The sequence below is a fragment of the Squalius cephalus genome, assembly GCF_949319135.1.
Source record: "Squalius cephalus genome assembly, chromosome: 24".
NCBI lineage: Eukaryota > Metazoa > Chordata > Actinopteri > Cypriniformes > Leuciscidae > Squalius > Squalius cephalus.
Window position 1 is genome coordinate 11,434,694 of NC_137145.1, and position 288,358 is coordinate 11,723,051.

A 288,358-nucleotide genomic window follows, 5' to 3' on the forward strand; every position below is an offset into this window, starting at 1 on the left:
GAGGACCATCAGAGGGTTAATGTACATTTACAGCAAGAGCATGTCGGGACTCATTGACTCACTCAAAAACGCCTTTTTGCATTAATCCCTTCTTTTCATGCACACGTTGTAAGGCATAATTTTGCACAGCTCTTTGCCTCTGGGGTCAAAAGTCTCATTGGTGTAATATCAAGGTATTCTTGGGTGATAATCCTATCACTTGCCTTGAATGATCAGATAAGGAGGTAGATGAAAGGAGGAGGGGAGCAAACCAAGACATGGTGTCAGACTTTGACCCCAGAGTGGAAATCCTAGCTGTGCTGATCTCTCGGTTCTTGTCGTCTCTGGTTTAAACATGAAGATTCATTTTGCTCCGGCTGATGTGCCTTTGGTTAGGAGGATCCAGACTGCTGTCGTTTTGCAGTGGGTCTTCTCTTTCCTGGCCCTCGGTAAGTGCACATGCTTTCACTACTTTTATTTGAAGTGTCTTTGCAAAGCCATCAAGCATTGGCATTGAATGAGATCTAATCACAGTCTGTGTTCTGTATTCTGACATATATTGCAATAAGTACATTATTTTACTAAAGTCAATTATATAGGGTGTACTTAATTTATCAATTATTATGAGATATTTGTGATTTGTCCAATGGCTCTCATGCCTTAAAAGGAATAAAAGCTGATAGCAGGAACATAACCTCATACAAAAGCCTCTTTCTTGAAAACACAAAAATCGGGGGGAAATGTGTTTTAGCAAATGTATTTTGTTTGTGAGTGCTGTATGTGATTTTGCAGGCCTTGATCAAAGCACCAACATAGTTCAAAACCTCCAGGTCAAAGTCTTCAGATGGAAAGATCCCATTGTAAATGTATTAGTACTGATGCCTGTGCATTTGTGCGTCCTGTGTGTTTATTTTATGTGTCATTTTTGCAGCCCCCTGCTGTATTGTACTGTTCCTCTTCCTGCTCTTCACTCGTTTCTGGCTCATCAGTGTGCTCTATGCCACCTGGTGGTTCATCGATTGGGATACGCCTTCAAAAGGAGGAAGAAAAGTGCCCTTTCTGTGCCGAATGCCCGTGTGGGAGCACATGAGAGACTATTTCCCCATAAAGGTGAGTGGGCGGACTTACTGAAGCATACATAGCAAAATGATATCTCTTGTTTGTTTTGACCTTTTAAATTGGATCAGAAACAGATTTAGTCACTTTTATGAACTGTGTCATATGAGCTACCTTAAAGGGATAGTTCACTTTGAAATTAAATTTTGGTATGTTTTAGCTTACCTCAAGGGCATCCAAGATGTAGGTGTCTTTGTTTCCGCAGTAGTTTCAATTTTGATATTTTTAGGTCAAACCGTTCTTGTCTGTCAGTCATATAATGCAGGTCTGTGGTCACCACCTCAAAGAGCATGCACAGAGAAGTCCAAATTAAACAATTCCCCATCGTCCAAATTAAACAATTCCCCATCGTAAGTACACATTGATGGCCTAAGACACGAAACGAGCGGTTTGTGTGAGAAAACGAACAGTATTTATATAGTTTTTACCTCTTGTACACAACCACGTCCAAGTGATCTGAGGGCGCGCGCGCTTCCTGGTGTGTGACGTGTGCACGCGTTCTGGCTTAGTCTGCGCAAGTGCCGGAAAGTGTACAAGAGGTAAAAACGATATAAATACTGTTCGTTTTCTCACACAAACCGCTCGTTTCGTGTCTTAGGCCATCAATGTGTACTTATGATGGGGAATTGTTTCATTTGGACTTCTCTGTGCATGCTCTTTGAGGTGGTGACCATAGACCTGCATTATATGACTGACAGACAAGAACGGTTTGACCTAAAAATATCAAAATTGAAACTACTGCGGAAACAAAGACACCTACATCTTGGATGCCCTTGAGGTAAGCTAAAACATACCAAAATTTTATTTCAAAGTGAACTATCCCTTTAAGAGATTTAGGGTTTAAACTGTAGCCTATTAGCGTAGTTATGTGGCAAGTGTCTTCTTTGCTGACAATCCTTTTGCAGTCCATCATATGCATAAATAAACATCAGTATAATAGTGCTTCAACCAAATGAAACCAATTGTTAATGCTTTAGAGAGAAAAACAAGGCCAAACCATTTAAATGTACAGATGAACTGTGATTTGCAGGCCCACAGACTGAGATATCAATCTAGTACTGCCATCTAGTGTCTATTCATTGTCTGAAAAAAGCAGCCTCCATGCATTTCTATAGAATGTGAAGTATGATTTAATATACCCCCGGTTTCAAAGACAAGGCTTATGCCTAGTTCCGGACTAAATTATATGATTTGAGCTGTTGTACAGCTTGTACTGAAATATCTTAAAATATGCCAGTGCCATTGTTTTGTCTCAAGATGCACACCATTAATGTGTTTTTCTAAGGCACGTTTTAAAAAGCTACTTGAATGTCCTAATTGAACTAAGACCTTATCCTGGCTTAATCTAAGCCCTGTCTGTGAAACCAGGCCATAGTGTCTTTATTTGCTTAATATAAAAATCATTGTGATGTCTAAAATATGTCCTTTGAAGGAACACATCTTAAATGTCTTAATTATCAATTAGATATGGTATTAGTAACTAGAAAACACTTCATCTTGTCTATTGTAAAATGTTTATCCAGGGTTTGTGGCATCACCATACATGAATTGTTTTGTTTTCATTGTGGTTATATCTTCTCAAAATACGACCAGTGACATAAATATCAGATTGTTCTAATGCTTTTAAAAGGGCACATTCTTTGAGTACTTACAAATTGCCATTGGCTTACAGAATATTACGTTTCATTGTAATCCTAAATGCATGGTGTGTTCACATGGTGTGTTTTACATTTTATGTGCGTGGGTGTGTGTGTACACGTACTTACTGATTTACTTACTGATGTACTTACTGACCTGAACTTTAGATATTGTATTTTTTAATATTGCAATGTAAGTCACTTTGGATGAAAGCATCTGCCAAATGCATAAATGTAAATGTAAATGACACTAAAGACTGGAGTAATGGCTGTTGAAAATTCAGTGTTGCCATCACAGGAATAAATTACATTTTAAAATATATTACAATGGAAAACAGTTGTTGTTTTAGCATTAAAGTCTTTGTCCCACCCCAAACTTTTCAATACGCTTTCATGCATCTGAGGTTATGTAGAGAAAATGTACAGTATACTGTGGATTTTGTCTATAAAAATAACTTGCAAACTTTTTGGAACAAAGTTTAAAACTAAACTGATAAGTGCTATTTTAGTGGCAATCTCGCTATACTTTTTACTCTCGTCATTATGTTAAAAAGACCTTTGTTTTTCTCAACAGTGACTGCATCGGGTACACCAAAACAGCACTGAATTGATTAGTGTGTCAGAGAAATGTTATCACTCTGGTTATTAAACCCTTGATACACTAATGTCTCTTATCTGTATGTATCTGTCCATAGTGACACTCTTTTACCTTTTGAACAACAGAGAAGGCATTGGCCTCAGAAGACACCATGTGTTCAGAGTAAATGAGTAACTGTAAACAATGTGAGGGTCTTTAAACCCCACTCAGTAAAAGTGTCATGGCCATGATCTTGAAAGGAGACAAAAATACCCATTTATACCCATCAAAACAACTTAACTTCAAAGGTTAATGAATGAATGTGATTGAAATTATTTAGATTTTGCTTAAAATGCTACCCATTCCCTTTTTCATTTAAGTTAGTTATTATTTCATTCTTTGTATAAATCATAAGAGCTCAGCCATTTACTTACAATTGTGGTTTTTTTTCCTAAGAAAATTGACTTTTTCTCAATTCACCATACAATCTGGGTTTATCGGATTCAAAAGGAGACACAACATATGACTAAATGCGTCATTAGATTTAAAGAGCCCTTGCTGCTAAACAGAGCATTTGTATTCGGAGTGAATAATTGATTAAGATGAAACCTTGCTTCAACAACCGGTACAAATGTTCCCTTATTTCCTCATTCAACCTCTTGACTTGAAAACAGAGCTCAGGGATCTTGGAATAAGCAGACTTTTGCTTATGGCATGGTGGGAATTTTGTTACTTTAAAGAAAATGGTGTCTGAGATATCAAGAACCTACCTCCACAAGTGCAGCGTTGTTTCATTTTAGTGTCTTAATAATGGTGATAGGAATAGATTTGGTGAGTTTTCTCAAGGAACACCCTATGGCGGGATGCCAGTGTTGTAGAGAGCCGCTGTCCTGCAGAGTTTAACTCAATCAATATTTTAGAGCTAATTAATATTTTCAGGATTTTTAATGCTACATACAATTTTTATTTTTATCAAGGTTTGAAGCTAAACTGGACAGGACAGTGGAACTCCAGGACCAACTTTTGTCATCCCTGCCCTATGGTGAAACTAGGCTGCTTGGCATTATCAAACCAGGATTTAGAAACATCAATCACTCATCAATCAAACACTTCTAACCTGATAAGATGTTAGCTGTGCAATGGGACCTCTATTTTTTTTTTTTATGACCATCCTTACAGCTTTCATCTGGTTAGTCTCTGGTAGCAGAAGAAATGTACATGGTTAGCAGTCAGAAAAACACATAAAAAATTGCCTGTGTGAGCGAGAACTTCGCCAGTCTTAGTAAACAGTAGTTAGTGGAACAGTATTTCCTTAATAATTAACCCATCTACAGTAGACAGCATTGGCATTCATGTTGATCACTAAACAAAGTGGCAGATCCAATGACAAATAGGCATTCATTAACCTATAATTATTATTTTGCCAATAATGTCCAGCTGGCTGTACATTATCCTGCTTATTACATAGCTACACTGAAGAAGAAAAAAATGGTGTGGGATTTACTTGAAAAAGGCTAGGAAACAATTTTCACTTACAAATAATTACAAAGAAATGACAAGTAGCACATTGATTTGAAGTAGAAAGACTGAAATATTTTTCTTGTAAAACGTACTATACTCTGATAATTATGTTTTATGTTTTATTTACAACTAAAAAAAATGTTGTTGTCAGTGTAATTGACAAATAAATGAATATGTGAACATGAAATATTGAGACGAAAAAATAGTAAAGTACAACAAACAGCCAAGACGCAAGACGAACACTGCAACAATTGTTTTCGCCTGCAGCTTTGAAGTAGCTACCGCTGTGATAATGAACTTATATTTTTCATATTCATGAAATTACATGAGTGCACCACCATTCTCGCAGTTGCAGCTCTTGCTTTTGGTGGATGTGTGAGTGGAATGGATATTGATCACTGAAAGTCTATGAAAAGTGTTTCACACTGCACTCACTTCCACTTATCCTAGCAAAATTAGTTTTTCTTGGAAAAACTGTGTTGGTGATTCTGGTTCTGGTTCTTAGAACTTCCTGTTTTTGCTCATGTCAATCCAAATAACACACCTCAAACACAAACCAATTCAGTCTGTTTGATTATTGTTGTTACTTTTAGAACTTTGTTGTACTATACCTTGCAGTTTGGTGATTGGTAAGGTATTAGCAGATCCTAGATCAGTGTGAAAGGTCATTACAGAGCCAAATGCAGTTGCACTGCACATGATCAGCACATGATCACTGACCTTTAACAGCTGCCCTTTTAAGAAATGCATGAAACGTATTCACATTCTCAAATCCTTAAGTTGTTTAAATGACTTTACTTCTTTATCTCTTTGTTAGCTGGTGAAGACAGCTGATCTGGACCCTAGGAAGAACTATGTACTGGGTTTCCATCCTCATGGTATACTTGTGGCTGGTGCATTTACAAATTTCTGCACAGACGCAACCGGTTTCAGAAAACTCTTCCCTGGGCTGAAGAGCAACCTTCTTATGCTGCCTCTCTGGTTCAGAGCCCCCTTCTTCAGAGACTACATCATGTCTGCTGGTCAGTAGTTTCCCTGATCACAGAATACTGGATAGAATACTGTAAATATTTATTAATATGCGATAAACAAACTTTATCATAGAAACCACACTCTTAGAAAAAAAGGTTCTTGGCTCAATTTAAAAGACCCCTTTATTGCCAAAAAGGTTCTAAATAAGGAGGAACTATTGTATTTTGTATTTTACAAAATAACTGTATTTTATAACCAGCTGTAGAAACTTTTATGTGTGTGTGTATTCTAGGCCTGGTTCCATCGGACAAGGAGAGTGCCAGCTATCTGCTCCGGCGGAAGGACGGTGGGAATGCTGTGGTCATTGCAGTTGGCGGTGCTCCTGAGGCTTTGGATTCCCACCCTGGGGAACACATCGTTCACCTAGCCAATAAGAAGGGCTTCATTAAGCTTGCGATAGAGCATGGGTAAGCAGCAGTTAATAGCATAAGAGGCAATCGCAGCCTCTTGTTGTATTTGTGCCAGTTATTCAACGCCAGATAGTTCTCTTGAGCAACAGTTTGTCGTTTCTGAAATACAAACTTGAGCAACTTGCAGTTGCAAGTAATATCGTTGAATTTATGAAAGACTCTTTGACCCACGGTAATGAGTTTGATTAAGAAATTTTACGTGGTATAAAAGTTAATGGTATTTTAACAGTTAAAACCAGGAAGAGTAATTTTGATTGGTCAATCGCAGCATTCCGCTGTCAGATCTGTTTAATATTTAACATTTAAACTCAATTTTCATTTCTTGTTAGGGTTTGTTTTATGATAATGATTCCATACATTATCTCTTATTTTCTCACAAAGAATTTAGTTTAAAATCTGTTTTTTTTTTTTTCATATCTCCTCCAGTGCAGATTTGGTTCCTATATATTCGTTTGGAGAGAACGAGCTATTTGACCAGGTGCAGAACCCTCGTGGCACCTGGCTGCGATATATTCAAGAGCGTCTGCAACGCATTATGGGCATTTCTCTACCCCTCTTCCATGCACGAGGTGTTTTCCAGTACAGTTTCGGCCTATTACCCTACAGAAAGCCCATCAACACTGTTGGTAAGTGCAATCAAATATTAGTCAAATATTATCAATATCAGGTCAAGGGTTGGGTGCAAATCACATCCATATTCTGTGCTAATATCTTTTTGTAGCCTACCCTAAACAGATGCAATGATCTCTCTCACATTTGTTAGCCATTTATTTGTTGTACTGTACCAATGCACAAGTCTTATCTGTTACCACTTTTAGCCTCCTGTAGCAGGTCCAAACCGTTGCAAAAGCTGATATTTGCTTTTTAGCAACCCTAGAGAAATGTCATATCAGCAAAATATCTGTCTGTCTGTCTGTCTGTCTGTCTATTTATCTATCTTTCTTCAAAATCACATCACCTGTGTTTGTCAATTATGAAGCTAACATATGAATTGTCTTCTCCAAGTGGGTAGGCCAATCCCAGTAGAGAAAAACGAGAAACCAACAGCTGAAGAACTGGATGTGTTTCACCAGCGCTATATGGATGAACTCACCCGCCTGTTCGAGGAACACAAAGGAAATTATGGAGTACCTGAAGACACTCACCTGCTTTTCCAATGAACGATTCGGAGTGTGTGTGTGTGTGTATGTGTGTGTGTGTGTGTAAGAGAGACACAGAAAGAAAGTATATGTGTGTAAGAGAGATACAGATAGAAAATATATGTGGTTTAGTTTCAGTGGTGTGTAGTCAGCATTTAAAACATAGTTGTTTTGCTATATAATACCAATTGTTGAAAAAAATATCAACATTGTATTTTCCTGATAAATGACAACATTACAGTTATAATCAATTGGCTGTACTTTAATTTGTAATTAACAGTTGTTAAACACTGCAATTTTTTTTTTCCATGTAAATTCATGGTTTAGTTTTTCTCATTCGCTTTGGTAAATTTTTTGAAACATTCTCTAAAACTGTAGTTATCACAACTGTTTGCTGGATCATCAGAACTCTATTGCATGTCTGAAAAATGTAACTGTTTCAGTTTATATGTAACAAATTTCTACAAAATGTACTGTATAAATACAAATGTATTACTGCTGCCGCTGTTTAGGGTTGTGACGTTCCTCCATGTTCAAAAATGGTGGTCATTGTGCTGGGCGAACTCCATATATATGCTTCCAAATTTGATTGGCAGGATTGTGATTCCTATTTCTTTACAACAGCAGGCCATTTGCTAATTTAGATATTACAAACATTCAATGTCATAGGTTTTTATGGAATATACGTGCATCAGAGTCTGTTTAAATGACTACTGACAGAGCCAGTAAAGTTTCTCCACTGAATCTCAAATGACGGTTGCATCTCTCAGGAGGATTGCAGTGTAAATGTCTCTGGCCATTACAACATGTAAGACAAAGTTACGATGGAACTCATTCATCCGATTATGTAAAATATGAAAGTCTTGACGTCAGAGAGATAGACAGATAAATACATCCCTGTCCCACGAGGCTATTTGTGTCCTCCGGGATGATTTGGGTCTAAGCTTGCACCACACATCGGTCTGTCCTGTTTCACAATGCTGGTTTAGAGAAGACTTGGTCATGCCAAAACATTTCTTCACAGCCAGGTTGACTACACACGCAGTGACCACAGGGTGACCAGATGTCCATGCCGATTAAATCAGGCTTTGAACATTGCATTTGGACAGACAGACATTTACATGCTCAAGAAACTGTGCCAGAGACAGACATCACATTTGAAGGTCAGCATTGGACAATGGCTGTTAGGAAGATATGGAAGACATTGAAGTCATTAAACTGGCCGGTTGCTATGTCATTTGTTCAAATATAGTGCAAATATGAAATGCATGAGAACATTGGGTTGAAGCCAGGTAAACCCTTGATATGACTCTGCAGTTGGTTATATTAGTACAGAATAAAATAGGTCTCATTTGTGAATGGTGGGTTTAGAGGGGAGGTAAGGGGATGTTTCACTAACCTGTAAACTTTGGCTCTTTACTAGCTAGATTGACAAATTGGACATGCACTGAATAACCTGTCTTATGTATGATATCACCCTGAGGAGCTATGTCTGAAGGTACAAACGGCTTAAATTCAAATGGCATGGGGCAACGTTTTTATGGGAAGGCTTTCACAAGTTTTTCTGAGTCAAATACAAGAATAAAAGTAAAAAAAAAAGTTTTTTAAGTGTATGTGTGCTTTTTGTCGGTTTTAAGTCCTAGTTACAGAAATAAGAGATGTTCCTCACTGCAGAACATGAAATCCAGGGGGAGGAGTTGGATCCAGATCCAACTCCTCCCACCTTACATATACCTACCCATCTCCACCCCCTGATCCCTAAACCCACCCCTAAACCTACCAATCTCCACCCCTTAGATCTGGATCCAACTCCGCCCCCTGGATCTCGTGTACTGCAGTGAGGTGCTACTGAGAAATAAAGAAGATCTAGATTTCTCATTTAACATGGAAAATGTGTCATGCTTTAGTGGAGGATTTCTGTAACCTGGTGGAAAACAAACACTTTTAACATGAAAATGACATGACATTTCAACTATAACCAGTAGATGGCTGCAGAGGACCACTCATTAGCTCATTTGCCAATTCCACTCCCTTTTGTCACATGTTTTGATTTTGGAATTATTATAAAATTAATATTATAACAAATTGTTAGCAATTTTATTGCTCTGACCTATATAGCAAGGAAAAGTCTCATACCATTTAGATGAAAGGAACTTCATAAAATGAATAAATAAGCCTAGATTTTACAGTGGATGCGAAACCGTCTTGAATTGCTCCCACATCATTGTAAATCACATTTATGACAAAGAACTACACAGATGCAGATATCATAACAATCTGCTTTTGACTGTTGCTGTGCTACTGCGGATTGAAAAATATGTTGAATAACGCAGACTAAAATACGGGGAGGAGCCGAAGCCTGCCGCTGGTTTAATATGAGTTTTAACAGAGTTAATTGTAATTTTTTAGGGAGGCTGGGTGGAAATTTAGGGGGGTTAAAGCCCTTTATAAATTGGGCCTAGTGACAAGCCTGATTCAAAATACACCAAAAATAGCAAAATATTAGCAAAATAATAATATAGAAATGTACTCATATACTAGTGTTTGAGTGTATATTGCGAAATAATCCGAAACCATTATAACAATTTAACATATAACATAATTTTCCTCCCATCTAATTTTTTACAACTTTTTAAAATGTTTAAATAGGCTCCATCTGCATGGTCTAATAGCAGAGACAGTTGCTCTCAATGAAAGCCTTTGCTATAGGTATCTGCATGATAAGGACAGTAGCTTGCATTAATATTTGTGTACATCTTGATATGGGTTAGGAAACATGTATGCATATTTCCATGTGTGTGTGCCAGCGTGTGGAGGTGTGTATGTCAACAAACAAGTGGTATCTTTGAGACACTGTGGAATTCATGTATTTAAAGCCTATTATGATCCTCATTTTGGTGTTCAAGATAAACAGTTATGTAACATCAGGTTTGGCCTATAGAGTTCTTTTAAGGTAGTCTAGCATAAGTCTCCCTTACTCATGAATGATGAATTTCTTTTTTATTTTGCACTGGAGTAGATATAGATTTTTTTAAATTCTAATAATAATGATTTCTAGCTTAATCAAAATCTTGATATGGGATGTGAGCTATCTTGATATGAAAATCTGATATTTTTTAGAACTAAAGAGCAAAGTACAAGAAGACCAGAGGCTTAGTATGCTTTTTATCACTTCAACAACACCTTATCTGCACTTGATGCCATTAGATTAATGCATGTAGTGTTGATGACCAAAGGGACAAAAACATGCAAAAGGACAAAAACATGCTGCTGATGAAGAAGTAAACCATAAAAGAAAGAAGAAAAACAATACAGACGCTGCAAAAACATTCTCCCCATATCTCTTTGACCTTCAGATTATATTATGAGACATATATGTTAGAAGCATTTATGTAATCTGTAAATCAGTACATGAATTAATACCAATAAATTAGGATTTGTCTAATACTGTATAGACCAAGGTTCAAAGAACAGCTAAATCATCTCTGCCAAATGGACCTTTGATATTGATACTGTTACTGTACAAATTTGCAGTCTAGACTAAATTTATTTCCTCATCCAAGTTGGGTGATTATTGGCACTCAGTAAAAATGGTCATTATGAGTTTACCTGCTGTGACATCTGGTATCAAACTCATAGTTCAATATTGTAAAATATTATTCAGAACTATATCAGACAAAAAAATGTTTCATAAACTTTACATTACAACTGTAATTTGTGAAAATGTTTACAATACATCTCTGACTAAACTGACATTATCAACTTAATGTCAATAATGAATGATAATGATTCTTATTAAATGGGTATTCTTTTGAAAACATGAAAGATTTGCAAATAATAATATAGGCAACTGTATAATATTATACAAGGCATAGCGTGAATTACACCACAAAGCACATTTTTAAATTTAAAGCAGTTGATAATTTGTTTGAGCAGTTGAAGATCATAGCAATAAAGGTGAGGGTTCTCTCTGCCGTCTGAGTGGTGGCCAAGTCTGCGAGAGGAACAGGACAATGAAGGTCACTGGCAGTAGCAACACTGGCCTTGGTATTGTGAAAAAGGAAAAGTGGAACATTATGAAACGCCCTATATCCCTAATGGACATTCAGTCTGGCAGGCTGCTATCTCACATTTTTTTTTCTCCATATTTTAGTTTCTTCTGGGGCTTATTGAAGTTTTGTGTAATGACTTACAAAGATTATTATTATTAATACCCATAAAAAACGTGGGTCTTGGGGTAGATTAAATAGACCTTATTCAGAGCAGCGCCATTACAGGTATGAAAGTGAGGCTGTGAGGGATAGACTGTATCAAAAGTTACAAAGCTCCTAGCTAGATCACTTATAATTTTCCACAGCTCATGTTGTCTGGAGTTTTTTTGTCAACTGACATTTCTTGGAAAGATATTTTTGCAGTGCTTCATGAGAAGAATCAAAAATACATTAAATAACATAGCTACAGCCCACTGAAGAGATGTATGTCTATTCCTCACAGCCTCGCTTTTATTCCAGTTTAAAAAGATGGTGCTGCTGTGAATAAGGTATATACTTCATAAAGTTAAAATATATTAGAAAAAATGAGTAGCCTAATAAAGGTGTGTTTTTATAAAGAGTGGACAATCAGTGTTGTTCATTAGTCAATAAAGTCTGGGGGAGGGGCTAAAGTATCCTCTACCTGATTGGCTGGGGGCCCATCCCCGTCCAGTTTACCTTGACCAACCTTTAAAACCTCCAGATCAAATGAAGCGATAACCAGTCAGAGCCTAGTAGGGTTGACAGCTACAGACAGGAGCCAGCTTGCCTGTTATCGAAAATTTATCAGACAGAATCATTTTTTTTGGAAATAAAAACTTGACAATCTTTAACAACGTCTTTATTTCTGACAGCGAAGGCGGTTACAGTTTGATTGACAGCGCTTTCGATACTCCTCCTCCAGAGGCGCTTAAAGGACAGGCGCGCGCATGTGAGCTCGCGTTGATGCCAGGACAGAGAGGGATGCTGTAGAGCAGCTCAACTTCCACCAGCGAGACTTATTCTGTTTAATTTATCACTCGTGCCTCAACCATGAAGACCATACTCGCTGCATATTCCGGTGTCCATAAGGGTAAGTAAAAAATAAATAAATAAATAAATTATAGTAATAAATGTGAAATAATGGCTATTCAAATTTGTTGATTTGTTCGATTTGTTGTTCAAATTTGTGTGTATACATTTTTATATAGCCTAATTTTACAGTATTTATATATAAATATGAAATTATTTATTCCATATTAGTTTTTGTGTAACAATCAGGTGGTCATAGTTAGTGAGATTCATGGAGGTATTGAGCGGTTACAAAGTCTGCACCGTGTTCGGTGAATGAGAGAGATAATAAAAGTGTTACATGAGCATCAGTGTCTTACTTCGCAGTGTGACTGCTGTTTGTTGTTATTTTCAGTCTGTTAAGAAGGGATTAAGTTGTCTTGTGATCTGATTCTAAGGGAAGTGTGTGTGCTTTAGTGCTGTATGTCTTAATTGTCTTTTCTGGTGGGGCTTTTTGAACTGTGTAAATTGTGCGTCAGTTTTGTGAATAATGAATGAGAGGTATTATGGTGTTGGTTGTGTGCTCTGATTCTTAGGATATAAAAGCAAAGATCTTCCTGTTAAAACACATTCAAGTTTTAACCACAACTGGTTGTTACTGGTCTGTTACTTCTTTGTCACAGTCATGATATGCATGACATTTATTCCTAGGCTTCAGACAGACCTATAGTGTTGAGAACAAGCATTCCCACAACATTAAGCTGGGTAATTCCGATTGTCCTTTAAATCCCGTGTAGGCTCAGGCTCCAGCATCCTCTCTGCCTTACATGACCTGCCGTCCGTCCCATGGCTGACACGATCCAAGATCGTGAAACATCTGCAGATGATCTCCGTCCTGCAGTTTGTCATGTCATTTCTTGCCATGGGTGAGTGGAACAGTTAAGTTCTTTACGAGACTTAAGTCGAAGGCTTAGAGAATTTACAATGTAGGACATTGTGCTACCTTACTGAACTCACTTATATGAATTATTTTTGTTGTTTATGAAACATCAAGTTTAAATGCTCTTTTTGCTCTTCTAGGCATTGGCTGCTCTCTGCTGCTTATGTACATGTTTTGCACTGACTGCTGGGTAATTGCCGCCGTTTACACTGCCTGGCTCATCTATGACTGGAACACCCCAAAACAAGGTAAAGATTTCAGTCTTCTCTTCCATGATTAAAGCACATCATGATTCAATCATGTTCAGAAGTGTGGGATTTTTGTTTTCTTTGTTAATGTTCCAACATCTTTATCTTAGGAGGCCGCAGATCGACCTGGGTGAGAAATTGGACCGTGTGGACATACTTTAGAGACTATTTTCCCATAAGAGTGAGTGACTTTACATCTTATACAACATTACGGTTTGAATTCAAAGAATTCAAACGGCTTAGACACTGAATAGCTAATAGTTAGGTAAATACAAAGATAAGCCTCAAACTGGAGTTATAAAATGTATGGACTTTGCAAATCTGAGAGTACAAATCTGCAGAGTTTAAGTATAGATTTAAAAGGGACAGTTCACACAAAAATGAGTCTATCATTATTTAGCTTAATGTTGTTCTGTTTGACTCTCTTTCATCAGAAAATGCGCTATTGTTCAAAATTTTGGGGTTGATAAGATTTTGTAATGTTTTTGAAAGAAGTCTCTTATGCTCACCCAGACTGCATTTATATAAGCAGTAATATTGTGAAATATTATTACAAGTTTTCTATTTCAAAAAGTAATTTATTCATGTGATGAAGCTCCAGTCTTCAGTGTCACATGACTCTACAGCAATCATTAATATGTTGATTTGCTGCTCAAGAAACATTTCATATTATTATCAGTGTTTATACTTATATTTAATATTTTTTTGTGGAAACTGTGATACATTTCCTAGGATTTGATAAATAGTAAGATCATCATTTATTAAGTCTTTACTGTCACTTTTGATTAATTTAATTGCATCTTTACTGACCCCATCTTTTCAACGGTAGTGTAATTTCGTATATTCTGACTAGCATGAAACATTATTAGTTTCGTCCTGTTCTTTTCTCTCCTTGACATTCTTGTTGGGTTGGGTGGATCTTGATGTGAGCTGTAAGAGCTCTGCTAGACTTTGCTCGTCCTGATCAGTAGAAGCTTAAGCACTTGTTTTTCTGTTCGTCTTGTGTCTTACTTCTGTTATATGAACCAGAGCACAGGGCTCCATAGAACAAAGGTGAAACAGGAACTCAAACACAGATTGGAATAAAACAAATACCTGCTTGAGGAACGGAAAAGTGAACTGTGACCTCTTTGACACACTTCTCTATAAATTCAATCTATAAATATGGTACTATTTAAATGCAAATCTTAATTTGAAGTATTCAAATAGAATTAAAACCATTAATACAAAGGACTCTCACAAAGGAATGCCCTGCCTAGGCCAGTTGGCTTGGACGTTTACCTTGCAGTACACGTAGTGCATTTAAGTCACATAAAGTTACAGTGTGTGCCAGCAGTGATAAGAGTGAGGAGAAATAAGGTCAGCAGTGATTAAAAATTGTCTTAATGAAAAGTTTGATATATGATATGATATATATGATATATATAAGAATGATTAACATCTGATCAATTTCAAACAAATTTGCTGATAAAATGGGTTCATTAAGAACTAGATACAATTAGAACTATAGATATCATAGATATACTTTTTTTAAAAAAGACGCAAAAGCATCACAGAATGATCCCATGCGACACATATCATATATTCCAAGTGTTCTGGGGTTAACACTTAAATTTAATATCGTATACCCCCAGAACACTTGAAATATATGATATGTGTCGCATGGGATCATTCTGTGATGCTTTTGTGTGTTTTTTTTTAGAAAGCTTGATGCTGGTCGCTATTCACTGCCATTAGGTCCATAAAAGATGAAAATCACCCTAATGCCATAGTCACCCTCATGCCATATATGCCCTTCTTGGACATATGACATGAGGGTGACTATGGTATTAGGGTGATTTTCATTTTAGGGTGAACTATCTCTTTAAGGTGTGGTCATTTTAAGGTGTGGTCAGGGCGAATTTTCATGGTCAAAATCATCCATTCATCAGTCATTTAATTTATGAATACACGCAATTGTGAATTTCTCTTGAAACCACACCCAGATTTCGGAAAGAGTTCAAGTTGGTCACGAGATTTAGCCGTGACGACCAACAGAAACCTTGTTTTGGCAACATCTTGGCAACTACTCACAACACCATATTATTGTGGAAAGAATAATATTAATTTGATTTATAATAAATGTGTTGTTTTGAGTGTAAGATTTTGAGTCTTGGACTCAAAAACAAGGGCAACTGCACCTGCAAACAAGACTAGACTTTCTCTTAGCCTCCTCCCGATGGTTATACATCTCGCCCCGGCACAGGATTTGTCTTAAAACCTTTGATTTATTCATCCGTTAATGTCATTATGTAACACTGACTGCTGTTTATGTAAGGATAAGCAGCTCTTACGTTTGTACAGCTTCTTGTACATACTCATTCACTTCCTTGAGAGACTAACCATTGCTCCGTTATATCTGCTGCAAACATTAATACCCATGGCATGTCTGTCCGTAATTATCTCCTAAAACGAATATGTACTGTATTAGGACAGCAGATAAGTGCTTAATGATAATTTCTGATAAGAAACTGTGTTCGTGAACAATATAATGTACACATTAGATAAAGTTTCAATACTGACCTATGTCCTAAATCCAGGAAAACAGGTCTTTTGAAAATGCTAAATATAGCTATTAGTTATTTAATAAGTTAAGTTAATAATTTCTCACTGTGAAATTTAAGCATCACATCCTATATTTATAATCGCATAGTAAACAATGCAAATTAACTAATCTCCTGCTACATTTTTCTCTGATTATTTGCAGCTTATCAAGACGCATAACCTGCTTCCTAGCCGAAACTACGTTTTTGGCTACCATCCTCATGGCATCTTCTGTTTTGGTGGTTTTTGTAACTTCGGGACAGAGGCCACAGGATTCTCCAAGATATTCCCCGGAATTAAGCCATCTCTTGCCACATTGGCTGGAAACTTCCGGTTGCCAGTGTTTAGGGATTACCTGATGTCTGGAGGTACCTATATCTGCACTACTAGTATCATTTTATGGAATAAACCATGCTTTCATTGTTTGCAATCGCATCATGAATCAGTGAGTGAAGAGTAAACTTGCTCAATGCAGGAAGTTCGTTTTTTGTCTGATTAAAAAGAGGACCATAGTTGTTCTCTGTGGTGTAGATAAGAATCCTGTAGTCAAGGACCTCTGAGCTTTGTCCTATTGCGTACAGAGACACAGTCCAGCATGTGCTGATGTCAATATTTTTTGAAGAACTTCTGTTGAAACCTGCCCTATGTACCCACTGATTGATAGACTATTCTTCCACCCTCTTATAAGAAACAAACAGCAATAGTTACTTAAAAAACTGTCAAACAAATATTTTCCTTAAAATTCCAATATAATATAATATAAAATGATATGATATAATATAATATAATGATACAGTTTTGCCATCTTCTGCTTTAAATGATTGTGCTCTTTAAAGCGGGATGAATTCTAACTGGCTGTCAGCAACAAAATCGGACGTGAGCTGTTCCATAAATGTTGTTTCTTATGCGGAAATGGCGTTAAAAAAGCTTATATTTCAAGCTGGATAAGACATGTGCATGTGCAGTCTTATGTGCGCACATGAAATGGAAGTTGCGATATCTTTTCTTTCCTATTGTGACGAGCGAAATGGCTTCTCGAACAAGAAAAAATGTAGGACAGGACTTGATTTTGTCCTTTGATTGGATCGTTGTTGTTGGCTCATGCGAGTGACAGGTTGTCCCGCCCTCGCACCAGTAAACACATCATCAGAGAAGAGAAAAGATGAGATGTCGTTGCAAGAGAGAGCGGCAGCTATTTTAATTCATGATTACGAGGGCACGTGAATAAAAAGCAATGCGCACGAATAAGTCATTTATAATAAATACTGCAATATTCCAATGCAATAATTGTTTTTAATTTAAAATGATTTATTTGTTTTAGTTTGACATTTTTCTTATTTAATTAATTATCTTTTCATTGTCTCAAGAGCCCCCTGCAGTTCCTTCATGAACCCGTTTGGGATACAGTAAACGTTCACCAAAGTTCTGACACTATACCCTTCCGTTTCTCAGGTATCTGCCCTGTAAATCAAAACTCCATTGACTACCTCCTGTCTAGTAACGGTACTGGCAACGCCGTGGTCATCGTGATCGGAGGGGCTGCAGAATCTTTGGACTGTGCCCCGGGGATGAACGCCGTCACGCTGAAAAAACGCAAAGGCTTTGTGAAACTGGCCCTCAAGCATGGGTGAGAACCGCAAATAATTTTTGAACTAGAACTAGTGGTTCAAATCGATAAAATTCAGTGTGCTGTTGAGGCTAGGTTTATGCTGGTAGTAGCTTGAGTTTTGCCTGAAGTTCTTAGTCCTCTGATGCTTTCAGTCCTGTTCAGGTTTTCTTGGTCATCATCAGTAAATGGCAGGGTTGTTACAGGTGAAGCAACACAAAGCCTTCAGAAATAAGCACTTGTTGGACTAGCAAAGCAGTTTGGAGTGAAGTATTAAGCCAGTATTTTGTGATCAGAAATGTGGAGAAACAACAAGAACCCTGCCAATATTTGTGCTCTGAATGGAACTGCATCATTACAAAGCAATGCATAATAATGCACAGAAAATCCCTAACTATTCAAATCTCAAAGAAGCTTATAAGATAAGTGCTTTTGAATAAATTCCTAAAATAGGACTTACCTCTCTCACAAGATTTTGTGAAAAAATGAAACTGATTCTTAAATTGACTATTGCATATTGTCTTTGTATTTTAAAAATGTGTATTTCCTTGTCATTATGATAACTTTTTAACTTCTTGTTCCTCTCTCAGTGCTGATCTGGTGCCCGTCTACTCATTTGGTGAGAATGAGGTCTACAAACAGCTGATTTTCAACGATGGTTCTTGGTGGCGTATGGTTCAAAAGAGGCTTCAGAAGATGTTAGGCTTTGCCCCGTGCCTGTTTCATGGTTGTGGACTGTTCTTCCCAGAGTCATGGGGTTTTGTACCTTTCTGCAAACCCATCACTACTGTTGGTGAGTAACACCACATTTGTCACCATACAGATGTTTTATGGCCATATTTTCTCTAGGTAATCCAGATTTTTTATGTTAGCCTTTTGCTAAATTACATAGAGTTTGATAGAGTAAAAAAAAAAAAAAAAAAAAAAAAAAAAAAAATTATATATATATATATATATATATATATATATATATACACACACAGTTGTAATTTATTACATTTTTCAACCTCCATTGCAAATCAGCTTTGTTGGCAAAATGTATAGACTTTCAGCTTTTTGCAACAAACAAATCAAACAAAAGTAATTTAAATTGCTTAACAAAACAAATGTTTCAAAATGTTTCCCCAAATTCAACTGAAAGTGCAACTTTTAATGACTATGAAGTCTCAAAATTATTCAACCCCCTGAATAGAATCCCTCACAACAGCACAAATCTGCAGAACAGGTGTTGTCTCAAGCACACCTGATGCAACTAATCAAGGGCTTCATTAGTTGCACCAGGTGTGCCTGAGCTAGAACACATGAAATCCCGTTTGCAGCAGGTCATAACAGCAAAACGGTGTTCTACTAAGTACTAAAGATGCTTGCCATAAAGGGGATTAATAATTGTGAGATTGCAGAAGTCATTAAAAGTTGCATTTTCAGTTGAATTTGGGGAAACAACTTGTTGTGTTGAGCTATTTCAATTACTTTTGTTTGATTTGTTCATTGCAAACAGCTGAAAGTCTGTAAATTTTGCCAATAAACCTGATTTTGCAGTGGGGGTTGAATAATTTTGATTACAACTACAGTGTCCTACACATATTAATTATATTTAAATACCAGAATTAAACCTGTAAATACAAAAGTAAATATATATGTGACCCTGGATCACAAAACCTAAGTCATAAGTTGCACGGGTATATTTGTGGCAATAGCCAACAAAACATTATATATATATATATATATATATATATATATATATATATATATATATATATATATATATATATATATATATATATATATATATACAGTACTATGCATAAGTTTAGACACCCATGCTAAAGTTGACTAAAAAGAGGAATAAAAAATCATCTTTTTGAAATTGAACTTAATGCCTTAATTAAAAAAATTAGGAAAAATCCAACCTTTAAGGACACCAATTTTCTTTGTGAATGAATAATGTATCGTAAATAAATAAATGTTCTTCCTTAAAATACAGGGTGCATAAGTTTGGACACCCCTATGTTAAATTCCCATAGAGGCAGGCAGATTTTTATTTTTAAAGGCCAGTTACTTCATGGATTCAGGATACTATGCATCCTGATAGAGTTCCCTTGGCCTTTGGAATTAAAATAGCCCCACATCATCACATAGCCTTCACCATACCTAGAGATTGGCATGGAGTACTTTCCATAAGATCATCTCTCAATGCAAATCAAACCAGCTATTAGGCTAACTGAAATAAAACCATGCCAATCTCTGTATTCTAAGGAAGAACATTTATTTATTTACGATACATTATTCATTCACAAAGAAAATTGGTGTCCTTAAAGGTTGTATTTTTCCTAATTTTTTTAATTAAGGCATTAAGTTCAATTTCCAAAAGATGATTTTTTATTCCTCTTTTTAGTTAACTTTAGCATGGGTGTCTAAACTTATGCATAGCACTGTATATATATATATATATATATATATATATATATATATATATATGTGACCCTGGACCACAAAACCAGTCACATGGGTAATTTTTTTAAATTGAGATCTATACATCACATGAAAACTGAAAAAATAAGCTTTTCATTTATGTATGGTTTGTTAAGATAGGACAATATGTGGCCGAGATACAACTCTTTGAAAATCTGGAATCTGAGAGTGCAAAAAATCGAAACATTGAGAAAATTGAGAAAATTGAGAAGCATTGAGAAAATGGTATTTAAATATAAATGTGTATATGTATATTTGAATTGTACTAGATATTCTACTTATTCTATAGGTTATGCTTGGGTTATAATGAGACGTACATAAAATAGTTTTATACAGTTCAAGGACAGTCTCTATGTTGATAGAACTGCTCTTTCAGCTTACGGTCGATATTTGCTGACATCAGAATCCCATTAATGGTTAGAATTTAGACTTTTGTTGACATAAACTTGGTTTAACTAGCGTTTAATGTTCTGTGGATGAACTTGATGAAAAATGTTTCTCTCTTCTACAGTTGGTGAACCCATCACAGTTCCAAAAATCGAGGAGCCGAGTCAGGACGTCATAGATATGTACCATGCTATGTACATCAGGTCCCTCAAGTCTCTCTTTGACAATTACAAGGCTCGTTTTGGTCTAAATGAGAGTGACATCCTTCTAATTCAATGAAAGAAAGCATTGATGAATAGTAATAACTTTATAAAAGAACACTCTGGAGCATCCGCCCCCTAACTAAAGTGCCTGTTCAGAGAAGATGAAAGAAATCAATGCGGTTTCTATTCATTCAATAGTGTAAACTCTACTGAAATGTACTGTTCTACATGGGATGTTAATCTAGCCTGTGTCACTTCTGCTCATTGCCACTGGGTGGCAATCCACAATAAATACTTCGCAGACTGCTGCCAAGTATAATCTAGATTTCTCAGATGGTGGATGTATATTCCTCAATATATGCCAATATATATATATATATATATATATATATATATATATATATATATATATTACAAGTAATGTATTAAAGATTTAATTTAAATGCTGTACTAGATAAAAGTGTTTGCCCCATTATATTATTTTTAATGCAGAAGCAATGCAATTATTGGGAGTTTTGCCTTACTAAAAAGCCAAAGGGTGGTTGTGTAACCAAAGAGTGAAAGTGGATTTTGGCCTTTTGTTATATAGAAACTAACCAAAAATGAAAATTGTGATTCAATTGTTGGAATAATACGTTGGAATGAAGGACAGGATATTTTGCTTTTAAGAAAATGATCCCTTTTTTATCATAGCTCGAAGGTTAAAGAGGAGGTTAAAGTGAAGTCTAGAAGGTGAAGATGATAATGAATACCTGTAAATATGTGATGGTACAGTATTATAAGAATACTAATGAATGCTGGTCATTTTTCTGTAACACTATTGATAATTTACCACAGAAGTATTAATTTTGCATATATACAGTAAGTTGCACATACATGCTTTGTTAAGCTCAAGCAAATCGTTTACCTACTGAGTTTGCAGCCTTGAAATGAGATCAGTTTTCACCATAAATCCTTACATGACATCAAAATTTGTCCCAGTTACAGGTCATTATTCCAAAAGCAAATGCTTGAAAGACCTCAAACATGTGTTTGCTTGCCAAATCAAACAAGCCTTTTTTTGAACATCAATTAACCTGAATTCAAGTGCCAAGATGTATGTACATGTATGCAATCATATTTGAGAGAATACATTTTTTATTGTGATTGTGTATTTAATGGATTCAGGGGACCTGCAGCTCTTGATTGGTGGATAAGCAATACATGCTGACATTTAACCAAGGATCGTGACTTATCGCCTTTTAAGTTGTGAATATGCAATAAATGCTGCAGTTTCCATCTCTGATATCAGCCTTCATTTATGTCCATGAAATCCTGATTCTTTGAATTAAACTTTTGTATATTTTCAGAATAAACGTTTATGGAAAAGTATCATGTGCTGTCTTGTTTTGAGCTACAACACTGTCTTTGAATGACACATAACAGCAAATGTTCTCTTATTCCTGTTTTAAAACCCAGCCTTGGTTTTTTTTTAATCGGAGATTTATGCAACAGTTCCAGATTATTAGTCCAAAGTCCATGGGTCATGTAAGATAATTCTTTAAATTAATCAATAATTGCTGTATGACCAAATCACTATTCTCTTCACAAATTAAACATAATAAATGTTTGTTTTACTTTTGTAAAAATTCAAATATGCATTTAATAAACCAAATAGCACATTGTAATTCACATTCACAGAAAACCCCAGGATATGTTTAAGGTACATTATAGTATTACAGCATGTAAAGTCTCAAGATATATTAATAAAGCAACACATGTCCCTACACTAGTGTAAAAAAAAAAAAAAAAACCTTTGTAAAGCACAAAAGTGTAACTGCTTAGGACTTCTTATTTGATTGGCTTATGGGCACATAGCCATGAATGAAAGATTTTGAATGATTTATCTAGGTCACTAATTGTTTACTTTTTATGTTTAAATATTGATTTCACAAATGTAATAAACTGAGGCCATATTTTATGTTTAACCATTATGGTATTGTTTTACCCCATATATCTAATTTATTTATTTTGCTTTTCTCTTTTTTGCTTTTAGTTGATTTTTTTTCTGGTGTAGTGAGTAGGCCTATGCATGATTAATAATTTAGTATGTAAGGACTTTATATATGTTAACATGCAATGTTCTTTTAAAATTTGATTGCAATAAAAATAAAATAAAATTAAAGATTATTTTAAAATGAACAGACATTAACCAGGCCACTTTCCCCCCAAAAATCCTTTAAAAATAATTGTATCAACAATTTACCTTTATTTAATCATTATGGACAATGCTTCATTTCATTTTCATATCAAATGTATTTTTTAAGGAGGAAGGAAAAGTTTACAATTTGGCTTATTATTAGTTAAGTTGGGCAATGGCGCCCCCTTGTGCTTCATGGACACTTCTACTTCATATAATACTACTACTAATAATAATGATAATAATAGGCTACTAATACTAATACTAATACTAATTAAAGTTATATATTGATTATTAATAAAAATTATATATCGATTCACTAATTTGTAGTAATTTAGAAAAATAAAAATCTCTTTGTTCAGCGCACTACACTTTTTTCGTTTTATAAGTACGTAGAACAGGCTCGTTTAGTGCACATTATTTTATGCTCGTATCAATGCAATGCTCACCCAGATATTGCATTAACGGGAGAATAAACGGTCTTCATTCAGCGGTCCTGATCACGTTACCCCTCGCTTCCTCATTTTTGTACGAACTAGAGCACAGCATGAGTTTCTAAAGGCCTCCTCCCGCCCTTTTCCATTTGATTGACAAGCTCTACACCAATCAACGTAGAATGCCCATTTACGTCACCAAGTTTCTGTTTGAGTGACAGCTTCCTCAGCAAATAGGCACGAAGCGAGGGTTTGCCGATCAAGGTCGCGGTAATGGCTTCCTAGGCAAGACTTACTTTGTTTATGCCGCTGTGGGGACGCTAGTAGCTGCGTTTAGTGTGCTTAATGTACATTATAATACAAATCTGCACGTTTTTGAAGAAAGCTCAGAATCTGACACCTTCGCACCGGGAGTTTCTCGCCGATGGGGCTGAGTTGTACGGTTGAATGAGGCTATCGCCTATGGTAGCGTAGAAGGATGAACTCAATCGCCGGTCGGGATCTCGCAGTGTCCGCTGGAGCTGTCAGCAGCAACCCCGGAGCAGCGTCCTCCAGAGTCCTGCATGTGGAGCTCACATCACAACAGGTAACGTTACACCTGCAGCTTCCAGCCTTATGTTCCATTTGTGCGCGCGAATACCTAGCGGATCTTCTTGTGCATGTGTCACATGTCACCGGATGATCATAACACTGGGCCTCCATGTCCAGTCAAGCTCTGGTCCACATTTATGAATGCAGTGGGGTTTGAAATACACATTTCGGAAGCAACTAATAAGACTGTGTTAATAATAGAGCGCTGGCTTGTTCATGCCAGAAATATATACCAGAGCGGTTTCACAGTGTAGTGTAGTCTTGTCACTGTGGGTCTCCAAACTCAAAACACTTACACAAAATAGACCAGACAGCGTCCTAACATTTATTATTCATGCTTAAAAGACCTTGAAACTGGCTAGGAAGGCAGTGGTGGTGCTGTCTTATGGAGTGAGCTGTGCTTATCTCAATTGCTCTGCAGCTTGACAGCACTGACTTGAATGACTATAAATGATGTCATATTTACACATTGGCACACATTGTTTGGGGGCTCTACAAAGAAAAACCCTTGTTATCAATGTTTGGTTCATTTGGTTTCATGTTACAGTCTATTATTGACATTTTAATGGTTTATCAAAAAAAAAAAAAAACAAACAAAAAAACAACCTTATATTTATGTTGATAGTATGTATTTCCATTTTTTTGTTTATATTAACATACATTTTTATTAAAAAGTCTTTGCAATTAAGGATTTTAAAATGTTTGATATAATGCTTGAGATTGCTGTTAGAGAGTAGTTGTGATTGTGTGTTGTAACAATTGCAATGGTGCAATGTTGCACAATACACATAGTGCACATACATGTCCTGAATCTGTCCTAACTGAGAGTGTAGTTTTGTGGAATGATAGTCATGGCCTGCAGCAATCGTCTGTTTAATCACATCACTGGTTCCCGTGAAGTGTTTTGGGGATCGCAGGGTTTCCTGTTAAGCAGTGTCTGTTGATGACTTGGCATTCTGTGCAGAGAAATGTTGCATTACTTAATGCTGCAAACATGGGGCTGGAGTTGTTTTAGCATGGCTTTAAGTAAAGAGCAGTTTCTTGCAGGAAAAACTCACTCTGAATCTTTGCTATATAATATAATACAACATATTAAATATTTAAATTTAAGTTACTTTTTTTTATAAACATAAATATGTACTGGTATAAACTGCAGCACATGAAAATATAGGCTACTAATGGCAATGTGAATATTCTAAATCTAATATTGCCGTTAGTATATTCCCATGTCCTGCTGCAATATATACCAGTAATATTGATGCTGTCAAATGCAGACCAGAAGGATGCTCGTAATCACTGTATGTTTTGAGGGCTTCATGCAGAGTTGTATGATTAATTAAAATAAAACCGAAATTGTGATATTGTTCAAACACAACATGCACCAAACATGCAACAACTTGTTAAGAAAAGCACTTATATAAACTGCCTGTTGTAAAACAAAAGAAAACTTTAAAGGCTCCCTGCCCCAGACTTACAAACAAGCACAATAAACCTGAACTTTTTTCTACAATCACATTTTTAATTGCAAACACAATTTTTATCAGAAATAAACATTCTCATTGTTGAGAGCATCTGATTGGACAAAAGTCTGTGTAGTGCAAGATGAGTCATCAGTATATATTTAGTCCATTTACAAGAAAAATTGTCATCTTCACCCTTTATTCTAATATTATTAAATATTTGTAAGCATATTGTGTAGTTGCGCTTAATTGGAGTCAATTGTTTTATTTGTTATAATGCAATGACACGTGCCAAATTGTGTGGACCAAATTTTTGGCCAGGCTTTCATACAAAGGAATTATGAACACATGCAAAAACAAGAGAGGACCTACAAAAAATTAATAACTGATTGTGTAGCTGTAGTTTGCCTCTTTTTGCCAAATCTTTTTGTCATAAATACCATAACCAAGTTTAGTTTTTTTCCTCAATCATATTTTAAATAAATATAAAACAATTTACTCATATTTGATGGTTTAATCGAACTTCTAGGGTCATTAACATCCCATATGGACATTGCTTTTGGCCATACAAGTTAATTTTACACAATTTTACACGTAAACTAGCAAAGAAATGGTTTCAAACCTAGTAGACTTGAGTTGAAGGTACAATAGGTGATTCTCTACAGAAACATTTTTATTATGCTGGTTGAAGTCTTGAAATCACTATGTTAAGCGGTCTAAATGTATTTTTATAAATATATATCGTCTGTGGAAGGCATAGGACCATAAACTGTTCATTCAATCATTGCATTCGGTTCGAATGAAATGAAATGTGTGCCGTCAGTTAACGTGTGTTTGCATACCTTTGCGCAGCCTGTTCACACAGACATCATACGTCATCAGCGCATTTCACGTACGCTGTGTAGACCGAGCAAGAATGGCAGGCAAATAGTTGTTTACGTTTGTTATTGTAGTACGGTTACTCACTGTAAGTACTATAAAGTTTTCTCATTGGTGAATGACTCATGATGTAATCCAATAACGTTGTCTCTCTTTTGGTCTGTGCGCGTGTTTAGGAGGAGGCGTGGCTTTGGACGGCGATTTGCAGGGAGGGTGGGTTCATATGCTTTCAATGCTAGCAGGCTAAAGTTAGCATTTCTCAGATCACCTATTGCACCTTTAAATGCCAAGGTCTTTCTTATGATGGTGATCTCCTGTGGCCTGTTGCATGAAGCTGAACAAACTCTTGAGTTTCAGAGTAGGTTTAGAGATAGACAAAATCATACAAATCAAACCTGGTTTAGATCAGGTTCATCAGGCTCACAACGCTCAATATAAACGTCCTCTGTCAACTCAGGTTTGATCCAGAGTTTATGATTAACTCTGAAGACCAGAGTTTGCTCAAACTAATCTCAAATGTACCTGGGTAACAACTGAAATCAGCTTCGTGCAACTGGCCTCAGTTCTGCTTTTGTTATAAATGGCATGACTGTTATCAAAAACACTGAAACCAAATGTGAAGTCCCTATCACATGATGGGGGTTGTTAGAGCTTGTCACACCTGTCTGAGGTTTATTTGACTGGAAATGGTTATGACACCAATTTCTTTGGCAGTTGCACAGTCACTCTTATTGCCTGAGGCAAAGTCTTAAAGGACCACTGTTATGGACTACAGATAACCTCGTTCACACCCTTGAACACCATTCATTTGTTTTCCGGCAGAAGAGCATTTTTTTTGTTCAATGTGATATGATTTATCAAATTCAGAATGAAGTCATGCTTGATGTTTCGGTTTCATTTTTTTAGCTGTTTGAAACAGCTGCAAAGTGCAAACTGCCTAATAAGGGAAAGTTGATCGTACGCTAGCTTGTTTGTTCCTGTGCTAATTAAGTAGCCCGTTAACATGCTAATATTTACCATTCAACCTCTATATTTCATAGTATGGGACAAACTAAACCTGGATATTCCTCAGTGTTTTGTTGTCTGAAACAAGACAGAAATGGGGGAAAAACTGAACAAAGTGTGGTGTTGTTCCTGTAGCTTCAATAATCCTGTGGGGCATCCCATGACTTAGATTTAGTATTTAATGCCTCACGGTCGGCACTGGAAATTCTTTGTGGCTGGTTGTGGTGAAAGCTGGTCGGGTGAAGACTTTAGTGAGCTGAACTCTCAGATTAAGTGTTTCATTGAAACGGCTGTGGCCCTGTGCCTTAAATCTGGCCCTTGTGAATGGTAACTGGACTTTCTCTCCATCTCATTTTGTGTAGATTTAGTTTACCTTAGTTTTTTTTGTTCTTTTTGTAGTAGAGGTAGGCTATTTCATTATTGTGCTGACAGCACCCTGTGCTTTACACAAGGGTTTTTAATGCCACAGAATCACAATTATGATGATTATCCCTTTCTAAAATATAAAGAATAATGCTGTGTTTTTTCATGTATCTAGTGGTTGACAAATATATTGCCAATATCTGCCAATGTTTTTCAGCTTATACATTTTTCTGTTTGGACAATGTTTTGGAATTAGAATTTTTATTTTGAAGCGCCAGTGGCTAAGCGTCCAGTTCCCATTCTCTGTCTTCATTAGTTTACCATCTCTGTTTAACAGTTCTGTCTAATAAATTCTTAGATATTATTACAGCTGTTAAACAAAGAAAGTAAATGGTAAACGAAAAAGTATCCTCATTTCACCCTCAAGTTGTTCCAAACCTGCACAAAAAATATATTTTGCCCAGAATGGTACCAAAAAAAGCACATAAAAGTCCTGGCAGAAAGCGATGCATAAGGATGTAGTGTAACGACGAATTATTGTTGACAACTTAGTGTTAACTAATAATTGTTGCAAACTGGTACTACCAACAAAATATAAGTACATTCCTGGAAATGGGCGTCGTTACACTATATCATTTTACATGCTTTTCCCAAATAACGGAAGTGACCTCGACGTCCGGGTTAGCGGTAGCATGAGCCATCAGGCAAGTGTTATTTAAATAAACTCCTGATGTACTTACAAACTTTCCAATGCCTCGTTTTATGAGTACAGAACCTATTTGTACGACTGTAGAAGTTTGGTACCATTCTGGGCATTATCAGTTGGGTAATTTACGGGTTACATCCTTGGATCCATTAGCACCTGCACTAAGCCATTCGGCTGATATCTCTAAATAAGCTCTAACTTTAATAATGTTCGGCCAAGGGAGACAAAGCTTCTTGGGGAGGTGTTTGGCTCGAGGTCATGGTGCAAAGAACCCGAGGTTGATTTTACTCCGAACCATCCCTTTAAAACTCATCTTTGATCACCAAAATTACATATTTAAAAGTTTGTTCTTCAAAAAAAAAACCCAATTCTTCATGCCTTAAAATAGCTTGAATGTAACTCTACACCCGTGTCTCATTTAGTATAAGCAGTTCTGTGAATATGCAAATTAGCCTCTCCTCCACTCACTCGCACCAGCTCAGAGATCCACTCGTTGATGATCATTGACGTGATTGGTTACAAGGTAGTTTGTGAAGTCAGAAACACCAGCAATTTCAAACTGCGTTTTTGAGTCTGTCGTTGGTTCACTGCAGTTTTAAGGAGAAAATACTCAGCAATGGTGTTGACTTATGAATTTGTACATGTTTTATCTTAAAGCACATTAAAAGCACCACATAGACGTATAAACAACATTAAAAGCTTGATTTACACAGGGGTACTGTAAGAATTAGTGGACTAGTTGTTCAGGCAACATCCCTTCTGCGATCATATCGTAGGCCTTTCTTGTTATCTTCTTTTTAACCAAAACTCTTATATTGTAAACCTTTCCATGCCGACTCCTTTTTTCCCCCTTGGCTCCTTCAAAGCAGTGGATTTGTGCCCAATGTGCAGCAGTGATGCCATGTTTCGGTCAGGGTGGAGGACTTGGATTTAAAGTGACGTGACGTGAGACTCACAATGATGTTTTGTGCCTGTGTGTTGGTCTGTTCCTGTTCACTGTCAGTTGCTTGTGATGGAAAATGGAGAACTGCAAATCATTCAGAATTTAGTGCGTTGAAGATGACATCACCTAGTCAGAAAAAATCGTGAGAAATATCTGAGACATGTCATGATGTATTCCCAATTGCTGCTTAAATGGCACTCTCAAAAAACCATTGTACACGCATTACTTTGAAAGATTAAATCTTTACTGTTTGATTACATGAAAGTGTGTTCCCGATGAGTACGCATTGATGTACAGCTTATGAAAGTAGTAAAGTATATTTGAAAGGCATCTTTAAAAAAATGTGATTGTCTTTCTCACTAAATGTCTTTCTCTCCCAACAGAGGCGTTTACGTCACTTGCGGAGCATAGCGGCCCGTAACATTGTGAACAAGAATGGCTCTCCTCTGCTTGACACTTACTTCAGCCTTCACCTCTGCCAGGAAGAACGGATATCACGAGGTGACTGATGCTAGCTGAGCTTGCTGGTACTCTCTGACTGTTTGCATAGTTTGCTTAATTTAGTACTTAAAGCTGCAGTGCGTAATTTCTTTGTCAAAAGTGACACCAAACAAAATCGCAGAAAGTGACTGTTTTCAATTTTTTTTCCAAACATTCACCCTGTCTTCCATATCAAGGAGATGGCCCCACCCCTAAAGTCACGCTATTGGTTGAGCTGTTGTCAGGCTGATCGGACTGCTCATATAAATAGTACAATGTTTTGATAGCAACTTAGTGTTTACACTTCACACGTTCGGGGACATCAACCCACGATTTGTGTACTTGGTTATTTCTGTGTATTTTGCAGTTGGAAATTAAAAGCCAACAGTTATGCAAAGTAGCTTTTAACTAATTGCAACTCTTTTAAAATGAATGGCACAATATACTCTTTCCCTTCCCTTATGGATAGTAATGTAAAAGAGCTGTGGAATTTATTTTTTAGCATTTATTTGAAATAGAAATCTTTTGTAACATTACAAGTGTCTTTACTGTCACTTTTGATCAAATTAATATGTCCTTGCTGAATAAACATATTAATTTCTTTAAAAAAAAAAAATCTTACAAAAAACTATTGAATTTTAGTGTGTAAGTCACTCTGGATTTAAAAGCTTTTTGATGACTTCTAACTTGCTTCTTTTCCTTTTCCAGATTTTTATAAGAGTGAAGTAATCCGAGACTCATTGGTGAGTGCTTTTGTTTTCATTGGTGTTTGGTCATGCGATTTAATGCTTATTATTTCAAATTTGTGAAATGGTAGACGGCGCACAGCATATCAAAGCTTAGTAGCGTGGTGTAGCTTAACATGTTATAGCGTCGCATATCATATGTTCTTCTACTGTAGGATAATAAAAGTGAATGTCTTTTAGTTGATTCACTAATGTCCTTAATGTCTATATAAAACCATAATAAATATGGGATCTTTGAACAGTTTAAGACACTTTCAGAATCTTTCTGTCATATTTATTTTGTCATTTTATCTTATTTATTAATATTTGTGGATGCCTTGGCAGAAATTTTGGTTATCATAGTAAATTTTACTGCGAATTGATTAAATGATTAATTTGATCTTAAAGATGAGGTGTGTAATTCTTTTATGCTAAAATACAAGCAAAGAACTTTGAAGATTATGGCTTTGTGGTTACAAATAATGTTCCCTCTAATTTGTTTTCTTGCTGAGCTAAACTTTTCTCTATTGGGAGGACATTTTTTGCCACCTGAGCAAAAACAAAATTCTTTATACCTGACCTGTACAGCGAACGTAGAAACACAATGGTTTCAACATGCAGTTGTAACTTTTAAATTGAATGTGCCATTTCTATTTTACTTGACCCTTGATGTAACTTATTGGTATTAAATAATATTTTTGAAAACAAGCAGTTAATTAAGAAGTCACTAAATGAAGCACATTTTAGGTCACCTGAGATTTTTTTGTTTTACAGTGCTGTTTACTGTACTGGTCTTTACCAAGAAATTCTATAAAAAGTCATTTACAAAATCTTCTGCAGGACAGTTCAATTCTTTAAAATAATATATGAAAAAAATTAAGCTGTTACACTGTTTGGTAACCATAAAGTGTTTTTGCACAGTCAATTACTGGCTACAGGCAGCATTAAACCATACAAATCTGTTTGATCTGTTTGACCAATCAATGCCAGATGGGGAAGTAAATGGGGAAACCTGTTTGAAAATAGTCATTTTTTGGTGCTGGTAGAGCAGAAATTACACACTTCACCATTCATTTTATTGCAGACATCAACAGCAGGTGCCATCATATTTAGTCATAATAAGAGTTGTAATCATGCTAAAAGAAGACTGACCTAGAGCAGACCTGGCAGTGTATGTAAAAAGGCAATGTCCTCAAAACCAAAAGATTCAGGACTTCATCTTTACACATATGGCAAATCTACGCAAAAAGGCATTGCTACAGCTCCCAGCAGCACTGCATCATTTACTGATATAAAACAGGTTTGCTAAATGGACTTTTTTTGGGGTCACACTGGCAACCTTTTACTTTTTAAACAATTCCTTATTTTAGTTCGCCAAGAAGGCCTCCGAGCCACTAGAACGGATGTGGCTTCCTTCATTGACGACTGGAAAGCGGTTTAATGACTGCGTGGTCACTCTGTCCGAGCCTGTAATTCTGTTGAAAAACATTGACGCATGGCAACTGCTAAAATAAGAAGAGAATAATAACACAACACCCAAAAGCAAATGATCGTCAGTAATGTGATTTATACAGACACCATTAAAGGCTCTGTTCCTTTCCGTTACTCTGACTGTAATGGACGTTTTGATGATAATAGTGATGATATGAAATATTGTAGGCTATGACTAATGTATTTATTAGTGTTTTCACATGAGATGACACCCTCAAAGACAAGTTTATAGATGGGGGGGCTGTTCTTGTGTTATTCTGGGTGTGCTTTTCTCTCTATTTATGGAGTAGGCAGAGCTGTATTGAATGTAGTTGTTTATTATTAAATGTACAAAACGATGATCATGTAAGTGTAATATAATGGAGAGTGGTCTGTAATTTTGTTTATTTTCTCTGCTTGTCCTCAATGTCATATCTTTGACCGTGATGAATTGATTCAGAGCTCTGATTCACAGCGCCATCATCACTCAAAATGTGAAGTGTCCATGCGGCAATTTTTATGCATTGAAACGTTTTAGAAACAATATGTAGTTAAATATTGCTTTTATTAGGGCTGAACGATTTTGGAAAATAATCTAATTGCGATTTAGTTTTACCAATATTGCGATTGCGATTTAATATGCGATTATATTTTTAAGGTCTTTATCTTTTCTATTATTCAACAAAAACAAGCAATAAATCATTGTAAAATAGGGAAGGGAATCTTTAGGCACCTCATGAGCCGATCTAATTTTTTTCTTTAATTGATCGTATTAATAAAACTTAAAATATTTAATACATAATTATAAGTAGGCCTACTTATAATAATACCACATTAAAAAACTAAATTAATACAATTACATGTTAATAATTTGAACAAATATAGCTTCAAAACAAATAATAAAGAGGGGAAAAAAATATTACAAGCAATGACAATGACAATGACAATCACGTGACCAGACTGTAATCGCATCGCAGCTTTGCGGTTAAAAAAAAATCGCATTTCATCATATCGCGATATTAGCGGAAATGCAATTAATCGTTCAGCCCTAGCTTTTATTACTATATATTGCCATATTGATTTAGTCTAAAAAATATTTCTATATATATACGGTACTTATTTATACAAACAAAGTCTATATACACAGTACACACACACACACACACACACACACACACACACACACACACACACACACACACACACACACACACACACACACACGGTTTCACAGACAAAGCTTAAGCCTATTCCCTGACTAAAATACATGTTTGAGCTATTTTACCTGAACATAACTTGCAATGACATATCTTAAAAAATGTCAGTGCCATTGTTTTGTCTCAGGATGCACACCAGTAATGTTTTTGGGTGGAAGGCATTTTTTTGATAAAAGCTGCTTAAATATCCTGATTTAACTGGCCTAGTCCTTGCTTAAGCTAAGCCCTGTCTGTGAAACCGGGCCATCTTTTGTGAATTAATGAATATCATCCATCCATATATATGAATATATATGTGTATGTGTGATATGTATATGTGTATTCAAACACGCTAAAAATCTTACAGACTCTGCAAAGACTATTTTAATGAGCCTAAATGTAACTGGTACTGTTTTGTCAGACACACAAAATCTTTTCTTCTTTAACCTCTAACCTTCTTGCCCCTCTCTGCCTCCTTTTTTGTTGCTTCATTTCCCTTCCTTTCTGGCCTTCCTGTACGTCCTTCCGGTCTTTCATGTAATCATGCCTTCATTTCAGCCCCTCTGGTGGTCATGTTGATGGCTGTTTTCAGTGTTTTGTATTTATTTCTGCTGACCTAGTCACTGCGATGGCAGTTTTCTCAGCTGCACGTCCTCTTGGAGAAAGACCCTCTTTAGCCTCCAGACTGCATGACGGGACAGTTTTGGAAATCTGTTTCTGCTGTTAGTCTTTGAAAGCTTGCCGTGCTGCGTCATTGACTGTGCTGATAGGCCACACTTATGCATTATTAATAAAATCGACATGTCTAACAGCCTTAATTGCTGGTCTATTGGATCATATATTGGCTGCATTTTTGGCTATATTAGTTTATTAATCTGCCAGGCAAGATCTGCTAGCAGAGATGTTACTCACAAAGTACCCTGCAGGGTCGAAAATGAACACGGCCATCCGCACGCACACACGCACTTTATTTAGGCTACATTACAACGTGAGGTACACAAAGGCAACACTACATTACAACGTGAGGTACACAAAGCTGCGCTCTTGCGAAAACTCTGCAATGAATCTTTTATTGACATCTTTATTGGTTATAATGGAAGGATTCGCGTTTTGAGCAGTGTTGAGCAGATTCTGTCTAATTAAACATATCTGACTGGCCATTGCCTTCGCACGCTTAACAGATATGTCTGTGATTGGCTACAAAAATTGTAAAAATAAATGCACTTAAAGCAACTGGCTATAAACCCTGCTCCTGCTAATCTTTTGCTTGTATATTTTTCAGAACCCGACATGGCGGAGCTTAGATTTTGCCATGCTGCCGGACCTCTTGGACATGTCTGTGTCGTGTTTTGTGGTGAGAATATGGGGTGGGAGGGAAGAACAATACCAACTGCTTATTGAGTGGAAGGTCAACCTAGATGGGCTCAGATACACAGGACAACAGGTGAGTAGTCAAAAATATATATATTCAAACTTGCCTTTCTTGCTTTCCTTTTAGTTACCATCCATTTATCTAACCATCTAGTTTCCTGAAATGTTTTGTTCTAAGATTTTATGTAACTTTTATGAGGGATTTTTTTTTTTAAAGTGCCCCTATTATGCTATTTTAAAGTTTCCTAATGTTGTTTTGGAGTGTCCTACAACAGGTTTACATGCATCAAAGGTCAAAAAACTGTTTCATTTTCTCATAATATACATTTGCACATCACCACATTTTCAGTGATTCTCTAACAACTCCTCAGATGAATTTGTCTCTCTAAATCCCTCCTTTCCGCGAGCTACTCTGCTCTGATTGGCCAGACAGCTCAGTCTGTTGTGATTGGTCTGTCGTGTGCAGCGCGCGTGTCAGAAACCAAAATGCCCATTGCCATAACAACGTTAGCTCTGCTTGTCCTGAGGCTTCCTACACCGTAAACTAAAGACCGTAACGAACAATGACGTCGATTTTTAACTTATCAATCCTAGCGCGAGTCCGTTGATGAAACACTGGAAGAACTAGTTATTCAACCTGAACTTCCATTGCAAGGACAACTCGAGCAGGACGTTTCTCAGGAATACACTACTCAGTTTGAGGCACATTATGAGATGTTGCAACTGTTGCAATTCCTCACCATCAGCATTAACAAGTGCAAAGGGCTTATGACTCATTTGAAAAATTACTTTTGAAAGACAATAACTTTATATACTGTGCACTTTTAGATTTAAAACGTTGCAGGATGTTTTCATTCACTTAGAGCTGTTACACACTACATGAAAGGTCATTTTCAAAAATCCATAATAGGGGCACTTTAAATATGTTTTGAATTCTTGAGTGCAATATGTATAAAATCACTTTTATATTAAGTTTATGTTGAGTAATTGTAGTAGCAATAATAATTATAATATTTATTATTATATTTCACTGTAAAAAAAAATAGCAGTAGAAAAACTGGTATTTTCTGGAAAAGGTATTTTCTGCAGAAAAGTTTACGGGCATATTTTCTTAAACCCTAAAACACAACGCAATGCATAATTCAAAATATGGGTAAAACACCTGTGAAAAATCAATATGGAAAATTCCTTCATATAAGGCTGTACATTGAGTCTTATTTTTACAAATTATAATTATTATATACATATTTTATATATAATTAAATTAATATTCATATATTAATACATATATATATTATGTAAATTCTGCTTCAGGTTCACATCACATCCCAAAAATCCTTTAACATTTCTCTTTTCTCTCCTTCTCTTTTTTTTTTCAGATTCGCTCCAGAAATCCAAATGAGATCATCTTTGGACTGAACGATGGCTACTATGCAGCTGAGTTTGATCAGAAGGTATTGTTCAGACTCTCGGAATGGGTTCCAAAATAAATTCCAGGCTATCTTCAAACCTTGTCATCTATCAAGGCTCGAATTCACTTATATCCCTTGGGTTTTTCAACCTGTAGAATCTTTCATATGGTAAGAAGACACTCTTTGTGAAGCTCATGGACTGTTTTCTTTCCCACAGGAGAATTCTGACAAGAAGAAGAACAGTTTGCTCCAGGTGGACCAGAGCTCTGTCAGAAACTCCTACAGTGTTTTCTCTTTACTGAGGTGAGAGAAGACTCAATGGAACATATCATGGAAAAAAGGCCTTTTTACCTTTATTTTACTTTAACATTCACAATTCAATGCAATCAAATACTAAAATCCTACAAAAGTGTAGAGTATGGCCATTTCGAATGTCCAATTGCCATATATAATAAAAATGTATATCTCTTTTGATTAATAATACATCTGCAGTACTTTGACTGTATTGACACATCGCTGACTATTGGGAAAAGAATTGGAATTTAATTCCTACAGGGCTAGCATTGGCTCTTAACATATGTTCAGCTCCAATTGTAAAGTTCCTCAGTTACTTTCCAGAATTGTATTATCTTCCCTTTTGAGACCCAGAAGCAGTTCCCATCATCAAGAAAAGTTCCTTTCCTTGTCCGCCAGATAGCGCTCTGTGTTTTTTTTCTCTTTCAAATTGGACCCCTGCTGCAGGGTGGCGTCTCGTTCTTCAGCCAAAGATGACTGATGTTTTTGCAGTCTTGGATAACCGTAATCCTTGGATAAAAGAACTGATGGATGAGGAGAGCAGGAAATTAAGGAAGAAAAATTAGTCCACCTTGTCATGGTATTGGCAGACCTCTCCAAACCCATTGAAGCTGAATGTTGGCTCAGTGTTCTGCTGTAGCTTCATTGCAGCACTAGATGGCAACAGCTCTCTGCTAATACCAATATGTTTTGTAATGTAACACAACCTGAGAGAAAGGAAGCACTTTGGAGAGTGTTAAATAACTGACGCACTTTCCATATTCAGATTTATCGGTGTGAACACATCTGCACTATTACAACATCAAATTACATTCATTCGTTTTCCCGAACCTTCATTCATACGCACCTCAGTGGCCATATGCATATTTTGTTGTGTGGAATGTAGGGCAGTTCCTCAGAGCTGTGCTGTACTGGGGTGATATAGAGTTAGCTGGAAGCTGCTGCTCACTACGTGAGATGGTGTTTGTGAGTCTCTTGGTAGTCTTGATTATGAGTCTGTGCAATATCTTGGCTTCGGCCTGAGGTGGGCCCATGTCTTGGCCGAAATTACGAAATCTTACGCATAGACCGCATATTTGTATACACCGACTGACAGAAACATGCATGGGATACATTATTCTAGCTTTTTTGTAATTCTTATGGACTTCTTTCTTTTTTTGTTTTTTGAGGATATTTGTGTGGAAAATGAACAATGGCAGAAAAAAAAAAATGCTTCGTTCCAATTGATGGGAATTACAAATTTAACAATTCCTCTTAACAATTCCAGTACCTTAACAATTCTTTTAGTACTTTAAAGATAGATAGATTGAGATATATAGATAGATAGATAGATAGATAGATAGATAGATAGATAGATAGATAGATAGATAGATAGATAGATAGATGGATAGATAGAGAATTTAAAACCATTCTTGAAAAGGGTGTTTACACAGGCTTTTTAATGACTTTACAGCCTTTTTAGAGGCAGCATAAATGCAATCCAGTCATTGGCCTTAAATGTATAATAAACAACAATACTAAACAAATAAAAAATGGTGACATTTCATTCATTTATTCTATAAAATACCACTGACAAACTGCACAATGTGGTAAAAGAACAGATTCATTAGTGTCATTCATTTGGAAGTCGGACTACACTGGCTTGTGTCTTATTAAAAAGAACCAGTTCATAAGAGTCATCTCTCTATAATTGGACTAAACTTGTCTGTTTTGTAATTTGATTAATTGTAAAATTCCGTTATAATTGGATTTGCATTTGTTTTGCCGTCGATATTCTGTTTGTTTGTAAGTTAGACGGACAGAAAGAAAGAGAGAAGAAATGGTTGGTGTGTAAAGTCTGTATAGCTCTTGGCAAAAACTCCTTGTGTTCCGGGTTGAATGGGCGGATGGCGGCGGTTGTTATCAGCACTGAGGAAACATTTGATTTGATTGACAGTGCTGTGTTGTCAGCGATTAACTCACCCTGACGATCTTTAAGTAGGAATAATACAGAGAGGAAAAGAGGAAAAACAAGAAATCAGAGTAGTTAGTCTTCTAATAAAATGAATCATTAATCTGAAGAGAAATGTTTCCTCTGCATGTGCGATTTATGCTACTCTAGGGTGGGCAGCCCGTCCGTCATGCTACAACGGGCCACTCGTGGGAAAAAAAGTGTGATTCGGCGATCTAAATCAGTCTGAGTTGTCAGGAGTTGTTGTAAGGGGTGTTTTCTTTTGCATTTGTTTTATGATTGTGTGTTAGTGGGCCAAAAGTAGCTTTTTGTCTTTGGAAAAGGTGTTTGCTGTTTCTCCTGGTTCTTTGGTTCTTGGTTCCTTCCCGTATTTTCTTATACAGGAAATGTTCTCAGCAAGGCTTACGCAAACCAAAGGAAATTCCTGCTTGCGTATGAATTCAACTTTTTATCTCCCATCACCCCTCTCAGCTGGTTCACACTGGGAATAATCAACACTTGCTTTCGAAATCCTTTTTCAGTGCAGAGAACTGTCATATCTAGAGTAGTATTCTTTGTAGCATGACTAAATCTAGTTTATATTTTTAAATATTTAATATTTCACCCAAGAATCATAGTGTATTTTTTTTCTGTGGAATATTTTGGGAGAGCTATTCCTTTAAGATTCTTACTTACTTTACTTACTTTATACTTTATTGTCAGACTGAGGTCTGAAATTTTTCTTACATGACAGTATCCATGTTTACCACAACATTTAACATACATTCAACATTGACATTCACTCAAACCACACAATTATACATTCAATACAACACTTATCCATCAACCCCACCAACCCCAAGATTCACTCAAAATAATTTTAAAGCATTTCCCCTTCTTTTTAAAGATCGATTCGCCTCACTCTCCCATCAATAAAGTAGCAAGTGAAAAACAGTGGCGGCGTTGTACGGCAAAGTTCAGTGAGTAGAGTGTGACCCGGTGGTTGCTGCGGCGATAAGCCTTTCCTGCTTTTAGCGCCTTTCAACAGGTCGACGGGTCGTACGCTCCCCCGCCGTAGGGCATAGTTCTGGACCGGATTATCGGGTACGGCTTTAACAGCTGGGTTCATGCTAGCCCCTCAAAACCCTAAAGCAACAACCTTCAGGACCGGTAATGCCTGCCATGCCTTACGGAAAAACAAACTCGCCCTTAATCTCCGCATCGCCCGGCTGAAAATGGATGCTGGTGTTTTGGTCTCTCAGGGCTTTGTGGGAGGCTTGGTAATAATAGTGTAGAGAAGGCATGAGGGGATATTGGAGCCCTGCTTATAGAGAAGCGTTAATAAAGGGATAAAGTGCATCGGCATCTCTCCATCACCTTCTACAAGCCCTGTACACATTGAAGCTCTTTTTCAGAACCTAGTAAGCTGCCTTTTTGCCTACTCTGATCAAAAGTTTGGGGTCAGTAAATAAATAAAAGAGTACTTTTATTCAGGAAGGACACGTGCAATTTATCAAAAGTGAGGGTAGTCAAGACATTTATAATGATACAATGAATTCTATTTCAAATAAGTCCAGTTTTTTTTAACTTTCTATTTGTCAAAGAATCCTGAATAAAATCATGGTTTCCACAAACATATTAATAGTAATATTATATTTATAATTAATTAATAGTAATTAATATAACTATTTTCAACATTGCTGATAAATGTTTCTTGAGCACTAAATCAGTAGCCTATATTAGAAAGATTTCTGAAGGATCATGTGAACTTGTACAAATAGATCAAATTGATTTCAATATAAGGAACGTCTCTCTTATCTGACACGTTCAGTTCATGGAGCTCTTTCCCAATGAGACACCTCCCTTTCTGTCTTTCATTTTTGACCTTCATATTTAAAGGTGCAGTATGCAATATTGACAGCTAGAGGTTGAAATAATGACTGCAGTCCAAATTCAAAACATCGGAGAGAGTTCTGCCCTGGGGTGTCGAAATACTATTGGGTAAATTGGCAGCGTGCGGTATCGCACAAACCAAAACAAAAACGCATTCCGACACGGAACGCACATTTCCAACTAGTTGTCGCATTGTTTTTCGGAGTAACAAGTATTTGAACTTAGAATGTTTTCTAAATCTCTGCAAACATATTACGGTATTTTTATGCTTTAGTACGGTCAAAAGAATTATATACATCACTTTTAATCTGGGTTCATGTAGACTGCTTTCATTTAGGGTTCCACATGTGATTAGTTCTTTGGCATGCGCTGTAGAGTCGAATGTGTGCTTAATGTGTTTCACCGTCTGTTTGGTTGGATGACTATAATGTTTTGATACAAATTTATGTTAGGCTCATCATGAAGCACAGTCCCAAAGCTGCTATAATCTAACTCGCTACGAATCGCAGCGCTACAGAAGACTTCTGAATGTACTGAGAGACACTGATGTAAGGGTCAGCCGAACTTGAATTCCTGCTTGCCGTGAGCTGGAGGGCCTGATCGTTTTCAGGCCTGAAAACAGCAGATCTGCAGCTTACATGATCTAAGCTGCAGATCTAACTCATACAGCTGGATTTGTCAGAAAGAAGTTTTCCTTTTGAAAAGACGTTGTTACAGAATGCATGGTTAAATGAAAGCTTTTTGGCTCACACTAAGGAGCTGGCCTTGTTTGTTTGATTAATCACCATGGTAGTGATTCTTCATGGCATGTCATTTTTGAAAAAAGGCATTTTCCATGAAAAAATGTATTTTAAACAGTAACTGTGGAAAGGTTGAGCTTGACATAGACATTTATTTTGTACACTAGCTACTTTTCTCGCTATGTTAATTTTGCATTAAATAATAGGTCATCAAATTAGGAAGTGTTTTTGTTTTTGCTTGAAAGAACACGGATTTGTATTTTTATAGTTGTAAAAAAAGAGAATAATGGACACCAGTTTGTACCCTATTGTTTGTAATCCAGACCTAAATTTAACCATGTGCTGTAGATTTTTAAATTTGGTCACTTGTTCTTTGTGCGATGAACGCACTTTTTCAACTCAGTTTGGATAGTACACTAGAGATCCACAAGCTGAACTTGAACTAGGTTACCCGAAGCGGCCAGAAGTCTTTTGATTCCGAGCAATAAAAGTGTTCTTTTTACCTTTTTTGTGAAGGATATTTGGACACAGGTTTAAAATATGCTGCGAGTTTTTTGTAAGCACGACCCAATATGTCCGATTCCCCCTCACAGGCTGTTTTATCTTAAAAGGACATGGGATTTGAAGCTTTAAAAAAAGAGAGTAATGGGCACCAATTTAAATCCTTTTGGTTGTAATCCCGAAGTGCCAACAAGCAAAACGCAAATTTACCCCGGTTGAGCCAAGATATCCGTTAAACTGTTTTTGAGCGAAAATGAGCACAGATGATGTCATGGCGAGGTGTCAAAAGGATTGGTCGTCTCTCGGCAAAGACCAGGCAGGAATGTCAGCGCCCAAAATATTTCCATGGTGCACAATCTTATCTGTTCCCTTCAGTACTGGAGACAATGGCGAGTTCTGAGGTGTGTGGAGACGGAGGCGTGTGTTGACATTCTCCTGGTCTGAGCAGCAGGTAGGGGTCCACTGTAGATAGTTGCGTGTTTGTTTTCTTTTCCGTTCAGGCTCACATCCCTTCGAGGTTGTTTGCACTCTAGATTTTTCCGTGTCGTGTCACTTGTTCATTGTGCAATGAAAGTGTTTTTGTTTCTTTTTTTTTGTGAAGGATATTTGGACGCAGGTTAACAGATGTGATGTGTTTTCATAAGCGTGACCCAGTATGTTTGATTCCTTTGCACAGGCTGCACACATTATCTTTGATTTATGTACTGCGAGTGTAATTATTAGCCTACAGTGAAATCCATATCTATCAGTGACACTTCAGGTATAATCATACCAGTGCAATGAGTGCAATGCGTTTTGGGGAAACAACTTTTTGAGTGTAACATTTAAGCATTCGTTTATACTGGATCTAAGTGTTCTTTTAGGGAAATTACACATGATATGCATGCAGGTCTGTGGCTTTGGCAGTTGTGTGTTGTGTTTGACTGAGTGTGTAACCCGTATCTCCAGGAGGGAAAGAGGACGTGAAGGAATTGCAAAGACAACAGAAGACTGGCTGTCACCTGATATAAGGGCATTTATCAGCATTTATCCAAACATAAAAAGAGACAGAAAACATTTTTCATCCCTTCATTTTGTAGATACCAACCAGACAGACTGTATTTCATTTCCTTTCTTTGTCTTTTCCACTCACATTCATACACACACGAAGCGATCCGTGGAATGTTCCATTGAAACGGTTGCTTAAAATTGAAAGGTCAAATGAAATGAAGGCCATTCTATGAAACAGGTGATTTTTAAAAGTACATTTTTGTAAAATTATTATTATTTTTTTAAGTATTAAATAAATATAAAAAATAATTGGTTATAAATAATATAAAATTAATATTATTATAAAATGGAATAAAACTATCGTTTGTTAGATAAAATATAAAGGATATATAAATAAAAGAGCATGCTAACTTTTAATCAAAATGTGCGTATTTGCTAATATAGCCCACACTTTGACAACTAATTGAAATATAAATTATATACAAATATAAAAATACTGAAAAAAAGAAATAATATTAAAAGAGCACTGTTACAGCCAGGAGAAGTTGGTAAAGACAAAGAAAAAGCTAAAAACAAAATTTATGTATACAAAAATTCTTTAACAAGTCATTATTTACAGTTACCCATCATGAGATGAGAAGACAAATGGGAATAAATGGCAGCGAGAAATGAAGAGCAGTAACTTTTTTTTTTTTTTTTTAATGTTTGTTTGTATGTTTCAGTGTTCTGTTCAAGATCTTCATATTTACCAGCGGCAAGCAATGTTAGGATTAGGCAGCAAAAATGTAATTGGGTTTGACATGCTCCAGTCTTTCCCGGCCATTTCAGGATATGACATAAGGTGGCCGTCAAAACTTCTCAGAGCGCATCTTTGTTCTTTTCCTGAAGCATCTGTCTTTGTTTTCATTTCCTGTTTTATTTTCGGCCTGGTTTTACAACGCTGCACTGCTGTGTTGCATACAAACACAAGTCGAGATTTATTTGGTTATCAATGAACGGTAAATACATAAACACACCGAGAGGTAAATGTGGGAGAGAAGGAATGTCAAAACGAAAGAGAGAACAATGTTTGCAATAATGTGTGTCTGTTTTTGTTCCAGCGACTCTGGAATGAATTAATTTGTGTTCCAGGTCAAGGAGTTAATGCTTTTCTATGTTTATTTTTTTCTCTTTTAAGTCTTTTTTGTTCTGTTTTTTATGCTTTTCTGAGATAAGTGAAACTAGATTTTTAAATGTTCTTGTCTGTAAAAAACATGATCTGTGTGGTTGCCAGGGTGTTGCTATGCATTTCCTAAGTTGTTCTGACTGGTAGTTAGTGTGTTTATATGCACTTTATAGATATGTTTGGGATGGTGGTCAGACCGTTGCTGTTCGGTTGCCAAGGTGTTCTGAGGGTTAGTTGTGTGTTGCTAGTTCATTGCCATTGCCATATGGTTGCAAAGGTGTGCTAGTTAGAGCAATGTGCTAACACACAACAATGTGCTGTGTTTGCTTGGGTGATCTAGATGGTTGCCATGGTGTTGCTATGTGGTTGGCTGGTTGCTATGGTTGTCTGAGTGGTAGTTTGTGTATTGATACTTTGCACGTGACGTCAGTTGTACTGACTGGCGGGCAAGAACGTCATTCTCTAGCAACGAAAACCAGTAAACTAATCAAGGATCTTGCCAGGACGTTGCCAGTTTTAATATAAGTTGGTGTTTTGAGGTGTACACGACATGCCAGATAGTTGTTGTGCGATTGGATGCACTAACCGCGTTTGTTGCCCGCCAGATATCACGTGACTGCAAAGTATCAATTGCAGTATATAGGGTGTTTTGAGTGATTGCTAGGGTAAAAACATCAATAGTTTGATTGCAGAGAAAAGTAATTGCACACCTTTCCTGAATAAGTGATTAAATGTTTGATTGATTTTCATCTACTAAGTTTAATACTTCCCTAACTCTAAGGCTGCGTCTAAAATCGCATACTCTCTTGAGTAGGTACTTATTTTGACTAAAAACTACATTCTATATAGTATGAATGTGTGTAGTATGAATGTAATCTGGGCGTACTAACATTGACCATGTTGCCCTTATCACGTGACCTACGCTTCACTTCAATTCACAAATCCTTTACCGTGGCCTCATGGGATTGTAAAGTGTCCATTCTATGCACTTTTCAGAATCTCAGTGGAAAAAGTCTTTCCCTACTCTTTTATGAGTACTGTGAATTTAGACATACTTCTTTTGTCACATACTGTTTTTCGCCTGCTATATAGTAGAGAAGTATGCGCTTTCAGATGCAGCCTAAGTGTGAAAAGTAGTAAAAGTGATGCTTGACTGAGCAAACATAACTAGTAATCTATTACTTGGGTCACTGCACCCAGTTTCCATCCGATGTCAATCTCAGAAATCATTCCTCTAGTTTTTTAAAAGGTGATTCACCAGAAAAGAAAGTTGTGATTGAAGTGTTTGTGTTTGTATTCTAGCGTGTGTTTGATGTCTGAGCTGCCTTGCTGGTTGCCGGGTAGCCTCCTGTGCCCTTCTCTGATTGGCTGAGGGAGATAGGTGTTGACGGGCAGACGGGTTGAGGGTTGATAAGAGTGCAGACATGCGTGAAATCCGATTGGGCGATAACTGCAGCTCACCTGGGGGAAGTGGCCTATCAGATTTCTTCATCTCAATCACGGTGACGATAAAGCTGTCAAATCAGCTTTGACTTGACTTATCGGCGTGCCATATCACCCTGCATATAACAAGAGAGAGACATGGCTGATAAAAAATAAATAATATTTTTCCTGTCGCTGTGTGAACTTGTTATAGGGTAGATTTTAAAGGCCCAGTGATTTATGCCCTGGTCAGCTCATGCAGAGTACTGCTGGGAAAGTGCGAGGAGAGGCCCCAAATATGAGCGAGAGGGGTGTAATTTTCCAATCTCTAGCTTCAGAAAAAGAGGTATATAGAAGAAAATGTGGATTTATAGAAATGGTAGCTGTGCATTATATAGTGTTGGTGGGCAACCACCGGAAATTATCACCATAGTTGTGTTTCCTGAAACTTTATTCAGTTTTACAAGGGTTTGTTAAAAGTGGATAACTTTTGTATGAGCTTCGCTTGGAGTGGCAGGCCAGCTGTACTTCTAGCAGATGTAGAGTCTAGGTCTAGTTTTAGACCAGTGTGGTCACAGGAGGGCCGAAACGTAAACCAGATGAATTGCTCAAGGAGTATTAGTCTGCATTGTTTCACTATGCTGATATTGGCACTTAACCTTTGTCTGCAAACTGTTTGAATTCTCTAATGCTAGTCAAAGGGGAATCTTGATGGTCTGGATCAGAAGCTGGCCATCTCTCTGTTCTTTCTTGGACCTCTAATTGGATAGTTGCAATTCGATGATTGCTTACGAATGACGTGTGTGGTAATAAAGTCATCAGTGTAAAAGCTTTGGGAAGAAAGGAGCGGTAGAAAAAAACTTAAAGCAGTGTCACAAAGGACTCTGGCCCCCCTCGGATGGATTCAAAAATGCCCACAGATGGGAAGATACAATGCAAGGTTTCTGTCGGCCTGTGGGAGGAAATTCTCTCCCCGTTACGCTCAATGTGGTATGCTCAGTTTTCCCAGGATTTCTCAAAATCTGTTAAAAACAAGGAGGTCCATAGCATTTGGAGAAAACTTATCGGAAACTAAGAAACCCGTCAATAGTGACCTCTCCTGGGCTGTGAAAGGCAAAATTTAGGTCTGAAACATCCACTGTAATGTAATTAAATGTTGGCAATGCACACTATTGTTAAAAAGTTTGGGTTTGGTACATTTTTTTAATGTTTTTGAAAAAGTCTCAAGGCTGTATTTATTTGATCAAAATTACACCGTAATTAAACAGTAATATTTAGAAAAAGCATTACAGTATAAATTAGCTGTTTTTATATTATAAAATGTAATTTATTTCTGTGATGGCAAAGCTGAATTTTCAGCAGCCATTACTCCAGTCTTCAGTGTCACATGATCCTTCAAAAATCTGGTACTCAAGAAACATGTCTTATTATTGTCAAAGTTGAAAACAGTTGTACTGCTTAAATTGATACATGAACCGTCTCTTGATCAATTTAATGCACCCTTGTTGAATAAAAGTATTAATTTCTTTGATTATTTTACCTGCCCTCTTCCTCACTTTGGAGGAGTACAGGTCATGCAGGGTGGGCAGGGGAGCACCAAGAATCCTCTCAGCATTCCGGATTGTACGTTGTAGTCTTCTTATGTCTGATTTGGTAGCTGAACCAAACCAGATAGTTATAGAAGTGCAAAGAACAGACTCGGTGATGGCTGAGTAGAACTGTGTCAGCAGCTCCTGTGTCAGATTGAACTTACTCAGCTGATGAAGGAATTATAACTTCTGCTGGGCCTTTTTCACAAAGGAGTTGATGTGATTTTCCCACTTCAGGTTCTAAGTCATGGTGGCGCTCAGGAACCTGAATGACTCTACAGTGCTGCTCATGATGGTGAGTGGGGGAAGTGCTGAGGTGTTCCTCCTGAAGTCCACAATCATCTCCACTGTTTTGAGCGCGTTAAGTGTGTTTTGACTGCACCAAGGCAGCCAGCTCAACCTCTTGTCTGTATGTATCACTGTCCTGGATGAGGCCGATGACTGTGGTGTCGTCTGCAATCTTCAGGAGCTTGACGAGGGGTCTTTAGAGGTGCAGTTATTCGTGTACAGGGAAAAGAGCAGTGGTGAGAGCATGCGACCCTGATGAGCACCAGTGCTGATAGTGAGGGTCCTGGATGTGAGTTTACCAAGTCTCACTAGCTGCTGTCAGCTGCTTTCCTGTCAGAGAGCTCCACTGACAGATTGGGATGGCACGGAAAGGCATGATGGTATTGAAGGCCGAACTGAAGTCCACAAATAAGATCCTGGCATAAGTCCCAGGTCTATCGAGATAGTGCTGGATATCATGCAGTCTCATGTTGACTGCATCATCCACAGACCTGTTTGCTCTGTATGCAAACTGAAGGAGATCCTGTAGGGTTCGGAAGCCGCACTCACGGAGCTTAACCAGCGCGCTTCCCCCGTTTGCGATTGACCGCACGTTTGAATAGCACCACGGCCCCTCCGACTAAAATGTCCAGCGAAACGTCAGAATAATCAAAAACTGGAAAGATGTTGTCTGGTGTGTTGCCTAATGTCCAGTAGTTGGTATCAGGTAAATACCACATGTAGTTACAGCATCTTCCAGCAGGGGCATAATAGGCTAACTTTGACTCCTTTACTGACATCTGAGGCTGTTACATTCAAGAATGCATATTCTTCTATATTTTTACTGCACAACAGCTGTAGTTTGTGTGCTAATTAGCATCTGCCTTGTCTAGTTTGTTTTTAATCCCGGCCATGTGCACTTCTGATTGTCCTTGAGGGATTTCAGTGAGAATGTGTTAATCTTACTGTTCAAAAAGAGAGCGAAAGAGCCATTGATGGAGGTTGCACGAGTGAGCGTGCGAGTGAAGGGAGTGTGAAACAAAGTTAATTGTATGCTATCGCTGAAAGGTTTCGTGGTCGAGCGAATCAGCTGCCTTTCATGAAAAGCTCCCGATACGCTACTAGTGAGAACAGCAAAAGCTCCATCAATGCTCCCTGGTTTTCATGGTGCAATGTGGGACTTTTTAGGGAGTGAACATTTCGTGCAATGGAAGAATTTTTGTATTAAAATCCATGGATGCACTTAATTCTTAAATTCAGTTTGACAGATCTTTTCCTTCAGGTGAATCAAAAATTTCACCATACCACTGCAATTGAACAATGGGTATTAAAACCATTTGGTTTTGTTGTAAAACCAGATGAGTCAGAAAATTAGGCCCATGGTGCAAATAAAAACAGGCGAAATGAGGAGACCCATCTGCTGTGTTATTAATCTCCTAACAAACCTGTTATTTATAAAAGTTTATCTTAACAAGCCCATTGCCTTTGAGAAATAAACAAACAATACAAAAACAACGCCTGACCTCCCTTCAGTTCAGCGGTCCTGTCATGAGGTTTCAGTTTATGTGTTCTCTAATTACCGCAAATATAAATCTGAAATCGGTCACCGTGTGAGATCATCTCCCCCACATGCGGCTATTCTGTTTCCATTACATCTGAGAATGGGTGTTTATATGTGTCCGCTGTCATCCTTCATTTGATTGACCTAATTCCATCTATTTGAGTCAAGATCCAATCACTGATTGTGTTTTAGTTAGGTTTTACAATACAAATGTTCAAAACTTTTCAAATTAAAGGGATATGAATGAAAATTCTGTCATCATTTACTCACTCTCATGTCGTTCCAAATCTAAATGACTTTCTTGTGTATAGCAGATTAATATACTTTAATCATATGAGAGAGCAGCTTGAACACCCTTCAAAAATAATGTGTGTTTGTATAATTACTGTATAAACATTTTTTGTGTTGTTCTTTTGTTAATTTCTTTTGTCAAATTAACTAGTTTGCATATGTTTTGTGGGTCCTATTTTTAATAACTGAGTATATTTAACTAGACATTGTCATATTAGAAAATAGTTGAAATCAGTGTAATTCTGATTTGCTTGGCTGCTTCATCAAAAATAATCATAAGAGTCGTTTGCTGGTCACACTATATGCTTGTTATTGAGAGCAGATGTGAAAAGAACACTGTCTTTTTTGACTTGGTAGTATTTTTGTTAGTTTCACAGCTCTGGTCAAACATTATATTTTTATCTGTGGTGCAGGAAACTCAGTTATTACAAAGTTCTGTGTGCATTAATGTCATTAAATAATTCAGTTCAAGTGCTTGGAATGGCTGCTTCTTCACATTCTCTACCCTAACAGTGATGCATCCTGTGTGTGTTTCCTCCACAGGCTTCACACAGCCCAGAGAGCCATTAAGCAGACTCAGGTGACGGTTCAGAAGATCGGAAAGGAAATTGAAGAGAAACTGAGGACAACAGCGTCCTGCACAGAAAAGGTGAGACCCAACAAATCAAACCAGTGGCATTTCTTGGGTTGTCTAGGTCTGCTTGTGTGCTCCTATTCATTCAGGATTATTTTTATATTCTGTATACTTTCTATGTTCTCTAACTTCATAAATCCTATCCGGCCTGTTGGGTTTTCTTTTCCATTCCACCTGGTACATAGCACTGATGGTAAGACTCTGTTAAGCACCTCTGCAAGTATAAAAGGCTAAATTTACAGTTGCTGTATGCTTGACAGAATTTTATGGCATATTGTCAAACTCAATTTAAAATCCAATACTTCACTCTGTAGTGGGGATATTGTCTTTCCAGGCTCACAGAATTACTCTTTCATGAGAGATGGCAGTATAAACCAGCTTTTGATAAGCTATCTAGCAGTGTATCAGACAAGCATTTCATTTTAGTGACTGTCCTAAAGAAAGCACAATTGGGAAACATTAAAAACTAAATGTACATAAAAGTAATATTTAGTCTCAATTGTAATAGAATTCTTAAATGTGCCCCCAGTATTATATTTTGTCAATTAAAAACAAAGCTTCAAGCATAAATAAATGAATAGGAGTCTGTTAGAACAAGCTTTGGAAACACTTCAGTTTACATTTTTCGTTTACATCTGCATTAGTTAACAGGAACTTAAAGCTGCAGTCCGTAACTTTTTTGGGTTAAAAATTATCCAAAAGAATTTTCTGAGCAAGTACATAACCAGCCAGTGTTCAAAACTATCTGCTTGCCTTAGCTCGATTCAAAACGGTAAGCTTGTAAAAATGCTTTTAATTCCAGTGGTACTGGTGGATTTACACGGGAAATTTGAGCATGTCTTTGCGTCATTACGTCACATCTGTACACATAAAGAAGGTGTCTCGGCTAGTAGGCTATGTTGCGTGTGAGGATGTTGATGCACTTGATATAATTACACTTATCAATTTGATGGCGGATCCAGAAAGGTTCAAACGACAATCATCAGTGACAACTGGAGATTCACCCGTTGTAAAATGCAAAAGACTTCGGACTTCGGAGTGGCTACAGAAAAAAGAGACTTCACCCGGGCCCATGCGAAGACAAGGATAAGAAGGGCTTTTGAAAGGTGGCGTGAACTCCCTGTTTTGAAGGGGTTCAAAACAGACGCAGAGACAGCTTTTTTTCTGACTATTAGAAATTAGACTGCACAGAAATGGAAACTGAACTACAGGTAGCCCTAATACACATTAAATGTAGTCACGCAATGCTGATGCTGAGAACAAAGTATAATTTGTTTGATGTGATATAAGTGATCGTTAGATTTAATCAGTGCAATTTACTGCAATGCTTTTTTTCCCTTAGTTGGCCAGAACAAAAGTGGATGTTACTTGTTCAGATGACATTTTCCTGTGAAAATTCTTATGTTGGTCATACTTCCAAAAAGTAGAATCAGTGATTGCGAATGACAGTCTCTACACCGGTGCGGTGACCGACAGCCGCACATTCTCCTCAAAACATTGGATTCATCCGCAACCCACGTAAAGTTGATATTTCCGTAAATAACTGCAATTGCAGATTTCGAACAGAGATGGCGACAAAGAGGAAAAACTACGGACTGCAACTTTAAAATGAGCAATTCTGTAGAATTTATTATTCTTAGTTAATGTTAAACTCAACAATTACTACTACATTCTTACGAACTGAACATGTTCCATCATTCTGAATTAAGTAGAAAGATAAGTAGATCGATCATTTACTTTCTCAAAAAAAAAAAAAAAAAAAAAAAAAAAATATATATATATATATATATATATATATATATATATATATATATATATATATATATATTTTTTACCATTGAAACTACTGATGCTTTATTATTTGCTGATTATTTCAAGAAGTTGCGGTGTTATTTTTACAGGTGAGAATGAGAGTTTAGTATGCTGGTGCTAGTACCCTCAGTTTCAGACAGGAAGTCAGGGTACCCAGTCACTCAACACAAACAGCAGCAATGTGGTAAATGGCCTCAGAGTTGTGTATCTTGTGTTACACAGATCCTCATAAATATGTCATTAGGTCCTCGGGCGGCTCTTGTATCCTGTGTTTTGGTGGATTTAGAGATCCCGAATCCCACGGCTTTATCCCTTCTCTAAGTATCACCGTGCCCTTGTTACCAGAAAATCCTCTGTTTGTGTTTCCACACTCACTATATCCTGCAGTAGAATGAAAAGTAAAAGGAAAACATATTTAGCATTTTTGGAGGTGGCAGTCAGCAGCTGCGAAAACGCAGCCGTTTGAGAAGGTTTTATTGTTGTTAATGAAAACTTCAAAAGTCTGTCCTCTCTCCTCTCCCAGTTGGCTGTAAATGCCCAGACACCTTCCACTCAGAATAAATGTAATCACATACACATTATACATTTTTTCTCCTTCTCTCGAACTCTACAGAACTCTGATCCAGTGCGTAGTGTGCTGCCTCGCTGTCTACATAGGCACCGACCAATGGTCTGGCATTATTTGTTCGTAGATGCCGCTTGGTTGATATTTTGTAATCTAGGTAGTAGGGATGTGCTCGAAGCCTAGTACTATGCTCGGAAAAGAAATTACACATTCTATGGAGCCCCTAGAGGGACATGGGGATGGAAAAAATATGAGATGGGAAGTTAAACAAAAAAAGACTAACTGCTTTATAACAATGATTAGTTTTCTGTTGATGAATATATCCAAACAGTTGCTCACCTGTGTAATAAAACGCATAATATATTAAAGCTTCTTTTGTGTTTCTATGCCATGCATTCTACAAAATGGAAATCAACGGTAACGCGGTAGTGATGTTTGGATCGCGGTTATATCCGCGGATCGGGCGGGTCAAGTAATACAAATAACATTCCGATTAATTTCGGGTGGTTCGCGGGTGGATATGATAAATCATTATTAACAAAAATATTAACTACATTCTCTAAAATATGAGAATGTCTAAAATGTAATTTGTATCCACCGGGCAACTAATTTGCACTCTCTTTAAGATATAGCCTACTCTGCGCGGGGTCCGCGTTTTTAAGCAGAAATGGAGCAGGTATATTATAATATTTATTTTGCATATTATTTTGTATATATATTTTATATATTTTAGAATATTTATTAGGTATATTATAATATAATATTTTGCATCTGACCTAAGTCTACCTGGGTCTCGTCTACAATCGACGTCCCCGAACGTCTACAGTCGACGTTAGGTTCTATGGGTCTCGTCTACAGTCGACGTCCCCTTTCAATAATATTTATACTCTAGCGCGTCTATAGTCAACGTCGGACGAGTCCCCTAACCCTAACTTGCTGCGCAGCAATAATAAACAGACAGACTTCAGCAAATGTCCTTCAAATGCTTTAATCACGGCCGGGAGAGTTCTCAGACAAATTTCAGAGAGAATCCCACCAGCAAACAGGAATACAACAGTTTTTATAGAATAGAAGCATGGCGAAAATGACATGATACATTCACAATTTGATTGGTTATTCATAGACAAACCCTTCTGTTACTAGGTAGAAGCAAACTCTGTTTTGTAATTACTTCATAATGACAAGTTTTGAAACCTAGACATCTGTCTAGTTTCATTTCCCCTATTTGTTATTTATACACTCACACTCTCAAAGTCACGAGTTTTTGAATAAAGGGGAAACATTTAACATTCAAAAGCATATGAATTTATTTATTTATTTTCTTGCAGTTGTTTCTGCAAGAAAAATAAATGTTAGTTATGATTAATTAAAAAAATCCATCACATTATACAAATCAACAAAATATCTAACATTGTTCTAGTGGTTTTTGGATCTTTTGATCCAAAAATCTTACATAATGTGCCTTTAAAATAACAAAAAATCTGTCATGACCCCTTTAAATGAAACTGAAATGTGTTTTTTTGGATAGAAATGCATTGAAATATAGCGCATCCTTGAAAGACTTCAGAAAGAGTGAAAATGAGGGATTCCTTGAGTCACATTTGCCCTCTCACACATTTGTGAGTCATAAAGACGCCATCACTCGATATGCCCTACCACACACACACTCCTGCTGTCTTTGATGTTTAAGTGCTTAGTGTTTGTATGGCGGTGGCCCCTCCACCTGTTGAAATGCTGTTTTCTCAGAGGGTGAGATATTCACAGGACCATCTATTGATCTCCGCTGTCTCAGTGTCCTGGAGGTCTGTCATTTTCTCTGGAGTTTCTGTTTTCAAACTTTTTTTTTTTTTTTTTTTTTTGGTTGCTTGGCCAAAGCAAAGAACATGACCCCACTTTTTTTTCTCTCACTCTTGCTTGAATCCAAATCAGCCAGAAATGATCATGACGTGAAAAGAAGTTGCCAAAACATGAAGCGTTTATAATGAACGAACACGAGAAAGCACAGCAAACACAATACGACATGCAATAATTACAAGTACGTTTTTGTCTTACAATATCCAACACAATACTCATCCAAAGGCTCTAAAAGCCTTCTGAAGCCTACATATGTTGGGAATATTATCACACGTCTTTCTTAGCGGTTCGTCAAGTCTCCGTGAATGACTGTGAAGTCTCTTCCTCTCCAAAAACGAATTGGCAAGTTTCTGGAGTTCTCCACATGTCAAATTTCAGGATACGTTTACACTAATAGCTGACACTCTCCCTCGATCACAGGAGCGCTACCTGGACCGCACCAAAGGTCAGCGAGGGTCTGAAATTCCTGCAAAAGTGTATCAGTTACTGCGCTTAATGAGCACAAGTCTGTTTTGAGTTTTTCCTTCAGGCTTGAGGTTATGTGAACCTGATTACAGATCAGAGCGTTCGCCTCTGAAACAGCAGTGTTGTCACTTCTCACTGGCCTCAGGTCAGTTTGGAGCCTATTAGGGCACTTCAAGCAATCAATCAGCCCATGCACGCTCTCTACACTGTACCGGTTATTGCTACGGTAATTGAATTATTCAGAACTTTCTTATTACTGGCAATTAAAGCAGAATGTGATTTTTCGTGTGTGAGAGGATGTGAGGTACAGGTTTGTGGCTTTTAGTCCATGTGTTTTGCTTTAAAGCTAAGTTATATGCTAGTGTACACCTAACACTTTGAATCTTTTTGATTCAACAGACTTTTGTTCAATCAAATGTTTTTTTTTTTTTTTTTAAGAGCTAGCATTTTTTTTTTCTCATTTAACTTATTTATTTATTAATTTATTTCTTATTAATATTTTATTTATTACTTATTATTTTACTTATTTACATGCTTATTCACTTATTATTTATTACTTTTAAATTTACTTATTTACTTTATTTCCATATTCATTTTTATTTTTCAGCTGATGTTTGTTGTTTTTATATTGTTATGATATTTATTAGTTTTATTTTTTATTTTTAGTTTTTTATGATTTTTATTTATGTTGTTATTTAACAGTTGATTGTTACCGGTAATATTTTGACCATTATAGGATTAATTGAGCATGTTCAATTCTGCCTATTTTTACATTTAGACGACCTTTGTTGTCACTTAAAGTTATCTTTAAAAATGTATTAATTTAATAACACATTAAATTTCACTTTTTTTTTTTTTTTTAACTTTATGTATAACATTTTTCATTTATGATTTCAATTATAATGTTGTGATGGCTGAATTCACCTGTAGCATTTTAAACTATTTATTATTAATATTATTTTATTATTGATATTGTTATTATTATACACAAACTAGTATAGAATTTTAATATGAAACTATGTGAAAAATATAGCTGCAAGCAGCCATTACCGGGGCCAAGCAGAATAAGACGACAAGACATGCCAACATGTCTGAAAGTGTCAGACCAACTGCAACAATGAGCAATTAAAGACATTTAAAGAGGATTTTAGGCAAAATGCCTGAAAAATCATAGAAACAATAATTAAAAATATGATTTGATGGATTATCACTTTCGACCAATAGGTGGCGCAGTTACAAAACTGATGTGATGTGGTCAGAGTGAAGTGACAATGACACATACAAAGTTTGGTGTCAATATGTCAAGGCATTGCAGAGATAAAGCCTTAATTAGTGCTATTAGCATCATGCCTCAACTTTGCTGCTGCACTATACGAAAACGGTTTCGTCTATCGACACGTAATCCATAACTTTTAGTCGGCACGGTCTGGAGATGATACGATTCGATTTTGGTGAAAATCAGACAAACGGTCTAGGAGGAGTTCGAAAAAGTAATTTTTGACTGAAAATCAAGATGGCGGACAGGAAGTTCGGCCAAATAAGGTAAACTTGGTATCTATGTTCTCGGCTTGACCCAAGGAATATAATAAGACAGGTGGCATTTCAATAGCCAGAATTATTCAAAAGTTATTAGCCTTTTTGGGAATTTTGTTATAACTTTTGACCACTAGGTGGCGCTATTTCGAAATATTTTAGGTACCTTCAGGGGATGGTGTTGTTGGCACATTCTGAGTTTTGTAATATTACACCAATGCATTTGTTTAGTATAGCATTTTATTTCACAAAACTGTATTGAAGTCAATGGGAATTTCATGTTTTGTTCTATTATAGCGCCACCAAGAGGCTCAGTCGCACCATTTTTTTTTATGTGTCCTCAGAGTGAGCCCATACATATGTGTGTCGATTTTGGTGAAAATATTTCAATTCGCTTTAGAGTTATAGATATTTATATGAAAAAACACGTAAAAAATGACTGACACATGATTTTGATTGGAATTTACTACCCCTAACATCAATATTTTCGCATTTGGGCATTGGCGTATAGCTATCGACCTATGTTTCCAAACTTCTGACGGTGGTTTCGTCTCGATCGGACTAGCGGTTTCGAAGATATAGCCAAATGTTTTTTAAGCGCTAAATCACAACGCTACACAAACTGTAAGGCGAAACCTAGCATATTTGGTATCGTAGGACTCGGCAATGATTCAGGAGTCTAAAGAGATGAGTTTCGTGAAAATAAGTCGACCACACCCAAAGTTATAAGCATTTGGAAAAAAAAATTCACCACTAGGTGGCGCTGTTTCAAAACTTCTCAGGCTCTTTCAGGACATCGTGCTGATGACCCATACCAAGTTTCGTAACAATTCGTTAATGCGTTCTTAAAATACAGCATTTTAGCACAAAATTCAAAATGGCCGACAGCCAAAATGGCCGATATGGTAAAATTGGATATCATTCGAATCGGCATGTTGCCCTGAATCTAACGAGACCAATTTTGTGATTTTTGGACAAACTGTTCAGAAGTTATAAGCAAAAATAGCCATTTTTCATATCTCCGGACCAGTAGGTGGCGCTGTGCCGAAACGCAGCATGTTGTCTCAGGTCATGCTTGTGAGTACATGTACCAAGTTTGGTCTGAATACGATAAACCATTGCGGAGATACAGCCTTACGACTGTTTTTGCTAGCGCTACGTAAAATGTATTCGTGCGTTTATCGAAAACGGTTTGACGAATCAATTTGAATTCCATAACTTTTTGTCAGCACTAAGTGTGGATGATCTGGTTCAAATTTCGTGCAAATCGGACAAACCGTCTAGGACGAGTTCGAAAAAGTAGCTTTTTCGGAATATTCTAAATGGCGGCCATATTTATATGCCGGAAAATGACGTCATAGGGTGCAATCGAATCGTCATGAGCTCAGGAATCAGAGGACAAACGAATTTTGTTGATTGGCCTTACGGATCAAAAGTTATTAGGAAAATAAAAGTGAAATTTTGGACAGGTGGTGGCGCTAGAGGGAATGACTTAGAAACACCAAAATTGGTGTATTTAATGTTGGAACTGTCCTCTATCAGAATGTCAAACCAAAACAACTTTCCCGCAATCGGTTCTATGGGCTGCCATAGACTCCCATGGCGGAAGAATAATAATAAGAAGAAATGGAACAGATACAATAGGTGCCTCCGCACCTTCGGTGCTTGGCCCCTAATAATGATGACTTATCAGTATCAGTAGTATCAATAAATGCATCCCTACTTTTTCCTAGGTGTTTTTTTTTTTTCAGGGAAAATTTTGTAGCGTGCATGTGTGTGAAATGTCATATTTTGTCGTGCCAGTGGCGTTGATAGTAAACACGCAAGCTCTTGGTCTTTTCTCGCCGTATAAGGGCTCAAGCTATCTGAAGGTTGAGGTGCTGTCTTCTATATCTCTGTGATTGACACGTCCTCATCTGCCAAGTGCGAAAATACAAGATCCTGAGATGTTACCTGCAGTAGATCCTACAGATTTCATTGCTATATGACTTCCACTCAATTTCCCCAACACCCTGTGGTGTGGATTCATGTTTCTTACATCTCTGTTTATAGAGACATCACATCTATGTCCATTCTGTAAGTTTTGTAATTGCATGCATGATGAATATGTTTGTTATTCAGAATAAACATGTCTTTAATGGACACTGGAGGCTCAAACATTAGAGATGCTTCTCCATCCTGCTCTGCATTAAACTCAGCAGTTCTGGTTATGATAGGGATCACCACCACCAATCACATTAAAGACATACTGAACTTTCTCTGCTTGTTATCTCTTCTCCTTCGCTCTCTTTCTTCTCCTATCTGCTCTCTATCCCACTTTCACCCTCGTCAGATCACTGTTCCTCATTAGTGCGCTTGGCTCGCTAACAGTCCCGAAAGCCGCAGGGCTGTAGATGTAGATTAGATAGATCTGCCGTGGACTCATCTGTGCTGGGTGCTGGAGAATCTGAGGGAAGATCTGGCACTGATGTCTGCTGTAATCAGCTTAAAAAATCATATCTTACTGCTTTATTACTTTAATGTGAATGTTTCTGGCTTGCGCTTGCTTTCCAAAGTGTTTTACAGGGCAGTGCAAAATATATACATTGTTTTTGAAAGAAGTCTGTTGCTCACCAATGAATGAATAGGGTTGTCACAGTACCAAAAGTTCAGTAGTTGGTAATACCAGTAAAATTTTGCAGTTCTCAATACCAATTTCGGTACCAGAGCAAAAACTGTTGAATTAAGTACTTTAAAAAATGTTCAAATGCCTGACCAGTTGTTAAACGTCCTTAATAATTGAGCTACCCAATAAAGTTGGTTTGGGCATAGAATTGAGGAAAATGGAAAAGTTTTTATACTTGTTTCTTTCCGCAGAAAAAAGAGAGGGAGTGTATGCAGCTACACATCGGGATTCTGAGGTGCGAGTTGGAGAGACAGAGGAAGGCACTGACGAGAGAAGTGGACTTGATGCAGAAAGAGAGAGCACAGCTTGTAAAAAAAGGTAACCAAATTCACTGATGAGAGATCTGTCCCACTTTGGTCCAAAAAACATCACCATATGTATTCAAAATATATTCTTTCTTCCTCTATACTGTTACACACCAGTGGTTCACATCCCCACACATCTGCAATCAGCCAGCATTCTCTTCCAAAACTGTGTGTCAGACTGAATGTGTTGTGAAACTCTTCATCTTGTTTTTCACTGATGTAACTTCATGCGTGTTCCAGTACTTTGGGGGACCGTATAGAGTTCCATCTGCTAAAATGTATTTCCAGATCTAAAACGGCGGCTCCACATTCTCATGTAAATATATTTCCGTGCCTTGAATTGAGCAAGGCGTTTGTACGTCTAAACAGCCTTCATAAAAAAAGTGTCCAGCATCAAGTCATTTTCCTGTCCTCACTTAAAGTAAAGAAAACAACAAAATTGCAGCCATTAAGAACACATTTGACATGTAGTGATGCATTCGATTGATACCTGCACCTTCTGACCAAAAAACATCTGATGTATAAAAACACAAATGACATTGCTATCATTTGTTTAGCAGATAAGCGAATAGCAACACGGATCTTTTGCCATGTTTTACACACCTGTCTCAGCAAACGTTTCCCAAACCCATTTTATGATCTTGTAATCATGTTATTTAGGAATTTGGATTCAATAATTTGCCTGAATGGGGTTGTTGTTCACCATTAATTGTGTAGTTCGCTCTGTTTTTGCCACATTCATCTGGCACATGCATCTTTGTGGAATCAGAGTTGTGAATTTCCATGTTGGGAATCCAACTTAAAGTTGGCATTCCTTTGCTGTCAGAACTCTTTAGATTTTAATTTGTGTCATGCTGCCCAATCAAAGGACGTGCATTGTTGTACATTGCTTTTCGTCACTGATTTGGACAATTTTTTGTTTAAATTACTATGATGTTCTGCCTGATTAGAGCAGTTTGTTAGTCATGTTTTGTCCTTTACATTCAGTTATTATAATGGCAGATCCTCTTGTAGGAAAAGGGCACTTCTGCGGTTTTGGCCTGTCAAGACCATCGCCACCCCTGTTTGTTGTGATTTACTGGTCTCATTATTCTTTTATGTTACTTTTACACTGCTTCCATCAAAGATCCAGATTATGCAGGCGGACATTGAACATTCAGAGTTTATTCAAAGCTTAAGTTCCTCACCGCCGCATTCGTCACAGCCTCCTGCCATTCATGTTTGATTTCTGAATCCTGCTCTTTTTATTTGCCAAATGTTGTGCATGGGACGGGAGGTGCGAAGAGGTGAGTTTGATTGATGTGGTTGCTGGTGTTTGGCTAGAGGGTTGGGCTGCATACTATGGGTTCATAAAGAATACATATACGCACACTTGCACAACCGTAATGATTGAGTGGCCTGGCACTTGCCATCCCATAATGCATTGTGTTCATGACCTCCTAGTGTGTAGAAACAAACAACGGATTTGGGGTTCAGGGAAAGGTCTGTTTTAGATGGATGACGTCTACCCAACAGCCTCTGCCAAGAGGAGCCTGTCCTGACTGGAGCCGAAGGGAGCGGCCCATTCACATTCATTCATTGGAGAATACTTTTTAAGAGCTGAAGAAAAAATTTATTTGAACTAGAGTAAGAGGAAAGGATGATGGCACACTGCTTGACCTCCTGCTTCATTCATTCATTCATTGATTTATTGGTCTTCTTTCTTTCTTTCTTTCTTTCTTTCTTTCTTTCTTTCTTTCTTTCTTTCTTTCTTTCTTTCTTTCTTTCTTTCTTTCTTTCTTTCTTTCTTTCTTTCTTTCTCATCACTTACATATTACACAAGATGCATTTGGTAAGAAAATTGGTGAAGAATTCAATGCAAAAAAGATAAAACAAATTACAGAAGAAAAATTCCTGCACCTTAACAAGTGTTGTTTTATTTTTTTATTCTATCATAGTATTTATTAATATTAATTTTTTTTTTAGGTAAGTGAGTTTTAGTAATTACAGTGCTATGCATAAGTTTAGACACCCACGCTAAAGTTGACTAAAAAGAGGAATAAAAAATCATCTTTTGGAAATTGAACTTAATGCCTTAATTAAAAAAAATAGGAAAAATCCAACCTTTAAGGACACCAATTTTCTTTGTGAATGAATAATGTATCGTAAATAAATAAATGTTCTTCCTTAAAATACAGGGTGCATAAGTTTGGACACCCCTATGTTAAATTCCCATAGAGCCAGGCATTTTTATTTTTAAAGGCCAGTTACTTCATGGATCCAGGATACTATGCATCCTGATAAAGTTCCCTTGGCCTTTGGAATTAAAATAGCCCCACATCATCACATAGCCTTCACCATACCTAGAGATTGGCATGGTTTTATTTCAGTTAGCCTAAAAGCTAGTTTGATTTGCATTGAGAGATGATCTTATAGAAAGTACCCCATGCCAATCTCTAGGTATGGTGAAGGCTATGTGATGATGTGGGGCTATTTTAATTCCAAAGGCCAAGGGAACTCTATCAGGATGCATAGTATCCTGAATCCATGAAGTAACTGGCCTTTAAAAATAAAAATGCCTGGCTCTATGGGAATTTAACATAGGGGTGTCCAGACTTATGCACCCTGTATTTTAAGAAAGAACATTTATTTATTTACGATACATTATTGATTCACAAAGAAAATTGGTGTCCTTAAAGGTTGGATTTTTCCTAATTTTTTTAATTAAGGCATTAAGTTCAATTTCCAAAAGATGATTTTTTATTCCTCTTTTTAGTCAACTTTAGCATGGGTGTCTAAACCTATGCATAGCCGGTATGTGCTTTTACCATTTTAATATACAGTATATATACTTAATTTACTTACTAACTTAATTTATTTTTAATTTTGGTTTTAGTTTTAGTAATTTTAGCACTATAGCTTAAACTCACATACTTCAGTTAGTTGCTATACTTTTTTTTTAAAGTTTGCATTTTTCATCTAATATTTGATTTGATTTCAATTACTGAAAATTACTTTTATTGTTCTAATTTTAGTTAACACTTGGATGATCTTAATGTTTCATTAAAAATTAAATATTGTATATTTTTGTATATTAACTTTGCCACTGGACTTGTTTTTGAAATATGTGTGAGTTTTTTCTATTTATTGTTAACAGATAATATAATAATATATAATGTTTTAGATTTCCTTGTGAACATCTTTTCAGTAAAAGATGTTCAAAGGGTTATTAGTAGTAAGGAAAAGGGAGAAAATCGCTCTCTTCTGGGAAAGAGATGAGAAAAACAACAGACAACTTTTTTTCTTTCCCGTCATGTACCTCTCAGTTAATTCCTGCCTTTCCCATTCCCGCTAACAAATCCCCCACACCTAAATTTCATTTAAACACTAATGGTCCTTTAAGCTATTGTCAGTCAGCGCTTATTTGCTGTGATACTAACCGGTCCAGCACTCCGTGAAACAGCATGAAAGCCTCCTTCTAAAACTACCGTAGTTTATCCCACTTACAAAGGGAGATTGCCAGAAATTGCACAAAATGACTTAAGTGTAACCACGTCTCATCTCTGTTTAATGTACAAAGCTGCAGTCATGCGCTCTCGCACTCCCCCGCCGGTTCTGGTCACTGAACGCTTCCTCGTTTTCATTGAAGCACAGAATAATGCTTTGCAGGGTCAAGCCTCCTGTCACCGTTTCCCTCGCTCTAATTTCTCATCACGTCCGTGCACATGTTGTAAATTATGCTCATAAAAGCGATTTGACGTTGTTATGATCGGTAGTTGCGCTCTGGACCGTGGGCCTGTAAACGTCAGATGCAGAGGGACTCCACAAACGAATGGGAAAATGTAAAGTGCTACAGAAAAAAAAAAGTGGTACAGAGTGAGGGGACACACTTTTACTAGTCCTTTTGGTCATTAGAACACGAAACACCTGCTGGCTTCACCATGTTTCCTGAGGTTTAGCTTTCATGGCAGTTATTGCCACAATGTCTCGATGTCATTGGCGGGATAAAAAAAAGCTTTGTCAATGAATAAGTTCATCTGTAATTTTCATTACCAAGATTTACCGTGTGTATGTGGAACATAAAAGATGGTGTGAACATTGTGTCAGTGTATTTATTGTTTTTTCCTTACAATGGAAGTCAATCACTATATTTCCATCCACCTATTTGTATGAAAATTCATGTGCATAAAAAACGTATGCGCTCCACTGAGTCAGATATTTTTTTTAAATAAAAATAAAAATAAAATAAGAAGAAATGTGCGTAAACTGCGATGAAAACACATTTACCGCAACAAAAAAAGTCATGTGACTTTTCCTCAACAGATCATGTGATTAGTGAAAATCTCACAGCATCTCAGATGTTGTTTTGGTCATTATGAAATGCCTGAACACAAGATAACATGGCAGTGTTTATAGCATTTTGTCAGTAATTTATGATTTACGAAAAAAGATTGCAGCAACTTCCATTGTTCTTACAGATATTTTGCGCCAATTTCCTAGGAAGTGACGATTTTCTTCTAGTGAAAACATGCACTGGAAACATTGCTTTTATTCACAAATGTTTTTTTTATTTATTTATTTATTTTTTTGGATTGAAACAGAACTTATGCGGTCCGGTGTTGTTTTGATCCTCATTAACATTGTAGGGATAAAAACAAGTGAAACATAATGTCTTCAAAATGTCTTCACTGGTTCCACAGCATGAATGATGACAGGATTTCTATTACTGGGTGAACTATTCCTTTAACCTCTGCTTTCTCCCGAGCAAACTCAGATGACTTCCTGCCAGTAGTCTTTAGGAAAGGTGTGGGCGGCGAAGAGGAGGCCTTAACCTGGTGCTGACAACTCTGATGGTCGAGAGAGACGATATTACTAAAGCAGAGTGTGTCATAGGGGATCATTTAAAGAGAACAAGTAGAGAACAAAAGCATTTAGACCTTTCAGTCTTTTTCTCTGCCTCTGGCTCTCTTTTTCTTTTTCCTGCCTTATCCTAATGAGAGGTTCAAGGCTTTGCATATGGGACCGCTTTGCTCCAGCGACAATCATCTCTTTCAATTTCCCTGGTTCACACCTCCAATGTCTTCAGAAAGACAGCACCAGGGCCCAGGATGTCCCGCCATGCATTGCTTTAGGACAGAAAGATCCCACAGAGCTGTAAAAGAGAAGAGAATGTGAGGCATATTATAAAGCAGACACTCTCTGTTTTTACAAGTGCGGGTCAGAACAAAAGAGTTTAGCCTTTTTTTTTTTTTTTACCAGACAGTCTGCTTTGATTTTCTCTCCCCACTCTCATCTTCCCTCATCTTCTCATTTTATGTAAGTGAAGTGGAAAAGAACAGACAAGAATCAACTCTTTAAAGGAATAGTTCACCCAAAAATGAAAGTTGTCTTCGCTTACTCTCCCTTATGACATTCCGATCCCCTGTGACTTTCTTCTGTGGAAAAAAAAAAGTAATTTCAAATTTTTTTCATGCAGGTCTCTTCCATACAATGTCAGTTTTGTTTTTAATGTTTTTGTAACTTCTCATGGTCACCAAGGCTGCATTTATTTGATAGAGTAAAACAGTAATATTGTGAAATATTATTACAATTTTCTATAACTGTTTTCTATTTTAATATATTTTAAAATATATTTTATTCCTGTGATGTCAAAGCTGAATATTCAGCATCATCATTACTCCAGTCTTCAGTGTCACATGATCCTTCAGAAATCATTCTAATATGCTGATTTGAAGAAACATGTCTTATTATTGACATTGAAAACAGTTGTACTGCTTCATATTTTTGTGGAAACCATGATGCTTTTTTTTTTTTTCAAGATTCTTTGCGGAATATAAATTTCAGAATCATTTCAACATCGTTTATTTGAAACAGAAATCTTTTGAAACATCGTAAATGTCCTTACATTCACTTTTGATCAATTTAATGTGTCCTTTCTGAAAAGTATTAATCTTTCTGATCCCAAACTTTTGAATGCTACATGTATATTTATATACAGTATATGTATGTATGTGGTCTTATGGGGACCTGAGGCACACCACACTTCTTCCTATCCTCCTTTTGATCCATCTATAGAGAGAATTTCAAATCTCCTCCTCTCTTTATTTCTCACTCATTGATCTCTCTTGCTTTCTGTCTCGATCTCTATTTTCCCTCTTCTGTGAATATAATGTATAATATGTAATATAGTGTCTGAAATAATGAACCACAGCAGTATTGCAAAGAAGTGGGCCTGACACTTGGATTCCACAGCAACTCATACTGGCGTACACACACACACACACTCCTGGCTGATGCTTTGATGACATGGGGGTGGTGTGGCCATGCAGGCCGGGTTGGAAAATGTCTTTTGAACACCATCAGCAAAACCCTTAGATCCAGTAAATCTGGGCAGTGTGTCTTTCCAGCAAATCAGATGGAGATTTACTGTTCTGTTTTCCTTGAATGTACACAAACATACTGGAGTTCTGCACAGAGCGAGACTATTCTATTAATAATAGAGACTATTATTTTGCACATTTGAAATTTAGGGGTTTTAATAATTCATTGTTTTTTTTGGAGATCTGTTTCAGGGTGTGTTGAACTTTGGGCACTTTTATGTGCCAGAAAGTCACATTGTTTTTAATGTTATTTTATTTGAGTTTTTACCTTTTACCAGACCCAGGTAGTCAATCTTAAAATCTGCTAAATAACGAAACTATTCATTTTAAATGTAAGATTTTAAAATAATTTGAAATAAACCTTTTAAATTTTTACCAATTTTTACACAAATTTACCTCCGTTATGGAATCATTTCCACCACAACCAACAATTTTGCTCCCAATAATGTTTTAACAAAATTTTGTATACTGAGATGAAATGGAAAAATCAAGTAAATAGAATATTTTAAAACCATTTTTATTTTCAAGTTCACAAGGTCAAAGTTCTCAAAGAAACACCCATAAATGTGCTCAAGTTCAATCACAACACAATCACAATTGCAGGATTTCATCATTAAAACCTGTCAGACATTTTGTAATCTAAGCGTGTCTTATCCTGCTCCCGGGACTCGTTATCCAAATTTCATGTTGGGAGTGTTTTTGATTATATGGTCTCGTCTTTTTATTATAATTCTGAGCAGTTATATTTATGTTTAAAAAAAACCCCTACAAGCATTTTTTGAATCTTAATTAGTTTTATGTTGCCTGTAGAGGAAATGTTTTTATAATGATGAAAGACTGCACAATTTATGACAGCACAATTTAATAGACTGCTATCAAAATGAGACACTCCTACCCACCTGTACAAACACACACGAGACTACCTGTTCATTCACCTCATTCCCGTCTTTTCTCTCTCTTTTATTCTCTCCACCTGTCTGTGTTGTTCTCCTTAGAGGAGGCGTCGTCTACCAAGCACCAGGGTCTGGAGTCTGAGCACAAGTCTTTGACGGAGTTGCAGAAGGAATGCACTGCCAAAAGGTGAGTGATCGTCACCCTGCAATTATCCGTCCCTCTCTTTTCTCGTTTTCTACCCTCGAGTCCAGTGATCTCACATCTGTCAGACATTACCGTGATGGGCCGCAGAACTGGGCGCTCCTTCATTCTGTCGTTTTTTCCGAGCGCTTTGGGAGATTATACGGTCAACTCAAGCAGACTGAGGACATGCTGGATATGTTTGTGTTTTCCCACCCACTCAAATTGCATAGTGTGACAATAAGCAGATTATGTTGTGCCAACCTTAATGGGTTTGACACGACCCAAAGGGTCACACACAGTGGGCTGACCTCTGAAATAATGCATTTGTATGTCTGGTGGTGTTCATCTGCCTCTTGTTTGAAGCAGAGTTGTCAGGTCTCGGGTAATACTGCCGTAAACATTGCTATTCATTTCGTATTTTTGCCTTTTATTATAGATTGCAACATTCAATAGAGGAGAAACGCAATTATGAAATGATATAATCCAGTTCAAATGTTTCAACCCAGTTTATATATTATTTATATAGTCATAAATCATAGTTCATTCATTTGACCATAGGAGAACCGGCTGAGCCTGGTTTCTCCCAAGGTTTTTTCTCCATTTCTGTCACCTTATGGAGTTTATCACTGTCCCCAATGGCTTGCTTAGTGTGGGTTTATAAGACACTTAAAGTTTAGTAATATTATTGATTTAACTGCACAGACACTATTGGATGGGAACAAAACTTGATCTGAATTGAGCAGGATGATGACCTCTGTTTTCTGCAGAGTTGCTTTATAACTGAATCAATTGAATTGAATCAACATTGAACTGACTTATAGGTGAATTGAATGCTTTTCATAATTGAACTTTACACAGTTACTGAACTGAAGTGACTTCAGCTGAATAACGGCGCTGTATTAATATTTATTATAAAATACAAAAACAATTTTAATTCATCCCCCTTAAAGTACCATCACTACAGCCATACACATTCAGACAGATGTCTCATGTTGATTCACACCTCGTGCTTTTTTGGCACATCGAATACCCACTTCCAGTAAAGACAGATCGAGTTATGTTCACAGTTTAACAGTGGTTGTTTTGACCAGATTTTGGGTGGTGTAGAGCAGGCCTGGTAGACCCACATGGAAGCTATAGTCCAGTAAGGAAGGTATATCCTTCATACCTCATCATTATTTCCTTCCTGCCTCCTTCTCATGACTGTAAATGAATACCACATTATCCTCTATCATTACTCTTCATCTTTCTCCTCAAGTCATAGAACCAGTAGCTGAAAGCTGAACATGAAAAGTAAACATTTTTTCAACCCCTTCCACCTCACCTAGACAGGTCTTGGTTTAGCTGTGCCCGTCCTGAGGTAATGGTGTGTCCCTTACTTGACAGATGTGTTCTGATTAGGGTTGGTTGTACCATTGGAGGATGGGGTCAGAGTGGAGGAAGTTCATTGTAATTTGGCAGTTATGATAATTGAGTAGCTCTTACCATTACTAGAGAGATGATTCAGAGCATCATTAGCGAAGTGAACTTCCTGAAGCCAATATAAACATTGCAATTAATTCTTCTTCTCTTTCCTCCTCTTGTTCTTTTTCTCTTTCGTCTCTGTCATTGTGACTCCCTGTTATTTCCTGTCTTGCAACTTTCTTTTGCTGGTTATACAGTGGCCCCAAAAAGTATTAAGTAACTTTTGACACTAAAATCATACTTAAGATGTGCATTTCATTTTGTTCGATAAATATAAATATCAAACCAAGTGACATCGGCACACAAATGTCATCAGAGCTTGATTTTTGTAGCCATTTTTTTCAGTAACTTTTAACCAAATGGTCCGAAATTTGTTTGTTTTTAGTGGATGTATGAACACACAGGTTTCCTAGTACATTATATGTACATATTTATTCATTTTATATAATGATGTAATAATAATAACAACAGCAACAATTTTTATTATTACTATTATTTAAATTTATTTTTATTTATATATTGAAGTTATTTTATTTATTATTATTATTATTATTATTATTATTATGGTTATAATAGTAATAATATAACTAATAATAATGTATTAAATAATATCAATGTAGATAAATAAATACATATTATTAATGTATTATATAATAATTAGGGCTGTCGAATGATTAATCGCGATTAATCGCATCCAAAATAAAAGTTTGTTTTTACATAATATATGTGTGTGTACGGTGTATAATTATTTTCTATATATAAATACACACACATGCATGTATATATTTAAGAAATATTTGCATGTATATACTGTGTATATATATTTATATTATATATAAATATTTTATATATAAATAACACATTTTTCTTAAATATATATGCATGTGTGTGTATTTATATATATAGAAAATAATTATACTCCATACACACACATATATTATGTAAACACAAACTTTTATTTTGGATGCGATTAATCGCGATTAATCGTTTGACAGCCCTAATAATAATATATGAGTAAATAAAAATAAAGATTAATCATTTATTATTATATTATTATTTTACTCATAATAATACAAATAATATATGTCTGTTTACACTTAATTTAAATATGGAGTGAAAGATCTTGAAGTTCTGTGTTTGTTCCTCAACAGAGAGCTGTTTCTGAAGTCGAACGCCCAGCTCACCTTCCGTTGTCGTCAGCTTATATCAGAGCTTTCCTACATTTATCCCATTGATGTGGTGAGTGTTTAACTCCACACACAAACAATGTGTTCTCATGTTGTGCTGATTGCTGGAGCGTGTGGCATGCTGGGAATATTAGAGGTCTGGGTCTTTGCGGACTGGCTTTCCGTTACTGGCTTTTAACAAGTTTTGGTTTCTCACCATTTCAGGATGACCTAGAACTACTGTTCAGTGTGTACGCTGCCTGGTACCCACAGAGTCCCGCTGCCAGTCAAATCAGTTTACAAAATAAAGCCACTGAAAATGAGCAGAAAACCACATTCAGACCAAACTATCCTCTGCCAAGCTTTTTCAGTCGATGTATGAAGGATTTGATTTATCGGCTGCTCATGCTGTTCCAGAATGCTGTGCTCACTACTGCTTTTCAACTGTTTTCTTTTTCTGTTTGCAGAACAATCAGAACGATTATGTGATTTGTGGTGTTAAACTGCCCAATTCTGAAGACTTTCAAGGTGAGTTTTGAATACCTGAGAAACATTTGAATTGGGTATCCTGAGTTGTGACAGACTGATTTACTAATTAACCAATTAATTGTTTTTGTTACTATATATTTTTTAGTGTTTGCTCTCACTTGAGTCAAAAAAAATCTTCAAACAGCTCGACAAAGCTCACATTTTCCGTTCTCAAATATATTGAGTGAATTTTGAATAATGTTATTAAATCCCTAACATTAATTAGGAAGCTTCAGTAAGTTGTTGTGCTGTGTCAAATCATGCTATGGTTTTTAGAACTTCTTTCTGGTTTTATATTTCCAAGCATTTAGGCTTGGCGTTTGTGCTTGGTGGACGATAAAATGAGCTCAGAATTGTGTTCACACTTGTTGTTCGGTTCACTTAGTTCTTTCAGTCTGGATTGCAAAAGAAAATTATATATTTAGTCCTGGTTCGCTTAGCATTCACACTGTCATTCTTAACAACGTTTTAAAAGAACCAAACCTGCTTAGTGTGAACACACCCTTACATTGGTGGAGGAAACTGAGCCAAGCTGTTTAATCAGTTTATATTTGGCCATTTTGAAATTATGATCGTGCCCGCTTGGTCAATTAACATACAGTGTTAACTGTCCAAAATATACTGATAGCTCATATCAATAATTTCAGTCGCTTTTGAGTGAATTTCGAGAAACTTCCCATGAATTTTGGGGGTTTAAATGTCTCATTTGATGTCATTAAATTGTATTACAGTATATCATGCATTAAAAAAGTCAGAAATATTTGTCAGATTTCTTTGCATTGTCAACTCTGGTCCACCGTCACTCTCTGAATTAAATCAGTTCAGAATCAGATACAGCGAATCTAGACTCATCTGGTGAGGAGCTTTTGAATCCCCAGTCAGTTCTGCTTCACTGGCTGTAATTCTCTGGATTTCTGTGTTTCTTCAGTCTGGCTGTGGATCACAGGCTCCAGGCCATCAATCAATCATCCTCCTCTGTTCTGATCAATGAAGCCCTGTGTCCATGGAACCCTTCAACTTGTGGTTAAGAGTGAGCTCACTCTAGTCAGTTATTCACACAGCAAGAACCGTGGTCGGACCTTCTGACTTCTCGCATTATATGAGAGAAAAGGATTTTATTAGGGCATTCATCTCCCAGTTCCCTATAGTTAGGCATTTGGGGTTTTTAATAAGGAGAATGAATTGTGTGTGATGGGTACAAGTGATGTCCTTTGTTGTGCTGGCTGTGGGGAGAGTTATTCATCTCATTTCCCATGTGTCCTTTAGGCAGCACTGTATGTGTCGCAGAGAATCAGGTTTGGCTTTTTTCAGGCAAGGGAGGCATGACTTCAAAAGAACAGAGGTTAATGGAAGCCAGGTTGAACCGCGCACGCAACAAAACGCATATTCACATACATGCATATACAGTCCTTCACATATGTGGCTTTTGCTTGTCAGTTTTCTCATTCATGCATTTTGAAAGCACAAAATGACAACTCGTATGCATATACAACTTATTTCTTATACAAAATAAGTCTCACACAGCTTTCCATAAGTGATATGGTCTGTGTCCACAGCGCTTTGTTTTCATCTGCAAATGCATGGCTGTTCTAGCCTGGAAACTTTCTGAAAGCTGAAATGTAGTGAGTACAATGGAGCATGTGTAGTTTAAGGGGTGTTCTGGGAAATGTAGTTTGGATGCATGTTTATGATAAAGCAGAAGTGTGTGTGTGTTAGGAAAAAAAGCTTTTTGCATTTTTTTCTTAACACGTAATTACTAGTTGACCTGTTGTCCTTTCAGTTGCTTAGCAACTAAATATTTTTTGCTTGGCATTTGGGCTTTTTATTTGAATTTGCTAGAAATGCCCCAAAAGGTTGCTGTTCAGACTGAAATGGGGCCATCAGAGTGATTTAGATTGCATATAATTATTTAGGAAATGCACACGTTGGAGTGTGATTATACACATTTAAAGACAGAACACTAACATTAAGCCGATCCTTGTTTTCAGAGTAGCTTTTAGCCTCTGGTGATGCCTTTGACCCCATCAGGAAAGGGCATCGCTGAGGTGAACTGAACTTTTGCATGGTATTAGGTTATTATGCGGCTCCCTATTACTCAAGGGCCCTAAGGAGATAAAATGAATGGCCTTCATCAGCTTCCATCAACTTAACAAATGGCCTCTGATTTACAGCTTCAGATTGGAGTGAATTAACTTCAATTGTTGTGACTCATCCTTTAAACCAGAATGTACAACTTTTGACCTCATCTGAAATGAAGGTTGTAGCACTGTATAAAATAAATAACCATTTTTGGATTACTAATATTTTTTGCATAGTGACATTTATTTAATGCTCTCTTAAAAAATGTCTTATATGAATTATTAGACACTATTATTAGGCCCAGATGTTATTACAATATATATTTTTTAATATTTAGAATTGTATTTGTTTGTTGTAGTGAATTAATATTTTGTTTTGCAGATTTTATTCTAAAAGCTCTATAATAATAATAATACATTTGTAATGCAGAGGGATATGGGTGGGAAATGTTGCAATGCAGAAAAATCTTAATGGTTCTAAAACAGGTATTTCATTCCTTTTTGATTCTGGTTGAATATGACCGGGAGCTTACTTTGAGATTCACTCGTTTACTGTCTTCTTGGAGTTTTATTTGCACTTAATTTTTCTTTTATTTGAACAATTTTTCTAACAAATTTACCAATGTTTTTTCTGTGTTTTCCACTGCAGCAAAGGATGATGGGAGTATTGCAGTGGCTCTGGGTTACACGGCACACCTGGTGCTGATGATGTCGTTCTTCCTGCAGATTCCGCTCAGGTATCCAGTCATCCACAAGGGTTCCCGTTCCACCATCAAAGACACCATCACCGACAAACTCACAGAGAAGGAGCGAGAGTAAGAATGTTTTTTGCGATTCTTTGCGTGTATTGCTCACCGATTATTTGGACTATGTTTTTCAAAAGTCTGTAAATCTTTTTTCCCCTACGTTTTATTAACAGTTTTAAGCAGAAAAGCATCAAAAACAAACCAATTGATTTATCTTATGCATTACACTCTAAAGACTTAGAGAGGGATATTCATGCATCTTTTTGCACCTGCGGTTTATGGCTCTGTGTAATTTGTACACCTGTCTGGTTCAATATGTGTGTTCAGGGGTGGTTTAAGGCCCATCTTGAATTAAACGCTACTTAAACGCCACAGGATTCTGGCTTTCATGTGCCAGCCCTGAGCCCCTTGCCTCGCTTTCATCCATTCCTCTTTAAGTCTATTTTCTTTCATCTTTTTCTCTCATCCTCCTTCCCTGTAGATTTACAGTCTGTTGCAGCATGGGAGATAAATAGCATCCTCGAAATAGGGTCTCTTGCTTAAGTTTTTGTATAATATATTTGCGTATCTTACTAATTGACACATTTTGTCTAAGTGGCAGAAGTGCTCCACTTATGGGAATTGAAATAGATGTATATCTTTTTAAAGATTCTTCAGTATTTTTTTTATAGTATTTTAGTTGTTTGTACTGTTTTACTTTTAAGAAAAGTGCCTTTTGTCACGTTTATTGATTGTAAAAAGAGGGCAGGAGGCGATAGGGAATTATTAAGGGCTGCAACTAACGATTATTTTGATAATCGATTAACATATTGATTATTTTTTTTCCGATTAGTCATTTAATCCATTGATTATTTTCTAATAAATAATAACCGTAACTTCTGCCATTTAATCTTTTCAATGTTTTATTCAAACATTTTCTCATATAATACTTACCAACATGAAAAATGAAGTGCCAAGGATTCAAAGTCATCTATCAATGTGATGCGTCCTAGAATTGTTGCAAACCAGACTCAAACTTGTGTTGTCTGAATGAGCACCACAACTCAACGTGTTGGCACATACCACTAGGCCATGGCTTTGACTTTTTTCTTCTTCTTGTAATGACTACATCATGATGAGTCATTTTCATTAACCCATGAGTCATAGGTGCATTGTTGTTATTTGGAGATAGCAATATGACTGTGTTAATGCTTGTAAGGTTCATTCTATTCCTCCAAGTCTGTTGGTAAACAGTTTTACTTTTGATATCCATCTTAAGTCCATGTTTATAACTTTAGCGGCTAGAGTAACATTTCATCATATAATGAGATTTTACGCAACTTTTAAAGCCACCACCATGAATGCAGTCTTGTCCCCCTAATCTTCATAGTTTCATGTTAAATTGCATCCTCAGGGTGTGATGTTGCCCTACCGTGTCTTAAGATACTTGTAATTTGACTTTTTGTGTGAATGCTATGCTGTGTTTGCCATGGAGACGGATACATACTCTTCAGGCTTGGCCTTTGGGGTCCGAAGACCCTGGCATTTGAATGCCAGAATGTGTGGGCACTGCAATTACGGCGCCGGCTACCCTGTTGAAATTATTGTTTTTCTGTGTTTTGGTGCCGTAACTAAGCATGAGCGATCCAAGAAGCGAGGCTGCTGGTGTGTGCTGATTACATGTCTGTGGTGCACATGCCCAGAGAGGTATCGCATTCCTGCATTCCGCACATGGCGAAAAGCCCCTTAATGAAACTCGCAATAAAATTGGATTGTTATAATCAGATGGGCCCCTTTTTGAGTGACGGGTCGAGATGCCTTTCTCTGCTTTTGATGTAGGATTAATGGCTGATTTCAACAGCTTATAAATGAGGAGGAAGAAGATGAAGAGGTGAGAGAGAGGGGGGCAGAAAGAATAATCCTGGATTGTGCCAGCTCTTCTCCTCTTCCCCTCTTCTACTCACGCTGAAGTACTCGGAAATGACTCATGAAACACAATAATTGCATGACTTGATTGATTTTTTTCAACTTTCATTTTTAATTTTGATTTGCTACAATGGCATTTGGCAGGCATTTTTATCCAGTGTTACTTACCATTGCATTCATGGTATATATAAAAAGTTTATGCTCTCCCTGGAAACCTAACCCATTATGTTGTCATTTTTAGCGCCATGCTGTATTGTTTGTGCTACAGGAACCCTGCGGTCCGATTGGGACACTTTTGAAAAACAGGTGGTGCAACACAATGACATAATGCGACGCAATGTACCACCAAAGATATCTATCTAATAATAATAATAGTAATAATATTAATATTAATAATACAGTACCTTTTAAAAGTTTGGTGTTAGTAAGATTTAAAGAAATACTTTTATTCAGCAAGGATCCATTAAATAATAATAAAAATGTGAGTGTAAAGACATTTATAATGTTACAAAGGATTTCTATTTTAAATAATTGACGTTCTTTTGAACTTTGTTTTTAATCAGCATATTAGAATGATTGTTCTGAAGGATCATGTGACACTGAAGACTGGAGTAATGATTCTGAAATTATAGCTTTGCCATCATAGGAATAAATTACATTTGTATATGTATTATTAGAAAAGAATTACTTTAAACTGTAATAATATTTCACAACATTACTGTTTACTGCATTTTTTTTTTTAAATGCAGCCTTTTTTCACAAACATTAAACAAATCTTACAAAAATCTGTTTAGAAATATATTTTCTAAACATCTAATTTAGAGTGTTAGCTTAAACTACACATCATTTGATAATAAATGCAACTAAAAGCTTGCTACAGTTTTGAAAGCAGCTCAACTTTTAGGCTACTAAAAATGTAGTTAACCCTTGTGTTATGTTGGAATTCTGTGCACTCCCCTTATGGTTCGGGTCAAATTGACACTAATTGGATTCAATACAATTCCTCAAAAATCACAACAAACATGAAAAACAACAAAGATTCAGGTACAAACTGTAAACTTTTATTTTCAACATTTGTCAAATATTCCAAAAAATATATATCTGAAGATATGATTTAATGAAAATTTTTTTAAACCATTTTTTAAAACTGTTTTGTTTTGACAAAATTTGAATATACATTACATTTATATATATTTGCATATACATTTTTTTTAACTTTTTTTTTTTTTTTGCTTAGAACATCATAACTGAACAATTAATCAATTAATCTGAGCTCATTTTTCCTGCTGTCTATGTCGAAGTCTCAAGATATTTCAGATATCTTGAATATATAAATGAGAGCTTATTTTACTATCTGTGTCTGTCAAAGATTTTCATTTGTAATTTGCAATTAATTCTGAACACCATGATTTAGCTTTTTCAAGTGTGTTTGGTGTGGGTTAGAGCACTTTTAGATACACTTACACTTTAGAACTGGAGTTGATGCCCTGACATACATAAAATAAATGTTTTTATTTTGTGTCTGTACAGTTGCTTTTGAATAGCTGCCTATGATGGTCAAATTGACCTGTGAACATCACAAACGTAATAGTAATTTTGTTTGTATATGTCAAAAAAAAACAAAAAAACACCAGCATGTTGAAACTTTGCATGCATGTTCATGATGATAAATGTGAAAAAGTCACAAAATATCAAAAAAAAAAAAAAAAAAAAAGGTTTAATATTATTTCAGATAGCTTGAAAAAATAAATGATAGGTCATTTTTACCATCTGTGGCTGACAAAATATTTTTCTGTATTGAAATAAGTGTGGAAAACCTAATTTTTTAGCTTCATAAGGTAGTAAAAAAATAAAATAACAAAATATAACCAAGAAATGTTATTATTTTGGGTCCGTACAGTTGCCTTAAAGAGCGTTAAAATATGCGGGTCAAATTGACCCGCGAACATCACGAAAATAACAGTAATTTTGTTTGTATATGTCAAAAAACACCAGCATGTTGAAACTTTGCATGCATGTTCATGATGATAAATGAGAAAAAGTCACAAAATATCAAGAAAAAAACATAGGTTAACCAGTATTTCCAACAACTAGAAAATCTAAACAGGTCAAATTGACCCGCAACATAACACAAGGCTTAAAGGAATAGTTGACCCCCAAAACAAGCATTCTGTCATGAGGTTTTTATGTAACCTAACGTTGTTGAAAACCTGTATGACGTTTCTTTAAAAATATTTACTGTGTTCAGTGGAGTTAAGAAAGACATTCAGGTTTGGAACGACATGAGGGTGATTTAAATGATTGCTGAATTTTCATTTCTGGGTGAACTATCCCTTTAAACTAATAGTGTCACTAATTTTAGTTAGCCAGAACCTTGACTCTGCTACATAGACCAAATATTTAAAACGAGCCCAAAATAGCATCTGATTTATCTGTCAAGTCCTCCAGCAGTAGAAATGACCACATCCCTTTAGCTGCGGCTGGCTCAGATTAGGCCTTGCACATTTCCCATTTTCAGTTATGTCTAGCGCACACGCCCCCCACAAAGCTTTCCGATTTGTTGCGTTCAACATTGATGTAAAGATGTTCTGTGATTTTCAGCCACATGAATGTAACACAATAGTCCGTTTTTCTGCGGAGCGCCAGTGAAGTAGAAGCTTTTACAAAGTTCACAGACAGTACATTCGTCCGCCCACCTCCCCTTTCTGCCAGTCACAGCGACTCCCTGGAGACAGCGCTGTTATGAAAGTCAAACAACAATCAGGACACACTTTTCCTGACCCTTAGAATGTGTGTTTGTGAATGTACGCTTGTTTGTGTGAGGGCCGGCCAGCACACGGCCATTAGCAGCAGCTGAGCAGGGGGTGAAGACGCTCAGCTGTTTAAACTGCCCCATGTATGTGTGTTTGCAGATGAATCAGGTGCCGTTGAGAAGATGAAGGTCTAACCCTTCAGAAGTCGGACTCCAAAGCTCATTTAGGTATGAGTTACAAGGAGAAGGAGAACAGAGGGACCTATGTGGCCCTCGTAATTAACTCCGCACGAGCCGGGCCTGCACCAGATCCTATTATCCACACTCCTACCTTGACCCTGTGACCTCCACACACCATAACTTACAGCAATATGAGCTGTAATCAGCCCCAAAGTGTCATTGTTTAACATTGTGTCAGCCTTACGCTTGACAAATGTTTTTTAAATCATCTTCTCTATCTCTCATGGCCTGTTGGGTCTGGCATTCATATGTCTATCTCTCTGTCGTAGCAGGGTCTTGGATTTGTATAATGTGTATTCTCTGAGCTGCAGTTTAGGCAGCTCGTTAATCTCCTCCAGTTTGGGAAGAAGCACCGGATTTCTTTGTAACCTGTGCTCTACAGCCAAACAGTGCGAATCAAGCTGTCATTTTTTAGCTCTAAGATGCAAGTAGTCATTTAACAGATACTTTTATCCAAAGCAACTTCAAGTACACTTATTACAGGTTTTCCCTCAACACAGGGGTAGGCAAAATTCAGAATTGAAGATTTGGCTCTCTTTCAATTCATGAATGTGTGTTTGAAAGGTATTGATCACCTCACAGGAAGTTGAATTTTAAATGTTATGTTAGAAAAACTAAATAATGAAAAGAAATTCAATGAATGTGTTGCATGCATCCATCCATCCATCCATCCATCCATCCATCCATCCATCCATCCATCCATCCATCCATCCATCCATCCATCCATCCATCCATCCATCCATCCATCCATCCATCCATCCATCCATCCATCCATCCATCCATCCATCCATCCATCCATCCACACCCCCCCCCCCCCATTGCAAATCAGGTTTATTTGCAAAATGTACAGACTTTCAGCTGTTTTCAATGAACAAATCAAACAAAAGTAATTAAAATAGCTCAACTCAAAGTTGTTTTTCCAAATCCAACTGAAAATGCAACTTTTAATGACGTCTGCAGTCTCAAAATTATTCAACCTCCTGAATAGAATACCTCACAACGGGTAAATTCTGCAAAACAGGTGTTGTCTCAAGCACACCTGATGCAACTGATCAAGGGTTTCATTAGTTGCACCAGGTGTGCTTAAGCTAGAACGCATGAAATATCTGAACTGGCTAGGTTAGTTGAGTGTCACGTTTGACTGCATTTTAGAAATATGTCAAAAGAATGGTCCAAAAAGTTAAGAGAAGATATAATTGCCTTTCACAAACAAGGAACAGGATGCAAAAATATAGCAAAGGCACTAAATGTTCCTAGAGACACTGTTGGAAGCATAGTTTACAAGTTCAAAGTTAAAGGAACAGTGGTTACACTACCTAGACGGGGCAGAAAAAGGTAGCCATCAACGGCTGCAAACTGATTTCTGAGAGGGAAGGTTCAGAAAAACCCTTGAGTGACTGCAAAAGATCTACAACAAGATTGCTGCCAATCACATACTACAAGGACAACGATTTGAAAGACAATGTGTGGCGTAGCATTGCCAACCAACTCATCACGACTGTGAGTTTTTTGTGTGATGGTTTTAGTCGTTGTATAGTCCTGTGCTGTGTAGGCTAGCAGGCTAAACTACATTTGGGATAGAAAGCTAACACTATTATCGTCAAAGATAGAGACAGAGACCGTGTTTACTTTGAAAATGTAACAAGTTGTAGTGAGACTATTTAGGGCTGCTTTTAGTATACTATACATTATCTACAGTTTCTAGTCGAATGATTTTAATCCTGCTGTGTGTGGAAGGCAAGATGGATTCTTTTTTATATATATCAGAAAATCCTTGGAGAAAACATATTGTCAGTGAGGAAGCTGAATTTGGGTGTCATTGGACCTTCCAACAGGACAATGATCCCAAGGATACCTCAAATTCCACCAAGGTTTGGTTGCAGAAAAATTCCTGAAGATTCTACAGTGGCCATCGGTCACCTGACTTGAACCCCATAGAAAATCTCTGGTAGGATTTGAAGAAGGCGGTTGCAGCACGCAAACCCTAGAATATTACTGAACTGGTGGCCATTGCTCATGAGGAATGGGCTAAGATTCATCAGAAACGCTGCTAGAAGCTGGTGTCTGTTTATACATCAGGTTTTCAGCAGGTCATAACAGCAAAAGGGTGTTCTACTAAGTACTAAAGATGCTTGCCATGAAGGGGATCAATAATTTTCAGACTGCAGAAGTCATTATAATTTGCATTTTCAGTTGAATTTGGGGAAACAACTTGAAACATTTGTTGTGTTGAGCTATTTTATTTTATTTTGTTTGATTTGTTCATTGCAAACAGCTGAAAGTCTGTACATTTTGCCAATAAACCTGATTTGCACTGGGGGTTGCACTGTATGTATGTATGTATGTATGTATCATTATTCTTCCTTACATTGCAATTCTTTATCCTGTTTGCTATTGCAATTCAAATTCAGGAGTTGATTTGAAACGTAAAAGGCATTCGCAGTTCAATTTTGAATACTGCACAATCATAGATTTCTTCTTTTCAGAGTCAAACTTACAACCTTTTGGTTACCAGATCACATATCCTGCTATTGTGCAAAATGGTACCATTACTGTTCCCACAATCTGTACATCATCTGACTTCAGCTTCATTCAGCCGCCTCCTAGGTGTCAGTGAGGTGGCCCATGAGCTGGAACAACCTCTGACCTCACCTCCCTCACATTGTTTAGGGCTTCATCCGATCACCCAGCATGTGTATATACAGATTTAAATGATGTGGCCACCCCAGGCCAAGATTTACCCATCTGATGATAAAGCTGTCAGGACAGTAATTGTGAATAAAGATGAGTGAAGTGTGAGTATTTTGGTGATAATCACTAGTCATTTGTCAATGAAGCGCAATCAAAGAGCCAAAAATCTTCCTTAAGCAGATGAACTTGACATTTGATGAATCATGGAGTTGGTTAGCTGGATTCAAATTAAGAATTATTATGTAATTTTCCATAAGCAGTCACTGTTGACCTGTTTCTGTATGACTAGGCTTAACCGACCCATTATAAATGAGATGTTGGAGAGATGTTATTGAGAATTTGACTTGTGTTTCTGTGCGTTCACTTACTGAAATGATAATGTTATCTTCAGAGCTTTACAGTTGACATCAACATGCTTGAATTTCCAGCCTACTGTGTACATAAATTGAGATCTAGAATTGTCAGGCCAAATTCCCAGTGTCATAACTGTGAAGCATTTGGAGATCTTGTTTTTCTATACTGTTACTTTTTGAAATGATAATGGCTCTGTTTTAAACCCTAGTGAGCTCAATAGCTAGACATGTTAGGGTGTCTCATGTGTTCCAAACGCAACGTTGTTCATATTGTAAGCAACGAAATAATGCTTCCTAATTTTTGACTAATTTTATGGCAGCATCACATTTATCCTTTACAAATAATTATCACTGCAAGTGTGAAGGAAAGTTCTTTTCATCAAAGATTATGAGGGCAGATACATTTTAAAAAATAATAATGATGTGCACGAATAAATTATTTATAAAAATATTTGAATATATTTTTGCAATATTTGATAAAAAAAAACAAGAATTGTCAATTTTGATTTTATGGTGACTTTAACAATAAACTCTGTGTTAATGCCAAAGTAATTACAGAGTGTAACATCTTGTGAATTTGCGTGGCATGCTTGAATGATTGTTAACAGTGTTGGTTCCATTAAGGTTCCATTTTTGCTATGATGCTACCTATGACAGTAGACGGAGAGGCAGCTCACTAAGTTTTGGAACAGCCAGTATTTTCCTGTCATTTTTTTTCACCAGTATATGGTTATATAGCACTGGATGCCTCATTAGCTGTAATAGTGTAACTCAGTGTCAGGCCACATTCCAATGTCACATTCTGAGTCATTTCCGTGTTTATTTGATTTTACAGGTTCTTAAATTGTACAGGGCTCATCCATTAAACCTGAACATTCACTGTAATATTGACCCACCAGTCTCGTAATTGAAATCTGACGAATCCCCATTCAGCCATAAAACCATAATTTTCGACATACAACCTTCTTTGCTTCTTGTTAAAGCTTTTTTCCCCACTACTTTTACTTATTTAGCCAAAATTCCTATCTAAAATGACTTGAAATGCACTAATTGGACGGACAGAAATGGGATCTCAATAAATTTCCGGATCCAAGGTCAGTTCTACATGGTATTGAATGTGTAAACTTAAGGTTAGCAGCTCTGACCATTACGCTACCACCCTCCCAGACCATTGCTTTTTTCAGCTTTTCTTTCTCTGCATATTAGAGCAATTGTCTCCCAGTGAGACAGTCTTGGAGTGCAGTCCTGCGGTTCCTTCCTTCTTTCTCCACCTGGGATGCCTCATCTGTGACCAAATGATGTGGTTTGGAGGTTGTTTTTTTTTTTTTTTTTTTTTTTTTTTTGCTCCAGAAAAACAAGACCTGCACATATTTAATCTACTATCCCTTGGCCCTCCTCTTTCCTTAATGTAGCACTAAAAATACATACAATTGTTTTACCGTAACGTTCTTTGCAATCTTGGAAGCTTCTTTTGGCCCCCCGGATGCATTCTTGAAATGCAATGGACTCTAACAACACGTTGCACCCACATTTCTTCACTTCTAGCCCATTGCGCCACGGCTGATTGCCGCAGAGCTCGGAGAGGCCGGGAGATGCGATCCAGATGTACTCTGGGTGATGGAGTCCAGAGATTGGCCCATTAAACCCAAGCCCCCCTCTCATATTGGCTTTTATGGGGAACTGTATGATGGCGCTGTCCACATTTTCAGAAGGACTTTATGACAAGCGTAAAAATGGAAGTAGGGATTGACACATCGCTCCATGAGTTGAGGAGTTGCCAGCTTGGGCTCCCAGACCAGAGAGGGCGGCCATGAGAAACAGTGAGCTCAAAGGAAAGGAAAATTATTAAAGGATCCTTTGATGATGCCTGCTAAGATGGCCTATACTTCCTTTTTGGGGTTGGCTGGTTGTATTTTATTTCCATCTTTGAAAGGATCACAGCTCAGTTCCTCCTTGTCTGATTGCATTTCTTGAGACACATCAGAAATTTAAACCATTCCAATCAAACCATTGATTTTTTTGATTTAGCAGTGTGATTCATAACATAATGACTTCTTCAAGGGCTGATATCATTTAAAGACAGTGGAAAGACTCGTCAGTCTTTTATTTGGCCCTCAGGGACGAAGCCTGCCAGAATCAGTTTGATGGGACTGAAAGTTGATAAAAGCGCTCATCATAAAGACAGAAGACTGGACCCAGGCTGTACCCGGCAGCTGAATACATCATGCCTCTGGCTGTCTTCTCCTTTTCCATCCCTCTATCTTCAAAACGTTCTTGAGGTGTGGATCGTGCCATGTTTCCATTGTTCTTTAAATCATTCAGTTCTTGTTAATATCTTCAGGTCCAAATTGTCAAATATTTATATATATTGTCAAATATAACCATGTTTTGATTAGCCAGATCAAACTCGTATTTGTTGGGCTACCTGTTTATGATACTTGGACATTTTTTGATTGTTCAGTTTATCTTTTCAAAATTGTCAACATGCTTGTTTGTTGAAAAGATGATCTTGTTCTTGTTGATCCAGTCTGGCAGATACGATCTTCATTATTTTACGTTCTTATTAGGGTTGCACAAAATATTGATACGAAATTGGTTATTGGCTAATTTATAATTTTATATACATCAATAAAATAAAGATTTGATTTAATTTGTTTGAATATATTAGTTATAATGAATTAATCTACAATATATGTAACATTTTTACAATTAATAATTTTTACAATGGGCATGTATCAGTCATCGGCTAGAACATGAAAATAAATACTTTTTTTGAGCAGAATATTAATATCTATATAGATCTGAAATAGTTTTATTTTTTGATTGACCAACACAACTTTAAAACGTTGTTCAGGACTTTCTTTGGTATTCAGGTACATTTGACTGAGGGAATTTCCGTGCTCGTGCTGCAGTTTTCCAGACTTGCTACGATCTTCATTACGAAGCTTTATTCTTTGCGTCCGTCTGGCGTGCGACTGGCTTCGATGAGAGTTAAGGGAATTCTACTGCAGCCTGCTGTTTGGTGGGTGGTCGGAGCAGATCATGCATGGGTCCAAGAACTGTTGAAAATCTTCCCAGCTACTCAGAATGACCTGCGCTAATGTATATTCGCCGCAAGCCACGGCACATGTTGCGCCTGCCTGTTTACACATCATAACTGATACTCCAAATGTACATAACCATGTCATCCTAACTCTGTTTCGTGCCGGTGCATGCTCTCTCTCCATTTGTGAACAGCCCATATTTATGTATTAACACGCTTGCATGCACGTTTTCTCACAGTCCTTCATTCTTTCCGGTGCGCACACTTGTTGCTTCTATCTCCTGCTTTTATGATCACACATATATGCAACATACCTTTCAGCGTTCCCTTTCCACACAGTCGTTTAATTCACCTGGGAACACATAGAACATTCCCCATAACTACAGAGTTTTTAATGCAGTTTCAGATGTGGGGAATCATAAATCAAGCCTGCTTCTTTTAAACAAACACCTGCCTCCAAACTGTCACAGCTAATGGCAGCACTTGCCGTATAAATCGACCATAGCTGTAACTCCCAATATCATAGAAACGATTACACTGAGCACCTGCCACACAATGCTATTTTAATGGGCCAGGCACAGCCGATAGCCCACGCTGTAACCGTTCTGATATTTTCGGGCTCTCTTTTAAAGTATGCGTGTGTCTTGAAAAGGTCTAAAAGGGATTTGTGGGTCACTTGCTCTGTCGTCTTAGTTTCTTTATGAGCTGGTGTAAGGGAACAAGGTGCGTTTTCCCCCACAGCTGTTTAATTAAGACCAGAAACGGGACTGGAGAACTGGAAGGGAACACTTTTTACTGTATGCTATAGGTATTTATTATGCTATGCATCTGAACTTCCTCATAGATGCCATTTACTGAGTCAAACATCTCTATATCTGGTGCTTGTGTAATGTTAGTTTGAATAATAACATTTCAGACATATTTTAAGATGATCAAAGCGGGAATAAACAAACTGTAGTGTAAATTACAGTGACCCTGAAAGTATTTGGACACACTAGACAGCACAAGCACACTTTTAAAGCAAAACATGACACAAAAATATTTGTTGGAACTTGATTTGATGATAACTGACTTCACACATTGACTGAAAATCACTCCAGGACCAGTTAACACACTTTTTTTTAAGCCACTGGCTGCTTCTAGGAGGTCAAAGTTAATTTAGAGGATATGGTAGATATGGTACCCTATGCCCAAGAAAAACCTCTCATCAATATAACCAATCTCTACTCCTTTTATTTCAAGGTTAAGTTTTTTTTTTTACTGTATTTTTCAACAAAGGATATTTAGATGTACTTTAGAATGAAGTTGATATCATTTTTGTTAATAGGTGATAAATCAGTGGGAGGTGAGTTAGTCCGTTGAGTCTACTTTAGATTGGTCAAGTCTTGGCTGAGCACCATTACTTTGTCATAGAGTGGTTATACAGGACAAAGAGCTTATGTGCTAATATGAGGTCATGGTTCTGAGGTGGTGCACACAAAACCTTTTTGTAATCGTACATGCCCATCTCGTCTCTTTTTCTGCTCTTGTGTAGTTAATTGATAACATCTCACTCATTTTCCGTAACTCAGGGAGAGAGAGAAAGAAAGAAAAGATGGAAGCAGTCAGAAGGAAAACGAATGAGCATGTGTGTCACTGTCATGTTCAATTATCTAAGCTCTTTTTATAAAGTATCATTCCAGATCAAACTTTAGAAAGAAATTTAGGCAAATCTGGAAACATGGAGGATTGTTCTTGCATATGTTTTGCCCCGTCACAAACATTTACTGGAAAAGTACAGCTCTGCTACTGGTGACCCTGTTTGTTTGTACAGCTCTGCTACTGGTGACCCTGTTTGTTTGAGGTGGGACAATGATGAAATTAGAGTTGCTACATTAATATTAGGATAATAGAGGTTTTTCACCAGAATTGCAAGGTTCTGGATGGGACAAATTGGCTCCACAGCACATAATGTTTTCTCCTGCCACCTCCAAGTATTAAATATGCGTTAAAATGTTAAATGATCAAATCACCCAATTTTAAGCAGTTTCTTAACATTACATAAAATGATTTAACATGTTTTTTTAGATATATATTTAAAACAACATTAAGAGATTAAACTGTTTTTACAACTTGAATACATTTTTATTTTAAGCAATTTTAAGCAAAATTATTGGTAAAATTTTCTATGAAGCTATCATATATAATATATAGATATAGATATATGAGTGTGTAACTATTTAAATGTTTTAAATTGACTTTTCTTTTAGGATTTTAAAGGGATAGTTCACTTTGAAATTTAATTTTGGTATGTTTTAGCTTACCTGAAGGGCATCCAAGATGTAGGTGTCTTTTTTTCCGCAGTAGTTTCAATTTTGATATTTTTAGGTCAAACCGTTCTTGTCTGTCAGTCATATAATGCAGGTCTATGGTCACCCCCTCAAAGAGCATGCACAGAGTCCAAATTAAACAATTCCCCATCATAAGTACACATTGATGGCCTAAGACATGAAACGAATGGTTTGTGTGAGAAAACGAACAGTATTTATATCGTTTTTGGGCAAATCCACGCAAAACTGTCACATCCATAACGCCAACTCAATACCATGGCATTGAGTTGGCGTTATGGATGTGACAGTTTTGCGTGGAATTGCCCTTTTACCTCTTATAACACAACCACGTCCAAGTGATCTGAGGGCGCGGGCGCTTCCTGCTGTGTGACGTGAACGCAGACTGGTGCATAGATATATACACTAGATGTCGCATTAAAGACATTCGTTCCAATGAACTGCCGTAGCCAAGGCGACATCTAGTGTATATATATCTATGCACCAGTCTGCGCACACGACACACACCAGGATGCGCTCGCGCCCTCAGATCACTTGGACGTGGTTGTGTTGTAAGAGGTAAAAACGATATAAATACTGTTAGTTTTCTCACACAAACCGCTCGTTTCGTGTCTTAGGCCATCAATGTGTACTTACGATGGGGAATTGTTTAATTTGGACGATGGGGAATTGTTTTAATTTGGACTCTGTGCATGCTCTTTGAGACCGTGACCATAGACCTGCATTATATGACTGTCAGACAAGAACGGTTTGACCTAAAAATATCAAAATTGAAACTACTGCGGAAAAAAAGACACCTACATCTTGGATGCCCTTCAGGTAAGCTAAAACATACCAAAATTAAATTTCAAAGTGAACTATCCCTTTAACATGTGTTTTCAAAACTAGTAAGATAATGTGCTACGATTATTTGATGGGCAGGTAATATAGTAACATGTTCAGTTAAATCATCTTTCGGTTCAAACCTATGTTTTGCCCGGTTCTGAGAGAGGTTCACATATCCTTAACCAAGCAACAGCACTATTTTGGTGGACGACCAATATGGGTCACTTCCAAAACTGATATTCAGCTATATTCATACATTTGTGATGGGGTGTGAGGTATCCTGCCACATAAGAGTGAACATTTCTCCCGCTCTCACTGTAATCCTCCACATTTCCAATAGCGATAAAAACACTTCTTATTTCCTCTCCATTTCTCTCTCTTTCTCTCTTGTTAACCCGAACGCACTTTTTCACATGTAAGTACACACACATACTCGCTTCCTGCCCCCTGTTGCTCTGTTATAATATATTTGACTGGACATTCCCTTGAGGAATTCCTGGTGCTCTGTGAACCAGAGTCACAGCAGTATGATCTCACACACACACACACACACACCGGAGAACGCTCATTAATCACTGTTAGGTGACGGTATGTGCACGCCTGCGTATGTTTGTGTGTGTGCGAGTGATTTTTGGCTGAGTTACTGTCGTTGTTTTTTATGGAATGTGGTAAGATGTGGCTTTTGAGGATATGATTGGGAACCAAGTGGTTCTTGCACAATGCAGACGGAATACTATACTGAGATACCCTGACAGAGTTTCTTGCACTTCTTATTTAGTTGCGGCACAAGACTGCTATGGAATCTACAGCAAGAAATATACATCGTGACCAGTGTAGTCCGATTCCCGAACGAATGACTCTAACAAACCAATTATTTTTAGTGAATCAAATACATGTCCAAGTCCAACAAATGACTCTTATGATCCAGTTCTATTTAGTGAACCAAAACCAAACAGTACAACCCAGTGTAATCCGATTTCTGAAAGAATCCCTCTTATGAGCCGTGGGTGAGGAATAAGTTGCAACCCTGTACCTTTTTCTGCTCTTTTACACTCAAAGTGACATGAATGGCATGATGAAATGTGTGCGTGTGTGTATGTTCAGTCCGTTGAGGGTTTTAAGTATGCACCTGCTTCAAGATTATGCCCCCCTGGGTCTTACGGGTCAGACGGGAAGTATGTGAGTGCGTGTGTATGTCTGTGAGAGACAGAATTGTTAAGACAGGAAGTGCAGGGTGGGGATTTCTGGGTCTGTCTCCACTCTTCCGCGATTAAAAGCACGAGTTCCAGGTGCGACTGACAAAAAGGCCTCACGGATTACAGAGGAACTTCCGGAAGATCACTCACACCTCTGGGTTGTAGGTGTCTGCCGCCCGTAGGCTAAAGTCTGTGATCCCAGGCCAGTCCACGACTTCTCCTACTGTGCAGTTTTATGAAAATAAAATATGAATGACTCTACGTCGCACGTTCACAATCGTGAGACTCTTATAAATGCATTCCTCAGGTATGAAGTCTTGAAAACTCACACGCTGTGTTTTAATAAGCCTGACAGCACTGTCACGGGAGCTTTGTGGTTGAAGTGGTCATGTTTTTGTTGATCACAGGTGGTTAAGCTGGAGGCTTTTCTGTCCTCTTCTTGTTCTGTCTCTCTTTCTCTCCTTCCCAGTAAGCTCTTAATAACAGGGCAGTAATGTCGTACTCTGACATTACGGGGGCTGCAGTTATGTCAGGTGTTAGTGGAAGTAGCTTTGAGGAGGGTGCAGAATATTCACAAGTTGTCTTTCTGTCTGTTTGTTGAGCCTTTCCCATCCTATTTTTTTTTTTTTTTTTCAGAGGGACTTTCCAATTGTTTTTTTTTTAGGCCGTATATTCCAAGAAAATTATTATGATGTTCGGTTCAGGACGTCTGCTTGTTTTTGAAACATGTCCATTGCTGCTAAACTGCTAACTGCTAGCGCAATTTGATAATCTTAATATTCCTCAGATATTCTGGTTTTTTTCTATTGTCTATTTATTTTATTTTATTTTATTTTATTTTATTTTATTTTATTTTATTTTATTTTATTTTATTTTATTTTATTTTATTTTATTTTATTTTATTTTATTTTATTTTATTTTATTTTATTTTATTTTATTTTATTTTATTTTACTTTGAACCAAAGCTTAAAACCTAAGTGCACTTTAAAACTATAACAAATCAATGCAAATGTAGTTCTTGTTTTTTTATATTATATTATATTATATTATATTATATTATATTATATTATATTATATTATATTATATTAAACCAAACCAAACTTTACTACTACTCTTTTGGTGCCTTACAAGCAGTTACATTTCTTTTTTAGAAGTGCAAATTCAGCTCTTGTTCATATTTTATTGACTAATGATCAATATATATATATATATATATATATATATATATATATATATATATATATATATATATATATTATATTAGGGCTGTCAAACGATTAATCGCGATTAATCGCATCCAAAATAAAAGTTTGTCTTTACATAATATATGTGTGTGTATGGAGTATAATTATTTTCTATACATAAATACACACACATGCATATATATTTAAGAAAAATGTGTTATTTATATATAAAATATTTATATATAATATAAATTATATATAATATAAATATATATACACAGTATATACATGCAAATATTTCTTAAATATATACATGCATGTGTGTGTATTTATATATAGAAAATAAGTATACAACGTACACACACATAAATTATGTAAAAACAAACTTTTATTTTGGATGCGATTAATCGCGATTAATCATTTGACAGCCCTAAAATATATATATATATAAAAATGAGTGTTGTCCACATTATAGGCATCCAGTGATCTCTGAAACATGTACCTTATTGTATTGCACTACTTTTATATAAAAAAAAGCTTTTTCTAAAGTCTTACATTCTCAGTAAATGCTTCAATGTGCACCCTTCAGAATTGCATTAATAGTCCAGCGTGTTCATCTGTTGTGCATCTTGACTGGTTAGTTCATTATTCGTTGCTCTGATGTAGACATTGATATTGTGTGCCGTTCGGCCATTTCTGAATCATGATTACGCTTGTGGTTTAAATGAGAACTGACCGAAAGAAACAAGCCAGAATGATGATTTTAAGGGATAATAGATTGTGTTTCAGACATGCATTTGAGAAGCGGATCAGAACCAGACCTCCAGAGCTCCAGGCGGTCTCTTAACATCTGCACAAATGTCTTACGTCAGAAACAGCCCGTTGCTTTGCGAAGTTTGTGAAGAGTTTGAAGCATCATCATTGCTCCGTTAACTACACAGGACATAAATACCCTTAAACACTAAAAGAATCTGGACTCTGAATGTTGGTTTGTAAATACAGTTATTAGTTTCAGGCTTTAAAGGTTTGGTTAGCTGTTTATCCAGATGACCTGCTGTTTTTTTGTTTTGTGTGAGGTTGTCCTCTGCAAAGTTATGAACTGATTACGACCTCATAAAAAATGTTCTTCGCTTTGTGTTTAGTATGGGAACCATGTGTAATGGTTCAGAGGTGAGTGCTGAAACTCTTTCTCATGATGCCTCTGTGCTCTTGTTTGCAGGTTCCCCCTTTATCCCAGAGGAGAGCGTTTCCAGTTTGAATACGGTGTCTATTTGCTCAACAAAAACATCGCCCAGGTAAGAATCTCTCAACAGGTTCCACTGTAAAAATCAAGATGGCTGAATGACTGATTACACAGGGTGTGTATCTGAAACAGAAGGGATGAATGTTGTCCAGTGAGTCAGTACTTCAAATAACCCCTGAACTAAACTTCTATGTTGAGATTTTGCTCTCAAAGTTTTCACAGCTGAAGTTCTAGAACTGATGTACCTTGTAAATCACTTGCATTAACGTCATCCAAAATGAGTTTCATAAGCCATTGCTCAAATCTAATTTCAAGTTTGAGCTTTGATTCAGAATTATACAGCATGAATTTAATCGATTTCCCTGGTTAAGTGTAAGATTAGCACGCCTCCATGGCTCTGGGAGTGGAATCCAAGCCTCCTGCGCTCCAGCTGTTGCCCCAACTTAAGGCGGAGATGAATAACACAGAATAGACTTCAGAAAGAACCAAGGAGGTCGACCGAATCGGTCCATCTCTGACCCACGCGAGCGGCACGCACGTTGCTTGAACAAAAACGTAGCTGTGCGTGGTATGGAGTGATATGTAAGCTTAGCCAACTCTGAGGGGAAAGCTTATATATCTGTCATGTTTGATATATGCCTCCATTTGTAGTCTGACTGCGAGATGCCCTCCGCAGCTTGTTCTTCATACTGCCTGTCGCCCACCATTTCCATTCCACGTCCCCTTAATCAGAACGAATGTAATGCTTTGCACCTTTGCCAGAAATCTTCATTAACCTTGTCAGTGTTTCTCTGTAGGGCAAACTAATGGAGCTTATCTCGGTGTGTTGACCGCGAGATCAAGCGGTTTTTAAACTCATCGTTTGTGAAGCCTCTCACCCGGAGTCAAGCCGATCCATATGAGCTCAGTGAACTCAACATTTTGAAGCATTTGAGTTGGTTGAGCTCAAACATGGCTACGTAGCATACTGTAACAGATGAGCTATAACCCATTTAATTTTTTGGGCCTCTGTGTTGCACATGTGTTCCAGTTTGGGAGAGAAACTGTCCGGAGAATGCATGACGCTTTGCCCTTGAGTCACGCTACTTGTTATTTCTTTTTCTTTTAGCTTTAACTCGCGATCCCAATGGCTAGGGCTGCTGTACAGTATATATTCCACTCTGCATCTTTCTCGATACGCCCCTTGCTGATCCGAATAGGACTAGGCTGCTTCATCGACCCCTAAATATTAGAAAATTGAGCTTGGCTTTTCCTACTAAATATGATTTGCGAATAACTAGCAAGCGAAGGGCTTTTGTTGTTATTTTTCTCGTGGTCTAACTTTTTCCCGTCTGTCCCTCTCGTCTTTAATGCGTTCCGTTCGTTAGCCGTAGCCGCGGTGGCTCAGTGTGTCCGGCTGCTGAGACTAAGCAGAGATCGGGTTTCACAGCGGCGCTCTTGTTCTGGAATGGAGGAGATTAAACGTCTATCTTTTATTAAATTGTGTGTGTTTGAAAACGATCCAAGCAGGCAGGAGGGAGAGAGAAAGGAGGGGTGTTTTAGTTGCTTTGAAGCAGCGCGCTGACTGGATGTTGTTTTTATTTAGTCCTCGTGTCATGGGAGGAAGGGAGAAGAATGTCAGGTGGCCAGTGGGGTTTCGCCAGGGCACTTTTGTCTGTGATAGATGAGTTAGGAACCTGGTGATACATTTTTTATATATATAAAAATTATATATATATATATATATATATATATATATATATATATATATATATATATATATATATATATATATATATATATATATATATATATATATATATATATATATATATATATATTTTTATATATATATATTGTATTGTTATTTGTTTTTCTATGTCGTTTACACTATTACTTTGCTGCTAGGGTTTTGCTTTAATATTTCGTGACGGTGCTTTTAAAGGGGTTGAATTTATAGAATTTTTTAGCGTGCTGTTTTGGTGTGCTGTGAGACTGTCAGCAGAGAAGTTATCTGTCTTTTCAGGGAAGTTAAGTCTCTAAATCCATTCCCTTTAAAGCACTGCCGCTGTAGCCATCAAAGCAAATTCACCAACATCAACAATACATTTTAAGGCAAGATCAGTTTTTTTTTGGTGTGTGTGTACTTAACAGATAGTTTTGTGCAATATTTGTAGAATATAATTTGTACTATTGAAGGGCTGTGCATTCTTGCATGTAATTCTTTTTAATGTTGACTGATGTTTTATCATTTCGCACAATGAATATCACATTTTAAAGATGCCATTTCAATGAAATAAACGTGTTTTGAGAGCAGTTTCTGAACGGATGAAAGCATCCTATATGAACACACCTTAAGGGGCCATTCACAAAGAACGCATTTTGCATTTTTTAACGCAAGGAAGATAGATGGAAGATACAATGGAAGATAATAAGTTTTTCTTTAAATATCCTTCAGAAAAAAAAAAAAAAAAAAAAAATGGAACAGTTTATTGAACCTTTAGACAAAATCTTTAAAAAACAAAACAAATTTGAATGAAAAAAATGCATATGTGTTTTATGTCTGGTATCATATTTGATAAATCAGGGCTTTTATGGCTTATATAGTATGAAATAGGAGAATATGGAGCTCCTACTCGAGGTGGAAAAACACCTAGAGTTTATGCAGTTTGTTAAAGTTACTGATATTTACATGGTCAAAAAGTAAGATGAAATTCTGATAGCTTGTAATGTAAATCAATGAGATCTTTATAACAGTATAGCAGACTACATACATTAAATGCATATACATATAATTTGTCACTTTATATTTTCTATATGTCTTAAGACAATATTTAAATGCTTAGTTTTATGATCAATGTGCTGCATTTTTTATTGTGAAGTGCAAAACATATAATGCAAAGCAAGGCAATGACGTTTGAGAGATTTTACAAATACATTTTTCCTCAAAAGGCTGATGTATCATATTTGAACATGACTTTTCTATAAACTGATGTATGGATAATCATTTGCTTCAGTACAGTAAGTGTTCATCTTGAAGTATTACTAATAATACTAATAAGCTGTTCTGACATTACTTTATTAAAATCTGTAAAGATTTCACAGCTAAAAGACACGTGTACACAACATGAAGGGGGACATTTTTACTTGCATTTTACACTTTACTTGCTAAAAAAGTATAAACTATCAATCAGATAGCTGAAGGCATGTAGTAGATTGTGTACTACAGGTTTTTCAGCAAAGTTTGGATCATGTTGATCATTTAGAGGCCTTAGACATTTGGATATCAAATATGATACAGTACACTAAAAAATCCTGGGTTATTTTTTCAACTCAAATACTGGGTTGAGCCTTTTTTGTGGTTATGTTTGGGTAGTTTTCGTGTTACCCAGCTCCTGGGTCAAATGCAACAACCCAGCAGTTGAGTTATTTATCACAGGGTATTTGCATCCTCTTCAGTTTTCAGCGACATCGAATTGGTGCATTTCTTTGGTAAAATTAGTGTAAATGGGACAACAGAGACTGGTGGAATACATGTGATTTACTCCTAAATGTTTAATTTTATTACTTCTAAATTTTAAATTTAGGCAATTTTGTATAGCCTACATATTAAAAACGGTATAAAATATGCTATACTTTAAAATATGATAATCATCGATAATAAATGAAGTTATCATGCAAACCAGTGGTTGTGTGGAGTATAGAGGATTAACCTGTAAGCACTAATTCATGTATGAAGTAAAAAAATAAGCTAGTATTACAATAAAAATGAATTAATAAAATCAACCCATTATGCTGGGTTTAATAAACAACCAAATTGCTGGGTAAAATTAGCCCAACATGTGTTCTGTCCTACTTTATATTTGCCCTTGGACTTAAAAAAACCAAATTGGGTTGTTTTTAACCCAGAGGTGTAGCCGTTTTAGGGTTAAAAGCTTCTTTTATCTTGACTGCTGCATTATTATGCTGCAAAATATATAATAAGATGTGAGCACAATGGTCAAAAACGTCTGCAAAAAAAAAAAAAAAAAAACACGTTCTTTGTGAATGACCTCTAAGGAATGCATCTTATTGGTGTCTCGTGACCCTAATCCAATGCAATTATAAAAGGCTTCTTTCGACTAGTTATTCCGACAACCCACATACATGCTAACTGTGAAATTATTCTTAAAGAGATTAATGCAGTTTTTGTCTGTGTTTGTTGCATTATAGAGCATGTGTCAAGACTGAAGCTCTATTTTTTTTGGTAGTTAGGCTTGGCTAGCTAGTGTACATCCTTTGGTTTGGACTTCGACACAAGGAAGACAAGTTAAACACTGTAAAGAAGAAAAAAAAAAAAACAATCCTTTTTTTATTTCTATTTTTTAACATCTTTTCTGTTTATGTTAAATAACAAGAGTATTTAATTCATTACGCCTCTGCCGAGACTTCCTTCAACTGTCATAACAACATCTGGAATGTTGTGAATTTGGCTTTTAATAGTCATTATGTTTTAAATGTTGTTCTTTTTGGCAGAACAACAAACACTCTTGTGCTGCTGTTGTTTAATATATTTCATATGGATCATTCAGAATGTTGGTTTGGAAATTTGGACACCATACCATTGAGGTCAAACTGTGTTTGAAAAAGTTTCCAAGCTTTCAAAACTATTTAGCATGTATATGTGTGAATTTGTGTGTTGTCTAAGTGGTTCATCTTCCCCTAGATGGCAGAAGCACTGAAGTGACCAACCCTCAGTTGAAGCTCCTGAAGCACAGCAGCACTCTGAGGACAGATTACCTTCTCTCGAGACGCTGCATAAACTGAACGCTGAAAGAAATATTACAATTAGCACTCAGTTGCCAAGCTAGTGAGATATCTTATTTGGCAAGGAGCTCAGCAGGAAGGGCTGTGCTTGGAATTAAACCCAGAGTGGGTTGAAGATTATTGGGGAATTTGAAGTGTAGGTCTAGCATTGTGCCCTGTTCTCTGCAAAGCCAGGAAACCTGGCAGTATCAGCACTGCTCGATGACCGGATCTAAATTTCTTTCTAATGCTAATATGCATATTTTGGTGCACTCATGATTGTACGTTTGATAAGGAGACTTTGGTTGCACTTGTTCATTCAACGCTTTTGGACTTGTTGAGGTACTGAGAGTTTCCACTTGAGAACCAAGCAGTGACGTTCTTATATAGAACATTTTATTTAGTCTACATTTCTAATTTATTTTCAGTTTGTCTTTTGGGTTTAGTTCTGTTTTCATTAGTCATTACTATATCATTGTTTGTTTTAGATTAATTTTAGATTTTTAGTTTTTAACGTTTAATGCAAAAGTGGGAAACTGTTAAAATGTTACATTTTTCAGCGCAGTCTAGTGTAATAGGTATCTAGTTGCATAGTTGCAAGTTTTATGGTATATTATCAAAAACTACGATTAATTTATAGCGATTGTTTTCATTTAGCTTTTATTTAAATTTTTATTCATGGTAATAACACTGGTTAAACACTTTTTTTTAATTAGTTTTGTTATTATTTACCCCGTGATGAAACGCTTCCCAACCAGGCACGCGTACTAAAAAAAAAAAAAAAAGGAGGAGGTTCTACGCTGCAGTCCAGGATGCATTAAGGTGCAGTCACATTTACTGTTGTCTTGCGAATTTCGCTGACAAAAAACTTGGAAAAATATACCAATATGAAAATTTTGACCGATAACCCATAATTCTTTATATCTGAAAGCCTGTAACCAATTTATTGGCCGATAAATTGGTCAATTTTTATATAATCTTTTTGTGAGCCTGATTAAATTTTTTTATTTTTTATTTTAATTGTCTCACCATTAAAATCCATGTCCTAAGTACACAATTATAACATTCTCATTATAATTGTACTGTATGTAGCCTATATGACAGACTTGTGCCTCCCCCCCCCCCTTTTTTTAAGTGATTCCAATCATATTTCAAGCAATTCAAAAGCATAATTTCTTATTGGGCCGGTAACAGTAACATTAAAAATGTTTCTGAACAACAGAAAGCAACTTGGTTTAAAAAAGTGACTTCTGTGTGAGCCGTGCTTCATGTATCACTACACTATTGACAATAGACCTTTTTTGCCCTATTTCACCGCTATTTCGCATTTTACATTTTTAGCATTTGTGCTGCGTTTTCAACCCTCCTATTTACACCTTCATACCTCTGACATCTTGCGATTGAATCATTCGAGATACATGAATGTGTTTCGTTCCCTAAAGTCTTGCAGGTGCACATGAACTCTAGCTGTAAAGCGGTGAGAGATTCTTGGTTGCCATTAGTGTCATGGCTGTTATCTAACATGACTTTTCTGGGATGGAAACCATATGAACCTTAGGTGAGAGAGGAGATATGCATGCAAACACTTGCACGCCTGTAAGTCTCATTTTCATTCGCTGTCACACGTGTAGTGAAAGGCTGCTGGTTCCTGTATGAGAAGTTAACTACTACTATTACATACCTGCCTTCCTGTGAGAGCGTTTTTCCTTAATGCGAGAGTTAGCAAGGCCACAACGGTGCTTTGTGAACAAAATCACCTCTGTGTGATTAATGACTCGGGCTAAGTGGCTTTATTTGTGTATATTAAGCAGGAATTTCCATATGTCACATTCAGCATTTACCTCCATCAGACTGTGTACATAACCTCAGAGTGTGAGCCGCCAATGACTCTCCGTTAGATGTGGTGCTATTTTCTCATACGTGTTCGTCTATGAGTGATTTGCTCACTTCTTGTTTTTTTCCAGCCCCACTAAGGCTTTAATTCCTTTTTTCATATGTTGTCTTCATTCACGTTTCTTCTTCCTTTTCTTTTTTTTCTGCTTTTGACTGAGGGTTTTCCTCCTGTTTGAATGCATTCTAACATGACTGCGCTTTTATCTTACTTGATTTACTGTGTTCTGTGAAAGAAAGATCAACACAGCGTTGAATGTGCTTACCATCATGGGTCGCTAACCGTAAGATGAGCCCAAACACTGAGAGAAACGGAGAGTTAGGGAATCAAATCATGATTTTGAATCCTTTTCAGTTGCATTCCTGAAATAGAGACTTCGATCTAATGATCTGCACAAGCCTGTTGCTGATCTACCCTTCCCTTTGTGTATATATGGGTGTTTATGGGTGCACTTTTATGTCCTATAAGTTGATTTTTATGAACGATAACAGATTTGAACTATTTCTGTTATATAAAGATTGCATTACAACAGCCGTAGAAACTTTTACCATGCCTGTTTCTTGTTTTAGCCTTACCCTAGAACTAGACTTTCAGCCACTTTCAACTACAAAAATCTGTCATAACTATGATAATCTAAACAAATCTACTAAACAGACTAATTCCATATTTGTGTATAAATGTAAATTTTTAAAGAAATACTTCTGTACCACAGTTTCCACCACACCGAACTGAATAAAAAGTTGTTTGTGTGAAGTTAGTTGGTGTACTTGTTAACCAAGGACACAATGATGTCAGTAAATAATTTCTATTTGTACTCTTGTCCTAGATCCAGACATTAAATCTTATACTAAGATCTTAGATCTTATATTTCCATCAACCGATGACTGACATAATTTCCACCCCACCATGACAACCATGTCTGTATGAAAATGTATTTTGTTAGTGTTGTTATTGTGCATGATTTCTAATCAGAAATTGTGAAATTATTAACAACGTGTAAAAATATCATTTATTTGTGTCTATTTAGGATAATTTAAAGTGCTTTCTATGAAATTAGATTTGTAATTTTATTCCAAAAAAGTGTAAAATGTGTCCATCACAGAATGATATACATTATACAGTAAATAATGTGAGATGTATTGAAAATTACACTGGGATGGAAATGTTTAATAAAAAGAAATCATATTGTTAGTAGACAAATGAAGTAAACTAGTACGAATGTGGAAAGTGTTTATTTTATGTGTTTTTAGTTTCTATTAGTCCACAGGGCCAAAAGTGGTCTTAGTTGAAGAAACACCCACCTCTCAATTCCTAACTCAGTTTACCATTGAAGGCAGCCCATTGAGTCAAAAAGGCTGACTGGTCATATTTACTTATTTACCCTTCCTCCTTTAATTAAGATCAGACAGGTAAATAAAAGTGGGAGTTGATGAGTGTGAGAGAAAACTCCCAAGAGAACAGCATATTTAGCACAAACTATTCCCAGGCTATCCCAGAATCCTTCCTCCCTGTCCGGCAGACCTACCTGCGGTGAGTGAATCAGTCCAACGCGGTGAGCTGGACCCTCCAGAAAAAGCCGATGTATTGCGTATGCACCTTCCCTCGCACAATGAGAGCCCTTCTCCTGTCGGCCCTCCATAAAAAGCCTCATCTTCACAAACCCGGCTCAGTGAGTCCGTCCAAACCAGCGTTACGCCGTGTTTGTTTGCGTAGCCGTGAACCCTGGTCCCCCTAGTTTCACCGCCAAACCAACATCACTGGGGACAAGAGAAGAACTGGAACTGATCAACTCTTTAAACAGCTCTCCATCTCTCCAAAGCCAGACGGCATCCGCTTTCCATTTCAAGGAAGTTTGCTTTGGTGAACTGCATAATGAATCTTGTTTTCTGTCTTTTAGCCCTATGTAAGTTCACTCACTGTACTGGTAATTTTCATTTTCCTATAGAGGAAATCGAAATGCGATTTTAGCAAACATATGCTGGTTATTACTGTACTAAGAGGCACTCTGCCTGCAAAGCAGGCGGCCACGTAATCATCGAAAATGTGGTTTATATTTTAATATATTTAGGTGCCATTTTAAAAGGGTTATGAGTTGTGTCCCAACTATAAAAAATACCACTTTTTAACCCACTTTATTTTTCACATCTCAACCGCAGAATTGTTTTTGGCAGAGCGTAAACGGGCTGCACTAGCATACATGGGGACCACCCTATGTTCTCAAAAGGGTATGGGAACGAAGCCTGTGGACCCGCCGTCTCCTTATTCAGAATTGATTTATGGACGAGGGAGGGAAAAACGGATTAACGGACTACTGGACTCAACTAGTCTAGATGAAGAGATTACATCCCATTTCACCCCACTGCTGCACCTGACTTGTGGAATTTCTGAGAAAAAGACTGATTATTTGGTTTGTCTCAACAGCTTTATGTAATGGCGCTCAGTGTAATTGCATCGCAGTGCGGGTGCACGTTTTCGCTGTTATCTTAGGAGCGATTTGTTTTCCATAAGTCATCAGGCTTAATAAGCTGAGTTTCCTTCAGGCCTGGGAAGTGTGTTACACCTCATCCATTAGGACTGTACATGCCCACCCAGTCAGTAATAAAAGCCTTCACCAGTTATTCTAAGATAACAGATGGCTGCTGTATTTCAAACCAAACTGAAATTACTGATATTAATGCAGCCAGTGATGAATGAATCTATCACTGGATAAGACCCAGCTAAATTCTTTCTTTTTCTTTCTTTAAGAGACTTTCAAAAACATTAAAAAAATTCTTACCGACCCAAAATGTTTGAACGGTAGTGTTCATTTTGAAAATTGTTAGATTTTATATAGATTAAATATAGATTAAACACATTCTCATTTGTATTTATTTATTTATTTATTTATTTGATTTATTGATACTTTTTCTTTGTCAAAATCTTCATTGCATTTTTTTCTTCCAGTCATCTTTCCATTTCTTTTTTCCAAACTTTTTCTTAATTATTTCCTCCTTACCTCCTCTCCTCTTTCTTTTACAGTCAATGACTAGATGAAACATTGAGATTAGATCTGATACTTTGGCCAGTATTTCTCCAGTGTTTTTATATGGCTGTGTCACATCACCGGAGGAAGCCCTGTGCTTTTGTCCAGAATTTGTTGGCGAGCGTTTGCTCCTTTTAACTGTGATATTCTGTTCAGGGACGCGTGATTCAGATGTCCTCAGAGATTCTCAACTTTCTCCTTTCTCATAGCTTTATATATGATCCCGGTTTCTCCTGGCTGATCTCTTGGCAGAACAGCTCATTTTACTAGACTTCACTCTTAAATATAACCTTCTCGTACAACATGTCTATGGAGGTTTCCCCTATTGGGAAGGGTTTCAGAAGTTTGTGTTTTTCTATTTTGCTTTATAAGATTTGAGTTTTATCCACATCAGAAGCATCATGGCCCTTTATATTTTTGAGCCAATTGGTTTTTAAATTCAACTTCAATATTTTTTGTAAGTACTTTATTTTGTTTTATTTAATCAAAAACTACACTAGACTGCTTAGACACAGATAAAGTAGTTAAAAGACTGCCACTGATGCCCTCTCAAAAATAGGCCCATGGGCCCATGTAATGTACTGTATGCATGTCACAGCTGAGTTCTACGTTCTAGCCATTACACGGTGGGGCCTTGATTCTTAATTTAAACCTGCCAATTGGTCTGGTTCTAAACTGTTACAGCACATGCTGTTATGGTTGTTCGTCTGTCTGGTAACATTATGTGTTTTAGCACACACTCCTCCCTTGCTTTTACAGCTCCCACTAGTTTTAGCTTTGTGTGGTCTTGCTTCCCCTCATAGCTTGTTGCTGTTGCACCTACAGCAGCCTGCGGAGTGAGCTGGAAACCTCTCGGGGATGCCTTCCAGTACTCATAAAAGCTATATCACACCACAAGAAGTTACTGAGCATGTCACCACAAGGAGTTGCCCCCTTCATGCCTATTAATGTAGCGCCCAACAGCCAACTGTAGCTCAAATTTGTGCTCTCTTGACTAGTCTTCCATTTCTAATTATGATATCATTTACTCGTCCTCATGTCTTCCCAAACCTGTATGAATTATTTCTGTCAAACACCTTTTGAAGAAATGTAGTCATTACTTATTTAATTACAATGAATGTGGATGAAGCATTTCTTTCAGAAAGTATAATAAAATTAATCCATACCACTATATTCTAAGTATTCTGAGGCCATTTAATAGTTTTATGTGTGGAGCAGACCGAAAAGTATTTTTCTTGATTTGAATAATGACTTGCATTCTGGTCTGTTTCTCATTCAAAGCTATTTTATGACTATTGTATACTTGGAATATAACACACAATTTTATGGACGACAAGCTTGAAAACCTTAGTCCCATTCATTCTAAATACATGGACAATTCTCTAAATCTTCTCCTTTTGTGCTCCAAGAAAAAAGTAATGCAATTTTGAAAGGACATGAGGGTATACAATGACAGAACGTTCCTTTAAAGAAAATATAAATTGGCCCTAAGACAGAGACCTGAGGCACACCACACTTTCTGCCTGTCCTTCTTTTGATCCAGCTGTAGAGAAGATTCAAAATCTCTTTCTCTTTCCAGTTCTTGCTCATTCGTCTATCAGTGGATTCTACATTGGCTGGTGACCCTGACTGTCTGGTGGGTCTTCCAATGAGATTTTGGATGTGCATAAAGCTCAGAAACAGCAGCTTACTCTTAGCCCAGGACTTCAGCCAACCCAACTGATTTATGAGTGTATCTGGGGCTGTTGTTTTGTCTGTCATTGTCCTCCTGGTAACCCATTCAGCGTTTCTAAGCGAGGAGAGGGGGACAGATGGAAAGAGGGAGTATAAAAAGAGAGCAACTGGGAGAGCACAGTACCGTTAGCACTCGTCACCTTCACTTGCTCCTGGTTTTATAAGCATACCTCTGGCTAGCCTCCTATGGCTTTATGAAACACTTAAATGGCTGTAATTGAATTTCCACGGTTTTAGGTCAGGAGCCAGGGGTTCGCCTCACACCGCAAAGAGGAGAGAGAGCCACTAAATATATATGTTTCTGAAAAGGTAGTCCCCAGTCTCCAGTGGCCCACTAATGATGCGGGTGTGTCTCAAGGGTACTGTATGTGTCTGTTTGTTTGTTTACTGCTCTATGGAAAGTGAAAGCTCACAAACAGAAGAAGGGTTTCCCTTGAGCCTGACCGTAAGCCAGAAATTTGCTGTAAGCCATACTAGAAGAGCCAATTCTATATCATCAGGTTATTTGAAATTCCAATCACTTTTTTTAGAGCTGAACTTGAATTTATGATCTTTTTGGTGAAAAAAGTCCAAATCTGAAAATATATGATCTTGAGGAGAATACATATCATACTTTGAGCTTCATACACTAAACTCCAAGTTTTTCAAGAACATGTTCTTTTGAAAGTCTACGCCTGCCAAGTCCTTAGCTCTGCTGACAAGAGCTCTTTACCAAATAATAATTTTTATTTTTTTTCTCACAGATGCAAGAAAGAGTTGGCGTACAGTCATTGTCAATGACTTAATAGCCGGGCTACTGTTTCCAGCTGTTTTTAAATTTAGAGTGGTTTGCAGTGGTATGAAGTCTCATTTGGCTCTCTTCTATTTTCCAATGAAGTGTACTTTTTTAAAATAATCGATAACCTCTGCGGCTCCTTATAAGTTACTTTTCAAATACAGTTTTTATAATGACTGACAAATTACATTCAGGGAAAAAAGAAAACAGGGAAAAGTAGAGAAGTCGTCATGTAGTCTGCAAGGGGTTTATTAAGTTCCTGTTATTCTCCAACTGTGTTTTGAGTTTTCATCTTATCAAGAAAGTGTTGTGACAAAGCTGACTGCCATTTTTCATAGCTGTCATTTGTCTCGCTGCAGGAACAAAGAGACCGCGTGAAAGTTGAGGCGCTGTTCCACAGCTGAACTGAAGAATTTTACAATGAAAATATGTTTGTTGACTGTTTCAGGATTACTGTTTACCTATTCACATAACAAAATCCAGTTTATTCACACACAGTGGTCCAACCAACCCAAAAACATACTACTGAGTTTACAAATAGCTTGTGCCTTGGCACTGAGAATGGTGCCAATGTATTGCAAGTGTGTGGTTCCATTTGTACATAAATAAGTTTACCCAGAAATTTTAATTCCGTCATTTATTCATGCTCATGTCAATCAAAATCTGTATGGCTTTCATTCTTCTGTGGAACGGAAGAAAAAAAAAGATTTTTTTTGAAGAATGTCTCTGGTTTTTTTTTTTTTTTTGTCCATCCAGTCACTGGATCAGCTGGATTTGTATGGACTTTTGTGTTCCACAGTAGAAAGAAAGTCATACAAGTTTGGAACAACATGATGGTGAGTAAATTATGACAACCTTTTCAATTTTGGGTGACTATCACTTTAACTTGTTTTTTTCCTTACTGTGCCAGTAACAAAACTCTAGGGGTTGATAAGTTACCTTCAAATGTCTTTGCCGTTTAAACCAATCATGTTATTTAGCATGTTTTATGAACATGTTTAAAGTTTACCTAACTTTAACTTGCTCAGCAGGATTCTCTTGAAACTATTGCTCCACTATGGCGGTTTTCAACCTGAAAGGGAAAACTGACCATAGAATACGTTAGAAGATTACTTTACTTGAAGTAAAGTGAGTTTTTAAAGTGGTCTAGATTGTCATCACGGTGGTCACAGAGCACATCCGTACAAAGGGAATGCCAATTGGTTTAGAGAAACCGCTACGTTTGGCTCTCCTCTGTTCCAGCTGCAGATTCCTGGGAAGTTTTATGTGTTTAGAGCAGGAAGACTTGTTGTTCTTCTTAATTCACACCAAAGCTTTGTGGGCTATTTTAACGTGTCACGCTTAACTTGCTCTACACATCTGCTGGGTAATTCTCCCTTGATGAAGTTAAACCATCTCCCAGAAAAAAAAAAATACAGGAGAAAAAGCTTGATTCCATCTGGTGGAGATTTAAAAAGGATGAGGATGAGGGGGAAAAGAGTGAAAGCCTGATGCTCTGGTAGTTTTCAGGCCTGTGCTGGCCATTTCTGAAGCATCTGGGTTTTATTACTGCAGATCTGCAGCTTTTCGATCTCATTTGGGCACAATGGATGAGCTGCTATACTTTGAAGAAGATCTTTGGAAGGAATAGACAATAGTTCAGTTATATTCTACCTTTCTTCTTCCATCATAATTTATCCTTCATTTGGCTTTTTTTTTTCCTTTTGCTCTTCTATCTCTCTTTTCCATTCCCTCTTCGACTCTCTCTCATCGTTCCGTTCACATTCACGCTGATTGTCACATTTTTACGGACTCTCTCGGGGCCCATAAAGTATCACTCCATTAAGGAGGATCATCTCTACCTTGTGTCCATCCTGTCAGCCTGTATTACTTGCCTGGAAGGGGAATGGATATTTATCAAGGATTTTGAAAACCATCAGTCATGAACTTCACCCCAAGAGCTTACAGAAAGCTGTGGATCTTAGCAAAGTGAATGAAGTGTTTGGTGATGGGGTGAGGCCTACCGGTTCCCTCTTCTCCCAGGGCCCCTGTAATGGTTTCACAGCTGATGAAAAAGAGTTAACTGGCCAGTGAAAGTGGCTGTTAAATAAACACCACTGAAGTTTAACAGTCTGGAATTGCTTAATTTGACTCTCTCCCATGCAGACACACACACAAACCACATGTCTCCTGACACCTCTATATCGCCACTAATTGGTGTTAGATGTCACTCAGTAGTTGATGCATCTTTTTTAGTCAGATATGTGATATGAGGCATCTAAATGGCCACAAAGACACCAATTGGCTTTAGCACCAATTACCATGTGCCTTGTTCTTGTGTGTAATGGGGATAGAGCATGCTCAGATGCTCAGCCTTTCAGGCCTATAGAACCAGGGTTGGAAATTTTACGATGCATAATAAAACATTGCCCAGGATGTGAAGCGCATTTCTTCACAGTAAGTTCAATGTCTTTTTGAACAAAGCAGTATTCTGTTGCCTTCACTGTTGTATGTGTGTTTGCCCATTACAACAGTAGTTTTCTTTAAGCTTCCAGAAAGACTTGGCTTTTTTCCCCTCTGTCTTTTACTTTTTCACCTCTAACACCATCCATTCATTCTGTCTCCTGAGGAAGGCTTAACTTCCCAGTTATCCAGGCATTTCCTTGTGTTTCTGATGTATTGTATAAGCTTTTCCATCATCCTGCCAATTGGACAATTCCCACCTGCAGCCATTAATTCAGATATCTGGTCCTCCCGTTTACATGTTTTTTTAATATTCCGTACATTGCTAGAATTGTTTTTTGTCCATATGGTCAATAAACTGCAAAAAATGACTACTAACTCAGTTTTACTTGTTTTCCAGTAAAAAAACCCTCTTAAAATCAATATAAAATGTATACAGATATACAGATTTTTTTTTAAACGGAATAAAAAAATTATATGTGAAACAAGTGGAAAAAAAATCTGCCAGTGCAGTAAGACAAAATACATATTTTAAAATACATATTTTCTGAACACAAACCTTATCTCATGCATTGTTGCTTCTCAAGAAACATTTTTTTTTAACGATATTTAGATATTTTAATTGGAATATTACACAAAAATACTCAAGATCAAGTGTTTTGCAGTGTAGTCAACAACAGATTAATCTACAGATATTTATCATCTATATGTCATCAATGTACCTAAAAATGCATAGTATGTGCATACATTAGAAATAGACTTTCTTGGATTGTTGCTTATTGAACTGAACAAAGGACCATTTTGTATTTTTTTTTTTTTTTTTGAGATTTTAATAAAATCATTCCTTATTCTTCAAATTCAATACTAAAGTTATTCTTTTTTTCCTGATATATTTTTGTTATAACGGTGCTTAATTATTTAACTAGGTATCTTTTCTAGATATTGTTTAACAAGGAAAATGTTATATTCCACATTGTGATATTCTACAGCTTAATTGTTAACACTTTTAAATGTATATAATAATTTATAATACAAACAATCATAATGCAAATATAAAAATGTTTGCCCTTCAATATTGGCCAAAATATCTATAGAACTTCATCCCTGGTTAAAACTCACTTAGACATGGTGCTATAGAGCAGAGGTAGAGGAACATGGTGAGAGAGCTGCAATGTGTTAAATGACTCAAGGAATATGTACTCATTATGCACAGGCTTATTCACAATCTCCTCATTAGTCTGTTCCTGCTCAGAGCTGTTGGCCAAGTCCTGTTTCCACCAATGGCCATTAACCAAATCACCATTAACAGGACACGCTGTGGGTTTTGGCCTTAGCAAGTAGGTGTCAGAAGCGGAAAAATGCAGGACGTTATTCATAATTTGGGCTTTTATAGTAGTCTGCTGTAGTTTTTTCTGTTAACCATATTCGCATGGCCTCCTTTTGAATTGCTCTCTGAAGTTGCGGCCAGGGGTGAGAATAATGCCTGACTCTTTTTCTGGCGTGGAGTTGATCGGAAGGTTTAGCCCTTAATCTCAGTCCTCCCTCCCTCTTTCCCCTCTACCTGCACCTTTCTTGTTTTTCATGAAGGGGAGAATGGAAACTTTGTCTCTGCCATCTCTAGGTCTGCCCATGAAAATGCCCACATTTGCTGTGTTGTGGGAGCAGGATGTAGTCAAAGCGGTAGCATTAGGAAAACTGATATCGGCTTGGCATTTATCTCAGTCTCTTAGGGATTAGTCAGTGTATTGGAAAGATCTCAGGCAGGTATAATTTACTTTCTAGTTGATGTTAACCTGTTCAAGCTTTTAACTAATCTTTTAAGAGTGATTATGAGTTGGACTGAGAGAAAGATTCCTAAAAAAAAAATCCCCAATTGAACAATAATTGAGGCCATTGAGAACCTGTGAAACTCTGGTTTGCTTAGATACATAGACCAAATCTGGTTATTTCATTATTTGCATAGTCTAAAGTTGTTCTATATAATATCACACATGTATTATTTAGCTTTGATAAGTGCAATAGTGGTGTTTGGCAGTGATCTCCATCTGAAATATTGCACAAACGGGAATTGTGGATGCTTATCAAAAGCTCCCACTTTTGTTCACGTATAACTGGCTCATGTTTTTAGTCTTTTCGTTTCACAAAAGAGAAATATATATTTTTTATCTCTAAAGATTACGCCGTACCTCAGCTGGACAAATCCTGGGAGTGTTTTCTTTTTGAAATCACAAATTCTTGACACAAAAGGTCTTGGAAGAGATAAGTCTTCATGCTCACATGCTGCTTGCTCGAGTCTCCCAGCGTCCTTAGTTTTGTTTGGGGATGCATATATGGATGGATATTTAATAGTTGTGAAGAAATTCTGAACAGGCTGCTTTTTACCTTGTAAAAACATTTGGTTTGATATTTGTTCCTGTTCTTTTTTTGTTTTTTGTTTTTTTTGAGGTCTGATACAGGAGCTCTTGGTGGATTGTTGTTCTTTCGGGAGGCATAATGTGGACTTTGTGCTGTGGCTGTTCTGAAGCAGACCACAATCTCCTGCCTCAGATACTTCAGGGTATCAGCTTTAGCTTATCTCACTGTTGGCTTACTGCTAGATTATGGCCCACTTCTTATAGTACAGTATATATAGGCAGACACAAATTTATGTTTACCTAGTTACAGCAGGGAGCAAAAGTCACAAAATGCTTCTGTTTTTCATTCATCTAATTTAATAGCATTTTTACCATTCTCCTACATTGCTTATAAAGAGCGGACTTCAAATGTATCTATTTAGAAAAACGACAAGCACATGAATATTAGTGCCTTGCTGCTATTATTTATCAAGCAGTAAAAATCTCTGGATGAGAGTCCGAAATAAGGATTGGTGGGACGTTGTACTTCACAGACGATGACTGGAAGGAGAGTTTTAGAATGACACGACAGCCATTATACATTTTATACAGACACTTCGTTCAACAACAACAGCTCGTTCCACGCGTCTTACGTCATTATGCCATTTCCACGTCACTGCACTACAAAGTGCAGTACTTTCCTGTTTCAGTTTTCAATCCGATCAAGGTTACATGTCCTCTCGATCGTATTAGTAAAGGCTTAAACCATTCCTTATAATCTGAATAACTTTAACTTTGGCAAATTCATTCTGATTGATGTGGTTATATGTGACTTTTTTTATTTCAACTGTGCTGCAAATCTGATTACAATCAGATTATTAGGGTCCATGTAAATCCTTTTTTTGTTTATTCCACATACAAAAATCCAAATTCCATTCCTACCCCTAAAATATTGAAGTTTTTAAAGCTAATTCTCTCTCTCTCTCTCTCTCTCTCTCTCTCTCTCTCTCTCTCTTCTCTCTCTCTCTCTCTCTCTCTCTCTCTCTCTCTCTCTCTCTCTCTCTCTCTCTCTCTCTCTCTCTCTCTCTCTCTCTATATATATATATATATATATATTATTTACTTTCAATTTTTATCAGATTAAACAACATTATTTACTTTTTATAAATCATTTTTGTTTTTGTTATATTTCTTACTTTTTTTTTGACAATTTAGGGTAAGTAAACCTATTTGGACATAGTGTAGCCTACAACAAACACAATCATACTCTACAGAACAATCTCTACAGACTCTACCTCAACAGAATGGGCTTTATTAATATACTTTAATGGATTTGCACGCAGATACACAGTACACAACATAGCTTTCCCTTGACCCAGATTAATTTACAGTAGCTTTTTCTTATACCGTGTCCTTGATATATCAACCAAAGACCACCCAGCATTTGAAAACCGATTTTAAAAAACAATCTCAAAGGGCCTCATAGAGCTTCATACAGTATCTGTGTTTGTCTCGTCTGCGAGGAGGCACAGACTGACATACCTGTGTTGAGAGATTGCTCTTTGAGCCACACGCCAAAAACGCTGTTCAAGAACTCACAGCCTAGTGTTAAACTCCAAAAAAGCAAAAAAACAGATCTATCATCATCTCAAAACAGGAGGTTGTCAGCACCCTTTAGCCTGAACTGCAATTACAATGATAAAACTTGCTGTCTAACTATCATTGGTGTAAAATGGCTTGAAATATCCGGTCTGAAGTGTTTACTGCAGAAATTCCCTCATCTCAAATTTGGAATGGCCTCTTTCAGGAGTCTGTTGGCTTTGATGGATCCTTTGTCTATTGTTTTTAGGTTATATTAACTGTTTGTCCTGGCAACCGCTCATAACATCACTGTAAATTATGTCATAGTGCTGTGGGGTTTCATTTCAACGTCAGATTAATTGATCTTAACCTCTTTTTTTTTGTCTTGTATATCCTTACAGCCTCTTTAATAATACTCAAAAAACCTTTTCATTGACACCAGAAATGTTTATTTTACCTCTTATTACACCAAAGAACCGTCACCAAGAGAGATGAACAAGAATGTGCACCATTCAGGGCTTGAGCACTAACCTTTGACCTTTGCTGAGAGGCTTTTACGCAATCCTCCACCATAAAGTCCCTCTATTAATGCAGACTAAGAGGGGAGAGCACAATTGAATGGGAGAATGGAGGGTTTATTGCAATAAGCTGTGATTGTGTTTGGCTCTGTGTAGGTTAGGCATCTCACAGCTGCTCCGTGTCATGTTTTTTTTTCCCCGTGCCCTTTATGGAGCCTTTCCTCTGCCCTAAAATAACAGGCCCAATAAAGAAACCCTCAACAAGTTCTATTCCAAATTATAAAGGCTGATTATAACCTTGCCAGGCGTTTTGGCTGAAATGAAAATAATGTTTTAATGGCTTTATTTGGCAGTTACACCTAAATGAGGGTTTTTCATTCGGTGTGGGTTTCCGAAATGAATCCATCTCTCTATATTGGGTTATAAAAGCAGAACCTGCTAAACGGAAGAGGCACTGTGTTGTTAATTCCCTTTTGTCTAAACTGTAAATACAGTAATATTGCAAAAAAAATGTCTTGTTGACAGTTCAAGAAATGTGTCCTTTACACATTTTGTGAATGCTTTAAGTTGGTGGCGCGTCCCTCCCCACTTGATCGGATGAATGGCTGTCTTTGTTTGTCACTATGGTGTTAACAGGTTACTCTGACCCCTTGGAGTGCAGTGTTGGTTTAGAGTTACCCCTCCTTAGGTTAACACGGGCTGACGTTACTCCATTCATTCAAGTTTACGACTCCAGTGATGGCTCTGGGTCCCCTCTGAGGGCGACTGCTCTGACAGGTGCCAGTGCACCCTATGTGGTCATTAAAAGTGTTTACACTCTATTAGGCTTCCTTCGTTCATTCTGTCTGTCGTTCGTTCTTTCTATCTGTCGTTCGTTCTATCTATTCTATCTGTCTCACTGTCAAAAAAACAAACAAGTAATGACAAAAAAATATTTTTTTAATGGAAATTTTCTGAAACTTCAAAAGTGTTGCTTTCATAACATAAGAAAAAACAATTTGGCATAATACTATAATTACTGTAAGTTCAAATTTTAAAGGAACAAAATTCATAATGCTGGCTGTGTAAATGTTCCTTTTAACATCCAGTCGTCATTTACTCTTACATGTGCGATTAATATGCACCATATGTGCCTATAATATTACAAACCATAGATTATAGCTTTGCCATTATATTTTGTGACTCACCACTCAGATATTCTCTTATAATGTTATAAGGCCAATTATTAAAAGCCATAATCTTTTTGACGGCATCTAATGAATAGGCACTCTCTCCCTGTCTTTTGATATTAATACTTGTTCTCCATGAAATAACCAATAATATTATAATCAATGATATTGTCTGCCAAAACGTTCAATATTACTGTCTTTTATGCCATTGTTTGTTGAAAACGCCATGGGCAAAAGCCCAAAATAAAAATTAAGAATTAGAAGTTGATGGATTTTTAGCATTTGTGCATATTAATCAGAAGAACATAGGATAAATATGTTTGACTGTTGACAATTGAAATCTTTGGCAATAGATTTTTTTATATTTATTTTATTTTATTTCTCTAAATCTATGGCAATTCAAACAGTTGTGGGGCACCACTGACTTCCATAGTATTATTTTTTTCCTACTAAGTCAGTGAGGACCAGAAACTGATTAGTTACCCATATTCTTTAAAATATATTTTTTTGTGTTCAACAGAGTAAAGAAACTCATACAGGTTTGGAACAACTTGAAGGGTGAGTAAATGATGACATAATTAAAAATTTTGGGTGAACTATCCCTTTAATCTGGTATTGCTAATATCATATATTTTAATATTCCATATTTCAACTGGGTTTCCCTATTGAAATTAGCCCATTTTATGTTTTTTTAATATATAAAAACAAAATATAGCCTATAACAAATTTTATATATATTATTGTAAAAAATAATTAGTGTATTAATCAATTAGATATTCACAGCGAGACAAACTCTGCCCATTTTCTGACACTTTTCTTAAAACTTGACTTGTAAATCAATGAGTGTTGTGTAGATGCCCAGTCTATGACATCACATTAAGAATGGCACATTAGTTTCCAGACATCTACACCCTTAAACACACGTGTGGCAAAGCCTTTATCGGACAACCCTTTATTGTATTATCGAACGAAAGTATGTACATGTCTGAAACTGAAGCGTGTCAGTCTAATTATAGTCCTGTTATACAGCAGCTTTGGTGTGTCTGTCTGTCTCGTGAGGGCCTGGAAACACAGTGGGCCCTTGTTACCAGTGGTCACCAAATTAAATTTCCCAATCGTCTCTGTAACCCTTTCCCATAATTATGTAAATATGTTGTCTCTGTAACGTGTCCATATGATACTCAGTAAAGTGTAAGGTTGAGGAATGCAATAGCTGGAAATGTTTTGAATTAAGCTTGTTGGCATCTGGCTAAATTCGACCGGTACGTATAACCACACCTTTGTTTTATTATTACAGGATTTGACAGAAAGAAGGGAAGAACAAAGAAAGGGAAATAAGTAGTGGTAGAGAGGAAAAGAAGTGGTAGAAGTGTTACAGAGGGCTTGAGATATAAGGGTCAAGGAACTTGGGTATCCATCCTTTAAACGTAACACATGTATGAGCTCTCAAAATAGCTTTTTTTTCCCTGAGCTCTCAAAAGTAGCATTCTGATTTGGCATGAGCTTATTTGTCAATCAAGAAAACACATTTCAGTGTTATCACTCTAAATCCAATATTAAGTCCTTGTTAAAAATTTCTGTCCTCATATTTTCCGATAGTTTTGACAACTGTCAACAGTGTTTTGAAGGTCGAGGAAACTAGGCTTAAAGATGACAACAGTTGTTAAACCATAAGATATTTGGACATTGTGTTGACTAGAAGAGTTTACTTCTGTGTACTACAGAACTGTACTTTACTTTGTCTTTACTATGTGTGTGTGTAAATAAAATAGAAATAGAAATAAACCACTTAGTTCAGTTAGACAACTTATGCTACAATGATAAACTGAAAGCTTCTGCTCTGCTCCAGAGCAGTCGCAACAGGAGTCAGATTTCACTTATCACGTAGCGGAGTAAGGAGAGATGACTGACAAGATGATGGCGGAGGATTTGGTGTCAAAGCGATAAGTAAGCGCAACAGATCCTGAGCATCATTGACGAATATATTTTCTTTTAAAATGTGTGGTCAGTTCAGCCTTTCCTTATAGACAGAGTAGGCATGATCACGAATACGAAAGCTAAAGTGAAAGGGAAAAGCGAGTGCTCATTCATATCTCCAAATGTTGTGTAAAAAATGTCATCAAGTTTGTGTACAACTCATTTGCTGTATCTGAATTGTATTTTTATTCTGTTGCAATGGTAATATTATCCACATGCTAATATGCAAGGTTTTGATTGGCATCTTTATGGCCACAGTCCATTGAGAGTTTTCATGGCTAATTTTGTTAGCGTTGAAGCCAGAACGCCTAGCATGTGTTTTCAAGCAGTCACTGTGTTTTTCATTAGCCTGCTTCGTTGTGTATTGGAGACTTTAGCTGCTCAGTGAGGCCAAAGCTCTACATTATACAAGTTAACCTAGCCTGAAAGTCCATTCAGAATTGTTGCTTAGACGTTTAGTGATGGCTTGAGTGTTTTGTTGCATATATTTACAGTGCCATGTTGGCCTCAGACACAATGAGGAACCTTTCGAGAGCACTTTCTGATTCTTTTGATGTTTGATTCACCACCGAAGCCAAGGCATCTCCAGGCCGTTTTTACCTTCAAATCCTTAGCAACACTTGGCATGTGCATTAGCCCTGATAGCTAATATATGCATGCCTTTCTCCTGAACAACCCCGACAATATGGTGCCTTTCTGATATACCATTTTATGCAAGTGTGTTCCCAGTCTCCGGTGCCAAACAGTTAGGCTTTAGAGTCACAATGACTTTGGCAAAGCAAGTGAGAATCGAATGTAACCCAGATAATAATAGATGTTATATTATGGAGAGGCTTATCAGCACAAAATATAGACCAGTACCTCATTTGAGTTACGGGGAACTTTCAGGAAACAGAGTTATATAGGCATTCGCCACCTTAACCCTCTGGGGTCTGGGGTGTTTTTGGGGTCCTTGAGATGTTCTGACATGCCCTGACATTTGTGCTTTTTTCAGTTGCTTATAAACATATTAATGGCAAAAAAAAATTACACACTATTTAGCACAAACAGGGCTACCATAATATTTGAGCAACAAGAATGTACATGTCTGCATTTTTGAGAGAATAATGTTTATGCGTGGTTATTGAAAAAACTAAAAACTAAAGTTTCTGAAATAAGGGCACAAAACACATACTAAATATGTGGCAATAAGACTTTTGACTAATGGATTTCATCGCCTAGTGTTTTTTCTTCAAAATGATATGAAAATCATCCTGCCTAATCATCCACAAAAAAACGATACATTGATTTTAGTTTTGTGAAACACTTTTAGTTTGGAAAGCCAATATGCGGATGGGGCGTAAACGCTCCAACAGCATCATGCATATGTAGTAGTTCACACCTGGTGAGACTACGTCCCTGCATACTTAATGAGCCATTCATTCAGGTGACGTGTCACCTATAGCTAACTTAAATATACAAGCTTCATAAAAATGATCATTCTAGGAGAAAATTTCAGATGGCATTTAGAGGCTTTTGCATCTGAACTCTTCATATATACACACACACATATATATATGCATGCACATACATACTTTATAATCTTTTCAAAACTAGTCAACGTCTTTCAAAACTAAAGTATACATTTTATCATACGTATTTCAAAGTAAAGGATTCATTAGTTAGTTGATGACTTTATTTTTGACAAAACACATACAGTATATATTCCTCATCTCAGTATAGCAATAGAGTTTGCTAAAAGCTGTTCATTCAATACAGCAGTATTTGAAAATCGATCATATTTTGTAAAATTACATTTATATTTGCATTTATGTCAAAACCTAGACACTTTTAAACATCAAAAGGACATTTATTAATATGTATTCGTGTCAAAATGACAAATAAACAGATTTTCCTATTCAATTTTGCATGGAAACGCTTCCAAGACGCTTGCGTGTCGCGTGAAAAATAGGCGTCGGTTCTATTTCTAGAATGTTCTAGAAAAATATTTCATTATTTTTCTGCTCACTTTTAGTATGTTATGAACAAAACAGTGTTTCAGTGAGATCAGAAGATCATGCCACAGAGCAGACTGTGTGATGGCCTGTCTCTTTTTAAACTTTCTCAAGTGGGTATAAGCAAGTACAGTACTAAATGGTCAATGCCTAGGCTTAACAAAAAATTCTTCCCTCATCTATTCATTTACAAGGAATGGCCCTGTAAGTAGTCAAATCTGAAGAGACATCTCTTTAGAAATGCTTTCTCGCTTAGAGCAAAGCCACCATTTTGTGGACTTATGAGATTGTATACCTTCCATATAACATGAGAAAAGGAAGTTAGACCAATCAAAAACCTGATTAAGAACATCCAGAAATTGATAATGTAAAGAAGTCTTTGAAACACTTTGAGAGATGTTTGCGTGTCTTTGTGTGTGTCTACTCCCATAGTTTGTTCCTGGCCCCTTTATATCTCTGACCTGGGTGGGTAACATAAGGAAAGCACCTGTGCCGGCCCCTCTTAAGCAGACTAATAGGGGACCATCCGGGGCCCCTGATTACCATCCCTTGGGGGGGCAAGAACTCGGCCAACCAGCAAAACCATTCCCCATGTCTATTTTTTATGAAACGTGGCAAGAAGGGAATGTCCTCATTTATACCTGAAGGATTCAGTTTTTATTGTAATTTACTGCAAAGTTCACTGCGTGGGTCCAAATCTCAGAGATCTCTAGAGTTTGGATCCAGAGCTGCTGCTCGGCCATCTATGTTTGTAAAATGACTCCGCTGATGAAAAGTTATGGCCTTGCAGATTTCCGACCTTCCCAAGCATCTGCCTCACTGTGTTATCAAGAGATTCTCTGCGCCCCTTTGCATTGAATTGATGTGACTTTTTCGATGACAGAACCCTCATCAACACGACATCTGATGGATTAAAAAGGCTTCATTTGGGACACAGTCTTCATATCCTGTGACATTTCTAATTTCCCTCAAAAAATGAGAACCTCTTTAAGCCTTTAGTATGTAAGAAAATTGGCTGTGGCAGAAATGGGAAAAATAACACGGTGAAAGGGAAGAAAAGGGGAAAAAACGTGTTAATTTGAATACAGACGATGGAACACAAATACAGCTGGGATACCAGGTGTTAAGATCATTTCTGTTATTTTGGGAATCTATATACACAGTGGAGTTCAAAAGTCCACTTGTAAAATTATATATTACTTTTTATTTTTTTAATGTATTATTATTTTCTATAATAAGTTTTTATATTTTTATGTAATTACGTTGAGTTATGTTTTATTATATTTGTTATTATAGAATATTATTATTTAATTTTGCATGTTAAATTAAGAATGATAGTCTAATAGGGAATGATGGTAGATGGACAGTCTAGTCTCAAGCATCTCAAGTCTTATGTTAACCTCAAATTTTGACTGGAAAATGGAAAAAGTTACTTTCTGCCATATGAATTTGCTATAGTGCCACATTTGCACGCTATTAAGTTTGACCAATATGTTACAAATTTTCAAGTCGTGACCCAACTCATTCCAGAGCTTCTCATGTTACTGGGACATCAAGACGTGTTCGTTTGCTGTAGTATCCCATGCACCTTTTCAAACCTGCACTTTGAAAACCACCTGTCTTTTATCCACAACCAATCTGGCAATTTCATTTATGTGGCTATTCCCATCCATAGAAGAAATTCAAGAACCTTGGTTGAGTCGAGTCTGGAGAATGTGCGGTAGGAGTCTAGAGCACCTGGGTCAAGATGCAGACACAGCAGAAGAATGATCCTATATCGTTTTCATTCGTACACAGCATGCATCCACAACTTAGGTGTTACTCTCAGGTGACCTTATTCCAATACCAGCATCAAAAACAAACAGAACACCTCAGACAAACAACAACCCATAGAACCACAAGGGAAAAAAGGCAAGAAGAAAAGTCTGTCGCCTTGAATCCTCATATCTGACAATTTTATAAATATATTTATATATATATATATATATATATATATATATATATATATAAAATTCAGTAGTTTACACATTCTTTCAAATGGCCCTGCACTATAATGTTTATCGAAATCCTCACCAAGGTTTTAAATCGCAGCAGATGCCTCCGTCGTTACACTAACACCACATCATTCACCCACGATTCACTTTGCTATGTGTCTGTCAACACCCGCTTTGATTTAAAACTGCAGAGCGAAAGAAAAACTAAATACACTGTTGTGTTAGTTTCTCTCTTCTCTTTCAGACATTTTTAAATCTCTATTTGCGAGAGCCCAGTGCCACCCGCTGCACTGTTTGTTGCTTCAACTTGTCAGCAAGTCAGGCTGTCGTTTTTAATTAAGGCCGACGTGCCGATCCGTGCAGGGCCAAGTTCCCCAAGACGCACCTACTGTCTTCGCCGATGCCGCGTTTTTCGTTCTTCTGGATATTTATTTGTTTGTCCTCGAGCTCAGGGAGGGGAAAAGGACAGTTGTTTGCTTAAAAATACTTTGTGTCAAGTTTTATACTATAATCTATCCCACCGCTCTTTGCCAAAAGTAGTTCACGGTGTAATGTGAAGCACACAGGGGAAAGAGGAGCGCACATACCTCCGTCACGCAGCACGCCAGCGTTGGGCTCGTGGGCCAGATGTGCTCGGCTATTAAACACATGTAGCAAAAATTGTAAGGATGAACAAAGCCAGTAATGAAATCAAATGTCCATGCCAAATGCCTTTGACTTGCAAGATTGCAGGAGCAGATTTCTTTTCCCGTAATGCATTGCTTTGTAGGGGCAGGCTGCCCGAGGGAGTGGGTGGGTGATTATTAATGACTAGTAGTTGAATTATCGACATGCCACTTGAGTTTTTTTTTCTTTTACGGTGTAACACATATCTTTCCTTTTGTCCATTTATATGCTCGTATATGTATGAATAAAAAGGGATTTTGTTGTTTATGTGATATGAGAAGGGTTGGCGTGCAGATGGAGGAGGCACTCACAATGGTACTCTAGGACACACACACTGACGCAAGCCTACAGTCGAAACAATTGCGATTGTGCCTCTTTTGATCCAATGATGTCACAATTCCGCTCTTCCTTGAGCTTCCTATCGGGTTTCAGATCAGCACCCTTGGCTGCATTTCAGTTCTCAGTTTTGGAAGAATTACAATCCTTGAATGAATACACACACGAATGCTCCGTTCTAAAACTAGTGATATGCCTACAGAGACAGTTTTTTGCTTTTCATTTTTTGGCTTAATACTAAGGCAGCGCCACATATGTCCTTCACCAAAAAAACAATCCCATAATGCACTGTGATTAGTTCAGTGAAATAAATCCAGATGGCAGAAATAAATATAAATAAATATACACTAACGTTCAAAGGTTTGGGGTCAGTAAGATTTTTTTAATACTTTTGAAATCTCTTATGCTCACCAAAGCTGCATTTATTGAATCAATAATATAGTAAAAACAGTAATATTGTGTAATTATATGCAATTTACTATAATTTTGTATTTTAATACAATTTAAAATGTAATTTATTCCTGTGATGACAGCTGAATTTTCAGCATCATTACTCCAGTCTTCAGTGTTACATGATCCTTCAGAAATCATTATAATATGCTGATTTCTTATTATTCAATGTTGAAAACAGTTGTGCAGCTTAATCATTTTGTGTAAACAGTGATGCATTTTGTTTTAGGATTTTTTTATAAGTAGAAAGTTCAAAAGAACAGCATTTTGAAAATGAAATTTTTGATTAGTAGTATATTTCATTTGATTCCATTAATTAAAAGTAAAAAATGTGTGATTAAAAATGTATTTATAATAGTTCTTGTTCCAAAATCTAGTGTGCTGCATGCTCCCTACTAAGGGAGCCTTTTAACCACCATGTAACCATGTATAATATCACTTTATCAAATATCACTTTGCGTTGAAGACTAAATACACAAGTGATTCAGTAAAGCTTTGTTTGCGTTTCGCTACGCTTACAGTATGATACTCAAAAAAACATGAAAAAAAAATTAACACATAAAAAAATGAACATAAAAACACATTTACACTTACAAATATCTCATTTTAATTACACTAAGCTATTTTTATTGATGCTCTTCTACATTGAATGAACTATATTTCTAATCAAGATTTCTTTGTGCTTATTTAACTTTTTTCGCAATGCATTCTGGGATTTTTTTTTTGTGTGTGTGTGTGCAAAACTTTGACCAAAACGAGTTATCTTCTGCCTGCAAAGCTAGCATTTTTCAGTTTTTGGAACAGACCCATAGACTCCTCATCAGGGAAGCTCATCAGGCAAACCGATAATGATCGTCTTCATCACCACAGAGTGAAAGCCACGTTTCCTAGCATTAGTGACGGTTCGTAAAAACATTCACGCCGAGTCAACGTTTTACGAGGGGGGCGGATTGGATTGTGTGTTTGGCTGTTCAACCATGTCCGTCCTACTTCATTTTCAGTTTCACTTTTCTGGAAACTCTCACCGACTTTTGGGTTTAATCTAATCAGTATCTTTGTCAGAGAAACACTGAACAAATATGGTTTTAGGCCGTCGGCCAGGCATAAGTGGTACACCCCGTTCTGATTCTAATACGGAATGTTGTTGCTGTTGGCACATACTTCCAAAGTCCTTTTTCCTTTTGGTCCACATGCGGATCCCAGCACATGGTCATCTGGTCAAAGCCAGAGGTGTACTTTTATCCATGAATGAATAAGGCTGTTAGTTCTGTGTGGAATTGACCATTTCATCACCAGTGGAGACTTGGAGCTGTGCCCTCTATAAAGAAACAAAAGGTAGATCCCAGGGGTCCTTTGTTGAAAAGAAACTACACATATTCACAGTGATGTCAAGTTGCTCTAGGGAGGCAAACAGAAATAGCACAATGAATACAAAGACTTGGGTATTGAAATGATGTTATACTGCTATACTGCTACTAACATTACGATATCTGCACAATACACGTGACTGACAAATAGGCATCACATTAATTTTGTTAGTTTGTTGATGTTAAAACCATGTAATCCAAATGGATGGAAGTTTTATATGCAATTCAAATACATTAAGGCCTAAATATTTTTTTAATTTATATTGGTGCTGTATCGGCCAATTTTATATTGAGTTTTACCATTTTGGGTGATAATGGATATATGTTGATAATGTATATGTAACATGCTCATTCCCCCAATTTCTGTCCAGTTTTATGAAATAAACAGTCCTTTTTTTGGCCTGCAGCAGAGCACTAGCGAACCAATGGAAATGGCTTTTGCTCCATGTTGTCATTAGTTATCACCTACTCCATTTTCCAAAGTATTTCTGTCTCTCATTTTCTCTCTCACCCCTGGTATCCCTATTGAATTCTTGGCCTTTAGGAGTGTGATCGTGGCAGCAGTATCAGTTGTAATTGAAATCACATGCGGATCATCTGTCACAGTGTTATTATGATTGATCAGGTTTTATGAAGACAAACAGAGGGTGCTGCCATGTGGCCAGATAAACCAGATGTTTGTCAAGGAGTGTCCTTAATGCATTAGTTGCCCTTGAGACCTCATGCACTTGCTTTTCAATTAAAGTAAATTGACTGCTATTGTTGTGTTTCACCTCCAAGCCAAAAGGGGTGCTGTGGTTTTCTAAAAATATTGTTACTTTTACTGTTACATGTTTAATTCTCGCTTACTGTTGGGGGACTGTTTGGATTTTGGCTCTTGGGAAAGACAGTTTTGTCAATGCCATAGTCCAGGAAGGAAGAATGTTTTTTAAGGAGAGCAAGAGAAAATCTTGCTTTTTGGGGAAGAGTTGTGGGTTTTTCCCCCCTCCCATCTTTCATTTGTTCCAGATGTGTGCCATTTCTCTCTCTCTTTCACTTCCTTTTTCTTATCTTTGTCTTTTTCCCCTCCTACATCCCATCCCCATCTGTACACACACACTCACGCTGTATTATTGTGGTTGTTGTAGTGTGTGTTGATGTTAACATGTCAGAGAGCAATGATGGCCAGTGTATTAGACTGAGCGATTGTACAAGAGGGGGAAATAAAATGTTTGAGCTTGTTAGGTCTTCTATCACAGAGATCAGTCTCGTATTTTCTTTGACAAAACATCTCATTCTTTTACTCTTTCTCTCTATCAGTGTATCTCTTCTGTAGCTCTCTCTCCTCTTCTTGTTTTCCCCTATAAAAGTGCCGTGTTATGGTATGGCACAGAATTTTTTTTTTTTTACACTGCGGCCAGTGGTTTACAAGGCTATAAATGTTTGAGATTGACACAATAATAGTCATAAATATAAATTCATTTATTTAAATGACTTATAAATGAATGTGTATTTTTTTATATATATATATTAGTTGTAAGTTAAATATGTATTAATTATGTAAAATTTATTTTATAATAAATATTTATTTGAAATGCTTTATTAGGTTGCTTTACTGGTCAGTAATAATTGTTGTGTCAATTTTGGTTATGAGTGGTTCTGGGCAGTCTGTGAACATGCCTAAACAGCTCCAGGACTGCTTTCACTCTTTAAAAAATCCTCTTTTTTTTATGACCCCATCTTTATTAAATATTAATTTGAAACTTAAGAGAACCAGGAGCTGGTTAATGTCTCCTGTCAGTGGTTCTGCAGCATGCAGACTAAATAACTTAAACATCTGCAGATGGAAATCCTTTGTGTGTGTGTGTGTGCGCAGTATGTTCACCTGTGGGGTAATGCATTAACCTGCTGCACTAGCTGATGCCATATAGTGATTGTATAGTATTCTCATCGCTCAGACAGGTGCTGATGGTTGTAACAAACATATTTCCTCTGTGTTTCTCATTCTACAGTTGAGGTACCAGCATGGGCTCTCCACCCCGGACCTACGTCAGACTTTACCCAACCTCAAAAACTTCCTAGAGCATGGACTACTTGTAAGATGGTGAGTTATAGAACATTATTATTGGTGTTTGCTAATCTGTGGACATAAATTATACCTCAATTTGTGATCAGACTTATTTTTTGTGTGGTGGTGGGTGATAAAACATAGACTTACTTTAAACGAGGGACCCAAGCCATATATAATGACTAGAATGTTATAGAGGCTTGGGAGTGGGCTCTTGTAACCAAGTAAACACTTAGTAAAAACCCAGAACATCATAACAACGGCATAGCAGCATTCTTGCAACTATATATATGTGTGTGTGTTTGTGTGTGTGTGTGTGTGTGTGTATATAGAGCTGGTAAGTCCCGCCCCTTCCGCGAACCCCACTGGACCTCTAGGTTGAAAAATCGTCAATGCAAGTGAATGGGAGAAAATAATTATTTTCTGGTCCCGTTTGAATTGTGCCATGAATGTGAACATATGTTGTCCGTGAATTTTTTATATAATTTTTCATGTAAAGAATGCTACAATTTAGCGGGTAGAAGTTTGATACGGTTAGACTTTGTGTGAGAGCACTTTGTGGACTACAACTCTTCGCTGCTTTCGACGCGTTTGAAACGTCACCACCACTAGCACACGGACACTAGCTCACGGATCCCGCTAAACATGGCTGTGTCTTTGGTGCACTTCACCGCCTTCTTTCAGGGAGAGGACAAAATCGTTGAGGTTGGCGAAAACCACGGGTAAGTCAACTTTATGGGGTGACGTCACATAGGCGACATGTAGTCTTTCTCGTTATGTCTTTTCCACAACTGCTAGCCGAAGAATCATACCATATACTGTCAAACTCGTAACATGAAAAAATATATAAAAAATTCACAGACAACATATGTTCACATTCATGGCACAATTCAAACGGGACCAGAAAATAATTATTTTCTCCCATTCACTTGCATTGACGATTTTTCAACCTAGAGGTCCAGTGGGGTTTTACGGATGGGCGGGACTTACCAGCTCTATATATATATATATATATATACAAAAAACATTTTGTTCATTTTCATATTTTCTTTACATATTTATAGTCATATTTTCCCTAGAAATTGTTTAATATTAATTATATTCATATTCATTTTCAGAAAATGTTATTAATGCCTAGCAAGAAGCTATTTTTATGATTATGTTTTCGAACTGGTAAATCATTGTATCTAAAAGGTTTATAAACAGAACATTTGCTTTCTAAATCTGGAAACTGTTGATATGCACTATGATTTACCGCTGTAGTAATACCTAGCTAGCTTGAGAAAGCAACAAAATTAGCCTTTTTTGGATCTCTCCAGCTCTTTCTTGGTTCAGTGATAGATAAACCATCTATCTGAACGTTAATTTAATAATCTTTGTTTTGAAAGGAAGGAGGCCAGCGTAAGTAAAATGCTTCAGTACCCCCACCCCGTCCCAAAAGTAAATGTTTAATGGATTGTGGAAACGCTTAAGATGGAACAGATGAAAGTATGACCTTTTGACCTTTTGAACTGTACAGAGTGGCAGGAAGTAAATGAGGAAGTGGAAGTCCGGTGAAAAGGCGGTTGCGCCGCATGGCTAAGCGAACCTGGAGGGCAGTCGTGTTGACTCGACGGTACGCTTAGAACCGTGAAAGAGCAGTTTCCATCTCCCCTGGGGAGGGGGGACCGTATACACAAACACAAAACTGCAGAACATTCCTTTCAACATCTTCCTCATATGGCCCCGCAGCCGTAAACCGTAACTTACAGCACATTGAGACCCTCTAAGAATCATGTTACGTTAAACAGATTGGCGGTCTGCTAGCGTTGACTCCTGAGTGAGTCAAACACGAGGTCTAGACTCGTTCTCCAGCGCAGGAAGCAACTCTCTGGATCCAGAGCTGAAATATGAAATATAGAGTAAATGGATTCTTTTATTTTCCGTTTGTTGCAGACTGCTTTTATTACTCTTGCATCCACTTCCTCTCCTACACTCCCTCCCCTCTCAGTTTAGATAATGTTTCCAGGGCAGGGGCCAGAGATGTGAATTATCGGCGCATAAAAATCTGCATCAGGGCAGCTGCAAGAGTTCCTTAGAGGGAAAAAGAAGGGGACGGTAATCGCAGAGAAAGCACGGGAAGAAATGGGAATGGTGGGAGTACTGCACAGGTGTACCATGAGAACTTCTGCGGATTCAGAGGAGCTCATTTTGGGAAAATATGAAGATTTATTTTGCTCTTCTTCCTTAATCCCAATGGACGTTTATATAGTAAAGGGAGATGGTGGAGTTTTCGAGACGGGCTTAATTAAATTATTTGATCTGTTCAAATTTGTTATACAAGTTGACGGTAGGAACACATACATTGCCCCCGATGTCTGAGTGTGTTCAGGAGTTTTGCACGATACATGTCTCACAACTGAATTTCTGAACAAGGGGTTATTAATATTTGATCCTTTAGCAGAACCGTTGGCTCAGATACCTGGGCTCAGCATGCGTTTCAGCTCCATTTACAGATTGGACGATAAAGTAAAGATCTTTTTTCAGGGAAAACTAACTGGTTCCAAGTTTTCAGAATAGTTTTGGGAATACACTATTTGGCACACCAAGTCTGAATGATAACACTGATACATGATCATTTCCATTATGACATTGTTAGCATATTTATTTTGAATGGAACCAAAGTAAACTGTCAGTTTGGACATTGTCTGTTCTTTACAACCCAAAGTTCAAGGTGTTGGACTATTGTGTATCTGGGTGTCAATCTAAGGTCTTATGTAACCTAATATGATGTTACCTAGGACCTTAATGCTGTGTTCCAATTGTTGGAATTTCCAACTTCCTATTTTGGAAAAAATGCTGCTAAACTCCACTTAAAGTTGGACTCAATTTTTCCAACTTGGAAACTCTAGGAAACAAATTTTGAAAAGAGTTGTGTGTATGTGATGACATAAACATGGCGGCAACAAAGGAGTTATTTGGTAAATGGTGACTTAAAATGATCAAAATTATTGAAATTAAAATGTATCAATTACTCAATTCCTACATTACAGAACTTGTTTAGCAAACTTTTGCAGAAAGAATTTAAAACACGGTAAATTCACATTTGTGTGTTTGTCACATTAAAGTCGGCATGAAGCGGAAGTTGTGATAGTCTTTTATTCCCTATTATGATGTATATCTGAGTGAAACAGCTTCGAACTGGGCCTTGATTTTGTCCATCGGTAATTGACTGGATCCGTTGGATCATTGTGGTTTGCTATTGGTCAATCTCATGTGAGTGGCAGGTTGTCCCGCCCTCACGCCAGTAAACGTCATCAGAGAAGAGAAGAGCTGTCGCTGCAAGTGGGAGGGCAAGTTATTTTGATTAAAGATTATGCAGGCACATTCAATTACAAAAAGATGAATCATTTATAAAAACACTGCAATCTTCCATAAAAAAAAAAAAGATTCGTCAATTTGATTTCATGGTGGCTTTAAAAATGTCACATTAAATAATGTTTGCTCAAGTTAAAGTCTATTAGAAATGGCTGACCACTGGAAAATGCACTGGAAAATGTAGAACTTTGTTAATGACAGGCGCTCCCGTCTGTTGAGCTTTCTGTAGGTGAAAATTGTATGCAGATTGTGCCATATCTTTTAGTTTAGTCTAAAATGTTGACATGGCAGAGTCCTGTCGAACAAGCTCAGTCTGCTTATCTCACATCTCTAACTGATCCTTTCACCATCCTGTTGCTTTTTCCCATTCAAACACTGATTGTCAGCGAGATTCAGTCTTCGCTGCCTTCCTCTGGAGCCATAATCGGTTTCATGCGTTCTGGCGGTTTCCAGTTGGAGCGGGAACAGTCTGAGATGCCAAGTAGGGAAGAAGAGCAAAACGATGAGAGAAAAAGTCACAGTTTAGAACAGTGGATGGAGTATAAGAAGAAACAGAGAGCGAAGATGGTGAAAGGCAGACGGGGGGGTGCAAGACATGGTGCCGCTGTGTTAATGACGTGTCCTGCCGAGTTCAAAACGAATATGCGAAACATTCTCTTATTTATGGCACAGGACTCTGGCAGTGCTTTAGAGGTCCTGCAGCCCCACTGTGGAGCTCTTGAGAGCGGGTAAAGACAGGGAGGCACAGGGGGGACTGTGGAAGTGAAGGGGCTGATGTGACTCAACACCCCAGGATGGAAACTCATGGGTGGGGTTGGAAGTTCTGAAGAATCTCCTGGAACTCTGATGAAAGTGCAGCACTAACACACCATAAATCTTTTTCAACCCTTCTTGTTTTTGTTTGGTTTAAATCTAAACCCTCCCACCCAATTTAGCCTATAGCGCTGGCCCAAATTCACAAGCTCCACCCATCTACAGTAAGTTCTGTAACTTGGCACCATAGGTGGATTCTTTTCCATCCATTTTGGAACATGATTCATCAAGCAACTGTTTTATTATAGATTTTCACAACACGCTTTTGCTAATCCAGGATATAAATGGCTGTCAAATAGCTTGAAGGAAGGCCTGATTCATAACAAACAATGTTTTTGGATGTCCACCCATAGTAATCCCTTAATCCTGGGTACACTTAGAAATATGTGTCCTTTCAATGTTAAAATACCTTCTCTTATGCCAGTTTAATGTGCAAACACAACTATAAATTATCTTGGTTGAAACACACTGAAACACAGGTGTCTCACATAAAATTATAAATGTATATACAATGTGTGTATATATATATATATATATATATATATATATATATATATTATATATTACAACATATAATTTTATTTCAGTTGCAGCTCACAAACAAAGTTATAGGTATTGAATCAGAGTGAAGAAATCTTGGAACTGTCCAGACAGATTTGCACAGTGGGATGAAGCTGTCTCTGTGAATAACATACTGATAGGTGTTTGTACTTACATCTGGTGGAGCGTCCCTCCATAATTCCGTCAGCATTCCTCCAGTTTTCCTTTATTCTTTACAATCCTCTCAGCCATCCCGCCAAGAAAGCATTCCGATTACAGAACTCAAAGCAGACCCCGGTCGCCATGACAACTTTAGCCATCATCCCAAGTTTCCGGTAATATTCTCCATAAAATCTCTAATCTCCATAACATGCAGGATGTGTGATCATTCCTGTCATCGTTTTGAATTTTATGTCAATAGGTAAATTAGCGCAAAGGCATTTTTGCGATGCTGCTTGACTCTGAATGAAGACCAGCCCTTCTATAATCTGAAAAAGATGCTTCTCTCAGTTTCTCGGATCCAAAAAGAACAGAAAATGTCATATTTCATTTTCCTAGTCACACCCTCAAGCGAATGAAGGAACGCTGCTCCGCTCACTTGCAAAACTATTTTTGATTACAATATAAAAGAAAATAATAGACAATTAAATTTCCAGTTATATTATTGTAATTAAATAATCGTCAATTCAAAAATGTACAATTCTATTATTATAATTACATAATAATATAATTGTCCATTTTTAGAATAGGCAATTATTATATAGTTGTAGAATTCTTTCTAATTATAAAAAGATGATACTCTTATGATTATTATTATCTGAATGTCTGCATGTATTTGTTAGTATGCTATTACGCGGACATATTTGCAGGGCCGTTAATATAATGTTTGTAGAAGAGGTGTAAGGTCTTAAGCAAACATTATTCAGACTATCTTTTTTATTTATCGTCATCCTTTTTCATTTATTTTTACTTCTCACCCAACTGTGGAGAATTTGTGGTTTCCCAAATTCCTCCTGGGTAGTTTGAGTCTGTTTCACAATAATACACACACCTCTGCCGCCGTTATTCTTCCACAGCCCCTCTGGTTCGCTCTCGGACCACCACCCATCCTCACACAGGAAGCCCTGAGATAGGTTCCCTTCTCCCTGCCAATGCTCTGCTCTTGGAGGGAGGGGAGGGGAGGGGTGGGGACAGCCTAATTGGCCCATATTAAGAGCCAAGTTTAAGTCCAATAGAAAAAAATGTGCTGCATGAAAAATATTATGACGGTTCTGGGAGATCAGTCTGGCATGCTTGAGCGCAAAAAGCCCCCTCTTCTTCTGTCCCGACTCTACCGCACAGGCGATCTTTAGCCCCACACCATCCACCAGCACACACCGGCCCCTTGCTCTTGATTAAGAGTTGCGGTTTGACACATGTTTAGAGGAACTCATTTATAAGGGGAAGCACTGTGTAACAAATAGCCTCCTGCTCCAAACAAAAAATGCTTTATTTTTCCCTGCTAGGGGGGGTATGACGTCTAAACACTTGGCTAGATGGAGCCCATATGTTTTACATATCTACATAACACATGCATAAGTTGGTTGTTAGACAGTATTTAAGATATTTTAAAATAACCAGCTTTTTATTATAATCTGTAATCATATATATAAATGATTTTAGTCTAAGAGATGGAGTTCAACGACAATCAGAGGTCGTCTTTGATTGACCATAGCCGACACATTTTTGAACGCCACCCTAATGCTTTGCAGATACGTCTGACTGCTGTTTTGAAATGCTATGGTTTTGCTCACAGTAACATTTCATTTGGAACATCTCTCTCAATTTCACATCTGAAAACTGGATCTAATTACGTGCCGAGCGGTCTGAGTGCAAGAAGAATCATTTGGGAAATCGAATATATACGGTACACGACACGCCATGGTCAACCATTAGATGTTTGTTTTCAGTGAACTGATGAGGAATTTGGGAGCATGTTTCTTTGCTTATTCTTGGTAATGAAATTCATTGTTGCGGTTGGACAACATTAAAGCTGCCATATAGCAATGCAGCCTGTCCAGACACACAGGAATAAAACCGCATATCTCTCCGCCACACATACTGTACGGCTTTGAGTGAATATCCTCACTGCCGCAATGAAGACACAAAAACATACGGACAATAGATCACATTGTATATCGCCTACGATTGAAAAAAAAACAATGTGAAAGAAATAACTATACATCCATTAACATTTCAAACAGTATGTTACGTTTCAACGAGTGGTATCCAGTTGTCATCTCGGAAATAAAGCAGTTTCTTTACCTTTTAAATCCATTTTTTGTGTAAAAATATTTTTTTTCTCATAAGCAAATGGAAAGTAAATTTAAATGAATTGCATTATGAGACTCACATTTTATGTGAGTGTTAACAGTTTACATTTATCCATTTTAATTATAAAGGAAATGAACTGCTTAGTGAATTTTTAAAATGGCACTTTAGGTACACTACCATTCAAAGGTCGGTTTTTAAAGTTTTTAAAAAACATTTTTTTGTTAGAAACTTGTTCTCACAAAGACTGCATTTATTTGATCAAAAATATAATAAAAACAGTTACAATGTGAAATATGTGTACAATTCAATATATTTATTCCAAAGATGACAAAGATTATTTTTCAGCATCATTACTCCAGTCACTCTAATATGCTGATTTGGTGGTCAAGAAATATTTCTTATTATTATCAAAGTTAAAAACAGATTTGCTGCTTAATATTCTTGTAAAAAATATAATGCATTTTTTCAGGATTCTTTGATGAATGCAAAAAAAGAAATATTTTGTAACATTATCAATGTAAAACATTTGAATGTATCTATGGGGTATTTTACCTTGAGCCTGACATGCTATTCTTTTTTTGTTAATATAAGATAACGAGACAGTTTTTGCATGTGCATGGTGCTTCTTGTATAACTTTGCAGCTTGTTGCAGCTCTCTGTGAAACCTTGTGAAGGATGACTAATCTTATACAATTGTTTTACTTTCTAGACGTCATATTTCAGATGATGTATGTAGTCCAACAGCTGTGTGTGTTTTAGGGGGGTGCGAGTGTATTTGTTTGAGTGTGTGTGTGAGGTTGAGGATCAGAGACTCTTGCTGAGCTCTCCCAGGCTCTGGATGTGTATAAATGAATTATGGGATGATCCATCAGCAACAAAGAGCTCCACTGACATCAGCATCTTCACACTCTCGAGTTTCTTTCCCATCTCTCGATTTCTTGCTCTCCCGATTCTGAAGCGAATTAAAGGTGATGGAAAATCATAACTGTATGCCTCTGTTTCTGTTCTTCTCTCTTAGTGACAGGCACCATGTCTCCATGTCCATCCCCGTCCCTCTGAAGTCTCATCTCAGCGTTTCCACCGCATCCGAAGTGGGATTTCCAACCCTCTCTAGTTCCCCTGAACGGGACGTCCAGAAGCGGTCTGGCTCGGATGCGGATAAACAGAAATACCGAACCCCTCCGCCTAGTTACAACACCACTATGGCACAACCTGATCCCATGACCACTCCGGAGATTCCATCAGCGCCGTCCACGGAGATTGCGAGCGTGGAAGTAGGTAAGACTGTAGAAACACATGGGGATGGAGAGACTGTTCCCGAGGCACTTACGGAGAAACCTCTGGAAGTACCTACAGACATAGCCAGTACATTACTGTCTGACTCCTCACCTCAGCACGCAGGGGCCATGAACGGCTCGGCCGTGCCCAGCGGGGGTATGGGATTGGGTGTTGCGAGCGGAAGTGAGCTGTGCTGCTCCGTAGAGCAGGCGGAGGAGATTATGGGCACTGAAGCCACGGGGCTGGGATTGGGACTAGGTTTAGGGTTGGGATTGGGAGGCGGCGCCAGACTGGACGATTACCCATGCATCCCCGTGGAGCACGCCATCGCAGTCGAGTGCGACGAGCAGGTTTTGGGAGAGTTCGACGCCGCCGGGATCGAGGAGGTCTCGCGGCGCATCTATGCACTAGAGAACATGTCTAGCTTCCGAAGGCCTCGGAAGAACTCTGAAAAATAACTGGGATACAGGACGTGGCCCTGGAAAAACGGGTCAGAGAGTGACGGGTGTCCAAGTTGGTTGGTGACACAAGGCTGAGCCTGCGTAATATTTCACCCTGACTGCAACAAGTATAGACATTACATAAAGAAATATATTATTATTAATATTGTTATAATAATCATTAATATTATTAGGAAATATCTGGAATATTGACCAATTTGCACTTCTCAAAGCATTTCTATAATCCTTTAAAGTGAAATAAAGAGAATGTTTGTGGTTGAAATGCGTGCTGGACGTCTTTCTGGGTGAATGGATGCGCAGTCTTAATGAGATAGTTCAACCAAAAATGAAAATTCTGTCATCATTTATTCACCCTAATGTCGTTCCAAACCTGTGTGACTTTCATTCCTTTGTAAAGTCAAAATAAAAGTCAACTGGATTCATCCAGTGGTGTTTTTGGACCCAGTGTTTGTTGCAAACTTGTCACTTTTCGGTGAAAGGTGTGATTCATTTGACTCGGCACAGAACAAAATTGTCTGAGCACAAAATTTAGGAAATCCATGAATATTAGTAAACAATATTTTTTACATAGTATTTAGTAAAATAAAATAATAATAATTATTATTAGTAGTAAATCGTGGGAATGAATCGTTAAACTGTTGCCACGGTATACATATTCATGTGCGGGGCTCCGTACTTAAATATATTCCTTTATTAGTTTGTTTAATTTAATTTAATAAAATAAATAGATTTAAATGGCAATAATAATATTTATTATCATTAATTATATATTCATTTTGAACGGGTCGCAAAAACAACAGCTTGAATGTGGCCTGAGGCAATTAATGTAGAGATTAAAAAAAATTCAAACTATAAATGGTCTAGATTGAGTTTTTTCCCTATATCCTTGTGCTCAAGCAAATATTGATCAGCATGCTAATATTAAAACATTTTTTAAAAGTTAAAAATCACTTGAGACACTTTTCAGAATGTCTCCTTTTGTGTTCCAAAGAAGAAAAAGTAGGTATGGAACAACATGATGGTGATTCAATTATGACAGAATTTTCATTTTTGGGTGAACTATCCCTTTAAATGCCACGCAGTGTTACAACGGGAGCTCTGGTCCACCCGGATCAACCTGAGAGCAAACCCTGATATATACCAGGCCATGCGGCGGGAGGAATGGCTGTTGGTCAGGGTGGGCGGAAAGGGCGAGGAATGCCCGTGTGCCAATGACACCCTTTCTCATGCTGCACACCCGAGTCCTGCCTCAAGAAGATGAAAAACATGCACGCACATATTGCGCAATCTCAGTTTTTTTCCCAGTCTGACCGTTGCGAGACCTTGTATTCTCTCTGATTTATTCACCCAGAATTATAAAATCCTGACAGCTGTGCTTCACACACAGTTTGATGCCTTGTCAACACTGGATGTGAGTGGCACATCACCACCTAACAAATCTCAATAGCTCCTATTGTAACCAACAAATCTGTCTACACTTGAAGTGTTCATTGTGTCGCATTGTTGACGGCCCGTTTTTATTTTTGCACCCAATTCTCAAATTTTTTTTTTTTTTTTCCAACATATTTTTGTTACAGGCTTTTGCCCGTTTCTATTTTTTTTTTTTTTTTGTGCTGTACAGCCACTCCAGCTTTGTTTCCCATCTGTTTAATCTAAATAAATCAAATTCATGAATTAATTTAAATCATCTTTTGTCTTTTAAACATATAAATAAGCAGTTGTAACAATGTCTAAAATTGTTTTGTTCTTCTAAAAATAACCTATACAAAGTAAAATGGCATACCTATGTGGAAACATGCGACATCAGTCACTTTCAGAATAGACATGGTGTAAAAGATCTAGATTACCATGGGCTTAAACAACAGCTTCATGGTTGCGAGACCTTTATTCTAAAACTAACTTTTTCCTTGAAGGTGCTTTAATGTCAATGATCTTTCCCACTGTATACAGTTATTCAGCTATTAGAAAAACCAAAATACAAATGATGTGCACTGCATACTGTTGAAGAGGAGCAGGATGGCCGTTCCTCTGTATTCACTGCAGTTTTGTCTCGATTATGGCATTATTCCTCAATGTTTTGTCTTGCACACTACTCTTCAATGTAATTTCCTCTAAAAAACAATATTCATCCATCTGCACAGCTTTTAAAAGCCATTTGTGTGTGTGTTTTTCCCTAAGCAGTATTTAATTCTTATATTTATAATTTGGTGTCCTTTTATTCTAATCTGCTTTTCAGGTATACACAAGAGTCCTCTTCCATAAGAATCACATCATGAATGTAATAAACACTCTTAAGAAAAGGACTAAGTTGTCGGGAAGGACTAGTAATGGTTGACTTTTACATAATTTCATCCTGGCCTGAAACCCTTGTTTGATTTCCTGTCTCTTTTAGATTTTCTTTGAATGACTGTTGATACATGATGTATTTAAGACAAATACAAAGAAATTTGTTTCCATAAATTGCTGTGACACTGTACATATACTTTTGTATGAAAGGTGTTTTATTAAAGACCAGTTAAATGATATGACTTTGAGCAGTTCAAGTTTTTCATTATTTTCTTCTCACCTCTTTTTGTCTCTACATCTGGTCTATATATGGCGGGAACTTACAGTAAGAGAGCTGTGCATAAACAGTTGCCCACAAACTCCAATGAACTGAAGCAATGTTGCTAAATCCATTAACAACGATGTGAGAGACTGATAACGTCATGCAGAAAATAATAACTTCAAGCTATTGCTGCTAAAGGTGGTTCTACAAGCTGTTATATATAAATATTAAAATGTTAAATATTAAAAAAGATAAGTGTACTTGGCACAGATTGGTTCTTCTAACGCTATGGCATTAACCAATCAGATGTACTTCCATGTAATCATATATTTTATACCCTAGCCTGTGGTTGCCCTTCTGCGCGATAATGAAAATTTCTGTTTACCCCTCCTCCTCCCCAGCACCACCTGTAGAGATCTGCTACAGGAGATTCCTGCAGCACCATGTCCTTTATTTATGTTATTTTAACTAAACTGAACAAATTATTGTATTTGCTCAGCAGATCTCGTCCGTAAAAATCAAGCAGTTGTACATTCTATGCCATGTGCCAGTAAATGCTGGTTAAAAAATATTCACTCCTGAGAGTTGTCATGACTGAAAAAAAAACAAACAAAAAAAACACACATATATATATATATATATATATATATGCATGTTTGTGTAGTATATGTATATATAATGTATGTGTATGTTTGCCTACAGAACAACCACTGGCTCTGCTCCCTTTTACCTAAACTCATTACTTTAGACTTGCGTGCCATCCAGAAACTTGCGCTCTGCAAGTGAACGTCGTCTTGTGGTGCCATCTCAAAGAGGCACAAAATCTCTTTCTCAGACCTTTACCTTGACTGTTCTCTGCTGGTGGAATGATCTGCCCAACTCAACTCGAGAACATCCGTACATCCGTAGCCATTTTCAAGAAACGGCTGAAGACACATCTTTTTCGCCAACACTTGATCCATTAATACTAACATTTTCTCTTCTATTATATATCTATTTATATGTACTGCGTTAGATTAAACTGATAAGGGTCATAGCACTTGCATATTGTTGTCCTATTATTAGTTTAACTGCTTCTATTGTTCTCATTTGTAAGTCGCTTTGGATAAAAGCGTCTACTAAATGAATAAATGTAATGTATATGTATAATTATATGTAGTAATTTGTATATATTTATTTCATATATTTGTATGTAGTATATTTTAACATATACATATACGGTCTGTCAATTGATTACATTTGTTTAAATTCTATTTAATTCTGTTTAAGCCCTATAAATAATCTATTATGTGTGATTCTGTGGCAGATATAATCATTTGGTGCTGTTGTTCTCACAGAGTGCTGCTACTTTAATAAATCGCTCTGCAGGAGACGCCTAATGTGAACACGACCACAGATAAACAGTGTTCTGTCTCCCAAGACAGAGGAGCTGTGGAGTGAAGACTCTTTCAGACTCGTCCCTGTCCTTCTGGATAGCTAATCCACTGCAGGTGTGAGGAATTCTGGGATTGAAGGCAGATCTAGCAGTTGGCTTCGCTGGAAAATCACGTCACCCCATCTTAGAGGCAGCAGAGAAGCAGGTGACGGCACCGCCACGGCAACAGAATTGCTGGAATGTGTGAATGTGTCTGATGTATTATTATGGGATAGGGAGACCGCATTAGAAAACTTCTTGAACTTTTCATGCCGTCATAAGAGTGTCACTGATTTGGCACAGCTGAAACTGACAGAGTCTGGTTCGACTCCTGTTTGAGGCTGTATGTTCATCTCTTTTTGAAAAATTAATTTTTTGAATTTTTTTTTTTGTATACATTCCGAGATTTTGATCAAATAAAAACATTTTCACACAAAATCAGAATACAAAACAAGTGCAACATGCAAAAACTATACTCTATATAAAACAAACCATTGCAAAAGACATTATGAAGCTCATTTTTGTTGTTTAGCTTAAAGGGTTAGTTCACCCAAAAATGAAAATGCTGTCATTAATTACTCACCCTCATGTCATTCCAAACCCGTAAGACGGGTTCATCTTCAGAACACAAATTAAGATATTTTTTATGAAATCCTGGAGCTTTCTGACCCCCCCCCCCATAATCTGCAATGGTATTACCACTTTCAAGGCCCATAAAGTAAAGACATTGTTAAAATAGTCCATGTGACTACAGTGGTTCAAACTTAATGTTATGAAGTGACGAGAATGACTTTTTGTGCGCAAAACCCCCCCAAAATAATGACTTTATTGAACAATTTCTTCTCTTCCGTGTCAGTCTCTGATGTTGTTCACATTGTAAACGCAGTGCAATGCCTCAAGGATCTACGTCAGAATCCAAGGCTCAATATTGGCCGGCTCCTGCCTCAGCACCACACGCAAGCATCGTGTTTCTCGTGAAAAGCATCAGAGACTCACACGGAAGAGAAGAAATTGTTGAATAAAGTTGTTATTTTTGTTGTTTTTTGCACATAAAAAGTTTTCTCATCACTTTTGGGTGAATTAACCCTTTAACTTCTTTTGCCATCTGAACTTTCAGAAAAAGACAAAACTTGGTATCTGACAGTGTGAATTTTATACCTCCATGTTGTTTGGTTGCAACAAATTTGGCGTGAAAAGACCTAGAGACTGCCATGTTAACGCAGTGTAGCTCTTTCTTGTTGAATGCGTTCTTGATCCGCTGTATGTTAATTCAGCTCATTTGTGTGTTGCAGTGAAATCAGTCCAGTCAGTGTGTGCGTCTGCTCTTCTGTTCCTCATCAACAGCACCTCACAAAAGCGTCCAGCACCCAATGGCCCCAGAGACGCACTGCATGCTCAGCCTGTGCACGATACTGTTAAAACCTATATTTGGATTACAACTGAACAATAACCCTCTACAACAGACTCCCCATAACACCTCTACATGATGGCAGTGTGGTGTGAAAAGGGAATTGTTGAGAAGTTTCAAATTCAAAGTAGCAGGGTGCTTTAAGATTTTTGTGTTCTTTCAACAACCGTTAATAATTGTCATTAGTAATGCTACTTCGTTTAGCCAATTTGAATTTGCTCAGCCAAATTCAGTGTCTCAGCCAAATTCAAGGCAACAAAAATGTCTAATCATTGTAATCATTTATATAGTTTTATATGACACTTGATGTAAAGTCTAAAAAAATATATATATTTATTTAATATTAACAAAGTAGGCCTATATTTAATTTTTATTATTAAATATTTATAGAATATAATTTTTTATTAATTAATTAATTTAATTTATCTTTTACTTTTTGACAGAAAGTTGTATTGCATAATTTTTCATGCTAATGCAGTTCAACAAGGTGGTTTACACCGCGCTCTCTCATCTCGTATGTTGTCTCGTTTTGGTACCTAAATCAAAAATTCAGCTGTAATTAACACTCAAAATTCTATTTTATGTTGTTATCGAATCACAGCTGAATTTTGGATTTAATTTTTCATGTTGCAATGCAAGCTGAAAATGAATGACAGCTCTGTTAGGATAATTGGGACAACATTTGGATCAATATTGTTGGTCTAATATGTGTTTTGATGTAAAAAAAAAAAAAAAAGCTATTTCAATATCTGTGACTTAAAGGATTGTTCACCCAAAAATGAAAATTCTGTAATTAATTACTCACCCTTCATATCGTTTTGTTCATCTTCGTAACACAAATTAAGATCGTTTTTGATGAAATCGGAGAGATTTCTGTCCTTCCATAGACAGCTACGCAGCTACTGTAACACTTTGACGCTTCAAAAAGTTTGTGAAACTAATCAATAAGAATCGAGCGGTTGAGTTCGAATCCACAACCGCTTTATATGATGAACAGTTTTAATTTAGGGTTTTATTCACATATAAACATTGATCAGCAAACATAAACAGAAGATCAACCGAACCTGCTTCACGCACAAGAAGAAACCTCTTGCTGAAGCTCAAACGTGCTGTGTAACATGAGAATGAACCTCATTGGTTCTTGCTGAAGCTCAAACGTGCTGCGTAACACGAGAATTAACCTCATTGGTTCTCACACGTCAAACGAACATGCTTGAGCTTCCGTTTACCACGTTTATGTGTGAATAAAAGGCTAAATCTAAATCTGTTCATCATATAAAGCGATCGAGTCTCTTCAGAAAATTTGGACTAAACCGCTCAATTAATTTGGATTCGTTTTACAATCTCTTTATGAACTTTTTGAAGCATCAAAATGGTAGTTGCGTAGCTGTCATTGGAGGGACAGAAAGCTAGACCTTCATTTGTGTGCCAAGATGAACTAAAGTCTTATTGATTTGGAACATGAGGGTCAGTAATTAATGACAGAATTTTCCTTTTTGGGTGAACTAACACTTTAAATTGCTTGTTTTACAGTGTGGCTCGTTATGTTGGTTATCCCTGTGTCATTAGCCAAGCCAAATAACCAAGAACACGAAGTCAGACATGTTGGACATGAAAATTTATGTTGGCAGTAAATGCTTGATTTTTGAAACAATACATTTTCTTATGATGCATCTGCTAATTTTATGACTCCACATCTGCATGCTGCAATCTATTAATATATATTGACTAGTTTGCATTTAAGTGCCTCAAAGTCTCCTAGTCTTATTGAAGACTCCATCCAATCAGCTGTCACCGCCGTTACGGCTCCCAAAAGAACAAATCACTTCTCGAAAGCTCTTGGCATTCTGGATGTGTTACGCAGTTAAGCCTCATTGCTTAAAAAACACATCATGTTTTTATTCAAAAGCCTTAATGAGACTGAACTTTGCTTGTTCTCTCTGTCTCTCTGCGGTCTCATGTTTGGCCTCTTGAAATGCATTTGAGTGGAACGGATATTACTGGATCAATATCAGTATTTAATTTGGACCGATTTGGGGCACGTAAGCTCCAAAAAGAATAACAGTCAGGTGACCATGACCGCCGCTCCGCGACCTCTGCTGGAAACGAGCGCTTTGGACACAATGGCCTGAGACTGACGTCAACTCGAATTACACCCTGACAAGCTCAAGTTCACATTTTGTGTTAAATTAACACTTTTACACTATATGTGGTTTTCTATAATTACCTTTAAGCAGGTGCCGATGACGTAACTGACACCAGACGTAAGAGTGGGCAACATGGAAAACTCCCTAAGTTACAAAAGACTAACCTTTGTTTAACAATGGGTAACAAAATCATCCCTCTCATAACGGCAAAGGCGGATCATATTTGCAGCATATTCCTTTGTGTTTGAAATTTGGATGTATATGTTATCTTAGACCATGTGTGGATGTTTCTTTGTCTGTTTCCTGCATTATTTGTGACTAGCGCTCCATCTGTCATCTCCTTTCTCCTATTCTGTTCTTATTTCAGTGATTTTCTCCTTTCTCCTCTAGCCATCGGGGGCTGTTATAGGTCAGAATGCTTTTGTGTAATACAGAATGACTGTGCAGCTCGGCCGCTAGCCTGAACAAATCCAGCATCACTTAGCAAGGGCGGTTAGTAACACCTAATGCTTCATGCCAACAAGCCGAAGGACAATCTCTGAATTAAAGATTGGTTTGATACGCTGGTCTGCAAGTTCCATGACTTCAGTACATTTACATGTAGCCTACTTTCAATGTATGAGTTTCCACCGCTATATACACTCTCTCCAAACTTCCCGCTTTTCACTGCGTGCAAAACAGTAGTACGCAGTAAGCACCAAACAATGAGAATGATTTTGAGCGTAAGAAAGCCAATTGGTCAAAATATGTAGCAAAACATAATCTCCAAATACATCTGCATATACCTGCGCTTGCTCTGTCTAATGCGCTTCTTAATGCTGGATCGTTCAAAACAAATACCGGAACACAAAAATCCAAAATCTGACATTTTCCGGATCAGGATCTGGTGTTGTGCCGAATTTCAAGTGCCTGCCAAATTATTACTCCTTTCGTCAGAATTCGGCACAACACCGGCTCAAATTAAGCACTGGTCTAGGATTTAGTGTTTCTGCCGACAGCTATCAGATATCTGTATTGACCAGTGTTGGGTGTAACACATTACAAGTAACCTGAGTTATGTAATCAGATTACTTTTTTCAAATAACGAGAAAAGTAATGATTACTTTTAAATTTACAACAGAATATCTGTTACCTTTTCAAATTAGTAACGCAGGTTACTTTATTTTCCCACTTATTGACTGACAGATTCAGTTCTGTAAAACTATTAGGCAAACCTGCAATAATTAAAATGTTGATTAATATGTAAATGTATGTATTTAATCTCACTTTATTAACCAATGTCTTTGCTGTTGACTTTCGATGATCCAATTCAAGCATACTAATCATCAAAAAGGACTTTAAACATCATGTTTGTTTTTCATTTTATTGTTTTTATTGCTAAAGTAAGGGTGTTGAACTTTTGAAATGCCAAAAAATTATTAAAAAAAACAAACAAACAAGTTCAGCCCAGGTGAGAAAAAGTAATAGTTTCCATAAAAAGTATCTAAGTAACGCAATTAGTTACTTTTTTGGAGTAACGCAATATTGTAACTCATTAGAAGTAACTTTCTGGTATTTATCATGCAGCTTATATAAAGTATTTTTTAAAATTGTATATCTTCCATGCTGTAATTGTTCAGATTAAGATTATAAATTAATTTGAATATTTAAATGGATAACTTGTTAAATCTGTAATGTAATAATCCATAACTTAGACAATGTTGTATTATTATTAATAACAATCCGTATTATATAATATTAATAATAATATATTTAATATTATATATATAATCAAATTTGTCAATCACATTCTGTGGTCAAATATTTGACTCTAACTGTATAATTGACCGTTGTGCAACCTACATAATTTCTTATATTGTTGTACTAGTTTTGTCATTTGAATGACTTCTAACATAAAATAACTTTTAGTGACCTATAGTGGTCAGATGTATGTATTTGCTGTCTCAGAAGTGTGTGTCGTACAATGTGTAGCTTGTTTTAAGTTGTTTCTGATTCTAGATTTATTTTTTAATTCATTTAACTGAACTGTTTGACAAATATATGACAAGTTTGTTTTCATAAGATTCAAATATTCTCTCATTTTGCATAAAAAGTACATTTCTGGCAGTGAGTTGTGCTACATTGTGCAGGTGAGTGATTAAAAAAAAAAAAAAAAAAATCACTTGAATGTCTTCTCTACACTGAACCACTTTTTAAATGTGACATCCATCCTGTAAAAAAAATAATTCCTGTCTGAGTTATTGTTGAAAATATCTGATGTTCCCAGATTATGATCATAGTGAATGCTGTCTACACAGTTTCCACATAACCTTCTTGATATGATGATCCATTAGAAGAGTGAATTAGACGTTGAATTAATTAATCGCTATTTTTCTTTCTTCTCTGACTCACAGACACTGTTACTTTCCAAAATGAAGCGAAGGCCTCCCTAATTCATTGGAAGCATCATAAAGGTTTGGTCGTGTTGGAAACTGATCCTTTTGGCAGACAGAGTCTAAGATCCCTATACATCTGCAGCTCTGTTGACGGGTTAAAAGATGGACACTTTGAATGATGGAGGACAGGAAAAACCGGGATAACGTGTGGAAATGACGAATGGAGGTGAGAACAGATGAAGCTTAGAAGAAGGGGGTGTTGGAGAAGAAAGATGTACTTCATATTATGTTTCAGGTCAGAGGGGGTAAATGAGGCTTTGGCACCAGGCACACCAAGGGTTATCTGGGTTGGCCTGACACTCATAAACTTATAGCTCTTACCTGATAGTGCTGTACAGTGTGTGTGCTTCAGGGGGGTTTCCGTGGTGGTCTCGTTCTCTGACTCCTTCTGTCTACACACACACACACACACACTGAGTGGAATTCCTTCCAGTCTGCTGAAATGCTTCACTATCTGTAGAGTAACACTATGGAAACATTGGGTTTGGCTTTTCTAACCTCCTGTGACTAGAGCTTTGAAACTTAGAGCCAAACCATTTAAAATTTATTTGATGGGTTTGTCTTGACAGTTTCAACTTGAAAATACCAATTTATATACATATATTTCTAAAACATTAGACCGCTCTCTCCTTGCCAAACCCAAAAGTTGGTTTTGTGTGTCTGGGAAATCAAGTTAAGCCAGCCATTTATAGATATGTCACCTTACATAGGCTTTAACCTGATTTAATGATTTTTTTTCTTTTAATAAATTTGTTTTACTACAACATTTTACTTTGATTTTTTTTAATGAAAATTAGCTGAGCTTAGATGTCTGTAACCTAAAACATTTGATTATATTATATATTTTTACAGCATTTTGCTCATTTACAGCCATTTTATTTCTTTTTATTAAAAAAAAGTATATCTTTTTTGACTAGGGCTTAGGTTTCTAACTATCAGGTATCAAATGCACACTTTTGTTTTTGTTTTTTGAGAATCCACCCATTAAGCTCTGGTGCAAAAGAGTATGCATTTCGATAAAGCCATTGGGATTATCGGGAGTCATGCCTTGTGGGGGAATGTATTTGCTGACTTGCTTTTAACATACTTAATGTAGGAGACCACCACATTCATTTATTTTCATCTTTTCAGATTTCAATAACATGCCAAGCCATTTCCTCCTCCTCTCACTTTGTTCCCAAAGGAGCCATCAGATTCACCCGGTGCATTGGCTCACTAGCAGTTTTGGATGTCGATGTGCTTCATTTCTCCAAACTCTTATTGTTTTTGATTGTGTTTTCCCATGTGTGCATTAACAGCTATTATTAAATATGCGCCTTCATTTCCATCATCAGAGGGACACATAATATATGATTTATGTTGAGACATATGGACGATCCAACCTAGCGGGATTGTTAATGTTTTTTGCCAAGTTTGCGTTCTTGGCATAAGGACACAGACTTCTGTGCAATGGCTCGTGTTATCTGTGTCATAGACGTTCTGTGTTTATGGTCTAATTTCCATGTGGTCAGAGTGAGTGATGTGAATGCATTCTTTTGAGGACCACATGGCGTTATTTTTTCACTTGGGAGATGAAGAGCATGCCAAGGCAGATCTTCTCTTCAGAACCCCTGCTGAGGGATCCAGGACTGTGGCTGGCCTGGCAAGCGAAGCCCATTCCTCACTTCCTGTCCAGCCTTTTTTCTCTGCCCAAGTCCCTGCTCAGACTCGGCTCAGCAAATTATAGTTATTCAAGCTCTTATGAAATCCATCAATGCATTAGTGAGATACTTGATTTTTTTCATCACTGGTTTCTGTCGGCTACTTTCTTCTCTCTCTCTTCTTTGTCTCACTCATTATAGAAATAAACATGTCTTTGGTCTGTGAATGTTTGCAGATGTGGTGCATTGCTGTGTCAATATAAAAAGAGAAACAAGCTACATGGCCTTGGTGCCATCAAGGTTGGTTTGCGCTTCTTGGATCCATGGGGCCTAAAACTTTTTTGATCTTGAAAATCTTTTCAGTCCTGCTTTCTCTTTGGTCCGGGAAAGAGTTGGGTTGATTAGTTTAGAATCTCTTAATATTGCCTGTTGTTACCAAGGGTCAAGGTTTGGCTGGTTAGCATGGTACGGCATATGAAATATGATTATTAGATGTTTTTGGAGGGCTATATATTGTTTTTATTGTTTTTTTTTCAAATAATATATTTACTGGGCTTGCTGTATATATTAATATCTTAATATGAAATAAATGTTTATGTGAGAAAACAAATACATTGAAATAATTCAGTAGTTTCTACTACAATAGTACTTGCTAGTTTTACCGCTGTGTTAGAAAGAAAAATCTTTTCTCAGTGTAACTGTTTTCAGTTTGTGGAAAACACTGCCAGCAGACTAATATTCAGCCTGTCCATCTGTTCTTATTTGTGCTTATTATACATACCTTGCAGTGGACATGACCTTTTAATCCAAAGTCAAGATATGAATTTGGATAGCTTGTGCTTTTGAAGATAATTATCATGTGAGGACTGAAGCCTCTCGCTATGCTACCTGACTTTGAAATGGCTTCTTTTGCACTGACATTCGATATTAGGGCACAGCATTAAAAACAATTAGCTAAAATGTTACGGGTAAACACGATACCTTCATTATAAGGGATTTGCAGCATTTTTGCTGATGAAAGTAGCCAGTGCTGCCATTTTTGTTGATAATGACAAAAATAATCACCCCTGAAAATAAGGCTGTCATAGCTTCATGGCAAGGTATGGACGTACACATAGACACACACACTTTCATAGTATGTCATGTTTCTCTGTAAAAGTGGTAATAACAGTAAGCTTAATGGTGTAATAGAGCTATTCCAGACTTAAGGGAAAAGTGATATGAGAGATACACTTTCAAAGGCTCCCAAATGCACCATCCTTCGGACTATATTACCATTAGCTGTGTTTTTCACCAAGATTTTCACCAGTTTTGCAACTGTATGCTACAGTATATACAGTATCTACTACATATTTACAAATACATAGCTATGCATTGAAAATAATGTTACTAAAAAATACATTAATTTATTAAAAATGAATATATTAGTATATTATTTAACACACACACACACACACACATGTGAGGCTGGTAGGTCCTTTACTTGCAATCTACAAGCAATCACATTATTTCCGCTTGCTCAGAGTTCCTCTAGTCTAAACCCTCCACCTCCCCCAGCTCCACCTGCCTAGATCTCCTATGGGATTTATGTATGTATGCTGTATTTATGGAGCAGCACCATATCTTACATACTCACAGCAGTGTGCCTGTGTATCTATTAGCAATAGCAAATCCATATTTGCTCTGTAGCCACATTATATACTATACAGGGGGTGGACAATGAAACTGAAACTGAATAATAACTGAACCAGAATAATTCATCAGTTACTCCTGTTGAATGTAGTTCTTCCTACGGTAAACCGTGGATTACCCTGAATATCATAGCTTTCGATACACTACAAAGACTTGCTGCCCTGGTCACAGATGAGCCAGCGAGACATGTACCAACAATTTGTCCTCTTTTGAACTCTGATATGTCTCCCATTATGTTGTGTGCATTGCTATATTTTATACAGCTTTGCTATTGCTCTGTTAATTCAACCTTCACACTTTGTTCTTACTGATGGAATGTCAGTGAAGATTGGCCACGAGGATTGGCCACCAGGCATTTATAGCGGTGAAACCTCCAACACTATATAAGCCAGTGTTTCAGTTTCATTGTCCAACCCCTGTATATACTATACTAAATAATGTACTATATGTATTACTTAAAAACAGTCTATTATGCATAATTACAAGTAACTAACCCTAAACCGAACCCTAACTCTTGTTAATTAATATTACTCAGTAGCCTACTTATTTGAGTAAGTACAATGTAAATACATCACCTTAAAAAAAAAGTGTAACCAAACAAATTAGTATTTATATTTTTAAAAAAATATGAAGGATACAGCCTTAGAAGACTATGTAGACAGGAAACAGCGAGGCAGTTTCCCAGGTTTTTGTAACAGAGCTTAATTATATTATGCTGGTTTAATCACAAGCACGTCCAACCAGAACATTCTAAATGAGAATTTTTTGGCCCAAAAAAACTTGAGCTGCAGCTGGACCGAATACAAATTCTTTCAGCAAACGGTCTTGTCTAAAACCATTACCGCTGTCTGTAACTGACAAGTCAAGTCTTCTTCAATCTATCACTCATCTTTTCCATAAACAGATTCCTGAAAGCTGTCAGAAAGAATTTGAGTAGTTAAACCAAATTGTTTGTTGACTCACTCACAACAGTCTGATTAACTACAGCAAATACAGAGGAAGAGCCAGAAATATGATTAAAGCCTTCAGCTCGACATAAAGTGTATGTACGTACATGTGTATATATGTACAGAAGGTCATTTGGTGGGCTTGATTTCCATCAGTCATTTTAGTCTATCCACCTTTTCTTAAACTGTCACAGATGTGTGTGTGCAGAGGAAATGCAATGCAGACACTGTAAGTAGCTCATGTTTCATACAGATAGAGGTTAAAGGGTCAAAGGTAAAGGTTGTGAAAGGCTTTCATGCTGTGTAGATTTATCCCTGCTGTTGTTTACACAATCAGAGCTCCTGATCTCTGGTTTCTGGCTTTTTAACTCTCGTCACCTCGGTCTGAGAACCCTTCACTATACTGGGATATCACTTGAATATGGCTCAAATTGTTGTGTTTGATTAAACATGGTCACAGTAAAAAAAATATATATATACTGGTTTGTTTAAACTTTTAGACTTTCTTTAAAAAAGTAAGAATAATTTTTGTAATGTTTTTGTTGTTTTCCAGTAAAAGTCTTTCTTGCTAAAACATGATACATGTACTTGTATTAAGACATATATTTTCAGAGAACAAATATTTAATTAACCCTTTGCCATGTGTGTACATATGTGTCATTTGGTTTTGTTTTAAGATTGTTTAATAGTTAAATAGTTACTATTTATAACTGAAAGACAATTGGGCCCCACGCGCAAGTGCACTTAGGCATGTCAGAATCCACTTTTGCTAGTTTAACGATGGAAAAATGGTCGGCGCATGGTCTAAAAGGTTTGTCCCTATTATCTTAAAGGTGTTCTAAGAGATGTCACGCGTTTTTTAGGACGAAATATTTTTTGTCACATACAGCAAATATCTCCTCACTATCCGCTAGCTGCCTGTAGCTGTAACTGTAACTAGCAACATTTAGTCCTGTAACTTAGCCTGGCTAACGTCAGACAACGTTCATTTTCTCGTATTTGAGGCGTTGTTTACGAATGCCCAGAGCCGTTTATTGGGCGCTACGAATGTCTATCAAATGCGCTGTACGTAGCTCATAGCCAATCGTTTCAATTATACCAGATGACGTATGTAGAGCGGCAGAAATTCGACGAGGAAGAAGACTAAATAAACTTGCGTTCTAAACTACTTAGAACACTATCTAAGGCTGCATCGAAAGGTAACTTCGCGTCTGATTCCATGTTGGATCCATAGATATAAACAAACTGCTTCGGTGTGTCGCATAGACGTCGTCATCGTCTTGCTGCTCCCTCCCCGTTCTGTGATTGGTTCCCTTTTTGAGGGGAAAATCTGGTCCATGGTGTCCAGGCTGCCTAGTAGCGTGAATAAAATCGCGCTGCACTCAAGGCAGCATGGGGAAACCCAGGCTACCTGTAACTAGCAACTTAACAAAAAAAAAATACTTAAGTCGCACCTGGCGCTGCATTGCACTGGGTGTATGGTAGGACCCTATAAGTTTTAAGAAAAATAAATGTTTTTTGTTGTAATTATTACATAATTAATGAATGCTTAATGAAGCTTAACTGAATTTTGTTGTATTTTTTTGGTTTGTTGGTTGGTTGGTTGGTTGGTTGGTTGGTTGGTTGGTTGGTTGGTTGGATGGATGGATGGATGGATGGATGGATGGATGGATGGATGGATGGATGGATGGATGGATGGATGGATGGATGGATGGATGGATGTGGTCAGAGAGAATCGTCACTACCAGCGTCATTGAATTTGCGACACGAAACCCGAACAAACAGACTTCTTCGTTTTACAGTGAAAAACATGCTGAGAATCAAGAACACCATTCCATCGATATGCTTCATTGCTCCTGTGTTGCGCGTTTGTTTGTGTCGCATTTACGATGATGTCACGGCAGTAGAGGCTGAGGGCATTGGGGGCAGGAGCCGCTTTCATCTCTCCATATTAAGAAACATGGTAAATGTCTAAAGAGACAGTCAGGTTACACATTCACCCGAACAGTAGCTCACATCTGTCTGTGGAGTGTGAGTTGAATAATTATTTACTACATCCCAGGTGGTCTCTCAGTTAACTGAGCCCCATCAGAAACTGTGAGTTGTGACTGGGTCACCACAAAGTGCTTCCACCTTTCCACTTTAGATTGAACAATGGGCACCCCATCTAACTGAATTCAGAAGGCTGTCTGTCTTTTCCTTCTGTGTGAAAGAAGCTTCCGTTCTTCGCCTCCACACCTGCCTTTTTGTCTCCTATTTTCCAGGAGCCGTATGAAATTAAATAGACAGATAGGGCAATAAATGGTTTGGCCTAGTCGGCCATGGCCTGGTCTGCGTTAAGACGCGGCCTTAGAGATCTGCCTCACATTGCCATCCCTCTAGATTCGGGAACCCCGCTAGCACGGAACATGTGCTAAATCCAAACCGGTCCTTTTTTCTGCACAGCGTCAGGAATCATTTCAGAAGAGACTGGATAAATGTGGTCTTAAATCCTGGTAGGGGGGAATTGTATTTTATTTACTGTGTGTACTCTGTGGAGCACGACCCGCCACTTGGGCGTCTAAGTTGTGATTGATGGACTTAATCAAACCCTCCCATGGCTGATGTCTTTAATATTATATGCTTCTCAAACTCACTTCAAAGACTTGCTCTGGAGAGCCTTGAATACGGAGGTTGTAATATTTCATTTGCGGTATATGTCCATGAGCTACCTGATGGATTCCAACCTGACTGAGATGCATAAATTTCCTTCTTTCTTGATCTTCTTTTGAGATCTTGGGAGATATTGGCTGCTTTTAGTGCAGATATGATACAATGTGAGAACATTTCTCAAACTGTATATACACTATACCTGTCAAAAAATGTGAAATATGTAAGATTTTTTAAAATATTTTTGAAAGAAGTCTCTTATGCTTACCAAGGCTGCATTTATTTGATCATTTATTGAAAATACATTAAACACAGTTATATTGTGAAATATTATTACAATTTGAAATAACTTTTATATTTTAATATATTTTATAATGTATTTTTTCCTGTGATGGCACAGCTGAATTTGTAATGCATTATAGTAACTTTCCCCAATATTGTCAAACACAGTACTACTGGCATAAAGTTTTATTTGGTCTACGAACACACACATCAGATCATATATTTGGCCTTTACATTGCATCATGATTGTGTTTTCAACATTAAATGTCAAGTTAAAAAAACTAATATCTAAAATAACTACCTGTTCATTAACTCTATAATGCATGTGCATGATCATTATTTGGGCCAGCCTGAAAAAATACAGTGTTTTAACACAACTTAAGCTACATTTTTCAGACTGCTGATCATATTATTGAAACATAATCTTGACAAATAGCTTGGAGATTTCTGTTTCCCCATTCAAGTAGAGTTGAACTGCTTTAAAGGGACCTTGACTTTATCTGGCCATGAGGATGTGTAGTATTACACATTATTACTACATAAATATTCTGTCATAACCAAAAGTTCCTGCAGAGCATCATAACTACTCATACAAATCAGACAAAGCTAATGTAATCCAGTTCAATGGTCTTTGTAGAAGCTATTCTTTATGACCTGTATGTTTGAAAGTGACTTGTTGGGATCTTTAGTGGCTTTTTATTTGCAGCCTGGAATGAATTAATTATAGAGGCTGTCAGTTCATATACTCCAACGATTTATGCATCACAAAACATATTGCTATCTTTTTGATCTCCTTTGATATTTATATCCCTGTCCTGCCTTGTCAGCATTTGTTGTCAGTTTATTTATCAATGCATGCCAACTCTAGCAGCTAAACCCCATACAGAATAGATGGATTTTTCACACTATTGGACGTTAAAGGCGTTTCCCTTTCAAAACAAATCTGAGGCATAAAACAAAAATATCCTGTAAAATAACACATAAGGCGTAAAATGAAAATAAAAGATTGTGCTTGTCATTTTCTAATAAAAATCACGCCAGTACATTACACTGCTTTCAGTAAGCTGATACTTTGATTGACTGTTTGTGTAACACACGTTTGAACGTTCTGCTGAACAGAAATGTGACTAATTGTGTTTTGTTTCATTGGGAGAGATTCACTGTCAGCCACAAAGAGACGAATGTGGGATGTGATTCTGGGATGCTGGCTTTGGGAGGTGCGCGGATCCTTGTGGAAAATATTGGGCTGAGATCAGAGGCGAGTCGTAAAGCGGGATCAGGCTAAACGAGACCGACGGGATGAAGATCTGATATCAAGATACAATCTGAGGAGCCAGATTGTAAAAGGCAGTTTTGATTCACCTTTTATCACTTGCAAAGCATCACCCTAGACCTGATTTATTCACCTATCCTCTGATGTTTTGTTAGTTTTAGAGGCTTGAACTTTGACTTTCCTCATCCCATCTTGGAATACAGTATTATTGGAATCACATGTGAGTGTTTTTGGAGTCATAGGCGAGATCCTGTGCATTTAGCATGCCTATTATGAAGACGGCCTCGGAATGGATATAGTGACATGGTGGCTTGTTTCAGAGTGATTTCGGATGGACTTTAAACTGGTTTAGTTCCGTCTAGCCACAACATCCGCCAGTCTCCCTTATCGCTGCATCTCTGACCCCAAAGGCCATTGAGCAAAGCGTCTGGGCCGCTGTAGGGCAGGCTTTTTCGTAATAGCATGTAATTTTGCAGCTAAGTGTGGGTGGTTTCACGCTTCTAAAGAGGTTCCATATCCTGTCCGGAGATTATCATGCTTAACGTGGAATTTCTACACACTGTTTCCATTCAGTTTGTGTGGAAAGTTTGATATATGACCCCAAAACTGTCCCCACGCTGCTTCTTTTTGTGACGGTTTACATGTAGATGAGTTGTTGAGTACCAAAAGCTGATCCATCTCAAGAGGACGTTCATTTAAGACGGTGCTACCCTGCAGCCAAGGAAAGCAGAAACGGCCTTACCACAATCAAAACTGCTCTTGAATGACCTATAAACAACATCTGATACTCAGCTGAATCAGAGCGCTATTTTGGGAAAGGTGGGAATTCCGTGTACATCCTTGCTGTGATCTCTGTCCTTTTGTTTGGCATGTAAATACATGTGTAACACCCATTGAGCACTTAGCCAGAACTGTGCTATCAAAGAGAAACCTTAGACTAGCATAGCCCTCAGAGTCGTTCTCATTCTCAATGACATACTGGATAATATGTTTTACTTTTGCAAGGCGAGCTATCGAAAAAGCAGCTTGTCATGATCGGTTTTCACATCTGATTGTGTGAAACCGATGGCGTCATATCTGTTTAACTGTACCTGTCAGGGTGTTCTGAGTTAGAGCTGTAACCCTTATCAGGGCGCAGCAGGTGAAGAGGTGCCGTCGCTATCTGTGAGCGGATGTGAAAATGATCCTGTGTGATTTTGGGCTGTCGGTCAGTGGGAAGGAAACGGCATGTGTTTTAATTTAAAGCTGGGGAATAAATCTCCCTAAATGAGCAGAATTCACAGCGACCCCACAATACCTTGCACACACTGAGATATTGTCATAACATAAGGCATGTAAAAAGCAATGGAGCCCATAAAGCTTGAAATCAGAATTGTGGCCTAGCAGTTTTGTGTCTTGGTAGTACTCATAAGAGAAACATAATTTTTAGATCACATTATACATAATATGGTATAATATGTATGACAGTATAATATAATAGTTATATATAAATTATTCACAATTAAACTATTTTTTTATATGTGTGTGTGTGTGTGTGTGTGTGTGTGTGTGTGTGTGTGTGCGTATATATATATATATATATATATATATATATATATATATATATATATATATATATATATATATATTGTGTTGTATTCATTAATTAATAGTAATTATAAATTGTTTTATTAATTTGGAACAATTTCATTTCTAATGAATGTTAAATATATTAATTTGATTAATATTTAATATATTTTATTAAACAAATTATATTACTTATATCAAAATAATCAAATTAATTACGTCAAACATGTTTCATTTCCGAATGTTTAATAATTTCTATTAAATGAATTAAAATATAAAAATATTTATTCTGAAATAAAGCATGCTTGACGTACACAGGGATATTTTTAGATTATTCTGAAACTGACTACAGTGATGTCACTGAAGGTGATAGGCAATAGCGTCTTCCTCCCCATAACACATTCTGTCACGATATGAGGCGACACAAAGGTGATGATGATTCACCTGCAGGAACTATTGAAACTTAACACTGACATCAGCCTGTGGCATATGTGTGTGCTTGTATGTATATTTATATGAGTATGTTTCTGTACGTTTTGTGTTAGAGTAGAGAGGGGGGGGGGCAGGTAAATGGAGAAGACGGATATCCTCTGCACAGGAGCGCTCGGTCCCGAGGGTGAAAGGAAGCTGGTTTTTGAGTGTGTTTTAATGACAGCTCGGAAGTTTCAAAAACAGCAGAGAGAGCGGGTGAGCTGTATTAGAGTTTGAGTGGAGGCTTGTCAACAAGGTGAATGCTTAGGAAATGAATGCTGTGAGGATGCCAGCAAAGAGGAATTAAAAACACTCATGCATACGCATGTGGCCACACACGAGCCTGTTTATGCCATAACTGAGCTCCAAATAACTCGCTATTTAATGATGTGTACTGCACACAAACTTCACAGACTCAATGTGTTTCAGATATTATTTCATGTGCAAATCAACTTTGCATGCTTCAGATTTCAATCAATTATTCAGGAATGAATAAACACTCTAAAAAGTGGCCACACTGATATGAATATCATTGCATTAGAAAACTAAACATTTTCTTATAAAACATATTTTGTTAGCTTCGCAGTTGTACTTGAATTGTCAAAATACTTGCTAACATTTTTTTATATATTTTATATATATATTTTTAAAATACACAATATCATTCGGAAGTTTTGGGTCAGTAACTTTTTTATACTTTTACAGTAATAGTTTTTTCTTTTTTCTTTTAATTGTTCAAATAAATGCTGTTCTTCTGAACTTTCTATTCATCAAAGTATCCTGGAAAAAAAAATGATCCTGTTTCCACAAAACATTGACAATAATAAGAACTCATCATGTCAGAATGATTTCTGAAGAATAGTGTAATGATGCTGAAAATTCAGCTTTGCCATCACAGGAATAAATTACATTTTAGAACATTACATTTTAGAATTACAAAATGTTTCATAATAGTAATGCTTCACAATAGTACCATTGTTTCTGTATTTATTTGATCAAATCTTGGTGAGCATGAAGACTTCTTTAAAAAAATATGTTTAAAAATCCTCAAACCTTTGACCGGTAGTGTATATATTAAATATTTTTGTAAGTATTAGTTACTTTTAAATTGCTTTCTAAAACTCCCACAAAACCACAAAAAAATACCAATGTGACATCCAATAAAACCTTTGCTTCATTGAGGTTTCTGTTCACCTGGAGTATCTTATGTTACTTTTCTGAGTTCCTCAGTGGTGTTGTAATCTAACAGCGGCAGAGCAGAAGGGACATTATTCTCTAGCATTTCAACAGCTTTATGACAAAGTGTCTTTTCTGTTCTGATGGAGACCTGATGTCATCATGGGAACGTTTCGAGAGGAGGGGGGGGGGGGCCTCGCTTGCTCCCTCTGTCTGAATACAGGTTTATGACAAAGAGGAGATGAATTTTTGTGTTGCTAAGGCTGTCGTTATGGGACCTGTTACTCATTTTGATTTAATCACCTCACACAGACTGAATGCTCTCAGATGGCTGGAGCTGAAGTGCTGTTTCTTAATCAGTTCTGTACTAATAATGCTTCTGATGGAGATCTATGGACATTGCATTTATAAAGTGTATTTGATTCTGTTTAGGAACAGTTCTCTTCTTTATTTATTAGAAAAGAAAAAAGAATCAGTCTGAAGACGTATTCTAAGGTAGGAAGGCATCAAGGCACATCCAAATCCAAAGTTAGCTTCACTTCATGTCTCACCTATCGGTTTTTGAAGGCAGCATTGATGTATCCTTCGCTGCCTTTGATATCCCACAGATGGCATCTGAAAGTTGCGGTTGGTGGTCAGTTTGTGTGTAAATGTTATGGCAAGCCGTATTAGCTTAAATTGTACCCAGCGTCACTCGTCGTAATTGCATTTTTACTAGAAAGAATTCAATTAAAGAGCTCTACAATTCAATTCTTACTAGTACCAATTACAATTAGAGAGCTCTCTTATTCAATTATTACTAGTAAAAATTACAATTAGAGAGCTATCTAATTCAGTTATTACTAGTAAGAATTACAATTATAATAATTACAAAGCTCTCTAATTCAATTCTTACTAGTAACATTTCCAATTAGAGAGCTCTACAAATGAATTTTTACTATTCATATGTTTCCATTGACTTCCATTCATTTTTAATTACGGAGCTCTACAATTGAATTGTTACTAGTAAGAATTCCAATTAGAGAGCTCTCTATTTCAATTGTTACTACTAAGAATGCAATTGCAGAGCTCTTTAATTCAATTCTTACTAGTAACAATTCCAATAAGAGAGCTCTCTAATTCAGTTGTTATTAGTAAGAATGCATTTGTAGAGCTCTCTAATTGGAATTGTTACTAGTAAGAATTGAATTAGAGAGCTCTGTAAATATAATACTTACTAGTAATAATTGAATAAGAGAGCTCTCTAATGCTACCAGTAAGAATTGAATTGTAGAGCTCTCAAATTGAATTCTTACTAGTAAAAATGCAATTATGATGAGTAACGCTGGGTACAATTTAAGCTAAAACGGCTTGCCATAAAATGTTTTCCAGTTTTGATGTCATATCTAGTGAGAAATTACTATTGTAGTAATTAAACACATGCTTAGTTATCAACAAAGCTCTCTCAATTTTGTTATAAATCATTAAACCGTTGCGCTGCCTCAGAGGTCTGTCCTGTCTGTCAATTTGAAGAGGTGAAGTAAGTATCCTTAAGGATAAAGAATGATAAGAATGTCAGATAAAGAATGTCTTTAAATGCTAATAAATGGCATAGTGCCCCATCAAGATAAATTAATAAAACAAATATGATATTCTGAACATGTGACCAAAAACCTTCTGGAGTCAATACAATTTTTTCCCGTAAATGGTTTAAAAATACATTGTGACACAGTATTACATATATTTTTGTTTTATTTTATTTTATTTTATAAAAAGCAATTGTATAATCAGATACATTTCTATGACTGGCTCAAAAACAGTCACCAAAATGAATTACTCTAGATAGCGCAGGCTGATAGATCCTTAACTCAATCTGCTTGCAATCACATCATTCTCTATAGGTCACATCTGATTGGTTCCTGCTCTATCAGTAGCCAATGAGCTCGCAGCTCAGCTTTAAAATGCTTGGTCAGCGTTTGCTGTAGCAGTTGCAGCATGCTTTCAGAAACCCTCCACCTTCCCCAGCTCCACCTGTATAGATCTGCATGTATGCTATATTGTACAGCAGCAGCGTGTCTCGCTCACAGCAGTGTGTCATGTATGTTTTGGCAGCAGCAGCAGCGTAGCAGATCTATTCTGCCTAGACCAAACATATCAACAAATGTCATATCCATTACTATGCCAAACACTCACAGAGTTGTCATGACAGAATAATTTATACTGTTCATCTTTGCGTTTTGAATAACATAAAATAATTTATGCAGAACAAAAACATTTAATTAAATGATAGGAGAATTGTGTGTCTGAGCCCTCTCACATACTATTGCAACAGCCAGCCACACGTTGCGTGAGAACGGAGGGTATGATGTGAATGTGTGTGTGTGTGGAGCGAGAACTCTGGGAAATATCTAGTGCTGTATGATTAATTCCACTGGATCAGGCTTTAATACAGGGGTTCGCACGGCTGTGATGTTCAAAGCTTTGGAGATGCCTTGTCTGCTTTCACAATAAATGCGACGAGTGTGAGAGAGCGTGCCCGTCATGCCCCACTGAACCATGGGTAGATGCTCACGGATTCCCTCTCTCTTATCCTCGCATTACACTCTCTTTCTTTTGAAGGTGACCATGTGGCCTAAGACAGATTTTAGTATTTGTCCCAGGTGGAGAGCAGCTGTTGAGTGAGTCTCTCTACCCTCATCCTCTATAAATAAAAATGTCATCTGCACCAGAATCAGCAAATTAATGATCCCATGTGACGGTTGTGAAGTATTTGTCTAGTGAGGCTGTTTCTACCTCCATGGTATTTCCTCTCCTGTAGTGATTGGTGTAGTCTTTTTATAAATGTTCCAAGCTGTCCCATAACATGGAGCCCGCCTCCCTGTTCCAGCTCTCACTGACCTCTACAGAGCCCTCTGATCATGTCATACGCGTGTGATGGTAAGCGTGAGTGAGAGCAGGCATTCCTTAGAGGAGCTGATTATCCATCAAGGGCATTATCCATCAGCGCTTTAGGAAGGAAGCACAATGACGGGCCCATCTAGAAATGACATGCTAGATTATAACTAGAGTTAATACCATTGAGATTTTGTAGTTTTGTTCTTTGCTTTTGTTTTTGCTTTTTTTAAGAACAGTGGTCCTGTTTTCTATTTTCAACCATTACAAATGCGCAAAAATGCACCTTTTTAAAGGAATATTTCAATCAAAATAATCATTCTATTGTATTGGCAATTTGTATGATACTTTTATGGTCTGATCTGTGTTTTTTGTTTAATTTAGTTTTATTCGTTTTATTGGTTTAGAATAGGGGTGCCATTACATTACAAATAAAATCTCTTGAATTTAATATCTCAGTTGTTTCTCCTAAACAATTAGATTATATTTTGAGCAAAATGCACCTTTTTAAAGGAATTATTCACCCAAAAATGATCCTGTCATCAGTGAATTTTTCATTTTGATCATTTTATGGTTCTTGGGGTTTGGTTGTTTGCTTTATTTTGTTTTAGAACAGCTATTTTCAGCAGTTTTTGACATTAAAAATAAGATCTTAATTAAATTTAGAGCAAGATGCACCTTTTTAGAAGAATAATTCACCCACAAAAAAGTATATATTTGGATTTTGCCACCAATTACCATTTTTATGATACTTTTACGGTCTGAAGGTTGAAATTCGCAATTCTTCTAAATGTAATGATCTGCCATAGAAGAAAGAAATCAGGCTTGGAATGACATGAGGATGAATAATTAATGACAGAATTTTCATTTTGGGTGCAACTATCCATCTAAATCTCCTACTTCACTGAGTTTTCTTCTAATAAATAGACCTTAGTAATCTCACACTTGTTTAATCTAGAACTTCCAAAGAGATCTCAAACATGTCTCAAGCTGTGCTAAGATTTGCTGAGATACTCAGATTTGGCAATATACACTCACTCATCAAATGCTTGCAATAGTGTATCAGTTTTGCCAAGGCCATGGGCCCACTACTAAGTTACCAAGTTTACACTCTTGCCATAGGTTGTTTTTTATTCCACGGCTTGAAGCGATTTTTACCCCCTGGAATGCGATTTTTACTGGGGGAAAACACCCCCATCCCCGGAATGCAACTGGGCTAGTTTTGGCCGTGATTGGGCGGGTTTTGAATGGTAAATGGGCTGATTTTGCTGAATGCTATCCACAATAATATTCTATATTCTTACTATATGCTAACAATTGTCTCATTTTTATTTCCCTTCAGGATTTTTACTAAAACAGCTGAGACATCTTCAGTAAGAACTCCATGAAGTTTCCTGCCATTTCTTTTACTAATTTGACAAAAAATACAAAATTTCCTCTGAGAGAGGATAGTAAATGATGACAGAATTTTCCTCTCTGGGTGAACTGTCTCTTTAATATGTGCTGCTGTGCTACCATAGAAAACAAATATCAATATCTTCAAACACCTTTGCTTGTGTTCAGAAAGTAATTTATGGACTATGTGTGTAGTAACACCTACGTTTGGTTGCTACCTTTGCACTCGCTCACCCTGAAAGAAGTCTGTTTGCAAACCCTTGAACAGACCGTTGTAGACAACACGTTTTGGGTTTTACTGGAACACTGACTTCACAGGCTCAAGTGAGGTTAGAGAAAAGCGATCCCTTAGAACCAGCGCTGCGCTGCGATCCAGACCTCACTCCCCTTGTACTGCTGTAAACACAAATAGCCTTGTGTTTTTATGTGCCAAGGGCGTTTGCTTGAATAGTTCGGCATACAAAATCCCAGCCAAAGCCCTGTGGGTGCACCCTGCTCATAAACTCAGCTGTGTGTCCAGAGGTGTTTACATGGTCAGGTAAGGAGTCAACGAGTGCTTGGAGACGCATGCTGACACGTTATGACCCCACCGCCTCTCACCACACACACACTGTATGTGTTAGTGACCTGTAACCACATGGGTCCGTATACCTCAAGGTCATGTTTACATGGTCAGCGCTGGAGCCTGTAGCATAGGACAGACGCTTATCAGAGAGTCCCGGCAACTCCCGGAAAAAAAGCGATGGCGGAATCCACAAGTGTGGGATTTTTAATGTTTCCTTGGAGCAAACAGTACGGTCTTTGAACCCTGAAATTTAGTTCTCACCTTGAAACTGCGAAATACAGAAGAGGCCTCTTGAGCAAAGTGAAGATTCACTCTTGGTTTATGTCAAACATAGGCTTATGAGAGGAGAAATGCTTGTCATTTCCAAGAATAAACTTCCTCGGAGGATAAACACAATTGTCCTCAAGTGGAAGCAATCTCAGCATGGTATCATGGGAAAATAATACCAGCCAAAATGTTTCCAGCACTGTCAAATTCTTCTTTTCGCATGACATGAGAAAACCGCAAGACGACAGACAACGAGGCATAGGTAAAAGCTCTTCCGATCGATTCAGAGGAGAGGGAGATGCTCGGTCGCTGGTTTAAATCATAGCTGGCGTTAACGGAATTCTTCGAGTCCCTCGTGACAATTAAACTGGGGGAAAGTAATAACTCTTTGATCCCAAACTGTTGCCAGACACTTCTTCAACATGCCCTCGTTCATGAATCTTACATTTTACCATGCGCCAGGGACGCGACAGTAAACCGATCCACCAACCTCAAGGTTCTGACTCGGCCAAGCAATTTCGACTGCTGCAGCACAACACGCACTCACCAGAGACTTTCAGTTGTAAAATTGTAGTTCTGTTTTTAATCAATAGTTTGTAGTTTGCAGTATTGGGCTATTTTATGTATTGGATAATGGAGGAAGTGATACATATTTATGGAAATAGTTCCTTAATAGCTGTGCTCATGTTCGGTCTCTCCACAAGTAAGCTAATATGTCTCAATTTTCATTCCTTTGAGTCTAAAGTGACTTCTGTGTTTCTGTAAGTTGTTAGTTAGAAGTTAGCACAAATGATAGATGCTAATTCTGTGGCTGGTAGCTAACATGCAAGATTTGATCTTGGCTGTGAGGTCGGAGCGGAGGCTGTTGTAATGCTAATTATAAATAATATAAATATAATGTATGACTGAATACTGATGATTGAATGTGTTTGACTTGTTCGAAATCGTTCTAAAATGCAGATTTTTTTCCACACAAAATAAAAACAAGCACCACAATCGGTTGGCATAAAGTCAAATAAGTGATGGTCCTGTGAAAGCCTTCCAAATTAATCGTGAGTGATTCAGATCCCTGCTGTTTACTGGAAGATAATTTAAGCAGTTGTTTTGTGGGTAAACCTGATGATGATGTCCGACTTCAAAGCGCATCTCTGGAAAGACTATTGTGCGGATCATGGCAGAGGTATGTGAAGGCACTGAGTGGTTTGCAAGAGTTTCTAGGGTTTTCTTCCAGAGGAAATGGTCACACTGTGCTGGGATGTGTCTTTCAGGTGGCTTGTATGAGTGCCGGTGAGGCTGTCTCTATCTCTCCCATGAGTATTTCTACTAGCGAGCCGAGAGGCCCCAATACAGAAAACATATTAGACAGGCAAGTCCAAAAAGTCACCACCCCTCCTTTCTCTTCCCCTCTCTCTTTCATTTCTAGCCTCGTTTACTCCGTCACTCTCTGTCTGTCTTCTCTCCTGAGAGTTATATATACAAGCTGTGATGTTATTGGGGCTGTTACCCGAGCCCCCCCGACATACTCCTTTAAAAACAAAAAAAAGTGATAGAGATGCAGCACTTTTTTCGTCACTTAGAGAATGACCTTTGATCCTTGCTCAGAAACGAATGTTTTCCACACTAATGCATCCCTGCTTTTAATATGGCTTGTTAAAATGCGCCCGCCCCCCCCTCTCCATTTTTACATCCCCTTTTCCTCCTCTGCAGAAAGAGGTATCAGCTAACACCTGACATGCAGAACCAGCCACAGGAAAGAGAGGAGGTCACACGCTCGTCAGATTCTGACCTCACAGAGACGCTGAGACAATCCAGATCTGCTAAGGATGAAGAGGGAGAAAGTCATTTCTTTTTCTTGCAGACTAAAAAAAAATCAAATGATGCTTTCCGTCTGCACAGAGAAAGTACTTTTTTTAAAATTCAATTTGATTGTATTGTTCCTTTGACTGATTAGTGGGTTTGGATATGCATTCTCTGAACAAATTTATTTTCTCAGTGTTTTCTGATCGACTGTAATCTGTATATTGCATTATGGTGGGCAAAGCTATTGGTTTTTACGCCTGAATATTTAATTACATAGACAGAATGGAGGCATATAAGGACTGTTGTTGTTTTAGGCAAATAATAGAAGTTATCTATATCTGCATAACTTTTTATCTCACAATTCTGACTTTTTTCCCCTTGCAATTCTGAGTATATATAACAAATTATACAAACTCAGAATTGCGAGATGTAATCTCAGAGAAAACTTTGAGAAAGTAGTCAAAATTCCTAGATCTTAACTTGAAAAACTCACAATTCTGAGAAGAAAAGTCCGTAACACTTACACTTACTTTGGAATTTCGAGAAAAAAGTCAGAACTGTGAGAAAAAAAAGTCTCAATTACCTTTTATGTTTTTTATTCCGTGACGGAAAGAAAAACAGAACTGCGAGATGTAAACTCGTAATTACGAGTTTATAACTTACAATTGCAAGATATAAACTTGTAATTTGTAATCTATTTTATTTATAAAAAGAGAAAAATTGAATTAATTACATTGTTTAAAATGATATTATGAAAGTATGCTATTACGAATTCAGCTAATATCTCTCTCACCAAAACTTGTCTTGTGAGTGTCGAGGTGTTTACCATAAAATCTCCATAGACGTAACACCAAAAATAATTTAATAATAACTGTCCATGGTTGAATGGATCATATGGGTCTGTATATTCACTCAGTGGAGATCCTGAGAGGACACAGCAGGGAGAAGGGGCAGTTGGGATTTAAATCATCCTGGAGGATCAGGTCAAGCCTCCCTGTTTCCCCTCCCACAGGCTCCAGAACTCTTGGACTGGGATGAATTAAGTCATTATTAATTACCCTACGAGAGCTCCATCCCAGCCATAAATAATGTGGAAGAAACATACCACCACCTACAGTGCAGAAAAAGGGACATATTTTGTGCAATAATCAAAATAACCAAACTGCTTCTTCCTTTCATCATCCTGTTTAATTTTCCATTTTCCCTCATGTTTTTCTTTTCAATAATCTCAGATAAAGCCAATATTTTTTTGGACCTAAAGAAGAAAAATAATGAAATTTAGTTCTCAGTTTTTCTTGTCCACTTATGTATCTTATTTTACTGAAATGTATTGATAAATGCATTCATATATGGAAGTCGTCTATAGGCAGTGAAGCGGCATACTAGGTTTTGGAACAGAGCTTGTGTGTGCAAATAAACACAGACATGTATTACCTCAGTTAAAGTTTTTCCTGCAATTTTCTGCATCTACTCTTGGCTCCTTCTAGCAAAACATGAGGTCGATTTATTTAAAACCATCCACCTCCATTTGAGTCTCTTTTCAGCTGTCATAAGTCTTGGCCCTTGCGATGTTCAGCATTGGTTCCTGGGCAAACAAATAACATTCCTCATTTTTTTTTTTTTTCAATCGAAGCCAGAGGTTGTTCCCTATTCAAATACCGACCTGTTTACCAAAGGCCGTTCATTTTAAAATCAATGAGAAGGCGAGAGTATAAACATTTATTCTGCGCTGAGGAAAAATCAGGGCCGGTTTTAGGAAGGGTCAGCGGAGTCAGTATTGAGTGTATTTTCATCCATTCTGTAAGTCTGCCCAACATATCCGTGTGAACTCCATAGGGAAAGCTTTTCTCAGCCGTCCAGACAATCGACAAAAGTTGGAGCGCTTTCTGTGTTTGCGTGTGTGTGAGTAAGTGAGAGGGCCTGAACCACCTGCACAATGATGCCGCTGTGTGTCTTTACTGGACACATAAAAAGGGATCTGGTCTCCTCAAAGCTTTAGTTCTTATCTCTGTAAAACAGTAACTACACTGAGGTCAGAGGGGAACAACCATCTCACATTCCCTCAGCTGTACACAGACAACGTAAAACTACCACAGCCTTTGCCTGATCCGACAGAAGGACATTTTGAATTAAAGGGAGGTCTGGCAATCCATCACAGCTGACAGGTCTTTAAAACATATAGCATTACTGTCGTGTTACGGGGTGTGAGGTGCACCAAATCGGAGGAACTGACGTCATCAGTGTGATCGCTCTGAGGTTGGATGCCATAAAAAAGAAGATGAGCGCATGTTTGCGGAGCCATCTGTGTTAAATTACCATTGTCATGATGATTTCTAGTTGTTAATTGCTAATTGGCGTACAACTTTAAATATTTTAGCTTGAGTTATGTAGTGCAACAAAAAACAAATGTTGAAAAAAGATCTATATTTCATAAACATTGTGTAAAAATTGTGCAAAAGTCAAAGTTGCATTTCGCATTTAAAAAAATATTGGGAACAATATGACATTTTTATAGCGTGCTTATGTAAAATGAATAATTTCATATGAACTATTTGTTCATATTTTTTATTTGTAAATGCTTATGCAAAATGAAATGTTGCTTTTTTCAAGTTGATGATCTTACAAAATTCAAATTAATTGACTTATTAAACATTAAACATTGATTCAAAATTTGTTGTATAAAATGCATATTTCATATTACAAAAGCATTAACAAATAGCAAATGTGAAAAAAATCTAATTATATAAGCTTGTATTTTTTCTTATATTTGAGTTGTCAGGCGGTGATAATATCATGGTTTTATTTTTAACAATGTACAAATATTCCATGTGGCATCTGTCCCATGATTAAAAAAATAGAAAATGTATGCACTATACATCTTTAATGTCTACAATATGAATCAATAAAATAGCCACTTATAGTAAAGCACACCAAAAAACATGTTGATACTAATAAAAAGGCTCGTTGAATTACATAGTAAAGATAATTACAGTGACTGTAAAAGAGTGAGTTGTATCACTCTTTTCAAGCAAGTTAAAATGGCATTGTTAAAACAAGGGTCATTCAAACAAAAAAAATACCAGATAAATTTACTTTATAGCTGCTTTTCTAACAAAGGCCTAACCTCAAAACATTATCATGTTTTGAAATATTCAGAAAAATCTGTTCACCATAAGCTTAATTCATTCCACAGATTTCCATAAAAACTAAATAAATGTTCAAAGACTTCAACCACATAGTGAAAATGAAATGACGGCAATACTGGGCAATTAGATAAAGGCAGAGCCTTTTTTATTTTTATCAAATTCAAACCACTTGTATGCTTGAGTCTCTGTAATTCGTGTTCACATGAACATTGTTTTGATGGGCTCTGTAAAGGGGCAGTTTCCATTCCTGAATGCCCTGTGAAAGCTTTCAGGGCTTATCAGGATATTATGACATGTTTTTCAGACAGGAAGTACAGTAGCTCCTAAACACATTACTTCATAGTGAAGGACTAATTGTATGTTTAAGCCTGAGCTTTATGAAATCGCACTCAACTTTATGATACACACTCGTAATTGAAGGACATCGTTCTCATATTCTGTGACATTTCTGTGGTGTGATGAATGTAACCTTGCCTGGTTCCAAGACTTTTATTGTATAGGCTCTCTGAGCTGATGGTTTTCTTGTCAGTAAGTGGTTTTTGAGTGATTAGGAACAAGCTGAGAGTGAGATTTGAGTCAAATTGGAACATCAAGAACATAAAATACAGGAAAAGAATGTGTGCAGATGCAAATGGAGTTAGAACGCATTTCTTTCACTCTAGGGATGTAGATTGCATGCAGTCACTGTAAAAAGTGCTGTTGGAAGGTTTTCCATAAGAAGAGAAGTTTATAAGGGAAACGGGCAGGTTGGAGTAGGTCACAGGAATAATAAAATAAAGTTTGTGTGTTCTGGTGTAGTGGGTTTCTGCTTTAAACTATCACAACATTGTGCATTAAATCATTGCTCCAGTGTAATCATGTCTGCCTGAAACAAGCCCTGACTTAAGTCAGACAAAAAGTATTGAAAAGAAACTTTCTCAATAACACTATTCCCTGATGCAAAATAAATATGAATAATAAAAAAAAAAATTAAACACTACATTTCTTTTCTCATGGTTAAATCCCATTTGCTTCCAAACTGTAGGTTTTAGACTGTAACATTCTTGTTTTGCCCCTACGGGCCTTCATCATTCAAGCGTTCTCTCAATGGTTGCATGCTCTTACAAAAATCCCCAATTCAATTTAGAAATAAATTCAATACACTTCTATAAAAATTCAAAACTGGCATGTTTGTGAAATCTGATGCCCCTATCTACCCCATCAAAGAGCACTATGGTTTCATAGCGGCACATTCTTGCTTTGGTGATTTATTTCGGCTCTCTGTGAATGATTAACAGACTGAGGGAGAGGGAGCTGAAGGAGCTCGATGATGAGGAAGATTTGTGTAAAGCTAAGTGAGAACAAAGAGGTTTCATCTTGAGGTCGTACCAAAGCAAGAATGCCCGCCTGTTTGGGTAAAAAAAAAGAGTCCGCAGAACATGGGACACGTGGGACGATTCGTAATATGCTGTTCCAGATTGATCTTGGAGTAAATTCAGTTTAGAGGTGGACAACAAATGTCTTATTTGGCTTTAATGGTAAATGCAAGTGTAAAAGATGACCTTTTGAAATGGAGCTAAACAAAAAAACATCTCAAGCTGTGATCTATCTGCTACTCTATAAGAACCGCTCAAATGTGTTTCAAATGTTCCCAGTGAAATTCCCTGAAGTGCCAGCGTTTTGTTTAAAAGCAATTGCTTCTAAATGGCAATTGTAAGGCCACTTTGCCTCAATTGATCACTTACACATTGTGTTATGAATTGCAGGAAAGCACAAAACGCAGCCCAACAGCCTCAGGACTCTCTGCGTAATTCAATCCAATCTCCGGACCTCAACGACACACTCGCCTTGCCCTCCTCTTAGACTCCAGTTTGAGGAAATGATCACATGTGAACCGTAGCAGCAAAGAGTGGCACTTGAGATTCAATCCACAGTAGCTGCTGTGTAGATTAGGCTCGTACAGATAAGAATGACTCAACAGGTCTCCACAGGCACCTGACCCGTCTCATTCCCTTGCAATAAAACCAGGCTTAGTAGCCGAGTCCCAGGGGCTTCAAAGCTCCCGTCGGCCCCAAGAGGGTGAGGGTCAGCGGTACTTGGTGAGATGAAGTCCCTGGGTGGGGAGAGATGACGAGACCTCCCTCGCCAGCAAGACAGCAGTGATGCAAATCAATGCTGCTCTTCTAGACTGACCATGGTGACAAAGGCACAAAGTAGAGTGAAACTGTCCCAGGGGTCAACAGTTGGGTCGTAGGGTCTCCTTGATGTCTGTGACCTTTGACATGAAGCTCTCAGGGTGGGCATGGTTGTGTTTCAGCTCCTGGGTGCATGTGTCCAAAGTCTGACCTGAAAGGAAAGCCAGGGAATGGCAAAGAGGCTTGATTTAAAGCCCCGATATACTTCAAGCGAAATCGAAGAACGAACAAAACGAAGTTCATTTGGAGTTCATTTCTGGAGTTCGAAACAGCTTGCCGGAAAAGTTTGCTCCGACTGGTAAAACTACCATTGGTCCATCATGGTGATTACGTAATAGATGTGCTCTGAGGCTTCGCCTTCTTTGACAAGGAAATCTTCTCCGATTCATTTCTTCTGTTTAGTGCGTGAAAATCAAACATGAGTAAAAACATGAAAACACCGGAGAGCTGTTTATAGTTGAAACTGAAGTTGTAATTCTAATTTAAAGAGACACTGACACTGTTTTTTCATGTTTAGTTTAATCTATTGTATAAAGTCCTAAATAAACATAACTTGACTTGATTGGAGTGTCAAATTGCAGAGCTAGTGCAAACATATCCACATATGGTCCACGCTATATGGTCAAATGCTTTCTTAACGTGCAGTACATATTTGCATATTAATCTAAATGCTGCTCCCAGTAGCGGGTGGCATCGGGAAGTTTGCTAACAGTATATCGCTGCAAAAGTATTTCAAACTTCTTTTTACCCCTAAGCGAAGGACGAAAAATAACTTTGCTGTGAGTATATCAGGGTCTTTAGAGCCTACGGTTCGTACTCTGGAGTTGACTAGACACTTTAGGTCCTCGGTAGAGTCATAACCACCTGCCCTGGATTATTGAAACCATTCAGCACTGACACAACACACTTAATGAGTTTCTGGAAAATGTAGAGGAGATGAATAGGACTTGAAAAAAGTGTAGGCGGTATGTTTTGAAAAATGGAGTGAGAATGTTTCCTCTTGGAGCGAATAGAAACACACACATCAGTGGCTCCTAGTTGGCTCTCAAAGTCTCTGAGAAATGACATCTGCGTAGTGGCCATGACCTTAGCTGCTTTATTTTGCTACTTCTGTACATTTGCTCTTAGATCTGTCAAGAGTTTGTGGAGACTCATGTTACTGAGACCTACGGTACCAGGCAGAGCATAGCATCTACACAAATATATATCCTAAAGACATGCAGCCCCATATGGAGAAACAATATGAAAGGAATGTCTCTGTTTTATCCATTCACTTCATCGCTGGTTGGTATTAAGGTCTAAAGGAAAGGTTTTTATCCTGTGTAGTCATATTTCCTATTGAAACAGGAAGTTTGGGTAGGAAATATATTTTTTTGGCATGAAAAGGAAATTTATTTTTTATTTATTTTCTAAATGCATGTTATTATTCTTTCTTTTTTTCAGTTTTAACCTCTTCATTTTTAATTAAAATATTTACTCTTAGTAAAACATATGCCTTTAGCCTGCTTAAACCCCTCCCATTTCTTATCAACTGCAAGCTTGCATGGCTTTAAAGCCAAGAATCATTATTTGCTACTTTCCAGTTGCTTGCAGGTTATCAGCATTTGATTGGACAAAAATCTATGTAGTGCAGGATGAGTCATCTGTATTTTTGTCAGAAATTTAAATCATATATATATGAGAGTTTTAGGCTTTTAGTTCATTAGTGTTAGCTTTTTCAGGCTAATATATATATATATATATATATATATATATATATATATATATATATATATATATATATATATATATCAGCTTGAAAAAGCTAACATTAAGGAACTAAAAGCCCAAAACTCTCATTTTGATTTTGTGGGGTCTATTGGCATGTCTTTGAGAATAAATAGAGTTTAAGCATTCAATATACAAAATGCAAACTCCTTCTCTTCATCACCAATAACATTCTCTTTATGTCATTCTAAAAGAAGCTTTCACCCACAAACACCCTTTAAAAAGATCCCATTCTGAAAAACGGTTCCCCGTGAATTGCGCTCGGTCAAACAAACGTCATAACGGTTAACAGTAAAATTATATCATTCAGGTTGTGGTTCCAAAGTTCCTTTCCAAACCTTGTGAAAAATCTGAACAGTTGCCATTATGCTGGGGAAAGCGTTTTTTCTTTCTTTGTGATTTACGGAGGATAATTTATACCATACCATCAGGACCCATATATTTGGCTGTTATGATACCTTATAGTGAGTGTCTTTGCAAAGTTTAGCAAACAACTACAGCCCTATTATAACAGGAGATGCACATTGGTTAAGCAGAATTTTACTTCAAACTGTCTTCATAAAGAGAAACATTACATAGTTTAGTGTTTGGTTAAGGTTTGAGGTCTGACAGATGGTTGCACATGGTCTCAGGCCAACGCTGGTGTTAAACATGAAAGCAGTCACCGCTATGGTGGACTCTGTGGTCATGCATACTTTTATGAGGTGGTAGTTTGACTCATTATAGCCACACAAACAATAGCAGATGAAACCCTAATGTGCTTTAGTTTGCAGTGTAGTAGGATATCTTAGTCTGACAGATATACATTTTTCATTACAATTTCTATTATCAGCGTAATGTAAGTTGAATTGAAAAATATACATTTATTTACAATTCTGTTGACTATATGTAACTTTGCAACTACATGTCAACTAACTCTCATTAGAATATCAGTAGACTGTCTGCTTAATATGTGCAAACTCGTTATTGTGATGGTCCTCTAACAGTCATTATAAGTAACTTTGCAAGTGCGTCTACTTATTCTAACCCTAACCCTACCAGTCTACTAATACTCTAATGAGAGTTAATAGACATGTAGGTGCAACGTTACTTATGGTCAACAGATGTATTAAAGGGACCATCAAAATAAAGTGAAACCAGAATGTCTTAGTTTTGTTTTTTCTCCCTTTTGCATGAATGTCAGCAGTAATAGAGTTGCATGAACTCTAAGTATGTGTTGATCATGTTGGAGAACATGACCTGGTGATCATGTTCTCCAGCATGATTCGAGATTGACCAAAAGGTCCACATACTCAACGTCAAAACACTGTTGACACTCTTATTTGTGTTTATAATCAATAAAGAAACCTGGAAAAAAATATTACTGACCTAGAAATAGAGAATATAGAAATAGAGTGCAGAATTTATTTTCAAATCCTAAAATTTATTTTATTTGCTGGTCTAAGTTAGATTTTGAATGTCCAGCACAGATGTTTCCCTTGCCATAATATTCTTATTGTTTCCATAGGTCCAAAACTGATAGGAAATAATGGGCATGAGAAATGTCGAGTTAGGAGATTTATTTTATAACGAACTACAGATATAAATAATCCCATCCAGGCACAGTTTACATAAACTCTTGATACGCAAGAAATAATTAATGCTCAAGGAGCAAATAATTATCTCAAGAAAGAGTGCTGTGTACTCAATATGTCTAGAACTTGGTGCATGACAAAACAAAAGGAAAGCATGTAAGCACAGGTGCTCAGCAGATCTACTTTTGTTTGTCTCTGTTTATATACAGTTTTGGTAAAACATTTCTGCAAATCGTGGCTATTCTCTAAACTAATGGCCTCATTGCCTGTGGCCTGATGGTCAAAATCTGGTTCAGGGCAACCAAACCAAAGACTCCCACAGAAAGTGAGACAAAAGCAAACACATGCTGTTACTTTTAAGAGAAGATATTGCAGCAGTGTGAAGGCGACAGACTCGGTTCATGTTTATTTTGGGCGCATTGCTCTGACCCTGCCCATGGCCTGCTGTGTGCCACGGACAGCTCCAATGATGTGGCTTTACTTTGATCTAGAGCATGAGATATAGCTTATTACCTTCCAATCTGAGGACAATAATCCCCCATATGTCTCCCCCTACTGGGCTACATTGCAGGGCTTGACCTTTTGCTGTTATTCCCCAGCTCACAGGATTCCAGTAACCTTTCTAGAGGACAACAGGATGTGTCCATTCCTCTTACGTCCATCTATAACAATAAAACTAATGCTGACAGCTCTACAGGGAGAGACTAATAAACTCTTTTGTTGTTGCTGTGACCGCTGTATAGCAAACTGCTTCTAAAGGGAATACAATACCCTTGTGCATGCTTACCGGTTGCCCTTGTCTCATCACAGTGGAAACTGTGTAAAGAATAGCTGTTCATACACCATACATGAGTTATCAGCGGTGCATGATGTGATTGAAGGGGTAGTCAAAAAAAAAAAAAAACTGAACATCCATTATTTGCTCACTCTTATGTCATTTCAAAGCCCATATTACTTATTTTCTTCTGCACAACAAAAAGGGAGACATTTTCAGTATTATCCTGATTGCTTGCTCTGTGACAATGAATGGGGAGCTTTCAGGCTTCAAAATGGAAGCAAAGGCACAATAAATGCATGAACAAAGTGGTTCAGCTTGTGCGTCATATTTCATAGCTTTGTGTGATGAACAGACTGATAACTGTTGTAACCGGATCACTGAATCAGGGAGATGAACCCAAGAACCGGATCAGTAAACGAAACATTTAGATCAGTTTTGACCTGACTCATCGAAATGATCTGACGCAAAAGAACGACTTAACAAATCATACATTGAACGCTCATGAAAGGTGCTGATAATTACTGTTGCAACCGGATCATTCAGTCGGTGAGTTGAACTCAAATCATTTAAATCAGGGGCGAAGCCAGACATGGTAAACATTCAGGGCTTAGCCCAAATTGATCCAAGGACATTGTTCCCCCATTTATAGCATCGTAATGTTTTTATTTTTTGACAACACAATTAATAAACCTAAAAATTTTTAGTCTTTTGAAATAACAGAAGCCACCCCCTGCTACGCCCCTGAGTTTTATGAATTGAATAAGCCGATTCATCAAATTGGTTCGATGCAAAAGAACGATTCACTAACAAATCGGACATTGAACTCTCATGAACTCTCAGATTTTTTATAAAATAAAACGTGACTTAAATTTTGGTCTGTTCATCACAAGACTATTGTATGATATTGTTGTTTTTATCATTTTGAGCTTTATAGCCAAATCCTCATTCACTTTTATTATATTGACAAGAGTAGTGAACGTGTCCACAATTTAACCAAAACGAGGAAACAATTGAATAAAAAATGTTAGTGTATTAATAAATTGTGGGAGCGAATTCCTAAGTCGTCTCCACAATATCTTTTTTTTTTTTTTTGCAGGACTCCATAGTTCGGTCATTGTCAACTCACCTTTTAATGTCAACGACATGAGGGTGAGTAGATAATGACAGGATTGTATTTTATTTGGTGAATTATTCCTTTAATGTTGAAAACATCCCCGTGATTCAGGCAGCTTATAACAGTCTGTAAATGTAATAGTTTGTGACTTTGTGAGTTTCCTGTGAGATTTGTAAAAGTAAAAAATACAGATGCAATCTATTAGGCTCGAGAACAGAGAAACCAAGGTTAGATCGCAGGTTGCAGATGAGGTATGTCTGTTATGACTAGGAAAGCAGCTCTTGTTGTCTGTCCATATCTCTATTTCTCTTTGGCTTTGTGTAATGATGCCACATGGGGAGCTAAATAATGACAACTGAGCGCAAGAGCTGCATTGATTTCAAGTGCTATAGAAACAGATGGGTGTTTATGCATAGTTGTGCTTCCAATGGCCCGGTATGACCAGGAGAGAGAGAAATGGAGAGAGGGAATGAGTGTCCCTTGAGTTCTCATTCAGGAAGGTATGTTGGGCAGATGGTCGGGCTCCGTGTAGAGACTCTCCTCTGTCCTTCACTTTGTGACCATATACAGTTACCTCAAAAGCTTACAGTATAACACTTAATAATCTATCTTTGAATTATATACAAAATATCAAACCAAGCTGCATATTAGAACTATCTTCACTCTTCTGTGACATTTTTGCACTTTTTTAAACCGAACATTCCCAATGTGATTTTAAATGGCTGTATGAAGTCCTCAAGTTCATACAGGTGTCCTACAGGTGTTGTTCAGCACATTAACTATTGACATGTGATCCGAATACTTTCCTTGTAGTTTTATCTTGACTGTATAATCATTTGAAATGTCTTATTTTTCTTGCACTTGGTATTTTGCTGTCTACAATGCAATGGCAGTCTTAATGTTACATAAGTGTACAAATACTTTTTGGGGGCCACTGTATGGAAAATGGGGAAGGAAAGACAACACTAATAATTAATTAGATGGGAATATGGTATATACACTGACTTGCACCTAGAGAGAAAAAAAAAGTAATTTGTGTATTTTTATGTATACTTTGGAGAGCGAGATGAAAGTAGATCTAACTAACCTCATTAAGGTGTTGAAAGCTGTGTTTAATCAAAAGCTACATTTGTTTTGTAACAGGATAAAACACTTTCAAATAGAACCAAGTTGGAATCGTACATACGAACACCAGGGAGAGTGTGCTAGGACAATTACGCCAGATGACCTGGGTAAATGAGTGTCTGAAGACAGGGTTAAAAGAGAGGAGAAATTGAGGGATGAGGGACGTAGAAGAGAATCCAAGGAACAATGAAGGAATGTAAATATTTACAGTGTCTTTGTTTGCAGTTAAATCCACCTGTCAGAGCAGATGGATGACGTCGGACGGGGGTGTTTTTACTATGCGATTCAATTTAATTTTGTAAACAGGCCTCATGACATGAACTGAATTTAATTGGCATGTAAATATTTAGAGGTTAATTGCACATCATTTTAAAATAGATTTATTCTGTTGCTACAGATTTAGTTGCTTTTCCAGTAAAATGCTTTTCTCAAAATTCAAAGTTATTACAATTGGATTTCTGGAAATGAATCTCGATAAATAATGCCATGTTTTGTTTTGGACATTCTTTGGAGTACCATGTAAATACCATAGTATATGAATAATAAGGAAGAAGAATATATGAATGATAATTATATATAATTGAATATATATATAATTTAGCATATAACTATAAGTTGGCAAGCCTCAGATCAGTGTAAAAGCTGTGTGATTGGTGGATTTCGTATGCAACACTACCAGTTCTGCACATTTTGGGTATTCGCTTAGTCTACTTTATGAGGCGATTAAGCATAAGACATTCTTTCATTCCGTTTTAAAGATCATGATAAACATAAAATCAATCAAGTGTGTCCAAACATTTGACTGGTAGTGTATGTGTATTAGAATATGTGTGACTGTTGAAATGTGCGTGCCTGTGAGTGTGTTTGTGCATGGCTTTCCATCTCAGGGCCCCCTCCAAGAGTTCTGCTCCACATTAACCCATCGATAAATCAGCTGTTACTCACTCCTGCTGTCTGGCTGCACACGGCACGCAGGGAGGGAGGGAGGGCAGAGCCAACGGATGTGGCATTGCTGTGTCAGACACGATTACAATTCAGCTCACAAGTCAGATGGAAGTTTCTGCCCTCATGTAAAGGTGTCTCATGGGTCTGAATATTGCACACTAGATTGTACAAATCATAACATGGTTCTCGGCTAGACCGCACAAATTAAGTTTTAGGATGCTGTGATTTCAATATTTCTAATCGGTGATGTACAAAAGGGTTGTTTGAATATGCATTAAAATACATGAATTTGTTCAGCCATAGCTTTTGACTTAAAACCCACTGGGGAGGGATTTCTGTGGTGGATTGAAATGGAAATCGTATCCTGTAGAGATTAAGTGGAACATAGCAGTTAAACAGGCATGTAAAGCTATACAGATCCATGTTTACACACAGAATTAAACTGATTTGATCTGGCCTGTGTAGTTTCAGGACAGAAGCTTCCTGCCGCTTACTGCCTCAAAAATATGCATGTCATGTTTACCAAACTTTTCATCCATATTGATGTATCAGCCAATATCAAACCGAATTTCTGTATGCTGCGTAATGGCCACCATGCATTCATTTAATCCTTAAAGGATTAGTTCACTTTTTAAAAAACTTTTGCTGATAATTTACTCACACCGCTGTCATCCAAGATGTCCATGTCTTTCTTTCTTCAGTTGAAAAGAAATTAAGGTTTTTGATGAAAACATTCCAGGATTTTTCCCCATATTATGGACTTCAATGGGACCCAAACGGTTCAAGGTCCAAATGACTGTTTCAGTGCAGCTTCAAAGGGCTTTAAACGATACCAGACGATGAATAAGGGTCTTATCTAGCGAAACGATCGGTCATTTCAAAAATAAATAAAAAAGTTTAAGTTTTATAAGCACAAATGTTCGCCTTGCTCTGTTCTGTGACGCGTGTTCGTGACGTCACGTAATACGCAATTACGTTGAAAAGGTCACATTTGACGTGTTTACAAATGTGCGGAAGGAGGACCATATACACATATTCAAATGTATTTGTGTCAGTTTATCATTTAAAATGCCCATTTCGTGTGCGTATCCTGGGTGCTTTAATATTAAAAAGCCTAAAAGAAAATTTTCTTCAGGACTGAAATTTTTCAAGCGTGACCTTTTCAACGTTATTGCGTATTACGTGACGTCACGAACGCGCATCACAGAACAGAGCAAGGCGAGCATTTGTGCTTATAAAACTTAAACTTTTTTATTTATTTTTGAAATGACCGATCGTTTCGCTAGATAAGACCCTTATTCATCGTCTGGTATCGTTTAAAGCCCTTTGAAGCTGCACTGAAACTGTCATTTGGACCTTGAACCATTTGGGTCCCATTGAAGTCCATTATATGGGGAAAAATCCTGGAATGTTTTCATCAAAAACCTTAATTTCTTTTCGACTGAAGAAAGAAAGACATGGACATCTTGGATGACATGGGGGTGAGTAAATTATCAGCAAAAGTTTTTTTTTAAAGTGAACTAATCCTTTAAAGCCCAATGAACTTGGACACATGACACTATATCATTGTTGTCAACCAGGTCTAAAAAGGATGACTGAACTTAAATTTCTTTGAGTAACAATGTTTAAAAAGTGTAAAAAGGCTACAGCAGATTATATCTATTTATAAGTCGCTAAGTTTTAATTAACTACTTTCTACTGCTAGGCAAATGTTAATTTTGGTTTGATTTTAGTCAAAAGTATGGATTGTCCATTCCACTCATTACCCATGAGAAAGGAAATAATTATGAAATTTAAAGTTATAAGTATTAAAGATATAGTTCACCCAAAAGTCTTCATGAACTATCACTTTAAGCAGTCGTAGGTCGTAATTGACAAAAATATTTTTATTCCATAATTGTAACTTTTTTATCTCATGACTGTTATAATGTAATGTATCTCATAATGACTTTTTGTCATTATTTCAAATTTTTTGTATTCTTCTCATATTTATGATTTAGTATGTCATCATTTTGACATTTTATCTCATAATTATGTCTAGTATCTCATAATTATGACTTTCTATGTCATACACTCTTATAGGAAAATGTTCTATATAGAACCTTAAACGTTTCCATCAGATGTTTCATACATAGAACCATTTAGGGGATCCCATTATGGGATCATTTTATGGCTTTAGTTTTAATTTAATTAGTTACAGCTTGGAAACATACTTTATCACTATAAAAATTGAAATAACCCTTTAAACATGAACGCATTAGGCAATCATTTCTCTTTATATAGAACTTTTTGGCACAAACCGTTCTTTAAAATCCAGTCAAGAACCCTAGAGTTTTATATAGAAACCCATTGAACCTCTTTTTCTGTGAGTGTAGTTTTACCAAAGCATTATTTTTTTTCCTATGTGGTGGAAATGAGCTTCCACACAAAAGAGCAGATCAATTTTGTTACCAGTTTAAAGTTGTGGCATCAGATCGGAGCGAAGTTCTCATTGTCATTCGCTTGTATCTGTCCTATGCTGTTATACACACTGTGGATTAGAGGCACAGTCAGGCAAAGAAAAGGTTAGAGGGGTGCACAGGAAATGATCCTCAAGCATAAAAAGACAGCACACATTTCACCCTGCACAGCTGTTAAACCAACCCAGCGCACTGCACTGGGAAATGCAAGCTCAGTAGAGCAATGAGAGAACACTGACACAAAGCCAACCAGAAGGAGGCCTATATGTGTTCGTGAAAACATGGCAGATCTAACCCAAACAAACAGGAACTGGGGAAAAGAAGAGAAATTGATTGCCTCCTTTTTTTGCTATATCTTTTAAATACTGAACCTTCTCAAAAAGGAATACAAATTGAAGCTTATCAAAGTGTTTGTGGCCAAGATTTGTCCCCTAGGAGAGTGTTGCTCCACAACGATGTTAAGAAAACTCACCGGCTCAGCATCTGTCGGAGCAATAGCATTAATCAGCCCTCTAATGGTGCTCGGCCTGAATTGTTTGGTTGTTTAACTTTAGATGCGAAAGAAAAATCTCTCACGACTTGCTTACATTTGTGACCACACAAACTTTGGATCGCTAAACACTGATTTACTCTTGCACGTCATGTTAAGAGTATTTATTTCTGCGTTTCGACATTATTTACATCATTCTCTATATCTCTGCAGTTCAAAATAATTCACACGTTATTTGTAATAATGTCTTGAAAGAAATATCCCTTTGATTTTGATCAAAGTCTGATTATAATTTCTTTTAAAGTGAGAAGTGTTTGTTATCATACCACAACAGGAGGTAATTATGATTGTTGATTACTCCTAACATTGTTTACGTCGAAATCAATGCTGCTTCGCTCGGGAAAAGGCTTAAATAAATGTCTTTGCCCATCCACTTCACAAACATCCTATGCGTATTAGAGTGAAGTGAACGGGAAAGCAAACAGAGCTATCAAAATCAGCATAAAAACACACGAAAATGCACAAACAAACACACGTTATCAAATTATAAACACAGACAGGACTTCAGAAGGGGCATTCCTGTCGCCGTAGATAAAGGCATGTGGGAGCTATCATGGCCCCCATCAGCTCTTAGGCATACTGAGCTCCTGCTGAGGATGGCACCGACTCAGACAGGCTTATGTCCGTTGCCAGCAGCGTCATCCTCATTTCCTCATCCTAAACCTGTTTTCTCTGCTTTGGACAGGATTTAGAAGAAGCTATGTTCTTGGTAGGGCTGGGCATTGGCACAAATTTCACTATTCGGTTTGAATTTGATTTACAAGCTTGCGATTGGATTCAATTCAGATTCTGATTCAATTCGATTCGAAATCAATTAATTGGGCTATGTAACAGGTACAGTACATGGCAATTTTTCTTACGAACTATACAGGGAACCCATGTACATTACTATAATATTAAAGGTTAAAATTCACTGATTTATAGGCTACTGAAGTTTTTTTAATAATAAAATTATAATAATAACTCTTTAATGACATAATTATGTTTCTATTTGTTTTTTAAAAAATATGAACATTTAAATGGTGGCTGTCATAAAAAACATGAAGAACATGAAACATCAACAAACAGGTTAAGTAAGAAATACAATGAATGTGCAATATAGTGCATACATTTAGTAAAATGCTCGTCTTTAGAGTTAATTTTTCTAGCTGACTAACAAATTTATGGACATTGAATGGCTTTTCTGTAACATTGCCATTGTAGTTACCAATGCATGTCCAAACAGATGTCCCAAAACATGGTAAAAGCAACGTAGCTAAACATAACCGTTGGAAGAATTATTAAAATCCATCCAAGCTGCGGTTCTAGAATTCCCAGAATTTATCAAGCAGCTAATAACTCACATGCGCTGTTTCGCTTCATTATCCTCTGCATGGAACTTATTTTTTGGATTCTGATTTCCTTGGAGAAATTTTGTCTCTGGTCTAAGGGTTCAGGTCTATCTTTCAGCCCCATTTTAAGTCGTTCAAATTTTTCGCTAACAACATTTGCTTATCATGCTAGTCCACAGGACAAAGCGTGTTTTATAATCACTTTATTTCATGTTCATTCCAGCATTGTAGAGCCAAAGCCAAAGTGATTCATGTAAATTTTCCTCTTGATATTTTAACAAATGAGTCTTTCAGCTTTGCCAGAACTTATCTCGTCTTGTTAGCGTAGATGGAGAAGAAACAGCTGTTACAGTGTACCGATCATTACTCAATCTTACTGAGAGAGGTATAATTGGTTCTGACTTCAAGCCAAGGTAAAGCTGGACAAGCTCCACTGACTTATTGTCCAGGTCGACTCTGTTGATGTAGACTTCTCCAAACATGGTCTCATTTCCTTGTGGTAAAGCCTCGGTCCGGTCAACCCACAGCTATGCTTAAGTCCATTACACATCATCTAATGTCTTGAGTTGAACCTTGTGCTGTAAACGTGCAGTTCTAAATCTCTGCTAAATAAAATCATTGTTTGTTTTTGACAATCATCTATTTTTCAAAGCCTCAGCCAAAGTTTTCCGAATCTCTTTGCATGCAGTCTTATAAGTCTGGTCAGAAAATGTATTTTAAGGTTCGAAATGTTTTCTCTGTCCCCTTGAAGTACATTTTGGAAATATATTTGAAGGTTTACATGAAATAAATTTGAAATATGTATTTCCTTCCTTAACCTACAGTTTGCATGCTACATTTTTTATATTTGAAATATATTTTAATAAAATTATAAGCACCAAATGAAATGGAAAAATATTTTTTTGCAAATAGTTTTCCAAACTCTTTCCATGTTCCATTTTTGAGCCAAATAGGTTCCACCAAAACTGATATTTGTTGAGCTATGTTGTCACTATGTTGGGCCCAAGAGGACTGGCATAGCTGATTAACATAAGCTAGCATTATCCCCTTGCTGGTAGGTGTCATAATTACCCCATTCTGATCCCAAAAAGCAAGTTTTGAAGACTGCGTCCACATGTATGATATACTGTAAACCCATCACAGGAGTCGCTGATGATGAGCAGCAGAAATCCCTCCAACAAAATGTGTGGACAGTGTAGGAATGTTAGCTTTGAGTTTGAACCCTTAGACTCAAACACCCTACTCTATTGGGGAACATGTGACCAGCCGTGGAATGCTTCGGCCAGGAGTGAGCCATTTTAAGGGCGGCTGGGCAGGGGATTTGCCTGTAGTGCTAATCTCTATTTGGCAAGGCAGCCGGTGGACATTACATGAAAAGGACTATTGAAAAATAGATTAATGAGAGGAGCAATAAAGAGAGAGTGAGAGAAAGAATGAAAACGATTCATCATTTGTCTCGCTCTACATCAGAGAGTAATTGCACTTGGATGGAACTCTTGAACCCCTAGAAAGGGCAGAGTTTAGACGACATCAATCTACTTAGCGTAACGTCAGTCAGACCTGTATACACTCCTGTTGGCCACATAGACAGACACAGTCATCTTTTCTTCAGTCTATCCCCTTCTGATCTGTGCAGATGTTGTTTCCATATTTATTTAATATCTATTCATCATTCGCGGATTGCGTTGTGATGAATGATGTTATTACATTTGTTTGCACAAACATTCCTTTTCATTTTTCATTTTATAAGCTTCCACATACTTTCGGTCAATGACGATTCAAAAGGTACATGTGTAGGCATATGAATTCCCACTCTAGTTCCAACCCGCCCATATTCACTGAATGCATAGTCACACTAGAGAGATTATTATTATTATTTCCCTTCTTGTTTTTGTTCTATATAACCATTCAAAGGTTGGATTACTTAATCGCCTGCATTGAAGTGCAATAAAAGCATCTGTCAGTCTATACAGCTCCGCTCCGCGCATAGTTGTACAGTGAAAAGGCAAATCTTTGTCATACTGTCCTTCAAGAAGCCTAGAATTAATGACAGTCTCAGTTAGAGTGCTGATGGTAAAAGCACACCCTATGCCCGGACTTGAAGCCGAGAGTAAATATTAGGACACGCGATGCAAAATGAGCAGGAAACATCGTGACATGCATAGAGGTGCGTAAATGTGGATTTGTGCGGGAGTGTGTTTTAGTGTATGGAAGCAGAAGAACCTCTCTGACACCAAGGTGTGTTTGTTTAGCTTCAGGCGGTTGTCGATTGAAGGAGTTTTCCTCAGTGAATGGATCTAGGGCTGATTAGTGGACTGTCAAAGCTGATGGAAAACATAATGAAGGAAAAAGGCAGCTGGGTCATTCTACAAAACAGGTGAAATGTGTGGCCTTCATAGTTCATACAGTAGGCTACATACGTCCTGAACAACTTAATATAGGTAAAAATAAACAAAAACTTTATTTTTATATTATATTATATTAGTAGAAATGTTGACATTTAATACCTTGAGTCACAATTACTTATCTGGTCCTTGGTGATTGCAAGTCAATGGCTACCATCACTTTTAGAGTCAATAAAGGCAAAACAAAATTAATACCTGTGGCTCTTGACAATTCATTGAGGTTTTATGAAGCGAAATTGACGATCTGTGCAAGAAACTGAAAATTATTTTCAACATCATTACCTGTAATCCACAGCCTCTGCAGCGCGAGCTTCCTGTCGCATAATGTAGGATGCGCGGGAGGGAGCTCTCAAATGTTGGGAATTTGTGAAAAGTCAAAATTTCCGATTGAGATTGCGCAAGCAAATGTAATCTTATTTTTTTATATAGTTTGCGGTATCCAGGATAAGCATGAGTATCACTTGGATGAACAATACTGCACCCGCTTCTTCCCTCTCTGTTGTAAGCACATTTGTCTAATACTTATTAATACTTATGTCTTAATACTTATGTCTTAATATGTCTAATAGAATGTTTAATAAAGTATAATCAATACAATTAAACTGAAAAAGGCCCCGATTTCATACAATCACCGGGTCTGCGTTTCCCAAAGCATCGTAAGCCTGAGTTGATTGTAGAGACCATTGGTGGCAATTGTTCTACTATCAGCTTAGGCTTAAGATGCTTTTAGGAGATGCAGCCCAGGCTGATAATGAAAGACTAGGCCAGAATGGCTTCCATGCCAGAGATGAGCTTCAATCATCGTTTAATGCTGTAGACATGATGCCCTCAACCTGCAACAAACATCTGATTCCTCTCTCTCTCTTCTTAAACTTTCAGAACAGCTGCTCTGTTTCTCTGACATTCTTTCATCTCTTTACTATGCCCAAGTTAGAGCAAGATGGATATACCCCCTCCCTTCTCTGCCACAAAATCCCAAGTGAAATTAAGATGGATCACCATATTTGTCATCAGTTGCAGCTGTGTTATCCTGGTGAAAATAAAGATTAATACTTCAAAATTACACATCATGTTGGGTTCTTCAAATGGCCAACTGGTTTTCATTTATCTTCTGTCTTGGATTGAGATGTCGTTCTGAAAGCCCAACTGCTTACATCTTTATTCATATCCAGCCAAATAAACATGGCATTCATTCATTCATTCATTCATTCATTCATTCATTCATTCATTCATTCATTCATTCATTCATTCATTCCAGTTTAGCATAATATCTAAAGTTTAGAATAGGCGCACAACATACATTCAAACTCATTTAATACTGTTTAAATGCATCCCAGGATGCGTCTCAAGAATTTGGTTAAGCTGTAATTTTTATTTTTATTTTATTAAAGTTTAAAAATAATTTCATTTTTTGATAATGTACCATAATTCTCATACTTCTGTTTGTTATTTAATAATTTTGATGACTTTATTTGTATTCTATATATTATATAATTATTCTATATTTATAATTACATAATACATTTTGAAGGTTTTTTTACTTGAGTGTGAGCTCCAGTTTGTGGTTTTGTATTTTTCTTAAAAAATTTTTTTGCAGTAATAAAAAATGATGTGTGTATAGACTTTTAACTGGTAGTGTAAGTTGAGGAGCCAAAGTAAGTGCTTTCTTTCATGCTGAACAGTGTGTTTGGGTTTCATTTCCAAACACTCAGCTGAGTCCTTGCAAAAAAAGACTTTACCATCAACCTCTTACAGTGTCTCCAAATATAGATGGAGACTGAACTGGAATGCAAATAATGATTATTACAGTCCAAGCAGAACAGATGAATGTTTGGGTGAGCCGTATAGGGTGAAATCGAGGTGAAGTCAAAGGATTTGTGAGGGTTTGCTCAGAACATTAGATGGTCTTCCTTCTCATATTCGACTGATACAGTTCAGTCCTCTCGGGGGTTTAATGGGCTACAATCTGTGCTTATTAAGTGCCAGTTCACAGCTCTGTGTCTAGAGTTAGTTCTCCCTCCAGATTTACCCACAGAGTTGTTTTAGCAGCCCAGGTGGAGGTTTAACACATTACTGTGCTATAATAAAATACTGTAAATCAGGTTTCTGTCAGGTCTGGGTATGATATATGCAGCCTATGAATGGGGTCAGCTGCCCGAGATGTGATAGACTGCTCTCCCTGTCAAAACCCAGCTCCGCTCAAATGAACAGAAGAGCGATGGATCCGCTAATGTATAAATCAAAGCACACGCAGGGAACCTTCTCCTACAATAATAATTTACCGTGATAGATGAGTAGGGGGGATGCATGGCGTGTCCCTTAATTATAATATGAAAAATAAGTATATGACTGTTTAATGATATGTCAAAATGTTTTTTGCTTGCGGAGAAGAATCAACCCTGATTCCTGATGGGACGAGCCACAATCAGACCGTTCTCAAGCACTTCGGCCAATACTCTCCTGTAAGCACTCATAATCAGTTGTAATGAGTTTGACTGCTGCCATTCGCTCTCAGTCAGGTCTAAATACATGGAATTACCTCATCCATGCTGAAATATATGGAAGCAATTAACGGCAGAGCTACCTCTCACAATCACTTGTGCTTTCAGTGGCAGGAGATAGATTGATGCGAACGTACATGTGTGTACGTTTTAATTTCGCCCTAATCAAATGGAATCTGATGTTTTCCTTGCCTTGCAAAAACGTTAAAAATGGATCGAGATTCCAAGGCCGCATGATTTATTTACTTCACAGTGTCATTCGGATGTCAGAGGCTGCCGTACTTCCTGTACTGGAATTAAAATCTCATTTTTATGGTTTCTCCATTTGCAGGTGCATCGCTGAGCGTTTTACACTTATAATTATACCGTATTAAGTTTATAAGGTAATGTCTGTGAGCCAAAGACTTGTATTTCTGTCAGATGTTAATGGCACAATGAAATACGAGTGAATTAAATGACCCATGTGTCTAGGCCTTATTTTATTTTAATTAGCTTCAAATGCATTGTTCGTTCTGAAAAGTGAATGGTTTTGTATATTAATGAGTGTGCAAATTTGTTGCAAATCTAAGCAGTATTGTATTACTCAATTAGAGGCTGTGATAGTTTAGTATTTACTAAGTAACACGAATCAAACTGGACTTTGCACTCCAGCCAAGTTATTTGAAACCAAAGTCATCCTTCGGAAATTGGGAGATGGGAACAAAATGCTACAGTAGAGTGAACGGCTGAGGAATTTAATATGGCACATTTACAAGAGTCCTCTTCTGCCAGATTATCAGAGCACGCCCGGCTGTATATTAGAGTAAAGAAAACAGCACAAATCCATCACACGCTGCGTTGACATGAGAAGATGTACAGCTGACCGCCCTCACTCTCAGCTGAGGTCAGATTCAAGCACTAGTTCATCCATTTCGTCGGATTATCGGCGCTGATTTCTGGCCTGGCCAAACCGTGGCCACCGCATTGGCTCTGGAGCGGAAGACCAGACTAGTTTACGTTGGCCAGCAACAGTGTGTTAAGTATGTGTGTTCGTAGTGGACAGCGGCCATAACATGATAAGCAAAATAATTTATTGGTTTGAAGCCTGTTTAAGAGCAGAGGACATAGGGAAATGTGGGGAGTCTGTATGAGCAGCTGGCCTTGAAAATTACTCTCGGCAATCACAGGGTGCAACATAAGCCAAACGTGATTAAGTTCAATCCCATTCTAATAAAGGCACACATATGGAACCCTAGCTGGGGTTGGCAGAGGCCCCAGTCAAACAGTGCCCATTTAAAAACGCTCCCAGGGTCGCCTCCCCTTTCACCAGCCTCAGCTACTAATACCCCTCACAGTGATTGTGCTGGTGTTTGTTGACTCCATTATTTAGTCAAACCTTTCTCTCCCACCTCGGCCGTTCAGATTTGCAGCAATTACAGAGACTCGTGTTGACTTTTCCCAAAGTGCTTAACTCCAGATTTTATACTGTAGAAACAGAATTCCATTACTGTATACCTTAGTCTCCTTAGGTCAGTGTTATCCTATTTAGGAGCTATTGGGCTGGGACATACAACTGCCAGTAGTTAATTACTTGCAACTTTAACACTTTATTTCTGGGCTGAATTTATCAAAGCAATATTTTATTTTATTTTATTTTATAATATTTTGTAATGTATGCAGTACTGTGCAAAAGTCTTAGACTCGTTAGTATTTTTCACACCCCAAAAATGGTTTTAAAGGGATAGTTCACTTTGAAATTAAATTTATGTTTTAGCTTACCTCAAGGGCAAGGGCAAGTAGTTTCAATTTTGATATTTTTAGGTCAAACCGTTCTTGTCTGTCAGTCATATAATGCAGGTCTATGGTCACCACCTCAAAGAGCATGCACAGAGAAGTCCAAATTAAACAATTCCCCATCGTAAGTACACATTGATGGCCTAAGACACGAAACGAGCGGTTTGTGTGAGAAAACGAACAGTATTTATATCGTTTTTACCTCTTGTACACAACCACGTCCAAGTGATCTGAGGGCGCGCGCGCTTCCTGATGTTTGACGTGTGCGCGCGTTCTGGCTTAGTCTGCGCAAGCACCCTCGGATCACTTGGACGTGGTTGTGTACAAGAGGTAAAAACGATATAAATACTCGATTATGGTGAGATCAGATCTCCGTGTGGAGCACTGGCTGTTGTCAGGCTCGATGTGCATACAAAAATCTCATTGGATTATTACAATTAATGGCAAAATTAATGTTTGCAAATGTAAACTGATATTTCCTACTAACACTACAGCAAAAGATATGATCAACTGGCTTAAAACCATTTTTTGGGTGGTGAAAATACTAACTTGCCTAAGACTTTTGCACAGTAGTGTATATATTAGGGGTGTAGCGGATCGTGGTTTATCTGTGATCCATACGGACCAGGCCCCACAATTCACCATTGGATTATAGCGGATTATTTGCAAAGCTGAACCATCATAGAGTTAAGGTTTATCATTTGCACATTTTTTTGTATTGTCAATTTACACATTCACACGATTTTAAACCATTCCAACGCAAGAAGAGGCAACAAGAACACGGCAGTCATGCGCTGTATGTATATATATATACTCAAATTTTCATTGCCATTTAAGTGAAATTACTGAACTTAAATATATGAGCTTGATAAAAATGATTATTCTAGAAGAAAATTTCATATTGCACTGAGGCTTTTGCATCTGAACTCTTCATATATGTGTGTGTGTGTGTAGAGAGAGAGAGAGAGAGAGATGACAATTTTATCTGAATTTTTTAAACGGACTATATTTATCCTCACGTTGTAACATTAAAATTCTTTGCATAGTTAACTAATGTGTTTAACTCAAAGCCATTTCCAACAAAAATGTTGTCATGAGAAAACCCTGTAAATGTATAACTAAATTCAACAAACCAACAAATCACTGCTTTCAACAGACTCATTTGAGAGGTGCAGACTACAACAGAACTTCCAGAATGGAAATACATTCTCAGACTCGATCAGTGATCCAGGATTCTTCAGCTTGGTTGTTCCCGATTGCAAATCCATGGCCGCTTTTAATGCCCCAGCCCCTCTAGCAGAGAGAATAGGGAAGGATGGGAATGCTTGCATCAACCTTCTCCATGGCAACATGCCTGAAGCCTGTCCTGAACAGCCTGAGGGTCACAATGATGACAAAACAGTATTTAACTGAGCACACTGCTCCCGCTATTTACAAAAGGGTTGGAGGCTGGGGAGAGAGCAGCTTCACAAAAGTCCATTTACAGTACGGGTCAGTACATCTCAATACCTTTACAATTCCAGTCAAATTCTTTGTGTCCCCCCCACTGACAATAAGTATCTAGCCCCACGCCACACACAAAAGGCCGACCGGCGGTTTATGGTCTCCGCTGACATTAACCCAACAGATTTTGGCTCATCTCCATTAAACTGCTCTTTCTTTTCTCTATCAAGCCATTAAACTTCTCCCTTTCTTTTTCCATCACACGGGTCATTTCGAGTGTGAAGCAATCTGAGAGTGAGATGCGGCAACTTGCCTTTAACAATAATTAGTTCCTCTGTACGATGGAACAATCAGCTTTCAGAGCACCAAAAGGATTCTGCTGTTAAGGAGACATTAGCTGCCGTAACAAAGGGGGTCCCGGCTTTTGGAGCCATTCGCCTCACATTAGCTCATAGTCCCGCTTCCGTTTCAGCCTGGCTTTGAGTCAGGACACAGCGATTGGAGAAATCTCCCTGTGAGTTTGAGCTGCATGCATTATGCTTCCATCCCAGCCTAATCCTGCTTTTACAGGGGTCAAAATGAGGTCAATCCTCAGAGCATCCACACAGGACATGATGCTGGGGTTAGAGCAAACATCTAAAGATGGGAAATCTCTCACAGGGACTTGCTTTTAAAGATAAACTTGATAAACCTTTCTAATTTGAATGCAGAGTTTTGCCATGAACAATTAATAGTAATTGAATTACAAATTATTCATAAAGCCAAAATAGTCAGGAAACCAATTACAAGAAATAATGAATATAAAATATATAAATGTGCCTTGGCTGTCCCATTTTCAAGGTGATCAGGTCAAACCTGGAGTAATAACATTCCTAAACTCCTGAATTGAATTAAATCTAATCTGCTGCAGCGAAGCAATGCTATTCAAGCCAAATCAAATATGTTTATTTTGGTGATATTATGATATTTTTAGAAGAAGGTACATCCATATTTAGGCATACAGTGTACAGTACATCCTCTTGCACAAGTAATAAAATATGATATAAATTAGATCAAATTGTGGGTTTAGCCAAGCATACACCCTCATAAATTAAAAACATTTTGGTTTGGGATGTACAATATATTAATATATGACCATATCAGTATCAGCTCTATCTATCTATCTATCTATCTATCTATCTATCTATCCATCCATCCATCCATCCATCCATCCATCCATCCATCCATCCATCCATCCATCCATCCATCCATCCATCCATCCATCCATCCATCCATCCATCCATCCATCCATCTATCTATCTATCTATCTATCTATCTATCTATCTATCTATCTATCTATCTATCTATCTATCTATCTATCTATCTATCTATCTATCTATCTATCTATCTATCTATCTATCTATCTATCTATCTATCTATCTATCTATCTATCTCTCTCTCTCTCTCTCTCTCTCTCTCTCTCTCTCTCTCTCTCTCTCTCTTTGAGGCATATGCACACAAAGTTTAATATAGGCCCTACTTTAAAAAGTATGAAGTATGCCCGATAATAAAATAAATGCTTGCCTTAGAAAACACTGTTAACAATATAGATTATAATATCAGACGTCATGTTGTCGGCAGCAGCATGGAAAATAATTACTGGCTATCAGTAACTGTCAAAATTTCTATTTCAGTTTTGTTCCCATTATACCTGTCCCATTATGATTAGTTGGCCATACTTCCCCCTCATGACATGACAACCTTCACACTCCTTTAAAGGTGTGTGTGACAGGTATGGCTCCTGGCTGAGAGAGTGCGTGAGAAAAGGACTGCTGGACCTCCACGGTCTTTGTGTTTGCTGTCCTCTTTTAACGGGGTACCCGGTCATGCGTCTTCTCACTCATCGTTTGAGAGTCCCTGGTGTTGGTGATAGCTCAAGCCCCTTTGACAGAGAGAGGGCAGGGGTGACTAACACCCCAAACCCCCACCTCCAGCTGCCAGGATAGGGCACACAACTGACAGAGGCGTCCTTGAGTCTGTCGACAGAACTAGCTGTGGGCGCTGAAGTACCCCTCCCACCTGCACAAGATGGCTATTTCCTCACTTTTCCCTACCTGCCCCCACAAACAGGCCCAAACTTAGACTTATACATAGACATCCAATGCCAGTTCAACCCCATGACTAACTTTATTCATGCTAACCCAGTATGTCATTTGGATTTGGCATGTGAACTTATAGAGGAAGATAAAGTCTGTTTGTTGCTTATTCTGGTCAAGAACTGCCCACTTAGACAGGAAGAGACCATCTCAGTGCTGGAATACACTAACACAACTTTTGCCCAAATTGTCACCCTGATTTGCAGTCTGGAGTAGTCAATGCTAGTTGCAGAATTCAGATCCACTCTGCGGATATCGGGCAGTCGAGTTGACATTTTTTCAGAAAATCAGGTAACACTTTATTTTACAGTGTCCTTGTTACATATGTTATATGTACTTACCATAATAATAACAGTAAACTTATGCATAATTACATGCAACTACCCCTCAACCAAACCCTAATCTAACCATACAGTAAGTACATGTAATATTACTCAGTTCTTAAATGTATAATAACATTTTAACAATGAGACTTTAAAATAAAGTGTAATCAGAAATCATGTAGTGTATAATGTCAAAGACTCTTCACTTCACTTTCTTCTCTTCAAATTATGAATCCGTCCAGTCGGAGGATATCAAACAAATTTTATATTTTGAGCCGATTGTTTTTATATGTCATGCGCTTCATAGCAGTGAGGTGCATGTTTTCTGAGTGAGTTAGTTTTAATTGGAAGGACTTGAAAGTCTGATATAATGTCATCCTTCCTCAGTCGTTAAGTGTATGATGCCCAGTTTTCTCAACCATTTACAGAGTCAGCAAGTGTATGAAGAAATCTGTTCAGATTTGAAAAGCTCTGTAGTGTGTTCCTGCCTTAACTGGTAAGTAAAGTGATCAACGACAGCCATTTTATTTTAACGTGCCGTTTAGGGAAATTTGAAAAAGACACAGCCAAAATGAGTTTTTCGATTTTTGTGTTGATTATATAAGACTGTCAGACTGTCTTGTAAATTGTCTGAGGTTGTTTTTAGTTCAATTTACAAGAAAAAATGTAGACCCTGTAGCATAGACTCATCACTTGAAAACACTTATCTGTGTTGAAAGTCTGGTTCGACGCTGATAGGGAGAACAGGAAGTAATGAGCTTGCTGCTACTATCTGCAATTGTGTTTTGGGTCGTAATCGACTTGAAATGTGATGTACGAGCACGTTGCTTCCTTCTCAGCGATCCCACTTTACAAATGATTTTCTGTTACAGGATTTTCCTCAGCATGTATGAAAACACTAGCGTTGTTCTTGGCCCGAGAGCAGTCTCAGCATGAAAAACCTATATGAGTCCATGACAACAGCTTGGCTAGCTAACAAGGCAGAACTTTTCTGTATATGAACTGTGCACTTTCATCATTAAAATCCTCTCAAAATACGTGCTAATCACCCGCACACTGATTTCTTGACTACCGCAAACAAACAAAACACTGTAAAAGCTCCAAAATCTATCTAGGCCTCCTTGTCTGGTATTGCGTTGCGCTGTCTGCTTTCCTAGCCGAGTTTGCTCTCTTACAATGTCAGTCAAGCTGGAGAACATGTGCTTGCCTGGTGGTGCTCATGACCTCAAAGTGTTAAAACAGAGCTAAAGCAAAGAGGCTCATCTTAATGCTAACCCCTTGAAAATCTGTTCTGGTCATACCATGAGAAGCAATTTAGCCTGAACTTTTTTCATGTAAGGTTTCAGTCCATCTACGTCATCTTCTCTGTTGTTGTAAAACCTGAATAAAACAACAGTCGTACAGGCCCCTGAGTAATGGACAATTAAACGCTGGAAAGAGTTGAGCACATTGTGCCAAGCACAGAGGTTTTGCTAACGCTAGCACTAGCACGTTGCTATTTATTGGGATATGATGTCCAAACAAACACTTCCCCAGGGTTTTTGAGTTTGAGAGACCAGTTCTTGTGTGCTTTTAATCGGAACAATAACAAGTGTGAGATGATTAATAGAAATGTCATGTGTAATTGTGCTAAATTGTTATTTGCTCAAGACAAGGAACTTAAATTAATGACAACTATGTTAAAACTTTGGATATACCGGTCACGAAATAATTAGCCAGTGTGGTTTTGTTTTTGCAGTCAATCTTGCTCAACATGTCATGAAAGTCCTTGTGAATGAAAAGAAAAAAAATGAGTCTTAGACGTTTAAATGGTAAAGATTTTTAATTAGTTTATAAATATTTCTTTTTTTTTTAATTCAGCATACAAAAATGACAGTATGTACATCCACAGATAAGTGGTTCACGAAGGCCGTAATGGGTGACCCACATACTCTGTTCACATGCTCAGAGAGGTTTGGCATTTGAATGTCAGCATTTTTTTATGTTGGGTAAAGATATAACAAGGCACAACACATATAGTCCAATGTCCTTGCTGATATACGTGGAATAAATACAGGTATTCTTCCTCTAGAATTGAAGTAACCAACCAACAGATGGAAGCCATTGCAAAGTTCCTCATCCAAGAGCCGCATTTGAAGTTCCCTTTGCGTGTTCAGCACTTTCTTTATCTCGTCAGTCTCTTAAACAGTCTTAACTGGTGAAAGTAAAGTACCATCTGAGTTTTGAGGCCTGTATCCCTTAGAACTTGGAATGTGGAATCCTCTGGAACGTCAAGCAATTCCGAAGGTTCTAAGAAGAGTGCTTAAAATCAATGCCTTGTCAAAAATAGGGGAAATGTACCTTTTAAAAAAATAAAAAAAGGGACCCGGGTACTGTGTAAGAAAATAGACTTAAAATCTGGATAAAGGAGCATATGCTTTTATGTTTAAAAAAAGAGGAAAAATCCTCTGGAGGACGGTGAGCTGGGTGTTTTTAACAAAAAAAAACATTTTCATTTGTGCAGTAAAAAAATAAAGTCCAGCTTCTGAGTTGATATTTCTTTATAAAAGTTCATATAGCCAAAAATAAACCATGTTTTCTCAAAAGCATACAAGCTGGAAAAGCATAAGACAAAAGTAAGCCTTGTTGGTAACATGCTTTGGTTATCTGTGGCCGAGTATGTCAGGTAGACAAAGGTTATGCTCCACACCCAGGCTGAATATATCTAGAACAGAATCAAGTCTTGACATTTTCAGCTTGTTCAACCACAATGTCTGGGAATTCGAATGAGAATTCAGTCCAGTTCTGTTAAAATGAGTAGAGCGGATTCCAGATCTCCTTTAGATTAGTTTAGCTGAGAATAGGTACGTGTGATGGGGATCAGCACAATTATCGGAGCAGACCGCAGAGATGGATAGCAGACTCATTTGCACACATATTTCTCCACAGTCCTCTCGCACTTTTTGCACGTGACGTAGCAGCACCAGTGGTATTTGCAGTGGCAGCGCTCCACCACTCTCTCTGAATAAGGGTTGTAGCCTCTGCCACAGCACATCAGATCACAGCTGTCACTGCCGCTGGAGGTCTTATTGCACTGCCTATAGAACAAACAGACAAAAACAACTTTATAGTACAGACTGTACCAACCATTCAACTCTGAAACATTATAAAAACTAAGGCCATGCAAATAAAAAAATGGAAGTCTAGTTTACCAAGTAATGGGTTGACAACAACTAGTTATACTAGTATAATTGCTCTGATTGACGTTCTCTGGAGATTTTTACATAAGGGCTATTTTTAACAGGTCGTCTTAAAAGTGCAATGCTTTTAGCGAGACAAAGCGCACACATATTTGGGAGAAATATTTTTTTTATAGAAATATTTTCCATTATTATTTTTTTATTATTTATATTTTTTTATTAAAGTCAAGTTTAATTATTTGACATAATTTTTTATCAAGACTTCATATTTTCTGAATTGTATTTTATTTAAAAATCTGCAGAAATATTTTCAATATTTTATTTTCTAAATTTTATATTTCTGATAAAATAGTACTTTTATTACAGTTTTTCATAAAAAAGGAATTTTTAAAAACATATAAAGTTTATTATATAAGAATTTTTAATTATGTGACTATTATGTGTTTTATCAACACACTTAAATATTAAAGAATATACATTTTTATTTTTCAAAAAATCTGGAAATATCTTCTAAATGTTTCTATTTTCACAGTTTATATTATTTATTATTTTAAACTATTTTTATCCAGACATTTTAATATTGAATGAATGATAAATTATAGAAATATTTTCAGAATTATTTTCTTTATTTATCTATCATTATCTTTTTTTTTTTATTATTTGTAAAATATAAAACAGCCAATTTGTCTCACTGATTAAAAATGTATGAATACTTTTTTATAATGAACGGGGGAAAAAAACACACTTAAAAAAAACAACAAAAAAAAAAAACCTTAGATAAATGTACTAACTGACTAGTCAGTTGTTGGACAACTAACTCCTACCCAATCCAGGAACAAGACTTCAAAAATACATTTTTACACAAATAGATGACCAAACATCTCTCTGTGACCATGAGAGCCATTACTAAACATAAGCGTCTTTTCAAACCAAGGTAAACATTTAGCTCAGCCACATATTAAACCAACAGCACTAAAACTTCTTATAGCTCGTTTAAGAGCCAGTTGATTCGTACCCAGGGAACATTTTCTTCTCTTGCATTTAAATCTAGCAGGAGTGGATCTTGCAGACGCCCTCATGTACTGAAGCCTGAGGCATCTGAGCAATGAATAGCCCTGTCATAAATCACACTCTATACACTAGGGGTCGGCCTGTGTGTAGCCCTCTCCGTGTAAGTGCATTGTTTTATAATTGTGTGGTGTTAATGCTCAGGGTGCTGAGAGACAGACAGAGGGCATGGCTACTATGAGAAGGAGAGAGAAGTGAAGAATGCTGTTATTTAAAACTAAAGTAAAAGTCTCTCCCAGGTCAATGCTGAAAGGCAGCACTCGACGAGTAGCATATATTCAAATGCTGACCTGCACCAACGTGGATTCAAAAGTCAAAAAGTTTATAATTTATGAAGAGTAGGGGAAAAGAAGACTAAATTTAGTACACTTTCCTCCTAAACTCCTAATGGTCTTAAAGTGATCTGGTTTTACCATCAGTTTCACAATTTAACAGCTGTGAGCAGAACTTAAAATTTTACCTCAAAGTGAAAACACATTTTAAAACACATCTTTTAAACATCGCTCACAGATTGTTTCTTTAGCGATACCGATCATCTCTAAGCCTTTGGGATGTTGTTCTGTCTGAACTTCTAATGTGCCAATTTCATTAATCAGTCTTGAGGCCCACAAAGCAGCACGGGGGAACACGGAGAGCAATGTAACTATAGATGAGGCAGATGAGATACGCTTGTCATTTGGTCTCTACCCATCTCTCATCGCCAAATCAGATTAGAGAACCCAACTCTGCAGGTCTAGTTAGGGTAACACTTACGGCTCATTATCTTAAGACCTTCCAAATCACAAAGAGAGGATGTGTAATGATAGCAGCTTCCTGACTGCTTCCTGACTTCATGGGTGAATCTCATATTTCACCCCCAAAATCAAATAAAAAAATACAAATAAAATATATATTATAGTGCTGATATTATATATAGTGCTGATTTTGGGGTGGAATATGATCTGGTCTTGTTCTTCACAGGTTTCATGAGACTCACCCATGTTTTATGGTATTATGCTAATTGACCTTCTGTAGAACTGACAGCAAATCAAAACAATTAAATGTGAGGACAGGAGATGTTGTAGTCACATGTTTTAGAGACAGGTATAGGGTGATGGGTTCAACAGAGGAGTTGAACCCCCTACATACCAGAGACCACCATGGAAGCAACATGTGCGACACACACAGTTCCCTGTTGACGTTCTCTAATGATTACAAAACACACCAGTGTCTTGTGACCAAGTGCAAAGCACTAAATATATGAACAGAGAGCGCATGTGAGTGGTCTTATCAGGATTAAGGCCGAGGATGCATACTGTGTGTTGAGTGCACCTGACATACAGCATGTCTCTAGGTTATTTGTGCACTGACTTATAATACCTATATGTAAAGCCTAAATGATTACAATGTAAAGAATTGTAAAGTTCCAACTCTAAATTCTGACCGGATGAGCCACATTCAATCTACTCAGTGGGCATCTTGGTGACATCTAGGCAGATATTATTATGCAAACATTATTTCATGTAAAACGCTATAGAAAAAATAAGTAAAATAATTGTATTATTACTATATATAATTATTATTACTATATATTAGTGGGCAAATTCCAATCGGAAGTGAGCACCCCTACGCCCTACTCACTCCGAAGTAGGGCTGTACTCAACCAAAAAAAATCTTGGTCGACTTAAGTCCTGAAATTTTCGACTAAAAATCGACTAAAATCGACTAAAAATGACGTTAGAAAAAAAAAACGTTAAATTAATTAGATGCGCACTGTGCGCAGTACTTGGTAGCCTTGTTGTCCGCCTAAATGAATTATAAATAAACATAAACAACTAGTAGGCTATTTGCAGTATATTAAATCGTTTTTGACCTAATTATTTTGCACTGAAATGAGTCTGACACTCGAGTCTGTCAGCGCTGCATCACGTGCACCTGCGCAATATCATAGCTTAGGCCTATATGATTTCCGAAAATAGTACTATGTTGTCAACTAGTGATATCATCACAAGAACTGTTGAGGAATATGCAACATAATTTAGACAATTATTTTTGTCATATGTTATAATAATAAGTTATAACTGTCAGATACTATCATTTCACCGTGCATGTCCTCGCACCGAGCGAGGCTGAACATGAGCTCAGCTTCGCAGCTGAGACACGTATAGACTATTAACTTAAAGCTTTTACTCTTAATAAACACAAAAGGCACGTCTACTTTAATAAAAAAATAATATTTATTAAACAAACCAGATCAAGAGCAGAAACGAAATAAAGTGCATAACTGAAAAATAAAGCATCCTAGGCTCAAAACTAACACAACCAACAGCACAGCGCAATTGCGCATTAGGCTCCAAATAAAAAATAAAAAAGTTAGGTTATCACACTAAAACATTGAAATATGCAAATTCTGATATGTTCATAGCCTACTCAAAACAGACAGGGCAAGCTAACGCAGACAAGTGAGCTTACCACTTTTAGATGATATGTCATGTTTGTCGTCAAGCTGTGGAAAACTGTTGCTTGCAAACTTTGCATTCGACCTTTTTCCTGTTATCAATTTTAACAAAATGCTGCCACACTGTCGATTTCTTTGTTGTTGACATGTTAGAAGAGGACTGACTATTAAACGCTCTCACAATTAAATAAATAATATTCAGCATCAAACCTTCTACGCTCGACGCTCTCTCTTGGGTTGAACTAATCCAAAAAAGGTGAAAACAAGGGGGTGTTTTGAAGACAGACTGTTACAGTGAAACAAGGGTACTCTGAAAACACCCCCATTAGCAGTTAGTGCTTTCCACCTGATGAAATGAGCGCGCCTCAGCGCGGCAAAACTGATGAAATAAACGCGGCAGAAAATCGACCAATCAGAATTTTGGTCGAACCAGAACGTATCGACCAACTAATCGACTAATCGACTAGGACAGTACAGCCCTACTCCGAAGGGCAGAGCCCTTAAAGTGGGGACTTTGTAGGCACTTCTGTGTCATGTGTTATCTCCAGCTCACCCTCCATATCTAGATTTAAAATGAATCGCGAGGCCTTAACCATAAACAATTCAATTACTTCCTTGAAGTGACCATCGCATGTTCCCTTCGCTAACGGACTCGTGGAAGGGCCCTTCGTGAAAAGATTTAGAAGTTCACTTTCGTTGGGATCGCCCCTACAAATGGTGTCCCCTTCCCAACGTGCCCTTTAAGGGTGCAAAAAACACTAAAATGCCACCATTTTTGGAAGTGTTTTTGGCGATAGTCTTTACTTCCCTATTGTGATGTATATCAAAACGAAACAGCTTCTCAAACAAGAAAACATGTAGGACGGGACTTGATTTTGTCAATCAGGAATTGATTGGATGGTTGGATGTTTGTGGTTTGCTATTGCTGTGATGTCATGTGAGTGATAGGTTGTCCTGCCCTCGCACCAGTAAACACATCATCAGAGAAGAGGGAGGGGAAGTTATTTTGATTATAAATTATGAGGGCACATGAATTTAAAAATAAGAATTGTCAGGTTCATGGTGACTTTAAGACTGTGAATTGCACACGGTTGCAAAAAAATAATGTCATATGATCCAATAATTCCATGTATCTTAGCCAAAAACAACATTACAGAGCACATTTATACGCAAACATAACAAAAGCAAGGAAGCTGAGGTTACTCCATTCTTACCTAAATCTATACCTGAGTCTCCACTGATAAAGCAATAGGAAATAAGCAGGAAGAATTCATTGTCGTGCTAATCTGTGTGTGCAGTGCTGGTATCAGCAGAGAGCTCTTAGCTCTGTGAATAACTGCATTACTCACAGACTGACTCTGATAACGGTAAAGAGGACACAGTCACTTTTGACATGTCAAAGACACGTGTGTACGCACACAGACTGATCCTCTATGCTTTATCAGGGCTTTTCACAACAAAATGGTGCCACCAGAGAAGGAAGAGAAGAGACAGTAAAAGAGGGACAAACTAAAAGTTGAAATAGTTATAAGTTGAAATAGTTGTGGAAATGTGGAATAATTTGCTTTTCTTATCAGCAACAAATTAGCAAGTTAAAAATGAGGCCAGAGGTCAATCCGTTAGAGTAAGTTAAATTTGATTCTAGTTTTGTTTCTGGACTTGAAATGTTTACAATTTAAGATATGTTTTTATGATCTATCATTGCTGTCACATACTGAAGTACTTGTGTAAATTCCAACTAAAATGACAGGTATATGAATATATTTTTAAATATATATTTTTAAAAAATCTCAAATGCATAAAAATATGATAGAAATATACTTTTTGCATTAGCCTGTGAAAATATTGGAGGGACATTTATAAATTTGACTTTATAAATTCCAAATTTCCCAAAAAACCAAACAATCCTTATTGTCTGAGCACTGAAGTATGTAATCTGTTAATTAGTTAGTCTCACCTGTCCTGAGTACCAAAAGAGCCCATCTTGTCATTCCTCATGCAAAAGTCTGGTGAACTCTGCAGATAAACCAGCTCGTTCTCTCGGACTGGCCGGATGTCGATGTCTTTGGGGACGAGTTGCTTGCGTGTGCCCATGGGCCGATGGACCACCTTAGTGGCTGACAAGTACTTGGTCTTCAGATCCATTGCGATGTCTTTCAGGTCCTGTAAGCCTCTCCAACAGGTCCGAATGGAGCAGGATCCAGAAACACCGTGGCATTTGCACTTCATGACCAGAGCGTCTCGCAAAGCCTGCGTAGGGGGGTTTGGGATGGATTCAGATGAAGTCAAAAGTAAAATGACATTATGACAATCTACACAGGGAATGCAACATACTAGTGAATTTGGACAGCTTTTCTGCATCAAATAAAGAAAAAAATCTACTTTGAAAACAGATCATACTCAAACGAATACCAAAAACCCCATTTTAATTAAGAACTTGGTTTGAATCAAGTTTATAATTCGAATCAGATTCCTTGACCGATTGCCTTTCAGATTAAGGGTGTGGTCACATTAGCAGTACTTCAGTGAAATTTCGTAGCCAAAAAAGGTAGATTGTCAATAGTGTAGGATGTAATAAGAACAGCTCACACAGAAGTGACTGTCAGCAAATACGTGTCACCAACTGTTTCGCCCTGATGCAAAACTCCCATGTAAATTCTTGTTGGAATGTCCCGTGAAATTTTGCCAAGCAACAATACATGTGAACACACCTTAAAGGGTTAGTATACCCAAAAATTAAAATGAATTTAGGCTTTTATTCACATTTAAACATTCACCAACTCACACATCAGTTGTGGTAAACGGAGGCTCGAGAACGTTCGCTTGACGTGCAAGAACCAATGAGGTTAATTCTCATTTTATACAGCACGTTTGAGCCTCAGCAAGAACCAATGAGGTTCATTCTCGTGTTAGGCAGCACGTTTGAGCTTCAGCAAGAACCAATGAAGTTCATTCTCATGTTACGCAGCACGATTGAGCTTCAGCTAAATAACTAAATTAAATCTGTTTATCATATAAAACGATCGAGTCTCTTCAGAAAATTTGGACTAAACCGCTCAATTCATATGGATTAGTTTTCAATCTCTTTATGAAAAGATGTCTTTCTATGTTCATGTCTATGGAGGGACAGAAAGCTCTCGGATTTCATAAAAAAAAATCTTCATTTGTGTTCCGAAGATGAATGAAAGTCTTATGGGTTTGGAACGACATGAGGGAGAGTAATTAATGACAGAATTTTCATTTTTGGGTGAACTAACCCTTTAAGCCTTGAGTCTTTCATAGTGAATAATTGATTCCATGTGGTTTCTGTGAGGTACCGCTTACCTGTCTGCCCACTTCGCTATTGTGAAGATGCATCAGCTTGTTGGCATGCGTGCCAGACTTCTTCTTAAACTTCATAGGTGCATCAGAAAACTTGGAGCCCATAAGGAGACCATAATGCAGGTTATCAGCACAGCCGCCCCACCTGTACCCAGGCTCTGGTATTTCACCTGGAATGGGACCACACGAGCACAACCTCAGGTCTCCGGAGGTGCACGCCCGTGCTATAGTGTGACTTATAGCGGCTGCAGAGAGAGCGTATACAAATGCAGATTCCCTCGTTCCTGAAAAAACAAAAAAAAGATTAAAATGATTTGCTAGTATAAAAAAAACATGAATTCTGAATCCTCATCAATGAATTTTTTCCCTTATAGAAAAGCAAAGCAACATGAGAAACCCGTCAGAATGCAGTAAGAAAGGATAATGGTGGAGATTACTGAATTGTTCTCACAGTGCACATATGTCATGACAAGATAATAGGTGTAGAAACTGGAGAGGCTCAGCTTGACCCCGTACAAGGTACATCAAAGACCATCTCCTTAGCGGTGCACTTATGAGAAGCAGGAGCGTTTTAACTCTTGACAAATGCGAACGGTCTACGGGGAAGGAGGGCAGTTCTCTAGAACTTCAACCAGATTTAGTTTGACCATAACCAGCATTTGGATCATGCTAAAAGCTCTTAATAAATAAATAGGGAGGACGATTAAACCATCCGTTAAAGCAAAGCATGCATGTGTCAGCGCCGTGTGGAAATTCAAGACGTGACGACACAACATAAATCCATGGAAAAGCAATGAAAAACATAAAGTGGACAACATGATATCCCTTTCATGACTATTTTAATGAATTGATTTCATATTTCTTTAATTTGTTGACAGCTAAAAAATCACATTTGTGCTACAGGGGTCGGACAAAGGGTAAAACTGTAGGATTTAAAAGACTGTGAAACTAGCAAAAAAAGGGCAATTCTCTGTCCATTACTGACTAACCCACTCAATAGCATCTCTCATTGAATAGAATGGATCCTATTGTTAGTCCTCACAGTAAACGCTGCTCCTCCGTGAAGCCTCACATCAAACGGAGCAATAGAAAGAAGAGCGATGTGCAAGAATTCCATGGGTCGGAGGTTTCCGGGTGAGCAGGGGTACGATTTCTTTTATCATGCAGCGAGGCACTTAGGCCCAATTGCAGCATTTAACTGGCATAGTCTTCGTTACCCGGAGCGAGAGTGTTTAAGGATCACCGTAGGCTGCTTTTTAAACCATTGCCCTCATAAAGTTTCCCCTCAACAATTAGATGGGTTCCTCAGACCTATTAAGGCCTGAATGGAAACCATACTCGGGCATAAAGAGAGGTGTGTGGTCACTTAAGTTGCCTTGAAGGAACTGGCAATAGACGGAGAGTGGCCCTTTCGTATATTTAGAGCTTACTGTGTCTAAACAGAACATCTGTGGATAGATTTCAGAAAAGGTTCACACAAAATAGGCTTGACTTGGAAATAATCCTCTTTGGACATGATTTTCTTCTGTAACTCACCTCGTTCCAGGTCCGGGAGGAATTTTTGAGTATCAATAGAGGAACAGTTCCAGCGCATGTCTGCAAAGGTCTTTTGGCAGACCTTTTTAACCTCCCGTGCTGCTTGGATGATGGTTTGCATGAGTTCCAGGTTAGTCCTACAGAGCTGAGCCTGAGAGGAGACGAGGCCTGGCAAACTCTTGCAGTGCTGGGTCTTGTTGATGTGTTGTGTGGTCTGTGATAGTGCCCTGGATGAGGAAAGACACATGTTTCAGTGAACACTTGATGTCTGTAAACTCTGTTCGTTCATTTAAATGTCTTTTGAGGGAAAGGTGATTAATCAAATTTTATATCACAAGTTAAACAGAATTCAAATGTTTGGTGGTGTGAAAAGTGATCAAAATATTTGTGGCAAGTCTTGAGTTTAAACTCAAACTCAAATAAACATGGTTAAAGCCAACCCTAAAATATTAAGAGTAACATCAACAAAGCGTTCTCGCACGCATTTAAGCTGCGGGCTAAAATTGTTCAGTGTCTCGCTCGCAAAGGCATGCAAACAACAACCCATTCCCAGAGATAATCAATCAAGATTAGAGCAAATGGAAGAAGATTATTTCTGCATCACTTGGAAGCAAGAAAGCAACCAAAAAGCAATTGCCAATGGAAAAAATGTTGTTTATCCGCAAGATGATTTGTTCATTGTTAAAACTTTAGAGAATGTACCATGGTATAGCAGCTGTCATACAATACTAGAATCATTTTTGCAAGGTTCATTCATAGTAAGTCACAGTCAAGTCACAGATGTAATAGGTTTTCAGTTTACAAGAAATGATTGCGAAACCAAAATCATTAAAGATAAACAATATTCATTTCAGTAAGACTTTGTAGTGAAACCTGTTGAATTCAAGCGTTGTTTTCATGATTCCTGTTCTATTTTACTAAAACACATACATGTATTACTATTCGTGAGAACCAACCAATACCTATGCCTGTTTCAGATTAGGGGCCGCCACTTTATGTTCCATGATATGACTGACAGACCCCTGTCTTAACCTCCGCACTCACACACATACACCCTCTGTCTTTGTTATCCAGGGAACACAGGTGTTTATGGTGGCATCTGTTTTGTATTTTTTGCCATGCAATACTCTCTACCAGCATCCTGTGCATGCGAAATGGCCTCTTCACATCCAATTTTATCCACCGTCATGTTTTCCATTCCAATGTATCAATTATGTGAATACAAAACATTCTGCAGAAATTACAAGTTACCGGGAAATTAGTGTTGAACTGGATTTACTTTGGACTTAATAGAATTAAGATCAAATTCTGTGAAGCGACTTTTTAGATTTTTTCCTAATCAAAAGCCATTGTTCCACTATCAAGAAAAGGTCGATTCCCAGGTTCCAAATTTTTTTTTCATTGTTACACATAGTTTGACAAATCAACTTGAAAAAACATCTTGAATGCATTTGAAACAGTTTCAGTATATATATAGAGAAAGGAGCAACTCACAGCCATTTGATTCCTGTGCACTGCTGAGACAGGAGCAGGAATGTGAGAAGACAGAGCGGGAGTGAAGGGAAGGTTCGCTTCATGCTGTACATTAAGATCCAGCTCGAACAGAAGACACTGACGCAGGTGCTCGCTGACCCCACTGCTTCTTGACACAATTATAATTAAAAGCCAAAAGCCATGACACTTGCTCCTTCTTTCTGTCCCTCTCCTGCTTTAAAAAGAAAATAAGATTCAGATTAAATCGATCACACACATCTGATGGTTGCTATGCAATGTGAACTTGACATACTTTGAAGAATTTTTAAAACATAAAAATCAGCTTTTACACACCACTTTGCTCCAAATAGTCATTTTGTATTTTGTAAGGCTGTATTGTTATTTTATTAGCCAATTCTATTGCATTACCGTATTCTCTTGTTGTGCGGGTTTAAAAATAAAATTTTAAGTTTTTGTATCTCCTTGTGAGAAGCAGTTAAGAAAACACTAATTACAAAAGATAAATTATTCTAAAGCAAAACTCTATTTTTTTAATAGTACGCTGCAAATTTTTTTTGCAAAGTGTTTTCTAATACTCAGCATGCAAATTTCTGAAATATAGGTGTGGCAATTTTTGGAATGTTATCAAATGTTTTCAGATTATTCCATTCGCTGGAACAGGACGGCAATAAACAGATACTACCTCCCAGTGGACATGCTGTCTGGCCTCAGGCATGATGCTTTCACATACAGACAGTGATTGTCCAGATAGCAGAGCTGTTGTTTTTCCCCCCCTCCTGGCTATAGACCTACCCAGACAACTATACATTAAAAGTGCTATTACAATTACAGATGTACCTAATGTATCAAAATTATAGTACTTGTTATATGTATTACACTTAAAATGTTTTCTGCTGTTGAACTTGCTACTATAATTACTACTATAATAATTTCTACGGTTTGATTTATATATTAGTGCTTATCAACAACAAATTTCAAAGTGGAGATTGTAACTTGGACACAACTTTGATTTTACAAACAAATTTAAGGCAGCAATTAAGGTTTTTTTTTTTTTTTTTTTTTTTTTTTTTGCTTTAAAGAAAATTTCAACAATACAAGTGTAGTTTACATCCCATGCATTATCTATAATCTATATCCCATTAGGACAGATATAGCTACGCCTATACGTGGTTTAGAGATTTTAATATTTTTCAGAGCTCATATACAGCCTACATAATTAAACAAACCTCATTTATGATATAGATAACGCCTATTTAAAGATATGAGCGATAAGATTATATTGTAGGCTAAGTAGCAATAAATAGCCTACGCAAAAGCAATAAAACAGCTGTTTTACTCTTGCAGGCAGCGCTTTCGCAAAGATTGCACTTTATCTTTTATCTCCTGTATTTTCACCTGGGGGGGAACCGAAGTAAACTTAAAATGTAATTAGTTCACTCGATATAACCCCTTTGGGTGGTCTACAATCTAGGCACTATATTGCAGATTATTGCCCTGTCAATTGACTTTAATTTGCACCAGGGATATTTAAAAACTACGACATCTTTGTAAATAAGAGACGCAGTCAAGCGTAAAAACTTTGTGCACAATAAAACGGAATGCACTTTCATCCTCACCTTTATCAAACAGAGGCTGACGTCAAAAAAAATGCCGATTGTGCAAAGTAATCCAAAAGTGCGTTTTATTTAAATCCAGCCAAACTTCTGCAGTTAATCCGTTTTTGTGAAGTCCGAGTGAGAAAGCATCATGCAACAGTCCAGTGATAAAGAGAAGAGTCTTGATTTTGCTGTGCTGTGCTGCTCGCGCGCTGGAATCTGCTGGACTGACGGTGCACACGGAGGTCGAGACTATATGAGCCCTCGCGCCACTTTGATCTCGCGCTGATGTCAGGGGCCATTAGCATAACAAAGTGGTTAAGGTTACGAAGCCAAAGAAAACGTTGAAAATATGATCTGTGACACTCAGACATCTCGCTACTTTTGATTGGGAATTTCAGCGTTTTTTTTCCAAGGCTATTTGCATTGTGGGTCATTCCTCGAAAAAGGTGCGTTTTGTGTCCCTCATGAGTAGGCTGTGTGTGTAAACGATGACTTTAACAATGACAATCTGACACATTTTATAAGGCAAATATTTTATTGTATTTTTTTTTTAATTTCCTCTTCTGTTTCCACATTATTCTTAATTATCCAAATATCCTTTACACATTTCGATGAAAAAAAAAATTGTATAGATAAGCATATTTATATATAATTTAGTTGTTCATAACTGTGCTTTATTAAAATGGTTCCTTAACGGTCATGATGACATCATCATCCGTGCAGGATATGAAATACTCAAGGTGTGATTTATCATCACTTTATCTTGTTATTTTGTCAGGGCATGATTTTAAATAGGCTAGTCCATCCTGTCACTATTATTATGTAGTACAGTAGCCTAACGTTTTTTGAAAACGGAATATTTGTTGAAATATCAGCATTACATTTCCTTCTAATAAACCACACATAATATCATGCAATTTGCTTGCATATATTTTAAAAACTGATACTTTGGGAAAGACACCCTATTTTCAGCACTGCAATCCATGAGAAGTAAATTAAGTGAGAAATCACGGGAGCATGAATTTCGGGAAATAAAATCATAGAATTCGCTACAAAGTTGGAAATATGGCAATTCTAGTGTTTGTATGGTCCATAAAATTATAGGCTATGCGGCTGTAAGCCAGAGTTTCCACATTTACAGTGCTGTACACGGCCCATATTGGCCACTCCAAAAAACGGCAAAGGCAATTTTCCAAGCACGCTAATAATGATTTCCACGTGATGAATACATCCCGATGCACGTTTCATATAGCCACTATATGACAAAGGTTCTTCTACATTTCACACAGTAAATGATTTAACCTTCAGAAATACTCCCAGTAGCCCATTGAAGTCCACATCTGAGCAAAGATATTTCCTAATTTATAATAATGAGCTATTAAATTCTCTTGTTATTTTTGGTCTATCAAGAAGTATAAAAGAGTCCATTAAAGGATTCATTATCCTTACAGATTGCTAATAATAAATATAAATGTGTTGAGAAAATATTTTTATAGAATAAAAAATAGTCCACTACGTGTATCCATTTATTACAGTTCCCACCACACACAATGGCCAAGTTAATATTTTAACCATCTATGGTAACTGTCATTTTAATAGTGTCTATGGTGTAATAAATGTCAAGATGTTCTCTGGCCATATGCTTCTCTTATTAACCTGCATGGCTCTCTGGTCCAAAAACGCCTCCTGCAGTGAATTCCGTAACACTCACAAGATTCCTCTGTAAAACACACCACACAACCCAATTTTCAAATAACGACGCAATTAAAATACGACCATTAAGAGTTTTTCCACTGTTAACAGTAGCCTATCTGTTTTATATAAAACAGGCAATTCCACTGATTTTGTGGTTAAGTGTGTGAACGTAGGGCTGTGAGTATGAATTTGAGACAAATGAGCAAGAAAGAAAAAAACAAGAAAAACAAACATCAAAGCTACAGTGAAAAAAAAAAACAAAAAAAAAACAAGGCATATACTGCATATATGAAAAGATTAACATAACATTTAGGGAAAATTACTGTAAAGTACTACATAACAATAAAGCATTACAATAGGTCAATACAGAACAATAAAAAGTGCTTATTTATTAAATAATACCCTTTTTCATACCAAAATACATTTCTGCAAATGTTTGAATGAGGTTATTCAAAATCAAAAGAAACTGAGTGGATGTTTCTCGCCTATTAAGTTGAATCTAACTGCGCAGATCCCTTTTGTTCGAGGTCTTGCGTGTGTATGAGTAAATGCCTGCCGCTACTTATTATCTTGAACTGTATTTACTTATGTGCAGTAAATCATGCACTATAACCTTGATTGACCCATTGAATGCCATTCCTTACACGTCTTATTTCATAATAAGTCATACTGAGGGATGTCAGGAAGAACCAAATGTCACACAGACTTATATCATTCACTTCAACAAGGCATGCGAGAGGGGCATGGTATTGAAAACTCTAGGCATGACTATTTTAGTTTAATTGATTTAAGAAATAATCTAATAAAGTAATCCTTCTCTCACAGCTGAAACCAAAGCAGCGAAGAGCAGAAAAGAGGGCAGCGTGTATATTTAGAGCTAATCTGATACTCTTAAGAGATACCACCGCCAATTGCCAAAGCATGACATTTTCATTCACTGCCAAGCTGCATCATTTCAGCTCAATATAACGTGAAATGCCCGTGGAGCTCTAATCTCGACCCAAAGCAATGGGAAAGCAAATATATGTCGTTTCGCTAAACTCATCTGCCCACAGCAAATTATATGTGGGAATGGGAATTAGCCAAGCTGAGGGGGGAGGGGACGTGCCGGAGATAATAGACTTTGGACGTGAATAAAAACCACAGACCTTACATTTCAGAGATTCAGTGCATTCTGAACATTGTGAATAGACGGTAGCCATCAATAAATGGGACTTATTTTAATGATAAAACCAACTGATTCATGATATGTTATAAAGTAACCAAAAATATGCATTCACATCTTTCAAAGAGCTTCTTTTCAGGCAGTGTGGAGCCATAATAGGAGTGTGTTTGTGGAGACTTACACCCTTTTTATGAGGGATGTGAAAAGCATCTAGTAGCAGTGAGATGTGAATGGGCATGAACTCTTAATATCAGGTTAAATCGGACTGAAGACTGACTAACAGAGCTGTGACCTCCCTAGAGTGTCTCTGTTTGAGGTTTTAACATGCAGATTCTCAATTCCTCCCCATACCAGGATCAACACCACAGACACTTTGATCTTCAGGCCGAGAGTCTTACATAGCCTTAGGCTGGTTCATAGAGGGCAAGAAAGCGACTTTGGTTTATATAACAGAAATTATGCATGGGGCAGAAAAATACATGTGCTTTGAATGAGAAAATGTCTTTTTTTTTTATATATTTCTTGTTTGAAATGTTAACTCAATTGAGTAATTTTAGATATTTTGTGGTGGGGATCCATGTGTGAAGTTTAATGCCGTTACTGATACTAATGATATAAGGTTTGCATAATGAATCATTTGCGGCAGCTGTGCCAACTGGTCCACGCAATTTGTCTTCTATCTGAGACATCATCAGACGTAGTGCCATTTACCCTGACACATATTCAGGTCATTCATTCTGAGCTTGTTGAAGGAGTACAGAGACACAGTGCCCCCCGTCCCCTGACGTCTCGGGTCTCTGCCCTGCTAACAGCTGTCTCCTGTCTCAGCGACTGTCAGCGGCGCAGAGCTAGAACTGCACGGAGAAATCTGAACGGTCTAAATCTCAGTAAAGATGTAGAGTTATGTGAACAAATAAACTTCAATTGAAAGCAAATATATCTGTCTTAATGCGTCTTAGTTTAGAAAAATGCCTGAATATTGTCAACAGTGATGAGGTTTTATTGTCTTTTGATGCTAATTCTATAATAAAACCTGTGATCAATATTATTTACAACTTTAGAGTAGACTTATTTTAATTTGACAACTTTATTCAATGTCTTTTTCATCTTTTGCTTGATCTAAGTGCAACAAGATTTAAAAACAAATTGATATGCTTCTCTTGCTCTAAAATTTATATCACAAATAAATGAATATGTCTGTGTGTGTATAAACTAATTAAAAATGTATAATTATATATAGACATTATAGATAGATAGATCATTACACGTTCATTTATTAACATATATCTATTTTATTATTATATTTCATATAGTCTACACGTATTACATATAATGTAAAATATTGGTAACACTTTTCAATAAGGTTCATTAGTTAATGTATTACCTAACATTAACTAACAATGAACAATACATTTGTTACAGTATTTATTCATCTTTGTTAATGTTAGTTAATACAAATACAGCTGTTCATTGTTTGTTCATGTTAGTTCACAGTTCATTAACTAATGTTAACTAATACAATGATTTTAATAATGTATTAGTAAATGTTGAGATTAATATTAACTAAGATGAATACATTCTGTAGAAGTATGGTTCATTCTTAGTTCATGTAGTTAACTAATGTTAACTAATGAACCTTATTGTAAAGTGTTACCAAAATATCTTCACGAATGCAAAAATATCTATGTTGATAATCTACTGGTAGACCACCACAAATAATATTGAAATAATACAAAATTATCCTAGCTTTTTGTTTTGGTTAGCAATATATATTGACTTTTTAGACAAAGTCAAACTTGTTATAGAAAAATTGAGACACGTTGCTCTGCATGAATACATGGTGCCAGCAACAAATGGGTGGAATCGTTACCCGTTTGAGGGAAAACATCTACACAGTACAAACAGAACACAGCAACAATGTTGATTTGAAACATTGTTCAGCAGCTCTGCGTCTCCAACAAATACGAAATCCATTTGTTTGAGACACAAGAAAGGCGGCAGCGTCTGTTTGGTGCTGTCTGGTGCTCTGTGATGGAGAGTCTGTCATTGACTGGCTGTTTAAACTAAGAGGAAATGCATCATTTTGGCTGCAGCACTGTGTCCAATCAGTTTATTTAAGCTAAGGTGGGAGAAGCTTTGTTTTGGCTGTTCTTTTGAAACCTGTTTTAATTAGGCAATCTCATAAAAACAAATCATGATTTAATAGGCTGAACGAAGAGAGACCTGACAAACAGCTTATGTCGGCATGCCAGTATCCTGAGGTTTTGTTTCTATTGCAAGCATGGTGGTGCTAAAGTTCAATTGACTTGAATGTAAACAAATTACTGTTTAGGAGAACATTTTAGGAAGTTTACATACACTAAACATCAAGAATGAGAACTTAAGAGCCGCTCCCCGCAATTAAGATTCCTATGCAGAAACTTTTCAAAATTACTTCATTTTAAATTCCACGAACACTTGTTTTCAGTTCACAAAAAAAAGAAAGAAAAAAAAAAAACGTAGAACATGCTTTTGTGTCAGGGTGTGTGTGTGTGTTTTCACGTGCTTTTTGCTGTAAAAACACTGGGACAGTCACACTCAGCAGGAGAACCCAGAGAGAAAACGTTCAGCGTCCAATTCAGACTGTTTAGAGAGTTTGGACCTGTTCTTCAGAAAGGGACCATTTGTTTAGGACTGGCCCTCTCTCCCCTCTTTGAAGGCGATGGCCCCTTTCATGTACCAGATGGGAGGTACTTTCAAAAACACAAGTGACTTGTCTCACTGTATGGGAACATGCACCCGTTTGTTTTATGCTATTGGAGTCTGGTAACATTTGCTACTTCAAAGGAGTCTCTCAGATATGGTTATATGCAAAGTGATTTGGAAAATGACAAAACTTGCTACAAGGAGGTAGACCTTTCATGAAAGCAAATTGTATAATCATTAACAAACATGCAGGGAACTCGATGCTCTGTGGCTTGTCACTGCAGTGCTGTAGCTGTGTGGGGTTTGATCTCTCAACTTGTAAATGATAAAATAGGTGGGAAAGACAAGGAAGTTAAGGGGAGGAACAATGAACGCTTGTTCACAAGCCAGCATGAAACATGGAAGGAGAATTAAGCTATGGCTACAAACAGCAGAAGCATGAAAGGCCTTCCAGACATCGCCTTGTGTGCATCCATGTTGTCCCGTCCACATTTGAGAGAGCATTATTTTTCCCTCAGTACAAGATCAAAGTCTTAACCCATCTGCCAAGGAGAATGCTGGGACAGGCGATATAGATGAGATAAAATCAGCTACTTTATCGGTCAGAAGAGACACTCTTGTGGTAAAGAACATTTTCTGCTCAAAACAAGATCAAAAGAAGCTGCTCATCAACCAAAGCGAGCGAGTTATGGAGGTTTATATGGATGAGAAATAACCACTGTCATTGGAAATGAGACAGCAGGCGCAATATACCGTTCCAGCATTCCTAGCAAAAGCGAGACCAAAAGCAACTGTGCAACACAAGAGCTAGAGGAATACAGTTGGCCTTGAACCAATACACAATAAAAGTTGTATTTCACATATGCCTATAAAATAGCATTTCTGTTATCCAAAACCAGTCAGCCTGTTTTGTCTGATACCCAAAACATATAACATTGCATTATGTCTGGTATCCAAAACTGTATTAACTAAAAATCTTCTAGCCTGAGAAGCTGAATCCAGGGAAGAGAAGAAAGCAGGAGACAAAGTGATGTTGATAAAAATGAGCAAGGTTTATGTTTAGATTTGACCATGTTCAGTCTGACCACCACAAATCCAACAAGTGTTTTTGTATCAAGCTTCACAACAACATCCCATAACACCTCTTATCTCTCATTCGTGATCAATCAGAAGAGCAAGGAAAATATGTAATATAAAATATAGAAATATAATAAAAATAAATAAATGATTGAATGATAAATGGTATAAATGATTAATTTATAAATAATATAAATGATCAAATAAAATGAAGAAAATAAAGAAGAAATAAAACAACAAAGATGTATGGGTTCTCTCTTGAAGCTGCTGTCCTAGGGGGCCAACACCAATAACAGGCCCAAATATGCAACTCTATTATGGAAATAAACCATTAAAAAACCCTGCAACTGGCCAAATCTATAAGCGACTTTAAAAAAAAGAAGAGAAAAAAATCCCAAAGTCAATCATAATAAGCGGATTTGGCAACTCTTCTGACAACCGCATTCTGCTGCTGTGTGAACATGGCCTATTATAATAGCCTTTCACCTGATTTGCAGATTTTGTCCTGTATATCTGTTTCTGAAGAATTTGATCCAAATGAAAGAATGGATTGAGCTGTCTGGGTGGTAAGGGCACAGACTTGGCAAAAGTTTTGGGTCTAGATGAACACTGATCTACTAAGGCGGCAGAGATTAACAGGGCAGAAAGAGGTAACAAGTAGAACAATAGATAAACTGTACAGACACATCTGTTTTTGATCAATAGCTTGCTGTAGGATTAAAGCAAAAAGAAACCAGAGTACCGGGTCGGTTATAAGAACTATAGACACTCCGATCTGAAAGCAAAGTAGTTGGGAGAAAAGACTGCCAGAGCGGTAACCTAATCACTCCAAATCACAAGGTAATCCTACTTGCCCTCCACTCTTACAGCAGGGCATTATTCATATCGGCAGGCACTCAGACCTCAAACTCTCATAAGCAAATTAATCAGTGACACACATTCCTAATACTCTTGATTTAGAAAGCCAAAAAGCATACAGTTATTTCAAGAATTCTAATAGCCAAATGTCAAAGATATGCCCATTTTACTTCCAAAATACTCAGGTTCAGTTAAAAGTAGGGGGGGAGAGAGCCGAAACACTAAAACTGCTTAAAAACTCACAGGTTAATCCATGGCATTTAAATACATCGGAGATCTGATGTTAAGGCCTAGATTTACATGCAGAATACACAGAACGAAAGAAGAAAAAAAAAAAACAGAGTGTTTCCGGATCTGACCAACATATTTGACATTGGAAATAACTCAAACCAAATGCGTTATTTGTTGGTGGTTCTGAGATTTTGGCAAGGGATTGGCGGCGTGGAAACCTTGAAATAAAATCCTGTTAAGCCTTCTGCCTCTCTCTCAGGAGTATAGTTAAAACCATGCTGTGCATGGACATGATTATGCACCGGCACAGGTCCTACGGCATGGCCCAGCCTTGACTTCCAGCAGGAAACAAGCTCAGGAGTTCAATTAGGGCAATTCTCGGTTTGGCCAGGAGATTAGCAAGCGATGTAATATAATCAAACCGAGAGTGATGAAATATGTAAAAAAATAAAAAAATCAGCCATTTGAAAGATTACATCTGATTTTATAACATATTATAAGATTACAGACAAAACTTAGAATTAACAGATAAAGGAATTAAAAATATTTGAAATAAAATGGTTATGACAAAAGCGGATGGTGGGAGACTCTGAGAACTAGAAGACCAGAGGATTCAGACGTAATCCTGTCTACAAACAGTGCTGCTGGGCTGCCCAGTCTACAGATCCGTTTGCTCTGTGCATGAGCAGGGGAAACACGAAGAGATAGTTCTTTCACACCGGGCTGAGCAGACACAATCAGACCCTTGTTCTGAGAGGAGGGAGAGGGCAGCTCTGTTTCGGCCTACAGACAGAGAATACATGAGCCCTCTTCAGTGATCAGAGTGGAGGATGCTCCAGATGAACACACAGAGTGAAACAACGTTCAGACTGAGTGCTTTTGGAGGAGAGAGAGAGGAAATGTACTAATCCCAGATAGCAGATCACAAGAGAAAAGGTATCTTGGCATTTCAGCTGCGGCTAATGGCTCCAGGGGTTTTAAGGCTCATGTTATTAGCCTGGAAAAGGCTGACAAAGGAACAAGAATTCAGCCCTTAAAGATAGGCTAGATGTTCATTGCTTATAATGAATAGTCACAAAATAATCTGAAAACATAAGAGCAACAGTGTCTTCGGATCGACGGTGGTAACTAACAATAAGAGGTCTATTCCGTGGCAGAAAAAAGAATATGCAAATTCACCTGACTGATGTTCACCTGAATTCTTTGGGGGTTTCTAAAGACGAGAAAGTAGTTGAACATCTAAATGTAGCATATAACTTTGTATTTGAGTACAATGAATATCACAAAGCATTCACAGCAATCTGGCCAGTTCTACCAGAAAGACTCCGGAGGCAAAATAACAAGCATGCATTTATTAACAGCCCAGCAAGCAAGTATTGTGATATTAAGTTCTTTGGCGTAGGCCCCGTCCGTAGCTCACAATCCGAGGGTACGGAATCTGCATTTCCTGCCTGAAGACGAAGGCAGGGGCGCAGCCGACCCCCTGGGAGGTATGGGAAGGGACCATCCTGGTGGTGGTGGGGAGGATGGAGGTGAATGTAGGCGTCAGCTTCTGCGTATGCTGTGTGAATCAGCATGTGTAAATACCGATCTTTTATACAAGTATTAGAACAAGATTGGATAGATGAGAAAGTAATAAGTGAATCAGTGAATCTGTGTGAATCAGCATGTGTAAATACCGATCTTTTATACAAATATTAGAACAAGATTGGATAGATGAGAAAGTAATAAGTGACGTAACAATTGAGTCTTCCCGGCAGAACTTACGGTAAAGCTTTCATATCATCAGACAAAATAATTTATTGTTTGTGGAAAAATGGGGAAAAAATCTAAACCACTGTGGTATGCGAAACGCATTGGTCAATGAAGACGGACAAGGACTTGGCTTGTCAGCACACTATCGAACGGCACATAAAAAAAAAATCCGCTGTGAACTGACCAAACAAGCAATTGTTTTCGGGATAGATATATTTTGCACACTATTTTCTAACCACGCTTTCCTAATTAAGAACAGAGTAGAATAAGAGTATGAATGTATTTGAATGCTTTGATGAAACTGTTGATCATGCATTTCTCTTGATACAAACTTAAATCACTTAAGCTCTTGGCAAAAACTTGGTAATCCTATTCCAGGGGAGAAAAGAAAGAAAAATACATACATTCTTTGGAATTGTCTTCATTGGTCTCAGAACCGCCACTCTTCTCTTGACTGCAAGTCATAGATTCAGTCTGACACAATAAAGTAATAAACCAGGCCTTGATTGATTTGTAGTTGCAATTACTGTGGCGTTGTCTTGTTAATAGCTTTATTTTCTTGCCTTTCCAACCATGTATACTGCCGCTCTCACAAGAAATGACCTTAAAAGGTTAAAGACTCAAGCCCCCAAGGGTGAATCATAGGTCCAAGGTTACATGGAAATGGGAGACTGATTGCTTCTCAACGACATCTCGAAATCTACTCCTGAAAACAATATTCTATGATGGATCTGCAGTCTATGAACCAAAAGACTAAAGAATGGCTGCAAATCATCGATAGGCTACAGGGGGGTCAAAGCTACTTTGTGAAAAGCCTGAACTCTTAGAAAACAGCATTAAAAAGTGAAGATATTAATCATTAACTACCTTTGACTCAGTGGGAGAGTAGAGGACACTGACAGGAAATAGTAAACAGAAGCAGGATTCTTCTCCTAAGTCTTTATATCCTTGATAGATTTTTTTTAAAGCTATGTATTAATATGACTAAAGCAATTAAAAGAAGGAACTAAATAAATATTTGAACAGACTGCACTACCAGCTAATGACATCAACTGTTAACTGCCACCACAACACTGCACCAATAACAAACTTCATTAATGTTGCATACATTTATTGCATTTTTTTTTACTGCAATTTTATATAACTGGCCAATTATTCAAATCATTAAAACAATTATACAGTTAAATTAGTTTCTATAATGCATGAAAAATCATATAAGAAAAAAAAGTCTTGGGGCAAAAAGCTAAACAAATAGAATACAGAAATGAAATACTTACCCACAGGTAGTCCCCAAACTTTGAAAGGTGTACACTGCCATCTTGTGGACAGCTTGAAATGTTTTGACTTTAAATTGAGCAGAGATTCAGATAAAACACTGCTTCTTTTCAATGATTTTATTTATTTTAGTCAAATATATATGAATGCTTCCTTCATGAGGAGGGCTTCTGGGAGAAATGTTTACAGAAAAATCCATTCATCTAAAGAAAACTGCAAACAAATCAACATTTGTAACACGCATAATGATACAGGGTTATCCAAGTATCCAATGATACATTTTTAGTTTGTGCCGTGGGATGACATTTTGACAGTATAACACAACCATCATAATTTATTGTGATAAAACATGATTTTCTTAACCCCCCAATGCATCTCAGAGGATTTACATGATTTGAAGTCTTTAAAAGTTCCTGAAGACATTAGGAAATTTCCAGAAAGTCTGGTCTGAAAGCGTCCATCCAGACTTTTTGTCTCGTGATTCAGAGTTATGTAGGGTTTTTGCATAAAGGCACAAAGCAGTAAGGCCCCACCAAGGGCATCCTATTCTCATTTTTTTGGCAAGACATTGGTCCAAATTGGCAGTCCTCTTTTTCCATGCCACTTACGTAAAAGGAAAATAAAAAAGACAAAACATCAATAAAACCATTATGAGATTATACTTAAAGTGTACAGGTCTAATTCATAATTATGAAGTAATAAAATAAACATACTGAAACCTACAATCAGATGTGATCTACAGTTTAGAGAATACAGAGGGACATTCTGAAGTTTCAGCAGTGTATGACAACAACCTAATGGAGAGCTTGTTTGGGGGAAGTTAAGTCAAATCTACTACAGAGGGTACAGTTCAGATTTCATCTTTCCCTGTCTGAAGCTACTGTGCATGCTGGAGAAGGGCAGGACTGCCAGGAGCCTAAGGATGGTTGAAATGTTGGGAAATAACTGGATGTCAGAAACTTTGAGAGTTCCAAGAACAGTGTCGGGTAGGTGTTGATGAGTGGGAGTAGGATCTTGCCACCTGTCCCTCCACCTCTGCAGCTCATTGTGGAAGGAGTGTAGGTCAGGTAAGTCATCTTGAAACACCTTGACAAACTCAGTGTCCTTGCAGCATCCCTCCACGTTTGACATTACATAAGGCACAACCTGCAAGCAGTGAAGAGCAGACAGAACATCCTGGGAGATCCCTTCCACCTCAGCAATATAGTGCTCAATGGCCCCTTTACTGAGGTCCTCTCTGTAGTGCACATTTAAGGGTGGTTGTAGTGACGGTACCTGCAGCTTAGAAGCTAGTGCAACTGCCTCTTGAAACCAGGTTTGATGGTGCATGTCAATACTGTTCTTCGTTTCATTGAGAGAGGGCAGGAGATCAGACAGGCGGTTTACAGCTTGATACACGTCATAGGAATTTCCCTGAAGACTCAGACTTAGGTTTTTGGTGAGGCTCAAGATGTTTTTCATAATTACAACTGTCAATATGAAATCAAAGTTTTGGACAGCAGAAAGGAAGCTCTGGGCATGTGCTGTAGTTGCCTCATTATCTTGGTTTCCTTTCATCTCATTCAAGCAAAGGACGATGGCCTCTAGAATGTCTGTAGTAATTTCCAGAACCTCATGACTCAATGCCAATTGATTGCTGCTGATCTTGGCTTTCAGCTCACTGGCTTTCCTTTCGTCCTTCTGGAACAAATGTACAACAGCATCCTCTAGTCTTACCCGCCGTTGAACATCCTCAGAGAACCACATAAACAGCTGCTCTAAGCACTCAAAACTCTGAGTTATCTCTCTCAGGGAGGACAAACTGGCTAGCAAAGACTTCAGAGTTACAGGGTTCGGGAAACTGAAAGCATGAGGGAGTCTCTGGGAAAGCAAAGCTGAAGCCTGTGTCATCTGAGAGAGTGAGGCACCTGTTCTTGCCAAGGTTTGACTTCTACAGAGTGCCAAGTTCAAACCCCACTTCTCAGACAGGACAATGGTGAGAGTATCAACAAATGAAGCAATATTTGTGGAAAGGGGGATAAATGCTAATATATTTTCACTCTGAATGTCTTGTATGTCAAGGTAGTGTATTCCTACAGGAATGTACAGTTGGCCATCAATTGCAAACTCTTCTTCAGTAAATATGGAAAAGAATTTTATGTTACATAGTTCTTTGAGCAATTCCTCTCGAGCATCAGCATTGTAGGGGGTAAAAACAATTTTTTCAGGTCCAGTGCTATCCAGGGTAATTACTTGGTCTGCACCATCATGAGCCTTTACTTCAGACTGGTCTGTGCCTTCTGATTCTGCTGCTATGGGATGATCAGTAATATCCTCAGGGGAAACAGGTGTGCAGCGGTCAGCAACACTCTGAGTTATTGCAGAGGGCCGATAAAGGCAAACGTGTACAGCCGCACTTTCTTGGTCTGAGCCATCTGGAGCCGCTGAATTGAACTGATTTGTGCCACCATCTGCAGCTACTTTAGGCTGGTCAGGGCCAAACTGATCAATTTCACTTTGATTCCCTGGTACTATCTGGTCAGTTCCAACTTGACTAAGTTCCACAGACTGATCTGGTACACTTTGATTCAATGCAGTTGCAAGAACAGTTCCACCTTGAGCTTCTGCAACAGACCGATTATTTCCACAGGGTACATCTGCCACAAGCTGATCAGTTCTACTTTGTTCTCCTGATGCTACCTGCCAAGTTCCAACATTATCTGCTAACCCAGACCCACTTTGATCTTCTACTATAGGCTGATGAGTTGCGTCTTCCACAAATGCATCAGTTACAGTTTGATCTGCTGATGACCGTCCAGTTCTACTTTGATCTGCTGTTACAGACTGATCATTTCCAGACTCAATTACCATGAGCTGATCAGAGCCACATTGTTCCCCCAAAACTAGCTGACTAGTTCCAACTTCATTTGGTAATATAGACTGACCAGTTCCACCTTGATCAGCTATTACAGACTGATCCTTTCCAGAGTCAACTACCATGAACTGCATTGATCTACATTGATCCCCCAAAATTAACTGACTAGTTCCAACTTCATTTGGAAATACAGTTTCTGTCTGACCGGCTTCACTTTTACCATCAACTATAGACTGATCTGACTCAACTTGACCAACTGCTATGAACTGATCAGGTACACTTTGATCTTCTGTTACTGACTGACAGGTTACATCTTGATCTTCAGTTCCAGACTGATCATTTCCAGAGTCATCATCTACCATGAGCTGATCAGATCTACTTTGATCTCCTGATACTAACTGACTAGTTTCACCTTCACTTGGAAACCCGTTTTCTGTCTGAGCAGTGTCATCTTGACCCTCTACTAAAGAATGATCATTTTCAACTTGACCGACTACCATGAACTGTTCAGTTACACTTGGATGTACTATTTCTGACTGACCAGTTACACTTTGATCTGCTGTTAAGGACTGATCATTTCCAGAGTCAAGTACCATGAGCTGATCGGATCCACTTTGATCTCCTGATACTAACTGACTAGTTTCACCTTCACTTGGAAAGCCATTTTCTGTCTGAGCAGTGTCATCTTGACCCTCTACTACAGAATAATCGTTTTCATCTTGACCAACTACCATGAACTGTTGAGTTATACTCGGATCTACTATTTCTGACTGACCAGTTACACTTTGATCTGCTGTTAAGGACTGATCATTTCCAGAGTCAACAACCATAAGCTGATCGGATCCACTTTGATCTCCTGATACTAACTGACTAGTTTCACCTTCACTTGGAAAGCCATTTTCTGTCTGAGCAGCGTCATCTTGACCCTCTACTACAGAATGATCGTTTTCAACAGGACCAACTACCATGAACTCTTGAGTTACACTTGGATCTACTATTTCTGACTGACCCGTTACACTTTGATCTGCAGTTAAGGACTGTTCATTTCCAGAGTCAACAACCATAATCTGATCGGATCTACTTTGATCTCCTGATACTAACTGACTAGTTTCACCTTCACTTGGAAACCTGGTTTCTATCCGAGCAGTGTCATCTTGACCCTCTACCATGAACTGATGAGTTACACTTGGATCTACCATTTCTGACTGACCAGTTACACTTTGATCTGCTGTTAAGGACTGTTCATTTCCAGATTCAACTACCATGAGCTGATTAGATTCACTTTGATCCCCTGGTATTAACTCACCTTCATTTGCTAACCCAGTTTCTTTCTGACCAGCCTCATCTTGACTTTCTACTACTGACAAATCCATTTCAAATTGGCCATCTGACATGAACTGACAATTTACAGTCTGATCTTTGGTTACTGACTGATCAGTTTCACCCTGACCTGATGCTGCAGAATGTTCATCTTGAGAACAATCAACAGCCTCAAATTCATGAGATTCAATTTGATCCCCTGGTACCAACTGACCAGTTTTACCCTCATCCTGACCTTTTACAGTAGACTGACCAGTTTCAACAGGACTAACTGTCAACTGCTCAACTACACATTGTTCCCCTGTTTCTTTTCGGTCATTTCCAACTTGATCTTCAAATGCACATGTATCATTTCCACTCTCATCAATTTCCATGACTTGATCAGTTTCACTTTGATCTACTGACACCAACTGATCATTTACACTGTAATCAACTGCAATGAGCTGAACAGATTCAGTCTGATCCTCTATTAACTGACCATCTGCTAACCCTGCTTCTGTGTGACAACCTTCATCTTGAGCATTTATAGATGAATCACTTGGTTTCTCTGTTGCTGGCTTGTCTGCTTCAATTGGTTCTGTTGCTACAAACTGATCAACTTCCATGGGTTGCTCAGTTTCACTTTGGTCAACTGATACTAACTGAACAATGCTAACTGGCTGTTCTTCATTAGACTGCTCAGTTACACCTTGATTAGTTACAATTTGATCTCCTGTTACTAGCAGACCAATTCCACACTGATCAATTACTTCAGACCTATCATTTACATCTTGAACAAGTGCGATCAGTTGATCACTTCTATCATGTTCTACTGTTGTGGTTTGCATAGTGGCATCTTGGACAGATTCTGTTGGTTGGTCAGTTGTGCTGGTCGGCAGAGAGCTGCAAGCAGGGATGACTTGAGCTGCAGTTGTAGTTTTGTCTGAACTGATGAGCATTAAAGATGATGGCTGGTCAGGTGTACTTATGATGTGTATTTCTTCAGCCCTTTCTATTTCACTGGTTTCTACTGGAATTTCCTCAGGAACAACAGTTTTAACATCTAAACAAAATAGGAGACATGATTGTGTAAGAAAAAACAGAGATGATTTAGATTCATGTACCTAAGGTTATCACTAATTCTTCTCATTTAGTATTACTGACCGATTCCAGCATCCTTTGCCTCTTGTGGATAACCAGAACCATTTGTATCCACAGCCATCTCCTGTGGAGCCATGGCAATCACCTCTGAGAAAGGACAGGAAAGAGTGTGTCAGAATAAAAAAACACAACAGCTTATTACAATACTTTGAGGCCCATTTCAGCTACTCAAAAAACAACTGTTCAACTACCATATCAATAATTCATTTTTCTACTTGCATATATAATTTTTTTTTAGAGTAATTAGTTTTACTTACCACCTTCCATTCTCAGGTGATTAACTATTGCTTTTACCTATATGTTTAAATACAATCAGAAAATAAAACAGAACAGGGTTTTCAGGAACATTATTTATTTATCAGTAATCTTATCATACTAATAAGAAGGTACAGCAAAATACACTGAATACAATGAATTATAACAGTATAAAGACTAAGAAATGTACCATACCTGAGCAAGAAAGTGATGACTTTCCGGATCACCATCAACGCATTTCTCAATCACCTCCTCCAGGCTCTGTAGTGTCTGGCGATGCATAAGCAGCATGACTGCATCAGTCTTGCTGCCTCTGCTGAAGATACCATCTCTAAGTAAGGTCCTCAAGGCATTTAGGGTTGTCTTCATTAGATCGCACTCCATGCTAATGCTAGGCAACACAGCCACAAGCTTAAGAAGGGTAGCAATGTTTGGAAGGTTTCTGGCTTCATTATGGAGCAGAGTCTCAGAGATGGAGGTGGGAGGACAAACATCTTGATATTTCTCCCTCCATACTGTGGCCCAGGTGTTGATGTCTTCTTCAACTGTTTCTGGCTCAGGGAGATCACTCAGGTATATTGTGTGCAGTTTATCTTTGGATTCTGGGAGAATGGGAAGAGGGTTGCAGGTTGGCAGAAGGGACAACACTTTCAGGGCTTTTAGGTGATTCTCTGAGAAGTTAAACTTCATTTCTTCAATCAAACCATTAAGAACTGGTAAGCTAACTGCTTCCATGTAGAACGTTTCGGGTGAATCATAGCTACTAACAGATTCTGCATATGACAGCAATCCTGTAACCTTAGTTGAAAGCTCCACAGCCTCCTCAAACCAGGTAGAATGCACTGCACTCACATTGTCCAACATTTTGCCAAGAGAATCTATTATTGGCATAATCTTCTCAAGCTCACAAATAATGTCAGCAGGGTTTCCACAGCGAAACACAGTGCTGCAGTTCCTCAAGGGAGCGCAGGCGTTCTTCAAGATCACTAAGGGAATGACAAAATCGACCCGTCTAATAGCTGTGCACAGGGTCTGAGAATGCAGTGACATGCTACTACTCCATGACCCACTGGAGTTGGTGCTCACAGAATCTAAGCAGTTCAGAGCTCCCTCTAGCATGTCCACCAGAATATCGAAAAAGTCTTCTCTCTTTTTCCATCTAGACAAGCAGGTCTCTGGGATCTCTGCAAGTGCTTCCCGTGGGGTATTCAGAAGCCCATCCATGGTTTTGGCAAGCTCACTCTCTAATTTGGGTGACTGGTCAAAAAACTGTAGCAGATCCTCAGCTGTCTCTAAAACCTTTGTAATGTAGGCATTCTGAAGGCTTAAAGCCAGCCAGTAGGCAAGTCCACAAGACTCACTGGGAGTGTTCACAGCTAATGGATAGGTCTCTAAAAAGCCCAAAGCCATCTTCCTGAGACTTTGGCTCCCCGTACCAATGCACATGATGGACTGGCCACGACAGCAGCCCATCTGAAGTCCCCACTCATCCTCAAGTGTGGTTGAAAGAGCTTTAGCTTGCAAATCCAGATCAGAGCTTTCATCAAAGGGCAGAAAACCTATGAGCTCCACTTTAGGAATGCAGTCATTTACATATCTAACAAAGAGTGGTAGGAACTTTGCCGCGCCCACTGAGATTGCTCTATCAGTGATGATGGAAAAGAAAGGAGAGTCCTGAACTTCAGTGAGGATTGTTTCTCGTATGGCCTTCACAATACTTTGTAGCATTTCCCCTTCTGAAAATGATGCCCCTTCCTTCTGTACCCAATGACATGAGGCAAGTTTCTGTACAACAGCATCTTGCTCTGGTTTGTTAAGGTCGATCCAAGAGCAGTTTCTCCTTGCAAGTATGGCTGCCTGTTTGAAGACTTCTTCACAGTTCCTTATGTTATCTGTTGGTTCATCAGAACGTCCATTCTCATCCACAACCTGCTCCACATCTTTAACCTTTACATGTTGGTCCTCAGCAACTACTTCTATGTTTTCAGACTGCTGCTGAGTCTCTATGCTCTCTGCTCCCTCTTTGTGGATATCTGTTTCTAGAAGGCAGGGTAAACATTATTTTAGATAATGTACACGTTTAAATGAAACAAATATTACATTAAATGACTCAAACACATCAAGGATTCAAATGAAAAGCCAGTCCAAAAAATGACAAACAACTACCTGTTATCTCAGAATTCACCACTAGTATTCTGGAGTCTTTGTCCTGTGAAAAGAAGTACTTGTGAATAAAGCTGAAAAAAGCAATAAACTAATAACTAGAGATCGACCGATATATTAGTTTCCCGATATTTAAGCATTTTCCCATAATTGGGTATCGGTTTGGTAATATCAGATTCACCGATAAATTCACTGCCATCTTACGGCCGTTTTGAGAATGCCGCGCAAGACCGGCATTACAGCACAGCGTCTGAGGGGAGCCGAGCCAACAACGGTGTTCAAAAGGTAAAATAACTTGCATCCCTTAATTAATAAACTTTATTTAACATAACAGCCATTAATGAAGTTACATAAATACTTGTCATGTAGTTTAAACTTGGCACTAAAAAAAATAGAGACAGACTCACGTAATCCATCAAGTAATGTCCCAATAAAGACGAAACTTTTCATGAATTAAAACAGCCATGAATGATAATAAAAGCGCTGAATTTTATTCTCTCTCTCCGTTCTTCATTAGTCTCGTGAAGTCATGTTCATAGTGCCATTCACTCACTGGGTCCATTCATTTAAAACGCCTTGAATTATATTAACGTCTACAATATAACATTTATTTAGCTAATAAACCTCTAAGTAATTGCAGCTCTGTGGAAATAAAATATCTCCACGAGAGACGTTCTGTGTAAAAGCACAGATAAAAACAACGCTCTGTCAGCAGGTAGACTAATTCATAATCTAGACCGACAAAAACATTATTAATAATTCTGATAACATGCCAGATGAGATGGACTCAGTAATTGCGATAATGTATTAGATGTTTTGTTTATTTTTCTGACTATGTTTGCGTATTCCACACTCTTCACTCTTTAGCCTATCAAACAACAGACAAACCTTTTAAAACTGTAGTTTAAAACGAATGCTTATATTTATGGTAAGTTGATAGACTCCCTTGTCACTTATTTATGTTCTCCATTTGAAAACATTAGACTTAGTAAATTTATTTTTCCTGTTGTTAATATGCTGTTGTTATAAATTAAAAAAAAATATTCAGAATTATTTTTACATGCTATATTCATTACCCGTTCGTTTACCTTATCAATTATTTTATTTAAAAAAACAGAAATAAACAAATAAATATCAGTTCTATATATCTGTTATCAGGCACAAAACCATGCAAATAATTGGTCTCTGTTATAAATGAAAATCAATATCGGTCGATCTCTACAAATAACATGATGAGGCAACGTTTTACTCAAAATAGTTCAAAACTATTTTTAACTAGATCACCAAACTACACTCTTCTCTAAACCCACTTAAAATACGAGGTGATATGCTACATAATCATTAATGCAACTTTACAAACCTGCAGAGTGTCCCTGTTCTCTACTTCATCCATGTGGATGTCATCTGCAATGATGGCAAAGTGGGAATTAAAGTTGGCATGAACTGAAAATTCACCCTATTTTCTTAATGCATGTTATTGATGTGGACAACTTATCTACCAGTAAAACAAGTATACATCATAAACATGCATACATGTATGCATATACATACACCCACACACAAATACTTTTCCCTTACCCAAAAGAGAGGGAAAAACATTTAGATCATAATCATTAAGAATAATCATAGATTACATACCTTCTGTTTTTATTTCAGCAGTCCTTCCTAGGGTTTTGGATTCTTTGTCCTGTGGAGCACAACGGACATTAGACATCTGGAAAGCAAATAAAACATTTTACAGAACTAATTTTTACAAAACTGATCCTTACCAGGCAAATGCCCTCCAGCGTCTTAGGAGTAAGCTTTAAGCACTGAGCAACCATTCTGTCTAGGTCTCTGTTAAAGTCAGTGCCGATCTGAAGCATGGCTAAACAGGGCAATCGATCCATGGCTGAGGTGTTGTTCAAGTAGTTTTGATACATTTTATGCCGCTTCACCTCACCACAATATTCCAAAGCTGTGCTTGGCAACACACACATAATCTTCAGCAACGTATTGATGTTTGCAAAGTACTGCATAAGGGGTAGACGCAGAGTCTGAAAAATGGTCTCTGGTATGGTTACACTAACCACTTTTGTTTTCCACTTCACTTTCCAGCAGCTCAGCTCCGTGAAGAAATTGTCAGGATCTGGAAGGTCACCAATGTACAATGGAGGTTTTGACTTAAGAGTCTCAAAAACATAGCTCATTGTCACAGAGGATGGGACCAAGGACAATAAGTTGAGAGCCTCCTTGTGGTCATCAGAGAAATAATCTTTCACCATGTTTATCAGGTGGTCAACTAAAGGGACACTCATTGCATCTTTGTAGTATGAACCTGGTTTCAAGAGGCTGTCCCTTGGAACAATCACACTATCAGGCACTTTAACCTGCACACCCAGACTCTGAGCAAAACAACAAGCTTCATCAAACCAGTTCTGATGGAAAACCTTGATGTTGGTCTTCACTCGGTTAAGTGTGGCCACAATACCACTGATCTGGCTGAGCTGCGAGGCAGCACTAAAATGGTCTTTCTGTAGCGCTGCACTCAGTTCTCTGGTGAAGGATGAGGCATTCTTTAATGCAACGATTGCCACAATGAAGTCAAAGTCCCGAATTAACTGAAGTAGTCTTTTGGCTCTGTTGGATACTGCCAAACTCCATCTTTGTGGTTGACAGTTGTCAATATTTTCTAGCCAATGTGCCAGAGGCTCCAGAATCTGAGCGAAGACTTCGTAAGAGTCATGCTTTTCAAGCCAAGAAGAGCAGAATTTTCCTTGAAGCTCATGGATTTTCTCATAGCTCTCTCTTAGGCCTATGGCTAAGACTTGATCTAACTGTTTCTCAAGGGCAGGCATGCTGTGGAAAAAAGACACTATCTCCTCTAATGTGTCTATGGCTCTGATGACTGCAGCTACTGGAACTGACCTTGACCACCAGGTATTGAAAGAGTAACATGAGCAGTGTGTGCATATAGCAAGAGGATACTTCTCCTGTATTTTACATGCAAAAGCCTTGAGCTTGTAGGACACTTCACCAGAGCCAAGGTAAGCTTGACCTCTGCAGTAGCTTAAATCCAGACTCCACTCATTGGTGACAACATCATAAAGTCGTTCGCAAATGGCCTCGGTGTCAAGAGTAACCTCGACAAATCCCATAAGCTCAAGGCGCATGACATCGAAACTGTCAACAAATCTGAGGAAGATGGGTAAGTAGTCAGTCTCTCCAAATCTGACAACTCTGTCGATAAACAGGGAGAAGAACGAATTTCTGACCTCTGAAAGAATCCTATCCCTAACAACATCCTCACACACTTTAAGGACTTCATTCATCTCAGATTTGGTCACATATTCTACTTCTTGATCTTGATCACCCTGAGTGTGTCTGCTTTGCCTGCTATATGCTGCAGTGACAGCAGCCTGTAATGCAGATTTTAATGCCTCTTTATCAGTTTCCGAACACTCGGGTGGTTTCGGTCTCTCAACGTCCATATTTAAAGTCATCTCTCTTTGTTCTTCCGTATCTTCTTTAGAAGCGTCATTTGTACTGGTTTCTGGAACTGTATAGGGGTTGAAAAAAAATAAAAAATAAAATGAAATCAACACCTGCATCTAATATAAAATTCAGTAAAATTCTATTTAATCTTGTTTGAGCTATGAAAACAAGATGACTTTAACATTTAATAAAATAAGTCAGAAGTAAAAAGTTTTACCTGATGGTTGCACTTCCATTACATCATCCTAAAAACACACACACAAAAAAAATTGTGAACAGCAGGTTAAAAATATATTTGAGTTTGTTTTTGTCATTATCTCCTGTAATTAAATGTAATATAACACAAGTAAAAATATATATATATTTTTAAATTAGTCAAAAATATCTTTACCTCCTGTAATAGCTGCAGGATTTCTGGATATTTCTTTACATACGCCTCCACCATTTCCTCAATGCTAAAGTGGACATCTTGATTGACATAAACAAAGGCCATATTGCTCAGTCTTTTTTCCACTGGTACTTCTTTCATGTAGGTGTGATACCGGTCCAGCACCATGTCGTACTGCCCATACACATCTGAATCTGCGTGGACACAAGGGATGGTGCCCAGCACTCTCAACAGGCTCTGTACATTTGGGTAAAAGCCTATATCTGGGATCTTGAGGGTCGCAAACACGCTAGTGGGAAGAATCCTTCGCTTGCTAGCATGCCTCCATTTCACTTCCCAACAGCCCAGCTCATCATAAAAGGAGTCAGGACGAGCCAAGTTATTCAGGTTAGCATCAGCAACTTTGTCTTTGCGGATGCTAAAATTGTGGTCAGCCATATATGAGGGCACCAATGACAACCATCTGAGGATTCTTGCCATTTCAGTGCCAAGGACTCTTTTGACTTCATCAACAAGGTATTGCAAAACCTTCTTGCTCAGTGCTTCCCTGTAGTAATCCTCCAATGATGCTTGAGGTTTCTCCGTGCCATCACCGTTTGTCACCATCTCCACTGGCAAATTGACAGACACCCCCAACTTCTTGGCTCTGCCCAATGCATCGGAGAACCACTTCCGGTGAAAAATGTCAATCTCCTGCATGTGTTTGGTGAGAAGCTTTAAGGCGTTCGAGATGGTGTACTGTAAAGTGCTGCTGATGCTGATTATTCCCCTGAGGCTGGGGTTCAGGATGCTTACACAACACAGAGTGTTCTTTAAGACCACAAGAGTAATGATGAAATTAAAGTTCTTCAGTTTCTCTTTCAGCTTTAGAAGCACTTCGACAGTATCTGCATCCACATCTGAAAGGGCACTGGTGCACATCTCTCCAATGCTGCTCAAAAGCGGCTCCAAGATATCAAGCATTGTCTGGAAAGCATCTGTGCCATATTCCCAATGGTTCTGGCAAGAATCCTTGACTCGGTCAACCTCACCTTTGATGTGGCTGTATGAAGCGGTGATCTTGGAATCAAGTTTCTTCGCCAGAGTTTCTGATTGCCTAATAACGGCAGCGACCTGCTCTACAGTATCAACAACGTCTTGAATTGGAAGGATAGGCATGGAGCGAATCAACCACATGTTGAAGGCGTAGGGCTCACTGGGGGACAAAACTACCTGTGGAAAATCCCGCAGCATCCTGCAGGCGAGATCCTTCAGCTTCTGACACATGCTACCTGATGACAGGTAGGTGAAGCCACGGCAGTGCTCCATTCGAAGGCCCCACTTGTTGCGGATCTCGGATATAAGCATTAGGAACAGACTGTCAGAGTCGACATCACAGGGAAGGAATCCCATGAGGTGTTTCTGTGGGAAACCTTCACCTGTGACAGAGCGGATAAACAAAGGAATCTGGTCCTTGCCCTCAATGTTTATTTTGTCTTGGAGAAGTATGGAAAAGAAGCGTGCAAGGCGCAGGCTATTGCGGATCTCCTCACGCATCACATCTTCACCCAAGTTAAGCACTTCTTTTTGGTCGATCTTCTCTGTACATGTGGTATTGACTGAAAGCGGCCCAGCTGGGTCATTCCCCAAAGGCTTAACAGAGTTAAGAGATGTATTGTTGGTAATGCTGAATCCAGTGAAGGCTAACGTCTCTTTGAAATAGTCTTTCAAAGTTTCCTTCGCTTTGGAAATAGCAGGATCCTCCTCTGATTCATCATGTGCAGGAGGATTTTGAGCTTCAATGTTCTCTGCTGAGTCACTCTCAACTTTAACTTCCGCCTCTGTCACAGAGGGGTTTGAGTTATCAGTGGCACCTTCAAAACAAAAAAAGGAGAGAGAGAAAAACAAAAGAGCAGAGAATCCCCGGTAATTAGTTTGTATAATTAAAAAAAGAGGAGAGAATTAAAAGATGCTGACATGGAAATGCATTATCTACCTTTAGTTTTCTTTGTGACAATCGGCCCATCTCCTGTCTGAAAAAAATAAAACAAAAAAATGTATCATCATGTGCTAAATGTTTGAAGTCAATACTACAATGTGTAGATAACACATTGTAGACATGACAAATAAAAACAATTAATAGTAACAATAAAAAGCTAATAAATTTCTTTACTGATAGCTACAAATGATAAAATGCTTGTTGGCTAAGGGACCATTGAGAACTATTACAAGCATGACATTTAATTTACATGAAATGGTGGAATCACATTTACATTCAAATGGTAATTAATCTACACAGAATTCAATCAACATCAACAAAAAAGGGTGAGTAGTTTGCTCCATTATTTTATGTTGCTTCATAAAAGCCTGTATTGTGTAAGATTATGCTGAAAATTAGTCTTATGCAGAGTTCAGTACGCAATGCATGCAAAAACATTTAGCTCAGAAACTCCACTTGATGCTACTATGTGCTGGGTTCACTGTACCACTCTTTACAAAGAAACTCTTTAAAACCTGTCCGATGCAGAACAGTTCACATCATCTTTAGGCTTACTAGATTTTGGTAGATCCTTCTTTTCAGGAGTTGCTACAGACCAAGCATTACTGATTTACTAATAACTAAAAAAAAATGTAAATCTGAAGTGTAAATCAGACACTCACTTTCTCCCTTGTCCTTTTTCTGTTGCTAGTTTGTGCATTGTCCTGGTTAGATGCAAAATCAAATATAGAAGGAATGGCATCATCCTTCAAAACAGACTTAAGATCGCCCTGAAAAAAAAGAAACGAGTTTTATACATTTCACTAAACAGGGAAAATACATTTCAAATAAAATGTGAATAAAAATCTGCAATTTATACAATAACAAAAAAAGACATCCCAATTATCAGTTTAATAACATCCCATTCTCAAGAGTCTTATTTTGCAGGCACCAATAAACAAATTTAACAGTGAATGAATTGAACCTTTTATCCATTTTAAGAAACAATCAAATTCTTATAAGAGCAAACTGAATTTTACAAAGGTTTTTTTTTTTTTTAAATAAGACCAATCTTAATGTATTTCATTTAAATACAATGTTTACTGAAATCTAGTTTAGCCACTAAAGCATGTAGCACAGTTACTATCATGTTGGGTGATAATACTTTAATAACACTGGTATCAAACATGGGCAATTCACCAACATTCTTGCTATATTTAGACCTGATTAAATCTGCTTTCACACAAAACTCACTTTAATAACCATGTATGAAATTTAATTTTACATTTACAAACATATGATGACGACATGTCAAAAATTGTTTTGGGGGGAGGGGGAGTGGGGGTGACACAGACACATGTCAGCCCACTGGTGAACACTACACTTGTCAATACTAGGAAACAAATTAATTTTACTGGTTTTGTTCACTTACATTAAGCAGATAATGCCAGATACGAAGAAACAGAAAATGCTCACTTACTTGCTGACATATCATTGATGTTTCAAAATGTTTTGAACACAATTTGAAGTTCCTGTGTAAATCTTCAGCTGTTTTGGTCTCCAGATCTGGTCTGTGGCATTTACCCACCCATTGTTTACATCTAGAGATATGAGGTAAGGTTACTGCAGTAGTGTAAAAAATTATGTTTTAACATTAAAAACCTCAACTAAAACAAAGCACTTTTGTTTAATGGATGTCACAAAAATACCAAATACCACAAAAAGAAACCAGCAAAGCACAGAGCCATAAACAGAATAACGTATTCTGAGGGAATTAAATTCCTGCCATTTTGGGAAGGGCCTGATGATGGCGAACGTGCACAGGACTCGTTTGCTTACAGTAACCCCATAAAAGTTGAAGCAATCACTTAGAAGAAACACGAAATGTGACTTATTAACTGCCAGCTACACAATAAACCTTCGCCAAAAAAAAATCACTGCATAAAGATGAATGATAGCAACATGATAAGCCTAAACTGAAAATACGGGTTTAATGCATTCAATGAATCATTGCAAAGGGGGACAGAAGCTAACCAGCTAACAAATAAAGCTAATTTGCTCAATCTGTACTTATATAAAAATATAAATAGGAAAAAAATAACATTGATTAAATTGCGACTGCATTTACGCACAAAAGGCTGCACTCACCGATCAGGATCCAGCGGGAAACTAAAGAAGAAAACGTTGGACTGGTCCGCACTCTGCTTGCAGTTTGCTGCGGCACAGCATTCGGGCATTTTGGACTTAATCATAATGAATATTGCATTGCATGGATCCTCCAGCGCAAAATGAGATGCTTTGCCAGCAAAAAGAGCGCGCTCGCGTCTACATAGATTTAACGTTATCGAGCGATTTTTCCAATCGTCGCGTGCATTCTACTGGAACTTGCTCATGGCCGAAATGTTGCTACTTTCACATAGGAATCAACAACCAGGAAGAACACCTATGTAGAGCGGAAATGGACTAAACTGAGGACGGATCCCCCCAAAATAAATCTATCGTCGTCATTCGTTCCCCTTCTCGCGTGCATTTACAGAATATGTAAAAAAAAAAAAAAAAAAATGCAGCACAAACGATTTACACAAAAAATGTCATTACAAGTGATAACTCAAATACCAATTGTTTCCAGTCTCCACGAGGCGCCAAAGCGGTTTTTTTTTTTTTTTTGTAACCCACGTGAACATTCGAGGTCACACCCATTTAATAACACTTAATATTGAGTCATAACTATGCAACAATTAGTTTAACCAATTTAATCCCACCGGTAACATTTGACTTTGAAGGATAATAAAAGTTGATGTACTCTACACAGAGTTGTCAACAATAAATTACAGGTTCAGACTTCAGACTGTCTCGATTTCATGTTAACATTTCATATTATGCCTACAGATTTTTAATTTCAGTTTGCTCCTCTAAAAGATGTCATAAAACACAACCACCATTTGGTACATGTATTAATATTTATTTTAATTTTAAATTATATTAATATTTAAATAGATTTATAATAAATTCCGTTTGTCAGTTATTGTTTCCCACTTTGGAGTGTTTTTATTAAATGATTTAATGTTTTTGAAACCTTTTTAGAAAAGGCATGTGGTTTGTTCAGTAAAAGGATTTGAACTAGTTTTTCTAGTATTTACTTAGCTGAACTTTAATGTGTGTGTAAATAAATAAATGATTTAATATGGCATCTTGAAGCTGTAATCAAAGGCCTCAGGATTAATAAATAATGTACCAGTAAAATAACCAAGCTTTGTGATATAGCAATATAAATCTTTAGTAAATTCAATATGCATACAAAATAAATGTTTATGTGCATGACATAATAATTGAAAATTCAATGCATAACCGTTAATATATACATATTATTAAATGTAATAATACAGTGTCCAAAGGAAATCACAATTTATTTGACAGTCCAAATTGATTTAATATAAAATTATACCAAAGATGAAGAACAGAAAACATAAGATGTTTATATTTTTGCAGAAATGTTTTTAATTCTGAAAAACACATAAGACAATTTCAAAACACAATCATGGAGCTGGACAGGAAAATATATTTTTAATGTTTTCAAATCAATTCAAATTGGGGGTAGATGTATATATACAATGTTAAATGAAACAGTAGGACAATAAGAAAAGGATTGAGTCCTGGTAATCTTGGCTGACTGTACATGAAGAGCAAAAGTAACAAAATTATAGCTGCAAAATTACAAACTGCTGATTGACAAGCAGAGTCATCATACTGCCATAAATAAGACTGTACCGCTCCCTGTAATCAATCACGTTTCTCCGATGGCTCACTATCTGGATACATTTTCAAGTATGTCTCCACCATGTTGTCCAAATCATGCTTAATGGCAGAGTTGATATAGAACAGGGCCATACTCTTGTTTCTGTGATGCACGGGTGTATCTTCCAGGTATGTTGTCAGTCGTTGTTTCGCAGTACTGCAATTCTCATTTGTCAGAGCAAAGACCGGCAGATTGTACAGGACTTTCAGGAGAGCACACACATTGGGGAAGAACTTCACATCGGACAGCTGAAGCGTCTCATAGATGGTCGATGGCAATACAACATCTTTACCTCCATGCTTCCATTTGATCTTCCAGCAGTGCAACTCGGCAGGAAAGGTGTCCGGGTTCAGCAGGTCATCTTTATAAATGTCTGCACTGGTCTCCTCTGTGGTGTTGAACTTCAACTGTCCCATGATGGCAGGGACAAGTGACAAGGACTTCAAGGCCTTCAGATGATTTTCAGAGAAAAGGTCAGCGAGCTCCTTAATCACATGGGTGACCACAGGAAGGGTGACTTGCTCTTTATAGTAGATTTCAGGTTGGATTTCCTCACCAGACGTTGGTCGTTTTCTGAAGTACAGCCTGGGAACTTTCACCGGGATTTCAAGGGCTGCAGCCAGGTTGACAGCCTCCTCGAACCAGAACTCATGGTAGACCTCGATATTATCGTAAACCTCATTCAGAGAATGCAGAACAGCAGTTAGACTGTTAGATGCGAAGAAGACCTCATTTGTTTGCCCTTGCAGATTCTTACCAAAGGCTCTGGAGAAAGAAAGGGCGTTTTTCAGCACCACTAACGTCATGACAAATTCGAAATCGGCCAATGCCTCGGATATGATGAAGGCGTTGTGCGCCACTTCATCGTTCCATTTGTGATCTTCGTTGTCATGGACGCTATCCATGCAAAGCAGGAGAGACTCCAGGAGGTCAACAGCTACCTCAAATGTATCGTGCTGCTCGGTCCATTTCGAGGAACACGCCTCCTTAAGGACAATGGCTTTGTCTTCATTTCCCTGGTAGTAGATCGAAATAGCACTTTCCAGCTGATTTTGCAACAAGGGCGATTTACTGAAAAATGCATCCAGCTTTTTCAGGGTAGACATGACGAGATGCACTCCTGTGAACGTCATTGTGTTCGCCAGGCAGATGTTCAAGGAGCAATTGGAGCAAGGGGTGAGAACGGCTAATGGGTGTAGCTCAGCTATTCTGGCCACCACCGCTTTGACCTTCGTAGCGGACACACCAGAACACAAATACGCCTGTCCTCTGCAATACTGCATGTCCAGGCCACATTTCTCGGTCACTTCAGCAACAAGCCTCTCGGTGATAGCCTCCACATCACCTTCGAAGAGCAGGAACCCGACGAATTCCTCCCGGAGGCTGTTGGTCTTGTCCACAAAACGTACGAACACTGGGAGATGGCTCTCTCTGCCTATCTCAACCAGGTTGTCTACAACCAAAGAGAAGAAGCGTCCTTCTTTAACATCAGCCAAAAGCTCTTCACGAGTGCAATTTTCCATCACTTCCAGCATCTGCTGCAATTGAGTGGAGGAGCAGTACTCGAGGTTTACAGGCGACCCCTCAAACTTCTTTCTGAGGAATTCGTCGCCTGCGTTGATCCGGTACTCCAACAGTGCCTGGAAGTTGCTGGGAGTGAAGCTTTTGCTTCTGGGTTCTTTGTCAGAGTGCCCATGCAGAGGGATGTTCTGTGTGCCCATCATCACAACAACATCAAACAGAGACTTGAGATACTCTTTATTCAACGTTTCCTCATCAATGACCTGAGGGCTGCTGTCAACCCCATCACCATTTTTGCTCGCACTGATCTCTTTGGTTGTTGTCTCACTATTATCTTTAGTTTCCTCACTTTGGGAGTCCGCTGAAAATGTAAAAACAATATTTGTGTAAATGTAGTAATTATTTTGTATTGTGGAATACATGTACGTCAGTGATGCGCGGGTCAATATATAAACAACCCGCACCCGACCGACGTTTTCAACTAACCCGCCCGCAACTCGGACCGCAAAAAAAAGAAAGAAAATATTGTACCCGACCCGCTTCCTGACCCGCATTTTTTAAAAGTAGTAAATGCTCATCGTAGCGTCATTGGGCCATAGACGTTGGAACTAGGGGTGCGGGGGGGCTCTCCCCCGACTTTCCCAACAAAAATCCTGCCCCCTCTCAGAAAATACATAAAACTGACATTACTGAACTATATGCGTTTAAAAGTAGCCTATTAAAATGGTACAATGGCTTTGCTCAGTTCAACGTGTTGGGAAATCGGCATTTTGTCCTGCGTCAGCATTTATTCAAAAGTTAATAACGCTCAACATTCAAAAGGTAAATAAGGATTTCCCACTTCTCCAACACGTCGCTCGCGAGCTACCAGTAGCTCGTGGCCTGATTGGAGGTAGCTCGCCAAGGGCCATTCACATATCGCGTCTTTTGCGCGCTCAAGTTCGTTATTTCAAATAATTGAAGCATTTTTTCCAGGCGCAGCGAGTCAACATGACGGATGGGGGTGCACCCAAACTACGGGTGTTTTTTTCTTCTCCGTAAATAAATCTAGTAGCAGAGCTACAGCAAGCGTTTTTCGATGGTGGAAATCCATTAGCTCTTAAAACTTCTTTGTCGTTGTGGAGAGCGCAGTGCATGGTTGCATAGCAACGACAGACGCCACGGGAAAATCGGACCGAATTCTACTAAAAGATAAGCTAATGTGCATTGTAAATGTCAGTAATTTATCTTTTTTGACTCATTCTTTTTATAAAAATGATTTAAAGGCTGAAATATGCGAGGTTCATCTTTTTATAAAAACTCTTTTGTCAAAACTTTATTTGAACTTGTACATGTTAGTAGTAGATAACATGTTGCAAGACTCACCTTTAAAATTTGACCCGACCGTCCGCGACCCGAATATCATTAAAAATATTTTTGGATGACTCATAACCGCGGGTAACCGCGGGTGACCGCAGGCACCCGCTCATTTTGGATCAACCCGCGCATCACTGATGTACGTATAAAGAATGTCAAATAGCTATATTACAGCACTACTAAAAAATGAGAACAGTTTTATTTCAAATTGCAGATTTTGCAAGAGAGGTATGTAAATATGTGAGAAAAATTACATTGCAATGCATAGATACAGTGGTGGTCAAAATTGATGGCACCCCTGATAAATATGATAAAAAATGGCTGTAAAAAATAAATCTGCATTGTTTATCCTTTTGATCTTTCATTCAAAAAATTCACAAAAATCTAACCTTTCATTGAAGTAAAAGAATTGAAAGTGGGGGGTAAATCACATTATAAAATAAATGTTTTTCTCCAAATCATATGATTTGGAGAAATTGTTTATTCTGAATCATAAAACAAAGACACAAACAAAACACAAAAGCAACTCACATTTATTCTTCTTCGCTTCAGGGGCATCCTTATTTTCAGTCTGTTAAAGAATTCGGTATGTTTTTAGTAAACCACTCACATTCAGTATTTAGACATAATTGAATTTCAACTTTACTTTGAAATGTAAAGAGACAGGCATAATACAGTACACTATCAACATAGATTAAAACATACTGAGCAACTATTACCTCATTATTTGACCGTTTGAAGGAAGGATTGTCAAATATGGTTGGTACCGCAGTATCCTTCAGTACAGTCCTGAAAGGGCTCTGGGTAATAATCACAATAATGTGCAATGCAATATGTTAGTAATCGCATGCTATTTATTGATGGGAAGTTGTGATGTCAAGCTGTAGCATCCAATAGTTGTACATGCTTTACTAATCTATACAGCAATTTCTAATACTTGTATGATTACTATAAATGCATTTTTTTTGGTAATTTTAGATTTTGAAAAATATTACATTTAAGTGTAACAGCACCTAAAACATACCCTTTCCATTATACATATACAAATTCATGAAATTTTAAAGGTTTTAATAAACTACCACAATAATTACATACTGAGCATGAATTCATAACTTACGGTTTTGGTGATCAAGTTAGGTTCAAAGTGCCTTGCACAAAGTCTGTGGTATTTGTTCAGATGGTCAGGCGTTTTGTCTTTCAGGTCTGAGCGACTGCAGTTTTCCACCCACTTCTTACATCTAGGGAATAAATATGACATGAATGGAGCATCATAGCAGTTAGCCTATTAAGTACAATGATGTAAACATGTAAGACTGTATCTGTGTAATACTGTGATAGGGCATATTTTTGTTTTTACTGTATTACACAATGTTGATTGTGCCTGGCTGCTAATACACAACATTCACACTGAGATCAATAAAGTTCATTCATATATACAGTATGAGTACATTCAATCTGTGTTGTAACAGCCAGTTGGGCTAACATATAGACTTCCCTATCCAATATGAACAATAGAAATGCTGAGTAAATCAGGGCTGTCTGGTGAATAACTCCCAGTTTTGTAATAATACTTTGTGTAAGTTAGTATATAAACACTATTTAATGACAGACTTGCATCTGATCTTTAAGCAAGCTAAGTTAACTAGCTCAGGAGAGCTCTGCATAGTCTGTACTGGTAAATAAATGAAGTTAAATGAAAGTTAAACGCAAAATCCTATCGTCTGGCTAACAAAGAGTAAGATAGATGAGGAAAACGTGTGTAATACCTCTCAGGGTCCCGAGGAAACCTGAAGAACGCCAGCACCGAGTGAGTGCTGTTCCTGGAGCAGTTCAGCGCCGCGCAGAAATTAGGCATCGTGCGTTCACTCTGAGTCGAATCTTAATAGCGAATCCAGTTCATCTGACTCACTGTTATGATATTCCGATCAGAAAGTTTTAAAAATTTAGTTTTATAGACTAATAAAGCGGTAAATTGATCTGCACTCTAGTGCTTTGTGTGGCCTGGAGGAGAAGCGCGTTGGAGTTAGTCTCCGTCCCACAATGCTTTGCTCTCGCAAAGCGAGTTCAAATTTCCAGCCAATCAGAGTGCGCTTACGGGAAGAATTTGGCGGCAGTTAGGGAGGAACCTGAATAAATCAGCTTCGAAAAAAAAAAATGTATGAGCAATTTATAAAGTAACTGCTATCCCAAATGCTATGTCATATAACGTTATTATATGACTTTCAAAAGAAAAAGTCCAGTCACCATTTAATTTCCTTGCATCTCATATAATAAACGTGAATGGTGACTGAAACTCATTCTGCACATCTCTATTTGTAATTTACAGAAGACATGACAGTGTATAAACTACATTTGTCATTTTGAACAAATAAACCCTTTAGTACGTGCATGAGAAATTAAAACCAATATTTCTAGTATGTTAATAATGACACAGGATTTTTTTTTTTTTCAATGAAATATTCTTTATTAAGTTGTTTTAGGTCATAGTAGTGATCAACAGAATGGTTAAATACAGCTGAATGCTCATCTTGCCTTTAAAAAGACATGGTCAGTGTGGGTTGAATTAAATCCTCATTTGAACAAAGTTTAGTTTATTAAAACGATAAATGACTACTGTACGTTCAAAAAACAATTACACATTTAAAAGTGAGAAAATGAACAACTGAACAAATAACAATTGCAGCATCTTAAACATCTTACAAAGAGAAATTACATAAGTGAAAGGCAACACAATCTTTGGTTTGATCATTTTTTGATACTGCCCAAAACAGACCAACCACAAAACAAATCCTGCTTTTTCCAACCGTGTCAATTTTCTCCCCAACAAAAGGAGTGTAGAGTTAAAACGCTTAAAATACAGAAATAGCTCTTTATAAATACACACTGCATGAGCCTTATGTTAGCATAGCATATTTTCACAATAGTGCCTATAAATCTAATTATTGTCCTTAAAACTTAAGCCATTGCAGTTATTAGATTACTCCATGTAGCAGCCAAATGCAACAAACACTTAAATATTAAAATAAAGCATTTTTAATAGTGTCACATAGAATACTTCAAATGTAGGTGTTATGTATGCTACTGTATAAATGTCCAATTTGAAAGTGACATTAGTGTTGTATCAGCTTATCTTGTTTAGCTGCATACTTTTGCAAAGTCTACAGGCTGATCAGGAAGGTCTTCGAGTAGGGCCGGGTTTTTTCTGTAGATGTAGGCACTCGCATCTGCATCGTCCATCTGCACCAGCTCAGCCAATGAGGAGACACAAGTGTCATGGTCGTTCAGCATACCTGGCAGACGAGAGGACTTACGCTGGATTCGTGTTGATCGTCGCACAGGTGTCAGAAACTTTAGGTCTTTGATGGTGCTTTTGCGTCGCGAGCCACTGGCTGGTGCGGTTTCGCAATCGATTCTCTTTTTCACACTAAAAGGGCATAAAGAGAAAACCAAATGAATATTTAAACATCATAAGGCCCGTTCACACTTAGGACAATACCTATAAAGTTTTAATAATCATTCTAATTACCCCAAACTCACCTTTGCAGATATGGTGTCGTCTTCACATTGTATTTCACAATGGAAGCCCCTGCCATCTCTGGAGTGGCACTCCTCATCTCATCATCACTGTCATCTTCACTCTCAAATGGCTTTTTCTCCTTAGGTTCCTGATCATCATCCTCAATCTTTATGCCAGCCTTCTTAGTGTCTTCTGTAATGTCGCTCTCTGAGCTTTCCTCATATCTCAGTTCTTCCTCTTCCAGAATTTCAAACACTTTATCCATTTCGTGCTCCTCCACTTGTCCTTCCATACTTTCCTCTGCCAACGCATCAACTCTTATGCCTGTCGAGGATGGGCAAAAACATGAGAAATTTATGAAAATCACATCGACTACAAATCGGTTTACTCTAGTAATACTATACTAGAATTAATTTGCAATTACTGCATAAAGAATTCACATGAGACTCACCATCTTCGCAGGATGAAGGTATCTCCATTGCCTCCAGTTTATCACACAAGTTTATCACCAACTGCAAAACAGAAATAAGTTATAAAATGACAATACACATGATTGAGTGCATGCATGCATGCATGTATGTGTGTGTGTGACAAATAAGACACTCTTATAATTCTTACCGACTCCATCCTTATCTCTGGGTCGATCGGCAGATCCATGTCACTGTTGTCCAGCAAGTCTAGTGTGGTATTCATAATATTGCTTGCTCCACTAGAATTCACTGGTTTATTGTCGGGGACTTTAATATTATCAGTTTGGTTGTTGGTCTGCAATGCAGGGGTTGGTTTTACAGCCTCAGTTTGGATGACAGGATTAGACTTGGCACCAGTTGGGGCTTTGGCTCTAGTTTTAGGCTGTGGAGCTGGTTTTTGTGAAAAGGTTGCTGACTTTTCTGAGACCGGAGGCCTCTTCAGAGTCTTTCCCTTAGATGCCAGCCACTCTGCAAGCTTTGCTCTGAAAGCAGAATATAAATGAAACATTAGGCAACCACATTAATATATCCTCTACTATCTCTGCACTGTCACACTTGTCTAGCTATAATTGATCGGGTTTTGCATTCAGGATATGACTGAAGTTTCTAAAATAAACAACCGTTCAAAAGTTTGGTGTAATGTTTTTTGAAAGAAGTCTCTTGTGCACACCAAGGCAACATCTACATTTATTTGATCAAAAATAATTACAATTTAAAATAACATTTCAATACATTTTACAATGTAATTAATCCCTATGATAGCTAAGACTCATTTTCAGCAGCCATTTCTCCAGTCTTCAGGGTCACCAGAAGACTTTTATCACCATTTAAAACAGCGCTGCTTGATATTTTTCTGGAAACCATGATATATTTCTATCCGGGTTTATTTGCAATTTTGCATATTACTGTCACTTATGATTCATTTAATGCATCCTTGCTGAATAAAAGTATTAGTTCTTTGTCTTTTTAATTATAATAATCTTACCTTCTTAACTTTTTAATGGCAGTGCATACAACTCACCTTCTCTCTTCAGTGGTATTCATTTGCACTTTGTACTGGCTGATTGTACTAGTGACAGGTTTGTGGACATTCTGTCCAGTGGGGGCTGGTTTGGGTTTCGCCATCTCTTGCTTCTTTGAAGCGCTGGGTCTGATGGCCGAGCGCCCTGTAGCCAGAGGGGCTGGCCTGGGGGGAACACAAACCCGCGGGGCACCTGCTTGAGAGATGGAGCCTGGGACCTTCTGAAGTATCCGATTATGGGAAACTGACTTCTGGACTGGTTTTTCAGTGGCATTCCGCGGGACATCAGAAACAGATTTCGGTCTAGATAAGTTGACTCTGGGTTTAGAGGACGCCGGCAGGGAAGTAACAGACTTGGATCGGACTCTCGGCAAATCAGGTTTTGGAATCACTTTCTTTTCTGTGGTCTTCGCATCACCACTGGGTTTTCTGAAACAGTCTATTTTAGACTGTACCACACGGCCCTTATATGTACCAGGTTTGGATTTCTGAATGGCAGAGACAGTAGAAGGTGGTTTCTGCACTTCTTCCACAAGCTTCCTGTGTCTTACAGTCTGCTGCGTACGGAAGGCCTGGCTTAGTGTGTTGCGCTTAGTAGGATCAGCATCATTAGTTTTGGTCTTCGGTCTAACATCCTTTTCTCTCTCTGTTTTTCCAGGGTTATCCTCCTTAAGATCATTCTTTGACTGAAGAGGTGCCGATTTATTTATCACTCTTTGTTTTGATACAATACTGCAGACTTGTTTTTTTGGGCCACAAACTGGTTTATTGTTCTCCTTGTTATTCTAAATGGAAGTAATAAAAGAGCAAAATTGAGATGCATTCAGACATATTTTACACATGTACATGTGAGAAATAAATGTTCTAAATCTATGAAAGAGCTGGTCTGCTTCACAAAACGCAATGTTACCTTTCTCGTCACCACTGACTCCATTCTGTGTATCAGGGTAAGGACAGTTCTTCAAAGAAGATGATCTTTCCTGCAGAACATCACATTGTTATAATGGTCAAACAAGCAAAACAAGAAAAGATGTCTCAAGTTTACCTGCCTAATAGTTTTTAACATTTCAATATTTCAACTTTGACCCCTCCCCCTCTCAATCTATGTGTGTGTATAAAAGTGTTATTTTAGATTTATATACTAATAAAGTATTTATTAATATTTTAAATTAGCTTTTATTTTTCAATTTATTTTAAGTTTTAGACATTTTGTTGTTCTTGATTAGGCTACACTTTTATTAATAATTATACAATGCATGATTGTTTGGCACTTTTTATAACTGCATTTAAGTAGCTGACAATACCCCAAAAGGCTCCTGCATTAAAAAAAAAAAAAAAAAAAAAAATGCAATACACTGGTCTCAATTCATTAATTATTGAAGTGAATGCTAGATTTGTCAATATTTAAGACAAATATTTGACATGACAGATATATTTTTCTATCTGATGACGCTAGATGCTAACGTTAGGTAAGTTAAGAGAAAACCATAACGTTAGTTTGTTAGAAACAGGTGGTGGTTGCACCCAAACATATGATACCTATAAACATGTTGAACATATTAACTCAAAATAATCAGCGGGCTTCTACCAGTAACGTTAACCTACTAAATAATCAGCAAGGAGTCCCTATTATTCTAACACGTTTCAAAAAGGTCATGGCAATACTCACAAATCAATGCTAACGGTTGACAAAACAACATCTACTTACGTTATCTGAGGCTTCTTCAATCAGTCAGGCAAGACAAGTATACGTATCTCAGATTAAAAAGTGAATTTGAAGAGCATTTATCCTAACATTCAGATACAGAGCACGCTCTTTCAAACAGAGATTTGAGTTCAGCGCGGCGAACTGTCGGATTGGCTTTGGCGATGACCGTTTGTGAGTCACTCTAGCCGACGAAATGTATTGGCTGCTTCTGATCACGTGATAAAAATAGAGTCGGCCCCACCCCTTTTCTGAAAACTGGGTGCTGCCTGTTTTGAACCAAAATAAAATTCCTCTAATAACTGCTCAGTGTTTTGGACGACCGAACCCACTTGACCTAAACTCCAGTCTAATCACATTAATGTTTAATGAAATGTTTAAAAAGATGAGAGGTAAATTGTGTTCATGGTTTTTGCTAGTCAAATAATATACGCGCAAGGACAATGACTTATCCAACATGGTGGATAGTAGCATGTCTTTGAATATATTTATACTACACACCTGCATACCTACAAAATGTACTCGATTAAAAAGTTTGGACGCATTCACAGTTCAATCATTGTCTACTTGTTGTCCACATGGGGCAGAAAAAAATCACATTCAGCCACAAGATGGCAGAAGATTCCACAATCTTGATGCCCTTAACCAGCTCTACGCCGAGTAAAATGTAAAATGTGACTGTAAAATGTGCCTTCATTTCAGTGTGTGATAATGAGTAAATAAGGAGCTTATATGTCTCCAACTGTGACCTCAAATTGCTTCCCTCGAGGTTTCCACTTTAATTAATGCAATATATAATTCATGAGACATTCTGCTGACTGCATGATTATGTATGGTCATTTATGCCCTTTATTCATTTTAAATAAAGAGGGGCAACTAATTTACCTTGTATGTAATTGAGTGTCTGGACTGGACTCATTTCAATATCAAAAAGAAGGTTGGATAACCAAGCATGATCAACATTTTGGTTATTCTGTTTAAGTGGACATGGGCTGTGAAAAGCATTGTTTCCTGTTATGCACAATAAGATTTAAAATGGACATTGACCTACTTAATATCCACTAACATTTACTTATTTATATATATATATATATATATATATATATATATATATATATATATATATATATATATATATATGGAAAAAACTATAATGAAACAGCGTTTACAGTTTCTCACCTTTAAAAATGGAAACATCTGTATGTACCCCTTCAAACTTCACATATAAACATCAAAAACAAAATCAACCATTCCCTGTTTTGTATTTAATCTACACTAACACTAAACCTTGTCACATACTATCAGACAACTTCTGTGAGGGATAATAGAATTGCTACCTCTATGTCTATCACACCGCAGACTGCTCTCTTTTGTTTAAAACGAAATGCATCTTGAGTCTTAAAATCACCATGAAATCAAAATTGACCTTTTATTTTTTTATGGAATATTGCAGTATTTGTTATAAATAATATTATCATGCTATTATTGAATAGATTATATGTGCACATCATTGCTTTAAAAAAAAAAAAAAGTACTCTTTTTTTCTTGTTTGAGAAGCCGTTTCACTCAGATATACGTCACAATAGGGAAGAAAAGACTATGGCAACTTCTTTTTAATGTCGACTTTAAGGCTGGAAAACACAACATGGCTTTTGCCCAGATTTTTGCCCCGAATTACAGTTAATGCTAGTTGCCGAAAATAGCTAGCTGCTGATATTGGGCAGTTGGAGTACAAACGTAGTGTAGTGTATGGGCATTGTGCACAGAATCCGATTCTTTAGCTTCAGACTATGAATACTATGACTATGAAGTCTATATGTTGCATCTCCTAGCAACAAAGGCACATGTTTCTGCATGAGTTTGTTGTGTTCTGAAAAACTTGAATGTCTGGTAGTGCGTGATCCTCAGTCATTTAGTGTATGATGCCTAGTTTTTCTCTGTAACCTTTTACAAAGTCGGCAAGTGTATGTTGCCTACTGCCTATGGTAAAATTTGAACATTTTTTAAGTGTATTCCAGCCTTCCGGTTATCGATTGTTGTGAAATGACCTCAGATAAGTTTGTTATTTCTATTAAGATCCATTCACACTAAGAACGATAACTATAAAGATACTAGAATGCTAAATATTAGTGTCCACACCAGTACACGATAACGTTCTGCTTATTATAGTTTTGTCATCGGCTGCTTTAAATGCTTGCGCTCCTCAAAGTTGAATGGATTCAGATTGGCGTCAGATTTCGATACCACACCAGTCTAAAACAGTGTTGTGAATATGAAATATCTGGCCAAAGGTGAATGTTGTGAATATGAAATATCTGTCTTATTCAAAGACATACCTGAGACAATACAGGTGTAGGAGCAATGGGACATGGACCATAGCGAGAGTAAAGTGTCTATTTAACAAAACTATTGAGGTAAGAAGAAATCACAGAGCAGTGATGAGATGAGCTTAATACATATAGACAGCTTGTTTTCCCTTAAGTCAGCCAGATTCTGCTTGTCTTTGCTGAACAAAGTGATACATTTGTCAAAACTCCACCATGTGTGACATTGATTTTCTGTTGCCTTACATTGACTGCAGCTCTCCACCATTGGCCTGTTCTTCTCACTGACAGGTTTAGCTTAATCAAGGAGGAAACTGTTTGAACCTTTCCTTCACTCAGTCAAGTGTTAAACCAGGGGGAGGTTTGATGAAATGCTGTGATTATCAATAACAGTTCATCTTATTCAGGCAGGCATATGCATTCCTAAAACAACAGCGGACTGCAGCGTGTGTGTGACGGTTTGCTGATGGTGCTAAATGGGAACAGCAGATCGTCAATAACTTCTGATCAGCCTTTAGATCTCCCTGCAGTGGATCCCTGCAGTTTCACATTCCAGCGGCGAATTCTCCAGCACTGCATCTCCCTGTCGGAAATTAACACTAGGCAATCCATCATTCGAAAAGAGAAAGATACATGCAGGTTAAAAATACACGGATCATGCAGATAAGAAATTACGTTTACTGAGTCTCTGTTTAAGGTTAAAATAAAAGGCATTAAAAACACAAATGCACTAACATGAATGATTTATGCTCAACAACCGAGTTTAAATCTCAGTATTTATTTACAAATACAGTGAAATATAATGGACATTTATGCATGTGATATATAAAAGTTGTAAATAACAGACAAATATATCAGACGATATATTGTCAAACATACAATTAGCAAATACACAGACTGTTTGAGATGTATATTGTTGCAGCGGAGACATTTAAGTCAATAACAGGACATGATTGAATGCATAATATAGAATAGGTTAGCATAATATCACAATGTACTAAAACGCAACAACTTAAGCCACCAAGAATACTGTTCTTACACAAACACAACAGATAAATGAGAGTAATACAGTAAGTCCTTTTCAACTACAAAGGTCAAAAGTCAATAGGTCATTTGACATATTTCTTTTTGATCACTTCAAATGCAAAAGATTCCAATGCAGGTCAAAGGTCAGTCACAGAAAAAATCTCAAGAGGGAACTGCCGTGGAAAGGTGAACGTTCAGTCATGTCTCCTTGTATATGATAAGTGTTAGGGAAGCGGACTGGATGTACAAGCCCTCTGAATCAGAGAATGAAAGTCATGCCCGTGTGTGGTGTTCATATAGTTTCCTCTACTGTTGTTTTGTCTTCCACATGTTTAGTAAGGGTAGTGTTTCTGTTTCTTCCCTGCGAAACATGCCATCCACGTGCACAACAGCATGGCCAGCACAGCACCAGCCCCGGTGCAGTAATAAGCCCATCCGATCTCACAAGAACCTGGAAGAAACATAAACCACATATTCAAAAGTTGGCCTACCTATTTTTAAACAAAAATAAAATGTTTTCATGTATTTTAAACATGATACAGAATTTTTTTACTTTAATAATTTGTTATATTTGTGGAAATTTGATTTTGCGCACACATACACACACACACACACACACACACACACACACACACACACACACACACACACACATATATATATATATAGAATGTGCAAAATCTAAATTTTAAATATTTGGGGTTGGTGAGATACATTTATCAAGCTGCATTTATCAAAAATACAGTAAAAACAGTAATATTGTCAAAAGGTATTACAATTTAAAATAACTGTTTTCTCTTTTAATATATTTTTAAATGTAATTTATTTCTGTGATCAAAGCTGAATTTTCAGCATCATTACTTAAGTCTTCAGTGTCGCTTGATCCTTCAGAAATCATTGTAATATGAGGATTTGGTGCTTAAGAAACATTTATTATTATTATCAATGTTGAAAACCTTTGTGCTGCTAAATATTTTTATGGAAAAAAAGTTCAAAAGAACAGCATTTATTTGAACATTATAAATGTCTTACTGTCACTCTTGATCAATTTAATAAATTCTTGCTGAAAAAAAGTATTAAGTTCTTAAAAAAAAATCTTCCTGATGCCAAAATTTTAAATGGTAGTGTACATAAATTGTAATAAGTCTCATATAATGTAGACTGATATCTAATATTTAAAAATTTCAATATCGGTACACCCCTACTTTGCCATATAGGCCTAAATTATAATGTGAAATTTTGCGTCTCAATATTTATACCAACGTACCAAGATCGAACTGGTCAGAACTGTTGCTGCAAGTCTGTCTGACCTCTTCACTGTCCCATCCTAAAGGATACAGGGCACATCCAGATCCGATCAGCAGCCCTGCAGAGAGAAAAAACACACAATGAATGCAAAGAGACCCAAACGTACACAAGTATTAGAACTTTAAGACATGACTAAGAGCTCACATAGTTCCCCGCTGTGAGGAGAAGAGCGTGATATCTCCTGAAAAATAGATGATAGCCATGAAAGCCATGATAGCTTCACGCATTTTGTCATCGGTCTGAAAAGCTATTATTTGTTTTACTGCAAACAACGCAGGATCATTAGCTTGTTTTTTTCCCCCATTTGACACAGATACTCTATCACACGCAAATGCAAACACACACCTCCGCAGAGACTATAAAGCACAAATCTTGTTTTCATCTAGGCTCAAGATCCAAACAGCCATGAAAATATGATAATGAATGCAGCAAGTAGCTTATTTATAAACAAGCTTCTTGGGAATTATTTCATATTTCCCCTTTTATGTTCTCACCAATTCAGCAAAAATAAACAGGCATGTAATTCCCACCAGAAATATATAAAACTGTAGTTTCACTGTGGCACCTCCTCTCTAAATCCCTACCAGAATGTTTCCTAATAAAAAAAGAACTGCAAACCATGTGCCTTCATCTATTTCAATGCCAGGCTCTTTTCTCAGTGGTGAATATATATACATATATATATATATATATATATATATATATATATATATATATATATATATATATATATATATATATATATATATATAGAAAGAGAGAGAGAGAGAGAGAGAGAGAGAGAGAGAGAGAGAGAGAGAGAAATTACATGTAAATAAGTAGATATACAGTGACTTTGCCTTGTCTAACCGTGTGCATGGAACATATTTAGCAGTTAGTGCCGTTGTGTGCATACTATGTGTGCCATGTAATGTTTGGTTCTCTTTGTGTCTGCTTACAAATGATGGGTGTGTGATAGTCTCAAGTTGTCTGTGCAGAGTAGTTTTGGCCTGAGTCTGAGATAATGAAAGGACAGAGGACTGAACACAAAGAACACTCCCACACTGCCGTGCAAGCTAAATCCCACTAACAAAGACACTTTCATTTATACTTACTTTGATGTCATGGATATTCTTTGATATAAAAAAGTCAAGAATACAACATTATTATTCCAGTTCTATAGGAATCGCTCCTTGTTATACGTTTCAAAACTTGTCTATGTCTTTAAAATTCTTCAAATGTCTTCTTTTCCCTGCATCCATTCAAGCAGGCCTGAAAATCCATTACACTGAGTCAGGCACTTATAAAAATGACATTCTACTTCAAAGTTCAAAACGACAAAGGAATACAGAGAGAAGGGAAATAACCTTTTACGTGCTTCACTTTCCTGTATCCTGCAATCAGAGAAGTTATGAGCGAGTAATCGATAAGTCGATATTGGGCAAGTTTATTATGTGGATGTGAGAGCATGAGAAGAATGCCAACTTATGCAGAAATTAACTTTATGGATTGCAGCGGCATACTCATTTCACTCGCTGGCATGTGGTTGAGTACGTATTGTAAGGTTGCGAGTACAGCAGTTCTCCTTGACAAAACCAAGACAAAAATGGACTGTTGCAGTACTGTGAAACGAGGAGGTCCTTTGGTCACAGAAAGGTTGAGGAAAAATTGACAGTGATAAAGTGAATAAGAGGGACGGAGAGCTGCACACTCAGAATATGAAAAAAACAGCTTATTGGCCTGCAATGGGCTTCTGGTTGCACTGTGTTTTCAAAGTCATATTACCACTAGCATTGGGAAAGTTCTTAAAAAGTTATAAATATACATGCCTTATTCGGAAAAGCACAGAAAATGAATAGAGCATTCTACGGAGCCCCTAAAAGGACATAATTTGGCTTGCTAAGGTAGGTTACATTACATTAATTGCCCAGGTAGAGGATTTGATGTGCAACAGGTCTTGAGCGTCATTGACAAATATATTATCTTATAAAATGTGTGGTCAGAACAGCCACAGAGTACGTGATCGCGAATTCGAAATCGAAATCGAAAGTGAAAAGCGTGTGCACATTACAAAGCGATTTTGGTTACACTTTATTTGAGTGTGTCCCTGTTACAGTGTAATTATACATTTAAGTACTGAGTAATAGTAATTAACTACGTTTACTTACAATAGGCTTTGGTTTAGGGTTGGTTGAATACAATTATGCCTAATTTATGGTTATTACTAGAGTAAATACATGTAACGTGTAACAAGGACACATTAAAATAAAGTGTTACCACAATTTCAATACCCTGCATATTGATTACGGCTCCGATGCCCGCAAATTATATACAATATGTGACCCTGAATCACAAAACCAGTCACAAGTAGCACAGGTATATTTGTGGCAATAGCCAACAATACATTGTATGTGTCAAAATTATCGATTTTTCTTTTATGCCAAAAATCATTAGGATATTAAGTAAAGATCACTTTCCATGAAGATATTTTGTAAATTTCCTACCGTAAATATATAAAACATTTATTTTTGTGAGTGAATGCAGCACAATTGCGTAGAACTTTAAAGGCGATTTTCTCAATATTTTGATTTTTTTGCACACTCAGATTCCAGATTTTCAAATAGTTGTATCTCAACCAAATATTCTCCTATCCTAACAAACCATACATCAATGGAAAGCTTACTTATTCAGCTTTCAAATATACATCTCAATTTAAAAAAATTGACCCATGTGACTGGTTTTGTGGTCCAGGGTCACATATAATTACCCAACTATATAATTATGCGAGACGCAAAACCATTGAAATATACTTTTTCCTCCCATCTCATATTTTTTCTATTACCATGTCCCTTTAGGGGTTCCGTAGAATGTGTTATTTCCTTTCCGAATTTTGTATTCGGCTTGAGGCACACCCTTAGTGCATACTAACAAAAGTTCATTTTAATCGAAGAGTGTGCAGTAAAATATAAAAGTGCTCAAGAAAACTACATACAAAACAGTATGCACTAAGCAATGCTTACTACAAATATGTACTACACAACTAGACACTATGCACTACAAAACAAGTATGCAGTAGAATTCACTACAAAAATTTACAACACAACAAGACTAAACCAGACACTATGCATTACAAATGTAGCATATGATAAGTAGAATGCGAAACAAAAATAGTATGCATTGCACTAAGTCTAAATCTGCATAAAAACTAAATCACTTGGTAGAGTGCATGACATTGTGTGCAAAGCTGACTAGTTGCAGTTGTACATGTGAGTAATGTATACTGGATCTGAACAGAAAGCACAAAAAAAATGTTTTAATCTAAGGAACAAAGTGAAGAAAACAGTGAAGAGTTTGAATCATTAGATAATGATCTCATGAAATGGCATGTGTGTGTTTACTTCATATGTGTTTGAATAACAGGATGAAAAGGAAAACCATTATGTGTACTGGGCAAAGTCTTATCTGTAGCTGCCATACATTTGGAGGAAATCAAGTATAAAGATGCATGTGAGAGAGAAGCATAGGAGAAAAGAATCCTGCATAGCAGACACTACTTCTGAGCATCTCGTCTCTAAGGATTCTCATGTTGCTCACATATAAAGATCAAGCTCTAACCTGAAACCCATAATCCTGTTTTAAACCCTCATCTAAACACAATACTCAGCCTGCATAGAGAGTGGCAGGGTTTTGAATTTTCATTCAGTCCACAAAAACAACAACTTCAATCTTCTAACTCTCATGTCACATGTGTTGCCAATACTTGAGCTTTCAGAACCCTGAAATAGAATGAGTATATAGGATTATATCAAATGGATTAGTATTAAGTATTAAGTTTTCTTTTCCATAATTTATATAATTTAATTATTCCATCAAAAGGTGTGAATTTAACTTGTGCGCAAAATTGGAATTTCACATAAAACATTTGTGAATAAAGCACATTTGTATCCCATGTATTCAAGAGAACAAAATATTCACTTCCTGGGAAATTTGGGACTTTGGGACTCACTTCCTGGGACTTTGTACACCGACGCATGTATCATTCCTATTTTGCACCCGACGCACAGTGGACTTTTCTCTCCACAGACGCACGTCGATAAATTAGGGAATGAACTTGCGCTCCCAGGGGCGGTTCAGCGAAAAGAGGAGGCATGTTCCGGCACAAATGTTCCCAACTTCCCTGGTGCTATTTTGCAGTTTCAGAAAACAAAAACATAGTCTTAAGTCAGTGGCGCGTTATTCAGATGCTATTTTTAGGGCTCATGCTTGGCCATAATGTAGCGTGTGCACAACGCGCTTACACTTTGCTTCTCTCATCTACACAGACACAGCAGTTCCAATTAGTGCAAACCATACATAATTACAAGGAAAAATATTACCACACAAGGGAAATCATTGTGGTGTCCATGAAGATGTGAAAAAATAGGCATAAATCTAGCTTACACATTTACCCAAATTATTCAGGCTAACTGTAATAATGACAGATCAAACCTGTTTGACCAATAGTGGAAAGACACAGGTATATAAGGACACCTGACAAAGTGTCTTTTTACGGCCCTGACAAGAACGTCGGTCTCCTTGGCTGTGAACCGCTCCTGGCGTGCGCCTGGCAAATCCGCCATTATAATAGCAATCCGCCATGGAACAAGCGCGCCTGCTTTTAAAGGGAATGTGAGATGACGCTCTGATTGGTTTATTGCACGTTACGCCCAAACCACACCTATGAGTAATGTAGCTACATCAGACCAACCCATTTAAGATTTGAGATCCACGATCCGCCCACAAAGTTACTTGCGTTTCGCGTTTGACTTGCGTTTCAGATCGTTAAAATAGGGCCCTACGTCTTCTTATTGGATAAAAAACGTATCCGCCTCAACTGAGAGCCTACATTTTTTATACACAATTTTAGAATTTATGCTCATCTTGGCATTTCAATACATGCTTTTTTATGCGATATCCCAAAATGCACAGAAAAATAGGTGGATGGAAAATAGGTACATAGCTACTGATAAAGAGTGTAGAAATTTATTAGAGAATAACAATAATAAAATATATAACCAAAATTTGTAATTTTAAAAATGTATTATAAACCACAATAACAATCTATAAAACTAACAAAGAAAAAAATATACACAGATATTTCATAGCATAGTAAAAAAAAAAAAAAAAAAAATCTAACATTAACTTGCACCCCTGCTTGGGGAAAACAATGGAATTGGTTGTTTTCTAGAGGTGATAAGTAATAACTAGTTTTTGTGCAACACACACAGCAGATGGTCTATTGTCAACTCTACAGTGCTCACACAGCCTGACAACACCTCAGGAAATGAGAGCGCCAACACAGGGACAGCTGAGACAACTGTCTTATCACTAAAAGCAACACCTCTGATTGCTACTTACGCAAGCTCTCTTCAGTGAGTGCGCATAGATAGGACCTTCATACAGTATCTGTACCAAGTGTTTTCCACTGGGAACAATACATGCTGTGGAGGAAGGGACAGCATAATCTAAAAGGAATGACTTGAACTTCAAATTTCACTTACAATCCCGAAGATCTGCTGTCGGGAACGCGTGGGTATCAGTCACTCATGGATACAGTAAACACTCCAGCCCACAATGATAAGACATATCTCTTATCCTGACAGCAGACAACAGTCTCAAAACATTCCACTTTCATCTCCACTGCAATCACTCACCCCATCCTCTCTGTCGATTCAAAGACTTTAGTAAAAAAAAGAGAGAGGATATCACATCAAATAAATATGGACATTTGGCCAAGAACCAATAATAATAATAATAAAATAATATTTTCAACCCTGTGGCCTTGCTAATCAAACTATGACCCTTAGTGCAAAACAAAAATCCTATTCCAAAAGTCCATTTCATAATTAAAAAAGCCCCCTAATCAATCAATCAATCAATCAATCAATCAACTAATAATAATGATAATGAATAATGTTATTTTTACTTTTGAATTATTATTATTTTTATTTTTTTAAAGGTATACCATGAAACTTTCTACAAAGGTCAATACATAATCAATCCTTCTTCCAAAATGTGTTTTTGTCTTACCCTGATTCACTGTGGTAATCCTATTATAAGTGTTTATATTTTAGACCTGAAGGAATGGTTTTTGCAGGAAATTGCTCACATACATCCCTCGCCTGTGTCTCGTCATATCCATAAATCGAGAAAAGTTGCTCCAGCTATTTTGATGCATGTATAGAGTGGAAGTGACATAGGTTAGTTGTCACAATGAGCGAGAAAGGTTGAACTGGACATGCTAATTCTTGAACCTCCGGGGAATCACCTGTTTAAAAAAATAGGAGCCAAACAACCAAAACAATGTTCTTCCGCAAAATGCATGCGGTTCTGTTTTTTAACCACTAGAGGGCCAAAAGTTACATAGTGGACCTTTAAGAAATATGCTTTCATTTTTCTTTAAATTTGTAACCAGTGTGTAATTCCATAATAAAGTCAATCTTTCTCAAACAAAAATACTTATTTAGTCAAATTATGCCACATGCTAGCCAAGGTTAAAAATCTACGTAGAACTTGTGACCTTGAAAGTCATCTGCAAATCTAAAGTTTGTGTGAAGTGTCTTCAGAAGAACTCAGTCTTCAAATGTTTGATAATACCACTATCATAGATCAAGCTCCGCCCTTTCCATACAGTTTGGCACCGGGTAGACGAACAATGTCAGACATTTAGAATCTCACTTTGATGTCGGCATAAATCTGCCCTTCTTTATTAAAAAGTCTTGGCAGGCTGCGACCGCTTCGATTGAGAACAAAACCCAGCCGGTCCTCATTCTAATGTTGAAAGCCATTCCTCAGAACTGGAGTGTGCTGTCCTGACATAACCATCATTTTCGAGGAAGGGAGGCATTCATACAGTGCTAGTCGGTCTTATAGGCTTTGGGATATTTTATCATAGCTCTTTCATGAACTGGATATCTGGCTCCATGCCTGCCCTGCACTCTTGCTCTCTCCTGCCCTCCCACTTCCATTCCCTCTGCTTCTCAAAAAAATAAGCATCTCCAAGACTGGGGAGGAAGAAGAATTGTGTTATGCTGACTTAAAGATGAGCCTCTCTGTCTGATCATTTGTTAAGTGCCCAGATATACTTTGGACTGCATACTGGACTCGACAATCCTCTTTCATATTGATAAATATCTCTGCTGACTTGAAGATACAGCCTTATGTATTTACTCTGTAGCTAATGCAAGCATCACGTTTACCATTGCTTATACTTTGGGTTAGTGGTTCGAACCACTAATTATTATTATTATTATTATTAACACTAAGTGTTATTTATGATTATTATGTATATAAGGATTTATAGGATTTATTAATATTTTATTAATATTCATATAATTAATAATATGAATAGAATTCAAATTATATCTAGGTTTCCTTTTAATTTTAGTTTGCTTTTGTACTTTTATGTGCTTTTGTCATTTTTATTAGTTTTTTGTTTTTTAAATATTTAAGTTTAAGTTTTTCATCTAATAGTTTATTTTATTTCAGCTTCAACTAATGAAAACTATAGATTAGTTAATAACACTGGTTTAAACCAACCAGTAACCAAAGTATTACATTTCAACAACATACTGAATGATTATAATAATTGAATATTCTAATAATGAAATGAATCTGCAGTCACATTTGCGAAAATAGCCAATGTCCAAAAGCTTGCAAATCTTGCAATCTGATCCATTCCTCTAAGCCATAACATGTTTCTCATAAATTATTTTATTAAAATGATTTGTATTATTGTCCAATTATTGTCTAAACTCTAATCTTGTTTTTACAATAGGTAATTGGTCAGTGTAACAAAGTTATTTCAGAAGACTTTAATGACTTCTGAAGGGTTCAAACTCAGCAGCTGCAAAAGCAGCCTGACATTTAGCAATGCTACTGTTGCCTCTCTCAGGAAAGAGTGTCAGGTCAAAGATGAAAGGCCATGACAAACGGGTCAACGTGAGGTCTGCAAGTTTAGACAAAGTCCTCTAATGTTCTCATGAGCAAGCACTTCTGAGGTTTGATGCGGCTCCAGGCCGGGTGCCACTTTAATCAGCAAAGCCTACTGAGGAACACAAGAAGACATGTTGTAGAACATTTCGATTGTTTTTGCCTATGTAATGAAAGTCGGTGGGGTCCAAAACAACTTTTAACCCCAGTGACTTTCATTGTAAGGACAAAAAAAAGACATTTTCCAAAATATCTTCTTTCATGTTGTCATACAGGTTTGGCATAACAGAATTTTCATTCCTGCATGCTATCCATTTAATGACCAAATACAAAAGATTTGCAATCACATTGCAATGTTGCCTACGTTTATTTTGCCACAAATTATTAGGAATATAATTTGGTGGACTACAACAACTCTCCCTGGCTAATGAAACAGACCTATAACAGAGGCAGTTCTTGGCTTTAGTGTCACTCATTTAGATGAAAAACTCATGAAAATGGAGCCCTGAAGGCTTCATATGACCAACCTTGGTCTCCCATGTTCATGCATCCACTCCTGTCACTGTTAACATCAGTGTGTGACATCTTGGCTGGAAGATCTGATCACAGATGGCTCCATTATGGCAGCATATGGTGGAAGATCATATCCACACAGACCAAAGCCAATTCTAACCTAAAATTAACAGCCTTTTGAGAATGACACAACATTTCTATTCCACACCATCTTCCTGTTAAATATTACAGAACGAGTCTTCGTTTCAAGTTTGGTCAGTCCAATCGAGCAGCTCCTTCCACAGATTATTTGCTTTAAACTGAAAATTGTGTCATCATCTTTCTAACCTCAAATCACTTCAAATTCATTTGACTTTAAACCAGTCGATCTCCTCAAACCCTAAAGGAAATAATATTTTGCTCATATTTGCTTCAGAAAATATGCATTTTGATTATTCTACCAAGTATTTTCTGAAGGCAGAGGACTTTCCCAGACCACCCATAAACTCTTGAACAGGATTTATGATTAAGGATTAAATAGGGGAAACTAAGGCATTGTTGTCCTAACCCGCACACTAACTGGGTGTTTTGAGACAAGAAAGCAGAAAGTCTTTCTTAAACAGGTTACGATCTGAAGTGCTTCTAGAGTCTTGCTTTCAACACCCCACTGATTTCACTAGCTTCAACATAACGTTCTTGCAGATGTTGAGTGTTGATTTTCTTTTTAACCCTAGAGAGAATGGAAAGTTTATTGAGTTTGGTTGAAGTCAACATTGGAAACATCTGGATGCAGTTACAACACAGTGCATTCCCACACAGAGGAGAAGACGTCATTCAGGAATCAGCAGGAGAGAGTTGAGAAAAAGAACCGATGGGAGGAACCTTCCCAAAAGACCCACAACTTCTATCAATACCAGATGTTAAATGACAGTCGCAAGGTTCTCAGAAAAAGAACAGAGTTCCATTGTTCTAGAAGAAGCTCTTAGAAGTGTAATAAATAAATAAATAGATAAACTGTATATAAATAAACTTCACTCATTACCCATGAAGCTTGTATGTTAAAGGAATAGTTCACCCAAAAATAACAGTTCTGGCATCATTTACTGAATGTATTTGTATTGTTACAAACTTGTAATGTACAAATGTTGAACATAAAAGATATTGTTAATAAAATTCATAAAATAATGTTTTTGCCCATACAATGAAAGTCAAGGGGATCCAAAACAACTTTGGACTCCATCGACTTTTACAATATAAACACACACACAAAATAATAAATAATGATGGAATACAATTTTTCAGGCTCCAATTACCAAACAGAATTGCAAAAAATTAATGACTGTTTCTATTATTGGTCAGCCAAACAAATAGCTCCACCCCAAACTCATGCCATTGATTGAGCCAACGTTTCTGTTGTCGCAGGTTGGACAGCACAAACAAACAATGCAATGTTTTGAATTTGCCAGTTCACACTTTTATTGTGGGAATCAACCTATACATTGCTTACTTAAAGCGATCTCTACATATCAAGATGGTATTTTAATACTTTTTTAATACCTTAAATGCAAGTCCACATTTAATTCAAATCTAATTCAGTACACTTTAAATGATCCCTGCCTTTTAATTTGTTAAAATGAGATTTTAATAGCTCACATGTAAGGTTTCTGCCATGCAAAAAAAGTATGGACCCTTTTAATATCTTCTCCCTTTCAAGATGTGATTTAATATAGAAAAGGAGCTTTGATCATGGAAGAGCAGTGGAGCAGGAATCTGAAGGGTAAAAAGAGAAGGGAACGAATGACATCAAAGAGTTATGGAAAACATGTAAAGGTGGATAGGAGGTGTGAAAAATCACTCCCAGTATCATACTAATGAAAAATGCCAGCATGAAGTGAGGTGCCACATTAGGAAGGAGAACAGTAATTTACTTTTCATCACAACCGGTTATACCTACTAAAAGGAGAGAAAAAGAGAATTCAAGGTCACCGCCTAGGAGACATGCATCACAAGTAGAGTCATCATCAGCTTGGATGTGGGAAAGAAAATCCCAGTTAAGCTCAGAGGAAATGGATTGCAGTTGGATGGTATCAAGATACCCTAATACAATTTCGCTTTCTCTTTCCCCTGTGTAATATTCAGGGCTTGATACTCTGCCATAATAATAATGAAAAAATATCTCACCTATATAGCAAAAGAGGGTGAACTGGATTTCTTTTGTCCCTCAGTTTATAAAACCAGTGATATTTTTGTAAAATGAAATCAGGAAATAATAACATGCAAAGCTATTATGAAATAAACAGACCCAGAGGTCTGTAGAGAGACAAATAGAGAGTAAAAGAGGAAAAGAAAATAAATTTTTAAGCGAAACATAGATGATGATATTAAAATGAGATATATGGGGGAAGGGGAGTTTGACAAGGAGTGTCACATGTTATTCTGAAGGATAAAGGTCTTCAGAATAAATGATCGACTATAGATTCTTACATTTTCGGAAGCCATTATTCATAGTTTCTCTCTCTTGGAGGTTTTTAGCACGTCGCTAGGTGGATGCTAGGGTGTTCTGGCTGGTTACAGAACAAAACAAAATGTACAAATTTATAAATAAAATAATACAAAATGATAAAAAAAGTATATTTTTTATATATTTAAGCAGCATGATTTGCACTAAATAGGTATTCGTTATGTGCCAGTGGTTATGGTTAAGGGTTTGTTAAAATCCCTAACCCTGAGTATGAGCAATAAGTCCAAGCAAGCAACACTAAAATGATGCAAAATGCACACACTCCTACTGACAGAAAACTCTGGTTACAAATCATGGAAAGACTGCCAACTAGAAAATTAAATCTCTAGTTTATAGTCCACTGCTCATGTGAAGAATTGGTGTGTGTGTGTGTGTGTGTGTGTGTGTGTGTGTGTGTGTGTGTGTGTGCGTGTGTGTGTAAAAATCATCCATCACAGGTTGTCCTACACTGCCATACTAAGGTGTCACAGTGTGCTGTGACAGCTGTACCAGGAGTTCAAAGAACAGACTAAGACTTGTCGTCCCCCCCGAGACTATGATACCTTCCCTGCTCTAGAACACACAAAATAAATCACACAAACAAAACCTCTCCTTACTATGTCTCTATACATTTTTATCAGCACAAAGAACCATGCATGCCCTCTTACAGGTCACAGAGGCACTGGGGTCAAGAGTGATTATCTTCCTATTGATCTGTGTCCCGTCATGATCAATACTGTGTCCTTTTCTTCAGCTTGAGAAGGTGACCGTGACTTTTAGTGAGCTACAACCAGACAGAAAAAAACAGTGGAACTATTAAAATAGGATCTCAAACAAGTAAGTAAAATAGGCTCTCAAACAATTGGTGAAGACGGAAAGTTAAACACTCTGTCTTGTCTTAAAAAGCACAAAGCTTTGATACAAGATGCTGAAAAAACAGTGAGACGTCCCAATTATTGCATGTTTAGGCTGCACAAAACACTAAAAAACACATCCTGGACATCTACTAGAACTGCCTTCTCATTCCGTAGCTCTAATAGAAAGGCAAAAAAAGTCTCATCAATCTTGTGAGTGGAGCTGATCTATAAATCTGATCTTCAATTCCTGTGCTATATGCATTTTTAAAGGGGTCATGAATTGAGGAATCAAATTTTCCTTGATCTTTTGACATGCAAGAGGTCATTATACTTTAAAAACATCCTCTAAATTTTAGAACGCAAAACTTAATCATTAGTCCAAAAACAGCTTTTGATGAAACCAAGCTCTAAAAATGACTAATTTCGGATTTTGTCACATTATTATGCAATCATGAAAGCCCGCCTCTGCAGAATCAGATCAATGCCTACTTCTACTTCATCGCATCTTTGGCCCCGAGAGAAGAGCGATACAGGATCACTGGACTAAAAATAACATTACCTTCCAAAGGATCCTAATGCTAGGAGAGTACTTATTTATTGTGAATTTCTCAGTAGAGCATTATTTGTTTGTTCAGTACATTTCACTGTGGATTCTTTGGTAAATCAGTCTCAATTTTGGCAAAAAGACTTTTACTCTAAGATATGGACCCGACAGTAATGCCACAACATATAAGTAACCATGTTAATTCTAATGTCTGATCTGTGACCAGTGATTTATGAGAAGTAATGATTCATGTACAGTCAGACGTTATTTAAATTGTGATAACATCATATCGAAAGCGATCAGTCCTCCCTTTATAATCGCTGGAGCTGTCAATCAAACAGCGCGAGTTAATGACTGAGTTCTGGACTCCCGTTCTAACATGTTATTGGTGGTTGTTAGTGTATCAGGTACAAAACAGAAATAGATATTAGTACTTCAATAGGTTGGTATATTAACATTACATCAGTTATATTATCATTATATTTACTATAAATGTAAGTTAAATCCGTAAAACCTAAAATGTTGATACTGTATTTTTTTTACAGTAAATTTCTGGCAACTGACGGTTTTTTTTACTGTAAATTTCACTGATTTTTTTTTTGTGTGTAGTCAAACACTGATCATTTACATTATCCAGTTTCTATAAAAGAAAGTGTCTAAATGTGTTCTATTACTAGTGTATTATAGTTTCAGTGGGTTGAGGCATAAAACCCAGAGTCAGTGGCTTTGAATAGACACTGAATAAACAATATCCTCTTACTCTGTGGGGTTGAGCATAAACTGGCTTGTCCATTCAGCTCCACACAGTCCTTCATAAGCAACAAAAATAACTTCTAAATATGTTAAACCACTGTCCCTTGTTTCACACTGAAGAATGTTATATTTCTGATTACTCTCTACCACTCCTGTCTGTCTTCTACTTCTCGCCAAAAGAAATCAATGTAAGTATTGCATTACCGATGCAGTCTGTCTTTTGCAGTGATTCAAATCCAATATCATTTCCCGAGGTTGTAGGAAAACTGAGGTGAGATGTTTTTTGCATTTACTTTCTAAAAATATAATTAAAGCACACTTACAAAATGGAAAATCAATAGCTTTCAAATGACGCACAGGAGGTCTATTGAACCTGCAACAACAACAACAAGCCTTCTGTTATAAAGCTTGCCAAAAAAGAGTTCAGAGAATGTGACTGCGGCAGTGTATTAGAAGATACAGAAACTAGAACTACAATAATAAAAGCTTTGTATGTCTAATGGTGTGTATTAAACAAGAAACCGGAAGTAAACATTTTAGGTGGTGGACAAAATCAGGTTAAAGAAAATAGCCATATAGAGACCAGAATATCATGGGTGGGCACTTTTAACTTTGGTTATTAAATAACCCAGCAACCATCCCAAACCCCATAGCAACCATATTAGAAATGCCCTAGCAACCGTCCAGAACCCTCTAGTTCAATGGTGGAAAGCACAATATATTGATACTATATTGGCTATCTTCTGATATTAGTTTTGTCTTGTATAAATTAAACAATATCATCCACTATAAAATGTTATTTAATTGAACATGCTCATTTACTCTATTTTTTACATTTAGATAACACTCACTTAAAGTTAACCTTTAAAACAATGTAATCCTTAGCAAACATCAAAATGAATATCCATTTTGTATACGGTACAATACTATTGTGATGCCTAAACTCACTGTAGAGTTTAAAATAATTGGTTTTAATATTTTATTTTTTACTTGTCTAAACAAATAGTGCAGAAATTGAATATCAGTATTTTATCACTTATTAGCCAAAACGTAATTATCTGCAAGAATTAAAAAAATGGAGCATGCCTAGATTTTACCCCAGTTAAAAGAGTAAAATCACTGACCTTTTGTGATTCATAGCTTTATATGAAGACTTTGCAAAAACAGTGAAAACTAATCAAACCATTTGTCAATAGTAAAGTGATTGTGGAGTGCAATGTTTGCAAAGCTGTTTGTAAAGGAGGAAGTTCTAGCACATAAATAAGCTTGTCTTCTCCTCATCTGACTTTCACCACCAAGCACTTTCCAATCTATATATAACTGCACTAGGCATATTACATCTCAATTACCAGAGCACAATCTGTGAAGTGGCCTGCCAGGGATGAAGGGTTATCACTGCCAGGGCTAGTCATGTCATTGTTGAATTCATTGTTGCCAAGTCAACTGGTCAGAATGTAGACAGAAAAGTTCCACAACTCACATACTTACAATCTGGACCTCTTCATAGCAATTACAACCATTTCTAAAAATTCAGACTGTTTTATCTTATATGTGAGTTGGCAAGTGGATGTTTATGTGCAGTCCTGTCTTATCACAACCCAACACTGTGAAAACAGAGACAGACCTGCACCGGCTCGGACCTGCTTTTACAGATGGAATTTTCCATGAATGACTGGCTTTTTTTGGCAGCTTTCGCGACGAATTAGCTGCTGTTTGTTAAAGTCTGCATGAGAATGTGCCAGCAAAGCGAGGACACAAAAGGGACCTGTAAAATAAAATGGTAAAGTAAATTTGAGGACAAACCAAGGCTGCTAATTTAGAGTGTTCTTGGGCCACAGTCAAAACAAACCTGACCTGACAAGATTTCCTTTGAACACATAGGTGTGTGTCCCTCTCGAAAGCATCTTCTGAAAATTCTTTTACCAAAAGACAGACAAAGCATGACTAAAATACCATGACAGTAACGTGTGAGAAGGCAATAAAGGGTCAACGATCTCCAGGCGACCCTTTCACTCCAGCTGAGCCCGACAGGGATAGTCTTTATGTTTAACCTTTGAGCTAGACCAACAAGGAACATTAAAGTAAAATAACAAGCCACTACAAAACTATTATTCCAACTGGTTTAAGCTTTTAAAATTCTGTTAAACATCTTTTGTGTTCCACATAAGAACAAAGTTTCTCCTGGGTGAATCTTTTGGGTGAAATATCCATTTAATAAAGTACTTGGGCCAGCAGCTAGACCAAAGTGTCCAAACGGAGTTCCATCATAAAACTTGGCATTCAATCCCTAGACGTGACTGACAGTATTGAGCTCGGCTCAAGCGGGCGGCCAGCCACTGCTATCAGCCTCGTGCACACGATGTAAAGCCGCACTGTCATCACACACCATTATAGACCACCGCAGACTTACACGGACCATAACTCTTATTTCAATCAGCCAGAGACTGAGGAAGGCATGAAATGGTGAGAGAAAAGAACACAGATGAAAAAGGTCACTGCTGTGTCCTAAGCTCATGAATTCATTTACCATCATAACAGCCAACAGCTGGGAATGTTTTCAAGAACATAAACGCAGAATTATTCCAAAAGCCTGTTACTTTTAAAATCACACTGCAGAAAAACCTGTACAATGTTGGTGTGAGGCAGGGAATGAATTAAGAATGCTGGAGTTCTGTTTAGAGGAACCTAATATCTCAGCTATTTAAAATGATAGTAGCCATGATAGTAGTTTGTTAACCTGTATGACTTTCTTTCCTCCTTATAACACAATTATTATTTATTTTTTTATGTTTTTGAAAGAGGTCTGAAAATTTGAACATCTCCTGTCTTCAGAAATCTTTCTAAATGCTGATTTGGTGCTCAATAAACATTTCCCATTATTAATGTTGAAAACTGGATTCTATTTTGTCAGGATTCTTTCAATAGAAAGTTCAAAATAACAGCATTTATTTGAAATAAACATCTTTTGTAACATTATAATACATGTATTTTCTGGCACTTTCGATCAATTGAATGCATCCTTGCTAAATGAAAGTATTAATTTCTTTAAAAAAAAAAAAAAAAAGAATATATCGAAGAAAAAATTTAATATCCTTGTCTCTATTTTCACAATTAGACAAAAACACACCATAAAAGTATGATAAAGGTGGTTCATATATGCTAAATTCCAAGTCTGTATTGCTCATATAATAGTTTATTTTGAGAAGACAGAAATTTAATTCATTATTTACTGAAATTATTCACGAATTGTTCTTCTGAGTCTGAGTAAATAAATCGGTTGATCCAGTTCACAAAAGCAGTGTGAATGATCTGTTCACAAATCAGATCCAGATCTAAAGTTCAACTCACTCTCAATGTAAACTCAATGATTCGGTCGCAAGACTCCTAGAATAGGAGATCAAGTCTTATTTTTGTTTTGTTTTGTTCATAATACAAAGATATCGCATGGCTTCTGAAGACTTGCAGTATATAATAAATAAGTCATATGGAGCACTTTTATGATATATTTATGATATGTTTTGGTGCTTCTCTGTCCTGTTTGAAGCTTGAAAGCTCCAGTCCTCATTCACTGTAACTGCATAAAAAAGTGAGCAGACACATTCTTTGTTCTCTGTTCTTCTTCTATGTAAGAAAGATCATCATGAATGACAGAATTTTCACTACATCAGCTTCAACAGAAACTGCAGGTTACAGTGCTGTAGAAAAAAACTTAAAAAAATATTCAAACTCAAGAAAGCAGTAAACAGACTGAAAAAAATCCATCAAGGCTCTAATGGTTCCTCAGAGATAACACATTCAGGTTGCGAAAGATGAAAACACTTCTCTACTGAGCTTCCTTCAAACGTGCATGTGCCATCTGTGTGAATCCAAGCCTTTCTTCTCTTCTGCTTTATCCTCAAAAAAATCTCCCTCTGCCACGCTTTTGGATCGGTCTCCGAGTTAGGAGAGAAAACCATTTATTTCCTCTTTTACTGTAGCCAAAGAATGTCTCTGCTGCCACAGTCGTGGACCTTAGAGGACCATCTGGAAGCCTGGAACATTCCAGTATGATTGCCCTAAGGAGAATGCAGACCTGCATTCCAATCTGAGGGAGGGAGCCGGGCCGGAGAGGGACCACGCAGCGCTGGAAGTGGACTGAGCCAAGTCAGACATGGAACTTCTCAAAGTTCTTGAACACAGAGGATCCTTTGTTCACTTATCCATAGAAAGTTGGCTTTGTTCAAATGTGAGTGTGCATATTTGTGAAAAGTTAATAACGTCTAGCTCTTGCCCTACTGGATAAGAAAAAATGTTGTAATGAGAAATTAAAGCGATATTTCACAGAAAAATAAAAATTCTGTCATCTTTACTCACCCTCATGTAGTTCCAAACCTTGGAAAAATGCCATTGTTTCAACTCAACGGCAAACCAAACCATAAATATCTCCATTATTTTACAAAAAAAGGAGGTTGTAACCATGAATTAAAGATTGGAGGTGATCAAATATAAAAGTTTAAGTTTGATTCAGATCTTGTCAGTTTCAGAATTTGGATGAATCGGTTGATCCATTTCACAAAAGATGTCTGAATCGTGTTCAAGAACTAATCAGACTAATCCAGTTCTCAAATCAACTCACAGACTCAATGATCCAGTCAAAGCGGATAACAGCTCACTGGAGGGGATGATTATTACTGAATAATGATGTCGATTTCAGTCAAAAGCTATTGTATGACATGGAATGAACTACTTTATTTTATTTTTTATTTTTTTTGAAGCTTGAAAACCTTAGTCCTCATTGATTGAAACTGATTGGAATAGAACGATCCTTATTTTTTTGTGTGTTCTGTGGAAGTCATACGTGTTTGAAACAACATGAGGGTAAGTAAATGATGAATTTTCATTTTTTTGTGAACTATTCTGTTAACTGGAACAAAAGATCCATGTCTCATATTGCTCATAGTTTTGTCAGATGATGAAGGAAGAAGGAGTGCTAGATACTATTTTCAAGGGACGCTGAAGCAGACTGAGGACATGGTAGACGGGCAAATATGAAAAAGTATCAGGATGCTTTTTCGTGCGCTGCACTCACCCACATGCTCGCATATGCTATTCTGAGCATCTGAGGATTTGAACGTCCCCGCTCTCTTGTGAATCACTGCCTTTCTCAATTATGTGAGTTGGTTTCAAGATTTATGCCTCAAAGCTAAAATATCAAACTGGATTTGAAGACAGATTTTTTTTTTTTTCCAATGAATAATTCATGAATGAAAGCTCTCCTTCCAGCACGTGTCCGCCTGACTCGTTTATCTGGCCACACACACCCCCACACATGCTCAAAACAATGGTAACACAAACCTCTTTATATTCAACAAATCCATAGCAAACTCATTGTGAGTCTCGTCCTCCAAACAATATACACTATACTATTCTCATGTCACTTTGTATTTTGTGAAATACTTTACATCATATTTAGTGGTTAAAATGACTGAATATCAATACTAAAATAAAAAAAGACCTTTTATTCATATTTAAAATTCAATTTTAAATTGGTATTGTCAACTGACAAAAAAAAAAAGACCAAAAAAAAAAGTGTCACAAAAGGCATACCCCAAAAAAATGTATTTGATCTCATTCTCAACCCCAAGTTTCTTTGCATTTTGTCCTTGACCTACAATGAGCAAAGTGAGCAAAGATAGCACCTATCATTCCAGACTAGCGCAAAGCAAAGGCAAAGATTTTGTAGAGCTGAAAATGAAGTCATGCAGCACACTGCTTTTCTCACAAGAATGTAAACATGCGAAAACCAGTCAAAGCTATGACCTACATATCCTTACAGCTGTGTACAGTTTTGTCAAGGCGGCCAATGCTGTGGCCAGAGTCATTTCCTTAAGGAGTCACGGAGGAATCATTTCTTGTAAACCATGTGGGTTTCTTTATAAAAGTTGAGATTGGCCAACTGATGGTGCCCTGCTGCTCTCACATTGTTTTCTCTGGAATCTGGAGAGATGCTATCATCATCTCTCCCAAATATGCCTTAAATTATGTGTGACTCAATGGAAAGTGGAACTGTTATTGCACATCTTGTATAATGACCCATTTTTATTTTCCAAATAATAAAATATCCCTATAATTGCACTTTGCAATGGGAAAGTACATACTAGCATAGGGACATGTAACGTCAAAAAAAAAAAAATGCATCTTGATATCCAGTGTTGCGGAAAGTTACTTTTAAAATGCTTTACAATATTGTGTTACTCCCTAAAAGTAACTAAAATTTTTATTGAAAGTGATGCGTTACATTACTTTTGCATTACTTTTTCCCACCTGGGCTTGCTTGTTTGTTTTTTAATAACAATAAAAAAATAAAAATATTAAATACAGATTAAAGTCTATTTGTGTTAACATATTTAATTATTGCATGTTTGCATAATAGTCTGAGTTTGCATTTCACTATGCGTTACTTGAAAAAAGTAATCTGATTACGTAACTCGCGTTACCCTCAACACTGTTGATATCAAGTTGTACTGCTAGCATCTGTAAATTCATTACTTTAAAATTCATTATAACTATAAATTCATACATTTAAAAGAAGCTGTGGTAGTTTCTGCCTTTCATTTTTTCATTATGCCATTGACTTCAGTAAAAGAAGTTGAAACTGAATATTTACAAACATCTCTTTCATAGCACAAAGGGTTGCAAGCAATATTTTCACTCATGGATGCACACTAGTACATCATTCAGGCATCTTCTGGAATTTTATTTTCTAGAACGTACTATAATTCAGAAGGCACTAGGATGAATCTAACAAAATCTGTCATGAAAAAGTCCCTACAAAAATCAAAAGAAAAAAATAAGAATATATATCTAGCATATAATTAACATTTTAATCTTTTATTTTTTATATTATATTGACTAAGCACATTTTCTTTTTTCTTCAATATAAAAAAGAAATTATTTCTTACAATATAATTAGTAGAATGTGCAAAATAAATTGAATTTTGTTGTTCTACCTGTAATTTATGATTTTTTTCCCCAAAATATTTTTTAACTTAACACAGTAATACAAAAATTACGGATTTACAGCATTGAGTATCATCATGTTTAATAATACATTATACAACCATTCGATAAACTTGTAACATGCACCATTAATGAAATAAATACTGGGGACATTAAAGTAAAGAAAATTTGGGGAAACTTTGCTTAATAGCTGGTTTTACTGGTTTTAAATATAGGCTTCATTGTCCTTTATGTCAAATATAATTTCTTTTTGATTTTTGGGTGAAACATGGCTGGCCTTGTGAGATTTCTAATCTTGCGTATCATTTAGAAAGGAGGACATGTGGATTGAAATTCATCCTGCATTCATAATGGGCTACACCCATTGGTGTCAAGTTTACAAGACAATATCTGTTACAACTGTCATTGATTTCTGTGAAGGGCAGAAACAGATTCTCTTTACCTCTGCCCCGTTCAGTTCACTAAGTGTCACTCTCTCAGACTTATTTTCTCCTATTTTCCAGCAACATTCCAAATACATTCCAATGAGTCGACGGAATTTTCAGACGGATTGACAGACAGTGAGAAACTGACAGTGAGACATAGTGAGAGATGTGCACCAGTCTTCTCGTCATACTGGAGCCAGTAAGTCTCTTCCTGCCGTTGCAGCTGTCTCCATCAGCTGGATCCTGCCTGTCTTTCCCATTCACACCACCCTATGTCCTCTCATCTCTCCATCCGTCTCTTTCCAAGCGCCCAGGGGTCGGCACGGGTCAGCTAAAACCAGCGTTTACACCCTCAGCTAGGCCTGTTCCCACACAACTACAAATACACACGGCACGTCGCTCAAGCGCACACGCTTCCATTCACCCACACAAATGTACACGAGAATCAGCAGTTCTAAACACCAGGTCGTATCCCCAATTAGAAACATTCCAGCGTGACTAATTAAATATTGCCAATCTAGATTTAAACGAGAGAGATTTACACAGCACACAAACGTGACATATTGGACATCTGAGCTAACAGAGGGAAATCAGGAGGCAAACCCTGCAGTCCAATGTGACCGGACGGAAAGTCAAGGACAACTCTGGAAAAGTTAATGATTATTTTCATACTTATCCTGCTTAATGACTTAAAGATAAGAGTAAAACACCATATTATTGTGCAGTTTTTAAACTCTGAGAACAATGAACATTAAACACTGAAAGACAACATACATGCTTTCCAAGCTGCATTGACTCTCTGTTGGTATTCGTTGAAAGTTTACCATTCAAGAAGTGAAAGATTACAGTAAGACAACTGCTGCCGCCTGGATTACTGAACCGTCACGTCTCAAAGCTCACTTGAGCACTTGTACACAGAGTTTTTGCCACCTGACTTGTGTTTTCCTCGGGGTAAGGTTGTATAAGATTTCCCCACTGTAAATACAATGATGTGATCTATGGAGTGAAGGGGCCACAAAAACAGAACGATTGTGATATTATGAGTCACAGCTGGACATAAGTTGGCATCATTTCTGTCACTTGAACTGAATGTGAGGAATTTACAATTATATTATAGAGGATATACATGCAAATAGGTCTGTAAGATTTTTTTTTTGAAAGAAGACTCTGGTGCTCAACAACAAGCTCAAAAATACAGCAAAAAAATTTAACATTGTGAAATTTTATCACAAATAATAAATAAAAAAAAATAAAAAAGTAATTTATCCCTGTGATGGCAAAGCTGAATTTTCAGCATCATTACTCTGTTTTCAATTCCTCTTTTTATATTTTTTTTTATGTTAAATCCTTTTAGAGTCTTGCCTGCAACCACTGCAGAAAATGAAAAAAAGTTATATCGACTCTAGTGGGCATTGATATGGTTCAATGAATGCATTCTTTTTCATCTTCTACTGTGAAATGCATACAGTGCAGAAAATACTTCAACAGTTAAGAGAAAAAGGTAAGAGATAAGGAAAGAAAATTAGAGAACATACCTTTGAGAGAGACAGTAAGGCATTGCATAAGGGATGAAAAGCATGGGAGAAATTAAAAAAATGTTTGTATTTGCAAAATGTAACAAACTCATCAGGCATTGTCATTACAGCAAAGTGTGAAACATCTCCCAGGAACTGGTTGTTCTGAAAGGATATGTCCTCAGTATTTCACTAATGTGATAAGAAGACATTAAAGAATAATTGAGAAAACACCCAGACCAACTGAGTCATATCGGCAGATCTCTCAAGCGAATAAGACTCATTTCAAGGTCTTGTGTTCTTATTGGACAGGACCCTGACAGTATTTAGACGGAACCCATAAATCCTATGGTAAATTCAGTGTATAAAACATGACTGAGCCGACTGTCTTTCAGGAGGGTGCGTGATGTATGCAAACACGCAACGGGTGCTGTGAAGCGAGACGTGGGTGTGAGAGGAAATCCAACATGATGCAGGAACGTTAAACAATAGACTTCACAAGTTCGACCTATTAATGAATAATATTCCCATCTGAAAAAGGGCAAACTGAAGATGTGACACCAATATGTCATCTGGCATCTGGCCCAGAATTAGCAAGTCTCTATCGCCCTTGTATCAAGTGATTAAAAAAACAAAGCAAAGCCACAGCTTTCTATGACAAGGAAAAACTACAAACAGGAAATATTTAGTTGCCCATGAATAAAACATCACAAAAGCAAGCCGGTGTACGTATCAAAGTGTGTGTGTGGTAAAGTTAAGAGAGCACAAAGGAGAAAGGGATATGAAAGGGATATGAAAGAGAGAACAGTTGCCTACAGTCTCTCATAGAGAGGTCACATATAATCAACCTTCATTATTTCCCATCTCATTGAAATGGAGCAAAGTCACTGCTCTGAGGCAAGTCAAAAGAAGAAAGGGTGATGTAAGTCATAAGGGCCCGTGAGGGGCCCGCCTCCCCTCATATACTGCTCATTACATGGCCAATCGCTTCATAAGCAGATCTGTTACTGCCTCACATATATAAAGATCTCGTAAAAAGGACAGTTACAAGAGCCAAATTATGCTGTGTAACCTGCTCTTTTTCTACCTGTGTGTGTGAGCAAGACTGCATTTGCAAGGCACATCCATTTTCTTGACCATTAAAAGCTTATTTGGCATTTGGCCATATTTGACTAGTTTTCCCCAAGGAGGTCAGGTAAATTTGTTCTTCACAGACGTTTGAACAAGTCTGTTCCCCCCTCATATAACCTCTGTATAAATTACTGAGCAATTTAAGTTTCTCAGCTAATGCTGAGGTCCTGTGAGAAATCGAATACCATCCGGAGAGGAATGTGTGCGATTACAGTATATTATTTTTCTCGACTCTTCTCCTCATTTACTTTGACCTTTGGTGAATGCCATAACTAAAGCTTAAATTTCTCGTTTCACTGCCTGGTGAGTCTTCATGATGGATTTAGACCTTTCGGCTGACTTCAGCTTGCCATCTGGGTAAAATAACAGTTGGCGGTTCAAGTACTGCTGGTATTGCATCCGATATAAAAAGAAAAGCACTAAAGAAAGTCCAATCACAAACTGATCAGAAAGGCTACTGTAGTAGAAGCATCAAGTATGATTCTTACTTTAATGACTTCCTTTTCTTAAAGGGACAGTTCACCAAACAAATGTAAATTCTATTAACATTTACTCATCCTCATACTCAAAAGAAAGAACACTACGACATAAGACATCAAAATATCTTGTGAGTTTGGATGAACTATGCTTTTAATTATACACATAACGTATATAACTTATTTAATAATTTTACCAAATTTTCCATAATTTGCCCACACCCTGTCCGAAATCAGTACATGAAATCATAAGACATTCTGTGTTAACAATTGTAACTCAATCGTCGTTTGGCAAACCAATCCCGTCTAAACAGTACTAAAGACATGAAAGGAAACTCTTGTTTGCTTTTCACCATTTGTTCGGTTAACAAACAAACTCAAACTGATTTTCACCAGGATGTAAGTTTGGTGTCTTTGCCCAAATCAGCAAGAGGTCACAGGCTCCTCTCTTCACAGGATGACACGAATCGTAGCGACCGAATGTCAAAACAAGCACACTGAGTTTCACTAAGAGGATGCGGTCGTCATGTGTTCCCTCTCAGGAGTTGCTAAGTACGTCTAGGAAGACAGCAAATGGAAGTGTGTGTTTACAAAGTTGCAGTGTTTCATCTGACTATCCATTTATCAAAATATTCATATACTGACAACCCATCTATGCATCCAACCAATAAATGCACAGAAAACTAGTAGCCGACCAAAGCCGATACCAATTAACCAGAAAGTGGGGTGGCCGATATAAATCCGATATTGGTATAAATCTGAAATTAGACAATTTTTTTATAATAATTATATTATATAAGCAAATGTTAGGCTATTTTTTATCATTTAATTGAATTACATTCTATTTATATTACAGGACGATAAACTCAAAATAAATATCGGCAGAGTTATCATCATGGCTAGTATGTCAATCTATAACCACGTAATATGACAGTTGTCCATTCAATTATTCATTATTCACAATTATCATCTCTCAATTCAGTCTCATTCAGGCAACTAATACATCCATTCATCCAACCATTTATCCATTTACCCATCCATTGAATCTCCAGTCAAGGTCCTTGTATTTAGACTCACCTCCCACGAACTGTATCCCTCCTGCCACTCGTCCGATGGTGCGAGAGATTAGATCCGTAACACAGCATCCCATCATTGCTGTGAGAGCCACCAGGAGCAGCAGTCCGCAGCCTGTCCCCGTCACCACCGTGCAGATCCTCCACTCCAGACTCGGGATGCCCTGGAAGGAGGCATAGCGCCCACATTGCTCCAACATAACCGTCCCACCACGAGCTTCATCCCTTACGGGGTAGGAACAGCGCCGGAATGTTCCAAATGACACTGACTTACCCATCTGTGACCCAAGCAGCCAGTATGGCATGAAGAAGCCTACGCAAGATGTGGCTGCACATAGGAAGGACAACAGGGCCCATACCACACCTGCACATGTAAGACTGGATGCCATCACGCTCAGCTCAAACTAAAAGCTTTCAGATGCAAAAGACACTTGATTTTAGGTTGTGCACATGCAGAGCTCCTAAGCCCACCGGCCCAGATCCTCCCGATGTCTTCCTGCTCGGTTACACCTGAAGAAATAGTAAAAAGTGAGGGAAAATCAGTAAAAAGTCATAAATCCAAGGTGACAACTAAGCTCTTCAAATTGCATAAAGATTACTGAAAGCTGTTCACTTTCATATGTGCATTAAACATAAAAAAAATGCCTATTTGTCACCCAAATATTTTGATCAATGGACCATTTTCAGAGACTGTGATGGTGCGTTTCCACAGTTATCAACATCTCAACTGTAGTAAAGTTTTTCATGTTTTAATTTTTTTAAATGTTAACATACATTTTTAACACTATACTTTGTTATATTACCCCGACAGTAAATGACATGAAACTAATTAACGCTGCTGGTATGGGTGCTTCTACTGTACAACAGCTCAGGGAGTATAATGGCAAATTTTACATAATTTTCTCTGTTCAGACTGCTGTAATCAATCTCTCTATATTTTTTGGAGTCGTGGAAACACTATCATGGATTTTTTCATTTGCTGTTGAAGCAAATGGGAATACAAAAAAATATATTTGCTGTCATTCCCCTTTTATCATTATAGAAGTTTACTCAACTATGACGACATCCACTTCTGAGAACCCAGGAAATTATAGATTTTTGATTGACTTTTCCAGTCGTGCATTTACTCATTACTAAAATTTCTGAGGTAGTTTTCTAGAGACCAATGAATAGACTTAAACTATTAAATGCATTATTGAAATAAAATGTCACCAATAAGACAAAAATACAATATCCAGGCAACAAAATACTTTTAAGACTCAAAACTCTGGATTATGGTATTTAAATGAATGAAGAGTGTGTTTACAATTTACATTTTCACACCTAATAATATATATATACATTAGTTTCTGACAAAATATTTTTAGGATGTTGACATTGTGTAACATGCTGTAGCTACACAATCTAAAATCATTTTATATGGAATTTTGCTCATTTTATTAGCATAATAGATTATACATTTTATGACTTCATTTTAATGGAGAGACTACATGTGATATTTGTAGTTTTAAAATGTCACACGTCAGGGCCATTTAAAATTACTTTAAAAAACGAGCGTAAGAGGAGATTTAAAATGGTAAAGCACATACACTTTCCTCATGCGTTCATTTTGACCTAAAATCTTGATTTTGATAAAAGAAAAGTTAATGGACACATTATGAGACATCTATCCATAACCATGTGGGATGTAAACATAAAGGAAAACATTATGTCGAGCTGTCATGTAGAACCAGAGTCCAAAAGTGAGTCAGAAACTGATTTAAGCATGCAATAGATATCTTACATGTCTGTGTCGTTCACTGTTTCCGATTCCACTTGTTTTCAAGAACTAAAGAGCATAAAACACGAAAAAATGCTGTCTGTTTGCTTCTTTCCTGTCCTGGGTCGAGCGTCCCTGAAGTCTTTTACTCTGGCGTCTACAGTCCACTCACTGCCCGAGCACATGCACGTCTCCGTCCGGGACTAAACCGAGTGTTAAAACGAAGTAGGAAAGCGCAAGCGGAGGCATCAATCTCCAGATCCTCCGCCCAGGGGCTGGTCTGACAATATGCTGTGTTTCCCAAGACTCCGCCTGGCTGCCGCGCGCTCTCTCAAAGTCCCTCGTCAAAGTCAAAGCAGTAATTTATTGTCATTCGGTGTTCCGTGGGAGAGTAGAAACGAAGTAAAGCTATGGTGAAAAATATATCAGGTTACAAATGTTTTCAAGACAAATACGTGATTTATACCCTATGGGGTAGCCTACAATAATTAGACTTAATTCACAAAATACAAATTAAGGATAAACATTAGCAATAATTTATGAAATTAACTATATGACGATTTTAATCATAAAATTAAAAAGCAACAATACAATTTCCAGTTTACATAAAATGCATAATTTAGATAAAATATTCTATACATTACTGTATGTCTGCTGCGCCAAATGCTGCGTCAAATGTGCGATTGAAGAACGAATCGTTCTTTTGAGTAGGAAATTTTGAATTACTTGAAGCAGTAAACAATGAGGTTCATACTCATGTTACGCAGCACATTTGAGCTTCCTCAAGAACCAATGAGGTTCATTCTCGTGTTACGCAGCATGTTTGAGCTTCAGCAAGAACCAATGAAGGTTTGTTTTCAACGTCAAGCAGCATCGGTTGAGTTTCTGTTTATGTTCGCTGATCAATGTTTAAATGTGAATAAAAGACTAAATTAAATCTCTTCATCATATAAAGCAATCAAGTCTCTTTTGGACTGGTCTCTTATGGATTAGTTTTACTATCTCTTTATGAGCTTTTTGAAATGTCATAGTTTCAGTTGCGTAGCTGTCTATGGAGGGACAGAAAGCTCTCAGATTTCATCAAAAAGATCTTCATTTGCGTTCCAAAGATGAACGAAAGTCTTACGGGCTTGGAACGACATGAGGGTGACAGAATTTTCATTTTTGGGTGAACTAACCTTTTAATCTGAGAAACATTTATGCAAACTGCTGAGGTTTAAAAGCTAGCATGGGCTAGCTAGCATCAATCACATGTATGCTGTCACAAAACGGCACACACAAACTGATGTTTATCAAAATGGTTCTGAGGGCAGCAATGACCTTCAGGAACCAACAGAGGAGAGGGTACACTGTCAGCACCTCTTCTTGATCCATTATTATAATTTCCATCCTGCAGTGTTATTTCTCATCAGCAGTGTCTCTCTGGTGGCATTGGCTAATGTGGCTGTAATGATGTTTTAGTATTCAATATCTTCACTGCTGTTTCATGCATTTTATTATGAACCAAAAGCAACATCAGAGATTTGCTGCATGTTAAAGCAGTTCTGACCCTGATGAGAAATGCAAATTGGAGGAGCCCATCTCTACTTCTTTCCCTTGTGTAAAGCGATGCAGCCGTAAGCAGTCATGCAGAATTCATAGAAAGCGCCTCTTGCGCATGAAATATCCAGACTGAAAGACTACTTTATTTGATATGTACAATATACTGTGATATAGCCTAGTGTTTAAAGATCTGGGCTGCAAATGTCTGTCCAATGATTAGTTATGGGGTACTTATGACTTCTATAGTGGGATGTATTTCCTACACACTTCAACCAGAACTTGCCTTTGAGTGGAAATCTCTCAATCGAACGTTAGAGAGAGCACAATTTGAGCAGTCTCCTCTGATTCAATCTCCTCCTCTGAGTCAATCCTCTGATCTCATTCAGTTTGTTCAACTCAGGGCTGTTTGAATCTCTGCATAAAGCCTTTTAGATAGACGGACCATTTAGCTTCTCGATGGACCATGATCCTACAGAAAAACACCACACTAATTTCTGTAAAACTCTTTTTGCATCTGGCTCTGCATTCAGATCATTGAAGTGTTTGTGACCATATGTTTGCTTGATGTTTTTTCCCCTTACCACTGAATAATGTTCCTCACACACACTTTGTGATGCTGCTCCCATTGGTGGTTTTAATTGCACCAACACAAAGAAAAAGGTGCAATATTTCACTTACCAGCCTCACAGCATGATATTATTCTGTTTAGCATATTAAAAAAATAAAATCTGTATGCAAAAATTTCCATCTGTATTCGATTATTATTTGAACTGCATATGCCCAGCCTATGTTCAATTTACAATCTTGCCATCCTAAAATAATCTTTGCCTCCTAAAATCTTGATTTTATTAATAATTAACAAACTATATTTTATAATAAAATAATAATAAAACAATGAATAAACAATAATAATACAATTATAGTAATGTTAATAATGTTTAAATAAACACCCCACATGACTGACTTTGGCTATAAGTAATGGGGTGCTGTGTAGGAAACACAATAAAATGCATTTACCAGCTAATAAATTTAAAGAACTTTAATTTATGATATTTGTGTCCTGTGAGTTATTGCTTCATTAGCCCTTATGATTACTTGAGCACCAAATCAATTTGCAGAAGCCATATTGCTTTCCACCTGACTGATCTGATTTCAGCTCAATATTCAGTGAACCCAGTAAACCCAGATGTCTATTAAAAGTGTAAGGAGATGCCAGATGTGTGTTCAGCTCAATAGAATTCACCTGCATATCACAGATGTATATGACAGTAGTTAATTTAGTGGCAGGCTGACATTTACCATCCTCATAAATGATATCATCTGGATTTTGTAGGCGTGAACTGAGACCTTGTTACCCTATCAATAAGGAGCATCTGACTTTGATGGCAGTTTGCGACCTGGGAGAGCAAAGACACTCATCAAAACCTAACCATTATAATTATTCCCTCTCCCAAGCCACGCACAAGTGGTTATGAGCTGTCAAAACTTCATAAGAATGTTAAATAGTCTGTCTTTGTGTGGTGTAGTTGCACCATGTTGCTTAAACTGACAAATGTGATCCACAGAGACACCATAACTGTTACCTGCAAATGATGAAGAATCTCACAAGAGAAGTTAATGAGATCTCACAGTTACCCACACATTTACCTCATTACTGTGAATACTTGAAGACAGTACGGTCTCCCTGTAAGAAATTTGTCATTCAGGCTGACAATGAAAGTCATTTTATAGTGGTTGCCATTGTCCTTCCCTTCTTCACTGAGTTGAGCCAAGATTAAGAAGAAGGCATTTATGCTGCATGCAGTGTAAATGCTCTCCAAGTCGCATTCGATACCAATGCGATCATTCAAACCACCTCAGGAGGCCACATACGTTAATTGTTATACAAATGGAACAATGTCAACACAAGTATGTTTGGGAGCACAAAATAAAATGTGGCACATAACAGCTGTTGCATTTTATATCGCAATCGTAAAAGAAATTTGGGCTACCTGATGTTTTTAGTTCATATGGGCTACATCAAGTGCGGAAACACAAGTGTAAATACACACCCAATCAGATTTATGAAGTCACAAATGACACACAGAAGGAGTCATGAGGAACAAAGGATGATACCTTGTTTGAGCATGATCAGGGGTAGAGGGGTGGAGATGATAAAAGGGCAACATAGAGTGAGTGAATGAATCAGAGAAAGAGGTTCTGTTATTCACCCTCCAGAAGTCTCAGCCATGAACCTCCCAACACAAATCATAAATGCAAACACAGCACTCTGTGAAGGAGAAAGGGACAGAGAACCCATAACACATAGCGCTCAAATTGACTTTCACACTTTAACACCCTATGCTTCTCCCTGTAGTCTCGTTTTAGCTTATAGACAACTTCTGTTTGCTTTCTAATTAAATGTCAGTGATGAATGTAATGAATAAAGATAACAATTTACTTTTATCCCTCTCCTTTTTAATTATCATCCTTCATTCAATAAGTAATGTGTGTAACGTCTGTGACACTTTAGCACCATCCTTTAAAGGTATAGTTCACCCAAAAATGTAATTTCCCTCATTAATTCCTCACCCTCATTGTCGTTCCAAACCCGTAAGACTTTCGTTCATCTTCGGAACATAAATTAAGATATTTTTGATTAAATCCCCCACCCCCAGTTTGGGTTACATCTCTGAAACGTCTAGAAAGAAAACAGTTTAGAAATGACTAAATGTATGACCTATAGATGTTCTTGCATTTTAAATTGTTCAGTTGTTTTTCCACTTTTCATCAGACCAGATGTAATTACAAGGAGCATGTGTTTTTTCAGAGAGAGACACTTAAAAAAAAAAAAAAAAAAACACCACCTGACAATAAATCTCAAGGTAGCTACTTACTTGGCTTAGCCATGAACAAGCCTATACAATTAGTAGATGGCAACCATGTCATTTTGCAACCCCATTCATTAGATTAAAAAAGTCCATCATTGTGCTCTTGCTTGGGAAGTTCCTGATTTTTCTCTAGAGTAATTAATTTGATGTCACTTTGGATGCTGCATTTTAGTGGTTTGTTACTTTATTTAATTTTTTCTTAATTAAAATCCTTTTTTTGCGTCTTGCAGAAGTTTACTGAGGACCCCTAGTGGGCCACTGCTGTAAAGATTGGGAGCCTGTGTTCCATCTAGTTCTGCTTCAGGATCCAGATTTTACATTTGTCATCAAGTCGTTACACAACTCAATATAAAAATTGCATAACCGCACAAAAGTACACAAAAAATCCTTGATGAAAAACTGAGGAGTTTGATTGGACGCACATGTTTTGAGGCTAGAAACGAAAAGACATGGGAAGTGTTTTTTCTCCCTATTTAATCCCACTTTTTTCTTTTTTTTTTGATGATGATTCCCTGCTGACACTATCAGAAAAGACCCAGAAGTTGAAAGCCTTTAATATAAAGTATAGAGAAATGTGATAATTATTCTATATTTTTACATAAAATATAATACTCCTCCCAATATATTAATTATACTGTATATTCATATTTAATGTAGAATGTTGTAATACTAGTTTAGGCCTAGTAAAATATTAAATGGATTACAAACATTACAGCTAAAGACCATTTAAACCAAGTGCACAAAGATTCTCATAAAAAGCTTCACCAGATGAATAAAAATTCCCTTGGAGGATAAAGTTGTTTTGAATCATGTTAAAGCAGCATCATAAATGATTGAAATAACAGCATTTCTTATTCTTTTAATGCTCACTACTTCAAAGTAGTCAAAAAAATAGATGGGCCAACAAGCCTCATTCTTCTTCCTCGTCCATACAAGTATCCCAAGGAAAAGTGAAAAGTTTCACTTGAAACCATCAAGCCTTTTAGGGAGGTAAACATGCAGCTGGGCAGACGGTTTTATTGCTTGACGTAGGCTACGTTCCATCCAGGAAATGGCCCTCTCGTAGAACTCATGCTTTTTGATGCACATCCAGCTCCATGTTTCCTCAAATCACCCCTGCGCCCATGCCTGTGCTACTGCCATTGCCACTGAAATATATAAAACAAGATCCTGACATAAACAAGTTTATTTCAGCTTAAGCGAGACACACCAGTATAAGTGGCAGCAAAATGACAAAAATGTGTTTGCTTTGAGCAAACAGGCATGAGTTGATTCATTGTGTCCTATCATGATTTTGTGATTTAGTTTAAACTCATCTAGCCATTATCCCCTTGCTCTTGCCACTTTACTTCTCTGTCGAGTCGACAGCCGCAAGCAAGCAGCAATAAAACCTTTCTCGGTTGCATCAAATATAACTCATTAAATACAGTCTCCAGCTGGGCCCCCTGCTATATCATTTTCTACCTACACGAAATGTATTTATTACCCTGTGTGAGGCGAGTTATGTTATTCTAATAGCTCTTCTCTGAAAAGTGATGGTCTCGATCATGGTATATTAGCCTACTTATGCAAAAATTCATGTGCGTGTTGACAAAGAACCTTGCTTGTGTCAACAACAAAAAAAATAGCTAAAATGGCAACTAAACAGTTAATGTGGACTCAGTCCACTAGAGGGAGATCTTTAGCATTAATTCAATATAAACAGAGGGAAGTTTTTCTCTTGAAACCCAGTAGGTGGCGCTGTGGAACTTGTTATAAACCCTGGAGTAGCATGGAATAGTGCACTACCATATTACAAATACTTCCTCTGCAGTATAGTATTATACGTTACACAGTATGCTAATTTGGTTAAAAAAAAAATGTGTGAAGAAGTTTACTTTTAGATTAGTTTGTCAGTTTTAAAATTGCAATTGAAGTTGTTTGTCTTGGATGTGCATATATTTTTTGTCTTTCAGCATAAAATCTGAGGACACTGTGGAATACTGTATACCACAATGCAATTTGCCCTTGACCTTCCTGTGACAAATGATCATCTGCAGATTTTAACAATCCTTCTTTGACTTTGACTTTATTTGATCAGAATGCCAAAATTGTATTAAATATTGAATATAATATACATCCACCATCAGTTGTGGAGATGCAATTGAAGTTAAAGGGCGCTAAGGGTCTCTTGCAACACAAACTGTTATTTAAAACACTTCTGAACTAACTGTGAACAATTTATTACATCATTTCAGAGGGATCTCTATGCGTTTCAACTGCACAGATGATTGAGCACAACATGAATTAAAGACGTGTTTGAATGTACAAATCTAATTAAAAGAGCTTGACCTTCACTGTCTTTTCATTTTCACTTATTTCATACCTTATAACACAAAGTTATGTTAGAAAAAAAAAACAAATAAATCACTAGACAATTTTTCTAAAACTTTGTTATAAATGTAATAAGATTAATTTACATCTCCACAACTGATGATGGATGTATATTATATTCAATATTTAATACAATGTTGGCAGTCTGATCAAATAATGAGTCAAAGAAGTATTGTTAAAATCTGCAGATGATCATTTGTCACAGGAAATCAAAGGTCAATGGCAAATTGCATTGTGGGATACAGTTTTCCACAGATTGTGCTGACATATTGGCTGTGTCCGACTCCGAAACCTTAGGCAGCTGACTTGTTGCCTCGCTGCCTTATCAGGCAATTACTTTGCAGCCAGGCTTTGCGTGCGAAGGTACCTTAACTGATTTCAGACAGACTTAGGCAGTGTAACGGTTTAATGATCTGCAGTTAAATAGAGAGAGTTTTGGTGATAACTAAGCCAATATTTAATTACTTCAATTGCAATTTCTCACTAGATATGACATCAAAAGTGGAAAACTGACCACCAATCAACAACAACATGAACAATAACCAACGAGGGACTGAACGGGGAGAATATATACACAGGGTAAACGAGTGAACTAACTAGACACAGGTGGATGAAGGTTAACAAATCAGGGACTAACAAAAACAGGTGCAGACAAGACAGAACATAATTGTGACAACTATATAGTATGCAAAAAACAGTAGCCTAAGCCAAAAGAGTAGTAGGCTATGTCCGAATACATTGGTTGCATACTTTCTTGAGTAGGCACTTGTTTTGAATAAGTAATTACTCCACGGCTGCTAAGATCTATATAGTTTGTGTGAAGTATGATTGTAATCTGGTGGATGTACTACATTCACCATGTTGTCATTGTCATGTAACCTAGCAGCTTCAGTTACGTTGCATCACTGACATTCATAAATCCTCTCAGAGTTGCGCAACAGTCAATCACTGTTTGCGGTTACCATAGAAATGTATAAGTGCTGTAAACTGAATCATACCTGTCCGCAACTTCTTTTATAAAACAGCATTTTTTTTTTCTTTGTTGGTGTAAACTCTAAAAATAGATAAATCCAAAACGAATGTTTAAGAGCAAACATGTTGAAGATTAGCCGATGGGCTATCATTTAAATGAGTTATTTCCTCACAAGTGGTTTATTCAGCGGAGTGAAGCCTCTCCTCCATTGACATCCTTTAAAAAAAAAAAAAACGGCCTCTTGTCTCCTTCCTTGCGTACCGCGGCGTTTGCTTTTTTTGGCCAATGTTGCCGACTTGCCTTCAAATGGCTTTGGTAGTACGTCCGAATTTCATTCATACCACCCATACTCATACTATGAAAATGCATCCTCCTAAGGCAGCCATTTTAAGCTTTCAGACGCAGCCATTTCCTATTAAAACAGGAAGTTTAGGTGGACATCTAAGGAAGTCAATGATCCTACTGTATAGCCTACCACAGTCATGAAATGTAATGTGCTACTTGCTAATTGGTTGCAAGTACTGTTTTCGTTGTAGTGACGTTCTCATTCTAAAGTGCATTTGATTGGACAAAAATCTGTGTAGTGTGGGATGAGTCATCAGCATTTTTGCATATACTGACTAACTTTTTCCACTTGATAACATTTTTGAACTAGGTGTACACTACCATATAGATGATTTTAAAGCTAACATATATGGACTAAAAGCCAATTTTGATGGGGTCTTTAAAATGTTGCCATATATCTGGCAATGGACAGTGCTGCAAATGTTGAAAGTAGACCAGAGCGCTTTCATCTCCTGTCACGCTACACTCTTTAATTGGCCAAAAGAGCCTGCCAGACTTAATTTGCCTGCATTAAAGGGAAGAGTTAGAAAGTAGGACAGAAAAATCACTTGCTGAGCTTCAAAATTGATGCTTCATTGGTACTCGCAGTATTTGGTTTTACATTTTGTGCTGCAGACCTCACACTGAGATGGATGGGATATTGCTGATCTAGTGCACTTTTGGTGTATGTGAAGACAAACAAGAGTTTGTCATATGATTTATTTCAACAAGGTGGCAGGCAATTTTTTTAGTGAGTTCTGTTAGCATGGTTTGTTCAATTAGCCATAAAATTTACCCCTAATTGACCATGCTTTTGATTCCCTCAAAAGCAAGACCTCAGTTCAGAGAAAAAACACTCTGGAACCTACTTTTCAGACAGCCCATGATCTGTCAAACCAGCTTGAGAATTATAAAGGGGAATTCACGTAGTCAAAGGGAACCTCCCTTTGTTCCATCTCTTCTGAAACATGCTGACAAGCAGAAAAGAATATGTCAGACGTGTGCCTGTTGGCCACATTTGATTTTTAACAGCTATGTAAATCACACAATTTGTGCTGTTATAAAGCCACTTCACAAGTTTCAAACCCAGACACTCCAACCAACCTAACCTAAATTTACACTTTTTCCCTTTTTGACATAAAGTTCTTACAATAAAGTGTCTGTCTGTGAATATTATACACAGTCTGTATTTCTTGGGAGGAAAAAAAGTTACATATGTTTAAAATTTGTTTCTCAGTTAACTGGTGACACGCAAGTACAGAAGAAAGCGTTAGACATGGTTGCAGTTTAGTCCTCACGTCCTCATCTATTTAAACCTATATTTGTTAGGCTTTTAGATCGATTTAGCTGGAACGTAGAGATGGAAACAAGCTTTGCCCAAATAATGAGTAGCTTTTAAAAGCTGTCAGTAAATTTGGTTTTTATTATCAGCAAAGCTACAATGTTCCCTATGGGTTTAAGAAAATTACATTTACGAGACAATGTCGCCATGAAATCTCTGCGAGGCAGTTCTGTGATCTGTTTTAGGCTTCTTTAAAAAAAAACAAAGTCCTCAACTTTGTCTCATTTCATAACATGGCTTTCTGGAATACTTGATTCTGATTGGTCGGTGAAGGAATTTAGCAGTCAGATATTTCACTAGATTTCCCATGGACTATCAATGGCAAACTGTTTATCACACAGCAGTCTTTTATACAAACGCAAATGATGCTATCTTGCGTCTCAGTAATCAAGAGTATTGAAAATCATCAGAGGATTTCAGCATTAATATTATTGCACACTATAAAAAAACATGTAATTTTTACATAACAAAAAACATATCCAAACAAGGCTGACAATAAGCCAAGCAAAAACACAAATCTAAACACAGCAGCTTTACAAGGAGTAGATAAAGACTACTGAAACACAGGGGTGTATATACACTCACCTAAAGGATTATTAGGAACACCTGTTCAATTTCTCATTAATGCAATTATCTAATCAACCAATCACATGGCAGTTGCTTCAATGCATTTAGGGGTGTGGTCCTGGTCAAGACAATCTCCTGAACTCCAAACTGAATGTCAGAATGGGAAAGAAACGTGATTTAAGCAATTTTGAGCGTGGCATGGTTGTTGGTGCCAGATGGGCCGGTCTGAGTATTTCACAATCTGCTCAGTTACTGGGATTTTCATGCACAACCATTTCTAGGGTTTACAAAGAATGGTGTGAAAAGGGAAAAACATCCAGTATGCGGCAGTCCTGTGGGCGAAAATGCCTTGTTGATGCTAGAGGTCAGAGGAGAATGGGCAGACTGATTCAAGCTGATAGAAGAGCAACTTTGACTGAAATAACCACTTGTTACAACCGAGGTATGCAGCAAAGCATTTGTGAAGCCACAACACGCAGAACCTTGAGGCGGATGGGCTACAACAGCAGAAGACCCCACCGGGTACCACTCATCTCCACTACAAATTGGAAAAAGAGGCTACAATTTGCACAAGCTCACCAAAATTGGACAGTTGAAGACTGGAAAAATGTTGCCTGGTCTGATGAGTCTCGATTTCTGTTGAGACATTCAGATGGTAGAGTCAGAATTTGGCGTAAACAGAATGAGAACATTGATCCATCATGCCTTGTTACCACTGTGCAGGCTGGTGGTGGTGGTGTAATGGTGTGGGGGATGTTTTCTTGGCACACTTTAGACCCCTTAGGGCCAATTGGGCATAATTTAAATGCCACGGCCTACCTAAGCATTGTTTCTGACCATGTCCATCCCTTTATGACCACCATGTACCCATCCTCTGATGGCTACTTCCAGCAGGATAATGCACCATGTCACAAAGCTCGAATCATTTCAAATTGGTTTCTTGAACATGACAATGAGTTCACTGTACTAAAATGGCCCCCACAGTCACCAGATCTCAACCCAATAGAGCATCTTTGGGATGTGGTGGAACGGGAGCTTCGTGCCCTGGATGTGCATCCCACAAATCTCCATCAACTGCAAGATGCTATCCTATCAATATGGGCCAACATTTCTAAAGAATGCTTTCAGCACCTTGTTGAATCAATGCCACGTAGAATTAAGGCAGTTCTGAAGGCGAAAGGGGGTCAAACACAGTATTAGTATGGTGTTCCTAATAATCCTTCAGGTGAGTGTATACACAAGATAACAAGAGGCTAAACAAGGCACAGGTGAAGGTCATGAATCGCTATGGCAACAAACAAGGGTAACTATGGAAGCAAACATGGCAGCAATGGAAACAGTGGCAAACAGGCGCTAAACACAGGAAGTGAAACAGAAACAGAAAATACATATCAAAACAGAAGTCCTTTAACACAAAACAGGGTAAACAAAGAAATTAATTAGAAACCAGTCAATCAAACAGCCCTTTTCTGCTGAATTAGCAAGGCCACACTGCTAAAATCTGTTTAATACCTCCCTGACAACCACCAAAGTAACACAGGGGGTAAAGAGAAAAAAAAAGTTGAGGTAAATAATATCTAAATACCTAATATATAGAAGGTGCACACAGTGTCATACAAAACAATATCACCATCACATGACACTAAAATAATGCCAAAAAACATTAATTTAAAACAAAATGTAACATAAAACCCTAATGTTTTTATGTTACAACTTATAACTTATAGCAAAAACAAACAAACAAAAAAACACAATTATTAAAATGAAAAAAACATCAAATATGAAGTATCACACAGGATTTCTGGGACTGTCAGTTTACGGCTTTTACTATAAATAATAGGATGATTTGTTCTTTTTAGGCCTAAACGTCCAAAATTGGTACATTCATCAGTACACAATCATTATTTTATTTTTTTTACTGTGCAGTGTTCCTCTTGTATTAGTGCCAATTGTTTTGTACATTGTGATAGACAATTTTTTTCTTTGTGGAAGCTCTAAATAGATAATATACAGGGAAGATTATAAAATCATTTAAACTAAAATCAATATTTCAATTCTTTTGGGAATAGCAGTGAATAGCAGCGCTGCATTGGAAGCTCTGTTGGGAGCTTTCCTGAATAATGACAGATTTAGAGAGACTGCACTGTAAAATTATACGATCAATCAGTTATGAAAACATGATTGTTTTGACTCATCATAATAAGTTAAGCCATTTTCAACTTTTTACAAGTTATACAAGATTCAACTCATTGTTAAAGTCAGTTGAATCTAATTTAAGTTGACATGATTTAAACATCCAAGTTGATTGTAATTAAAAAATTTAAGGCAGCAACTTTTTACAGTGTGGATCTTTAGTTCGGCCCATTACACTCGCCAATCCTCCCATATTTGTGTGAAGCTTGGTGCACATGATGTGTTTCAGGTATTCTCTTACACACACCCAGGCCCACACCAAGTAAAACAGAGCCACATGCCAAAGAAAGCTGGTGTTTGGCTCTTTTAATAATCCTGCGCTGGGACACAACTTCAGTGATATTCCTGAGGTCATCATGTGTTTTGGGTCTTTCAACATCACACTCTCTCAGGTGACCCAGCCAGGGTTGATCAGGCCCTGGCTTGTGTCCCAGCAGCACTGGCCCATGAATCACTCCTCTGGATCCACAGCCACTCTCTGCAGCCTTTATTTGGTGCATTTTAAAATCATTTGTGCAAAATAGGATTCGGTGGTTTCAACCACTGCATAATGTTAATTACAGCTGAAATCTGATTATGGGTCAGTTTATTTTCAACAGCTGAAAGAGACACTCTTCAGTGGCGAGACCCCCGTCTGAAATCATATTTTCGTCGACCTTAATCGCATTTAAGTTGTGGCGCTTCAGCTAAAAGCGTCTCTCCAGAAAGTTTATAAGGGAGCTTTCTGTTTTACACAGCTCCGTTCTGCTCCATTACTAAACACCACATGCCTGCTTCATGCTGTGGACCTGTCTGCAGTGTCTCCCATCAACCCCAGTGAAATAAATTGAGTCAACAACTCACGATTCGAGTCACTGTATTATTATGGGCAATTAGGCCGGTGAACGCCACACAGCTATTTGGTGAATGTAGCTGCGGCTACAGTACTACTAAAATTAAAGAATCCATTTAGAAGCAAAAAGGGTTTTGCAGCCTGATGAGAGAACTTTTTTAGGTTTAACAACAAACTATTACCATGTTCTTTAGAACAGTGAATCTCAACTTTTTCTGGGTCCCCATCATATTTGAACTACAGAACTACTGAACCCCCAGAACAAAATCGATTCATTGACATCATTAAAGGGATAGTTTCTTCCCAAAAATGAAAATTGCCCCATGATTTACTCACCCTCAAGCCATCCTAGTACAATCCGAGTTATATTAAAAAATGTCCTGGCTAAGGTTTATAATGGCAGTGAATGGGAGCCCAAAATTCTTCTGCCTTCTGAAGCGATGCGTTTGTGTAAGAAAATATCCATATTTAAAGCTTCTTTGTGACGACCAAATGCAAGCAAGTATAATTCACAACTAAAGGCAGTTGACTTATCCAATTTTCATGCATATAATCAGTTATATGCATGGCTTATTCTTTTATTGGAACATGTCATGTTTCAAAAAATACAAATATTTATATGACATATGGTACTTAGATACCAACCCCCAGGCAGTAAGACTACGGTCCATGGACCACTGGTTCAGAAACGAGAATTTTGAGAAGAATTTCGACAATTGTCTATTTATTGCTGTTTTTAAAAAACAAAACAAAAGGAGCTGCACTTTATCTTGCAATTAAAATTGGGAGCTGAAATGAAAATGAATAATGAAAAAATACTAATAATAATGCAACAAAAAATAAAGTTCCCAATTAGATACTAAAACCATTTTTACAGCCTAAATTTACAGAAAAATGTATAATTCTAGTTATTTAGAAACCTGCTAAAACACTATTCATATACATTTTGTTTTACAGTCTTCTTTATTTTGTCTTACAGTTGATTTGTGGACCACATCTTTTGAGAATAAAAAGTCTTTAAGTGGAGTCAGAGGTCAACAGTTTACTGAGAAAAGCCTTTGGTTCAATGCAACACCATAATTAAATGCATAAAACCTACACAGAAAACTTCACATTCACCGTTACACACACATCTTCTAAAATACAGGATTCATCTCATCATTTAGCTGAAATGAATCTGATTTGGCACTTTAAACTCTTTTCTGGGGCATCTTGAAGGCACGTTGCCCATGGTTTCACAACCTTGTTGCAGTAGTGAGGAATTGAGGAGCATCTTTGATAGCCAAGATTAAATTGAGAAAAGCATTAAAGCCTAAATTTGATTAGGTGAGCCATAATCGAATCAAAACGAGCTTGTGAGAGTTGGCCTTGCGTCACAGATTCAACACAATTTCCTGGAGAGTGAAGGGATAGACAGCAGTCAACGGAATATGATCAGACAAAACACACCACAACAGACAGGCCGGAGAGACACGGCGGAGAACACGCAGAGGATCCTTTCATGTCTTCGTCAGCGCAAATGTCAACTTTCTTTCCAGAGAGCTCAAGGCCCAAAAGTTTTGTAGTCGTGAGTCATAACTTTCAGAAAATACTTTTGAGTGCAAAAGAGAAAGACATCTGAAAATAACCTTCATAATGTCCATCTTCCAAAGAGTCTGAACACCACATCAAAGCCATTTTGGTAATTTCTCTGAGTAACGTTAACTATTACGACACCGCATGATGCCATTATCTCCGCCTTCCACACAGGAATATTAACCATTGTGCAACAGCTTTATTACATCGACTGTACCCTTTTTTCAGATGGCCTTTGATTCAAATAATATCTCTTGCTTTTCATAAAGACCAAATTACGCTCTGAAGAGATGAACCGGGCTGTAGGTCTGCATGAGCTAAAACTAGCCCACTAATAAAGATTGACCTTTAACTAGCACAGCATTTTAGGGCTGTGAAAACCCCCTCATGATTAGTCCTTTTATTCCCGTTCACACTTTCAATGGCACACTCTTATCCCCATGTTTCCCACTTTGTATCTTTTAACAGACAGAGCAATTATTGGCCTTTCCATTAGAGCAGGCTCAGCTTAATTCACTCTCCATCCAGCAGTGCTTTTATACAGACACGTTTTGTTCTCAGGAAAGAAAAAAAAAAGTGGAGAGCCGGAGACAGACAGACATGAGAAATCATCATATCACAGCATCTGAAGTGCTACATCCACCCACCTACTTTCCAAGTGAATGCAACAAGTACTCAAACATAATAACCTTTTAGCGGTGAATGTTCTTCTTCAGGTAGATCCGCTAGTCTTATAATATACACCGAGGTCCAGTGTCTGAGACCAGTGATTAAGCTCCTATTTTTCATTTATCAATCTAATTTAATACAAATTATATTATCAACAAAACAATTTGGGTAAAAAGTTGAAATATATTTTTTTTAATTTCTTAGTATTTGTTTTGTCCTTCTTTTACTTTTAATGACTTAAATGCTCAATATAGCCAATTTGCTTAGTGGATTAACAATGTTTTTTAGAATTCAGGTTTAAATTTCACTTTTGGGCATCACAGCAAGACAGTCAACATTTGTGCAAAAGTAAAAGTTTTATTAAAATGTATTTGGGACATTTAGAAGCAATGGTAATAACTTAATTAAAAAAACAAACAAACATTAATAGGTATCAAACTAATAATAATTATAATATGAATAATTTGTTACATTTATATAGCGCTTTTCTAGGTATACTCAAAGTGCTTTACATATAAGGTAAATATTTTCACAGCATTTATATTATAATATATTGTTGTATTACTTACACAAATATATTTTTTAATTTTAAAAATGCATTAGGGACTTATAGAAGCTATGATAAAAAATTACAATAAGGTTTAATTTTATTACAGCATTTATATTATAATATATTATTTGTTCATTGTTAATTTGTTTGTTCATAATAAGTAAAATAAGTAGAAATGAACATGAACTAAAATGAATAAATTCTGTGAAAGAATTCATTGTTAGTTCCTGACAATACCTAATGCAATAAACCTTTCGCACATAATGTTAATGCAAACCTTGGCAAAAGACCCACAGCACATCTTCTAAGGCCCAGCACCACCAACCTCAGCCATACTTGTCAACAGCAAACACCTTACAAACCCCAAGAGACGGACGTATGATACTCGTTACTTTGTCCCAGGTCTGAAGGAGGCCTGTCTGGGCCTGTCTGAGAGGGGTGAGATCTCTTACCACTGGTAGTACCTTCTCATCTGGGTGTAATCCACAGCTCAAGTAAGGTAATTAGGTGGTGTCTCACAGCTGGTGCTTAATCCCTCTGTAGAGCACAAGATACAATGAACATGTTACATAGAGTATCTATTAGTGTGAGTCTCATCTTTTACAGCATTACAGCAAGCGGGTCCACACCCCTAATTATAACTTGTTGTTCTTATTCAATAATTCTCACTTCCCTGCGGGTAACTCATTCTCTGTGCGCTTGGAATGGCATCCGTGCGAGGTTTTAAATGGCTGTGATTCCCTGATTCACTGAGAAACTATGCATGTTTTAAAAACTGTTGCATTTAACGTGTCTGATGGTTTATGACTAAGTCAGTTCACTTGAGTGCACACACTCACAAAACAGTAATGCTGGAATGTTGCAATGATATGACATTGTTAGTGTTTAAACAATAGTTACACACTATCCTTCAAACGTTTGAGTTGGTACGATTTTTAATGTTTTTGAAAGAAGAATCTTATGCCCATCAAGGCATGTGATGTATTTGATCGAAAATACAGTAAAAACAATAATGTTGTGAAATAATATTACAATTTAAAAGAACATTTCTAACATTGCTGAATATTCAGCATCATTACTCCAGTCTTCAGCGTCACATGATCCTTCAGAAATCATTCTAATAGGCTGATTTGGTGCTCAAGAAACATTATTGTCATCATGAATGCTGAAAAAGGTTGTGCTGCTTCATATTTTTGTGGAAACTGAGAGATCAAAGTAAAAAAAGAATGAAACCCCGCAAAAGTCTTCAAATTCTGTCATACTGTCAGGTTTGATCAGTCCTTTCTAAATAAAAGCATAGAAAAATAAATACTGACCCAAACTTTTGAACGGTGGTGTGTGTGTGTGCGTCTGTGTGTGTGTTATGTGGTTGCTAGCGTGTTTTGGGTTACTTCTTATTTTCCCAAGTCAAAAGATATGATGTTCTTGATTTGATCAAATTGATCAAATATGATATATATACTTTTCTCTCTAATATTCTGATTTGGGTCTCTTTCAATATACTTCATCTGGTAGGTATAAAAGCGCATGACTGATTCCTTAGAAAAGCAATAACACACCTCTCCTCAACAAACCCTATTATCTGAAGCATAATTCATGTCTTTTATGAGTTATGCACCAAATTGTAATATTTACTGTTAGTGGTTTGTTCCCTAATCCTAAGTATGAGCAACAGCATTAGTGATACTTGTCATAGCAAGCACTACTGATCATTATTAATCCCATTGTCATTAATCACAACAGAAGGTTTTCTTTTGCAACCATGTAGCAGAACAAACAGAAAACGTTCTAGCATGCATTCAGTTGCTGATTGCATTTGAATTTAGTCTGGATTTACTTACATGCGTGAGAGTTTTTTGTATATGATCTATTGTTTCTCATAGTGATTCCACCCTACAGGTTTTCATGCTCCTTAAACCGAGCTGGAGCTGCAGGGTGTGGGAGTGCTTGTGTGTTATGTTGTCACCATGGCAACATATGATGATTAAAAGTTATACATGAGAGCTCCTATGGGACAGACAGCAGAATCCCATCAGCCCATTAAGACAGTGAAGCAATCAAATAAGCCTGTGGCGTATTTGTTCAACCTGTCGGCATAGTTTACACTAGACACTGTGGGAAACTTGTCCACTTTATCTGTGCAACTTACCCTCTCAGAGGTAAAACTGAATTTATACAAAGATTTTTATTCGATAAAAACAGTATAGATTATAGTTGCTGAAAATGTTAAAAATGTGATTTGCACTCATTGGTAACAGTGTTGTTATTAAACAAACTATTCAAATTTGTTTTTGTGAATTGAAATAAAGCTGAAATAATATATTAGATAAAAAACTTACTTAAAACAAAAAAATAAAATTAGAAATGCTGCCTTGACAACTAAATAAACTAAACTAAACAAATCATGTTTGACTTGTATGTTCCAAAATTCCTAAAACTGAAATGAAAATAAATTTAAGCCATTAACATTTAAAATATATATTTACAAAATGACAAAAGCACATAGGCCTAACAAAGCTTAAACTAAAATGAAAACATACATCTAAAATATTAATAAATACTATAATGCTAAAATAACAGGGGCCTCATTTATAAAACTGTGCGTAGGAACCTTACTAAAGGTGTACGTGCGCCCGAAAGCCAAAAATGGCGTACGCAAAAAAAATATTCAGACTTATAAAACCGTGCGTACACCAGAACCTGCGCAGAATTCACTTCATAAATCCCAGTCAGCGGAAGATTGTGCATACATGCGTCTCCACCCGAAATAACCATATATGGAGCTTACAACGCCTAGTTTTACTATGCAGATCCTCATCTACATATCATTTGCATATGATTATTCATCCACGTGATAACTTAAACGTTAATCATATGCAAATGATATAAACGGTACAAGAAACATTACATTAATACAAATCAAGTAGTTGTCTATCCTTGCCTTGTTTTTGAATAGCCTACATAAATCAAATAGTGTAAAATACATTTCAGAGAAAGTTTTTCTCAATCTTTTCCACTTGCCGAATTGTATTTTTAATTGATTTATATTTTTAATGGAAACATAGGCCTTGGGCATTATTTGCACGAAACTATTTTCTCAGACAATCTGGTATATCATGATAAGCAATTATCTCTGTGGTTAAAACAAGCACGCCACAGGAAAAGTGTTCAAAAACAATCGCATCCACAACAGATATTTCTAATGATTGAATTTAAAAAAATGTTGTAACTTCAGTAATGATTTCATGTTTAACTCCATTAATTTGAATGGCATATTTAATATAAATGTTTATATCAGAAGTTTTTTATTTATTTAAACTGTTATTTGCGTCAGTTTCACTAAACGGCTCAACACGCTCGCTGCCGCGGACATTTAAGAAGGAATGGATATTTGCTTCAAGTGACAGGCTTGGTGATTGAAATTGTATTTGTATAATCTTTCTGTATATGTTTAAT

General features: G+C 37.3%; 8 protein-coding genes across 10 annotated transcripts; 3 read left to right on the top strand and 5 right to left on the bottom strand.

The window, feature by feature from the left end:
* Nucleotides 1-318: 318 nt before the first annotated feature.
* Nucleotides 319-8,936, top strand: mogat2 (monoacylglycerol O-acyltransferase 2). Its single transcript, XM_079860604.1, has 6 exons — nucleotides 319-428; nucleotides 911-1,089; nucleotides 5,648-5,852; nucleotides 6,095-6,269; nucleotides 6,699-6,898; nucleotides 7,278-8,936. The coding sequence occupies exons 1-6, from the start codon at nucleotides 335-337 to the stop codon at nucleotides 7,430-7,432; spliced, it is 1,008 nt and encodes a 335-aa protein (XP_079716730.1). The 5' UTR covers nucleotides 319-334; the 3' UTR covers nucleotides 7,433-8,936.
* Nucleotides 8,937-12,152: 3,216 nt separating this feature from the next.
* dgat2 (diacylglycerol O-acyltransferase 2) lies at nucleotides 12,153-21,728 on the top strand. Its single transcript, XM_079860600.1, has 8 exons — nucleotides 12,153-12,514; nucleotides 13,230-13,358; nucleotides 13,513-13,620; nucleotides 13,731-13,801; nucleotides 16,367-16,571; nucleotides 17,656-17,830; nucleotides 18,400-18,602; nucleotides 20,793-21,728. The coding sequence occupies exons 1-8, from the start codon at nucleotides 12,475-12,477 to the stop codon at nucleotides 20,945-20,947; spliced, it is 1,086 nt and encodes a 361-aa protein (XP_079716726.1). The 5' UTR covers nucleotides 12,153-12,474; the 3' UTR covers nucleotides 20,948-21,728.
* A 1,991-nt stretch (nucleotides 21,729-23,719) lies between these two features.
* Nucleotides 23,720-129,681, top strand: uvrag (UV radiation resistance associated gene). Its single transcript, XM_079862114.1, has 15 exons — nucleotides 23,720-24,070; nucleotides 29,815-29,932; nucleotides 30,620-30,654; nucleotides 34,585-34,746; nucleotides 36,053-36,127; nucleotides 36,303-36,388; nucleotides 49,272-49,377; nucleotides 58,448-58,574; nucleotides 65,916-66,000; nucleotides 68,613-68,700; nucleotides 69,095-69,155; nucleotides 71,883-72,048; nucleotides 89,716-89,791; nucleotides 120,744-120,835; nucleotides 128,841-129,681. The coding sequence occupies exons 1-15, from the start codon at nucleotides 23,963-23,965 to the stop codon at nucleotides 129,556-129,558; spliced, it is 2,103 nt and encodes a 700-aa protein (XP_079718240.1). The 5' UTR covers nucleotides 23,720-23,962; the 3' UTR covers nucleotides 129,559-129,681.
* A 58,354-nt stretch (nucleotides 129,682-188,035) lies between these two features.
* On the bottom strand, nucleotides 188,036-200,510 carry wnt11 (wingless-type MMTV integration site family, member 11). 2 transcript variants are annotated; one of them, XM_079861814.1, is made up of 6 exons: nucleotides 200,302-200,510; nucleotides 198,686-198,899; nucleotides 197,192-197,418; nucleotides 195,659-195,939; nucleotides 194,292-194,584; nucleotides 188,036-188,727 (listed from the first exon to the last, which is right to left on the bottom strand). In XM_079861814.1, exons 2-6 carry the CDS (start codon nucleotides 198,775-198,777, stop codon nucleotides 188,553-188,555), a joined length of 1,068 nt encoding a protein of 355 aa, XP_079717940.1. In that variant the 5' UTR covers nucleotides 198,778-198,899; nucleotides 200,302-200,510; the 3' UTR covers nucleotides 188,036-188,552. The 2 variants fall into 2 exon arrangements, with proteins under 2 accessions (XP_079717940.1, XP_079717939.1); XM_079861813.1 differs by having other exon boundaries at nucleotides 198,686-198,896; nucleotides 200,302-200,509.
* A 10,625-nt stretch (nucleotides 200,511-211,135) lies between these two features.
* Nucleotides 211,136-227,251, bottom strand: LOC307152950 (uncharacterized protein). Of its 2 annotated transcripts, XM_079861966.1 has the most exons (15): nucleotides 226,724-227,251; nucleotides 226,056-226,176; nucleotides 225,259-225,366; nucleotides 224,594-224,630; nucleotides 222,622-224,471; nucleotides 222,448-222,475; nucleotides 220,526-222,294; nucleotides 220,395-220,443; nucleotides 220,117-220,160; nucleotides 218,760-218,802; nucleotides 216,789-218,632; nucleotides 216,596-216,632; nucleotides 216,342-216,425; nucleotides 214,132-216,240; nucleotides 211,142-214,086 (listed from the first exon to the last, which is right to left on the bottom strand). In XM_079861966.1, exons 1-15 carry the CDS (start codon nucleotides 226,825-226,827, stop codon nucleotides 211,859-211,861), a joined length of 10,455 nt encoding a protein of 3,484 aa, XP_079718092.1. In that variant the 5' UTR covers nucleotides 226,828-227,251; the 3' UTR covers nucleotides 211,142-211,858. The 2 variants fall into 2 exon arrangements, with proteins under 2 accessions (XP_079718091.1, XP_079718092.1); XM_079861965.1 differs by having other exon boundaries at nucleotides 211,136-216,240.
* An 809-nt stretch (nucleotides 227,252-228,060) lies between these two features.
* Nucleotides 228,061-233,303, bottom strand: thap12a (THAP domain containing 12a). Its single transcript, XM_079862349.1, has 5 exons — nucleotides 233,015-233,303; nucleotides 232,366-232,486; nucleotides 231,968-232,048; nucleotides 231,780-231,819; nucleotides 228,061-230,253 (listed from the first exon to the last, which is right to left on the bottom strand). The coding sequence occupies exons 1-5, from the start codon at nucleotides 233,101-233,103 to the stop codon at nucleotides 228,356-228,358; spliced, it is 2,229 nt and encodes a 742-aa protein (XP_079718475.1). The 5' UTR covers nucleotides 233,104-233,303; the 3' UTR covers nucleotides 228,061-228,355.
* A 394-nt stretch (nucleotides 233,304-233,697) lies between these two features.
* Nucleotides 233,698-238,094, bottom strand: LOC307152784 (cytoskeleton-associated protein 2). The gene is made up of 7 exons (XM_079861711.1): nucleotides 237,965-238,094; nucleotides 237,167-237,236; nucleotides 236,257-237,041; nucleotides 235,384-235,717; nucleotides 235,217-235,277; nucleotides 234,786-235,089; nucleotides 233,698-234,672 (listed from the first exon to the last, which is right to left on the bottom strand). Exons 2-7 carry the CDS (start codon nucleotides 237,188-237,190, stop codon nucleotides 234,384-234,386), a joined length of 1,797 nt encoding a protein of 598 aa, XP_079717837.1. The 5' UTR covers nucleotides 237,191-237,236; nucleotides 237,965-238,094; the 3' UTR covers nucleotides 233,698-234,383.
* Nucleotides 238,095-240,944: 2,850 nt separating this feature from the next.
* Nucleotides 240,945-269,432, bottom strand: lhfpl6 (LHFPL tetraspan subfamily member 6). The gene is made up of 4 exons (XM_079860819.1): nucleotides 269,117-269,432; nucleotides 267,338-267,843; nucleotides 242,579-242,677; nucleotides 240,945-241,762 (listed from the first exon to the last, which is right to left on the bottom strand). Exons 2-4 carry the CDS (start codon nucleotides 267,720-267,722, stop codon nucleotides 241,644-241,646), a joined length of 603 nt encoding a protein of 200 aa, XP_079716945.1. The 5' UTR covers nucleotides 267,723-267,843; nucleotides 269,117-269,432; the 3' UTR covers nucleotides 240,945-241,643.
* Between the last annotated feature and the right edge of the window lie 18,926 nt (nucleotides 269,433-288,358).

What these genes read in the sequence shown, in the direction of transcription:
- mogat2 (XM_079860604.1), top strand. Translation starts at nt 335, where the DNA reads ATGAAGATTCATTTTGCTCCGGCTGATGTGCCTTTGGTTAGGAGGATC. An exon ending in GAGACTATTTCCCCATAAAG is followed by an intron (nt 1,090 to 5,647) that starts GTGAGTGGGCGG and finishes TCTCTTTGTTAG; the next exon opens with CTGGTGAAGACAGCTGATCT. An exon ending in AAAGCCCATCAACACTGTTG is followed by an intron (nt 6,899 to 7,277) that starts GTAAGTGCAATC and finishes GTCTTCTCCAAG; the next exon opens with TGGGTAGGCCAATCCCAGTA.
- dgat2 (XM_079860600.1), top strand. Translation starts at nt 12,475, where the DNA reads ATGAAGACCATACTCGCTGCATATTCCGGTGTCCATAAGG. An exon ending in GGATTACCTGATGTCTGGAG is followed by an intron (nt 16,572 to 17,655) that starts GTACCTATATCT and finishes TCCGTTTCTCAG; the next exon opens with GTATCTGCCCTGTAAATCAA. An exon ending in AAACTGGCCCTCAAGCATGG is followed by an intron (nt 17,831 to 18,399) that starts GTGAGAACCGCA and finishes TTCCTCTCTCAG; the next exon opens with TGCTGATCTGGTGCCCGTCT.
- uvrag (XM_079862114.1), top strand. Translation starts at nt 23,963, where the DNA reads ATGAACTCAATCGCCGGTCGGGATCTCGCAGTGTCCGCTGGAGCTGTC. An exon ending in AAGTAATCCGAGACTCATTG is followed by an intron (nt 30,655 to 34,584) that starts GTGAGTGCTTTT and finishes TATATTTTTCAG; the next exon opens with AACCCGACATGGCGGAGCTT. An exon ending in AGTGTTTTCTCTTTACTGAG is followed by an intron (nt 36,389 to 49,271) that starts GTGAGAGAAGAC and finishes TTTCCTCCACAG; the next exon opens with GCTTCACACAGCCCAGAGAG.
- wnt11 (XM_079861814.1), bottom strand. Translation starts at nt 198,777, where the DNA reads ATGTACAGCATGAAGCGAACCTTCCCTTCACTCCCGCTCTGTCTTCTC. An exon ending in CCTCCCGGACCTGGAACGAG is followed by an intron (nt 195,940 to 197,191) that starts GTGAGTTACAGA and finishes TTGTTTTTTCAG; the next exon opens with GAACGAGGGAATCTGCATTT. An exon ending in TCTTTTGGTACTCAGGACAG is followed by an intron (nt 188,728 to 194,291) that starts GTGAGACTAACT and finishes TTTGTTCTATAG; the next exon opens with GCAGTGCAATAAGACCTCCA.
- LOC307152950 (XM_079861965.1), bottom strand. Translation starts at nt 226,827, where the DNA reads ATGATTAAGTCCAAAATGCCCGAATGCTGTGCCGCAGCAAACTGCAAG. An exon ending in TCCTGCAGCTATTACAGGAG is followed by an intron (nt 222,476 to 222,621) that starts GTAAAGATATTT and finishes GTGTGTTTTTAG; the next exon opens with GATGATGTAATGGAAGTGCA. An exon ending in TGCTGAAATAAAAACAGAAG is followed by an intron (nt 220,161 to 220,394) that starts GTATGTAATCTA and finishes CCATCATTGCAG; the next exon opens with ATGACATCCACATGGATGAA.
- thap12a (XM_079862349.1), bottom strand. Translation starts at nt 233,103, where the DNA reads ATGCCTAATTTCTGCGCGGCGCTGAACTGCTCCAGGAACAGCACTCAC. An exon ending in CTAACTTGATCACCAAAACC is followed by an intron (nt 232,049 to 232,365) that starts GTAAGTTATGAA and finishes ATTATTACCCAG; the next exon opens with AGCCCTTTCAGGACTGTACT. An exon ending in TCAAACGGTCAAATAATGAG is followed by an intron (nt 231,820 to 231,967) that starts GTAATAGTTGCT and finishes ATTCTTTAACAG; the next exon opens with ACTGAAAATAAGGATGCCCC.
- LOC307152784 (XM_079861711.1), bottom strand. Translation starts at nt 237,190, where the DNA reads ATGGAGTCAGTGGTGACGAGAAAG. An exon ending in AATACCACTGAAGAGAGAAG is followed by an intron (nt 235,718 to 236,256) that starts GTGAGTTGTATG and finishes TTCTGCTTTCAG; the next exon opens with AGCAAAGCTTGCAGAGTGGC. An exon ending in ACCTTCATCCTGCGAAGATG is followed by an intron (nt 235,090 to 235,216) that starts GTGAGTCTCATG and finishes CATCCTCGACAG; the next exon opens with GCATAAGAGTTGATGCGTTG.
- lhfpl6 (XM_079860819.1), bottom strand. Translation starts at nt 267,722, where the DNA reads ATGGCATCCAGTCTTACATGTGCAGGTGTGGTATGGGCCCTGTTGTCC. An exon ending in AGGGATACAGTTCGTGGGAG is followed by an intron (nt 242,678 to 267,337) that starts GTGAGTCTAAAT and finishes TTCTCTCTGCAG; the next exon opens with GGCTGCTGATCGGATCTGGA. An exon ending in TTCTGACCAGTTCGATCTTG is followed by an intron (nt 241,763 to 242,578) that starts GTACGTTGGTAT and finishes TGTTTCTTCCAG; the next exon opens with GTTCTTGTGAGATCGGATGG.